This window comes from Lathyrus oleraceus, chromosome 6 (assembly GCF_024323335.1).
Source record: "Lathyrus oleraceus cultivar Zhongwan6 chromosome 6, CAAS_Psat_ZW6_1.0, whole genome shotgun sequence".
NCBI lineage: Eukaryota > Viridiplantae > Streptophyta > Magnoliopsida > Fabales > Fabaceae > Lathyrus > Lathyrus oleraceus.
Genome location: NC_066584.1, coordinates 346145318 through 346433675, shown reverse-complemented (window position 1 = coordinate 346433675; position 288358 = coordinate 346145318).

Genomic DNA, 288358 nt, shown 5'->3' with positions numbered 1-288358 from the left:
TGCTGCCCTACGTTGGTATATGGGCTTGGACAGTGCGAACATCCGATCCTTCAACGACCTTCGAGAGGCCTTCGTAAAGCAATACAAGTATAATATGGATATGGCTCCCGATAGGGATCAATTGAGGGCCATGTCCCAGAAGGATAAGGAAACGTTCAAAGAGTATGCCCAGAGGTGGCGAGAGGTAGCAGCACAGATCGTGCCCCCGCTGGAAGAGAAAGAGATGACCAAGATCTTTTTGAAGACCTTGAGTTCTTTTTATTATGAGCGGATGATTGCCAACGCTCCTTCTGACTTCACCGAGATGGTGAAGATGGGGATGCGCCTGGAAGAAGGAGTCAGGGAAGGGCGCCTGACTAAAGAAGAAGGCTCTTCTACCAAACGGGATGGGACGTTTGGGAAGAAGAAAGATTGTGAGGCACATGCTGTGACCTCCAATGTGAAACTAAGAAGACCCTCTATGAGGAGGAAGACCGTGCGTCCTGCCGGTAATCAGCACCAGGTGGCTCATATAGCACCTGTTTTCAGAGATAATCAACAGTATCAGCATCACAACAATAATCACCAACAACAACATCTGCAATATCAACAACAACAGCACCGTCCGCAACAGCAGGCCTACCAGCCTCGAAACAGTAATCAAGTCAGCACAAGTTACGAGAGGAAAAGTGTCACCTTCGATCTTATTCCTATGACATATGCAGAGTTATATCCCTCTCTGATAGAGAGGAAGTTGATTACTCCATGAGACCCACCGGCTATACCTACCAACCTCCAGTGGTGGTATAAGCCTGGATTACATTGTGTTTATCATTCCGGTGCTCCCGGACATGACGTGGAAAATTGCAACCCTTTGAAGACCAAGGTTCAAGACCTTGTGAGATGTGGCATTCTGTGTTTCGAGGACGTAGGTCCTAATGTAAAGAAGAACCCATTGCCAGAGAATGGGAAATCTGTAAACATGGTCCAGGGCTGCCCTGGCAAGTACAAGGTCAAATATGTCAGCCATATTCGACAATCTCTAGTCGAGATGCATAGATTGTTGTGTGATTATAGTCATTATGAGCATGACCAGGATAGATGCCGAGTTTGTTTTGTCAATCAAAGAGGTTGTCGCCAAGTGCGGAAGGATGTTCAAGAAATGCTGGATGAAGGAGTCATTGAGATCCTTCAAAATAGAAATGTTGATGAAGATGCTGATGAAGTCAACGTAATTTCTCCAGTATTCCGGATCCCCGAGCCTGTTATCATCAAATAAGATGGTAGCAAGCAAAAGGCTTCTCCTGCTTTGATCATTAAGCCAGCTGGCCCTGTACCGCATTCTTCCGAGAAGGCGATCCCCTATCGCTACAATGCTGTAGCATTGGAGAATGGGAAAGAGGTGCCCCTGCCCTCTTCATCTGTTGTTATTATTGCCACGTCAGCGGCCTGACCCACAGCGGTCGTGTTTTCTCGGCCCCGCCGAAGCCGCAAGCTGATGTTTGAAGGAATGGTACTGCTGATTATGCTCAACGCCCGGTTGGGAATGTTGTGAACGCACCGAATCCGAAACTTATTGCTAAACTTGCCTCTACGTTGAAAGAAGATTGTGATGAGATGCTGAGGCTCATCAAGAGAAGTGAGTACAACGTTGTAGATCAGCTTCTACAGACGCCATCTAAAATCTTTGTACTATCCTTGCTGATGAATTCGGAACCACACCGAGAAGCTCTATAGAAGGTGTTGGATGTGGCGTATGTGGATCACGACGTCACGATTGAACAATTCGACAGTATTGTTCCAAACATTACCGCTTGTTACAATTTATGTTTTTGTGATGCTGATCTCCCCGAGGAGGGAAGAGACCAGAACTTGGCATTACACATCTCTATGAGCTGCAAAGATGACACCATTTCCAATGTGCTGGTGGACATTGGATCATCATTGAATGTGTTGCCAAAAACCACTCTTGCAAAGTTATCATATCAGGGGCCTCCCATGAGGCAGAGTGGAGTAGTTGTGAAAGCTTTCGATGGGTCTCGCAAAACTGTGATTGGAGAGGTTGATCTCCCAGTCAAAATCAGACCAAGTGATTTCCAGATTACCTTCCAGGTTATGGACATTCACCCATCATATAGTTGTCGCTTAGGCAGACCGTGGATTCACGAGGAAGGCGCCATGACATCCACCCTACACCAGAAACTAAAGTTTGTGAAGAATAAGAAGCTTGTGGTGGTAGGGGGAGAAAAGGCTCTCCTGGTTAGCCATTTGTCTTCCTTCTCTTATATAGATGCTGAGGATGAAGTTGGAACTCCGTTCCAAGCTTTATCTATTGTTGAGCCTATTAAGAAAGGAACTTCTTCGTTTGCTTTCTATAAAGATGCAAAGTTGGCCATTGAGCATGGTGCAACTGCTGGATTGGGGAAAATGGTTGAGCTGGAAGACAACAAATCCCGGGCTGGCTTAGGCTATTCTTCTAGTGTCTTCAACAAGAAAGAGTTGTTCAAGAGTGGTGGGTTTATCCATACCGATCAAGATAAAGAGGCTGCTGCCATTCAGGAAGAAGATGAAGAGGATTCTGGCAACTTCATCATCCCTAGAGGGGTCTACAATAATTGGGTCGCTGTTGATATTCCAATAGTTATCCATAAGTCAAAGTAATGTTCATTGTGTTTGAAAACCCTTCTCCCATGCCAAAAGGAGAAGTGATGACATTGTTGGCACATAAATACAATGATATTTTCATTCAATAAATTCATGTTAAATGTTGTTTTTCCAATTACTTTCCTTTTTTGCTTTTGTATGAAATTGGTGATCACATAAAACCTTAAAAATAAGAATAAAATCAATATTTTCATCTTCATAATGATTTGCCTTGCTTGAATTCTAAAATCTCTTTATATCCAAAATCATTACGCAGGTTGATCAAACCCATTGAACATAATGATCCAACACCATCTCCCAACTTTGAATTTCCTGTATTTGAGGCGGAAGAAGATGATGTTGAAGAGATTCCTGACGAGATTACCCGTCTACTTGAGCATGAAGAGAAGATCATTCAACCGTATCTTGAGAATCTGGAAACAATCAACTTGGGGTCTGAAGATTGTGTGCGAGAAGTGAAGATTGGGGAACTCCTGGAAGAATCTGTTAAGAAGGGGTTGATTGAGTTGCTACGAGAATATGTCGACGTCTTTGCCTGGTCGTATGAAGACATGTCTGGTCTAGATACAGATATTGTGCAACATTTCCTCCCTTTGAAGCCTGAGTGCGTGCCTGTGATGCAGAACCTCAGAAGAACTCATCCTGATATGGCAGTGAAGATCAAAGAGGAAGTTCATAAGCAAATTGATGCAGGGTTTCTGGTGACTTCTACATATCCTCAATGGGTGGCCAATTTTGTGCCAATGCCTAAGATAGATGGAAAAGTCAGAATGTGTGTGGACTATAGAGACTTGAATAAAGCTAGTCCAAAAGATGATTTCCCTCTACCACATATTGATATGTTGGTAGATAATACATCTAAATTCAATGTCTTCTCATTTATGGACGGATTTTCCGAATATAATCAGATTAAAATGGCACCCGAGGATATGGAGAAGACAACATTCATCACACCTTGGGGAACATTCTGTTATCGAGTGATGCCCTTCGGTTTGAAGAACGCCGGAGCCACGTATCAACGAGCTATGACTACCTTGTTCCATGATATGATACACAAGGAGATCGAGGTATATGTTGATGATATGATTGCGAAGTCAGGAACAGAAGTTGAACACGTAGAACACTTGTTGAAGCTTTTTCAGCGTTTGAGGAAGTATAAGCTTCGTCTGAATCCTAACAAGTGTACATTTGGAGTCCGTTCCGGCAAGTTATTGGGTTTTATTGTCAGCGAAAGAGGTATTGAGGTTGATCCTGAAAAGGTCAAAGCAATACAAGAGATGCCTGCGCCCAAAACTGAAAAGCAAGTCCGAGGTATTCTTGGCCGCTTGAATTATATTTCCAAATTCATATCCCACATGACTGCCACATGTGCGCTGATATTCAAGCTCCTTCAGAAAGATCAGTCTCATGATTGGACCGAGGATTTCCAAAAGGCCTTTGACAATATTAAAGAGTATTTTTCTAAGCCTCCGATTCTGTCTCCACCTGTGGAAGGGAGACCATTGATTATGTACCTGATGGTTCTTGAGGATTCAATGGGTTGTGTTCTTGGTCATCAAGACGAGTCAGGGAAGAAAGAGTATGATATATATTACCTGAGTAAGAAGTTCACAGATTGTGAGTTTCGATACTCGATGCTTGAGAAGACATGTTGTGCTTTGGCTTGGGCTACTAAGCCCTTACGCCAATATATGTTGAATCATACGACTTGGTTGATATCCAAAATGGATCCAATCAAGTATATCTTTGAGAAGCCTGCTTTAATCGGGAGGATTGCCCGCTGGCAGATGTTGTTATCCGAGTATGATATTGAGTATCGAGCTCATAAGGCTATTAAGGGTAGTATCTTGGTTGACCACTTGGCACATCAACCATATGACGATTATCAGTCAGTTCAGTATGACTTCCCAGATGAGGAGACTCTATATTTGAAAATGAAAGATTGCGATGAACCTACGCTCGATGAAGGGCCAGAGCCTGGTTCCCGATGGAGCATGGTGTTTGATGGCACTGTAAATCAGTATGGAAATGGTATTGGGGCAGTGATTATTACTCCTCAGGGAACACATTTTCCTTTTACAGCAAGGATAACTTTCAAATGCACGATTAATATGGCTGAGTATGAGGCATGTATTATGGGATTGGAAGAGTGTATTGATCTTAGGATCTAGCATCTTGATGTTTATGGTGATTCGGCCTATGTTGTTAATCAGATTAAGGGTGAATGGGAGACGAATCAGCCTGGCCTCATCCCATATAGAGATTATGCGAGGAGGATTTCAACATTCTTTACTGAGGTTGACTCCCATCATATTCCTCTAGATGAGAATCGGACGACAGATGCGTTTGCCATGCTTGCTTCAATAATTATGGTTAGACTTCGGAATGAAGTTCCCAATATCACTGTGATGCGCTTGGACAGACCAACTCATGTATTTGCAGTAGAGGAGGTGCAAGTTGATAAGCCTTGGGATTATGATATCAAGTGCTTTCTTCAAAGCCAGGTTTACCCGCCTGGGGCATCTGTGAAAGATAGGAAGACTTTGAGGAGATTGTCAGGCAGTTTCTACCTCAATGGCGATGTGCTTTATAAGAGAAATTTTGACATGGTTCTGCTCAGATGCGTGGATAGACACGAAGCAGACCTGTTAATGAATGAGGTCCATGAGGGTTCATTTGGTACTCATTCTAATGGACATGCCATGGCTAGAAAGATGTTGAGAGCAGGCTACTATTGGCTGACAATGGAGTCTGATTGCTGCAAATATGTGAAGAAATGCCATAAGTGTCAGATTTATGCGGATAAGATTCATATTCCCCAAACACTTCTTAATGTGATTTCATCACCATGGCCCTTCTCCATGTGGGGAATTGACATGATTGGCATGATAGAACCGAAAGCGTCCAACGGTCACAGATTTGTTCTCGTAGCAATTGATTACTTCACCAAATGGGTTGAAGCTGCATCGTATGCGAACGTGACCAGGAAGGTGGTTGTGAAGTTTATCAAAAATCAACTCATATGCCGTTATGGTGTGCCGGATAAGATCATTACTAATAATGGATCTAACTTGAACAACAAGATGATGAAAGAACTGTGTAGCGAGTTCAAGATAGCACATCATTTCTTCTCCTTACAGACCCAAGATGAATGGGGTTGTTGAAGTCGCTAATAAGAATATCAAGAAGATTATCCAGAAGATGGTTGTTATGTACAAAGATTGGCACGAGATACTGTCATTTGCTTTGCATGGATACCGTACATCTGTCCGCACTTCAACAAGGGCAACCCCTTTCTCTCTTGCTTACGGCATGGAGGTTGTACTCCCAGTAGAGGTGGAGATCCCATCAATGAGAGTCTTGATGGAAGCCAAGTTGACCGATGCTGACTGGGTTCAGAGTCGTTATGATCAACTGAATTTAATAGAAGAGAAGAGATTGACTGCCATGTGCCATGGTCAGTTATATCAGCCAAGGATGAAGAGAGCCTTTGATCAGAAGGTCAAGCCTCGTGTGTTCCGAGAGGGTGATCTTGTGCTCAAGAAAGTTTTGTCTTTCGCGCCCGATTCCAGGGGCAAGTGGACTCCAAACTATGAAGGCCCATATGTTGTTAAGAGAGCCTTTTTAGGTGGTTCTTTGATACTTATAACTATGGATGGAGAGGATTTCACTCGTCTTGTAAATTCAGATGCAGTTAAGAAATACTTCGCCTAAAAATAAAAACAGAATAGGTCGCTAAGTTGAAAACCCGAAAGGGAGGCTTAGGCAAAAATGAGCGTCTCGGTGGATTGATAACCCGAAAGGGCGATCCAGGCAAAAGTTAGAGACATAAAAGATGAATATGTATCCCGCTAGATTGAGTACCTCACCCTGGGGCAATCTAGGCAAAAATTAGGGATTTGGCAAGTAACTGCATCCTGACAAGACTTTGTTCTACAAACTGTCATCTGTCAGAGATTCTCGCTCAGTCATCATCAACTGAAGCTTCAAATACATTGGATCCAGAGTTGGTGGAGGAATGGTCATTATGTTAAATGTAGCCCTTTTCCAATATATATCACCAATTTCAAATTTGTAAAGATCTATGGAGTCTTGCCATTTGCAGACTACCATTCCATCAAATAAATTTGAGCCTTTATCCAATTATTTGCACTCTTATTTGTTTCTATTCAACAAATGTTTTGCATGTTTTAATTGAGAAATATCGTTGTTTTAAATAAATGAATTTTCATAACTTGTTTTTAAACAAAGTGAACATTCACAATAATAAAAAGATATTGGGGATGTCTTCAGTGCTCTCCCAAAGATGGTATGATTCCCAACAGGTTGAGACATTTGTTCATATTCCTGGCACGCTTGTATCCTCTTTCTCCGGAGCCTTTTATGGTTTTTCTCCCGAGCAAAGTGTTTGGTAAAGATATTCATCCCTCTTTCCTTCAGCAGAGTAGTGATTCTTCCTCCTCAACGGATGGGTTCTCTCTGGTAGTGCAATATTTAGTGGTGATCTCGAAAGCTTCTGATTGGTGGTTGTTCCCCACAGAGTTCCATTATTCCCCTCTGATAATTTCCCCAGTTAAAATGCTTCTACAACGGAGTTTATCTGTGCGATGATCCTGTCCCCAGTTGGAATGGCTGATATTCAGTCCCCTGCAGAGGTCTTGGTTTCCTGGTATCTCTTACCCTTCATCAGATTGGATGTTCTCCACTGGGTCTGGCTTTCTCTCTTGAGATGTAGTATCGGATGTTTGTTCATTAGTTGGACCTATTTGTGTTAGAAATGTCTGTTTGTCAGCATTCATCATACATAAACCACGCATATGCATATAATTTTAACATTCGGATATTCATGTTGCATTCTTTGCCATATATCTTTGTTTGTTATCTCCTGCTAGTTGGTAATATATTTCCCCAAGCAGATGTTTGTGTCTAATCTCCCCATATAGAGTCAGCACCATAAGCAGAAAGTGTTTATCCTTTCTTCCATATTCCCCACTGAGTTATGTCCTCGTGGATGATGGTTGTTTCTTTTTCCTCCCAACACATATATTGGGATGATGTTTCCCCTGAGTTAAACCCTCATAGGGATGAGTCTTGTTTCATCGTGTCTCTCTAGTTTGTACCTAGATTGGCTTCTCGTGTTTTTCCTGCGATTCCCTATAGTTCAGATGAATGATTGCTCAGTAACCAGCTATTGCCCACCTTTTCCCCGACGGAGTCTTTGGCCTTCTACCCTCATATAGGTAGTTATAAGTCCTATTTCTGTAGTTTTTCTACCCTTATACCAGTAGTTGTAAACCCTATTTTATCCCCTTGCAGAGTTAACCTTTTTGTTCATCCTAACCGATGACGGTTACCCTTCTGTGGTTTTCTACCCAGTAGTTGGTAGATGTAATCCCCTCCTTGTCGGTTATCTTTATCCAATATTCGGTATCGATATTCCTTCACTTGTGAGTATATCTCCCAATAACCGGTGATATATCTCTCCTGGATCATTGCCTTTGTCAATGTATCCCCTGCGAGTATCTTTCATTTGCCTTTTGTTAAGCAATGATCGTCTCTCCCTTTGATTGGTCATCATTTTATACCTAGTATTTGTTATCCCGATGCCCTTTCCTTTCGGTCGATTTATCCTTTATTAACCCAGTAACCGGTTGTGGATAATCTTCCATGCGACTATGTTATCTATGTTCTGACGATAATAGATAATATATCTCATGCACTCTTTGGTCGAACTCTGTTGCCCTCCCCCAGTCGAGTAATATTCGTATCCCCGTTTGTGGAATCGAATGCCCATCCTGTAATCGAGTTTTCTTTTCATCCCTCTTTTGGATGATGAGTGTCTTGGAAATATTCCCCAATTCACGCCTTGGTTGGTCACCTATTATATGCCCAATAACCGGCATCCCTGGTGTTCCTTCCTCTCTGCTCCCTATTATGACTTTTTGTCCCCTTGTGAAGTCAGATTTTCCTGAGTCGAGATATACCATTTTTAGGTTTTCCTCAGATGATTTTGGACGTTTGATATCTCTCACCCTTATACCGGTCTTAGATATTCATTCTCCCAGAGCATGTTGATATCTCTCACCCTTATACCGGTGTTCGGATCACATGTCTCTTTGAGGTTATTACCCAGTAACCGGTAATACCTCATTTTGTTGTTTCCTCAGCTGAATTTCTCTTTGGACATTTCCTCATCAGGGTCCTTTGTGGTTTTTCCCCAGCGAAGTCCCTTAGTGGTTTCTCCAAGCCTGACTCCAGATTTTTATCCAAGGTATCCTTTATGGATAATTTTGCTGTATTGGCATATTCCCCAATACATGCATCTTTGAGTCAGTTCAAGTCCTTCCATTGATTTATTTTCATGGAATCTCTCTCATGTCTCAGCATGTTCTAAGTCGTGACCTGCTCACACAATTTATCTCCTTTTCTATCCCCAGGAGTGTTCTAGAGTCTCTGTCCCATGGATTGAATTACTCATATGGATTGTCAGATGCTCCGGATTTCTTTTCTTCTTTATGGACACATATCTCCACAGAGTATTACTTTTTGCATACATACATTTGCATCATGAGGTCTCTTAGGGACCAAAATTCGTCTCTTTGTTATTATTTAAGCCCATTCTACCTCGTCGAGATGAAGATTTTAACCTTCACTTCTCCGGCTAGAATGACCTTCAATAGGGGCATTTGTAAGACCCTAATTTTGGACCTAAGATCCCTCATGGCATCATAACATGGCATTTGCATAGCCTCAAGGATCATAAGCATCTTGGCTCCTTACCTTTGGGTGGGACCTCTCTTGTGAGTGGTTTGAGATCACCAAGCATGCTTGACTTGTATATTATTGCTTTTCTCATTTTATTTACTAACCAAAAGCACAAAAATATGTCACTAATCTCTTTTGTTTGTAGTTTGAGCAATCATAAGGTCTAAAAGGCTTCTAGGTGATCCTATGTGCAAAGACATGGTCAAGAGAAGATGAAAGCAAGCATGGCTACAGTTCCCAAAGCTCTCATACATCAAATATGCCTCCCAACTATCTCAATTCATCATTTTGATCAAAGCAAGTCAAGGGGTTTGAGGCTTGTTTCCCAAGGAAACCCTAATTCATTTGTTCATCAACTCTGCCTTGCTCATGAAGAAACCTCAGCCCATGGTCAAATACAATCAAGGGAAGTTCTTTAATTCATCATTTCATGCATATTTGAACTTATTTGAGTGTCCTCAATCATCAATCCATCAAGATATGAGATTTGGACTTGAGAAGTTGATCAGTCAATTCATTTGACTATTTTGAAATACACAGAGACCTTACTTTTTATGTGTTGGTCAAATGGATATGACCCCAAGATAAGAAATATTCTTAAGAATAATAGGAACAACTTTCATGTTCATCAAAAATCTATTTTAAGCTTGGAAGCGCATCATCCATTCAAAGACATTATATGTCATTTTGACTGAAACCCTAATTTGTGGTCAAATTCTAAAGAACGTAACTCATTCATTTTTCATGATTTTGAGGTGAGACTTAATGCGTTGGAAATTTTATTGTGTCTAATTCAAATGATATGTTGAGAAAAATTTCAAAATCTCAAAATAAATACATGTGATAATGCAAAACATTATAGGTCACTTTGGGCCATATGCATTGAAATGTGAAAAAGTCCAATTTCAATTGCCCATAATGTCTTCATCAAAAATCCAAATGATGCAAAATTTAAGTCCAAATTGATTGTATTGAAAAGATCTACAACTTTCATGTTGAAGATTGTATCATTTGGAGCTTGCATCATTGAGATAGAGGGGCTTGAACATTGGCGAAATTTGGAAATTTCACATATGCATATTTTGCACCCTCCACTTCAAGCTCAAATTTCATTAATTTCCAAGGCCCAAATGAAGTTTTGATCAACATGACATTTGTTCCTTATGCAACAAGCTTTCCAACCATTACTCATAAGCCTATGTTTCAATGTTAGAAATATCATTTTTGAAGAGGAGAACATTATAGTGCATTTTGTGAAATTCATTTCAAACACATTGCATGAGCTGGTGATATCATTTCTGCACGTCCAATTCATATTTGGTGATGTATAGCATTAAACTCCATTCAGAATTGGGCCCTCCATGCGCCTGTACAGGCCCATGCATGGAGGCCCTTTTCTCCCATGCACACGAGTTAGCTCATGCATTCAGCCATCTCCATCTATAAATACCATGCCATAGCTTCACAATTCTTCAACCTAATGCTGCCTAAACCTCTGCAGAATTGAATCCACACCCTCACTAAAGGAACTTTTCTCTTTCTTTCAAAAATTTCAGATCTGAAATTCAATTGCATTGATTAATTTTTAAGATCCATAGTTCCTAAACCTTCTTCACTTTGATCCATAGAGGCTTCTGTTTGCAAAAGGAATCAAAGATCGAGACTCATTTCATCACAATTCAAAGGTTTTGCTCAACTACATTTTGCTTCGAAATAACTCATATATTGCTCCATTTGCCTTGATTTTGTGTTGTGTGAAGTCCTCTATGCAGAGGCATAATTATTGTGATCTTAATTTTTGAAATCAAGCAAGATCAGTTGAACACCACCAAAGTTCCCTCTCTGATTTCTCTCTCAATAGGGATCTAGAGTGGAATTGAGTGGCTAAGGAGTGATGTACATCACTCCACCTTTCGAACGGTACCTAGATCGTGCATTTTGGTTGACGTTTGTTCTTCCGTAATTTCTGGTTTGGCCGGAGGTTGGCCAGAGAAGACGGTGGTGCTGGCCACCGTCTGGTCTCTAGATTGAACCACAGCCATTGGATCTCATCTCCAAATCTAATATGATCCTTCCCTTTTTATGACTTTTTTTAATGCAACCTGTGACTCATTGACTGTGGTGTTTGGTGAGCGCACGCGTGTGGGCTCTTTGATCGGCCAGCTCAATTAATGATCTCAGATCCAATGGTCCACGCTTTTCCATTATTTTTAATTCTGATTTTTATTTCCATTTTATTTTTAAATTCCATTTCATTTTCTAAAATTCATATCTCTCTTATTATTGGTCCAAAAATTATGGGACCAATTGCATAATTTCTCTTTTAATTTCTAGTTTCTAAAAATGATTTTTAATATTTTTTATTTTATCATTTTCTATTTTTTAATAATTTTCTCTTTTCTTGTTATTTTTAATTCATTTTAAATAGTTTTTGATATTCAAAAAATACAAAAATATTTTCTCAACCTCTTTGAATGATGATGAATCTATGAAAAATATTCTCATCAATTTAGTAATTGATTTGAGATTTATTTGAAGTTTTAGTTCAATTAGGTTATTTTTATGTATTTTTAATTGATTAAAAATAGTTTCTGACTTTTAAAAATGCTGAAATTTTTTGTCAAACTTTGTTTGACCTTGTTGAACTTGTCGATAATTCACTTGGACTTTTCAAAGTTGATTTGAAGTGAGTTTGAAGTTTGACATTTCTTAAATATTTTAATTCAGGTTTTATTTAAATATCAAAAATGCCAAAAAATATTTTGTTTATTTCTTGACTTCTAATCTTCTTCTTGCTTCTGTTTTCTATTGTTTGACATTGATCTTCCTTATCTTTGGTCAACATTTGTTGATTAGTACATTCCATTTCATTTAATGCACTTTAATATTCTTCTTCTCCTTCTTCTTCTTCTTCTTCTTCTTCTTCTTCTTTTTCTTTTTGATCAATGAGTTAAAGATTGGTGGTTAGCATTGAGTAGGGAGGTTTAATCTTCCTTGATTTAAATCTAATTCATCTTGATCATGGATCAAGTGAATGGCTTTGCATTAAGGATAGATTGCTTTCTAAATCATGCAAATGACCTAAATCAATACAAGATCATTTCTCATCTTCATTTTGGCATGGCAAGTTGTTGGAGTTTGATTCACTAATCAAGACCTCTAACTTGTGTCGTTGCCTATATTATTATTGAGCGGCCTCAGATAGTTGTGACTTCTACATAAGTCCAATTACGATTGCTTAACATAGCGCTAAATTTGCCTTATGGCACACTAACTACTAACACTAACAATTAACCATTAACATTTATTTCTTCCTCTTTACATTTATGCAATTTACTATTCTTGTACATATTATTCATTTGCTTTTCCCACTTTGCTCACTGTAGCACATGTTTATCTTAATGCAATTTGCCTTTTGCTCACTTGAGCACATAATTGTGTATATATTATTGTGCTTATGTTTTGTTTTGATTGTTGTGGACCAAATGCAAAGAAATGGACAAATGGACTTAGTTTCTATGACTTTCCCTATGCAAATTGGAGTGAAAGGACCTTAATGCTGAAGATAGACTAGAAGGATCAAACCTCTAAACTCACTCTTGTCCATTCTTGATTTACTTCATGGAGCTTTTGATGTGTGTGTTTTTATGCTAGGGAATTCTATGAGAGCTCAAATTGAAGAACCATTGCCATGTTCATCCAAAGTGAAAGATACAAGATACATTGAAGATCTTCTAAGAAGCTTGTTTCATTATGTTGATTGCTTGAGCTTACTATTATTATGGTTGCATATTCCAAAGGATGGGAGATACTTGGATCATCAATATGATCTCAAGAGAGGAACTCCATTTGTGGTCTTGTTTCTTATCCTTTATCTCTTGTATGATTAGGACATTAGCCATTCTTCTTCTTCCCTCCACTCTAACCCAAGCCAAAACATTTGTGAAAACATTTAACACTTCTTTTCAAACATTAGAAACCTAAGCCTTATGCTTTCGATTTTCAAACTTTCTTTTCATAACACTTATTTTGAATTGAACGTCTAAGTCAACTTTGTTCATATTTTCTACATACTTTTCATTGGTAAATACCACTCATTCAAATGTTTTTTTGTGGTTTCAATGGCCACTCTCTTAATCAAAACATTTTCATAACCTTTAGCTATTAGGTTTGAGTTATCCTTGAGGTATATGTAATACTCAAATATATCCTTAGTGATTGACAATGAGTCTTCCATGCTTATTATAGAGTTAGCCCCTCACTAGCATGTTGAAGCTATCCTCACATGGTGGATTTGTGGTTTTAGGTTGAGTTTTCTCCCTTGGATAACAAAAGACCTTAACGCTTTTGGACCAATCAATTCACCAATTCATTGAGATTTTTATCCCGAACTACGAGGTTTTGAACCTAACCTTTTTTAAGATGGTACGTAGGCAATGGGTTTATCCATCCAAACAAAAAATGTAAATAATTTGTATATTCTCTTCCCATCTCTTCAATCATGTTTGCACAAACAAATTTTCACAAAATACCAACCTTACAACAAGTAAGAAAAGGGCTCCCTAGGAGTACCTAGGATGTTTTGGGTGCTTAAAACCTTCCCAATGCATAACCAACCCCCTTACCCAGATCTCTGACATTTTTACTAGTTTTTGATTCGATAAAACTTTTAGGCTTTTGTTCGCTTTCTAACCATTCCTTTGGATAAATAGAAGTGCGGTGGCGACTCGACTTGTATGGTTTACCTTGGATTTAGTAAATATCTCTAATGGTAACGAATACCCCGCTACAATACCTAGGATGTTTTGGGTGCTTTAAACCTTCCCATTGCATAATCAACCCCCTTACGGAGATCTCTGACATTTTTATTAATTTTTAATTCGATAAAACTTCTCGGTTTTTGTGCGCTTTCTAACCTTTTCTTTGGATAAATAGAAGTGCGGTGGCGACTCAAATTGTATGCTTTACTTTTGATTTAGTCAAAAAATCTAAAGGTGACGAATACCCCGCTACAGAAAAGTGGTGACTCTGCTGGGGAGATTTACCTAGTGGGTTTTTCCTACTTTTCATGTTTGTTGTATTGTATTGTATATTATTTTCTGTGACATATTTTTATGCATATTTGGGATAACTGTATTGTTTGTAATGATTGAATTGCTTGATATATTAATTGCGTGTGTGCTTGGTGATCTTTGTGAGATGAGTTCTATACCCGAACTCGAGTGCACTTAGGATAGGAGAATGGCATAATCTTGTTGACTTGTGTGGAGTTATTCCTTAACAAGTTGACTTGCAAGCTCATTCACATGGGGGAGGTCATGTTGGGATCAATAATGTCACACGAGTAGTCGTGGTTAGGCATTACTCTTTCCAATATAGACCTTAGAAGCCAAGGACCTTAGTCTACCAAGCCCATCTTGGCCTATTTTTTAGGATGTAGTGCGAAGGTCGTTCAAGTGTAAGATTGGATATGATTGTTATGCGATACTACACTCATAAGAGTCTCTCTTGAGAATATTTTGGGAATATGAGTAGTCGCTTATCTGATAATATCCGAAGGATGGGATGATGACTATGGGAACCTCTTGTAGAACATGTTTGGTAGGTTTAAACCCTAGTACACTCCCTTTGGGTGGTTCTTAACCGAGACTCCATGCTCGTGACTTGCAACAAACCCTTGATTCATGGTTGATCCGTTCTTATAGCCTTAATATAAATGGAACTTGGGTGTTGATAAGGGGTAAACCATAATCCACCAAAATGGATGATTGATATTAAGGATGATTTGACCCATCCCTTGACCTTTGTGAGGTGTGCTTTTCATGATCCTTAAGTGTGAGTGTTGCATCCATGCATTCATGCACCCATTTGCATCCATATCATCAATAATGAGAAAATTTTCAAGGAACTTAAGAGGTCTATTTGCAAATTTTCAGACATGGACAAATAAAGAAGGAATACGAAGAAGTACAGTTTCAGAAAACCCGACTTGATAGAGCTAAAGAATTTGACATCTTATGTATTAGATCCCTTGGGTTTCAAGGCTCATCATGGGAAGCTTCTATCTATTCTGGCTACTCAAGTGGACGAAGGTTTGATGAGTGTATTGGTGCAGTTCTATGATCCCTTGTACCGTTGCTTATCTTGTGGGTATACCTATCCTAGATCAGTTGCCGTTCAGTGGCTTAAAGAGGCTTCCTACTTCTCAATAGATTGCTGATTTGTTTCATATAGATGAATCTCTGGTGGGAGCTTATATGACTACCAAAGGTGGAATTCAAGGTCCCCCTTCTGAGTTCCTCATTGCTCAAGCTACTATGTATGGGAAGGCCATGAGTGAGGACGCCTTTGAAGCCATATTTGTACTTCTCATCTATGGGCTAGTGTTATTCTCCGGCATCGACAAGTTTGTGGATGTGAACACTATTAGGATTTTCTCTAATCTTAATCCCATTCCGACTCTGTTGCGTGACACTTATTTCTCTTTGCATATGAGGAATGCAAAGAGTGGTGGTACCATTGTGTGCTATTTGCCTCTGTTGTACAAGTGGTTTATTTCGCACTTTCCACAGACGGTCGCCTTCAAGGAGAACAAAGGATGTCTACGGTGGTCTACGAGGCTCATCTCTCTCACTAATGATGACATCTTTTGGTACAACCGTGTATATGATGGTGTGCAGATTATCGACTCTTGTGGTGAATTCTCCAATGTGCCTCTTCTTGGTACATGTGGTGGGATTAACTACCACCCTATTTTGGCACGTCGTAAGCTTGGGTTCCCCCTAAAGGATAAACCTAATAACATTCTGTTAGAAGGCGTGTTCTTTCAGGAGGGTAAAGATCCCCAAGGCTTGAAGGGTAGGATGGTCCGCGCTTGGCGCAAGATCCATAGGAAGGGAAGGAAAGAGCTTGGTCCAAATAATTGTATTGCTTTGGAACCCTATACCTCGTGGGTTAGGAGGAGAGCTTCCGAGTACCTTATTCCTTATAAGTATCCGAGACCTACACCTTTGGTTGTGGCTGGACCTTCAACCCTCCCTAACCAAGGAGTAGAGGAGTTGAGAGACGAAGACCGTTCACGTGCCTGGATTCGTGAACGAGAGGAGTTACTTCAGCAGCTTCGAGAGAAGGATGCCTTGATAGAGTTTCTTGAGCACCAGTTTATTGATGAGCCTGATGATGTGGTGACTTCTCTTCTTCCTCAGTCTTCCAAGTTTTGGAAGAGGAAGTACGATCGACTCGCCAAAGAGAAGGCGGATATGCAGGCAGCCTATGAGAGGGAGGTGAAGAGGCTTCGTGCAGCTTATCTTCTAGTCACCAGAGCTTTAGACGGTTGTTTCTAGGGTTCCATAGGATGTTCATTGTCCTTCTCTCTTGTATTGCATTTGGTTACCAAGACTGTACTTCTTTGGTGTAAAAATACTTTCCAGATATGATTGATATGATATTTCCATATATGTCTAAATAATTAATATTTTCAAGATTTGCAAATAGGACTCAAAAGTTCCTCTGATAAATAAAATAAATCATATGCACAAACAGTGCATGCATCATGTGCATAAGCAGGTTTTGCTCCAAGCTTCTTGTTCAATGGTCTAACTGTGTGTTCTTCATTTATTTTGAAGACAAGCTGACTCACCGGTACTACACTCGAGCCAACACTTCAGGACTGATGGATCACCTAGAGCAAGAGAACCGTGAACTCAAGGAGGTAGTGGCCAGATTGACTGCCCTGATGGAGTCTTTCATGGCCGCCCAAAGCCAGTCGTCTCCGACGCTTTCAACTCCTCCTCAGAGGACAATCATCTCTGAGATTGCCTCTTCAATCGTGCCTACTTCCAGCGCCCACTTCGCGCCAACGGCTCTCCCAGCCAAGTTTCCCTGGGGGATGCCCACAAATTTTGTCTTGAGGGTCTTGCCCCAACGTTTGCTTCTCTGTCGGTATCTAGCCCGGTCCTCGCCGTTCCACCTCCTGTTGTGCATATTATGCCAAGAGTAGACCACACCATCTACCACTTTGAGCCGTCTTAAGGCCCAAATGTTTATGAAAAGATGGATGCAATGAATGATCAGTTTCTTGAGCTCTGCAAGGAACTCCAAACTCTTAGAGGAAAGGACCTCTTTGGCAAGTCTGCTGCTGAACTCTGCCTAGTTCCAAATGTTAAAATCCCTGTAAAGTTCAAAGTACCTGATTTTGAAAAGTACAAGGGAAATATTTGCCCTCTCAGCCATCTGGTTATGTATGCGAGGAAGATGTCGACTCAGACCGACAACGATCAGCTCCTCATTCACTATTTCCAGGACAGTCTATCGGGGGCTGCCCTGAGATGGTATATGGGTTTGGGCAGCGCGAACATCCGATCCTTCAGTGATCTTGGCGAAGCCTTCGTCAAGCAGTACAACTATAATGTGGATATGGCTCCCGATAGGGATCAATTGAGAGCCATGTCCCAGAAGGACAAGGAAAGTTTTAAGGAATACGCCCAGAGGTGGCGAGAGCTAGCTGCACGGATCGTGCCTCCGCTAGAAGAGAAAGAAATAACCAAGATCTTCCGGAAGACCTTGAGCTCATTTTATTATGAGCGGATGATTGCCAGTGCTCCTTCTGATTTCACCGAGATGGTGAACATGGGGATGCGGTTGGAGGAAGGAGTCAGGGAAGGGTGCCAGACTAGAGAAGAAGGCTCTTCTGCCAAACGATACGAGGCATTTGGAAAGAAGAAAGATGGTGAGGCACATGTTGTGACCTCCCATGTTAAACCCAGAAGACCCTGAGTGAGGAGGAAGACTGTGTGTCCCGCCGATAATCAGCATCAGGTGGATCATATAGCGCCTGTTTTCAGAGATAATCAGCACTATCAACATAATAATAACCAGCAACAGCAACATCAACAATATCAACAACAACAGCACCGTCCTCAACAACAGGCCTACCAGCATCGAAACAATAATCAGACCAGTACAAGCTATGAGAGGAAGAGGGTCACCTTTGATCCTATTCCCATGACCTACGCAGAGCTATATCCCTTTTTGGTAGAGAGGAAACTGATCACTCCACACGACCCATCCGCTATACCTACCAACCCTCAGTGGTGGTGCAAGCCCGAGCTTCATTGTGTTTATCATTCCGGTGCCCCCGGACATGACGTGGAAAACTATTACCCGCTAAAGACCAAGGTTCAAGACCTTGTGAGAAGTGGTATCTTGTGTTTCGAGGACGTAGGTCCCAATGTGAAGAAGAACCCATTTCCCGAGCATGGGAAATTTGCTGTCAACATGGTCCAGGGCTGCCCTGGTCAATACAAGGTCAAATATGTCAGCCATATTCGACAATCATTGGTCGAGATGCACAGAGTGTTGTGTGAATACAGTCACTATGAGCACGACCATGACATATGTCGTGTCTGCACTGTCAATCAGAGGGGATGTCGCCAAGTTTGTAAAGACGTCCAAGAAATACTGGATGAAGGTGTAATTGAAATACTTCAGAATCGCGATTTAGATGATGAAGTCAATGTGACATCTCCGGTATTCGGATCCTAGAGCCTATTGTCATCTGATATTATGGCAGCAAACAGAAGGCTTCTCCCTCTTTGATAATCAAACCAGCTGGCCCTGTGCCATATTCTTTTGATAAAGTTGTCCCCTATCGTTACAATGTTGTGGCATTGGAAGATGGGAAGGAGGTGCCCCTGCCCTCTACCTCTGTTATTAATATCGCTGATGTCAGCAGCCTAACCTATAGTGGTCGTGTTTTCTCAACTCCACCGAAACCCCAGGCTGACATCAGAAGGGCTGATGTTGCTGATTATGCTGTGCGCCCGGTTGGAAATGTTGTTATTGCTCCGAATCCGTCACTTGTCGCTAATAAACCTGCCACCACTGTAAGAACTCCTGTCTCTGCTGGCTAGAATGGCACAATGAAAGAAGATTGTGATGAGATGCTGAGGCTCATCAAGAGGAGTGAATACAACGTTGTAGATCAGCTTCTATAAATGCCATCAAAGATCATTGTGCTATCTTTGTTAATGAATTCATAACCACACCGTAAAGCTCTACAGAAGGTGTTGGATGTGGCGTATGTAGATCATGATGTCTGTAACACCCCAAACTGCTTTCAGGATTACCGACTGACCCTACAAACAAACACGGGTCTTTTCAGCATGTTGATTCCTCACTCGCATGCTTTTCGGGAAACTTCCCAGAAGGTCACCCATCCAAATACTACTCCAAGTCAAGCACGCTTAACTGTGGAGTTCTTATGGAACGGGCTACCGAAAAGAAGATGCATCTTGTTGGTATAGGTAGTACAAATTAATCCTTATAAGCCTTCATTCAACCATGCAGTCCCATACCTGCATAGCCTCAGGATCCCTCTTATTCCGATGTGAATTCGGTTTTTCCCCTAGAAGCTGCTAGGAGTGTCTCATTGTCATGCCTCATGCATCGACAACCACTCCTATCGCCCTCGAATGTTACATGTAACCACTCTTCCGCATCTCCGACCTCGGGTGTTACATGCCCACCAGCTTCCGCTTGGTTCGTCCCCGAACCACATCGTACTGGGAGAGGTATGGCTCTGATACCATTTTTAACATCCCAGATTTTTTTCAGGATTACTGACTGACCCTACAAATTAACACGGGTCTTTTCAGCATGCTTTTTCCTCACTCGCATGCTTTTCGGGAAACTTCCTAGAAGGTCACCCATCCAAATACTACTCCAAGTCAAGCACGCTTAACTGTGGAGTTCTTATGGAACGGGCTACCGAAAAGAAGATGCATCTTGTTGGTATAGGTAGTTCAAATTAATCCTTATAAGCCTTCATTCAACCATGCAGTCCCATACCTGCATAGCCTCAGGATCCCTCTTATTCCGATGTGAATTCGGTTTTTCCCCTAGAAGCTGCTAGGAGTGTCTCATTGTCATGCCTCATGCATCGACAACCACTCCTATCGCCCTCGAATGTTACATGTAACCACTCTTCCGCATCTCCGACCTTGGGTGTGCGTTCCTAATAATGCAGAGTTGAGAAAGACTATTTTGGATGAGGCCCATAAAAGTAAGCTGAGTATTCACCCCGGGACGACAAAAATGTATCAAGACTTAAGGCAGAGATTTTGGTGGTCAGGAATGAAAAAGCAGGTGGCCGAGTATGTGGCTTCTTGTTTGACATGTCAGAATGCTAAGATAGAACATCAGAAGCCAGCTGGATTATTACATTCTCTGGATGTTCCACAGTGGAAGTGGGATAGCATTTCTATGGACTTTGTAGGGGCGTTACCGAAGACTCAGAGCAAGTTTGATTCCATTTGGGTGATCGTGGATAGGTTGACAAAATCAGCTCAGTTCATACCCGTGCGAACCAATTATAATGTAGCCAAGCTTGCAGAGATATATATTGCCGAGATTGTGAAACTACATGGGGTACCTTCTAGCATTGTGTCAGATAGAGATCCAAAGTTTACTTCCCACTTTTGGGGAGAATTACAGGAGGCCTTAGGGATGAAGCTAAGACTAAGTTCTGCTTATCATCCTCAGACAGATGGACAAACCGAGAGGACTATTCAGACCTTGGAAGACATGTTAAGGGCCTGTGTCTTGGATAATGGAGGTAGTTGGGACAGTTTATTACCACTTATTGAATTTACTTACAATAACAGTTACCATTCAAGCATTGGTATGGCACCGTATGAGGCTTTATATGGACGCAAGTGCCAGACCCCATTATGTTGGTATAAGGATGGTGAGAGTATGTTAGTAGGCCCTGAGTTAGTCTTGCAAACAACTGAGAAGGTTAGGTTAATCCGAGAACGAATGAAAACAACCCAGAGCAGACATAAGAGTTATGCAGATCAACGGAGGAGACCTCTAGAGTTTCAGGAAGGTAATCATGTATTTTTGAGGGTGACGCCTACAACTGGGGTAGGTAGAGCGCTGAAATCCAAGAAGCTTACCCCTAAGTTTATTGGGCCATACCAAATTCTTAAGCGTGTAGGTCCGGTGGCGTATGAGATTGCTTTGCCTCCAAACTTGGCCAACCTTCATAGTGTATTCCATGTGTCTCAACTGAGAAAGTATATGGCTGATGATTCACATGTTATCACACCAGACGACATTCAACTGAAGGATAATCTTTCGTTTGAGGTCCTTCCAATGAGTATTGGTGGTCAATCCAGTAGACTTTTGAGAGGCAAGGAAATCCCATTGGTCAAAATAATTTGGAACAAGAAGACTGGTGACGCTACATGGGAGCGAGAGGATCAAATGCGAAAACTCTATCCTGAACTTTTTGCATCTGTCTAGTTTCGAGGACGAAACTATTTTAAGGGGGTAGGTATTGTAATATCCTTTATTTTAATTAATTAAGTTGAACTCCATATTCTTAATTTAACCACCAATAATGTCTAATTTAACGTGATCATGATAAATAAATAAACCAAAATTTAAGAATTTGTGTCTTACCATGGTTAACATTTAATAAATTAAGTTGAATGAATATATTAGATAATCTTAAAGTTAAGAGCAAGTGTGTTGTTGTTGTACCTTTAATTTAGATTCAAATATATATATTAGTTATTATAAAATATAATCATACGTGGTGTTGTTATTTTATGAGTTAAGTGTTAATGAAAATATTATTAATTTATTTACTTGATTGATTAATCAATTTATCGTTAATATTAATGATATGAGTGAATTAGCAAAATATGACAATATAATATTATTATTATTAATAATGATAATAAGGTGATGTTGATGATTTAGTGTCATATGAATAAAATAAATTTAATAGTATAGATTGAATCTTGTGTGGAATATTATAGGCCAGACAAATAATAATAGTTAGTAATGTTATAGTTATCGGTGGATGCTATTGGCTTGGTTAACGGTCATTATAATTAAAATGCTTAGTCTTCAATTTTGCTATCTTTTAGCATTAGATTAAGGATGTATATACGGTAAGCAGTTGGTAAGTTAATAATTGGAGGAGAAAAAATAGCAGTACGTGTGTGCATCAGTGAGAGAAAAAATAAATTAAATTGTTAACTAAGTGGTATTGGTTCCTAAAGATGTGGGTGATTAACTCAAGTGTGAATAGAAAAAGTCAATTTTAACCGGTGTGATTCTAGTCCTCTTTTCTCTGCACTTTCAACTTTATAAAAATACCCCTTAGTTTACACACACACACAAAAAAAACAATATCCAGTCTAGAATTTTCCAGTCCATAAAAGATACACCACAAAATAGTCAGATTCTCCTCACTAACGAATATTTTGTGCACTTCAATAGTACAAAATAATTCTCAACCTTAAAGAAGGATTAAGCATTCGACCAACCAACTGTAGGATATCAAAACTCGGTGTTGTTAAAGGAAGCGTCTAAGGTAAAGACTTTTTCCCCATACATTCATGCTATATAGGATATGTCATAGAATAATAGTGAAACTTTTATTTATATTGAAAATTTAGTAACTCTGACATAAAGAAAAAAAAAGAGAACAATAATTAATTGATATACATCTTGACTCGGTACATCTATATATTATATATAATTAATTGCGTATCTAATTTAGTCATGTTTTCATTTTCGTTTAGCTATATATCTTTGCATTGCCGTAAGTTAATTATAATATAATTGTGGCTCAGATAATTTGTGTTCTGTTCAGACTATTACACATGACAATATGCTCATGGAATGTTTTTAGTGCGCATGGAAGAAAAAGAAAATTAAATGTTACTAATGAAAAACAAGGATGCACTTTGTGTAGCTAATGGGCGAATCCTCGGTTGGTATCTTACGTCACTCACGGTCATATATATATATATATATATATATATATATATATATATATATATATATATATATATATATATATATATATAGAATCATGAACCTCATTTAAGTGAACCAGGAATAATAAAATATAAAATAATTATAATTTATTTGGAATAAATTAAGAGAAATATACATATATGGAAAATTAAGTTACTAGGAAGAATATGGGTTAGTGTTTTTGCATTATTGAGATACATGCATCATGTGGAAATTGTTAGCATAGTCACTATGTTTTGTCGTTGTGGTAAATTCAATGTTTTTCGGGCCTTTGTGGCAGGAGCCTTTGTGGCAAGTTTGACGCTTTTCGGGCCTTTGTGGCATGAGCCTTTGTGGCAGTCCCCATTGGAATGGGATTATTTTACTTATCCGGATCATTTGTGTCTCATATAGTAGTATCAGTCACATTGCATTTCATATAAAATAAGTAATCACATAAAAATAAAATATTAATTATATTTATATTTCTGAAGTTTTATTATTGGTTTATGATATTTTCTTATCGTGAGTGTGATTCAATATGGATATGGAATTTGACCTTTACAATTAATATTTTAGGTACTCAAGGAGAAAGGCATGATTGAATGTGTTGCTTGAATCGCGTGCGGGGAAGAAAACAGGGTTTTGCAAAATTAGCATTTTATTTAATAAGGGAAGAATGCCACTTTATTTCACTTATTGCTAGCATCCAAACTAGTTTAGAAATATGAATATTGATTTTATTCTATTAGGGATTTTCCAACTATCTCTAAATTTTATTAATTCTATTATTCTCTAAATTTTATTTCAGTTATCGTTATAATTATTCAATTTTATAAAAAAAAAATAGCTGAAATTTTGATAACATCCATTAAATAATATCTATAAAAAAATCCGGGATGTTACAATGTCACAATAGAACAATTCGATAGTATTGTTGCAAACATTACCGCTTGTAACAATCTGAGTTTCTGTGATGCTGATCTCCCCGAGGAGGGAAGAGACCACAATTTGGCACTTCACATATCTATGAGCTGCCAGGATGATGCCACGTCTAATGTGCTGGTAGACACTGGATCATCACTGAATATGTTGCCAAAGTCCACTCTAGCTATATTTTCATATCAGGGGCTTCCCATGAGGCAAAGTGGATTAGTGATAAAAGCTTTTGATGGATCCCGCAAAACGGTGATTGGAGAAGTTGAACTCCGAGTCAAGATTGGGCCAAGTGATGTCCAGATCACTTTTCAGGTCATGGATATCTGTAAGACCCCAATTTTGACCCTAAGATCCCTCATGGTATCATAACATTGCATTTGCATTGCCTCAAGGATCATAAGCATCTTGGTTCCCTTTACCTTTGGGTAGGGCCTCTTGTGAGTGGTTTGAGATCACCAGACATGCTTGAATTGTATATCATTGCTTTTTTTATTTTGTTTACTAACCAAAAGCAAAAAATATGTCACTAACATCCGTTGTTTGTAGCTTAAGCAATCACAAGGTCAAGAGCTTCAAGGAGATCCTTTGTGCAAAGATATGGTCAAGAGAAGATGAAAGCAAGCATGGCAATGGTTCCCAAAGCTCTCATCCATCAAATATGCCTCCCAAGGATCTCAATTCATCATTTTGATCAAAGCAAGTCAAAGGGTTTGATGTTTGTTCCCCAAAGAAACCCTAATTCATCTGTGTGCCACAGTGCTTTGCTCTTGAAGCAACCTCAGCCTATGATCAAATAAAATCAAGGGAAGTTCTTTAATTCATCATTTCATGCATATTTGAGCTTATTTGAGTGTCCTCAATCATCAATTCATCAAGAGATGACTCATGGACTTGAGAAGTTGATCAGTCAATTCATCTAACTATTTTGAAATACACTGAGACCTAACTTTTTATGTGTTGGTCAAATGGAGATGATCCCAAAAACAAAATGTTCTTAAGGAAAATATGAACAACTTTCATGTTCATCAAAAATTGATTTGAAGCTTGGAAGGTCATCTCCCATTCCAATACATTATAGGTCATTTTGACTGAAACCCTAATTTGGGTCAACTTCTGAAGGACATAACTCATTCATTATTTATGATTTTGAGGTGGGATCAAATGAATTGAAAATCTTATGATGTCTACTTCAAATGTTATGTTGAACAAAATTTCAAAATCTCAACGGAAATACATGTGATAATGCAAAACATTATAGGTCACTTTGGACCAAATCCATTGAAAGTCAAAAAAGTCCAACTTCAAGTTCCCATAACTCTTTCATCAAAAATACAAATCATGCAAAATTTAAGTCCATTTTGATTTTCTGGAAGAGATCTACAAATTTTATGTTGGAGGTTTTTTCATTTGAGGATTGCATCATTGAAACAGAGGGGCTTGAACATTGGCCAAATTTAGAAACTTTGCCTTTACATGCTTTGCACCTTGCACCTTAAACTCAAATTTCACCAATTTCCACACTTCAAATGGATTTTTGCCCAACATAACAATTTTCCTTACATCAAAACCTTTCCAACCATTACTCACATGATCATGTTTGGATTTGGCAAATAGCATTTTCGAAGAGGGGAAGTTTTTGGTTCAATTATGCATAACACATCACAACTCCATGCACCAGCCAATTCACTCCAAGCTACGCGTCCAAATCATCTCACCGTCATTTCAGATTGCATTTGGCATTGAATTTGGGCCTTTTGTATGATCATGCAAGCCCATGCAAGGGATATCCAATTCCATGCACACAGATTGAACCACACTTGCCTTGCCTGTCCCTCTATAAATAGAAGCCTCACTCCATTTAAATTCCATCCATGAATCAACCTGAAATGCTGCTGAACTGAAAACTGAACCTCTCATCAAAGAAGCTATTTCACTTTTCTTCAATTTTTTCAGATCTAAAATTCAACTACATCTGGTTGAATCTTTGGATCTAAAGCTTCTAGACATTCATCATTTAGTCCATTGCACTTCTGTTTTGCCAAAGGAAGCAAGGAAGCAATCTCAAATCTCCAGAATCCAAGGTTGTTCTTCAACTGGTTTTTTCTTCGAAACTCATCATCTATTGATCTATTTGCTTGGATATTGTGGTGGCTGAAGTCCTCTCAATAGAGGCATCATTACTGTGCATTTAATTTTTGAAATCCATCAAGTTCTCATGAACATCACAGAATTTCCATCTCTGATTTCTCTCAATATAGAGATCTAGAGTGGAATTGAGTGATACAGGGATGATGTACAACATCCCAGCTTTCCAATAATGTATGGATCATGTATTTTGGTTAAGCTTTTGAAACCTGCAAATGTCACCGGATTCTGGCTTCTCACCGGAGAAGAAGGTGGCTCCGGTGGCCGTTCCTTTTCCAGATTGATTGTGAGCCACACGATGCGTTTTCCAGATTTGTTCCTAGCGCTCCAATGTTATAACTTTTATTTAATTTCCATGTGGCTCATTTGACTGGAGTGTTTGGTGCGCGCGCATGCCATAGCCGTTTGATGATCCAGCTCAATTAATGAGCTTAGATTCAACCCGTGTGGATTTTCCATATTTTCCAATTTCTGATTTTATTTTCTTTATTTACTTTTAGTTCAAAAAATCATATCTCTTTTATTATTGGTCCAAAAAATATGGGACCAATTGCATTCTTCTCCAAATAACTTCTAGTTTCTAATTTTGATTTTTAATATTTTTTATTTTGTCATTTGATATTTTTTGTGAATTTTATCTTTTCTGGTTATTTTTATTTCATTTTTAATAGTTTTTGATATTCAAAAAATACAAAAATATTTTCCTAACCTATTTGAATGATGATGGATCTATGAAAAATATTCTCATCAATTTTTTAATTGATTTGAGATTTATTTGAGATTTTAGTTCAATTAGGTTATTTTTATTCATTTTTAATTGATTAAAAATAGTTTCTGACTTTTAAAAAATGCTAAAAAAAATTGTCAAACTTTGTTTGACCTTGTTGAACTTGGGATAAATCACTTGGACCTTTCAAGGTTAATTTGAAGTGGTTTTGAAGTTTGACCTTTCTTTTATTTTTAATTCAAGTTTATTTTAATATTGAAAAAGCCAAAAATATTTTGTTTATTGTTTAACCTCCAATTTTCATCTCATTTCTGATTTCTCATTGTTTGACTTTGACTTTCAATGTCATTTGGTCAATACACATGGATTGGTACATTTTTATTTCACCTTATGCATTTTAATCTTTCCATTTCCTTATCCATTCTTCATCTCTTTCTTCTTCTTTCTTTTTTTCTTTTTGATTAATGAGTTGAAGGTTGATAAGTTAGCATTGATTAGGGAGACTTAACCTTCCTTGATTCAAATCTAATTCATCTTGATCAATTGATCAAGTGAATGGCTTTGCATTAAGGATAGGTTGTTTCCTAAATCATGCAAAAGACTTAAACCAATACAAGATCAATTTTCTTCTTCTTTTTGGCATGGCAAGTTGTTGGAACTTGGTTCACTAATCAAGACTTCTAACTTATGTTGTTGCCTACATTATTATTGATCGACCTCAGATAGTTGTGACTTCTACATAAGTCCAATTACGATTGCTTAACATAGCGCTAAATTTTGCCTTATGGCACACTAACTATTGACCACTAACAATTAACATTTACTTTATGCACTTTACCCTTATGTAATTTATCATTCTTGCACATCTTATTCATTTGCTTCTTTGTTTGCTCATTGGAGCACATGTTTATGTTAATGCCATTTTCCTTTTGCCCACTTGGGTATATAATTATGTATATATCTTTTGTGCTTGTGTTTGTCTGTTTGTTGTGAACCAAATGCAAAGAATTGGACAAAATGGACTTAGACTTTAGGACCTTACCCAAGCAAATGGAATTTGAAGAGCAACTAGGCATTGGGCCTTTAGAGTGCTATAAAAGCCAAAGAGCAACTAGGCATTGGGCCTTTAGAATGCTTAATATTGAAGATGACATTGAAAGGACCATATTCTAAACTCCCTCTTGTCCATTCTTTGATTGTATTATAGAACCTTTTGATGTGTGTTTTCTTGTGCTATGAATTCCAACTTGAGCCTAATTGAGGAACCATTACCATGAGCTTCTAAGAGAGAGAGAGATCCAAGATGCATTGCGGAGTCTTTCCAAGAGTTCATTTGATTGTTGATTGCTTGAGTTTATGCTTGTGATTGCTTATTCCAAAGGATGGGAGCTACTTGGATCATCAATATGATCTCATAAGAGGAACTCTCTTGTGGTTTTGTTTCTTATTCTTTACCTTTTTCTTTGTTTAGGACTTAGCCATTCTTCTTCTTCTCTCCACTCTAACCCAAGCCAAAACTGTTTGTGCAAACATTTAACACTTCTTTTCAAACATTAGAAACCTAAGCCTTATGCTTTTGATTTTCAAACTTTCTTTTCATAATAATTATTTTGAATTGAACTTCTAAGTCAACTTTGACCAAAATTTGTACATACTTTTCATTGGTAAATATAACCCATTCAAATGCTTTTGTGGTTTCAATGGCCACTTTCTTAATCAAATTTTATTCATAACCTTTAGCTATTAGGTTTGAGTTATCCTTGAGGTAGATGTAATACTCACCTATATCCTTAGTGATGGACAATGAGTCTTCCATGCTTATTATAGAGTTAACCCCTCACTAGCATGTTGAAGTTATCCTCACATGGTGGATTTGTGGTTTTTGGTTGAGTTTTCTCACATGGATAACAAAAGACCTTAAGGCTTTTGGACCAATCAATTCACCAACTCATTTTGAGATTTTTACCCCGAACTACGAGGTTTTAATCCTAATCTTTTTTAAGATGGTACGTAGGCAATGGGTTTATCCATCCAAACGCAAAAAATGTAAATAAACTTGTATATTCTCTTCTCATCTCTTCAATCATGTTTGCACAAACAAATTTGTCACAAAACACCAACCTTACAACAAGTATGAAAAGGGCTCCCTAAGAGTACCTAGGATGTTTTGGGTGCCTAACACCTTACCATTACATAACCAACCCCCTTACGCAGATCTCTGATTCTCTTTTACTAGTTTTTGATTTGATAAAACTTTTAGGTTTTTGTTCGCTTTCTAACCATTCCTTTGGATAAATAGAAGTGCGGTGGCGCCTCGAATTGTATGCTTACTTTTGATTTAGTCAATAAATCTAAAGGTAACGAATACCCCGCTACAGAAAAGTGGCGACTCTGTTGGGGAATTCGTCTATTTGCCCAGTGGGTTTTGCCAACTTTTCATATCTGTTGTGTTGTATTGTATTGTTTTGTGACATATTTTTGCGCAATTTGGGATTACTGTATTGTATGTAATGATTGATTTGCTTGATATTAATTCCTTGTATGCTTGGTGATCTTTGTGAGATGAGTTCTATACCCGAACTCGAGTGCACTTAGGATAGGAGAATGGCATAGTCTTGTTGACTTGTGTGGAGTTATTCCTTAGCAAGTTGACTTGCATGTCCATTCACTTGGTGGAGGTCATGTTGGGATTAATAATGTCACACAAGTAGTTGTGGTTAGACATTACTCTTTCCAATATAGACCTTAGAAGCCAAGGACCTTAGTTTACCAAGCCCATCTTGGCCTATTCTTAGGATGTAGTGCGAAATTCGTTCAAGTGTATGATTTGATACGATTGTTATGCGATACTACACTCGTAAGAGTCTCTCTTGAGAATATTTTTGGAATACGAGTAGTCGTTTCTCCGATAATATCCGAAGGATGGGATGATGACTATGGGAACCTCTTGTAGAACATGTTTGGAAGGTTTAAACCTTAGTACACTCCCTTTGGGTGGTTCTTAACCAAGACTACATGCTCGTGACTCGCAACAAACCCTTGATTCGTGGTTGATCCGTTCATGTATCCTTAATATCAATGGAACTTTGGTGTTGATAAGGTGTAAACCATAATCCACCAAAATGGATGATTGATATTAAGGATAATATGATCTATCCCATGACCTTTGTTTGGTGTGCTTTGCTTGATCCTTGAGTGTGATTGTTGCATTCATGCATTCATGCATCCATATCATCAATAATGAAGAAAATATTCAAGGAACCTAAGAGGTCTATTTGCAAATTTTCAGACATGGAAAGACAAAGAAGGAATACAAAGAAGTACAGTTTCAGACAACCAGATTTGAAAGAGTTAAGGAATATGACATCCTATGTACTAGATCCCTTGGGTTTCAAGGCTCGTTTTGGGAAGCTTCTTCCTCTTCTGACTACTCAGGTGGATGAAGGATTGATGAGTGTATTGGTGCAGTTTTATGATCCCTTGTACCGTTGCTTCACGTTTCCGGACTTCCAGCTCTTGCCTAGACTTGAGGAGTATGCCTACCTCGTGGGTATACCGATTCTAGACCAGCTACCGTTCAGTGGCTTGGAGAGTGTTCCTACTTCTCAAGAAATAGCAGACATGTTGCCCATAGACGAATCTCTGGTTGGTGCTCATATGACTACCAAAGGTGGAATTCAAGGTCTCCCTTCTGAGTTCCTCATTGCTCAAGCTACTATGTATGGGAAGGCCATGAGTGAGGACGCCTTTGAGGCCATATTTGTACTTCTCATCTATGGGTTAGTGTTGTTCCCCAACATCTTCTCTACTCTTAATCCCGTCCCAACTCTGTTGGGTGACACTTATTTCTATTTGCATATGAGGAATGCAAAGGGTGGTGGTGCCATTGTGTGTTGTTTGCCTCTGTTGTATAAGTGGTTTATTTCTCACTCACCGCAGACGGTCGCCTTCAAGGAGAACAAGGGATGTCTACAGTGGTCCACGAGACTTATGTCTCTCACTAATGATGATATCTTTTGGTACAACCGTGTGTATGACGGTGTGCAGATTATCGACTCTTGTGGTTAATTCTCCAATGTGCCTCTTCTTGGTACATGTGGTGGGATTAACTACAACCCTGTTTTGGCACGTCGTCAGCTTGGGTTCCCCCTAAAGGATAAACCTAATAACATTCTGTTAGAGGGTGTGTTCTTTTAGGAGGGTAAAGATCCCCAAAACTTTAAGGGTAGAATGGTCCGCGCTTGGCGCAAGATTCATAGGAAAGGAAGGAGTGAGTTGGGCCCTAAGAATTGTGTCGCTTTGGAGCCTTACACCACTACTAGAATAAGTCATTTTAGCCTCCTAGTTTAGAGTCGGCCACCGACACGGACACTAATAGTGTCGGCTAAGCCTACACTAACGGACTCTATCAAGGTACATCTTTTAAGACAAGTTATTTTTTTATCAGTGTCGGCAAAACCGACTCTACTTGTTATGTTATCTTTGCAGAATGTTTAATTAATTTATTTAGAGTCGGTGAGACCGATTCTATCTAGTAGCATTATTTTTTAATTACTATTTATTTACTTAGAGTCCGCTGAGCCGACTCTACTCTTATTTTATTTATTAATTAGAGTCCGCTTGGCGGACTCTATGGAATTTTCTATTTCGGACCAAAAATTACGCGACAGCTTATTTCCCTCTTTCCTTTTCCCTCGTCATTTTTCACTCTCCCTCCATTTCATTTCACAAAACCAAAACCCTAATTCCATGCTAATTCGTGAATCCCTTTTTTCCCTATTTCGTGAACCAAATGAGGAGAGTCTGGATCAAGAAACAATTAACTCTATCCTTTGTTCTAACAAAGGCGTTCTCCATGTTTTTCACTAAGCCAAAGGTTCCGCCGCCCCGGAAATTGCCTCTGGCAGTGGCGAAGGTCAAAACCTCCAAATCAACATATCAAATTGCTCGCCTTGACTCATCTTCCACAATCTAAAATCTTCTTCCTCTGATTTTTAACCAAATTCTCAAACCGAATCGAAATACCTATGAACCCTAATTCACGAATTCAAAAATTAAACATTGTGATGAAGGAATCAAAGCCTACAGTGTTAGGACTTTGATTCCTCAGGTTCGAGGCTACATGACTGCAACTTGAATCAAGGAAAAATGGAAGAAGAACGAAGAAATACTACCTACGAGGATGAGAAGTTCCCCGGTCTTGTAGGGATTGATGAAGATGAGGATGAACAAAGAACAAGCTCCACTCAGGTAACTCTGAATCTATTGCTCCTTATTCTCTCTGATTCTTTATTTTTCTTCTCCAATCTCTTTAGCCTATAGGTTCTGACTATCCTTGTTTTGTGGTTGTTGTTCTTGTGATGTGTATGAGAGATACAGAGAGTTGAGAATTTAATGAGAGTTGAGAATTTGATGAGAGTGAGAGAATTTGTGAAGAGCGATTGGTGATGATTGAAAAATGATTATGTGTAAAAAAATGATTGAATGATGATTCTGCAGTGACCGGAAATGATTCCATCCCTTAAATGATTGATGATGATGTTGATTTATAGAGTGAGAGCGGTAATAGATTTGGGTAGCTTGGGAAATCACAGTTAGAAGTTAGGGCAATGTTAACTATGTTAGTTTTTTCAGTTGAAGTTAGTTGTGATGGATAACTCTCTTAGCTTCTATTAACCTTGTTTTTTTAATTCAGTTATGATGTTAGAGTTTAAGTTAGTGTTAGTTGCACTTAGTTAGTTAGGAAATAGTTAAATTTTGTTTGAACTGTCTGTTATGATATCAATTAGTGAAGGAGAGCATTGTTAAGTTGAGTTAGTTCAGTTAGCAGGTTAGTGAAATGAAATGAAGTTGGACTATCATAGCTTGAATGGATGGTGTGATATTGGTTTAGTTAGTTATGGATAAATCTGTGATGCTATTTTGGTCTAGAGTTAGGTGTTAGTGATTAAGATTCGAGCTACTTAGTAGTTAGTTGTAGTTTTATTAACAAGTTAGCTTGTTAGTTGAAATTAGAGTTATGTTGACAGTTAGTAAAGTTAGGATGGATAATTGTGATGTTAGTTTAGCAAGCCAACTGTTACTTGTTAAAATGACCGTCAAAATGAAGAATGTTTAGAATTATGAATTTCCAATGGAGGATGTTAAAATAGCAAGCAAGTGTAACTGTTATGACTTTCCCAAAGGTTTGAATTTGGTGCAAATTGGTTCTTCCTCTTCATGCTCTTGAGTGCAGCAACTTGTCCATGTATTTATGTATGCAAAGTAGATTGTTGATAGGTTGTATGTAGGTAGTTTTAACACTTGCTGGTTTGGGTTTTTTATGGCTATGCAGAGATGCTTAAATCAATTGATATGATGGTAATTTGATGCTTAACCGACTCTTAGGGTGAACTAGTGCTTTAAATGTTAAACTGATATGTGATTGATTGTTAGCATGTATGGGACTGGTTTGATAAAACAATTAGGTTGTTAAAGGGTGAAAGCAGAGTTAGGGTTGCTATATTCTGTTTGAATTTGGTTTGAGTTAGAATGCGATTAGCTTGACTAAAAATGTTAAGTTGCAGTTATGATAATTTGTTAGTTGGAAGTTCTGTGAAATGGTGTGGGGGTATGGTTCATGATAATATGTATATCAAGTGTATGCAAATAGAAGGTTATGTACTTTTGTGATGTTAAAATGATTGAACTGTGATGTTTAAACTAGTGAAATCGAAGCTAGTTAAATGTGAACAAATTGCCGAGGCTGCAACGACCCAATTACAAGAGGCTAACGAAGCAATGCGAGCTGCAACCAAGGCTGCAAAAGCTGCTACCGAGACTGCACAAAGGATGGAGAGGGAGATGAATGCTTGGAAGGAATTTATGATGAAGAAATTTGACAGTTCAACTTTTGTATCACATTCTCATCATTATGATGACGATTTGGATGATCAATCATTAGATGAAGATTGATCTTGTACTTTTAGTAGAACGAATTAATCTCGGATGTGATTACTTTTTGTGTATGTTTTTTGAAAGTTAATGTGGGTAGAAATTTTGTAGTTTCTTTCACGAATGTTTAAGATTGTTTCCAAATGTTTTACCATAAATATGATATTGTTCGGTTGATGGAGTGGATTGAAAAAATTTGTTCGAGTGAGGTTGTCATGTTGCAACCCGACTCTAAACATCTTTATTGTCCTTTTTTGTTGACTTTAGAGTCGGTGTATGCAAGGCTAAATATTATTATAGACTTTTCTATGTTGACTTTAGGGTCGGTGACACGGACGCTATCTTTTTTTCATGAGTTTTATAAATTGACCTCAATGCCAGTCGATCGATGCATACAAAAAGCGTTGACTTTTTTTGTTGACTTTAGTGTCCGCGTTAGCCTCCGTTCCACCGATGCTACGTAGCCTCGGTGTATCTTCAGCCGACGTTACACAGTAGCTTCGCACCTTTTACTCAAGGCCCGACACCGACGCTAAACCGACGCTAACCACATATTAGTGTCTGTTTTTCCACCTTTAGCGTCCGAAAGTGGCCGACGCTAATAACTGTTTTTCTAGTAGTGCACTGCTTGGTTTAGGAAGAGAGCGTCTGAGTACCTCATGCCTTACGAATATCCGAGACCTACACCTTTGGTTATGATTGGGCCTTCAACCCTCCCTGACCAAGGAGTAGAGGAGTTGAGAGACGAAGACCGATCACGTGCTTGGATCCTAATGATGCATGGACTTCTCTACTTCCTCAGTCTTCCATGTTTTGGAAAAGGAAGTACGATCGACTCGCCAAGGAGAAAGCAGATATGGAAGCAGCCTACGAGAGAGAGGTGAAGAGGCTTCGTGTAGCTTATCTTCCTGTGTCCAGAGCTTTGGATGATTGCTTCTAGGGATCCATAAGATGTTTATTTCCCTTCTCTTTTGTATTATATTTGGTTACCAAAACTGTACTTCTTTAGTGTAAAAATGTTTCCAGATATTATTTGATGAGATATTTCCATATGTGGTAAATGTTTAATACTTCCAAAATTTGCAAATAGAACCCTAAAGTTCCTTTGAAATAAAAGAAAAAAATAATGTGCACAAGCATTGCATGCATCATGTGCATAAGCAGGTTTTGTTCCCGGTTTCTTGTCCTGTGGTCTAACTCTGTGTTCTTCATTTATTTTGAAGATAAGCTGACTCACCGGTACTACACCAGAGACAACATTTCAAGACTGATGGATCGTTTGGAACAAGAGAACCGCGAACTCAAAGAGGAAGTGGCCAGATTAAGTGCCTTGATGGAGTCATTCATGGTTGCCCAGAGCCAGTCTTCTCCAACACCTTCAACTCCTCCCTAGAGGACAGTCATCTCTGAGATTGTCTCCTCGACTGTGCCCGCAGCCAGTGCACACTTTGCTCCAACGGCCATGCCAACCGGATTCCCGTGGGGGATGCCTCCGAATTTCATGACCGAGGGTCCTGCTCCCACCTTTGCTTCTATGTCGGCATCTAGCCCGGTCCTTGCTGTTCCTCCTCCTGTCGTGCATACTCTGCCCAGAGTAGACGACACCATCTATCATTCTGAGCTGTTTGAGGGCCCAGATGTCTATGAGAAGATGGATGCTATGAACGATCAATTTCTCGAGCTTCGCAAGGAATTGAAAACTCTCAAAGGAAAAGATCTTTTCGGCAAGTCTGCTGCCGAACTCTACTTAGTTCCTAATGTAAAGATCCCTATAAAATTCAAGGTCCCTGATTTTGAAAAATACAAGGGAAATACTTTCCCTCTCAGCCACCTAGTCATGTATGCCAGGAAAATGTCGACTCAGACCGATAATGACCAACTGCTCATCCACTACTTTCAGTACAGTCTGTCCGGTGCTGCCCTGTGTTGGTACATGGGTTTAGATAGTGCGAACATCCGATCCTTCAACGATTTTGGCAAGGCCTTCGTCAAGCAATACAAGTACAATGTGGATATGGCTCCCAATAGGGATCAATTGAGAGCCATGTCCCAGAAGGACAAGGAAACATTCAAAGAATACGCCTAGAGGTTGCGAGAGGTAGCAACACAGATCGTGCCCCGCTAGAAGAGAAAGAGATGACCAAGATCTTTTTGAAGACCTTGAGTTCTTTTTATTATGAGCGGATGATTGCTAGCGCTCCTTCTGACTTCACCGAGATGGTGAATATGGGGATGCGTCTAGAAGAAGGGGTTAGAGAAGGACGTCTGACAAGAGAGGAAGGCCCTTCTGCCAAACGTTATGGGGCGTTTGCGAAGAAGAAAGATGGGAGGCACATGTTGTGACTTCTCATATGAAACCAAGAAGACCCTCTGTGAGGAGGAAGATCGTGCGTCCTGCCGGTAACTAGCACTAGGTGGCTCATATAACACCTGTCTTCAGAGATAATCAGTAGTACCAGCAACATAACAACAATCAGCAACCACATCCGCAATATCAACATCAACAACATTGTCTGCAATAGCAAGCCTACTAGCCTCGAAACAGTAATCAAACCAGCACAAGTTACGAGAGGAAAAGGGTCACCTTCGATCCTATTCTGATGACGTATGCAGAGTTATATCCCTCTTTGATATAGAGGAAGTTGATTACTCCACGAGATCCACCGGCTATACCTACTAACCCGCAGTGGTGGTATAAGCCCGAATTACATTGTGTTTACCATTCTGGTGCTCCCGGCCACGACGTGGAGAATTGTTACCCTTTGAAGACTAAAGTCCAAGACCTTGTGAGGTGTGGCATTCTGTGTTTTGAGGACGTAGGTCCTAACGTGAAAAAGAATCCATTGCCCGAGCATGAGAAATCTGTCAACATGGTCCAGGGTTGCCCTGGCAAGTACAAAGTCAAATATGTCAGTCATATTCGACAATCTCTGGTCGAAATGCATCGATTGCTATGTGATTATAGTCATTATGAGAATGACCACGATAGATGCAGAGTCTGTTCTGTTAATCAAAGAGGTTGTCGCCAGGTGCGCAAAGATGTCCAAGAAATGCTAGATGAAGGAGTTATTGAGATCCTTCAAAACAGAAATGTTGACGAAAATGCTGATGAGGTCAACGTAATTTCTCCAGTATTCCGGATCCCCGAGCCTGTTGTCATCAAATATGATGGTAGCAAGCAGAAGGTGTCTCCCGCATTAACCATTAAGCCAGCCGGACCGGTACCGACTCTTCTAAAAAGGCGGTCCCCTATCGCTACAATGTTGTGGCAGTGGAAAATGGGAAAGAGGTGTCCTTGCCTTCTTCATCTGTTGTAAACATTGCTGATGTTAGTGGTTTGACTCGCAGCGGTCGTGTATTTTCTGCACCTTCAAAGCCTTAAGCTAATGCTGATTTTGTTGAGCGCCCGATTGGGAATGTTGTGAGCACTCTGAATCCGGCACTTGTTGTTAAGCCCTCCTCTACATTGAAAACTCCTACTTATGTTGGCCTGAGTGGCAATGCGAAAGAAGATTGTGATGAGATGCTGAGGCTCATCAAGAGAAGCGAGTACAATGTTGTAGACCAGCTTCTAGAAACGCCATCCAAAATATTTGTGCTATCATTGCTTTTGAATTCAGAACCACAAACAGAGGCTCTGCAGAAGGTTTTGGATGTGGCATATGTGGATCATGACGTCACAATAGAACAATTCGATAGAATTGTTGCAAACATTACTGCTTGTAACAACTTGAGTTTTTGTGACTCTGATCTCCCCGAGGAGGGAAGAGACCACAACTTGGGATTACATATATCTATGGGTTGCAAGGAAGACGCCATGTCCAATGTGCTGGTGGACACTGGATCGTCATTGAATGTATTGCCAAAATCCACTCTATCAAAGTTGTCATATCAAGGGCCTCCTATGAGGCAGAGTGGATTAGTTGTGAAGGCTTTCGATGGCTCTCGCAAAACTGTGATTGGGGAAGTTGATCTCCCAGTCAAGATCGGACCAAGTGATTTCCAGATTACCTTCCAGGTTATGGACATTCACCCATCGTATAGCTGTCTCCTAGGCAGACCATGGATTCACGAGGCAGGCGCCGTGACATCCACCCTACACCAGAAATTGAAATTTGTAAAGAATAAGAAGTTGGTGGTAGGAGGGGGAGAAAAGGCTCTCCTGGTTAGCCATTTGTCTTCCTTCTCATATATAGATGCTGAGGATGAAGTTGGAACTCCTTTCCAAACTTTATCTATTGTTGAACCTATTGAGAAGAGAACTCCTTCATTTACTTCCTACAAAGATGCAAAGTTGGCCATTGAGCATGGTGCAACTGCTGGATTAGGAAAAATGATTGAGCTAGAAGACAACAAGTCCCGGGCAGGCATAGGTTATTCTTCTGGGGTTTCCAATACGCAAGGGTTGTTCAAGAGTGGAGGTTTCATCCACACCAATCAAGATGAGGAGGCTGCTGCCATCTTGGAAGAGGACGAAGAGGATTCTGGCAACTTCGTCATCTCTGGGGGGATCTGCAATAATTGGGTCGCTGTGGATATTCCAACAGTTATCCATAAGTCAAAGTAATGTTCATTGTGTTTAAAAACCATTCTCTCATGCCAAAAGGAGAAGTGATGACATTGTTGGCGCATAAATACAATGATATTTTCATTCAATAGATTCATGTTAAATGTTTGTTTTTCCAATTATTTTCCCTTTTTTCTTTTTGCATGAAATTGGTGATCACATAAAACCTCAAAAATAGAATAAAATCAATTTTTGCATCTGCATAATGATTTGCTTTGTTTGAATTCTAAAGCTCTTTATATCCAAAATCATTATGCAGGTTAATCAAACCCATTGAACATAGTGACCCAACACCATCTCCCAAATTTGAATACCCTGTATTTGAGGCGGAAGAAGATGATGTTGAAGAGATTCTTGACGAGATTACCCGTTTACTTGTGCATGAAGAGAAGGTCATTCATCCGCATCTTGAGAATCTGGAAACAGTCAACTTGGGGTCTGAGGATTGTGTGCGAGAAGTGAAGATTGGGGCACTCCTAGAAGAATCTGTTAAGAATGGGTTGATTGAACTGCTACGAGAATATGTTGATGTCTTTGCCTGGTCATATGAAGATATGCCCGGTCTAGATACAGATATTGTGCAACATTTCCTACCTTTGAAACCTGAGTGCGTGCCTGTGAAGCAGAAGCTCAGAAGAACTCATCTTGATATGGCAGTGAAGATCAAAGAGGAAGTTCAGAAAGACGGAAAAGTCCGGATGTGTGTGGACTATAGAGACTTGAATAAGGCTAGTCCAAAAGATGATTTTCCTCTACCACATATTGATATGTTGGTAGATAATACGGCTAAATTCAACGTCTTCTCATTTATGGATGGATTTTCCAGATATAATCAGATCAAAATGGCACCCGAGGATATGGAGAAGACAACATTCATCACACCTTGGGGAACATTCTGCTATCGATTGATTCCCTTTGGTTTGAAGAACGCCGGAGCCACGTATCAACGAGCTATGACCACCGTGTTTCATGATATGATGCACAAGGAAATCGAGGTATATGTTGACAATATGATCGCGAAGTCAAGAACGGAATTTGAACATGTAGAGCATCTGTTGAAGCTTTTTCAGCGTTTGAGGAAGTATAAGCTCCGTCTGAATCCCAACAAGTGTACATTTGGAGTCCGTTTCGGCAAGTTATTGGGCTTTATTGTTAGTGAAAGAGGTATTGAAGTTGATCCTGCAAAGGTCAAAGCAATACAAGAGATGCCTGCGCCCAAAACTGAGAAGCAAGTTCGAGGTTTTCTTGGCCGCTTGAATTACATTTCCAGATTCATATCCCACATGACTGCCACATGTGCACCGATATTCAAGCTCCTCCGGAAAGATCAGTCCCATGATTGGACCGAGGATTTCCAGAAAGCTTTTGACAGTATTAAAGAGTATCTGTCAGAGCCTCCGATCCTGTCTCCGCCCGTGGAAGGAAGACCATTGATCATGTATCTGAATGTTCTTGAAGACTTGATGGGTTGTGTCCCTGGTCAGCAAGACGAATCAGGAAAGAAAGAATATGCTATCTATTACTTGAGTAAGAAGTTCACTGATTGTGAGTCTCGATACTCAATGCTTAAGAAAACATGTTGTGCTTTGGCTTGGGCTGCTAAGCGCTTACGCCAGTACATGTTGATACATACGACTTGGTTAATATCAAGAATGGATCCAATCAAGTATATCTTCGAGAAGCCTGCTCTATCGGGGAGAATTTCCCGTTGGTAGATGTGGTTATCTGAGTATGATATTGAGTATAGAGCTCAGAAGGCTATTAAAGTTAGTATCTTGGCTGACCACTTGGCACATCGGATGATTGAGGATTATCAGTCAGTTCAATATGACTTCCCGGATGAGGAGATTCTGTATTTGAAAATGAAAGATTGCGATGAGCCTACACTCGATGAAGGGCCAGAGCCTGGTTCCAGATGGAGTATGGTGTTTGATGGCGCTGTAAATCAATATGGAAATGGTATTGGGCCAGTGATTATTACTCCTCAGGGCACATATATTCCTTTTATAGAAAGGCTAACTTTGAAATGCACGAATAATATGGCTGAGTATGAGGCCTGTATTATTGGATTGGAGGAGTGCATTGACCTAAGGATCAAGCATCTTGAGGTATATGGTGATTCGGCCCTCGTTGTTAATCAGATTAATGGTGAATGGGAAACGAATCAGCCTGGCCTCATTCCATATAGGGATTATGCGAGGAGGATTTCAACATTCTTTACTGAGGTGGACTTCCATCATATTCCTCGAGATGAGAATCGGATGGCAGATGCTCTTGCTACACTTGCTTTGATGATTGTGGTTAAACTTTGGAATGAAGTTCCCAATATCACTGTGATGCGCTTGGACAGACCGACTTGTGTATTTGCAGTAGAGGAAGTGAAAGATGATAAGCCATGGTATTATGATGTCAAGCGTTTCCTTCAGAACCAGTCTTACCCTCCTGGGGCATCTGTGAAAGATAAGAAGACTTTGAGGAGATTATCTGGTAGTTTCTACCTCAATGGCGATGTGCTTTATAAGATAAATTTTGACATGGTTCTGCTCAGATGCGTGGATAGACACGAAGCAGATCTGTTGATGACTGAGGTCCATGAGGGTTCATTTGGTACTCATTCCAATGGACATGCCATGGCTAGAAAGATGTTGAGAGCAAGCTACTATTGGCTGACAATGGAATTTGACTGCTGCAAATATGTGATGAAATGCCATAAGTGTCAGATTTATGCAGATAAGATTCATATCCCCCCGACACTTCTGAATGTGATTTCATTACCATGGCCTTTCTCTATGTGGGGAATCAACATGATTGGCATGATAGAGCCGAAAACGTCCAATGGACACTGATTCATTCTTGTAGCAATTGATTACTTCACCAAGTGGGTTGAAGCGCCGTCATATGCAAATGTAACCATGCAGGTGGTCGTAAAGTTTATCAAGAATCAACTCATATGCCGTTATGGTGTGCCAGATAAGATCATTATTGATAATGGATCTAACTTGAACAACAAAATGATGAAAGAGCTGTGTAGTGAGTTCAAGATTACGCATCACAACTCTTCTCCTTACAGACTCAAGATGAATGGGGCTGTTGAAGCTGCTAATAAGAATATCAAGAAAATTATCCAAAAGATGGTTGTCACATACAAAGATTGGCATGAGATGCTGCCATTTGCTTTACACGGATACCGTACATCTGTCCGCACTTCAACAGGGGCAACCCCGTTCTCTCTTGTTTATAGCATGGAGGCTGTGCTCCCAGTAGAGGTGGAGATCCCATCAATGAGAGTCTTGATGGAAGCCAAGTTGACTGATGCTGAATGGGTTCAAAGTCGTTATGACCAGATGGATTTGATTGAAGAGAAGAGATTGACTGCCATGTGCCATGGTCAATTATACCAGCAAAGGATGAAGAAAGCTTTTGATAAGAAGGTCAAGCCTCGTGTGTTCCGAGAAGGTGACCTTGTGCTCAAGAAAGTCTTGTCTTTCGCGCCCGATTCCAGGGGCAAGTGGACTCCAAACTATGAAGGTCCATATGTTGTTAAGAGAGCCTTTTCAGGCGGTGCTATGATACTTACAACTATGGATGGGGAGGATTTCACTCGTCCTGTGAATTCAGATGCAGTCAAGAAATACTTCGCCTAAAAAAAATGGCTCACTAAGTTGAAAACCCGAAAGGGCGGCTTAGGCAAAAATGAGCGTCTCAGTGGATTGAAAACCCGAAAGGGCGATCCAGGCAAAAGTTAGAGACATAAAAATACGAATATATGTATCCCGCTAGATTGAGTACCTCATCCTGGGGCAATCTAGGAAAAAATTAGGGATTCGGCAAGTAACTGCATCTTGACAATACTTTGTTCTACAACCGTCATCCGTAAGAGATTCTCGCTCATTCGTCATCAACCAAAGCTTCAAATTCATCGGATTCAGAATTGGTGGAGAAATGGTCATTCTGTTCAATGTAGCCCTTTTTTCCAATATATATCACCAATTTCAAATTTGTAAAGATCTATGGAGTCTTGCCATTTGCAGACTATCATTCCATCAAATAAATTTGAGCCTCTTATCCAATTATTTGCACTCTTATTTGTTTCTATTCAACAAATGGTTTACATGTTTTAATTGAAAAAATATCATTGTTTTGAATACTCGAATTTTTCATAATTTGTTTTTAAACAAAGTGAACATTCACAAATGACGAAAGGATACTTAGGAAATCTTCAATGTTCTCCCAAGGATGGTATGATCCCCAACAGAGTAAGACTTTTGTTCATATTCTACCAGGTCCTTTTGTGGTTTTCCTACCAAGCAGAGTATGTGATTTCCTTTATCTCCTCGGATGAATTCCCCAGTAGAGTTGCTTGTGTGGTAGATTTTATCGATACAATAACTCCTGTGCCTAGCTGGAATGACTGATGTTCATCCCCCTGCAGAGATCTTTGCTTCCTGGTATCTCTTGCCCTCATAAGATTGGATATTCTCCGGTGAACCTGGTTGTCTCTCTTGAGATGTAAAACCGGATGTTCGTGACCTTTGGAGCTGTTTGTGTTAGAAATGTCTGTTTGTCAGCATTCATCATACATAAACCATGCATGTGTGCATATAGTTTTCAAACATTCAGATATTCATGATTGCATTCTTTTCCATATATCTTTGTTTGTTATCCCTGCTAGTGGGTAATACGCTTCCCAAGCAGATGTCGGAGTTTGATCTCCCCATATAGAGTCAGCCCCTTAAGCAGAAAGTGTTTATCTTTCCTTTCATATTCCCGATCGAGTTATATCCTGGTGGATAATGGTTGTTTTTGTTCCTTCCCAACATATATTGGGATAGGCTTCCCTATTGAGTTATATCCCCACTGGGACGAGTCTTGATCAGTTTGCCTCTTTAGTTTGATCCTAGATTGGCCTTTTGTGACTGTTTCCTGCGCTTCCTTGTGGTAAATGAATAATTGCTCAGTAATTAATAATCATTCATCTTATCCCCGGCGGAGTCTGTGGTTTTCTACCCTTATACCGGTAGCGGTAAACCTTTTTTTTTCTTTCCCTTGCAGAGTTAACCTTTTGTTCATCATAATCGATGACGGTTACTCTTCCATGGTTTTCTACCCAGTATCCGGTAGATGTAATCCCCTACTTGACGATTATCATTATCCAATATTCGGTGTTGATATTCCCTCTTTCTTTTGGATAATTGCTCTGATTATGCAGTTTATCCCCGGCAAGTCATATTTCATGTACCGGTTGTCGGTAATGTCTGTTGCTCCCCTCGAATGGTCATCATTATATGCCTAGTTTCGGTATCCCGATGCCTTTATCTGTCGGTTGATTTATCCTTTATTAACCCAGTAACCGGTTGTGGATAATCTTCCGTGCGAGTATATTATCTATGTTCTGACGGTAATAGATAATATATCTCATACACTCTTTGGTTGAAGCCTTTTGTCTTCCCCAGTTGAGTAAGATTCATTTCCCTTTTTGGAATCGAATGTCCATCCCTTAATCGAGTTTTCTTTTTGCCCTCTTTTTGGACGATGAGTGTTTTGGGAATATTCCCCAATTCATGCTTTGGTTGGTCACCTATTATATGCCCAGTAACCGGCATCCCTGGTGTTCCCTCCTTCTGCTCCCTATTATGACTTTTGTCCCCTGTGTAGTCAGAATCCCTGAGTTGAAATATACCTTTTAGGTCTTCCTCAGACGTTTTGGATGTTTGATGTCTCTCACCCTTATACCGGTCTTAGATATTCATTCTCCCGGAGCATGTTTTTCCCTCACCCTTATACCGGTGGGATCACATGATCTCTTGTTGAGCTTATTACCCAGTAACCGGTAATACCGCATTTGTTTTCCTCAGCTGAGTCCTTAGTGGACATTCCCACCTGAGTCCAGATTTTTATCCGAGGTATCCTTTACGGATAATTTTGCTATATTGGCATATTCCCCAATACATGCATCTTCGAGTCAGTTCGAGTCCTTCCATTGATTTATTTCATGGATTCTCTCTGTGTCTCTCGGCAAGTTTTAAGTCGTGATCTGCTCACGCATTTCTATCCTTTTACTCCCCGGTAGAGTCTCTGTTCCATTTATGAGTGTGTTACTCCAGTGGATTTTCAATTATTCTTGATCTCTTTCTTTCTTTGTGGACACATATCCCCATAGAGTATTACTTTTTGCATACATACATTCGCATCATGAGGTCTCTTAGGGACCAAAATTCATCTCTTTGTTATTATTTAAGCCCATTCTACCCCGTCGAGACGAAGATTTTAACCTTCACTTCTCCGGCTAGAATGACCTGAAATAGGGGCATCTGTAAGACCCCAATTTTGACCCTAAGATCCCTCATGGCATCATAACATTGCATTTGCATTGCCTCAAGGATCATAAGCATCTTGGTTCCCTTTACCTTTGGGTAGGGTTTCTTCTGAGTGGTTTGAGATCACCAGGCATGCTTTAATTGTATATCATTGCTTTTCTTATTTTTTTTACTAACCAAAAGCACAAAAATATGTCATTAACATCTGTTGTTTGTAGCTTAAGCAATCATAAGGTCAAGAGCTTCAAGGATATCCTTTGTGCAAAGATATGGTCAAGAGAAGATGAAAGCAAGCATGGCAATGGTTCCCAAAGCTCTCATCCATCAAATATGCCTCCCAAGGATCTCAATTCATCATTTTGATCAAAGCAAGTCAAAGGGTTTGATGTTTGTTCCCCGAAGAAACCCTAATTCATCTATGTGCCACAATGATTTGCTCTTGAAGCAACCTCAGCCTTTGATCAAATACAATCAAGGGAAGTTCTTTAATTCATCATTTCATGCATATTTGAGCTTATTTGAGTGTCCTCAATCATCAATTCATCAAGATATGACTCATGGACTTGAGAAGTTGATCAGTCAATTCATCTGACTATTTTGAAATACACTGAGACCTAACATTTTATGTGTTGGTCAAATGGAGATGATCCCAAAAACAAAAATGTTCTTAAGCATAATATGAACAACGTTCATGTTCATCAAATATTGATTTGAAGCTTGGAAGGTCATCTCCCATTCCAATATATTATAGGTCATTTTGACTGAAACCCTAATTTTGGGGCAACATCCCAAGGACATAACTCATTCATTTTTTATGATTTTTGAAATTCTGGCGTAGTCAGAGTTCAGATGTTCTACTCCAAGTAATGACATCTGATCCAACATTGTTACTAATACAGCACGACAGTTATACAAATTAAAACCCAGTACTGATATGCACACATTCACAGATGTCACGACATCTACTACTATATCACCATAGAATGGAAGAACACCCAGTTCTGTCCATCTGGTACAAAGACACAACATAGATCAAACATAGCACTTACTTCTGTTGAGCCTGCACAGTTATCAGCATGATGTCTCAACATTGATTTGAACATCACCTGTTACAGCGTTACATGTTGACCTTATTTTATAACAGACAGAATTATAACGTGCAGAAGGTAAAAACACAAGTAATTGTTAACCCAGTTCGGTGCAACATCACCTACTCTGGGGGCATACCAAGCCAGGAAGAAGATCCACTATCAGCAGTATTAATTCAGAGTTAAACTCCCCCGTTTACAACTCTTCACTTAGTCCCTACCCAATGCAATCTGTACCTAGGAACTCCTAGATAGAAACCTCCAGTTTCCATTCCTATCACTTCAATTACAGTGTAATGCTAAACAACTTGAACTTGCTTCACAGCTTCGTTCAAGACCATAACAAACTCTTACCTACAGGCTTTGAGTTACAAATAATCTCAAGCTTTCGAGCACTGAGAAACACATGGTAACCTTCCCACAGGTTGGGAGGTTTACCGCACACACACCCCTAATTTTACCTTCTTTTTGGCTTACAAAACCTAGGTTACAATCTGCTATTTATAACCTAAACACCCAACTAAATTTGGGCCTTGTACTTGTATTTCCTAAAATTAAGGTTAGGCAAGTTAACCTAATTTCCACATATTAGGGTGCTAACAAATAGACTATTTGTTAGGTTCATTAATTGTAGCTCAGTTGTTAGTTTCCTGGATTTTAGCTCAGCTGTTGGGTTCCTGAAGAATAGCTTGAGAAAAATACTGAAACAGAAAAACTAATCATCCTACACTTTAGCATATGGTGTCAGGAATGAATGTCACAACATTCAGTTTGACGTCCAGAACATAGACCATGTGCTAAGTCTATTATTTTCCTGAAAAGAGACTGTACTAAATGATGTACTGTAAAAGACCAACCAGTCTATACTTCAGTATCAGCTTACAGTAATAAATGTCATAGCCTCCAGTTTGACATTTAGACAATGAGTCTTATGCCAGGTCTGTTATCCTCCTGAAGAACAGACTGAACTAAATACTGAGCTGAAGTAGAAAAACCAACCTGCCTATTATTCAGTATATGCTGTCACTGATGAATGTCATAACATCCAGTTTGACAATCAGACAGTAGGCCTTATGCCAGGTTTGTTATTCCCTTGATAAACAAACTGAATTAAATACTGAGTTATAACATATAATCAACTATTCTATACCTCAGTATCTGCTGTCAGGGATGAATGTCATAACATCTAGTTTGACATTCAGTAAATCATGTATTAGCTAAACCTGCAGCATACTACTCAAGTATGTCATGACATCAGTCAAGACATCAGAGTACAGTTAGATGTTTTAACATAAAATGCAGCCAATCAAACATCTACAAAGCATGTCATGACATCAGTCAAGACATCAGAGTATAGCGAGTGTTTTACCATAAAATGCAGCCAATCAAACATCTACAAACTCCCCCTTTGGCAAATTTTTGGCTAAAACAACTTGGCATCACAACAGAGTTCACAGCAGCGGAAAACACACATCTAGCAGGGAAATTTACCTAGCTAATACACTCAGAGCAGCAACACACTCAACACACATAGAAGTTAAATAAAAACTTCAACAACAACACACATACAGAATGCACACAACAACACACTCACACTCATAGGAGTTGAACATCAAGCTGCAGCACAACCTCTAGATTAGAGGATCTTCAATATCTGTTCAAGCACATAGCAAATCTGTTGTTCTGGGGCACCATAGGTGTTACTCCCCCTTTTTGTCAAAAATGTTGCCAAAGCAACACTTAAAATTACATACCAAAATAAAGTAGAATTACACACAAATGACAGAAACACAATCTTGATCTTACTTCTCAACCTTGATCAAGACAACATCCACTTGATCTTGCTTCACAGCTTTGATCAAGTAGACACACACTTTTCCTTCACAGCCAGTACACCCATATCAGATGCCATGTGTAGCACCTCAAATTTGCACCCCCCAGTCATGCATTCATTTTCATTTTTAGGTCATTAGCATTACATTAGCATTACATCTTGCAGTGCATCATTGCATTCCACATTGGCATCAAGAGGATTCATCTATGCAAAGAGAGCAAGGTTTTCCTTGAGATGAAGGCCACATGGCTATTCTAGAAAGAGTTATAAGAATCAAGGTTCATTTTGAAGCAACTTGACCAAGTGTTAGAGGCTCAAAAGTCATCAGTGCATTTCCAGGTCATCTGGGGCCCATAAAAGTCAACTGAAAGTCAACTGAGGACTAGGAGGTGGAGAAATTTTTTGAGACACCTCATTCATGTCCAAAAGAGGTTTATTAATCATTTCAAACATCTACATTGAAGGTTTTGAAGCCAGATCAAAAGTTTCCCAAAATGGAAAGTGACCTGTAATTTCAAGTTTCCAAAAATGGCAAGTTTTTGGTCCACATTCAACTTGACTTTCCAACATGAAAGAAGGTTCAAATGAAATTTTATCCAACATGAAAGTTGAAGATCTTTCTCTCCCATTTCCAAAACATCCAAGATCATGAACATCTGATGAATGTTTGAGGAGTTATGGCCAAATGATTGCAAAGTGTGCATGGAATTTCCAAGAGCCATAACTTTTGATCCAAAGCTCCAATTTGAGTGCCTCTTTTTGCATTATGCTCCTTATGACTCATATTTTCCAAATCCAACATTTCATTGCATGAAATTTAATCATATAATCATTTGCCCATTCACGTTCATTTTGGAGGGAAAATGCCAAATTCGAATTTGGTTGATCATATGAGTTTTTTAACCATTCCAACATGTGCATGAGATGATTTTAAGTGATTTTGAGCATGCACATGGTACTGTTCACGTTCTTTCACCATGCATAGGGTGCATTTTACCAATTTTGCACTACACCTCATTTTGCATTAAAATTTCATTAGCCAAGCCTAAGTATCATTAGCAAAGTAATTAGCATGTGGTATAAAGCCTTAATCATAACAGAAATTTCATTCTAACACATTCTAGATCTAGATCACATTTTCCCTCCATTTTTCTCTCAATTCAAAACAGAAAATTCTTCACATAAACACTAATTTTCTTGGTAGATTCATGATCCTGGTGCAGTTTGGAGCAGGAATCAACCATTACTTTGTCCAATTCGTGCCAAAATCATGCATGCTCAAAGCTTGAAGATGGAGATGGATCTTGAAGATTGAGCTCGATTGAGGTGGTTTCAGCTGCTATCTTTCACATCAAGCTTTAATACACGAGTTGAGGAGAATATTTGGAGTTGGAGAAGCCTTGAATCCACTGTTTCCATTGACTACTCTTCAAGAGGCCAGAAATTCGAACCTCATTATTCTTGATTTTATTGCCATAATATTGTAGAGCTTTGATTGCTGATCATTCTGATATAAAATTCATGGAAAACGAATAAGAATTGCATGAGATATGTTCATTTAAAGTTTGATGCATGATAATGTTTTCATTCGATTCTCATGATTCATGAAGAATTAGGCCTAGATAATGTTCGATCTGTGTTCCTCATTGAATAAGCCTTCGAATGATGTACATATGGCGCAATTCTGAAAACATTTCGTCGCATGCTACTGTAGCACCTCCGTCTTCATGAAGAAGACGGTGGAAACCACCGCTCCCTCTGCCGCGCTAGGGTTTCTGGTTTGAGCGCTGGGAATTCACTGTTCCAATGCCTTGAATGTCCAGGTCTCCCGTTCGATCCCGCGTGCGTGCATTTTTATTTTCCCCCTAATTCCACTGTTGCCTCCAAACGCAGCGTTTAGTATGATAAGCGCTTGCATATGACCTGGCCTCGGTTCGATTCCTAGTGAACTTGTTTGGATTTTCAATTTGTTTTATGCTGAAAGCGCTTTTAACCATAAGGACCAGAGCTCGAATCCTCCATGATGACATGTTCCAATTCATTTTCACATGATATTTCCATGGCTATTCAACATTATTTCATTTTTTGTACATTAACTCAAAAAATCATAAAAAATAGAAAATTAGTCCAAATAATTCCAAATTTTTTTCTACATGTTCATTGGAATGTCTTCTATTTTATGATGTGAATTTCTGGATTTATGGACTTCTGGATTTTTGAATGTGATTGCCTATTTGAACATGATGTAAAATGTGACATGTTGTGCCAATTCTTTTGTGAAATGCTCATACATTGTCCAATTGCCATGAAATTTTATATGCTGATTCCTAACATGATGCATGATTTTTGAGGCTTGGTTGTGCATTTTTATCATTTTCCATCTCTGTTTTCGGCACATGAATGTTAGGTGTGACAATGTGTGTCACACAATTTGATGTTATACTTGTACATTTTCATTCCCATGTCAATTGAGCTTTTCTGATCCTAATTTTTGGCATGATGATTGTGTTTAACATGTAGTATGGACATAAAAAATTTCATGATCATTTGATTCATTTCTGTTTTAATGTGGAATTTCTATGTTTAACATCCAATTGTGAACACCCTGGTATGCCTTTGCCTTAGCATGATCATTAGATGGATTTGCCTTAGGATGTGAGTTTGGTCCTTTTTAGGGCATGTTTTTACTTGAATAAATGTGTTTCATGTTGAATATTGGTTGCTGTTTTGACTTTTTACTTTGCCTTTGACCCTAGCCTTGGTGCTAGTGGTTTGTACTCATCTTTTGAGTTTTGCATTTCAGGTTCAAAGCTTCTAGTCCTAATGGCTTATGTTGATCTCATGACTTGAGATGCAAATTCTTTGTCCACTAACCTTTGTTGTGTGTAGGTTCATTAAGTGTGGTGGAATTCCTTGAATGCTTGCACATAGAGCATGACTTGTGTACATATTGTAACACTGGTTGACTGTCTGTTTGGTTTGTCTGAATGTGAATACTGACTTGTTTGACTTTCTTACAGGTACTTTAGCCGCTTTAGCTCATTGCTTGAGCTTTGCTTTGCTTGTGGTTGACATACCACCTAGGTAATCATCCTCTAACTCCATGTAGTCTGGAAGCCCTGTCGTTTCTGTTTGGCAGGCATTTGGCTAAAGTCCTCCTTTAAGAGGCAATGTCTGTGATTGTTTACTTTTGTGCCATGTACTTCAAGTCCTCCTAAGTGAAGAGGCAATTGGCAGATAGAAGGGATTAGCAATCAATCCCCTGCTAATCGTTTGAGTCGTCCATTATGCTCGCACTACGTGCTGATGCTCTTGGACACGTCCCCCAGATCTTGTATAGTGTCAGTCATGTGGAGTAGGGTCCCTCATTCTGGATCCCCACACCTTCATTGATTCAAGCTCACCCAGGCTCGGGTTAAGAGATATGAGGTCTTATCCTCATTACCTTTCATTTGCTCACCCTGACGGTCAATGTCAGTGGTTAAGAGCCCTCAGACACCCCTTTCAGTGCCGGCTTGTTTGTCGAGGTTGATATGACCCCTTGACTAAAGCCCAGCCTTGTATGAGCCTCTTGTTTGCGTATAGAGCGTGATGATTGCATTTCATGTGTTTGCATTTGTTATTTGTTTTGTTCATTTGGAGTCCGATGTAAGCCCAGCGATTGGCATTCGGTTTCCCGTGTGTTGTTGTTTGTTTGGAGTCTGATGTAAGCCCAGCGATTGGCATTCGGTTTCCCGTGTGTTTTGTTTGTGGAGTTAGATGTAAGACCATTGATTGGCTTTCTGTTTCCCGTTTGCTTTGTGGAGTTGGATGTAACCCCAGCGATTGGCATTCCGTTTCCTATTTGTTGTGTGCTTGGAGTCTGATGTAAGTCCAGTTATTGGCCTTCGGTTTCCTGTTTGTGTTTGTGTGTTCGAAGTTGGATGTAAGAGCAGCGATTGGCATTCCGTTTCCTGTTGTGCGTTTAGTTTGACGTCTCAGCGTCTTTGTGTTGTGTTTGTTTCGGCGTGCGTTGGTCGAGCTACGAGTGCTCTGATTCTTTCTCTGGTTAGAGAAGATACGTATGCATAGGATGTGATGTCCTAGCAAGCACGTTCCTCATTTCCGCTTTCTCCGTCTTCTCTCGCCTGTGTTTTATTCCTGTGTGTGTGCATTCTTTGAGCAGTTATTCAGCAACCTTATTCTATTCTTTTAAGCGTGGATCCCGTCGAGTACGACGGACGTGAGGGGGTGCTAATACCTTCCCCTTGCGTAACCGACTCCCGATCCTAGCGATCTCTGGTCGTGAGACCATTCCTTTCCAGGTTTACTTCGAGCGTTTCCTTTCCCTCCTTTGGGATAAATAACGCACGGTGGCGGCTCTGTGTCTTTTCCCGCCGGTTGTTTTTCGCGTATGCGGCAGCTGGCGACTCTGCTGGGGATATATAAGAAGTTGACCTCTTGCTGGTCCATCTTCCCTAAGCGAGTCAATCCTAGCGCTCTCTAGGATAGTTTTGGTTACTTTTACTGCTTTATTAATTGCGTTTATGATTGTTGTGCTATGAGTGTGCACATTTGCATATATGTTTGCATGCATCATATTATCACTGTGTTGGACTCTGTACAGGTTGGTTCCTCTGATTTGGGGTGGGTGTTCTGAGTGAGGCCCAATACCCAGGCCCGAGTGTACACCTAGGATTAGCGTGGTCTCATGTCTCTTCACATGTTGTACGACATGATGCGGAGATGTGACATACCACAGCCGGACGAGGTTCAGTTGAGAGAATCCTTCCATTTGGAGTATTCCACTCAGGTTGGATTATCTCTTTTGAGCTGTTGACTTCGGTGACCGTTCTTTCCCGAATCTTTGGTTTAGATGATCTTATGAGAGCTACAACGGCACACCCGAAAGGGCAAACCCGTTGAGTATCTTTCCCGATCGTCGAAACCATTATCCGCCTTAGGATGACCTTCTTAGAATTCACCTGTGAGGGGAGGGTTTGATCCTTACAGATGCAGTTTCTGCCAGTGATGCTGTGATGGTGACTATGGATCAGTTGGATTTATGGAAGTTCACTTCTGAGACGCCGGGGTTCTGTTCGTGGTACTTATCAGCGGGTTCCGTTTATTTCGGATCTCCGGGTTGAATTTGAAGGTACCTGTTCAGAGGATTTTGTTGTCATCCATTCAGTGGTTTTGCTGTGATGATAGTGATATATCCCCCGGTTCCGTTCAGTTCAGAGACAGAATCTAGTATAGTTGATCTTCAGATGACTTGGAGGATGCACAGTGACTTGCATTCATGCATCTGCATCATTCCCATTTTGCATTCATCTGCATCTAACCCATGTCTATCCGTACTCAGGGTCCATTTTTTGATTGAGATCCTGGTTGAGAGACATCCAGATGTCAGAATGTTATTGTCAAATTATTATCCGTCTCGATGAAGCCAGAATCGAAGTACCGAATGTTCCTAGTACGGATAGACATTGCATGTGTGAGTCATATTAACCTATTTTCTATTTTGTAGGTGTCAGTATCTAACCAGGTGCACATAGCTCTTCCGCTCAGGTATCCTGCCAGATGCAACGAACCCAAGCTGATGGATCCACCCAACGCCGACATTCTCGAATTGAAAGAGATGATGAGGGAGTTGTTCAATGTTGTGCGAGGGCTCGCCTTGGGGAAGAAAGCAATCGCTGAGAAGGTGGAGAGGATTGAAAATTGGATGATAATGGAGAAAGCTCAGGGAAATGCTCCGTCGTCTGGAGTAAAGAAGCCCTCTTGTAATGGTCAGCACAAGAAGGAGGTTGAATCAAGTGGTGTGCATGCCAGAAAGGAACATGGTAGGGATCGCTACCACCCTTATGCTACTGCATTCACTATTCCTACTGGTAATCAACCCGTACAAAAGAAGCAGCAATCACCTCAACAGAGAGCACAGAAAGCTGGGTGCCAAGTGAAGAAGGGGACGATGGATCGTCAGTTTGATAAGCCACCCGTGACTTATACCCTTCTGTTTAAGATGTTGAGGGATCTTGGGTTAGTTCAGCTGAGGATATTGGTTCTTGTATGACTAAATCGGAGGCCTGCAAATTACGATGAGAACGCCTGGTGCGAGTTCCATTCAGGGGCACCCGGACATCATGTTAAGGGTTGTAGAGCTTTTAAGCATGTCGTTCAAGATCTGGTGGATTCTAAAGCCATCAACTTTGCACCGACGCCGGATGTTAATGCTGACCCCGTGCCAATGCATGGTCCTATGAGGGTGAACGTGATGTCAAAGGACGTGAGAAAGATGGAGGAAACGAAGGGGGATCAGTTAAAAACTCCAATTTCTATGGTCCAGAGGCATCTGATGAAGAATGGAGCTTTCCCTGGTTGTGATAATTGTTGTGCGGCTGTCGCTACAAACGGGTGTGTAATGATGAGGGGAACGATTCAGAGAATGATGGATGAAGAAATGGACAGTGCAGTATGTGAACCACCATGTCAGGCAGTTGAAACCGTCAAGGTGGAGAATGCCATTGTTGCTGAGAAAGAGAAAAAACTGTCCATTTCCTCTTAAAAACAGGCCATGGAAGTGGTGAAGAACGGAGAAGCCCAAAGTTGGAGAAGAATGGTGGACATTGCGGTGAAAGCAGATAGGTTCGAGGTTGGCTATCAGCCGAGCCAAGACTCGTCTGAGCAAAACAAAGGACGTCGTCCACCCTTCACGTTCATCAGTGCTGGAATGCTGGATCCAGGTCACGCCTGTGCGGTGGGTGGAGAAATCGACAGTGACTGCGAGCTTGACTCGTGGATAAAATCGTGCGTACCAGGAAACTGGAAGGCCTCAAAGATCATCACTGTCACTCATCATGAAGAGTAATATTTCTGTTTTTCAATTCTGTTTGCATGAAAGCCATACGTTTTGCTCGAAACGTAATGGTCCATTGTAAGGGCCACCTCATGTGTTTCATCTTGCAACATTTTGCATCATTTATAAACGGATGTTTTTTGTAGTAAAAGTGGTGTTCCCTATTTTTCATTTATTTTTGCAGTTTAAAAAAAAACAAAACAAAAATGGCAATGTTGTTCTCATTTCCTTCCTTTTGATTTGTCTCGTTCCAACCTCAAAAGCAATGCATGAATCCGCATTCATGTAGATGCGACTGTTCTCCGGATCTCATTGATAACAATTCTGTTACACCCGTATATGACTTCGACAATCCGATCTATCATGCCGAAGAAGAAGGCGAAAAAGATTGTGAACTGCCGAAGGAAGTAGCCAGGTTGTTGAAACAAGAGGAGAAGGTGATTCAACCGCACGAGGAACAGGTCAAGATTGTTAATCTAGGCACCGAGGAGGTCAAAAAAGGAAGAGAAAGTAGGGGCCGCTTCAGAGGCAAATGTCAAGAGCAGAATGGTAGCACTGTTGAAAGAGTATGTTGATATCCTCGCCTGGTCTTACCAAGATATGCCAGGGTTGGATACCAATAGCGTTGTGCACAAGCTACCATTGAGAGAAGATTGTCCTCTAGTGAAGCAGAAGCCGGTGTCGAAAAAGGATGAGAAGGTGAGAATGTGTGTGGACTACCGAGATTTGAACAGAGCTAGTCCGAAAGATGAATTCCCGGTACTTCACATTGATGTATTGGTCGATAGTGCAGCTCAATTCTCGGTGTTTTCCTTCATGGATGGCTGTTCTGGCTATAACCAAATTGAAATGTCGCCAGATGATATGGAGAAAACAACGTCCATCACACCATGGGGCACTCTTTTTATAAGATGATGCCATTCGGTCTCAAGAACGCCGGTGCCACGTACCAGAGAGTCATGGTGACTTTGTTTCATGATATGATTCATCGTAGAATTGAATGCTATGTTGATGACATGATAGCAAAGTCCCAAATCGGAGAGGGGCAAATGGTAGACCGGGGCAAGTTGTTCGACCGGTTGAGACATTTCAGACGGAGGTTGAATCCGAATAAGTTCACTTTTGGAGTGCGGTCCGGTAAGTTGCTGAGGCTTATTGTGAGCGGAAAAGAGGAATCGAGGTCGATCCTGCTAAAAAAAAAATAAAAAAAAAGAAGTAAAAAGCAATACAAGAAAAGCCTGAACCGAGAACAGAAAAAGAGGTTCGTGGTTTCTTAGATAGATTGAGCTGCATTTCACAGTTCATATCTCATCTAACAGCCACGGGTGAGCCCATATTCAAGCTGTTGGAAAAAAAGATCAAACGGTCAGGTGGAATAAGGATTGCCAAGGGGCATTGAAAAATAAAAGAATTGCAGGAGCCTCCGATTCTGATGCCTCCCGTGGAGGGATGACCATTCCATACTTGACAATCTTCGAGGGATCTATGGGGTGTGTACTGGGGCAGCATGACGAGTCTGGTCGAAAAGAGCAGGCAATTTACCTTAGCAAAAAGTTTACCGACCGTGAAACAAAATATTCACTGCTCGAGAAAACTTGCTGTACTTTGGCATAGGCTGCTCGCCGACTGAGACAGTATATGTTGGTTCATACCACTTTGTGGATTTCCAAGATGGATCCGATCAAGTATGTATTTGAGAAGCCAGCATTGAGAAGCCAGCATTGACCGGACGGCTTGCTCGTTGGCAGATGATTTTGACTGAATACGATATTCATGGTACCTCTCAGAAAGCTATCCAGGGAAGTGTACTGTCTGATGACCTCGCCCAGCAGCCCATTGATGATTATCAACCGAGGAAGTTTGAGTTCCCTGGTGAGGACATCGAGGTTCTCAAATCGAAAGATTGTGAGGAACCAATCACGGAGGAGGGGCCTGACCTTGAGTCCAAACAGATTCTGATGTCTGATGGGGTCGTTAACGTGAATGGAAGCGGGGTTGGTGTTGCTTTGGTTGCGCCAAAGGGGAACCCACGGTCCTTTTGCTGCCCGGCTAGCATTTGAATGCACCGACAACAGTGTGGCTGAACACGAAGCTTGTATCCTGGGTATCGAACCTCGGTGCGTCTACTGGGGCAAAGCCTTTCTCCCTCGTGTATGGGATAGAAGTGGTATTACCTATTAAGGTCCAGATCCCATCATGGAGAGTCCTGAGGGATGTAAAATTGGAAACGGCTGAGCGAGTAAGGACTCGGTAGGAAGAGTTGAGCCTAATTAAGGAAAAGAGGCTGGCAGTTATTTGTCGTGGGCAGTTGTACCCAGTGAACGAAACGTGCTTTTGACCGAGAGGTGCGACCTCGTGTGTATCACATAAGAGACGTGGTGTTGAAAAGGATCATTCCTCCTCAGAACGATCTTTGGGGCAAGTGGACACCCGATTATGAATGCCCATTCGTGGTCAAGAAGGTTTTCTCTGGCAGAACCTTGTTGTTGACGACCATGGATGGTGAGGATTTTCCATCCCCTGTGAATGCAGACGCAGTTAAAAGATACTTCGTAAAATTGACCCACTGGATGAAAAGAATAAAAGAGTCTAGGCAAAAAAGGGCATCCCGGCGAACCGAAAAAATGAAATGAGAAGGTTCGGGCAAAAATTAGGGATAAAAAGGAAAAACTGTACATCCGGCAAGTCGAAAACCCCACAAGGGCGGCTTGGGCAAAAAAGGGTATCCCGGTGGACTGAAAACCCGAAAGGGCTGTCCATGCAAAAGAGGGATTGAAACGAACAACTGCGTCCAGCATGATCGTTTGTGCTTTGGTTAAGACACCTGGATAATCACCGGCAGAGATCAGTCAGAAGCGTCTTGTTTAGAAAGCAGAAAGCAAGGAGAGTCTTGAGGACATATGGGGTGTAACCGAGTTGGAACTCGATGAGATCACGGTTTCACATTGCCATTAGGATAGATTTTTCCTTTTGTGTGCAATTACCTCTATTTAGGGATTGCTTCCGGTGTTTTACTCAGTCATGAGCCACTCTTTTTCAGTCAATAAAATGCATGTTCAGTCAAATAATTTTGTTTTTGTTTTCATAACCGCTTTGATTGCAAAAAAATCCATTTATTTTGATAAAGAATCGTTGCATTTTGAGACAAGGAGATCCCTTCCAATGCATGTTCATAGGATTGAAATCGTGAAATCTTATTCGGAAGGTTGAGTGACCTAGGTATTGAAATCTTGGCACGCCTGGGGCACGCTTTTATCTAACGATCTTTTTGCAGGTGGTGTTAGATATTCTCACTCACTTGCAGGTTTTGATGTGAAGCATTTTGACAAGAGAATCCCCGCAGAGTCCAATCAAGGACGAGGGATAGAAGAACGGTGAAAAGACGGCGAAAGAATCGCGACGATCCTAGAGGGTAATCAAGAAGACTCTTCAAAGTCTGAGGATTAAAGAGTTGGCCCAGATCTGAGGAGATCGATTGTCTCAAAGCAAAGAAAAGCCGAGAATACAAGATGATGAATCAGAAAAGACCGGATAAGTCTGGGAGCTCTCAAAAGTGGAAAGTTGACACTGTGGTTGCATGGTGAATGCCAGTGTTCGACGAATCGACGGGTGTTCCGTGTCAAATAGGCCGTATTTCCCCAGCGGGTTCGAGGTTGTTATCTCCCCAGCGGATTCGAGATCGGCGTTTCTTTAGCAGTCAAGCCTGAAGGTTGCCCGTTCCCCAGCGATATCCCGGTATCCCCGACTTGGGCAAAAAAGGGTATCCCGGTGGACCGAAAGAGATATGGAAGCTTTGTAAAGAAGAAGCATTAGAATCCAAGCAAGGCAAATCATTATGCAGATGGAAAGATTGATTTTATTCTTAAGGTTTTATGTGATCACCAATTTCATGCAAAAAGCGAAAAGGGAAAAATAATTGGAAAAACCGACATTTAACATGAATTTATTGAATGAAAACATCATTGTATTTATGCGTCCACAATGTCATCACTTCTCCTTTTGGCCTGGGAGAAGGGTTTTTAAACACAATGAACATTACTTTGACTTATGGATAACTGTTGGAATATCCACAGCGACCCAATTATTGCAGATCCCTCCAGGGATAATGAAATTGCCAGAATCATCTCCGTCCTCTTCCAAAATGGCAGCAGCCTCTTCGTCTTGACCGGTATGGATAAAACCTCCGCTCTTGAACAATCCTTGCTTGTTGAAGACCCCAGAAGAATAACCTATGCCAACCCGGGACTTGTTGTCTTCCAACTCAATCATCTGCCCCAAACCAGCAGTTGCACCATGCTCAATGGCCAACTTTGCATCTTTGTAGGAAGCAAATGAAGAAGTTCTCTTCTCAACAGGTTCAGCAATAGATAATTCTTGGAAAGGAGTTCCTACTTCATCCTCAGCATCTATATAAGAGAAGGAAGACAAATGGCTTACCAGGAGAGCCTTTTCTCCCCCTACCACCACCAGCTTCTTATTCTTTACAAATTTCAGTTTCTGGTGTAGGGTGGATGTCACGGCACCAGCCTCGTGAATCCATGGTCTGCCTAGGAGACAGCTATACGATGGGTGAATGTCCATAACCTGGAATGTAATCTGGAAATTGCTTGGTCCGATTTTGACTGGGAGGTCAACCTCTCCAATCACAGTTTTGCGAGACCCATCGAAAGCTGTCACAACTACTCCACTCTGCCTCATGGGAGGCCCTTGATATGACAACTTTGCTAGAGTGGTCTTCGGTAATACATTCAACGATGACCCAGTGTCCACCAACACATTGGACATGGCGTCATCTTTGCAGCTCATAGATATATGTAATGCCAAGTTATGGTTTCTTCCCTCCTCGGGGAGATCAGAGTCACAAAAACTCAAATTGTTACAACGGGTGATTTTTGCAACAATGCTATCAAATTGCTTTATCGTGACATCGGGATCCACATACGCCACATCCAACACCTTCTGCAGAGCTTCTCGGTGTGGTTCTGAATTCAATAGTAGTGATAACACGAATATTTTGGATGGAGTTTGTAGAAGCTAGTCTACAACGTTGTACTCGCTTCTCTTGATGACCCTCAGCATCTTATCACAATCTTCTTTCGTATTGCCACTCAGGCCAGCAGAAGCAGGAGTTTTTAATGTAGAGGAGGGCTTAGCAATAAGTGCCGGATTCGGAGTGCTCTTAGCATTCCCAATCGGGCGCTCAAAATCGGTATCAACACTTCCTCGAGCATCAACTAGAGGCTTCAACGGAGCTGAAAATACACGACCGCTGCGGGTCAAACCGCTGACGTCAGCAATGTTTACGACAGATGAAGAAGGCAGGGACACCTCTTTCCCATTTTCCACTACTACAACATTGTAGCGATAGGGAATCGCCTTCTCGGAAGAATACGGTACATGGCCAGCTGGCTTGATGGTCAGAGCAGGAGAAACCTTCTGTTTGCTACCATCATACTTGATGACCACAGGCTCGGGTATCCGGAATACCGGAGAAATTACGTTGACTTCAACCGCATCTTCGTCAATGTTTATGTTCTGAAGGATCTCAATGACTCCTTCATCAAGCATTTCTTGAACATCTCTGCGCACCTGGCGACACCCTCTTTGATTAACAAAGCATACTCGACATCTATCATGGTCGTGTTCATAATGGCTATAATCACACAGCAAGCGATGCATCTCAACCAATGATTGCCGGACATGGCTGACATATTTAACTTTGTACTTGCCAGGACCGCCCTGGACCATATTAACAGATTTCCTATGCTCGGGCAGTGGGTTCTTCTTCACATTCGGACCTACGTCCTCGAAAAACAAAACCCCGCTTCTTACAAGGTCTTGCACCTTGGTCTTCAGAGGATAACAATTCTCCACGTCATGTCCGGGAGCACCGGAATGATACACGCAATGAAGCTCAGGCTTTTACAACCACTTGGGGTGAGCAGGTACAGCGGGAGGGTCTCACGGAGTGATTAACTTTCTATCAATCGGAGATGGATAGAGTTCAGCATAAGTCATCGGAATTGGATCAAAGGTGACCCTCTTCCTCTCATAGTTGGTGTTGGCATTGTTGTTGTTATTTTGAGGCTGGTAGGCCTGCAGTTGCGGACGCTATTGTTGTTGCTGATATTGCTGAGTTTGTGGTTGTTGATAATGTTGAGCTTCCCTGAAAACATATGCTATATGAGCCACCTGATGCTGATTATTGACTGGGCGAGCAATCTTCCTCTTCACATGGGGTCTTCTCTTGATATGGGAAGACACATCATGTGCCTCTCCCTCCTTCTTCTTTGCAAAGCTTCCATATCTTTTTGCTGAAGAGCCTTCATCTCTAATTAAGCGTCCTTCACGGACCCCCTCTTCCAATCTCATCCCCATGTTCACTATCTCGGTGAAGTCTGAGGGAGCACTGGCTATCATCCTCTCGTAGTAAAACGAGCTCAAGGTCTTTAAGAAGATATTAGTCATCTCTTTCTCCTCTAGGGGTGGCACTATCTGAGTTGCCAATTCGCGCCACCTCTGGGCGTATTCTTTGAAGGTCTCTTTCTCTTTTTGAGACATCGCCCTCAACTGGTCCCTATCAGGAGCCATGTCCACATTGTATTTATATTGCTTGACGAAGGCCTCGCCAAGATCGTTGAAAGAGCGGATGTTTGAACTTTCCAGACCCATGTACCATCGGAGAGCGGCACCGGACAGGCTGTCCTGGAAGTAGTGGATGAGCAGTTGATCATTATCAGTTTGCGTCGACATCTTGCGAGCATACATCACAAGATGACTGAGAGGGCATATGTTTCCCTTATATTTCTCAAATTCAGGCACTTTGAACTTAATAGGGACCTTCACGTTGGACACAAGGCACAACTCAGCAGCACTCTTACCAAAGAGGTCCTTCCCCCTCAAAGTCTTCAGTTCCTTGCGAAGCTCAAGGAATTGGTCCTTCATGTCGTCCATCTTCTCATAAACGTCTGGGCCCTCAGATGGCTCAAAATGATAGATGGTATCTTCAACCCTTGGTAGTGTGTGCATGACAGGAGGTGGCACGGAAAAGACCGGGCTAGATGCCAGCAAAGAAGCAAGAGTCAGAGCAAAACCCTCTGGTATGAAATTGGCAGACATTCCCCAAGGGAACCCGGCTGGCATAGATGGCGCAAAGTGGGCTGTTGCAGCATGCACAATAGAAGTTGCGATCTCGGAAATGACCGTCCTCTGGGGAGGAGTTGCAGGTGTTGGAGAAGACTGGCTCTGGGCGGCCAAGAATAACTCCATCAGGGCAGTCAATATGGCCACCTCTTCTTTCAGCTCGCGGTTCTCTTGTTCCAAATGATCCATCAGTCTTGAAGAGTTGGCTCTAGTGTAGTACCGGTGAGTCAGCTTGTCTTCAAAATAAATGAAGAGCACATAGTTAGACCATAGGACAAGAAGCCTGGAACAAAACCCGCTTATGCACATGATGCATGCAGTGTTTGTGCATATGATTTGTTTTTTTATTTCAGAGGAACTTTAGAGTTCTATTTGCAAATTTTGGGAAAGATTATACTTTTATCACATATGGAAACAACTCATCAATAATATCTGGAAAGTATCCCTTTTTACACCAAAGAAATACATCATTCGTAACCAAATACAAGAGAAAGGGAAAATAATCATCCTATGGATCCCTAGAAACAATCATCTAAAGCTCGGGATACGGGAAGATAAGATGCGCGAAGCCTTTTCACCTCCTCCTCATAGGCTGCCTCCATATCTGCCTTCTCCTTGGCGAGTCGATCGTACTTCCTCTTCCAAAACCTGGAGGACTGAGGAATTAGAGAATTCCATGCATCATTAGGATCATCAATAACCTGATGCTCGAGAAACTCAATCAAAGCATCCTTCTCCTTAATCTGCTGAAGCAACTCTTCTCGTTCACGAATCCAAGCACGTGAACGGTCTTTGTCTCTCAACACCTCTACTCCTTGGTCAGGGAGGGTTGATGGCCCAGCCATAACCAAAGGCGTAGGTCTTGGATACTCGTATGGCATGTGATACTCAGAAGCTCTCTTCATAACCCAAGCAGTGTAAGGCTCCAAAGCGACACAATTCTTAGGACCCAACTCTTTCCTTCCTTTCCTATGAATCTTGCGCCAAGCGCGGACCATCCTGTTCTTCAAGCCTTGGGGATCTTTACCCTCCTGGAAGAACACTCCCTCTAATAGAATGTTTATCCAAGGGGGAACCCAAGCTGACGACGTGCCAAAACGGGGTTGTAGCTAATCCCACCACATGTACCAAGAAGAGGTACATTGGAGAATTCACCACAAGAGTCGATAATCTACACACCATTGTATACACAGTTATACCAAGAGATATCATCATTAGTGAGAGACATAAGTCTCGTGGACCACCGTAGACATCCCTTATTCTCCTTGAAGGCGACCGTCTGCTGTAAGTGAGAAATAAACCACTTATACAACAGAGGCAAACAGCACACAATGGCACACAACGGAACGAGATTAAGCTTAGAGAATATCCTAATAACTTTCATATCCACAAACTTGTCGATGTTGGGGAACAACACTAACCCATAGATGAGAAGTACAAATATGGCCTCAAAGGCATCCTCACTTATGGCCTTCCCATATACAGTAGCTTGAGCAATGAGGAACTCAGAAGGGAGACCTTGAATTCCACCTTTGGTAGTCATATGAGCACCAACCAGAGATTCATCTATATGCAACATATCAGCTATCTCTCGAGAAGTAGGGACACTCTCTAAGCCACTTGTAGCGGGGTATTCGTTACCATTAGAGATATTGACTAACTCCAAGGTAAATCATACAAGTCAAGTAGCCACCGCACTTCTATTTATCCAAAGGAATGGTTAGAAAGCGAACAAAAACCTAATAGTTTTAACAAAACTAGTAAAAGAAACAGAGATCTGGGTAAGGGGGTTGGTTATGCAATGGGAAGGTGTTAGGCACCCAAAAAATCCTAGGTACTCCTAGGGAGCCCTTTTCACACTTGTTGTAAGGTTGGTATTTTGTGAAAAATTTGTTTGTGCAAACATGATTGAAGAGATGAGAGGAGAATATACAAGTTATTTACATTTTGTGTTTGGATGGATAAACCCATTGCCTACGTACCATCTTATAAAAAGATTAGGATCAAAACCTCATAGTTCGGGGTAAAAATCTCAAAACAAGTTGGTGAATTGATTAGTCCAAAAGCCTTAAGGTCTTTTGTTATCAAAGGGAGAAAACTCAACCGAACCACAAATCCACCATGTGAGGATAGCTTCAACATGCTAGTGAGGGGTTAACCCTATAATAAGCATGGAGGACTCATTGTCCATCACTAAGGATATAGGTGAGTATTACATCTACCTTAAGGATAACTCAAACCTAATAGCTAAAGGTGATGAAAAAGTTGATTAAGAAAGTGGCCATTGGAACCACAAAAGCACATTTGAATGGGTTATACTTACCAATTAGAAGTCTATACAAAAAATGTTTGAAAACAATAGTTAAATGTTTGCACAAAAAGTTTTGGCTTGGGTTAGAGTGGAGGGAAGAAGAAAAATGGCTAAGTCCTAAGCAAAACAAAAAGGTGAGGGATAAGAAATGAAACCACGCTAGGAGTTCCTCTCTTGAGATCATATTGATGATCCAAGTAGCTCCCATCCTTTGGAACAAAGCAACCACAAAGCAAATATTTCAAGCAATCAAACACAAGGTCATGCTTCTAAGGATCCTCCAATGGCTTTTGCATCTCTCTCTTCAGATGAACATGGCAATGATCCTCCAATTAAGTTCAAATGGAAACTACTAGCACAAGAGCACACACATCAAAAGTTCCATGAAGTAAAACAAGAAAGGATAAGAGTGAGTTTAGAGATTTGGTCCTTCCAATCCATCTTCATCATTAAGATCCTTTTACTCCAATTTTGCATAGGGAAAGGTCCAAGAAACTAAGTCCAATTCTCCATTTCTTTGCATAGGGAAAGTCCTAGAAACTAAGTCCATTTCTTTGCATTTTGGTCCACAATATCAAAACAAAAACACAAGCACAATAATATTTACACAATTATGTGCTCAAGTGAGCAAAAGGCAAATGGCATTAACATAAACATGTGCTCAAGTGAGCAAAGGGAAAATCAAATGGATAATATGTGCAAGAATAGTAAATTGCATAAAAGTAAATTGCATAAAGTAAATGTTAATTGTTAATAGTTAGTGTTAGTAGTTAGTGTGTCATAAGGCAAATTTAGCGCTATGTTAAGCAATCGTAATTTGACTTATGTAGAAGTCACAATTATCTGAGGTCGGTCAATAATAATGTAGGCAACAAACACAAGTTAGGAGTCTAAATTAGTGAACCAAGTCCCAACAACCTGCCATGCCAAAAAAATGAGAATTGATCTTATATTGGTTTAAGTCATTTGCATGATTTAAAAGACAACCTATCCTTAATGCAAAGCCATTCACTTGATCAATTGATCAAGATGAATTAGATTTGAATCAAGGAAGGTTAACTTATCAATGCTAACTTATCAACCTTCAACTCATTGATCAAAAAGAAAAGAAGTAGAAGATGAAGAAGAAGATGGATAAGAGAAATGGAAATGACAAAAAATAAAGTGCATTAAATGAAATATCATATACCAATCCTCATATGTTGACCAATAACATTGAAGGTCAAGGTCAAACAACCAAAAGCAGAAGTGAGATGAAGATTGGAAGTCAAGAAAAGAATAAAATATTTTTGGCATTTTTTAATATTTAAAATAACTTGAATTAAAATATTAAAGAAAGGTCAAACTTCAAAATCACTTCAAATCAACCTTGAAAGGTCCAAGTGATTTATCCTAAGTTCAACAAGGTCAAACAAAGTTTGACAAAAAATTTCAGCATTTTTAAAAGTCAGAAACTATTTTTAATCAATTAAAAATGAATAAAATTAACCTAATTGAACTAAAATCTCAAATAAATCTCAAATAAATTCAAAAATTGATGAGAATATTTTTCATAGATCCATCATCATTCAAATAAGTTAGGAAAATATTTTTGTATTTTTTGAATATCAAAAACTATTTAAAATGAATTAAAAATAACCAGAAAAGAGAAAATTCACAAAAAATATCAAATCACAAAATAAAAATTATTAAAAATCATAAATAGAAACTAGAATTTATTTGGGAAATTATGCAATTGGTCCCATAATTTTTGGATAAAAAATGAAAGAGATATGATTTTTTGAAATAAAAGGAATTTAAGAAATTAAAAACAGAAATTATAAAATGCAAAAAAAGGAGGAGCGTTGGATCTGAGCTCATTAATTGAGCTGGCAGATCACACGCTCCTAAGGCGCGCGCCTATGGTGATCCTCAGTCAAAGCACGCACATGTGAAACAATAGAAAGTCATAACAAGCAATGGCTAAGATTCAATCTGGGAAATAGATCCAATGGCCAGGATTCAAACTGGAGATGATGAAGCCACCAGAGCCACCGTCTTCTCCGGTGAGCTTGGATTTTCCGGCCAAATTGCAGAAATTAAAAAGGCAACCAAAACGTGCGATCTATACATCATTAGAAAGCTGGGATGATGTACATCATCCCTATACCATCCATTTTCCTTTTAGATCTCTATAGTATGAGAAATCAGAGATGGAAAAATCTGGTGTTCATCATGAACTCAATGAATTTCAAAAATTAAAAGCATAAACATGATGCCTCCATTGAGACGACTTCAGCCAACACACAAGCTAAGCCAATAGGTCAATGGATTAAGAGAATCGAGGCAAATACCAGTTGGAATGTAAGCTTGAGTTCTGGTGATTTCAACATGATGTCTTGCTTGCTTTGCTAAAACAGAAGTTCAATGAGGTGTATGGTGAAGGTCTAGAAGCATTAGATCTAAGAATACAACCAGATGAAGCTGAATTCTAGATCTGAAAATTTTGAGAGAAATGCAATTGCTTCTTTAGTGATGGTTAGGGAGAGAATTCTGCAGCATTTCAGGTTGAATTGGGGGTGTGAAATGAGTGGGATGAAGTCTCTATTTATAGAGAAAATGGTAAGAAGAGTGTGAGCAATCCGTGTGCATGGCATGTGAAGCTTCATTGCATGGGCTTGCATGATCATGCACAAGGCCCAAAAACAATGCCAAATGAACTCTAGGCATTAGCCAGATGGAAATGGACGTGTGGAATGCAAAGGCAATTGCTCATGTAACAAGATTTCAAGTGAATTCTCCATTTGTACCTAAACAATCATTTCTTCGAAAGTACCATTTAGAAAATCCAAGCATGGGCATATGGGTAATGGTTGAAAAGGTCTTTGTATGAGGAACAAATGTTATGTTGGGAAAAAACTTATTTGAAGTGTGTAAATTTATGAAATTTGAGTTTAAAGTGTGATGTGCAAAACATGTCAAGGCAAGGTTTCTAAAATTGGCCAACATTCAAGCACTTCTGTTTTGATGATGCAAGCTTCAAATAGAAAATCCTCCAACATAAACGTTGTAGATCTTTTCAAGACAATCAAAACGGACTTAAATTTTGCATCGTTTGGATTTTTGATGAAAGAGTTATGGGCACTTGAAGTTGGACTTTTTTGACTTTTAATGCATTTGTCCCAAAAGGACCTATAATGTATTGCATTATCACATGTATTTTCGTTGAGATTTTGAAATTTTGTTCAACATAACATTTGAATTAGACATCTCAATATTTCCAATTCATTTGATCCCACCTCCATATCATAAAAAATGAATGAGTTATGTCCTTGGGAAGTTGACCCAAAATTAGGGTTTCAGTCAAAATGACCTATAATGTATTGGAATGGAAGATGGTTTTCCAAGCTTCAAATCAATTCTTGATGAGCATGAAAGTTGTGGACATTGTCCTTAATAACATTTTTTCTTTTGGAACCATCTCCATTTGACCAACACATAAAAAGTTAGGTCTCAGTGCACTTCAAGATAGTCAGATGAATTGACTGATCAACTTCTCAAGTCCATGCCTCATATCTTGATGAATTGATGATTGAAGACACTCAAATAAGCTCAAATATGCAAGAAATGATGAATTAAAGGACTTCCCTTGATTGCATTTGACCATGTGCTGAGGTTGCTTCATGAGTAAGGCATTGTGGTGCACAGATTAATTAGGGCTTCTCTGGGGAACAAACCTCAAATCCTTTGACTTGCTTTGCTCAAAAATGATGAATTGAGATACTAGGGAGGCATATTTGATGCATGAGAGCTTTGGGAACCATCACCATGCTTGTTTTCATCTCCTCTTGACCATGTCTTTATACCAATGACCTCCTTGAAGCTCTTGGACCTTATGATTGCTCAAGCTACAAACAAAAGATGTTAGTGACATATTTTTGTGCTTTTGGTTAGTAAACAAGAAAAACAATAATATAAAATTCAAGCATGCTTGGTGATCTCAAACCATTCTCAAGAAGTCCCACCCAAAGGGAAAAGGAACCAAGATGCTCAATGATCCTTGAGGCTATGCACTGCAATGTTATGATGCCATGAGGGATCTTAGGGACAAAATTGGGGTCTTACAGATGCCCCTATTTAAGGTCATTCTAGCCGGAGAAGTGAAGGTTAAAATCTTCGTCTCGACGAGATAGAATGGGCTTAAATAATAACAAAGAGACGAATTTTGGTCCCTAAGAGACCTCATGATGCAAATGTATGTATGAAAAAGGATAATACTTTGTGGGGTGTGTGTCCACAAAGGAGTAAAGAAAATCAGGAGACACTGACAATCCATATGATTGATACCTTCCATGGGACAAAATCCTGGGGACTCTTATGGGGGTAAGGAAGAAATGCGTGAGTAGGGCACGACTCAAAGTTTGGGGAGCAGAATTTCAAAGGGAATAAACCAAATGGAAAGACTCGAGCTGACTCGAAGACGTCCGTATTGGGGAATATGCCAATACAACAAAAACTATCCACAACGGATACTTCGGATAAAAATCCGGACAAGGACGATCCACTAATGGACTTCACTGAGGTATTACCGGTTACTGGGTAACAAGCTCAAAGAGACATGTGATTTGAACACCGGTATAAGGGTGAGAGATACAACATGCTCGGGGAGAATGAGTATCTAAGACTGGTATAAGGGTGAGAGATGTCAATCAACCAAAACATCTGAGGAAGACCTAAAAAGGTATATTTCAACTTAGGGAAATCTGACTCCACAGGGGACAAAAGTCATAATAGGGAGCAGAAAGGGAGGAACACCAGGGATACCGGTTACTGGGCATATAATAGGTGACCAACCAAGGCGTGAATTGGGGAATATTCCCAAAACACTCATCATCCAAAAAGAGGGCAAAAAGCAAACTTGATTAACGGATGGACATTTGATTCCAAAACGAGGATACGAATCTTACTCGACTGGGGAAGAACAAAAAGCTTCGACCAAAGAGTGCATGAGATATATTATCTATTACTGTCAGAACGTAGATAATACACTCGCATGGAAGATTATCCACAACCGGTTACTGGGTTAATAAAGGATAAATCGACCGAAAAGAAAAGGCATCGGGATATATATCACCAAATAGCAGGAGACAACAAACAACGATATATGGCAAAGAATGCAACATGAATATCTGAATGTTATAATTATGCATGTATATGCGTGATTTATGCATGATGAATGCTGACAAACAGACATATCTAACACAAACAGGTCCAGGAATCAACCACCCGATACTACATCTTAAGAGCGAAAGCCAAGATCACCGGAGAGTATCCAATCTGCCGGGGATCAGAGATACCAGGAAACAACAAAATCTCTGCATGGGATGAATCATCAATCACAGTTGGGGAAAAGAGTTTAATGCACAAATAGAATTTGCCATAACAGCAGCTCTACTGGGGAATCTATCCGAGGGATAAAGGGATTCTGGGAACCAACCACCAAAAGTCGAATCTTCCAGAGAGGACACATCTGCTGAGGAGGAAAGATCACTGCTCTACTGAAGGGAAGAGAGGTGAATAACCTCAACAAGCACTCCACTTGGTGGGATAAACCACAACAATATTCAGGGGGAAGAGGATACAGTTATGCCAGGAATATGAACCAATGTCTTACCCTGTTAGAGATCACACCACCCTTGGGAGAGCACTGGGGATCTCTTAAGTATCCTTTCGTCATTGTGAAAGTTCACTTTGTTTAAAAACAACTTTTGCAAAAAAATTTGATTGTTTAAAACAATGACATTTTCTCAATTAAAGCATGTGAAACATTTGATGAATGGAAACAAATAAGAGTGTAAATAATTGGATAAAGGCTCAAATTTATTTGATGGAATGGTAGTCTGCAAATGGCAAGACTCCATAGATCTTTACAAATTTGAAATCGGTGATATATATTGGAAAAGGGCTACATTGAACATAATGACCATTTCTTCCCCAATTCTGAATCTGATGTATTTGAAGCTTCGGTTGATGACGAATGAACAAGAATCCTTGACGGATGACAGTTGTAGAACAAAGTTTGTCAGTGTAGCGGTGTATTCGTCACCATTGGAAATATTAATTAGATCCAAGGTAAATCATACAAAGATAGAGTCGCCACCGCACTTCTATTTATCCAAAGGAATGGCTAGAAAGCGAACAAAAGCCTAATAAGTTTTGCAAAGAAAACTAATAAAAGGGGGGGTCAGAGATCTGGGTAAGGGGGTAATTATGTTGTGGGAAGGTGTTAGGCACCCACAACATCCTAGGTACTCCTAGGGAACCTCTTTTCACAAATGTTGTATTATTATTTGTTTATGAAATATTTTGTGCAAACATTGATTGAAGAGATGAGAAAAAAATGTACAATTTTATTTACATTTTTGTGTTTGGATGGATGAAACCCATTGCCTACGTACCTTTTCATGAAAGATAAGGATCAAAACACCGTAGTTCGGCTAAAAGATTTCCAAAAAGTGAGTGGGTTGATTTTAAACAAAAGCCTTAAGGTCTTTCGTTATCCACGGGAGAAAACTCAACCTGAATGCTTATTTGTGCATCATTGATATTCTTGTTTTGCATTTGTTATGTGTTTTCTATTGAGGAGTCAGATGTAAGACCATTGATTGGCTATCTGTTTCCTGTTCCTTTTGGGGAGCTGGATATAAGACCATTGATTGGCACTCCATTTCCTATTTTATTTTCTTTCATGGAGTCAGATGTAAGACCATTGATTGGCTATCTGTTTCCTATTTGGTTTTCTTTTTGTGGAGCTAGATGTAAGACCATTGATTGGCTATCTGTTTCCTATATTATTTTGTTTTGTGGAGTTAGATGTAAGACCATTGATTGGCTATCTGTTTCCCGTTTTGTTGCTTTGTGGAGTTGGACATAAGACCATTGATTGGCACTCCGATTCCCATTTTGTCTTCGGAGTTGGATATAAGACCATTGATTGGCTATCCATTTCCAGTTTTATTGTTTCTTTGACCTTGCTTATTTGCTTATTGCTTGGTGCTGCCTAATTCCAAAGGAACTTCCTTGAATCATTTCTATAATTTTGAGAAAGCAATCCTGCCTGTGGCTTTGTCCCTTAACCCTCACCCTTTTGTGATTAACTTTGAACCTTGTTTTCATCTTTATCCCAAACCAGAAAACTTTTGTGCAAACATTTTCACTTGTTTTCAAACTAGAAACCTAGGCCTTAGGCCTTTGATTTTCAAACTTCATTTTCATAATACTTCTTCTGAATTGAACTTTAATATCAACTTTGACTTGTTTTTGTGAATACTACTAATTGATTAATTTCACTCATTCAATTGCTTTTGTGGCCTTTGTCCACTTCTTAATCAAGTTTTCATGCATTAGCCATAGATCTGAATTATCTTGGTGGCTGATATAAATCTCGCCTTTTGTCCTTAGTGATTGATAGTAAGACTTCCATGCTTATTATAGGGTTAACCCCTCACTAGCATGTTGAAGCTGTTCTCACATGTGGACTTGTGGTTGTTCAGGTTGAGTTTTCTCCCGTGGATAATGAAAGACCTTAGGGCTTTTGTTTTAAAATCAATCCACTCACTTTTTGGAAATCTTTTAGCCGAACTACAGCGTTTTGATCCTTATCTTTCATGAAAAGGTACGTAGGCAATGGGTTTCATCCATTCAAACACAAAACTAGTAAAAATTGTATATTCTTTTCTCATCCCTTCAATCAATGTTTGCACAAAATAATTTCATAAACAAACAATGATACAACAAGTTGTGAAAAGAGGTTCCCTAGGGGTGCCTAGGATGCATTGGGTGCCTAACACCTTCCATTTGCATAATTACCCCCTTACCCGGATATCTGACCTTTTATTAGTTTTCTTTGCGTAAAACTTCTTAGGCTTTTGTTCGCTTTCTAGCCATTCCTTTGGATAAATAGAAGTGCGGTGGCGACTCTATCTTTGTATGCTTTGCTTTTGATTTAGTCAATAAATCATAATGTGACGAATACACCGCTATAGAAAAGTGGCGACTCTGCTAGGGATCATCTTCCTGGTGGGTTTGCCTACTTTTCACACTTTGTTGTATCATATTTGTCTATTGTGTATGACATATTTTTGGTGCAATTTGGGATTACTGTATTGATTGTAATGTTTGAATTGCTTGATATATCAATTGCTTGCTTGCTTTGGTGATCTCTGTGAGATGACTTCTATACCCGAACTCGAGTGCACCTTAGGATAGGAGAATGGCATAGTCTCGTCAACTTGTGTGGAGTTATTCCTTAGCAAGTTGACTTGCGAGTCCATTCACTTGGTGGAGGTCATGTTGGATTAATGATGTCACAAAAGTTATTTGTGGTTAGGCATCATTCTTTCAATATGTGCCATAGAAGCCAATGACCTTAGTTTACCAAGCCCATCTTGGCCTATTTTTAGGACGTAGTGCGGAGGTCGTTCAAAGGTAATATCTGATGCGATTGTTACGCGATACTACACTCATAAGAGTCTCTCTTGAGAATATTTTTGGAATACGAGTATTCGTTCCTCCGATAATATTCGAAAGATCGGATGATGACTATGGGAACCTCTGGTAGAACATGTCTGGCTGGTTTAAACCCTAGTACACTCCCGTTGGGTGGTTCTTAACCGAGACTCCATGCTCGTGACTCACAACAAACCCGTGATTCATGGTTGATTCGTTCACCCATCGTTAATATCAATGGAACTTGGGTGTTGATAAGGTGTAAACCATAATCCACCAAAATGGATGATTGATATTAAGGATGGTGGAGCCGTTCGTATATCGTTAATATCAATGGAACTTGGGTGTCGATAAGGTGTAAAGCATAATCCACTAAAATGGATGATTGATATTAGGGATAATACGAGCCATCCCATGACCTTTGTCTGGTGTGCTTTGCTTGATCCTTGAGTGTGATTGTTGCATTCATGCATTCATGCATTCATCTGCATCCATATCATCAGATAAAAAGAAAATTTTCAAGGAACTTTAGGGGTTTATTTGCAAAATTTTCAGATATGGAAAGACAAAAAAGGCATACAAAGAAGTACAGCTTTAGACAACCTGATCTGAAAGAGTTAAGGAATCTGACATCTTATGTACTAGATCCCTTGGGTTTCAAAGCTCGTTATGGGAAGCTTCTTCCTCTGCGGACTACTCAGGTTGACGAAGGGTTGATGGGTACTTTGGTGCAGTTCTATGATCCTCTGTATCACTGCTTCACTTTTCTAGACTTTCAGCTATTGCCTACCCTCGAGGAGTATGCTCATCTTGTGGGTATTCCGATTCTGGATCAGGTGTTGTTCAGTGGCTTGGAGAGTATTCCTACTTCTCAAGAGATAGCTGACTTATTGCACATAGATGAATCCTTGGTTAAAGCTCATATGACTATCAAAGGTGGAATTCGAGGTCTTCCTTCCGAGTTCCTCATTGCTCAAGCTACCGTTTATGGGAAGGCCATGAATGAGGATGCCTTTGAAGCCATATTTGTACTTCTCATCTATGGATTGGTATTGTTCCCCAACATCGACAAATTTGTGGATGTGAACGCCATTAGGATCTTCTCTGTTCTTAATCCCGTTCCGACTCTGTTGGGTGATGCCTATGTCTCTTTGCACCTGAGGAATGCAAAGGGTGGTGGCGCTATTGTATGTTGTTTGCCTCTGTTGTATAAGTGGTTTATTTCTCACTTACCTCAGACGGTCGCTTTCAAGGAGAACAAGGGATGTCTACGGTGGTCTACGACACTCATGTCTCTCACTAATGACGATATCTCTTGGTATGATTGTGCATATGATGGTGTCCAGATTATTGACTCTTGGGGTGAATTCTCCAATGTACCTCTTCTTGGTACATGTGGTGGGATTAGCTACAACCCTATCTTAGCACGGCGTCAGCTTGGGTTCCCCCTAAAGGATAAACCTAATAACATTTTGTTAGAAGGTGTGTTCTTTCAGGAGGGTAAAGATCCCCAAGGCCTGAAAGCAAGGATGGTCCGCGCTTGGCGCAAGATTCACAAGAAGGGTAGAAATGAGTTGGATCCGAAGAACTGCATTGCCTTGGAGCCGTATACTACTTGGGTGAGAAAGAGAGCATCCGAGTATCTCATGCCTTATGATTATCCGAGACCTACACCTTTGGTTGCGGCTAGGCCTTCAACCCTCCCTAACCAAGGCGTAGAGGAGTTGAGAGACGAAGACCTTTCACGTGCCTAGATCTGTTAAAGAGAAGAGTTGCTTCAACAGCTTAAGGAGAAGGATGCTCTGATCGAGTTCCTTGAGCATCAGGTCATTGACAATCCTGATGATGCTTGGACTTCTCTACTTCCTCAGTCTTCCAAGTTCTGGAAAAGGAGGTATGACAGACACGCCAAAGAGAAGGCGGATATGGAAGCAACATATGAGAGAGAGATTAAGAGGCTTCGTGCAGCTTATCTTCCAGCATCCCGAGCTTCTAGGGATCCATAGGATGTTTATTTTCCTTTTCTCTTGTAATATGATTGACAATGATGTACTTCTTTTTCTCAAATATATTTGATGAGAAGTTTTCCATATGCGAATTAAATGCTTAATATTCAAAAATTGCAAATAATACCCTAAAAGTTCCTTCGAAAATAAAAAACAAATCATATGCACGAGCATTGCATGCATCATTTGCATAAGCAGGTGTTTGTTCCGGTCTTCTTGTCTGTGGCCTAACTCTGTGCTCTTCATTTATTTTGAAGACAAGTTGACTCATCTGTACTACACCAGAGCCAATTCTTCCAGATTGATGGATCATCTCGAGCAAGAAAACCGAGAGTTGAAAGAGGAAGTCGCCAGACTGAGTGCTTTGATGGAATCTTTTCTGGCAGCTCAGAACCAACTGTCTCCAACACCTGCAACTCCTCCCCAGAGGACTGTTATTTCCGAGATTGTCTCTTTGACAGTGCTAGCTGCCAGTGCCCATTTTGTGCCAACAGCCATGCCTCCCGGGTTTCCGTGGGGAATGCCTCCAGGTTTTATGCCTGATATTCCTGCACCAACTTTCGCTTCCATGCCGGCATCTAGCCCGGTCATTGTTGTGCCTCCTCCTGTCATGCATACCATTCTTAGGGTAGACGACACCATCTATCATTCTGAGCCGTCTGAGGGCCCAGATTTTCATGAGAAGATTGATGCTATGAATGACCAATTTCTTGAACTCCGCAAGGAATTGAAGACCCTTCGAGGAAAGGATTTGTTCGGCAAATCTGCTGTCGAGCTCTGCTTAGTTCCCGGTGTGAAAATACCTGTCAAATTCAAGGTCCCAGACTTTGAGAAGTATAAGGGGAACACCTGCCCGCTCAGTCACCTGGTTATGTATGCCAGGAAAATGTCTACTCAAACGGATAATGATCAGCTGCTCATTCATTATTTTCAGGACAGTTTGTCCGGTGCTGCACTGCGATGGTATATGAGTTTGGACAGTGCAAACATCTGTTCCTTCAATGATCTTGGCGAAGCTTTCGTCAAGCAGTATAAATACAATAAGGATATGGCTCCCGATCGGGATCAGCTCCGAGCCATGTCCCAGAAGGACAAAGAGACATTTAAAAAGTACGCCCAGAGGTGGCGAGAGTTGGCAACTCAGATTACTCCTCCGCAAGAAGAGAAGGAGATGACCAAGATCTTTCTGAAGACCTTGAGTTCATTCTATTACGAGCGGATGATTGCTAGCGCTCCTACTGACTTCACCAAGATGGTGAACATGGGGATACGACTAGAGGAGGGAGTCCGTGAAGGACGGTTATCCAGAGATGAAGGCTCTTCTAGCAAGCGATATGGGGCGTTTGCGAAGAAGAAAGATGGAGAGGCACATGCTGTGCAATCCCATGTCGAACCCAGAAGACCCTCCGTGAGGAGGAAGCCTGTGCGTTCAGCCAGTAATCAGCATCAAGTGGCTCATATAGCACCTGTCTTCAGAGACAACAATCAGCAATATCATCAGCAGCACAATCATCAACAACAACCACAACAGCAGTATCAACAACAACATCGTCCTCAGCAGCAGGCCTACCAGCCTCGCAACAATAATCTAGCTAGTACGAGTTATGAGAGGAAGAAGATCACTTTTGATCCAATTCCTGTATCATACGCAGAGCTGTATCCCTCTTTGATAGAGCGGAAATTGATTACTCCAAGGGATCCTCCGGCTATACCTGCTAACCCTCAGTGGTGGTATAAGCCTGATCAGCATTGTGTTTATTATTCGGGTGCTCCGGGTCACAATGTGGAAAACTGCTTTCCGTTGAAGACTAAGGTTCAAGACCTTATGAGATGCGGTATTCTGAGCTTTGAGGACGCAGGTCCTAATGTTAAGAAGAACCCATTGCCCGAGCATGGGAAATCAGTTAACATGGTCCAGGGTTGCCCTGGTAAGTACAAGGTCAAATATGTTAGCCATATTCGACAGTCGTTGGTTGAGTTGCATCGCCTACTGTGTGATTACAGTCATCTGGAGAACGACCATGACAAATGCCGTATCTGCTCTGTCAATCGTCTGGGTTGTCGCAAAGTGCGGAAATATCTTCAGGAATTGTTGGACGATGGGACCATCGAGATCCTTCAGAACTGAAATGATGATGAAGACGAACCAGAGGTGAATGTAATTTCTCCAGTGTTCAGGATCCTTGAGCCTGTTGTCATTCGTTACGATGGTAGCAAGCAGAAGGTTTCTCCTTCCCTGATTATCAAGCCTGCAGCCCCTGTGCCTTATTCTTCTGATAAAGCAATTCCATTCCGCTATAACGCTGTTGCCGTTGAAGATGGGAAAGAATTGCCCTTGCCTTCTCCATCTGTTGTGAATATAGCTGATGTGAGCAGGTTAACCCGTAGCGGTCGTGTGTTTTCTGCACTTCGGAAGCTTCAGGCTAAAGTTGATCGTGTTGAGCGTCCGATTGGGAATGCGGTTAATTCTCTGAATCCGGCACCTGTTGCTAAAACCTCCTCTGTACAAAAGACTCCTACTTCTTCTGTTGGCCCTAGTGGCACTGGGAATGAAGACTGTGATGAGATGCTGAGGCTCTTCAAGAAGAGTGAGTACAACGTTGTAGACCAGCTTCTACAAACGCCGTCCAAGATCTCCGTGTTATCTTTGCTGCTGAATTCAAAACCCCATAGGGAGGCTCTGCAGAAAATTTTGGACTTGGCTTATGTTGATCACGATGTCACAATAGAATAGTTTGACAACATTGTTGCAAACATTACCGCTTGCAACACTTTGAGTTTCTGTGACGCTGATCTCCCTGAGGAGGTAAGAGACCACAACATGGCTTTACATATATCTATGAATTGCAAGAACGAAGCCATGTCCAACATGCTGGTGGACACTGGGTCATCTCTGAATGTATTGCCGAAAACCACTCTCTCTAGATTGTCATATCAAGGGCCTCCCATGAGGCAGAGTGGAGTTGTTGTGAAAGCTTTTGATGGGTCGCGTAAGACTGTGATCGGGGAAGTTGATCTCCCAATCAAGATTGGACCAAGTGATTTCTAGATCACCTTTCAGGTTATGGATATCCACCCATCTTACAGTTGTCTCCTTGGTAGACCATGGATTCACGAGGCTGGCGCCGTGACATCCACCCTACACCAGAAGCTGAAATTCGTCAAGAATAAGAAACTGGTTGTGGTAGGGGGAGAAAAGGCTCTCCTGGTTAGCCACTTGTCTTCTTTCTCATATATTGATGCTGAGGATGAAGTTGGAACGCCTTTCCAAGCTTTATCTATAGCTGAGCCTATTGAGAAGAAGTCTCCTTCATTTGCTTCCTATCGAGATGCGAAACTGGCCATTGAATGTGGTGCAGTTGCTGGGTTAGGAAAAATGATCGAGCTTGAAGATAACATGTCCCGGGCTGGCATTGGCTATTCTTCTGGGGTCTTCAACGAGCAAGGTTTGTTCAAGAGTGGAGGTTTCATCCACGCCGATCAAGCTGACAAAGCTGCTGCTATTCTGGAAGAGGATGTAGAGGATACTGACAATTTTTTCATCCCTGGCGGGATCTGCCACAATTGGGTCGCTGTAGATGTTCCTACAGTCATTCATAAGTCAGCGTAATATGTTCACTTTGTTTAAAAACCCTTCTCCCATGCCAAAAGGAGAAGTGATGACATTGTTGGCAACATTTATACAATGATATTTCATTCAATAAATTCATGTTAAATGTTTGTTTTTCCATTTGTTTTCACTTTTTGCTTTTTTGCATGAAATTGGTGATCACAAAAAACCCTAAAAAACAAAAATAAAAGCAATCTTTTCATCTGCATAATGATTTGCTTGTTTAAATTCTGAAGTTTTTTTACTATCCAAAATCATTATGCAAGTTAATTCTAAAACCCATTGAACATAATGATCCAACGCCATCTCCCAATTTTGAATTCCCTGTATTCGAGGCAGAGGAAGATGATGTTGAAGAGATTCCTGATGAGATTACCCGTCTTCTTGAGCACGAAGAGAAGATCATTCAGCCGCATCTTGAGAATCTGGAAACAATCAACTTGGGGTCTGATGATTGTGTTCGAATGGTGAAGATTGGGGCACTTCTTGAAGAGTTTGTCAAGAAGGGGTTGATCAGTTTGCTACGAGAATATTCCGATATCTTTGCTTGGTCGTATGAAGACATGCCGGGTCTAGATACAGATATTGTGCAACATTTCCTGCCTCTGAAGCCTGAGTGCGTGCCTGTGAAGCAGAAGCTCAGAAGAACTCATCCAGATATGGCAGTGAAGATCAAAGAGAAAGTTCAAAAGCAAATTGATGCGAGGTTTCTGGTGACTTCGACATATCCTCTATGGGTGGCCAAAAGTTGTGCCTGTGCCTAAGAAAGACGGAAAAGTCCGGATGTGTGTGGGTTACCGTGATTTGAATAAAGCTAGTCCGAAAGATGATTTCCCTCTACCACACATTGATATGTTGGTAGACAATACAGCTAAATTCAAAGTCTTTTCGTTTATGGACAGATTTTTTGGATATAATCAAATCAAGATGGCACACGAAGATATGGAGAAGACAACATTCATCACACCTTGGGGAACATTCTGTTATCGAGTGATGCCCTTCGATTTGAAGAAAGCCGGAGCCACGTATCAACACGCTATGACTACCTTGTTTCATGATATGATGTACAAGGAGATTGAGGTCTATGTTGATGATATGATTGCTAATCAAGAACGGAAGTTGAACATATTGAGCATTTGTTGAAGCTTTTTCAGTGTTTGAGGAAGTTCAAGCTTCATCTGAATCCGAACAAATGTACATTTGGAGTCCGTTCTGGCAAGTTATTGGGTTTTATTGTCAGCGAGAGAGGTATTGAGGTTGATCCTGCAAAGGTCAAAGCAATACGAGAGATGCCTGCGCCCAAAACTGAGAAGCAAGTTCGAGGTTTTCTTGGCCGCTTGAACTATATTTCCAGATTTATATCCCATATGACTGCCACATGTGCGCTGATATTCAAGCTCCTCCAGAAAGATCAGTCTCATGATTGGACCGAGGATTGCCAGAAAGCTTTCGACAGTATCAAAGAGTATCTGTCTGAACCTCCGATCTTGTCTTCGCCTGTAGAAGGAAGACCTCTGATCATGTATCTGACTGTTCTTGAAGACTCTGTGGGTTGTGTCCTTGGTCAGCAAGACGAGTTTGGAAAGAAAGAATCTGCTATATACTACCTGAGTAAGAAGTTCACTGATTGTGAGTCTCGGTACTCTATGCTTGATAAGACATGCTGTGCTTTGGCTTTGTCCGCTAAGCGTTTACGCCAGTACATGATAAATCATACAACTTGGTTGATATCCAGAATGGATCCAATCAACTACATCTTCGAGAAGCCTGCTTTAACAGGGAGGATTGCCCGTTGGCAGATGTTGCTGTCTGAGTATGATATCGAGTATCGAGCTCAGAAAGCTATTAAAGGTAGTATCTTGGCTGACCACTTGGCACATCAGCCGATTGAAGATCATCAATCTGTTCAGTACGACTTCCCTGACGAGGAGATTCTGTATTTGAAAATGAAAGATTGTGATGAGCCTACACTTGATGAAGGTCCGGGACCTGGTTCCAGATAGACGTTGGTGTTTGATGGCACTGTAAATCAGTACGGAAATGGAATTGGGGCAGTAATCATTACTCCTCAGGGCACACATATTCCTTTTACAGCAAGGTTAACTTTCAAATGCACGAATAATATGGCGGAGTAAGAAGCCTGTATTATGGGATTGGAAGAATGCATTGATCTAAGGATCAAGCATCTTGATGTGTATGGTGATTCGGCCCTCGTTGTCAATCAGATCAAGGGTGAATGGGAAACGAATCAGCCTGGTCTTATTCCATACAGAGATTATGCGAGGAGGATTTCAATGTTCTTTATAGAAGTTGACTTTCATCATATTCCTCGAGAGGATAATCGAATGGCAGATGCTCTTGCTACGCTCGCTTAAATGATAGTGGTCAAGTATTGGAATGAAGTTCCCAATATCACCGTGATGCGCTCGGATAGACCAGCTCACGTCTTTGCAGTTGAAGAAGTCAAAGACGACAAGCCTTGGTATTTTGATATCAAGAATTTCCTCCAGAACCAGGTCTACCCGCCTGGGGCATCTGTGAAAGATAGGAAAACTTTGAGAAGGTTATCAGGCAGTTTCTACCTCAGTGCTGAACTGTTGTACAAGAGGAATTTTGACATGGTTCTGCTCAGATGCGTGGATAGACACGAAGCAAACCTGTTGTTGACTGAGGTCCATGAGGGTTCATTTGGTACTCATTCCAATGGACATGCCATGGCTAGAAAGATGCTGAGAGCAGGCTACTATTGGCTGACAATGGAGTCTGATTGCAGCAAATATGTGAAGAAATGCCACAAGTGTCAGATTTACGCGGACAAGATTCATATTCCTCCGACACTTCTGAATGTGATTTCATCACCATGGCCTTTCTCTATGTGGGGAATTGACATGATCGGCATGATTGAGCCGAAAGCGTCCAACGGACACAGGTTTATTCTCGTAGCAATTGACTACTTCACCGAATGGGTTGAAGCGTCGTCATATGCGAATGTGACCAGGCAGGTGGTCGTGAAGTTTATCAAGAATCAGCTGATATGCCGTTATGGTGTGCCTGATAAGATCATTATTGATAATGGATCTAACTTGAACAACAAAATGATGGAAGAGCTGTGCGCTGAGTTTGAGATTGCACACCATAATTCCTCTCCTTACAGACCCAAGATGAATGGGGCTGTTGAAGCTGCTAATAAGAATATCAAGAAGATTATCCAGAAGATGACAGTCACGTACAAAGATTGGCATGAGATGTTGCCATTTTCTTTGCATGGATATCGTACATCTGTCCGCACTTCAACAGGGGCAACCCCTTTTTCTCTTGTTTACGGCATGGAGGTTGTTCTCCTAGTAGAGGTGGAGATCCCATCAATGAGAGTCTTGATGGAAGCCAAGTTCACTGATGTTGAATGGATCCAGAGTCGTTACGACCAGTTGAATCTGATTGAAGAGAAGCGATTGACTGCCATGTGCCATGGTCAGTTATATCAGCAGAGAATGAAGAAAGCATTCGATAAGAAGGTCAAGCCTCGTGTGTTCCGAGAGAGTGACCTTGTGCTCAAGAAAGTCTTGTCTTTCGCGCCCGATTCCAGGGGCAAGTGGACTCCAAACTGTAGCGGTGTATTCGTCGCTATATGATCTATCGATTAAATCATAAGCTAAGAGATACATTGAAATTTCGAGTCGCCACCGCACTTTTATTTATCCAAAGGATTGGCTAAAAAGCGAACAAAAGCCTAAGAAGTTTTACACGTAGAAAACTAATAAAAAGATCAGAGAGTCTGGGTAAGGGGTAAATTACGCAATGGGAAGGTGTTAGGCACCCACTACGTCCTAGGTACTCCTAGGGAGCCCTTTTCACACTTGTTGTGCTAAATTGTTATTTGTTATGACATAAAGATTGTGCAAACATGATTGGGATGATGAGAAAAGAATATACAAGTTTATTATTTTTGTGTTATTGGGTTATTGGGTTTGAACGGATGAACCCGCTGCCTACGTACCTTCCATCAAAGGTAAGGATCAAAACGCCGTAGTTCGGCTAAAAGATTTCCAAAAGTTGGTGGATTCAGTTTTAAACACAAGCACTGAGGCTTTTCATTATCAATGGGAGAACACTCGACCAGAAACAACATCCACCATGCGAGGATAGCTTCGACGTACTAGAGGGGTTAGCCCTGTTTTCAGTACGGAAGTCTTACTGTCGACTCACTAAGGATAGGCAAGATTTACATCAACCACAAAGATAATTGAAACCTATGGCTAATGCATGAAAAGATTAACAATGGACAGAGCCAAAACAAGTGAATGAGTGATGTTAATTGATTGTGATTATGAAAATGAAGTCAAAGTATGATTAGGATTGATTCAAAGAAGTATTATGAAAATGAAGTTTGAAAAAGAAGTCAAGGACTTGGGGTCCAGGTTTTTAGTTAGAAAACATGAAGATGTTTGCACAACACTTATGTCAAGTTTAAAAGGTATAGTGTGAAAAGGTCTAGGACATAATGAGGATGAATGGATGGATTGTAAAACTTCTTAGAAGGTTCACTTCTTGAAATCATATAGCAGATGATTCAAGTGTGTCCTTTGGAATGGCAATTAATAATAACAAACAAACAAATAAGCAAAAGCGGATATCGGATGCCAATCACTGGGCTTATACCAATCTCCTAAAATAAAACTGGATATCAGATGCCACTCAATGGTCTTACACTAATCTCCTCAAACAAAGAAATAAAAGGCGGATACCGGATACCAATAGATGGATTTACACCAGTCTCCTAAAACAGAAATGGATATCAGATGCCACTCAATGGTCTTACACTAATCTCCTCAAAAGAAAAACAAAGATGAGAAATGGAGGTTAAATGCCAATCTGTCTGGACTTAGGTTAACTCCACAGTATGGTCCTAGGAAATCCAATGCCACATTACAGGGACTTACAATGGATCCTCACATACAAGAACAAAAGCAACAATATGATCACAGGAATGCAAATGCCAGCTTACAGGGACTTACAGTTGCAACCTCACATAAACAGAGAAAGCAAAACAAGGATGTCAGATGCCAATCTGTCTGGACTTACTCTAACATACACAGTATGATCCTAGGAAAACAAATGCCAACTTGCAGGGACTTACAGTTGTATCCTCACATACAAAACAAACAAAGCAACATGTGATCATAGGAAAGCAAATGCCAACTTACGGGGACTTACAGTTGCTTCCTCACATACAATCAAGTAAAAGCATCAGGCAAAGATAAGATGAGTGGCCAAGGTGATGGTCTTATACTCACTTCCATATCATAGGAGCAATGGCCAATGGATGGTCTTACAATTGTCCTCAATGGGTAAACAGCAATGATAATGTCACAAAGACAAATGAGATGATTATGCATTGATGAGCAATTAATGATGATGAGTGCACAAAGCATGAAAGCAAACATGTGTATATGAAGCAATCAATCAATCCATCAATATCAGACAGCACACTCTATAGCCAAACAAGGGGGCTCACACAAGAGGGTTTGACTATGAAAGTCCACTGTAATAGGTGAAGGTTGCTCTTAACCTTGCCATTGAGAGGCTAAGGTGAAGCAGATGAATAGGAAATGAGGGGTGTGCCTCATTGCTTCTATCTCAGATCAGAGAGAGCATCAAATAATAGAAAGTAGGGGAGTTCAGAAAGATGGAACTCTTTCCACATTATTGACTCGATTAGATCTTGGGTATTTATCTCAATGCTTCAACCATGTAATGGGAGCAAAGAGAGGACACACTGAATAGTGGGGGATAGATTACTTATCCCTACCTTCCACCAATTGCCTTACTTGAAGGACTTTTCCTGCTTGGGACAATTTTAAACACACACAGGCATTGCCTCTTAAGGAGGACTTCAGACAGTTTGCCCGGTCAAATAACAGACCGGGTCTCCAGACTACATGAAGAAGAAATGTTTATACCTCAAAGCAAATGCTAAATAGCAAAGCAAGCAAGTTCAAAGAACTTAAGCAACTAAAGTACCTGAAAAAGTCAAACCAATTAGCAAACAGTTCAACAGTCAAAATCAAAAGGAAATAACCCAATAGTCAACCACAGAGGGACCAATTGTGCAAGGCACAAAGACTCAAGTATGTGAGTCACCTACAAAACAAATGTTAGCACATGAAACAATCAAACTAAAACACATTTGAGTGATCCTCAAGGCATTGGTGCTTAACCTGAAACAGATGAACTCAACATAAGCTTAGAAGACCACTAGGACTAGCCTAGGGTCAAAGGTGAAAGAAAAAGTCAAGGCGGCAAGGAAAAGTCAACCCAATTCATGTTCAAACATTTAAGAAGTAATCTCAATTTGAATTCAAAATTATATCATGCATCAATGTCATTTCATATGCAAAAGGATGCAAAGCATGGCAAGAAAGAGCACAAATAGGTCAACAGCAAGACCTCATTCAAAAGTCAACTCAAACATTTTCAAAAATCATGAAATAAATCACACTCAATCCTAACATTTAGCATGGTATACATGTAAAATTTCATGGCATTTGGATGAGAGGAAGGCAGTCAATTAAAATCAAGAAGTCAACACATTTTCAAGTATGCACAATGAAGGTCAACAAACATGGGTCAACTTCAAAAAATCATATTAAATTGAAAACAGAAGAGAAATGAATGAGGTTAACACCAATGCAAAGCTTGAGGTGTCTAGTTATCACATATGAAATTTCATGGTCATACAATAAGATTTGAGAATTTCACAAAAGATTTGGCAACATGTATCACATAAAGTCAACAAATGACTAAGCATGGAAGAAAATTCACAATCAAATGGAAAACAGCAAGATTAATTCCAAGAAAATTCATACACAAACTAGACATGTGATAGATGATTCATGCAAAATTTGGGGTCAATTGGATAAGAGGAAGCATGTGAACAAAAATTGGGAAAATACATGATCATGGTATAGCACCAAATGTAACACATAACTTCAGAAAATCATAACTCTCAATCCACAAATGATAAATGCACAAACTTTATATGGAAATGAAGGTCAATGTGTCTAGTTTCACCACAAAAAATTTCAAGGGCATTGGATGCAACATGACAATTTCACAATTGAAATGGTAAGAGATATCATTTATGCATACATGTTGGGAAAATAATTATCATTAAAAATCCAGCCAATGGAAAATCAATTAAAATTCACAATAAAAAACTAGACACATTTGTGATCATCATGCAAAAGATTTCATAATTTTTGGATGAAATGTGAAAGAGAAATTAATTTGTGAAGTTGGATGAAATTTGAGGCAACATGAGCAAACAACATGAACAAAGGGGTCAAACTAAGGTCAACCGATGGCATTTTTGCAAATATCCCTTTCATTAATCAAAACGCCCCGTTTTGAAGGGACACGGGAAATGTTCCCATTGGCTGTTGCCAATGGAACAGTAAACTTGGCCAATAGCAGCAAGGTTCTGGGTTTCTAAAAACCCTAGGGTTTAACCGACAAGTTCATGGCTATGGCATTCAGCATTCGATCAAAAACAACAAATGAACAGCAGCATATAACATAACAATTATGCAACCATCAAGTAGCCACAACCCACACACAACAACCACAAACCATATGGATTTCTGGGCAGCTTAAAAATAGCAAAACAGCAGGGCACTCATGTTCTTCATGCAAGCATCATCATGAAACAAATTTCGAACAACCATCACAACAGCATAGCATTATTAACATCAAGCAACATCAACCAATCGACCAAGCAAACAATTAATCGTGGAAATTCTGGACAGGGCAAGTTGCAAACAGCAGCATGTACACATTCATCATCATGCATCTCAAAATTAAATCGTCCAAAACATGAACAAAAGCATCAACCAATAAGCGTGGCCAGGAAGCATCATCATTAAGCAACATTAATCAACAGCTAAACACACATAAACATGGGAATCCTGGGCAGAGTTATGTTCATGTAACAGCAGCAACAACATCATCACTATCATGCAAAATCATCAAGAATCAAAATGTCCAGAAAATGAAACCAAGCATGCCAATATCATCATCAAGCATTCAGTATCACAAATATGGCACCAATTTTCATCAAATCATCATAGCCAAGCCAAATCGATGGAAAATGCATTTGTTCATAAAAATGAAAAATCAAGATTTCTGGCCAAAACACAACCAAATCAAGCATGCTTTAGTTCATTAGAACTAGCTCAAAAAGATCTTTCATAAATACATCATGGCATGGCATATAATGGAAGTCGATTCACTTACTTATTTTGGAAGAAAATCGAAAACAGGTGGTGTATTGGTTGATTTGAGCTCAAACAGTTGCTTCTTTTGGCCTTGCAATGATGGAGAATGAAGTATGTTAGCTCAGCACCTCTTGAAAACTTCCAACACTTGACCTGCCATTGTTGAGCTTGATGAAAAGCAGAGTGAGAAAGAGCTGTTACAGCAGGGGAATGGATGTTGATTAAGCTTCAAAATGTGGTTTGGATGATGAAGGAATGAAGGTTACTCGAGTTTCTTCAAGGGTTTTGCAGAATTTTGCTAAAAGGCCAAAATGCAAGAAGGAGAGTATGTGTTTTTTCTGTTTGGTGGCTGTCAAAAACTAGGGTTGCAATCCAGAAAATGAGACTTAAATATCAGCTGTTTAAGGTCTGTTAATGATGTGTTAAGCTGGTTTTTGTTTAATGACATGATTTGCAACTTTGCTAATTTGTACCAAAGTGGAAGTGGAGGGTGCAAGCTGGTCGACTGGGCCTTGAAATGAGCTGTAGACAGACCATGTAAATGCTGTTTTTAATCTGTACTTGAATTGCTAGCTTGCCTTGTTTGAATGAAACCAATTTGCACATTTTGACCATTTTGCATCTCTTGCCAAAATTATGGTATAATGGTGATATGAACATGGTTTTGGAATTGGAACAAGTCACAAATGACATATGAAACATTTCCCAATTGGCCAAATTAAGAAAAAGTCCATAAATCAAAAAGTCAAAGTTTGGTCAAACTTTGAATTTAAATGAAAAAGGTCCAAAAATGCCATTTTGAATGGTAGGGTTTTGATGAATGAAATTTATATTTTTGGAAAGAGGAGGAAAAATGTGGTTTGTAGGAAAAAACCCCACCAAATTTGGCCTTATGGTTTGAGAGATATGGCTTGTTGAAGTTCATGATTTTGTGAAAATGATTTGATCATATCTTGACAACCACACATGGGATTTGGGAGTTCTTGGACTTTTTGAAAATGGGAAGACAAGATCTTCAACTTTCATGTTGGGCAAAAATTCATTTGAAGCTTGTATCATGATGTAAGTTTAAGATCAAGAAGTTTCCATTTTTGGCAGTTGAAATTACAGGTCCACTTTCTATTTCTGGAAAATTTTCTGATTTGACTTGATTTTCTTCCATGATGAGGTTTGACATGATAGATGAGGCTTATACAAGCATGAATGAGCTCCTTCAAATCAATTCTATCCATCAAATCCTTGATTAAATCCACAGTTGACCAAGTTTGACTTTTCTAGGGTTTTGGATGACTGAAGTACTTCTGATGAATTCCAAACCCTAATTCCTTGAGACCTTGACTTCAAATGATGTCCCAAGATATATGAACTCTTGATTATTGATCATGGTGCCCAAATTCTGCAAGAATGGCCACCATCCATTGCTTTGACTGACTGTTGACTGTCTTTGACCTAATTGCTGATGATTGTTTCAGCTGCAAGCAACAAGGTTAGACTGACAATATTTTTGTACTTTTTGGTTAATAAACATATGAAAGCAAAGATATACAAATGCAAAGGATGCTTGGTGATCAAGAAACAACTCACAAGGCAACCCACCCACTAGGAGGAAAGCTAGGGCATGCAGTGATCCTTGAGACAATGATATGAGATGATATGGGCCATGAGGGATCTTAGGGCCAAAATTGGGGTCTTACACAAACTACGAGGGTCCATATGTTGTTAAGAGAGCCTTTTCAGGCGGTGCTTTGATGCTTACAACAATGGATGGGGAGGATTTCACTCGTCCTGTGAATTCAGATGCAGTCAAGAAATACTTTGCCTAAAAAGATAAAAACAGAATAGCTCGCTAAGTTGAAAACCCGAAAGGGCGGCTTAGGCAAAAATGAGCGTCTCAGTGGATTAACTTGAAAGGGCGATCCAGGCAAAAGTTAGAGACATAAAAAAAAGTATATTTGCATCCCGCTAGATTGAGTACCTCACCCTGGGGCAATCTAGGCAAAAATTAGGGATTTGGCAAGTAACTGCATCCTGACAAGACTTTATGTTTCACAGCTGTCTTTTCGTCAGAGATTCCCGCTCAGTCATCGTCAACTGAAGCTTCAAATACATCGGATTCAAATTGGTAGAGAAATGGTCATTATGTTCAATGTAGCCCTCTTCCAATATATATCACCGATTTCAAATTTGTACAGATCTATGGAGTCTTGCCATTTGCAGGCTACCATTCCATCAAATAAATTTGAGCTTTTATCCAATTATTTGCACTCTTATTTGTTTCAATTCAACAAATGTTTCGCATGTTTTAATTGATAAAATGTCATTGTTTTAAACAAACAAAATTTTTCACAAAATTGTTTTTAAACAAAGTGAACATTCACAATGATGAAAGGATACTTAAGAATTTCTCAGTGCTCTCCCAAGGGTGGCTTGATTTCCAACAGAGTAAGACTTTTGTTCATATTCCTGGCATGGTTGTATCCTCTTTCTCCAGATGGTTGTTGGGGTTTCTCCCCAAGCAGAGCGTCTGTTGAGTTCCCCCCGAGCAGGGTGTTTGTTGGGATTCTTCCCCGAACACGATTTTGTTAAGACTTTCCCCATCAGAGTGCTTATTGAGGTTTTCACCTCCCCTCCCTCCAGCAGAGCAGTGACTTCTTTCCTCCTCAGCAGTTGTGGATTTTTTTTGGAAGGTTCAGTATTTGGTGGTTGATCCCCAGTTCTCTTTCTCTTCCTCAGGTAAATCTCCAGTAAATTGGTAGCATGGTGGATTGTATCTGTGATGATTCCTCCCCTGCAGAGATTTGGTGAGTTCCTGATATCTTTGATCCCAGTAGAGTTGCTTGTGTGGAAAAATCTATTTGTGTGATCTTTTCTCCCTCAGTGCATTCGTCCCCAGTGGAGTTGCTGACAGTATCCCCAGTAGAGTTGCTTGTGCGGCCAAATTCTACTTGTGTGTTTTGTTTTCTTCAGCAGTTTCTGCTTATGCAGTAAACTCCTTTCCTCAGCTGAGACTAATGATCCATCACTCAGAGATTTTGTGCGTGATTCCTGTGATATATCTGATTCTCCTGCGGAGTTAGATTCCTAGCATCTCATATCTCCAGCAGATTGGATACTCTCCATTAGAGATCCTGGCTTTCTCTCCTGTGGTGTAGTACCGAGCGTTTGTACCCTGGGCCTGTTTGTGTTAGATATGTCTGTTTTGTCAGCATTCATCAAACATAAATCAAGCATATTCATGCATACTTTCAACATTTAGATATTCATGTTGCATTTTTCGCCATATATCTTTTGTTTGTTGTCTCCTGCTAAGTGGTGATATAGATCTCTCCAATAGATCTCCCCAAGCAGATGTCGGGTGTCTAATCTCTCAATATAGAGTCATCCCCTTAAGCAGAAAGTGTATGTCCTTTCTTTCTGCAGTTCCCCACTGAGATACATCCTCGTGGATGACGGTTGTTTCCGTTCCCTCCCAACACATATAATGGGATGGGTTTTTCCTTATTGAGTTATATCCTCATTAGGATGAGTCTTGATTCAGTTTGCCTTTTTGGTTTGATCCTGAATTGGCCTTTTTGCAACTGTCTCTTGTGCTTCCCTGTGGAATAAATGAATGTTTGCTCAGTAACCAGCAATCATTCACTTCATCCTCAGCGAATCTGTGGCCTCTACCCAGTAACCGGTAGTTGTAAGTCCTATCTTTATGGTTTTCTACCCCGTATTTGGTAGTTATAAATCCTACTTTCTTTCCCCTAGCAGAGGTAACCCTTGTGGTTCATCCTGGTTGATGGCAGATTTTTGTGGTCTTCTACCCAGTATTCGGTAGTTGTAAATCCTATCCTTTGATCCTCAGCTGAGTCTCTGGTCTTCTACCCAGTATTTGGTAGTTGTAAATCCTACTTTTCTTGCTCTTCAGCAGAGTTTGTGGTTTTCTACCCAGTAACTGGTAATGATCCCCCCGTGCGGAGTAGTGATCCTTTCGCTCCCCATGTAGAGGTTCTGGTTTCTACCCAATATTCGGTAGTTGTAAACCCTATATTTTATCCTCATCAGAGTCGATTGGTTTCTACCCAGTATTCGGTGGTTGTAAATCCTAATCTCTCTCCTTTGCAGAGTTAACCTTTTTTGGCTCATCCTGATTGATGACGGTTACTCTTGGTGGTTATCAATATCCAGTATTCGATGTTGATCTTTCCTCACCCTCTTCTGGGTAATTGCTCTGAGTAAGCAATTGTATCCTCAGCAGATGTGGATAATTGCCGTATGCTAGCAATTGTATCCTCAGCGGGTCCTTTCACCGTTTTCCAGTGATTTGTTCCCCGGATCATTGATTTTTCATCAATGCATCCCCAGTGATTTCTCTTTCATTTACCCTTTTGTTGGTAATGATTGTTGCTCCCTTTGATCAGTCATCATTATATACCTAGTTTTGGTATCCCGATGCCTTTCTTTTCGGATGATTTATCCTTTATTAACCCAGTAGTCGGTTGTGGATGATCTTCCATGCGAGTATATTATCTACGTTCTGACGGTAATAGATAATATATCTCATGCACTCTTCAGTCGAAGCCTGTTGTGTTTCCCCAGTCGAGTAAGATTCGTGTTCCCTTTGCGGAATCGAATATTCATTGCCTCCCTTCTTTTTTGAGTGTATCTCCTAGTAACCGGTGATATGTCTCCTGGATAATTGCCGTATGCTTGCAATTTATCCCCGGCGAGTTATCTTTCGTTTACCCTGTTGTTGTTGGTAACGATTGTTTCTCTTTTCGGTCGGTCACGTATTATATACCCAGTAACTGGTATCTCTGGTGCTCCTTCCATGCGAGTATATTATCTACGTTCTGACGGTAATAGATAATATGTCTCATGCACTCCTTGGTCAAAATCTTTTGATTGTTTCTCCAGTGGAGTAAGATTCGTATTCCTTGTGGAATCGAATATCCATCCTTTAACAAGTTTGCGTTTTGCCCTCTTCAGGATGATGAGTGTTTTGGCAGTAAAAATCAATTCACGTTTCGGTCGGTCACCTATTATATACCCAGTAACCGGTATACCTGGTGTTCCTTCCATGCGAGTATACTATCCATGTTCTGACAGTAATGGATAATATATCTCATGCACTCTTTGGTTGAAGCCTTTTGTCCTTCCCCATTTGAGTAAGATTCGTTCTCCCTTTGCGGAGTCGAATGTCCATCCTGTAAGTCGATTTGCTTTTTCAAGCCCTCCTTTTGGATGATGAGTGTTTTGGAAGTAAACCCCAATTCACGCTTTGGTTGGTCACCTATTATATACCCAGTAACCGGTATCCCTGGTATTTCTTCCTTTCTACTCCCTATTATGACCTTGGTCCCCTGTGGAGTCAGATTTTCCTGAGTCGATGTACCTTTTTCAGGTCTTCCTCAGATGTTTTGGTTGATTGATATCTCTAACCCTTATATCGGTCTTAGATATTCATTCTTCCTGAGCTTGTTACCCAGTAACCGGTAACACCTCATCCTTGTGCTTCCTCTGGAGAGTCATTGTTAGACATTCCCCACCGGAGTATCTGTTGTGATTCACCATTTTGCTGTATTGGCGTTTTCCCCAATATATGCATTTTTTCCCTGGCAGGGAGGTTCTGTGTGAATCTTTCCCCAGCCTGAGTCTGGATTTTGATCTGAAGTATCCTTGGTGGATAGTTTTGCTGTGTTGGCATTTTCCCCAATACACGCATCTTTGAGTCAGCTTGAGTCTTTCCATCGGATGTGTTTCCCTTTGGAAATCTTTTCCTCAGTATCCGTCTTCTATTCCCCAGTTTTGTCTCCAGTTTCAAGTCGTGTCCTGCTCACGCAGTGTCAATTTCTTTTTCCCCTAATTCTGAGTCGTGTCCTGTTCACGCTTTTTTTTCTTTTTTTCTTATCCCCGTGAGAGTCCCCGTTAGAGTCTCTGTGTTCCTAGTGAGTGTATCACTCCAATGGGTTGTATTTCTCGTGATTTTCTTTTCTTCTTTGTGGACTCATATTCCCACAGAGATAGTTTGTTTACATGCATACATCTGCATCATGAGGTCTCTTAAGGACCAAAATTTGTCTCTTTGTTGTTATTTAATCCCATTCTACCGCGTCGAGATGAAGATTTTAACCTTCACTTCTCTGGCTAGAATGATCCTAAATAGGGGCATCTGTAAGACCCCAATTTTGTCCCTAAGATCCCTCATGGCATCATATCATATCATTGCATAGCCTCAAGGATCTTTGTGCACCTTGCTTCCTTCCCTGTGGGTGGGATCTTTTTGATAGTGGTTTTTGATCACCAGGCATTGCTTGTATTTGTATATCATTTGCTTTTCTTTTAATCACTAACCAAAAGTACCAAAAATATGTCATTAATCTTTGTTACTTGCAGCTTAAGTAGTCAACAGGTCAAGGCACTGTCAAGTGAATCCTTTGTGCAAGAGATGAGGTTTTCCATATAGATGTGGATCATGTGATCGTTATCTTGAGCTTATATGAGCTATGGTTCCATTTTGGATCAAATTCATCAAGTGGCAAAGTCCCAAGTTCATCAGAATATTTCAGGTCTTCTAAGGACCAATGCAAGTCAATTGAAAGTCAACTGAGGGCTTTGAGTATGGGAATTGAATTTCTTCATCTCCTTCATGTCCAAACAAGGCCTATTCATCATGTCAAACATCTACATTGAAGATTTTGAGGTCAAGTCAAAAGTTTCCCAAAATGGAAAGTGACCTATAATTTCAAGTTTCCAAAAATGGAAAGTTTTTGGACCAAATTCAACTCAACTTTCCAACATCAAAGAAGCTTCAAATGAATTTTTGTCCATTTCCAAAAAGTCCAAGATCTTGAGCATCTGCTGAATGGTTGAGGAGATATGATCAAATCATTGTCAAGTTTGCATGGAACTTCAAAAGGCCATAACTTTTGATTCATAACTCCAAATTTAGTGCCTCTTTTTGCATTTTGCTTGTCATGACCTCTAATTTCCAAATCATTCATCACATTGCATGAAATTTTATCATATGATATTTTGTTCATTCATGCCCATTTTGGAGGGAAAATGATAAATTTGAAATTAGTGCATTGTATGAACAAAATACCATTGCCAACATGTGCATGAGGTGATTTTAAGTGAATTTGAGCTCCCATTTGGTACTGTTCACGTATGCATTTGCCATGCACCACACAAATTGTCATTTTTGGTCACACACCCCATTTTCAATAATCTCAATTAAACCATGCTTAATTTTAATTAGGATGTGATTAAGACTGAGTATATATACCAAATCCTAACAGAATTTCTGATTATTCATCATTTCTAGATCTAGATTCTTCTTCCCTCCAAAAATTCTCTCAATCCAAATTTGAAATCTTTCACATAACACCTTAATTTGACTGCATAATCGTGTTCATGGATCATCATTAAGTGCAAATCAAGTGCTGGATTGGAAGGATTGGTGAAGAATCAAGCATATGAAGCTCAAGAACATGAAGATGGAAGTGATGATTTGAGCTAGATCTAGATCGTGCCAAGCCTCAATTATTGCATCAAGCTTCATAACATCATCTCAGGAGTTGATCTGGACACTTGCAAGGCCTTGGATCTACAGTTTCATTGGTCTGCTCTTCAAGAGGTAAAAATTCGATCCTCTTAATTCTTGATGTTATGCACATGTTTAGATAGATCTCCTTACGCTGAAAATTCTGATCTAAATTTCATAAAAAATGGTGTAGAATTGCCTGAGATACGTGTGTTTGAAGTTTTGATTGTGGAGAATGTTTTGATTCGATTTGCTTTGTACATGATGAATTAACGGGAAATAATGCTTGATCTGTAATGTACATAGCATAAGCTTTCATTTGATATAATTTTTTCGCGATTCTGGAAAATTCTTCATGTGCGTGTACTGTTCCTCCACCGTCTTCACGAAGAAGACGGTGGTTTCCGCCCTTGGCCACCGCGCGCTCCTCCCTCTGGTTTTCCTAGGGTTTTCGTCCTAGTCACGTCCACATGTGCAGGCTTGTTGGCCTTTTGATTGGCTCTCATGCGTTTGACCAAGCCACATGCGCGTTGACCTGCTGATGCAAGCGCCAACGCATTAGTGAAGCTATGCGTTTTGATCCCTCCCTCCATTCGATCCTTGGCGCTAGCATCTTTGAATTATTTTGTTCAGCGCGCTTCATTTTTATCTGGACCGAGTTCGATCCATGCCTGAGCCACATTTTAAAATCAATTTCATCATTTTACTTTTCCCTCCAATATCATGCACATGTGTTACATTTTATTTCAACATTTTTCATCACATTCAAAAAATCATATCAAATTGAAAATGACTCCAAATAATTCCAGAATTTTCGCTATATGATCCTTGGAATGTCTACTATTTTATGGTTGTGGTTTTATGATTTTACCATTTCTGGATTTTTAAATGTGGTTGATTCTTTGGACATGTGTGCAAAATGTACTATGCTTCATTCTTTCTATCATGAAATGCTCAATAATGATCCAATTGCCATGGAATTTTGTGTGATGATTCCTAACATGCTGATTGATGTTTGAGGCTTGGTTTGGTATTTTTCTCATTTTCCATTTCTGTTTTAGGCATGTGATTGTATGGTGTGACAATATGTGTCACACAATTTGATGTCATAATTATGCATTTTCATATCCATGTCAATTGAACTCTGATGATTCTAATTTTTGGCATGATGATTATATTTGACATGTTGTGTGCACATAAAAATTTCCAAGATTGTTTGATTCATTTCTGTTTTAATATGGAATTTTCATTCTTGATGATCACTTATGTGCTTTGAATTTGTCTTCGCTATAGCTTGCTTGGTTGATGACTTTGATTAATGCCTTTGACTTGGTCCTTTTTAGGACATGTTTATACTTGAATAAATGAGCTTTTTGTGGAGTATTGGTTGCTGTTTTGATTTTTTGATTTGCTTTTGACCCTAGGCTTTTGCCCTAGGGGTTTGTACTCACAATTTGAGCTTTGCCTTTTAGGTTTAAGCAATAAGTCCTAATGGATGATGTGATCTCCTTGCTTGAGATACAATTTGTTTTGTTTAACTAATGTTGATTGTGTTGTAGATCTTTTGGAGGTGGACTCACTTGAATGAGTGCCTTTTCTGAATTGCATTGTGTATATTGGTTGTCTGACTGTTGACTATCTGTTTAGTTTGTCTGAATGTGATATTTGACTTGTTTGATTTTCTTACAGGTACTTTAGTAGCTTTAACTCATTACTTGAGTTGCTTTGCTTTGATTGTGGTTGGCATACCACTTAGGTAACTTCTTATCTTCATGTAGTCTGGAAGACCTGCCATTTGGTAGGCACCTGTCTGAAGCCCTCCTTAAGAGGCCATGTTTTTGATTGTTTAATTTTGTGCTGAAGACCTCAATGAGGCATGGTTACAGGTAAAGACCTCCTAAGTGAAGAGGCATTGGCAGATAAAAGGGATGTGCAATCCATCCCCTGATATTCAGTTGAGTCTTTCACTTTGCTCACACCATGTGTTGATGCCTTTTGAATAAACACCCAAAATCTTGTATATAGAGTCAGTCATTGTGGAATAGAGTTCCTCATTCTGGACTCCCACACCTTATTTGATTAAAGGTCACCCAGGCCAGGTTAAGAGCTATGAGGTCTAACCCTCATCTCCTATTTCATCTGCTCACCATGATGGTCAATGTCATTGGTTAAGAGCCTCAGACACCCTTTCCAGTATTTGGCTTGTTTGTCGAGGTTGATATGACCCTTTGACTAAAGCCCAACTTTGATTGAGCCTCTTGGTTGTGTATAGCGTGTGATAATTGATTGCTTGTTTGCTTATTTGTGCATCATTCATATGCTTGTTTTGCATTTGTTATGTGTTTTCTGTTGAGGAGTCAGATGTAAGACCATTGATTGGCTATCTGTTTCCTGTTCCTTTTGGGGAGCTGGATATAAGACCATTGATTGGCACTCCATTTCCTGTTTTATTTTCTTTCATGGAGTCAGATGTAAGACCATTGATTGGCTATCTGTTTCCTATTTGGTTTTCTTTTTGTGGAGCTAGATGTAAGACCATTGATTGGCTATCTGTTTCCTATCTTATTTTGTTTTGTGGAGTTAGATGTAAGACCATTGATTGGCTATCTGTTTCCCGTTTTGTTGCTTTGTGGAGTTGGACGTAAGACCATTGATTGGCACTCCGATTCCCATTTTGTCTTCGGAGTTGGATATAAGACCATTGATTGGCTATCCATTTCCAGTTTTATTGTTTCTTTGACCTTGCTTATTTGCTTATTGCTTGGTGCTGCCTAATTCCTAAGGAACTTCCTTGAATCATTTCTATGATTTAGAGAAAGCAATCCTGCCTGTGGCTTTGCCCCTTAACCCTCACCCTTTTGTGATTAACTTTGAACCTTGTTTTCATCTTTAGCCCAAACCAGAAAACTTTTGTGCAAACATTTTCACTTGTTTTCAAACTAGAAACCTAGGCCTTAGGCCTTTGATTTTCAAACTTCATTTTCATAATACTTCTTCTGAATTGAACTTTAATATCAACTTTGACTTGTTTTTGTGAATACTTCTAATTGATTAATTTCACTCATTCAATTGCTTTTGTGGCCTTTGTCCACTTCTTAATCAAGTTTTCATGCATTAGCCATAGATCTGAATTATTTTGGTGGCTGATATAAATCTCGCCTTTTGTCCTTAGTGATTGAATAGTAAGACTTCCATGCTTATTATAGGGTTAACCCCTCACTAGCATGTTGAAGCTGTTCTCACATGGTGGACTTGTGGTTGTTCAGATTGAGTTTACTCCCGTGGATAATGAAAGACCTTAGGGCTTTTGTTTTAAAATCAATCCACTCACTTTTTGGAAATCTTTTAGCCGAACTACGACGTTTTGATCCTTATCTTTCATGAAAAGGTACGTAGGGAATGGGTTTCATCCATTCAAACACAAAAATAATAAAAATTGTATATTCTTTTCTCATCCCTTCAATCAATGTTTGCACAAAATAATTTCATAAACAAATAATGGTACAACAAGTTGTGAAAAGAGGTTCCTAGGAGTACCTAGGATGCATTGGGTGCCTAACACCTTCCCTTTGTATAATTACCCCCTTACCCAGATCTCTGACCTTTTATTAGTTTTCTTTGCGTAAAACTTCTTAGGCTTTTGTTTGCTTTCTAGCCATTCCTTTAGATAAATAGAAGTGCGGTGGCGACTCTATCTTTGTATGCTTTGCTTTTGATTTAGTCAATAAATCATAAAGTGACGAATACACCGCTACAGGTGAGGGTTAAGGGACAATGCCACGGGCAGGATTGCTTTCTCAAGATCATAGAAATGATTCAAGTAAGTTCCTTTGGAATCAGGCAACAGAGAGCAATAAGCAAATAAGCAAGAGTCTCAGATAAGAGAGCAACAAAAAACTGGATATGAAGTGCCAATCAATGGTCTTACATCCAACTCCGAAACAAAATGGGATACGGATAGCCAATCAATGGTCTTACATCTAACTCCACAAAAGAAACAAAATAGGAAACAGATAGCCAATCAATGGTCTTACGTCTGACTCCACAAAAGAAAACAAGATAGGAAACAGATAGCCAATCAATGGTCTTACGTCTGACTCCACAAAACAAAACAGAATAGGAAATGGAGTGCCAATAAATGGTCTTATATCCAGCTCCCCAAAAGGAACAGGAAACAGATAGCCAATCAATGGTCTTACATCTAACTCCACAAAAGAAAACAAAATAGAATAGGAAATAGATAGCCAATCAATGGTCTTACATCTGACTCCACAAAACAAAACAGAATAGGAAATGGAGTGCTAATAAATGGTCTTATATCCAGCTCCCCAAAAGGAACAGGAAACAGATAGCCAATCAATGGTCTTACATCTGAATCCTCAAAAGAAAACACATAACAAATGCAAAACAAACATATGAATGATGCACAAATAAGAAAACAAGCAATCAATTATCACATGCTATACACAACCAAGGGGCTTCACACAAGGGTGGGCTTTAGTCAAGGGGTCATATCAACCTCGACAAACAAGCCGGATGTACAAGTGTAGACAGAGGCTCTTAACCACTAACATTGAGAGTTAGGGTGAGCAGATGAAATGGGAGATGAGGATTAGACCTCGTAGCTCTTAACCCGGCCTGGGTGAGCTTGAATCAAAGAAGGTGTGGGGGTCCAGAATGAGGAACCCTATTCCACAATGACTGACTCTATATACAAGATTTTGGGTGTTTATTCAAAGTGCTTTAGCACTTAGTGCGAGCAAAGTGAAAGACTCAACTGAATAGCAGGGGATGGATTGCACATCCCTTCTATCTGCCAATTGCCTCTTCACTTAGGAGGACTTGAAGTACATGGCCCAAATATAAACAATCACAGGCATTGCCTCTTAAGGAGGACTTCAGACAGGTGCCTACCAAAAGATGGCAGGTCTTCTAGACTACATGGAGAAAAGAAGTTACCTAAATTGTATGCCAACCACAAGCAAAGCAAAGCTCAAGTAATGAGCTAAAGCGACTAAAGTACCTGTAAGAAAAGCTAACAAGTCAATATTCACATTCAGACAAATCAAACAGTAAACAACAGTGTTACGACCAATCATCATACAACAACAGTACAAGGCATAAGATACACGCAAACTCAAATTGTTTCATCATTCAAATGACCTACAAAACAGCAAGGTTAGTTAACCAAAGCAAATAGCAAAGCTCAAATGATGAGGCAACATCAACCATGGAGCTAAATGCTTGATCCTGAAATACAAAGCTCAAATTGTGAGTATGAACTACTAGTCCAAAGACTAGGGTCAAAGGCAAAGTAAAAAGTCAAAACAGCAACCAATATTCAACATGAAGCTCATTTAAACCAGTATGGACATATCCTAAAAAGGACCAAACCCAAATCATTAAGCAAAGTCATCAACCAAGCAAGATAAGGCAAAGGCAATTTCAAATCACACAATTGGACATCAAGACTCAAAATTCCATATTAAAACAGAAATGAATCAACCAATCATGCAAATTTTTATGTGCACACAACATGTCAAACATAATCATCATGCCAAAAATTGTAAACAGAAAAGCTCAATTGACCTAGAAATGAAAATGCACAAGTATGACATCAAATTGTGTGACACACATTGTCACACCATGCAATCATGTGTCTAAAACAGATATGAAAAATGAGAAAAATGCACAACCAAGCCTCAAAAATCAAGCAACATGTTAGCAATCATCAAACCAAATTTCAAATCAATTGGCCAATGTATGAGCATTTCACAATAGATTGAATGAAGCATGTCACATTTGCATACATGTCCAAATAATCCAAGATATTTTAAATTCCAGAAATGATAAAATCAGAAAATCAACACCACAAAATAATAGACATTCTCATGATCATGTAGCAAAAAATTTGGAATTATTTGGATTAATTTTCATTTTGTTATGATTTTTTGAAGTTGGAAGAAAATAATGAAATCAAATGGATCATGTACATGAAAATATGGAGGGAAATGAAATGATTTGGAGTAATTTGAAAATATGCTGGAACGGAGGATCGAACTAGGTACATGCAAAAAATGAGCGTTGGGAGAATAAAATCCACCAAAATTACACAGCCAGGAATCGAACAGGAGACATGCAAGTTTAAGCGCGCATCAAAACGACTGTGCTTTGGTTAAGTGGAGAAAATAACAATTGGAAATTAAGATACATCCACACGGGATCGAACGCAGGACATGTACATGAAAGGCATTCAAACAGTGCATTCCAAAGAGTGAACCAGAAAGCCCTAGCTACAGTGCACGTACGGCCAGGCATGGTGGTTTCCACCGTCTTCTTCGTGAAGACGGCGGAGCTACAGTAGCAAGCTCCAAAAAAAATTCAAGAATTATGCGAAATATACATCATTCAAAAGCTTATCACATGCACGTTCCAAATCTAGCATTATTTAAGTCTAAATCATCATGGATCGTGCAAATCGAATCAAAACATTTTATGCATACAAACTTTCAACTCATCATAACTCAGTCAATTCTCAACCATTTTTCATGAATTTTATATCAGCGTGATCAGCATGAAAAGATCTACAACATTATATGCATAAAAATGAGAATTAAGAGGTTCGAATTTCACACCTCTTGAAGAGCAGTCAATGGAAGCAAGCAATTCAAGTGCCAAAAGCATCCAGATCCAATCCTGAGATGATGTTATGAACCTTTATGTGTGAATTGAAGCTTGAAACGAACTGGATCTTGATTAATTTGCCACTTCCATCTTCATGTTCTTGAGCTTGCACAACTTGATTCTGGCTCGAATTCTTCAATCAAGAGCTTGATATGCACTCAATGATGATCAGAGAACACGAATATGCAATAAAATTCAAGTGCTATGTGGAAAAATTTCAAGTTTCAATTGAGAGAAAATTTTGGAGGGAAGAGAAATTTTGGATCTAGAATGTTCAAAACTGTGAAATTCTGTTATGATTTGGCATTTATACTTTGTCCTAATCACATTGTTAATCCACATTTGCATTGATTAATTGAGATTAAGAAAAATAAGGTGTATGACAAAAAATTGGAAAATGTGAGGTGCCATGCAAATTTGGACGTGAACAGTGCTGTATGGATGCTCAAAATCATTCAAAATCATCTCATGCACATGTTGGCAATGGTATTTTGCTCATGTAATGCACCAAATTCAAATTTCTAAATTTCCCTCCAAAATGTTCATGAATGAGCAAATGGTCATGTGATGAAATTTCATGCAATGTAATGATGGATTTGGAAATTATATGTCATGAGAAGGAATATGCAAAAAGAGGCACTTATTTTGGAGCTTTGGATCAAAAGTTATGACTTGTTGAAGTTCCATGCACACTTGGCAATCATTTGATCATATCTCCTCAAACATTCATCAGATGCTCATGATCTTGGACTTTTTGGAAATAGGAGAGAAAGATATTCAATTTTCATGTTGGACAAAATTTCATTTGAAGCTTCTTTGATGTTGGAAAGTCAAGTTGAATTTGGTCCAAAAACTTGCCATTTTTGGAAACTTGAAATTATAGGTCACTTCCCATTTTGGGAAACTTTTGCACTGGCTTCAAATTCTTCAATGGGATGAAGAAATTCAATTCCCACACTCAAAGCCTTAAGTTGACTTTCAGTTGACTAAATGGTCCTCAGATGACCTGAAATTGCTTGATGAACTTGGGCCTCAACCCCTTGGGGAATTTGCTCCAAAATGAACCTCTAGCTCATATAAGCTCAAAATAATGATGTGTGGTCATCAAACCAAGAAAATACCATTTGCTCTTGCTCAAAGGAAAACCTTGAATTGCCTGGCTTGATGACTGCTTAGACTGCAAAACAAATGTTAGATGACATATTTTTGATGCTTTTGGTTAGTGTTTAAACAAGAAAAGCAATGATATATAATGCAAGCAATGCCTGGTGATCCAAAACCACTCACAAGGATATCCCACCCACAAGGAAGGAAGGCAAGATGCACAAAGATCCTTGAGGCTATGTAATGCTATGATATGATGCCATGAGGGATCTTAGGGACAAAATTAGGGTCTTACAGATGCCCCTATTTAAGGTCATTCTAGCCGGAGAAATGAAGGTTAAAATCTTCATCTTGACGCGGTAGAATGGGCTTAAATAACAATAATGGGACAAATTTTGGTCCCTGAGAGACCTCATGATGCAAATGTATGAATGCAAAACAAAAAAAAAAAACTCTGTGGGAAATATAGGTCCACAAAGAAGAAAAGAGCAAATGGAGAAAAGAACAACTCCCATGAATAGTTAATTCTAGGGGGGGAAAACCCTACTGGGGAACAAAGGATTGAAAAAAATGCGTGAGCAGGACACGACTCAGAATTAGGGGAAAAAGAAATTGACACTGCGTGAGCAGGACACGACTTAAAACTGGAGACCTTACTGGGGAGAAGAAGACTCACAACTGGGGAAACATTTCCAAGGGAAGACAAATCCGATGGAAAGACTCAAGCTGACTCAAAGATGCGTGTGCCGGGAAATACGCCAACACAGCAAGACTATCCACAAAGGATACTTCGGACGAAAATCCGGACTCAAACTGGGGAAAGAGCTGACAAGACAACTCTGCCGAGAAAATGCATGTATTGAGGCGTTACGCCAACATAGCAAAAGGGAATCACAACAACAACTCCGCTGGGGAAATCTAACAAAGACTCTCTAGGGGAAGCAAAAGGACGAGATGTTACCGGTTAGTGAGTAACAAGCTCGGGAAGAATGAATATCTAAGACCTGTGTACGGGTGAAAGATATCAATCGACCAAAACATCTGAGGAAAACCTAAAAAAGGTATATTTCAACTCAGGAAAATCTAACTCCACTGGGGACCAAGGTCATAATAGGGAGCAGACAGGAAGGAACACCGAGGATACCGGGTTGTAGGCATATAACAGGTGACCGACCAAGGCGTGAATTGGTGTGTGTTCCAAAACACTCATCATCCTGAAGAAAGCTAGAAAAGCAGACTTGTTTATAGGATGGACATTCGATTCTGTAAAGAATGCGAATCTTACTCAGTTGGGGAAACAAACAAAGGATTCAACCAAAGAGTGCATGAGATATATTATCTATAGCCGTCAAAACATAGATAATATACTCGTAAGGAAGATTATCCATAACCGGGTTGTAGGTTGTTAAAGGATAGATCGACCGAAATCGTGAATTGGTTTGTGTTCCAAAACACTCATCATCCTGAAGAAATCTAGAAAAGCAGACTTGTTTATAGGATGGGCATTCGATTCTGTAAAGAATGCGAATCTTACTCAACTGGGAAGGACGAGACTTCGACTGAAGAGCGCATGACATATATTATCTATAGCCATCAAAACATAGATAATATACTCGCATGAAAGATTATCCATAACCGGGTTGTAGGTTGTTAAAGGATAAATCAACCGAAAAGAGAAACAATCGTTACCAACAACAAAAGGGTAGACGAGAGATGACTCACTGGGGATAAATTGCAAGCATACGGCAATTATCCAAACCAAAGGGGTAAAATGAATATTCGATTCCGCAAAGGGACAACGAATCTTACTCGACCGTGGGAAACACGAAAGGCTTCGACCGAAGAGTGCACGAGATATATTATCTATTGCCGTCAAAACATAGATAATATACTCGCATGGAAGATTATCCATAACCAGGTTGTAGGTTGTTAAAGGATAAATCAACCGAAGAGAAAGGCATCGGGATACCAAACTAGGTATGATAATGATGACCAATCAAAAGGGACAACAAACATTACCGGCAAACGGTGAATGAAAGAGGATCTGCTGAGGATAAAATTGCTTACTCGGAGCAAATATCCACAAGGAAGGGGAAAACCCGCTAGAGATAAAATGGCTTAATCAAAGCAAATATCCAAAAGGGGAAAGGAATATCAATACCGAAAACTGGGTAATGATAACCGCAAAGAGGGGATTACATCTACCGGTCAGTAGGCAGAAAACCACAGAAGAGTAACCGTCATCGGTTGGGATGACCAAAAGGTTAACTCTGCAAGGAGAGGAAAATAGGGTTTACAACTACCGAGATGATGGGTAGAAGACCAAAGATTCCGCTGAGGAACAAAGCGAGAAAAAAGGATTTACAACCACCGGTTAGTAGGTAGAAGACCACAAAATCCGCCATCAACCAGAATGAACCACAAAGGTTACCTCTGCTAGGGGATAAAAGTAGGATTTATAACTACCGGTTAGTAGGTAGTAAACCACACAGATAGGACTTACGACTACCGGTTAGTAGGTAGAAGGCCCCAAATTCCATTGAGGATAAGATGAATGAGTGCCGGTTAGTAAGCAACTATTCATTTATACCACAGGGAATCACAAGAGACAGTCACAAAAGGCTAATTTAGGATCGAACTAAAAAGGCAAACTGAATCAAGACTCGTCCTAATGAGGATATAACTCAAAAGGGAAAACCCATCCCATTATATGTGTTGGGAGGGAACGGAAACAACCGTCTTTCACAAGGATATAACTCGGTGGGGAAATGCAGAAGGAAAGGACAGACACTTTCTGCTTAAGGAGCTGACTCTATATTAAGAGATTAGACACCCGACATCTGCTTGGGGAGATCTACTGGAGAGATCTATATCACTACTTAGCAGGAGATAACAATCAAAAGATATATGGCAAAAGATGCGACATGAATATCTGAATGTTGTGATTATGCATGAATATGTTTGATTTATGTTTGATGAATGCTGACAAAACAGACATATCTAACACAAACAGGTCCAGGAATCAAACGCCCGGTACTACATCTCGAGAGAAAAAGCCAGAAACTCTAATGGAGAGTATCCAATCTGCTGGAGATATGAGATTCTAGGAAGCAAACTCTGCAGGAGAATCAGAGATATTACAAGAATCACACATAAAATCTCTGAGTGATGGATCATCAGTCTCAACTGAGAAAGAGGAACTTGTTGCATAGGCAGAAACTGCTGAAGAAAACAGAACACACAAGTAGAACTTGGCCGCACAAGCAACTCTACTAGGGATACTGTCAGCCACTCCACTAGGGACGTATATACTGAGGGAGAAAAGATCACACAAGTAGATCCTGCCACACAAGCAACTCTACTAGAGATCAAAAGGTATCAGGAAATCATCAGATCTCTGCAACGGAGGAAGAAGACTTCAAGAGGTTTCCGGAGGGATCATCAGTCACAACCGGAGAAAAGAGTTCAATACACAGGTGGAAACGCCACAACGACAACTCATGCTAGGGAACAGAGATGCCAGGAAGCAACCAGATCTCTGATGGGGATATATAGCATAGATGAAGTTCATCATGCCAACAACTCCGCTAGCGATCTATCTGAAGACATAACGGAATATTGGGATGTCAACCCACCAAATACCGAATCTTCCAAAGAAAAGCAACCGTGTTGGGTAGAGGATAAAGCTGGAGAGGAAAGTTGAAGTCTTCAACAAACACTCTGCTTGGGACTGACCCACAAAAGTGTTCAAACAACACTCTACTGGGGTTGAAAACCACCATAGGGCTAAAACAGCACTCTACTGAGGATAAAAACCACCACAGTGCTAGTAGAGGCCAGGAGGAAGGATGCTGTATTGCCGGGGGAATGAAGCTGAACAACTTCAACCAACACTGCACTGAGCAACCTTGCTGAGGAGAAACATAAAAGGTTCTACAGGAAAAAGATACAGTTATCTCGAGATATGAACAAATGTCTTACCTTGTTGGAAATCAAACCACCCTTGGGAGAGCACTGAGAGTCTCCTGAGTATCTTTTGATCATTGTGAATGTTCACTTTGTTTAAAAGCTCAAATTTATTTGATGGAATGGTAGTCTGCAAATGGCAAGACTCCATAGATCTGTACAAGTTTGAAATTGGTGATATATATTGGAAAGGGCTATATCGAACATAATGACCATTTCTCCACCAATTCCGAATTCGATGTATTCGAAGCTTCAGTTGGCGACGAATCGAGAATCTCTGGTGGATGACAGATATAGAACGCAGTCTTGTCAAGATGCAGTTACTTGCCAAATCCCTAATTTTTGCCTAGATTGCCACAGGGTGAGGTACTCAATCTAGCGGGATGCAAATATACTTTTTTTTCACGTCTCTAACTTTTGCCTGGATCGCCCTTTCGGGTTTTCCACCGAGACGCTCATTTTGCCTAAGCTGCCCTTTCGGGTTTTCAACTTAGTGAGCTATTCTGTTTTTTCTTTCTAGGCGAAGTATTTCTTGACTGCATCTGAATTCACAGGACGAGTGAAATCCTCCCCATCCATTGTTGTAAGCATCAAAGCACTGCCTGAAAAGGCTCACTTGACAACATATGGACGCTCGTAGTTTGGAGTCCACTTTCCCCTGGAATCGGGCGCGAAAGACAAGACTTTCTTGAGCACAAGGTCACCTTCTCGGAACACACGAGGCTTGACCTTCTTATCGAATGCTTTCTTCATTCTCTGCTGATATAACTGACAATGGCACATGGCAGTCAATCTCTTCTCTTCGATTAAATTCAGCTGACCGTAACGACTCTGATCCATTCAGCATCAGTCAACTTGGCTTCCATCAAGACTCTCATTGATGGGATCTCCACCTCTACTGGGAGCACAACCTCCATGTCATAAACAAGAGAGAAAAGGGTTGCCCCTGTTGAAGTGCAGATAGACGTACGATATTGTAGCACCTCAAATTTGCACCTCCCATTTGTATATACATTTTCATTTTAGGTCATTAACATTGCATTGTTCATTGCATAGTCCACCAAGTCATCAGTCAAGACTGGCATCAGGATATTCAACTGTGCAAGGCAATAAGTGAATTTTCTATGGAATCAAAACCTAGGGTTGGTATAATGAGTCCATGTGACCCAAGGATCATTTTGAAGTGATTTGGCCAAGAATTGAAGGCTCAAGGCTCATCAGTCAATGTGCAAATCATCTGAAACCCTAAAAAGTCAACAAAAGTCAACTGTCAGTTCAACTGTGGATTTGGAGGTGGGAGATGGTTAGAGATGCCTCATTCATGTGGGAACAAGTCTTATTTGACATTTCAAACATCAACATTGAAGAATTTGAAGTCAGATCAAAACATGCCCAAAATAGCAGGTGACCTGTAATTTGAATTTGCCAAAAATGGAAAGGTTTTCAACTCAAGATTACATCATCAAGGATGCTTCAAATGAACTTTTGTCCAACATGAAAGTTGTAGATCTTTCTCTCCCATTTCTAAAAAGTCCAAGATCAAGAATTTCTCATGTGTGGTTAAGGAGATATGATCAAATCATGGCAAAGTATGGCTTGAACTTCAAATGAGCATAACTTCTCAACCAAAACTCCAAATTGGATGGCTCTTTTTGCATTGCTCTTATTTTGACCTCTAGTTTCCAAATCATGCATTACATGACATGCATTATCATCATGAGATCATTTGGAAATTCACTGGATTTTTGGAGGGAAATTATGGAATTTAAAAATGATGCATTATTTGAACATTTCATCACTTCCATTGGCTCCAAGACAGAATTTGAAGTGAATTTGAAGCATTCCCGTGCACTGTTCACCATGCACACCATGCATAGAGGTGAAAAACCAAATTTGCATATGCACCACATTCTTGCTAATTCCCTTAACATTTGGCTAAACTTGATTAGAAGCATGATTAGTAGGAGGTATATAACAGAAACCCTAACTGTTTTTCACTAACCACAATCACAATTTTCAGATCTAGAAAATTTCTCAAACTTTTTCTCTCAATTTTTCTGGAAATTTCTTCAAACACAAACCATTTCCATTGCTTGATCTTGGTTCCTGAAGTATCATTGAGTGGATTTGCATGTAGAATCAAGAGATTTGGTGCAGTTTTGAAGCATGCTCGAAGCTTGGAAGCATTAATGGTGGATTCAAATTCTGGTGAAATCAAGAGCAATTGAACCTCAATTCTTCCTCCAATCATCCATACAAGTGTTATAGAAGAAGTTTAGAGCATTGCAAGGCTTGAATCAACACGAATTCCAAAACTGCTCTTCAAGAGGTTCCAAATCGAATCTCTTATTTCTCAAATTTATCATGTTATTGTTGTAGATCTTAGTGCGCTGATTAAACTGAGCTTTGAATCACAAATTTTCATGCAACATTGAGTGAGATATGCTTGTATAAAGTTTGGATGATGAAACTTGTTTGCTTCGATTCATACATGATTGATTGTTTCTTGATGAAATAGCTATGGATTATTGATGTATGATGAATGATGTACACGATGATATGCTTAATTTTAAGTTCTGGAAATATTGTTCTTGGATGTTCATGATGTTGCTACTGTTCATGTTGAATACGATGAGGAAGATGAAGTTCTGGATTAGGCCACGGTTTTGATTCATGTTTGCCATAGAAATCCGTTGCAGTATGTTAGTTTAGGGTTGGATCATGATTGGTGCATGAGATTTCCCATGCGCGTTTCTGATTGGCTTTCGCCCGCGTTGACTTGTGTTGACCTGTCAGCGTTTAAATGAAATGCGGAGTTTAGGCCTTGGCGCGCCAACGTGTTTGAATTGAGACATAGCTCGATTCCAGCCGGTGCACAAAGTTCAAATGCTCATTCATAATTTCCTTTTCCCTCCTTTGCCATGTACATACTTCACCTATGTGTTTTTTTTCATTTTCTTTCAACTTCAAAAATTCATATGTAATTGAAAAATCATCCAAAAAATATGAGATTTTTTCCATTATGTTCCTCATTGTGTCTAATATTTTATCATCATTTTTCCTTAAATTGTGCCTGGACTGGAAATTATTTTGCCTAAGGATATTGAAGACATGTCCATTCTTGACATTGCTTTGCCATATCATTTGTGAAATGCTGAGATTTTATCCAATGCTCATGAAATTTTGCATGCCATAACTAGACATCTTGCTTGACATTTTAGTGTTGATTTGGTATTTTTATCACTTTCCATTGCTGTTTTATGATCATGCTAAGTTAGGTGTGACAATTGGTGTCACACCTTGTGATGTTCAACTTGATTGATGAGTTTGCCATGCCAAATGAATTCCAACTGCCTTGATTTTTTGTATGATGCATGCTACAGATGTTGTGATTGCTCATGATTTTTGGTGGAATATTTGGAATCATTTCTAATTTAATTGAGATTTTTCATTCTGGATGGTCACATGTGAGTTTTTGGATTGCCTTGAACTTCATTCATTTGTGAAATGCTTGATTCTTATCCAATGAATGTGAAATTTTGCACAGTATATCTAGACATGTTGAGTGTTGTTTTTGCTTTGGTTTGAGGTCTTTATCATAATCCATCTCTGTTTTAGGCCTATGCTAAGTCGGTGTGACAATTGGTGTCACACATGAGCTTGTTGTGCTTGCCTTGATTTATGCTATATGATTGCCATGCCTAATGATGTCCAATGCCTCCAATTTTTTGTGTGATGATCATGTTGTATGTACTGTTTACTCATGAATTTTGCCAAGATTATTTGAATCATTTTGGATTTAATGTGCATTGTTTCTTCTGATGTCACAATGTGGTCACAACTTGCATACCTTGCCATGTTTGGTTCATGAAATGAATTTGGTTAATGATATTGATATGGGACCTTTTGGATTGTGTTCTTGATTGAATGAAGTTGATTCATGTTGAATTTCAGGTTCTGTTTTGAATTTTTTCTCCATCTTTGACCCTAGGCCTTGACCTAGTGGTTTGTGACTCACAGTTGAGCTTTGATTTCAGGTTTACACATCCAAGTCCATAGTTGATAATGCTTCCTCACCTGAGCATTGATGTTTGCTCTAAATGTTGACTAACCTTGAGTTGTTTTGTAGGTTGATGCCAAGTTGTTTGTGTTGTGCCTATTTGGCTTATGCCTTGCACACTGTTGCATTGCTTGTCTGTCTGATTGTATGGATGACTGTTGTCTGTTTCTTTGGTTGACTTGTATACTGATTGGGTTAGATTTTTTCAGGTACCTAAGTTGCTTTGAGTTCTTTTGAACTTGCTTTTGCTTTGCTTGGTTGCTTAACCATTGAGGTATAACTCTCTGACTTCATGTAGTCTGGAAGACCTGTCCTGTTATGTGGGCAGGCACCTGTCTGAAGCCCTCCTTAAGAGGCAATGCTTGTGTTTGTTTACCTTTGTGCCAAGCAGGAAAAGTCCTCTTATGAGGCAATTGGCAGATAAAAGAGATGTGCAATCCATCTCCTGCTATTCAGTGTGTCATTCACTTTGCTCACACACCTTGTGTTGATGCATTGTGGATATTAACCCAAGATCTTTGTTGTGTCAGTCATATGTGGAGAAGAGTTCCAACTTTCTGAACTCCCACACTTTCATTTGTCTGAAGCTCTCCCAGGCCAGGGATAAGAGCTGTGAGGTCTTACCCTCACTTCCCATTTCATCTGCTTCACCCTAACTCTCAATGTTAGGGTTAAGAGCTAACTACACCCGATTCCAGTTGGCTTGTGTTTCACAGCCTAACCTTGTGTGAGCCCAATTGTTTGCATATAGTGTGTGTGCTTGCTTTGTGTGCTTGTATGTATTTCCCTGTGCAAGTTAGATAGCAACCTTAACATAGGGATCGTATGCATGACAACTTCTAGGCTCGAGTCGTAGTCTCCCTAGTAGTTTGTGTCTCCCTTTGTATCTGGTTAGGCTAGTCCTTTTTCCTTGTGTAGGGGAACTACGTCGCCCTGATCCTCATACCAGATGAGGTACGTAGGCAGGAGATGAGCTGATCTCTCCGGGCGCCCTTTTTCTTTTGCAACCCCTTTGTGTGTGTTTGGAGTCTGACGTAAGTCCAGCGATTGGCAGTTGGTTTCCTATGTTTGCTTCTTTGTTGGAGTCTGACGTAAGTCCAGCGATTGGCAGTTGGTTTCCTGTGTCTTGTTTGCTTGTTGGAGTCTGACGTAAGTCCAGCAATTGGCAGTTGGTTTCCTGTGTGCGTTTGTTGGTTCGGAGTCTGATGTAAGTCCAGCGATTGGCATTCGGTTTCCATGTTTGCCTGTTTGTGTGGAGTCTGACGTAAGCCCAGCGATTGGCAGTCGGTTTCCTGTGTGTGGTTTTGTTTGGCGTGCGTTAGTCATGCTACGAGTGCTCTGATTCTTCTCCGATCAGAGAAGATACGTATGCATAGGATGCGACATCCTAGCGAGCACGTTTCCCCTGTCCCGAACTACGTCGACTCTGATGTCTGTGCCTAACAGACTACGTAGGCCCAGGATGCGATATCCTGCCGAGTTAGTTTCTTTTGTCTTCCTGTGTCTCCTTTCAGCCTGTGTGTGCAGTTTGTTTGAGCAGTTTTTAGCAACCTTTCTTCTATTCTTTCTGAGCGTGGATCCCGTCGAGTACGACGGATGCGTAGGGGTGCTAATACCTTCCCTTCGCATAACCGACTCCCGATCCCATCTTTCTCTGGATGCGAGACCATGTCTTTTTTCCAGGTTTACTTCGAGCGTTTCCTTTCCCTCTTTGGGATAAATAACGCACGGTGGCGGCTCTGTTGTTTCGTTTTCTCGCCGGTTTTTCGCGTAATGCGACAGCTGGCGACTCTGCTGGGGACAAGAGAAGTTGACCTCTTGCTGGTCCATCTTCCCTAAGCGAGTCTCTCCTAGCGCTCTCTAGGATAGGGTTTGGTTGCTTTTGTTGTTTCATTTATTGCATTCATTTATTTATTGTTTGCATTTATGTTTGCATTTATTGTTTGCATTTATGTTTGCATTTATTGTTTGCATTTATGTATGCATTCATCTGTTCATCTGGATGTGCTGTGTTGTCTCTCTGTTGGGGTGGGAGTTACTTGAGGTAAAAGGCCCAATACCCAGGCTATGAGTGAAATCTAGGACACCTAGGAATAGAGTGATTCATGGGAAGCGGGTGGTATTGTGCCACTTAGCGGAACTTGATATCATGAGCAGTTCAGACTCTGATGGGGTATTATCGTTACATACTTCGGGTGTGTATATGAAGATATTCTATGAAAGGGTTATTTATGTTGCGTTTCTCTCGACTTTACCCTGGCCTAGATGACACCCGTGAGTGGGGAGGGAATGATCTTTATTATAGGTACAGTTGGTGACTTGTCGGTGACTTGTTGGTGACTTGTGATCCTGTTGGTGACTTGGTTCAGAATTGATTGGGTCTCAGATGACTTTGGGTTTCAGATGAATTTGTGGTTCCGAGTTCAAGCCGAAGCTTTGATCCTGTGCTCCGAGATACACAGCCAGCCAGTCTTGTCAGCATCATTTGCATCATAGCATGTTGATTTTCAAAAAAATAATGCAATGAAAAAATGAAAAAATCAAAGAAAAAAGAAAAAAGAAAAAAAGTTAATCTCTTCATGCATATCATTTCTCAGGTTCATTGAGGAGTCTATTCATTGTGAGAGATGGCATCTGTTCCGGAGTTGAAGCGGAAGACGTGCTCCTACAGCTTTCACCGTGAGCCTTTGACATCCCTGATAGAGTTGAGCAACCTAGTGACCAGTGGTAATCAGAAGGGGTTTGTCGATCAGTATGGGGATTTGTTAACACTGTTGAGGATGGTGTTAGATCCGGTGCCGTTGCAGACTCTTCTGCAGTTCTACGACCCAGAGCTTCGTTGCTTCACATTCCAGGATTATCAATTGGCGCCTACTCTTGAGGAGTACTCCATTCTGTTGAATGTCCCGATCCGATATCAGGTTCCTTTCTTGGATGTGCCTAAGGAGGTTGATTTCAGGGTTATTGCCAGAGCTTTCCATTTGGGTATCAAAGAAGTCAATGATAATTGGAAATCCAGTGGGGATGTTGTAGGGTTGCCTTTGAAGTTCTTGTTGAGGATGGCTAGAGAAGAAGCAAAGAAGGGAAATTGGGAAGCTTTTCATGCTCAGTTGGCCATCATGATCTATGGGATTGTCTTGTTCCCGAGTATGCCCAACTTTGTGGACTATGTTGCAGTCACTATCTTCCTTGGAGGAAACCCGGTTCCTACCTTGTTAGCTGACACTTACTATGCTATTCACAGTAGGCATGGTAAAGGTGGAGCTATCAGATGTTGCCTTCCACTGTTGCTCAGATGGTTCTTGTCTCTCCTGCCAGTCAGTGGACCCTTTGTGGATGCTCAGAGCACTCATAAGTGGACTCAAAGGGTTATGTCTCTTACCTCTTATGATATCAGGTGGCAGTTGTAGCACCTCAAATTTGCACCTACCTTGTGTACATACATTTTCATATTAGGTCATTAACATAACATAGTCCACAGCATAGCATTGCATTGTCCTTTGCCCAAGTGCAAGTCATAAGACAAGATTAGGTCAAACTGATCAGGAGAATCTGTCAAACAAGCAAACATGTGCATTTCTCAAGGAAACAAAGCCCTAGGGTTGGTTTATCAAGTTCATATGATTATGTGATCATTGTGAAGTGGTTTGGCCAAAGGTTGGATGATCAAGGCTCAACAGTCAAGCTGGATGTCATCTGAAACCCTAGAAGGTCAACTGAAGTCAACTGTGGTCAACTGTGCCTGAATTCATGGATTTGAAGGTGGGAGATGGTTTGAAAGGCTTCATTCATGTCCATACAAGTCTCATTTGACATTTCAAAGATCAAGATTGAAGAATTTGAGGTCAGATGAAAAGTTTCCAGAAATAGCAGGTGACCTGTAATTTCAAACTGCCAAAAATGGAAAGTTCTTCTCCTCAAATTTATATCATCATAAAAGCTTCAAATGGAATTTTGTCCAACATGAAAGTTGAAGATCTTGCTCTCACCTTTCCAAAAGGTCCAAGAACATCCATTTCTCATGTGTGGTTGGCAAGTTATGATCAAATCATTTTCAAGAAAAATTGAACTTCAAAGTGGCATAACTCTTGAACCATTTGGCCAAATTGGGTGATTCTTTTTTGAGCAAGTCACATTTGACATGTACTATCATGATGCATCATCACATTTCATCACCAATCATCACATCAAAATGGCATTTTTCAAGTGAATCAATTTGCATTTTGGTGGGAAAAATAGTGAATTTGAAAAATACACATGATTTTCATGCCAAACCATTTCCAACACATTCTAAACAGAAAATTGGACTTGCTTCAAAGGCATTTTTACTGTTACATTGGTTCTATTTGGAAAAGGTCACTTTTGCCATTTGACATAACATGTGCATTTTACTAAATCACTTGATTTGGCTAAACATGATTAACAATTGTATTAAGCCATCATATAAAGCATTAATTGTAACTGAATTCATATAATCACATTCATAATTTCAGATCTGAACAGAAAATTCATCCAAATTCTCTCAATTTTGTTCAAGCTTTTTTCTCATTTTTTCATCAAATTGCATCATTCTTTTTGCTTCTTTTTGTATTGATCATCATCTGCAGAGGATATTGAGCATCTGTTGAACAAGATCGTGGCCAAATCCATGCCGAATCACCACTGTTGAACATCAAGCTTCACACGGCATTTTGAATTTCCTACGAGATGGAGCATAATTGAGCTGCATACTTGACTCCATTTATCTCCTAAAGCATCAATCCACATCTGTTTTGCACTTTGGAACCTTGAAACCATCAAATTCAACAGTTGCATCTTCATAAGGTTGGAACTCGAATCTCACCATTGCTAAAATTAGGTTATGGCTTTGATAGATCTCTTATTGCTCTGCACGATGCGAGTTGAATCGTGTGTTTTCATTGAATATTAATGAAGATATCTGGATTTAAAGTTTGAACACCAAAACTTACTTTGATCGATTCATGTTGTATAGTTAGAATTGAGATAAATCATGCTTGAATTGTTGTTGTACATGATGTATAATTTGCAAGTTTTCATGAGCAATCGTTCTTGAGTGATTTCTGGTGATGAATATGATGAAGGCGCTCAAGAACACTTCCCAGACTTGTGTTAGATCTGTTGTCCGTGTGTTTTGCAAAGGAAATGGTGTTTGTCTCCCATATAGCCATTCACATTGTGCCAAGTGCGTAAGTGAAACGCGGCGTTTCACTTGAACGCGCGTTAGTTTAAATGAGCGAGGTTCGATCCTCCGCTCTGAATATTTCTCACATTAGGCCTTTAGCATTTTTCATCCATATGTTCACCATGTATCACATGCCATTCCATGTTTTGTTTTATTTTCTTTCTCATTCAAAAAATGATAACTCACTCAATTTTAATTCAAATTTCATGATTCTTTTTTTGATGTTCTCCTTATCATGTCCTCGATTTTCTGGTGATTTTTAATAATATTGTGCACGGATGGTTTTTAAAAATGCTTAGGGTTTGCTTTGACATGTCATTTTGTGCACCATGCTCACTCTTTTGATCATATAATGATGATATGCTTCATTAGAAATTCTTGAAATTTTTTGTGCTTAAAATAGACTCATTCCTGGTCATTTTGGTATATAGTTTGTGATTTTTGAGTTCCTGGATTGAGAGATACGCTATGATCTTTAGAGGTGTGACAATTGGTGTCACACCATTTCATGTCCAACTTCTTGATTTTATTTGCCTTGCCATTTGAACTTGAATTGAGCTGGATTTTTGCATGACGATACTTATGAATGTTGAGAATGCTTGTGAATTTTCCTGGAATTTGGGAATGCATTTCCTATTTGTTTGATAATTTCTCCCCTGTTTGACCAAATGTGGACTTCTTGTGAGACATGATTTTATTTGACTTGTGAAATTCTGGTGGTTTATTGGATGGACTTGAAATTTGGCATGTGTACTATAGACATCTTGAAGTTTGCCATGGTTTAATTTCATTCATTTATCATGCTTGGTCTCTGTTTTATGATTGCTTGAAGTGGATGCATGTTTTGATGCCTTGTATGAGCTTGTATGAGCTTGTGTTGAATTTTTGAATTTCATTGGCTTGCTTCCCTTGGTCCAAATGAGCTGAAATTTGGTGTGTAGGTCATGTTATGAATTCTGTTTGATCATGTTTTTTTTGGTGATTTATTGAAATGTTTGTGATTTGATTTGAGTTGAGCCATTCTGTTTGGTCCTTTGAGGTTCTAAATTGCATGTTTTGTGCTCTTTCCTTCATGAAATGATAATGATGAATGATATGAATTTGAAACCACTTGGATTTGTTTTTTAATTTCTTGATCTTGACTTTTGATAAGTTTCATGTTCTGTTTTGGCTTTTTGATATCATTTTGACCCTAGTCTTGTACTAGTGGTCTTGTGCTCTCACATTTGAGATTTGTTTCAGGTTAAAAGCACAATTTGCTTATGCTTGATGATGTGCCTTCAATTGGAGTTGGCTTGTTGCTTGTTTATGACTAACTTGGAATTTGTTTTGTAGGTTTTGAAACTTGAGTTTATGCCTTGTGGCTTGCACCTTTGTGCATTGACTGTTGTTTGACTGTATAGTTAACTGTTGACCATTGTCTGTCTGCTTTTTGGTTGAGCTGAGTACTGATTATATTGGATTGATTTCAGGTACCTTAGTTGTTATAGTTCCTTTGTAAACTTGATTGTGCTTTGCTTGCTAGCTTGAGCATTGAGGTATAATGATCTCTTCTCCATGTAGTCTGGAAGACCTGTCCTGTTACTTGGCCAGGCACCTGTCTGAAGTCCTCCTTAAGAGGCAATGTTTGTGCTTGTTTATTTTTGTCCCCAAGCAGGAAAAGACCTTTGTTAAGGCAATTGGCAGACACAAGAGGTGTGTAGTCCACCTCCTGCTATTCTGTTGAGTCGTCCCTTGGCTCACATCACATGTTGATGCCTTGTGGACATTAACCCAAGATCAGTTGAGTCAGTGTCACAAGTGTAGAAGGGTTCCCACTTTCTGGACCCACACTTCATTGTCTGAAGCTCTCCGTTGATTTTGGTAAACGTCGAGTTTTTCCTGGTCGTCCCCAGTTGAGTTACCTCTCCGTTGGTTTTGGTAAACGTCGAGTTTTTACTATATGTCCGATGACATATAGTTGATATCGTCCCCAGTTGGCTTACCTCTCCGTTGGTCTTGGTAAACGTCGAGTTTTTCTGAGTTGTCCGTTGGCATCTAGTTGTGATTTCTGTTCCCATTCATCGTTGTTGTGATGTCTGGAGGTGACTGTATCCTTGAAGAGAAGAAAAATCAAAATCCCCAGTAATAAATATCAGATCCCAGTGGACGTTTCCGTTGGTGGATCCTTGTATTGTGCAAATTCTACGGTTCTTGGTATTCAATCCCAGTTGATTGAATAGGGGCAGCTGTAGCACCTCAAATTTGCACCTACCTTGTGTACATACATTTTCATATTAGGTCATTAACATAACATAGTCCACTGCATAGCATTGCATTGTCTTTTGCCCAAGTGCAAGTCATAAGACAAGATTAGGTCAAACTGATCAGGAGAATCTGTCAAACAAGCAAACATGTGCATTTCTCAAGGAAACAAAGCCCTAGGGTTGGTTTATCAAGTTCATATGATTATGTGATCATTGTGAAGTGGTTTGGCCAAAGGTTGGATGATCAAGGCTCAACAATCAAGCTCGATGTCATCTAAAACCCTAGAAGGTCAACTGAAGTCAACTGTGGTCAACTGTGCCTGAATTCATGGATTTGAAGGTGGGAAATGGTTTGAAAGGCTTCATTCATGTCCATACAAGTCTCATTTGACATTTCAAAGATCAAGATTGAAGAATTTGAGGTCAGATGAAAAGTTTCCAGAAATAGCAGGTGACCTGTAATTTCAAACTGCCAAAAATGGAAAGTTCTTCTCCTCATATTTACATCGTCATAAAAGCTTCAAATGGAATTTTGTCAAACATGAAAGTTGAAGATATTGTTCTCACCTTTCCAAAAAGTCCAAGAACATCCATTTCTCATGTGTGGTTGGCAAGTTATGATCAAATCATTTTCAAGAAAAATTGAACTTCAAAGTGTCATAACTCTTGAACCATTTGGCCAAATTGGGTGATTCTTTTTTGAGCAAGTCACATTTGACATGTACTATCATGATGCATCATCAAATTTCATCAAAAATCATCACATCAAAATGGCATTTTTCAAGTGAATCAATTTGCATTTTGGTGGGAAAAATAGTGAATTTGAAAAATACACATGATTTTCATGCCAAACCATTTCCAACACATTCTAAACAGAAAATTGGACTTGCTTCAAACGCATTTTTACTGTTACATTGGTTCTATTTGGAAAAGGTCACTTTGGCTATTTGACATAACATGTGCATTTTACTAAATCACTTGATTTGGCTAAACATGATTAACAATTGGATTAAGCCATCATATAAAGCATTAATTGTAACTGAATTCATATAATCACATTCACAATTTCAGATCTGAACAGAAAATTCATCCAAATTCTCTCAATTTTGTTCAAGCTTTTTTCTCATTTTTTCATCAAATTGCATCATTCTTTTTGCTTCTTTTTGTATTGATCATCATTTGCAGAGGATATTGAGCATCTGTTGAACAAGATCGTGGCCAAATCCATGCTGAATCACCACTGTTGAACATCAAGCTTCACATGGGATTTTGAATTTCCTACGAGCTGGAGCATAATTGAGCTGCATACTTGACTCCATTTATCTCCTAAAGCATCAATCCACATCTGTTTTGCACTTTGGAACCTTGAAACCATCAAATTCAACAGTTGCATCTTCATAAGGTTGGAACTCGAATCTCACCATTGCTAAAATTAGGTTATGGCTTTGATAGATCTCTTATTGCTGAGCACGATGCGAGTTGAATCGTGTGTTTTCATTGAATATTAATGAAGATATCTGGGTTTAAAGTTTGAACACCAAAACTTACTTTGATCGATTCATGTTGTATAGTTAGAATTGAGATAAATCATGCTTGAATTGTTGTTGTACATGATGAGACGAGTTCAATGATGTATAATTTTCAAGTTTTCATGAGCATTCGTTCTTGAGTGATTTCTGGTGATGAATATGATGAAGGCGCTCAAGAACACTTCCCAGACTTGTGTTAGATCTGTTGTCCGTGTGTTTTGCATGGAAATGGTGTTTGTCTCCCATATAGCCATTCACATTGTGCCAAGTGCATAAGTGAAACGCGGCGTTTCACTTGAACGCGTGTTAGTTTAAATGAGCGAGGTTCGATCCTCCGCTCTGAATATTTCTCACATTAGGCCTTTAGCATTTTTCATCCATATGTTCACCATGTATCACATGCCATTCCATGTTTTGTTTTATTTTCTTTCTCATTCAAAAAATGATAACTCACTCAATTTTAATTCAAATTTCATGATTCTTTTTTTGATGTTCTCCTTATCATGTCCTTGATTTTCTGGTGATTTTTAATAATATTGTGCATGGATGGTTTTTAAAAATGCTTAGGGTTTTCTTTGACATGTCATTTTGTGCACCATTCTCACTCTTTTGATCATAAAATGATGATTTCTCCCCTGTTTGAGAATTTGCATGAAGATACTTATGAATGTTGAGAATGCTTGTGAATTTTCCTGGAATTTTTGAATGCATTTCCTATTTGTTTGATAATTTCTCCCCTGTTTGACCAAATGTGGACTTCTTGTGAGACATGATTTTATTTGACTTGTGAAATTCTTGTGGTTTATTGGATGGACTTGAAATTTGGCATGTGTATTATAGACATCTTGAAGTTTGCCATGGCTTTGATTTCATTCATTTATCATGCGTGGTCTCTGTTTTATGATTGCTTGAAGTGGATGTATGTTTTGATGCCTTGTATGAGCTTGTATGAGCTTATGTTGACTTTTTGAATTTCATTGACTTGCTTCCCTTGGTCCAAATGAGATGAAATTTGGTGTGTAGGTCATGTTATGAATGCTGTTTGATCATGTTTTTTTTTGTGATTTATTGAAATGTTTGTGATTTGATTTGAGTTGAGCCATTCTGTTTGGTCCTTTGAGGTTCTAAATTACATGTTTTGTGCTCTTTCCTTCATGAAATGATAATGATGAATGATATGAATTTGAAACCACTTGGATTTGTTTTTTAATTGCTTGATCTTGACTTTTGATAAGTTTCATGTTCTGTTTTGACTTTTTGATATCATTTTGACCCTAGTCTTGTACTAGTGGTCTTGTGCTCTCACATTTGACATTTGTTTCAGGTTATAAGCACAATTTGCTTATGCTTGATGATGTGCCTTCAATTGGAGTTGGCTTGTTGCTTGTTTATGACTAACTTGGAATTTGTTTTTTAGGTTTTGAAACTTGAGTTTGTGCCTTGTGGCTTGCACCTTTGTGCATTGACTGTTGTTTGACTGTATAGTTAACTGTTGACCATTGTCTGTCTGCTTTTTGGTTGAGCTGAGTACTGATTATATTGGATTGATTTCAGGTACCTTAGTTGCTATAGTTCCTTTGTGAACTTGATTGTGCTTTGCTTGCTAGCTTGAGTTTTGAGGTATAATGATCTCTTCTCCATGTAGTCTGGAAGACCTGGCCTGTTACTTGGCCAGGCACCTGTCTGAAGTCCTCCTTAAGAGGAAATGTTTGTGCTTGTTTATTTTTGTCCCCAAGCAGGAAAAGACCTTTGTTAAGGCAATTGGAAGACACAAGAGGTGTGTAGTCCACCTCCTGCTATTCTGTTGAGTCGTCCCTTGGCTCACATCACATGTTGATGCGTTATGGACATTAACCCAAGATCAGTTGAGTCAGTGTCACAAGTGTAGAAGGGTTCCCACTTTCTGGACCCACACTTCATTGTCTGAAGCTCTCCCTGGCCAGGGATAAGAGCTGTGAAGTCTAATCTTCACTCACCTTTCATCAGCTTCACCTTGACTCTCAATGTCAAGGTTAAGAGCTAACCTCACCCTGATACAGTCGGCTTGCTCTTGCAGCCTAACCTTTGTTTGAGCCCCACTTGGTGTGTATATAGTGTGTGCTATCTGTGATTGTTTGCTTTTGCATGTGCTTAGGTTTAGCTTGCTCCCTGTGCAAGTTAGCTAGAAACCTTGACTTAGGGATAATTTTGCATGATAACATCTAGGCTCGAGTCGTAGTCTCCCTAGTTGTGTCTCCCTCTGTTATCTGTTTAGGCTAGCCCTGTGTCCCTTCGTAGGGGAACTACGTCGCCCTGATCCTCATACCAGATGAGGTACGTAGGCAGGAGATGAGCAGATCTCTCCGGGCGCCTCTTTTTGTTTTGTCTTTGTGTGTGTCAGGAGTTGATGTAAGACCAGCGATTGGCATTCCGTATCCTTTTGTTGTATGCTTGGAGTCCGGTATATGTCCATCAAGTGGCATCTGGTTTCCAGTGTGGGTGTGTTTGGTTCGGAAGCTGATGTAAGTCCAGCGATTGGCATTCGGGTTCCATGTTTGCCCGTGTTTTTGTGTGGAGTTTGACGTAAGCCCAGCGATTGGCAGTCGATTTCCTGTGTTGTTTTGTTTGTGTGCGTGAGCCGAGCTACGGATGCTCTGATTCTTCTTTGTCCGAGAAGATACGTATGCATAGGATGCGACATCCTAGCGAGCATGTGTTTTCCCCAGTCCGAACTACTTCGACTCTGATGTCTATGCTTGATAGACTAAGTAGGCCCAGGATGCGATATCCTACCGAGTCAGTCTTGTGTGTTCTCTTGTGTCTCTTTCAGCCAGTGTTTGATGTTTATGAGCAGTGTTTTTAGCAACCATTTTCCTTCCTATTGTGCGTGGATCCCGTCGAGTACGACGGATGCGTAGGGGTGCTAATACCTTCCCTTCGCATAACCGACTCCCGATCCCATTCTCTTTGGTCACGAGACCATGCTTTTTCCAGGTTTACTCTGAGCGTTTCCTTTCCCTCTTTTGGGATAAATAACGCACGGTGGCGGCTCTGTTGTTCTTGTTTTCCCGCCGGTTTTTCGCGTAATGCGACAACAGTCATACCGGATGGATGTGCGTAATGTCATCATGAGTTGTGGAGAGTTCCGTAACGTGCCACTTGTAGGGACTAAGGGTTGCATCAATTACAATCCGGTTATTTCTCTTCGCCAGTTGAGGTTTGTGATAAATGGAAGACCACTTGATACTGAGATGGCTGAAAGTGTGTATTTTGAGAAGCGAAGTGACCCTGCTAGATTGGAGCAGATAGGAAGAGCTTGGAAGACCATTGGTGTCAAGGATGGAGCTGTCCTGGGGAAGAAGTTTGCCATTCTTATGCCTGACTACACCGAGTGGGTCAAGAAGAGAGTGGAAACTTTGTTGTTGCCCTATAATAGGATGAAGCCTTTGCAAGTGCAACCACCTTTGATCCTTGCTGAGAGTGTACATGCTGAGTAGTAAAAGCAAGCCCTGATGGAGAATCGCCGGTTGAAAGAGAAGGAGCAAGATACCCAGATGGAGTTGTACAAAGCCAAAGCTGATAAGTTGAACTTGGCTCATCAACTCAGAGACGTGCAGGGTGTAGATACTAGTGGAGTAAAGAGCAAGAAGAGATCTTATGAAGAGATGGAGAACTTGCTGAATGCAGAACACCGGGAGTGCTTGAGGTTGCAGAGAGCTGAAGCCAGTTATCAGAAGAAGATAAGAGACTTGGAGAAGCAACTTAGAGACAAAGACATCCAACTGAAGAAGGAAGTTGACTTGAGACATGCATCAGAGAGCCAACTTGGAAGAGAAGTTGTGGAGCTCAGAAGACAACTGAAGGGGAAGCTCACTCCCTGCCAGAATGTTCAGAGTGTGACCTGTTGATAGACCAGTGCCACTACCTGAAGACTCTCATTCCTGGAAGCCATTTGTCTTAGCTTGTATCTCTGTTGTTTATGTTTTGAATCACCTCCAGGCTTGTTGGATGGGATTCATTTGTTGTACTCTGATTATTTGGATCTTTGTTGACATTGTTGTATGATCCCTGTTGCTCTTATCTATAGATGAGGTTGTTGGGGTTTCACCTTGTGCTCACTATCTTGTGTATGTTGCTTCCTTGTTGTGTATTGCAGGTTGCCATTTCTTGAAGATGAATTAGGCTCTTTGAATACCTGGGAAATGAACGTATCATGTGCATCATATGCATCATTAGCATCATACACATATCATCTTGCATTACAGGTGTTCTTGCTCGAGACTTCTCACTCTGGTTCCTGTGTCAGGCAGGATTGCTGATCAACGTCCGCATCGCTACGCAACCCGACTGAATCATCAGAGGAGTATGGACCAAGTTCAGGCAGAGTTGGCTGAGATGAGGGCTAACATGGCTCAGTTCATGACTATGATGCAAGGCATCGTTCAAGGGCAAGAGGAGCTGCGTTCCTTAGCCCAGAGACAGGAAGTTGTGATTCCGCCGTCCAACCGTGCTTCACCAGTGGGTGTACCCGTTCATGACAATGTTGTTGCTGCTGCTCCCGTCAATGATTACGCCGTAGGGGATGAATTGAGGGGTATCAGAATCAACGGACAGCCTCTTGCTGCAGAGACTGTTAATGCTAGAGCTACCCGGGCTCCGATTCGTCATCCTGCTCTGCTGGTTGACAGGTAGGAGGATATGTTCACTCTGCTCAGTGAAGACGATGATGTAGTGAGAGTTGAAGAGAGGGATCGGAAAGTTGATGCCCTTGCTGAGAAAATCCGAGCTACGGAATGTCAGAACTCCCTTGGGTTTGATGTGACCAATATGGGCCTGGTGGAAGGTTTGAGGATCCCCTACAAATTCAAAGCACCCTCATTTGATAAATACAACGATACTTCTTGCCCTCGTACCCACGTGCAGGCGTACTACCGGAAAATCTCTGCTTATACCGACGACGAGAAAATGTGGATGTACTTCTTCCAGGATAGCCTGTCTGGGCTTCCTTGGATTGGTACATGGAGTTTAAGAGAGATTCTATCCGATGCTGGACAGATTTGGGTGAGGCCTTCTTGAGGCAGTATAAACATAACATGGACATGGCGCCGAGCCGGACTCAGTTGCAGAGTCTTTGTCAAAAATCTGGAGAGAGCTTCAAGGAGTACGCCCAGAGGTGGCGTGAATTGGCCGCAAGAGTACAACCCCCTATGCTGGAAAGGGAACTGACTGATATGTTCATTGGGACATTACAAGGTGTATTCATGGACCGGATGGGGAGTTGCCCATTCGGTAGTTTCTCTGACGTCGTAATATGTGGTGAGAGGACAGAAAGTTTGATCAAAACTGGAAAAATTCAGGATGCTAGTTCCTCATCTTCCAAGAAGCCGTTTGCTGGGGCACCTCGCCGGAAAGAGGGTGAAACCAGTGCTGTGCAACACGGTAGAAGACATGTAAATAGAAATCAGTATCGCCAGGTTGCTGCTGTGACTATCCCAGCACCTCAACCTCGTCAACAGCAACAATAGAGGGTTCAATAACCGCCACAACAACAACAACAGCAACGTCCGTATCAGCCTAGACAGAGGATGCCTGGTCGACGTTTTGACCCTTTGCCGATGACCTATGCTGAGTTGCTACCTGAGTTGCTCAGATTGGGATTCATGGACTTGCGTACTATGGCACCGTTGACAAAAATACCACCTGGGTATGACGCCAATGTACGTTGTGATTTCCACTCTGGTGCACCGGGGCACCATATTGAGAACTGTCGGGCTTTTCATCATAAGGTCCAGGACCTAATTGACGCTAAAACTATCAATTTTGCTCCTGTGCCGAATGTTGTAAATAACCCTATGCCACCGCATGGTGCACACAAAGTTAACAATGTTGAGGATGGTAAAGCTGAAGACTTGGTAGTCAGTGTTGAGGATGTCCAGACATCGTTGTTTATTGTGAAGGACCGTCTATTGAATGGGGGCGTATTCCCGGGCTGTTATGAGGGCTCTGTAGACTGTGCCGGGTCAGCAAATGGTTGTGAACAGTTGAGGGCTGGTATACAAAATTTTATTGACGAGGGTTGTTTGCAGTTCAGTCGGGCTGTTAAAGATCGTGGGGTGGTGTCAACCGTCACCATTTACTTCAAGCCGTCCGAGGGACGTGGTCAGAGGATTGTTAGTGCGCCTACAGCTAGTGGTACTCCTGTTACCATTTCCGCTCCTGTAACCGTCAGTGCTCCAACTACAATCGTTGCTTCGGGCAGAAGGGCTGTTGACAGTAGGGTTGTGCCCTGGAAATATGATAACGCTTATCGCAGCAACCGAAGGGCTGAGAGTCAGACTAGGCCGGTGAATCAGTCTCCTATGACTATTGGTGTGCCTAGTAGAACATCTGTGATTGCAAGCCCATTAGTGGACAATGTTGGAGGACCCGGAGGGTTTACCAGAAGTGGTCGTTTGTTTGCTCCATAACCTCTGAGAGATACCAATGCTGAGGCTCTCGCCAAAGCTAAGGGTAAACAGGCGGCGGTTGATGAAGAACCAGCTCAGAAGGAGGCGCCTGAGAGTTCGTTTGAGAAAGACGTGGAGGAGTTCATGAAGATAATCAAGAAGAGCGACTACAAGATTGTAGATCAATTGAATCAGACTCCATCCAAGATTTCTATCCTCTCATTGCTTCTGTGCTCTGAGGCACACCGTAATGCCTTGTTGAAGATGCTGAATCTGGCTTACGTACCTCAAGAGATATCTGTCAACCAACTGAAGGGTGTGATTGCTAACGTGAGTACCAAGCATGGTTTGGGGTTCACAGATTTGGACCTGACGCCTGAAGGACGTAACCATAACAAGGCCTTGCATATCACCATGGAGTGCAAGGGGGCAGTGTTGTCTCACGTCTTGGTAGACACTGGCTCTTCTTTGAATGTGCTGCCTAAGAAGATTCTGGGTAAGATTGATGTTGAAGGGGTTGTGCTCACTCCGAGTGATCTGATTGTGCGTGCATTTGATGGATCCAAACGGTTTGTTTTTGGTGAAGTCACCTTGCCAGTGAAGATCGGCCCAGAGGTTTTTGACATTATCTTCTATGTGATGGACATCCAACCAGCATACAGTTGTTTATTGGGGCGTCCTTGGATTCACGCAGCTGGGGCGGTTTCGTCAACTCTCCACCAGAAGTTGAAGTATGTCTGGAACGGTCAGATTGTGACCGTGTGTGGTGAAGAAGATATTCTGGTGAGTCACCTATCCTCTTTCAAGTATGTAGAGGTGGATGGTGAGATCCATGAAACTTTATGCCAGGCATTTGAGACTGTTGCTCTTGAGAGGGTGGCTTTTGCTGAGCAGAAGAAGCCAAGTGCCTCAATTGCATCGTATAAGCAGGCGGTAGAAGTTCTCAACTCTGGTAACGCTGAAGGCTGGGGAAAGATGGTGGATTTGCCTGTTAAAGAGGATAAGTTTGGTATTGGCTATCAACCTTTGCAGGCGGAGCAGGGTGTGCAGACAGGTCCGAGTACCTTTACCAGCGCTGGGCTGATGAATCACGGTGATGTCTTTGCGGCCAGTGGTGAAGACAGTGACAGTGAGTGTGGTCTGGACAACTGGGTTCGCCCGTGTGCACCAGGGGAGTCGATCAACAACTGGACAGCAGAAGATGTGGTCCAAGTTACTCTTCAAACAGAATAATTTTCTTTTGTTTTTCATTTTGCACCAAAACCCTACGTTCTGCCCAAGGCGTAGTGGTTCATTGTTGGGCCTCATCATGTTTTACAATGATATCATTAATAAAGGACGTTTTGCAAACAATTTTGTGATCCCTGTCTTTCTATTTTTGTTTTCATTTTTTCAAAATAAAAATAAAAATGGCAATGTTTTTGTTTTTGTGACTTTCTTGAACTCTTTTTTCTAAAACAAAGCATTAAACATGCAGAATCGATCTTACGGATCCCACTATGAATAATTCTGTTATGGCTCAGTATGATTTCAATAATCCCATCTACCAAGCTGAAGAGGAGAGTGAGGAAGACTGTGAACTCCCTAAAGAATTGGTCAGATTGTTGAAGCAAGAGGAGAGGGTCATCCAACCTTATCAGGAGGAGTTGGAGATTATCAACCTAGGTGCTGAGGATGCTAGAAGAGATATTAAGATCGGGGCTGCTTTGAAGGAAGATGTCAAGAGAAGGTTGATTGAGATGCTGAGAGAATATGTTGATATATTCTCCTGGTCGTATCAAGATATGCCTGGGTTGGATACCGATATCGTGGTGCATAGACTACCTCTCAGAGAAGAGTGTCCTTCAGTCAAGCAGAAGCTTCGCAGAACGAGTCCTGATATGGCCGTTAAGATCAAGGAAGAGGTTCAGAAGCAGTTTGATGCGGGTTTCTTGTCAGTGACGACTTATCCCCCATGGGTGGCCAACATCGTTTCCGTGCCGAAGAAGGATGGCAAAGTCAGAATGTGTGTCGATTACCGGGATTTGAACAGGGCGAGTCCGAAAGATGATTTCCCATTACCTCACATTGATGTATTGGTTGATAATACGGCTCAATCCTCGGTTTTCTCTTTCATGGACAGTTTCTCTGGTTATAATCAGATTAAGATGGCGCCAGAGGACATGGAAAAGACGACATTCATTACACCTTAGGGCATGTTCTGCTATAAGGTGATGCCATTTGGGCTGAAGAATACCGGTGCTACCTATGAGAGGGCTATGACGACTCTCTTTCATGACATGATGCACAAAGAGATTGAAGTGTACGTGGATGATATGATTGCGAAGTCGCTGACAGAAGAGGAGCACCTGGTCAATTTGCAGAAGTTGTTTGACCGACTGAGAAAGTTCAAACTGAGGCTGAATCCAAACAAGTGTACGTTTGGTGTGAGATCCGGGAAGCTGTTAGGCTTCATTGTCAGTGAGAAAGGGATTGAGGTTGATCCAGCAAAAGTCAAAGCTATACAAGAAATGCCTGAACCGAAAACAGAAAAGCAGGTTCGTGGGTTTTTAGGGAGATTGAACTACATTGCTAGGTTTGTATCTCACCTAACTGCCACGTGTGAACCAATATTCAAATTGCTAAGAAAGAATCAAGCAATCAGGTGGAATGATGATTGTCAGAAAGCTTTTGACAAGATAAAAGAGTATTTACAGAAACCTCCAATTCCTGGGAGGCCCCTGATAATGTACCTGTCAGTGACTGAGAACTCGATGGGGTGTGTATTGGGACAGCATGACGAGTCTGGTCGAAAAGAGCATGCCATATACTACCTTAGCAAAAAGTTTACCGACTGTGAAATCAAATATTCACAGCTTGAGAAAACATGATGTGCTTTGGCCTGGGCTGCTCACCGACTGAGGCAGTATATGTTGAACCATACTACCTTGTTGATTTCTAAGATGGATCCAGTGAAATACATCTTTGAGAAGCCGACTCTCACCGGACGTGTTGCTCGTTGGCAAATGATCTTAATAGAATATGATATCCAGTACACGTCGCAGAAGGCCATCAAAGGTAGTATTCTGTCAGACTACCTCGCCGAGCAACCGATTGATGATTATCAGCCGATGATGTTTGAATTCCCTGATGAAGACATCATGTATCTTAAGATGAAAGATTGTGAAGAGCCTCTTATCGAGGAAGGACCGGATCCTGATGACAAGTGGACATTGATGTTTGATGGGGCTGTGAATGTGAACGGTAACGGTGTAGGGGGGTGCTTATTAATCCAAAAGGTGCTCATATACCTTTTTCTGCCAGATTGACTTTTGACGTCACCAACAATGAGGCTGAGTATGAGGCTTGTTTCATGGGGATAGAAGAAGCCATTGATCTGAGGATCAAAACTCTTGACGTATATGGAGATTCCGCTCTAGTGATTAACCAGGTCAATGGAGATTGGAATACCAATCAGCCGCATTTGATTCCTTACAGAGATTACACCAGAAGAATACTGACGTTCTTCAAGAAGGTGAAGTTGTATCATGTTCCCCGTGATGAGAATCAGATGGCTGATGCCTTGGCTACTTTGTCTTCTATGATCAAAGTTCATTGGTGGAATCATATGCCACATGTTGCGGTAAATCGACTCGAGAGGCCTGCGTATGTGTTTGCAGCCGAGTCTGTTGTTGATGAGAAGCCGTGGTACTATGATATCAAGAACTTCCTCAAGAGCCAGGAGTATCCTGAAGGTGCGTCGAAAAATGACAAGAAAAACCTGAGAAGGCTAGCTGGAAGCTTTTATTTGAATCAGGATGATGTGTTGTACAAGAGGAATTTTGACATGGTTCTGCTCAGATGCGTGGAGAGACACGAAACAAACATGTTGATGCAGGAAGTGCATGAAGGATCGTTTGGTACCCATGCTGGTGGTCATGCAATGTCCAAGAAATTGTTGAGAGCCGGTTATTATTGGATGACTATGGAATCCGATTGTTTCAAGTACGCTCGGAAGTGCCATAAATGTCAGATCTATGCTGATAAGGTGCATGTACCACCAAGCCCTCTGAATGTCATGAATTCGCCTTGGCCGTTCGCGATGTAGGGCATTGATATGATTGGGAAGATTGAGCCTATTGCTTCTAACGGACATTGCTTCATCCTGGTTGCGATTGATTACTTCACCAAGTGGGTGGAAGCAGCTTTCTATGCTAATGTTACCAAACAAGTGGTTGCCCGGTTCATTAAGAAGGAAATCATCTGTCGTTATGGAGTTCCTGAGAGGATCATCACTAATAATGGTTCGAATCTCAATAACAAGATGATGAAAGAGCTTTGTAAATATTTCAAGATTGAACATCACAATTCTTCTTCTTACAGACCGAAGATGAATGGTGTTGTAGAGGCGGCAAACAAGAACATCAAGAAGATTGTGCAGAAGATGGTCGTGACATACAAAGATTGGCATGAGATGTTGCCTTTCGCTTTGCATGGGTACCGTACCTCAGTACGTACGTCGACCGGGGCAACCCCTTACTCACTTGTGTATGGTATGGAAGCGGTCCTACCTGTGGAAGTAGAGATTCCTTCTCTGAGAGTCTTGTTGGATGTCAAGCTTGACGAAGCCGAGTGTATTCGAACAAGGTTTAACGAGTTAAGCCTTATCGAAGAGAGACGGCTAGTAGCTGCGTGCCATGGGCAGTTGTATCAGAGAAGGAAGAAGAGAGCCTTCGATCAGAAAGTGCGTCCTCGAAGCTATCAAACTGGTGATCTAGTTTTGTGCGCAATTACCTCTTTCTAGGAATTGCTTCCCGATGTACTTGCCTTTTCAGGCCCCTTTTCAATCAATAAAAGTAGTTATTCAGATAAATTTCTCTCTTGTTTTTATTTTTACTGTTTTGTTTGCAAAAACGTCCGAATTTTTGATAAACATTGCATATAAAAACATGAAGGCTGAACAATAACGTGCAGAAAGATAAAACATTTGAAAATCATTTTAAATGTTGAGGACACTTGAGCGTATCTTGTCCATGCAACCCCTGGGGCATGTCGTGCTGTTTTGCAGGTTGTTACCTTTTATTCCTGGCTGAAGCAGTTAAGCCATGGTTGATTCCACAGCAGTGTGAGAGGATGGGGATGTTCCCCAGCAGATGAAGCAAGTTCGAAATTTGTCTCTCCAGCATATATTCAAGGTCAGGAATTCCCCAGTCGGATTGAGGATGATTCCTCAGCAGGCTTGGAAGTGGCTGTTTCCCCAAGCAGGTCTGAAGGCTGTCAAAACTATTTTTCTCCCCTGCAGAGACGTCTGTGGATAGTGCCTTTTATCCCCAGCAGAGCTAAAGATTGTTAAGTCCCCAGCTAGTCTGAAAGATGGCATTTCCCCACAGAGCTAGAGATTGTTAATCCCCACCGGATTGGAAGGATGCTGTATCCCCAGCGGAGGTGTCAGTAGAGTGGTTTTATCCCCAGCAGTCTGGCTTGAAGTACTGCTATCCCCAGCGTGGTCGTGAACGCTTGTCCCTGGCAGGGTCGTGGATGTCTATCCCCAGCGTGGTCTGGTATTTTTTTTCCCCCAACAGAGTTATGCTTTTCCTCAGCAGAGTGGTGAATGCCTGTCCCCATCAGGGTTGTGATGTGTTCCCCTAGCAGAGGTTTGTGTCGATGGTTTCCCCCGGCAGGTTCCCCGAGTGGATCAGGTCCGGAAAATTATCTTCAGCAGAGTTTATCTTACTTGTGGATTGGATGGGTTGTCCCCAGCGAGGTCGCTTTGGTTGTTTCCCTAGCAGAGTCCCCGAGTGGATTGGGATTTAGCTTTTCCCCAGCAGCGGTGCTATTCTCCAGCATGAGTGAGAAGTCGGTGCTACTCCCCGCAAAGTATTCCTCAGACAGAGTCTCCCCACAGAGTTGGAGTATTTGATCAGTTTGCTCCCCGGCAGGAGTTTGTCATTTGCATTTTGCATGTAGTGATCGTTGCATCCTCAAAACACGTAGCATTTCGATTCAATATGGAGCATTACGCCATAGAAAAATTCAAACATATGCATTCATGTGTTAAACCCAGTCAGACCATATCCCCGGCAGAGGCGGATCTTTTTTCAACACCTGTACAGCACGTTTGCTACAGTTGATCCTGACAGATTCAGGATTGATGACTTCCTAGAGAGGTTTATTTCTCCATCCGTCCGTGAAAGGAAAGCTTGATTCTCCCCAGTGAGATCCCCAACAAGTGTTTAGTCTTGCCCTGACATATGTAGATGTCGTCCCTGTGATACCGGTAAGTGTCATGTCAACACCCGCGTGTGTTCTTTATTTGGTGTCGGTAAACACCATTTTTTCGGTGTCGATAAACATCGAGTCCATCCCCAGTCATTCGTTAATGTCTAGTCTTCTTTGTTGATGTCGGTAAACATCATCTTTCGATGTTCGTAACATCTTTCTCCTTCCCCAGTGAAGGAGTCACCTCTCCGTTGGTGTCGATAAACGTTGAGTTTTTCCTATGCGTCCGTCGACGTCTAGGTGTATTATCCCCACAGGTCATCTGTTGATATCTGTTCACCTCTCCGTTGGTGTCGGTAAACGATGAGTTTTTCCCAAGCGTCCATTGACGTTTGGTTGTGTTAACTTTTTCCCTAGTTCACCTCTCCGTTGGTGTCGATAAGCGTTGAGTTTTTGCCTGGTCGTTCGTTGACGTCTAGTTGCACATAATATCCCAGTCATCGGTCAATGTCTGGTAATTCCCCAGCCAGAGATTCCCAGTAGAGTCGTCGGTAAACGTCCTATCGGGTTTCCGGTTGCAAGTATTTGTTTTCCTTCCCTAGTGAAGTGTTCACCTCTCCGTTGGTGTCGATAAACGTCGAGCTTCTCCCTTTCGTCCGTTGACGTCTGGTCGAGTCTTCCCCAGTCATTCGTTAATGTCTGGTCACCTCTCTGTTGGTGTCGATAAACTTCGTGCTTCTCCCTTTCGTCCGTTGACGTCTGGTCGAGTCTTCCCCAGTCATTCGTTAATGTCTATTCACCTCTCCGTTTGTGTCGATAAACGTTGAGTTTCTCCCGTTCGTCCGTTGACGTCTGGTCGAGTATTCCCATTCATCCGTTGATGTCTGGTCACCTCTCCGTTGGTGTCGATAAACGTCGAGCTTCTCCCGTTCGTCCGTTGACGTTTGGTCGAGTCTTCCCAGTCATTCATTAATGTCTGGTCACCTCTCCGTTGGTGTCGATAAACGTTGAGTTTTTCCCATTCGCCCGTTGACGTCTGGTTGTACCTTTTCCTTTGATAAAAGTCAAAATCCCCAGGAGTCGTCGGTAAACGTCTTGTCTTGTTGCTGTTGCAAATACCTTGTATTATTCCCTGCGGAGTGCAAATTTCTATGGTTCTTCGGTATTCAATCCCTGTTTACCCTGAAGGTCTGACAGCCGTTGCTCTCATCCATTCGGGTTCCCAGCTGATTGAATAGGGGCAGCTGTAGCACCTCAAATTTGCACCTCCCATTTGTATATACATTTTCATTTTAGGTCATTAACACTGCATTGTTCATTGCATAGTCCACCAAGTCATCAGTCAAGACTGGCATCAGGAGATTCAACTGTGCAAGGCAATAAGTGCATTTTCTATGGAATCAAAACCCTAGGGTTGGTATAATGAGTTCATGTGACCCAAGGATCATTTTAAAGTGATTTGGCCAAGAATTGAAGGCTCAAGGCTCATCAGTCAATGTGCAAATCATCTGAAACCCTAAAAAGTCAACAGAAGTCAACTGTCAGTTCAACTGTGGATTTGGAGGTGGGAGATGGTTAGAGATGCCTCATTCATGTGGGAACAAGTCTTATTTGACATTTCAAACATCAACATTGAAGAATTTGAAGTTAGATCAAAACTTGCCCAAAATAGCAGGTGACCTGTAATTTGAATTTGCCAAAAATGGAAAGGTTTTCAAGTCAAGATTACATCATCAAGGAAGCTTCAAATGAAATTTTGTCCAACATGAAAGTTGTAAATATTTCTCTCCCATTTCCAAAAAGTCCAAGATCAAGAATTTCTCATGTGTGGTTAAGGAGATATGATCAAATCATGGCAAAGTATGGCTTGAACTTCAAATGAGCATAACTTCTCAACCAAAACTCCAAATTGGATGGCTCTTTTTGCATTGCTCTTATTTTGAACTCTAGTTTCCAAATCTTGCATTACATGACATGCATTATCATCATGTGATCATTTGGAAATTCACTTGATTTTTGGAGGGAAATTATGGAATTTAAAAATGATGCATTATTTGAACATTTCATCACTTCCATTGGCTCCAAGACAGAATTTGAAGTGAATTTGAAGCATTCCCGTGCACTTTTCACCATGCACACCATGCATAGAGGTGAAAAACCAAATTTGCATATGCACCACATTCTTGCTAATTCCCTTAACATTTGGCTAAACTTGATTAGAAGCATGATTAGTAGGAGGTATATAACAGAAACCCTAACTGTTTTTCACTAACCACAATCACAATTTTCAGATCTAGAAAATTTCTCAAACTTTTTCTCTCAATTTTTCTGGAAATTTCTTCAAACACAAACCATTTCCATTGCTTGATCCTGGTTCCTGAAGTATCATTGAGTGGATTTGCACGTAGAATCAAGAGATTTGGTGCAGTTTTGAAGCATGCTCGAAGCTTGGAAGCATTAATGGTGGATTCAAATTCTGGTGAAATCAAGAGCAATTGAACCATAATTCTTCCTCCAATCATCCATACAAGTGTTATAGAAGAAGTTTGGAGCATTGCAAGGCTTGAATCAACACGAATTCCAAAACTGCTCTTCAAGAGGTTCCAAATCGAATCTCTTATTTCTCAAATTTATCATGTTATTGTTGTAGATCTTAGTGCGCTGATTAAACTGAGCTTTGAATCACAAATTTTCATGCAACATTGAGTGAGATATGCTTGTATAAAGTTTGGATGATGAAACTTGTTTGCTTCGATTCATACATGATTGATTGTTTCTTGATGAAATAGCTATGGATTATTGATGTATGATGAATGATGTACACGATGATATGCTTAATTTTAAGTTCTGGAAATATTGTTCTTGGATGTTCATGATGTTGCTACTGTTCATGTTGAATACGATGAGGAAGATGAAGTTTTGGATAAGGCCACGGTTTTGATTCATGTTTGCCATAGAAATCCGTTGCAGTATGTTAGTTTAGGGCTGGATCGTGATTGGTGCATGAGATTTCCCATGCGCGTTTCTGATTGGCTTTCGCCCGCGTTGACTTGTGTTGACCTGCCAGCGTTTAAATGAAACGCGGCGTTTAGTCCTTGGCGCGCCAACGTGTTTGAATTGAGACATAGCTCGATTCCGGCCGGTGCACAAAGTTCAAATGCTCATTCATAATTTCCTTTTCCCTCCTTTGCCATGTACATACTTCACCTATGTGTTTTTTTTCATTTTCTTTCAACTTCAAAAATTCATATGTAATTGAAAAATCATCCAAAAAATATGAGATTTTTTCCATTATGTTCCTCATTGTGTCTAATATTTTATCATCATTTTTTCTTAAATTGTGCCTGGACTGGAAATTATTTTGCCTAAGGATATTGAATACATGTCCATTCTTGACATTGCTTTGCCATATCATTTGTGAAATGCTGAGATTTTATCCAATGTTCATGAAATTTTGCATGCTATAACTAGACATCTTGCTTGACATTTTAGTGTTGATTTGGTATTTTTATCACTTTCCATTGCTGTTTTATGATCATGCTAAGTTAGGTGTGACAATTGGTGTCACACTTTGTGATGTTCAACTTGATTGATGAGTTTGCCATGCCAAATGAATTCCAATTGCCTTGATTTTTTGTATGATGCATTCTATAGTTGTTATGATTGCTCATGATTTTTGGTGGAAGTTTTGGAATCATTTCTGATTTAATTGAGATTTTTCATTCTGGATGGTCACATGTGAGTTTTTGGATTGCCTTGAACTTCATTCATTTGTGAAATGCTTGATTCTTATCCAATGAATGTGAAATTTTGCACACTATTTGTAGACATGTTGAGTGTTGTTTTGGCTTTGGTTTGAGGTCTTTATCATAATCCATCTCTGTTTTAGGCCTATGCTAAGTTGGTGTGACAATTGGTGTCACACATGAGCTTGTTGTGCTTGCCTTGACTTATGCTATATGATTGCCTCGCCTAATGATGTCCAATGCCTCCAATTTTTTGTGTGATGATCATGTTGTATGTACTGTTTACTCATGAATTTTGCCAAGATTATTTGAATCATTTTGGATTTAATATGCATTTGTTTCTTCTGATGTCACAATGTGGTCACAACTTGCATACCTTGCCATGTTTGGTTCATGAAATGAATTTGGTTAATGATATTGATATGGGAACTTTTGGATTGTGTTCTTGATTGAAGGAAGTTGATTCATGTTGAATTTCATGTTCTGTTTTGAATTTTTTCTCCATCTTTGACCCTAGGCCTTGACCTAGTGGTTTGTGACTCACAGTTGAGCTTTGATTTCAGGTTTACACATCCAAGTCCATAGTTGATAATGCTTCCTCACCTGAGCATTGATGTTTGCTCTAAATGTTGACTAACCTTGAGTTGTTTTGTAGGTTGATGCCAAGTTGTTTGTGTTGTGCCTATTTGGCTTGTGCCTTGCACACTGTTGTATTGCTTGTCTGTCTGATTGTATGGATGACTGTTGTCTATTTGTTTGGTTGACTTGTATACTGATTGGGTTAGATTTTTTCAGGTACCTAAGTTGCTTTGAGTTCTTTTGAACTTGCTTTTGCTTTGCTTGGTTGCTTAACCATTGAGGTATAACTCTCTGACTTCATGTAGTCTGGAAGACCTGTCCTGTTATGTGGGCAGGCACCTGTCTGAAGCCCTCCTTAAGAGGCAATGCTTGTGTTTGTTTATCTTTGTGCCAAGCAGGAAAAGTCCTCTTATGAGGCAATTGGCAGATAAAAGAGATGTGCAATCCATCTCCTGCTATTCAGTGTGTCATTCACTTTGCTCACACACCTTGTGTTTATGCATTGTGGATATTAACCCAAGATCTTTCTTGTGTCAGTCATATGTGGAGAAGAGTTCCAGCTTTCTGAACTCCCACACTTTCATTTGTCTGAAGCTCTCCCAGGCCAGGGATAAGAGCTGTGAGGTCTTACCCTCACTTCCCATTTCATCTGCTTCACCCTAACTCTCAATGTTAGGGTTAAGAGCTAACTACACCCGATTCCAGTTGGCTTGTGTTTCACAGCCTAACCTTGTGTGAGCCCAATTGTTTGCATATAATGTGTGTGCTTGCTTTGTGTGCTTGTATGTATTTCCCTGTGCAAGTTAGATAGCAACCTTAACATAGGGATCGTATGCATGACAACTTCTAGGCTCGAGTCGTAGTCTCCCTAGTAGTTTGTGTCTCCCTTTGTATCTGGTTAGGCTAGTCCTTTTTCCCTGTGTAGAGGAACTACGTCGCCCTGATCCTCATACTAGATGAGGTACGTAGGCAGGAGATGAGCTGATCTCTCCGGGCGCCCTTTTTCTTTTGCAACCCCTTTGTGTGTGTTTGGAGTCTGACGTAAGTCCGGCGATTGGAAGTTGGTTTCCTGTGTTTGCTTCTTTGTTGGAGTCTGACGTAAGTTCAGCGATTGGCAGTTGGTTTCCTGTGTCTTGTTTGCTTGTTGGAGTCTGACGTAAGTCCAGCGATTGGCAGTTGGTTTCCTGTGTGCGTTTGTTGGTTCGGAGTCTGATGTAAGTCCAGCGATTGGCATTCGGTTTCCATGTTTGCCTGTTTGTGTGGAGTCTGACGTAAGCCCAACGATTGGCAGTTGGTTTCCTGTGTGTGGTTTTGTTTGGCGTGCGTTAGTCGAGATATGAGTGCTCTAATTCTTCTCCGATCAGAGAAGATACGTATGCATAGGATGCGACATCCTAGCGAGCATGTTTCCCCTGTCCCAAACTACGGCGACTCTGATGTCTGTGCTTGACAGACTACGTAGGCCCAGGATGCGATATCCTGCCGAGTTAGTTTCTTTTGTCTTCCTGTGTCTCCTTTCAGCCTGTGTGTGCAGTTTGTTTGAGCAGTTTTTAGCAACCTTTCTTCTATTCTTTCTGAGCGTGGATCCCGTCGAGTACGACGGATGCATAGGGGTGCTAATACCTTCCCTTCGCATAACCGACTCCCGATCCCACCTTTCTCTGGTCGCGAGACCATGTCTTTTCCAGGTTTACTTCGAGCGTTTCCTTTCCCTCTTTGGGATAAATAACGCACGGTGGCGGCTCTGTTGTTTCGTTTTCCCGCCGATTTTTCGCGTAATGCGACAGATATCCATGCAAAGCAAATGGCAGCATCTCATGCCAATCTTTGTACGTGACTGTCATCTTCTGGATAATCTTCTTGATGTTCTTGTTAGCAGCTTCAATAGCCCCATTCATCTTGGGTCAGTAAGGAGAGGAATTATGGCGTGCAATCTTGAATTCAGCGCACAGCTCTTCCATCATTTTGTTGTTCAAGTTAGATCCATTGTCAGTAATGATCTTATCAGGCACACCATAACGGTATATCAGCTGATTCTTGACAAACTTCACGACCACCTGCCTGGTCACATTCGCATATGATGCGGCTTCAACCCATTTGGTGAAGTAGTCAATTGCTACGAGAATAAACCTGTGTCCGTTGGACGCTTTCGGTTCAATCATTCCAATCATGTCAATTCCCCACATAGAGAAAGGCCATGGTGATGAAATCACATTCAGAAGTGTCGGAGGAATATGAAACTTGTCCGCATAAATCTGACATTTGTGGCATTTCTTCACGTATTTGCAGCAGTCAGACTCCATTGTCAGCCAATAGTAGCCTACTCTCAACATCTTTCTAGCCATGGCATGTTGTCGCATTACGCGAAAAACCGGCGGGAAAAAGACACAGAGCCGCCACCGTGCGTTATTTATCCCAAAGGAGGGAAAGGAAACGCTCGAAGTAAACCTGGAAAGGAATGGTCTCGCGACCAGAGATTGATGGGATCGGGAGTCGGTTATGCAAAGGGAAGGTATTAGCACCCCTACGCATCCGTCGTACTCGACGGGATCCACGCTCAGAAAGAATAGAATGAAGGTTGCTAGATAACTGCTCAAACACTGCACAAGGTTGGAATAAAACATAGAAAGGACGGAAGAAACGGGACTCGGCAGGATATCGCATCCTGGGCCTACGTAGTTTGTCAGACACAAACATCAGAGTCGACGTAGTTCGGGGGGGGGGGGGGGGGGTAGCGGGACGTGCTCGCTAGGATGTCGCATCCTATGCATACGTATCTTCTCTAACCAGAGAAGAATCAGAGTACTCGTAGCTCGGCTAACGCACGCCAAACAAAACACAAACAGGAAACCGACTGCCAATCGCTGGACTTACGTCAGACTCAGAACAAACAACCACACACAGAAAACCGACTGCTAATCGCTGGACTTACGTCAGACCTAACCAGAGACAAGGGAGAGAACAGACTACTAGGGAGACTACGACTCGAGCCTATAAATTGTCATGCATACGATCCCTATGTTGAGGTCTCTATCCTAACTTGCACAAGAAGCAAGCCAGCCTAAACAGCACATCATCAAACACAAACACAATATATCAAGCACACACACTATATGCACACAAGGGGCTCATACAAGGCTAGGCTGTAGATACAAGCCAACTGGAATGGGGTGTTTTTAGCTCTTAACCCTAACATTGAGAGTTAGGGTGAAGCAAATGAAATGGAGATGAGGGTAAGACCTCACAGCTCTTATCCCTGGCCTGGGAGAGCTTGATTCAAATAGAAAGTGTGGGAGTTCAGAATGTAGGAACTCTTCTCCACATGACTAACACAACAAGATCTTGGGTTCTTATTCAAGATGCATCAACACATGGTGTGAGCAAAGTGAATGACACACTGAATAGCAGGGGATGGATTGCACATCCCTTTTATCTGCCAATTGCCTCTTAAGAGGACTTAACTTGCTTGGCACAAAATTAAACAACCACAAACATTGCCTCTTAAGGAGGGCTTCAGACAGGTGCCTGCCAAAGTAACATGGCAGGTCTTCCAGACTACATGAAGATCAGGGATTATACCTCAGGGGTATGCTAACCACAAGCAACGCAAAGCAAAGTTCAAATGAACTTAAAGCAACTTAGGTACCTGTGGAAACAACTAAACCAATCAGTACAAAATTCAGATAACAGTCAACAACAGTTAATACCAAACAGACAACCCAATATGCAACACATAAGCCATAAGGCAAACACTATCCTCAACCTACAAAACACACAAATGTTAGCCAACAACAACAAATGATCAAGCTCAAATGAAGGAGCAACATCAATCAGGGAGATGCCTACTTGAACCTGAAATTCACAACTCAAATGTAAGTAACAAGCCACTAGGTCAAAGCCTAGGGTCAAAAGTGAATCAAAAAGCCAAAAAAGAACTTGATATTCAACATGAATCATATTTAATCAATCAAGAATAAGTCTAAAAAGGACCAAATCAAAATCAATAAGCAAGGTCATGTAATAGGCAAGAGAAGTCAAAGACCAATTCAAGGCATACATTTGATCATTATGAATGAAAATTCCCAATCAAAATAGAAATGATTCAAATAATTCTGGAAAACTTCATGAGCATTCAACACATCCAAAACATCCATCATACAAAAAATCAGAAGCATTAGAGGTCATTTCGCATGGAAATCAAATTGCACAAGCTGACCATCAAATTGTGTGACACAAATTGTCACACCATTCAAACACAAGCATAAAACAGAATTGGCAAATGAGAAAAATACCAAACCAAGCCTAAAACATCCATTAACATGTCAAGAACATTCATGCAAAATTTCAAGCAATTTGGATTAAAATTAAGCATTTCATGATAGAAAGAGCAAGGCAAGGTCACAAAAGCACCTATGTTCACATTTTCTAACACCAACAGAAATCCAGCCATGCACAACTTTTGAAATCATCATCATAAGAAACTAGACATCACAAGGATCATTTGGCTAAAAATTTGGAGTGATTTGAGTCATTTTTCAAATTGATATGGATTTTACAAGTTAGCATAAAAAATGAAAATAAAAAATAAGCAAAGCATGTGAAATATGGAGGGAAACACTAAAATATGACTGCATTTGAACAAATGCGCTCGACTGGGATCGAACCCTGTTTCAATTCAAACTGCGCGCGCCAAGGTGAAACGACACCGTTTCACCTGAAAACCCTAACACTGCCCAGATTGGACGCTAGTCCGTCGCTAGCATGCAAAAATCTGTCGCTAACGTGAATCTTCATCTTCTTCATGATGAAGATGATGAATGTTCATGCACCAATTTCCAGATTTCCCAGAAATGTCCAGAATTCAACAAAAATTATATCATCACAAAGATCTTTCAATGGTGAGCAAGGATCAACTAACAACTAAGCCTAAATCCACATAACAAAAGAGAATCGAGCAAAAACATTCTTGAATGCAAAACTTAAATCACTCATAACTCAGTGAATAATGCTCCATTTTTCATGAAATTTTTATCAGAATCATCAGCAAATAAAGATCTACACAACTATACACATGGATTTGAGAATTGTGAAGGTCGAAAAACTCACCTCTTGAAGAGCAGGTTATGGTTTTGCACGATCCAAGGCTCCAAATGATCCAGATCAATTCCAAAATGCTTGTAGAGATGATTGATGAAGAATTGGAAGCTTAGAAACATGTAGATCCAACTCAATTCGAAATTGCCATGAACACCTTCAAGCTTTGGTATGCACGATTTTGAGCAGAAAATCACCAATGGCACGTTCAATCTCACTCAAAACTTCACCAGGATCAAGAATTATGCAAGAGAAATGAGTCTTATGCGTGGAATCTTGAAGTTCTATGTGAGAGAAAATTTTGATCAAAACTCCAATTCTAGATCTGAAACTGTGTATTCTGAATGAAACAGTTGCAATTAAGCTTATATACCTCTTCTTAATTAATCTGAAATTAAACTTAAGCCAAAGCTAATTGAGATTAAAGGAAATTAAGGTGCATGCACAAATTTGCATTTCCACCTCAAGCATGGGAAGCACACGTGAACAGTACACCAAGCTGGCCCAAATCCATTCAAAAATTACTCCATGCACACATTGGAATTGGAAATATATGCATGTGATCAACCAATTTTGATTTTGGCAATTTTCCTTCAAAAACTTCATAAACAAGCAAATGATCATATGATAACATTTCACTCAATGTGATGAGGTATTGGGAACTTCATGACATGAGAAACATTTTGCAAAAAGAACCACCAAATTTGGAGTCTTGGTTCAAAAGATATGGCCATTTGAAGTTTCAAGCACACATTGCCATGATTTTATCATAACTTCTTAACCATTCATCAGATGCTCATGATCTTGGACTTTTGGAAATGGGAGAGAAAGATATTCAACTTCCGTGTTGGACAAAATTTCATTTGAATCTTCTTTGATGATGGAAAGTTGAGTTGAAGTTGGTCCAAAAACTTGCCATTTTTGGAAACTTTCAAATTACAGGTCACTTTCCATTTTGGGAAACTTTTGATCTGGCTTCAAAATCTTCAAGGTAGATGTTTGACATGATGAATGAACCTCTTTTGGACATGAATGAAGTGTCTCAAACCATTTCTCCATCTCCTAGCCCTCAGTTGACTTGCAGTTGACTTTTGTGGGCCTCGGATGACCTGGACATGCACTGTGGACTTTGAGCCTTCAACACTTGTCCAAATTGCATCAAAATGAATCTAGATTCATGTAAGCTCCCTAGAACAACCATAGGGCCTTTATCTCATGGAAATGCTTTGCTCTTTTGCACAGATGACTTCTCCTGGTACCAGTCTTGACTGATGAGATGCAACATGATATGCAATGTTAATGACCTAAAAATGAAATGAATGTACAAATGGGAGGTGCAAATTTGAGGTGCTACAGCTGCCCCTATTCAATCAACTGGGAACCTGAACGGATGAGAGCAACGACTGTCAGACCTTCAAGGTACACATGGATTGAATACCAAAGAACCGTAGAAATTTGCACTCTACGGGGGATGAAACAAAGAAAGTTCACCAATGGCAACTTCCACTGGGATCTGATATTTATTGCTGGACCAGACAAGACGTTCACCGACGACTTCCTTGGGGATTTTGATTTTTATCAGAAAAAGGAACCACGTCCAGACATCGAAAGATGATGAATGGGAGAAAGGTATACAACCAGACGTCAACGGACGAATGGGAAAAACTCAACGTTTACCGACACCAACGGAAAGGTGACCATACATCAACGGATGACTGGGAAAAAGATACCACCAAACGTCAACGGACGAATGGGAAAAACTCGATGTTTACCGACACCAACGGAGAGGTGACCAGACATCAACGGATGAATTGGGAAGACTCGACCAAACATCAACGGATGAATGGGAGAAACTCGACGTTTATCGACACCAACGGAGAGGTGACCAGACATCAACTGATGAACTGGAAAGACTCGACCAAACATCAACGGATGAACGGGAGAAGCTCGACGTTTATCGACACCAACGGAGAGGTGACCAGACATGAACGGATGAATGGGAGAAAGAGATGCAACCAGACGTCAACCGACGAATGGGAAAAACTCGACGTTTACCGACACCAACGGAGAGGTGACCGGACATCAACCGATGACTGGGAGAAAGACTCGATGTTTACCGACACCGAAATAATGGTGTTTACCGACACCACAGAAAGGATGACCAAACATTTACCGATGACTGGGAGAAAGACTCGATGTTTACCGACACCGAAACAATGGTGTTTACCGACACCAAAGAAAGGACGACCAGACATTTACCGATGACTGGGAGAAAGACTCGATGTTTATCGACACCGAAGAAAGGACGACCAGACATTTATCGATGACTGGGAGAAAGACTCGATGTTTACCGACACCGAAACAATGGTGTTTACCGACACCAAAGAAAGAACACACGCAGGTGTTGATATGACACTTACCGGTATCACAAGGATGACATCTACGTATGTCAGGACAAGGCCAAGCACTTGCTGTGGACTACTCTGGGGAGTCAAGCTTTCCTCTCACCTACAGGTGAGGAAATAAACTTCTCTTTGGACTTATCAATCTTGAATGCTGTCTGTCAAGAGCAACTGCAGCAATTGTGCCATACGGATGTTGAAATATGATCCGCCTCTACCGGGGATAATTTCCAAGCTGACCTAACACATGTATGCATATGTTTGAGTTTTTTCATGGCGTAATGCTCCATATTGTATGGAAATGCTACGCGATTCGAGGATGCAATGATTACTACATGCAAAAAGCAGAATGAAGAGAACTCCCGCCGGGGAGAATTGGTTGCTCTACTGAGCACACAATTCTGATTATATTCTCCAACTCTGTGGGGAGACGCACTGCTGGGGGTGCTTTGCTGATCTGATACTCTGGGGACAGCAGAGAAACCAAGTCAACTGGGGAGACTCTGTCTGGGGAACACACCAACCTCTCCACCATGCTGGGGAATAACATTGCTGCTGGAGAAAGAATAAATCCCACTGGGGACAACTTTCACTGAATCCAATCCACTGGGGGACTCCGCTAGGGGAAACAACCAACGCTCACCTCTACTGGGGATAATTTTCACCGAACCTGATCCACTCGGGGACTTCGCTGGGGAAAACATCAACACAAAATTGCTGGGGAAAACATCAACACAAAATTGTTGGGGAAAACAATCACAACTATGCTGGGGAAAGGCATTCATGACCCTGCTGGGGATTACAGTACTTCAGACCCGACTGCTGAGGAACAAACTACTCACTGATACCTCCGCTGGGGATACAACAACCTTCCGACTCAGTGGGGACTAACAATCTTCAGACTAGCTGGGGAATAGATTAACTTTCAGGCCTGTTACCCGACTGTTGGGGAAGAACAGTTCTAATAGTTTCCAGACTTGCCTGGGGGAAATGGCCACTTTCAAGCCTGCTGGGGAAATATCCTCAACTCTGCTGAGGAATCCCTGATCTTGAATATATGCTGAGGAGACAAGTCTTGAACCTGCTTTAGACAACCCAACCTCTCACGCTGATGGACGGTGCTGAAACATCTCTGAACGAATCGTGGCTTGCTTCAGCCAGGAATCAAAGATAATAACCTACAAAACAGCGAGACATACATGCCCCAGGGGATTGCATGGACAAGATACACCCAAGTGTACTCAACATTCAAGATGATTTTCAAATGTTTTATCTTTATGCACGTTATTGTCTAGCCTTCATGTTTTTATATGCAATGTTTATCAAAATAGTAAAATAAAAACAAGAGAGCAATTTATTTGAATAACGACTTTTATGGATTGAAAATGGGCCTGAAAAGGCAAATACATCAGGAAGCAATTCCTAGGAAGAGGTAATTGCGCACAAAAGGAAGTAAACTATCCTAATGGCAATGTGAATACGGTATCCACTATTTCCCAATTCTGTTATGACTCACAGATCATCAATTTCCTCCCAAATTCCTTGCTTTCTGAGAAGAATGATTGGACCGATCATATCCTTCGAGATGGTAGACGATGAAGCGCGGTGAAGTACAGATAACTCAGACTGTAGTCTTCGCTTTAATCCCTCTTTTGCCTGGATCGCCCTTTCGGGTTTTCAATCCATCGGGATACCCATTTTTGCCTAAGCCGCCCTTGCGGGTTTTCGACTTACCGGGTGTACATATTCTTTTCATTCTTTATCCCTAACTTTTGCCCGGACCTTTTCTCTTTTTTTTTGGTTCGCCGGGATGCCCTTTTTTGCCTGGACTATTTTATTCTTTTCGTCCAGCGAGTCAATTTATGCGAAGTATTTTTTGACTACATTTGAGTTAACAGGGGACGGAAAATCTTCACCATCCATAGTTGTAAGCATCAAGGCTCCACCAGAGAAAACCTTCTTAACAACGTACGGACCTTCATAATTAGGAGTCCATTTGCCCCTGTTATCTGTACCGGGAGGAAGGATCCTCTTCAAAACCAAATCACCAGTCTGATAGCTTCGAGGACGCACTTTCTGATCAAAGGCTTTCTTCATCCTTCTCTGATACAACTGCCCATGGCATACAGCCGCTAACCGCCTCTCTTCGATAAGGCTCAACTCGTTAAACCTTGTTCGAATCCACTCAGCTTCATCAAGCTTGACATCCAGCAAAACTCTCAGAGAAGGAATCTCCACTTCAACTGGTAGGACTGCTTCCATACCATACACAAGGGAGTAGGGGGTTGCCCCGGTCGACGTACGTACTGAAGTATGGTACCCATGTAAAGCAAACGACAGCATCTCATGCCAATCCTTGTACGTCACGACCATCTTCTGCAGAATCCTCTTAATATTCTTGTTTGCCGCCTCTACAGCACCATTCATCTTTGGTCTATAAGGAGAAGAATTGTGATGTTCAATCTTGAAATCTCTGCAAAGCTCTTTCATCATCTTGTTATTGAGATTCGAACCATTATCAGTAATGATTCTCTCGGGAACCCCATAACGATAGATGATTTCCTTTTTAATGAATCGGGCAATCACTTGTTTGGTAACATTGGCATAGGAAGCTGCTTCCACCCACTTGGTGAAGTAATCAATCGCAACCAGGATGAAGCGATGTCCATTAGAAGCAGTAGGTTCAATCTTCCCAATCATATCAATACCCCACATGGCGAACGGCCAAGGCGAATTCATAACATTCACAGGGCTTGGTGGTACATGCACCTTATCAGCATAGATCTGACATTTATGACACTTCCGAGTGTATTTGAAACAATCGGATTCCATAGTCATTCAGTAATAACCGGCTCTCAATAACTTCTTGGACATTGCATGACCACCAGCATGGGTACCGGACGAACCCTCGTGCACTTCCTGCATCAACATGTCTGCTTCGTGTCTATCCACGCATCTGAGCAGAACCATTTCAAAGTTCCTCTTGTACAACACATCATCCTGATTCAAATAAAAGCTTCCAGCTAGCCTTCTCAAGGTTTTCTTGTCATTCTTTGACGCTCCTTCAGGATACTCCTGACTCTTGAGGAAATTCTTAATGTTAAAGTACCAAGGCTTCTCATCACCAACAGACTCGGCTGCAAACACATACGCAGGCCTCTCGAGTCGATTCACATCATCATGTGGCACATGATTCCACCAATGGACTTTGATCATAGAAGACAATGTAGCCAAGGCATCAACCATCTGATTTTCATCTCAGGGGACATGATACAACTTCACCTTTTTGAAGAAAGTCAGGATCCTTCTGGTGTAATCTCGATAAGGAATCAAATGCGGCTGATGAGTATTCCAGTCTCCATTGACTTGGTTAATCACTAGAGCGGAATCTCCATATATGTCCAGAGTTTTGATCCTTAGATCGATGGCTTCTTCAATCCCCAGGATACAAGCCTCATACTCAGCTTTGTTGTTGGTTACGTCAAAAGTCAATCTGGCAGAAAAAGGTATATGAGCACCTTTTGGATTGATAAGCACTGCCCCAACACCGTTGCCATTCACATTCACTGCCCCATCAAACATCAGTGTCCACTTGTCATCAGGATCCGGTCCTTCCTCGGCAAGAGGCTCTTCACAATCTTTCATCTTTAGATACATGATGTCTTCATCAGGGAATTCAAACATCATCGGCTGATAGTCATCGATTGGTTGCTCGTCAAGGTAGTCTGACAGAATACTACCTTTGATGGCCTTCTGCGACGTGTACTCGATATCATACTCTGTTAAAATCATCTGCCAACGAGCAACATGCCCGATGAGAGCCGGCTTCTCAAAGATGTACTTCACTGGATCCATCTTAGAAATCAACAAGGTAGTATGGTTCAACATATACTGTCTCAGTCGGCGAGCAGCCCAGGCCAAGGCACAACAAGTTTTCTCGAGCTGCGAATATCTTATTTCACAGTCGGTAAACTTTTTGCTAAGGTAGTATATGGCATGCTCTTTTCGACCAGACTCGTCATGCTGTCCCAATACACACCCCATCGAGTTCTCAGTCACTGAAAGGTACATTATCAGAGGCCTCCCAAGAACTGGAGGTATAAGGATTGGAGGTTTGCAAATACTCTTTTATCTTATCAAAAGCTTTTTGACAGTCATCATTCCACCTGATTGCTTGATTTTTCCTTAGCAATTTGAAAATTGGTTCACACGTGGCCGTTAGGTGAGATAGAAACCGTGCAATGTAGTTCAATCTCCCTAAGAAACCACGAACCTCTTTTTCTGTTTTTGGTTCAGGCATCTCTTGTATAGCGTTTACTTTCGCCGGATCAACCTCAATCCCTTTCTCACTGACAATGAAACCCAACAGCTTACCGGATCTCACCCCAAACGTACACTTGTTCGGATTCAGCCTCAGCCTCAGTTTGATTTTTCTCAGCCTTTCAAACAACTTCTGCAAGTTTACCAGATGCTCCTCTTCTGTCTGAGACTTCGCAATCATATCATCCACGTACACTTCAATTTCTTTGTGCATCATGTCATGAAAGAGAGTTGTCATAGCCCTCTGATAGGTAGCATCGGCATTCTTCAGCCCAAATGGCATCACCTTATAGCAGAACGTGCCCCAAGGTGTAATGAATGTCGTCTTTTCCATGTCTTCTGGCGCCATCTTGATCTGATTATAGCCAGAGAAACCATCCATGAAAGAGAAAATCGAGGATTGAGCAGTATTATCAACCAATACATCAATGTGAGGTAGTGGGAAATCATCTTTTGGACTGGCTCTATTTAGATCTCGGTAATCGACACACATCCTGAATTTACCATCCTTCTTCGGCATGGGAACGATGTTGGCCACCCACGGGGGATAATTGGTCACTGCCAGAAAACCCGCATCCAACTGCTTCTGAACCTCTTCTTTAATCTTGACCGCCATATCAGGGCTAGTTCTGCGAAGTTTCTACTTTACTGAAGGACAATCTTCTCTGAGAGGTAGCCTATGCACCACAATGTCTGTATCCAACCCAGGCATATCTTGATACGACCAGGCGAATATCTCCACATATTCTCTCAGCATTTCAATCAACCCTCTCTTGACATCTTCCTTTAGAGCAGCCCCAATCTTGATCTCTCTTCTGGCGTCCTCAGTACCCAGGTTAACAACTTCCAACTCCTCCTGATGAGTTTGGATGACCCTTTCCTCCTGCTTCAATAATCTGACCAGTTCTTTAGGGAGTTCACAATCTTCCTCACTCTCTTCTTCAGCTTGGTAGATGGGATTATTGAAATCATATTGAGCCATAACAGAACTGTTTATAGTGGAGTCGGTAAGATCGATTCTGCATGTTTAATGCTTTATTTTAGAAAAAAGAGTTCAAGAAAGTCACAAAAATAAAAACATTGCCATTTTTATTGTTTTGAAAAATGAAAAACAAAAATAGAAAGACAGTGAGCACAAAATTGTTTGCAAAATGTCCTTTATTAATGATATCATTGAAAATAATGATGAGGCCTTACAATGAACCACTACGCCTTGGGCAGAACGTAGGGCTTTGTGCAAAATGAAAAACAAAAGAAAATTACTCTGTTTGAAGAGTAACTTGGACCACTTCTTCGGCTGTCCAATTATTGATTGACTCCCCTGGAGCACACGGGCGCACCCAGTTGTCCACATCATAGTCACTATCACCATCTTCACTACTGGCTGCAAAGACGTCACCATGATTCATCAGCCCGGCGCTGGTGAAGGTACTCGGCCCTTTCTGCTCACCCTGCTCTGCCTGTAGAGGCTGATAACCAATACCAAACTTGTCTTCTTTAACGGGCAGGTCCACCATCTTGCCCCAGCCTTCTGCATTGCCCGAGTTGACAACCTCCATAGCCTGCTTGTAGGATGTAATTGAGGCACTTGGCTTCTCCTGCTCAGCAAAAGCCACCCTCTCAATGTCAATGGTCTCAAACGCCTGGCACAGAGTTTCAAGGATCTCGCCATCCACCTCCACATACTTGACAAGCTATCCTGGAAAAAGTACATCCACATTTTCTCGTCGTCTGTGTATGCGGAGATTTTTATGTAATAGGCCTGCACATGGGTGCGAGGGCAGGAAGTACCATTGTATTTGTCAAAGGAAGGCGCTTTGAACATGTAAGGAATTCTCAATCCCTCCACCAAACCCATATTCGTCACGTCAAACCCCAAAGAGTTCTGACACTCCATGGCTCTGATCTTCTCAGCTAGGGCATCAACCTTTCTGTCCCTCTCTTCAATTCTTCCCACATCGTCTTCATCACTGAGCATGTTGAACATATCTTCCTGCCTGTCAACCAGCGGAGCAGGATGGCGAACTGGAGCACGAGTCACTCTGGCATTAACAGTCTCCGCAGCAAGAGGCTGTCCATTAATCCTGATACCCCTCAACTCATCACCCACAGCATAATCATTGACGGGAATAGTAGCAGCAGCAGCGTCATTAACAGGGACACCCACTGGTGAAGCACGGCTGGCAGGTGGAATTACAGCTTCCTGTCTCTGGGCTAAGGCACGCAGCTCTTCTTGCCCTTGAACAACTCCTTGCATCATGGTCATGAATTCGGCCATGTTAGCCCTCATCTCTGCTAACTCAGCTTGAACTTGATCCATATTCCTCTGTTGATTCAGTCTGGTAGCGTAGCGATGCGAATGTTGATCAGCAATCCTGCCTAAAACAGGAACCAGAGTGAGAAGTCTCATTCAAGAACACTTGTAATGCAAAATGATATGTGTATGATGCTAAATGATGCGTATGATGCACATGATATGTTCATTTCTCAGGCATTCAAGAGCCTAATTCATATTTCTAGAAATGACAACCTGGAACAATGAACAACAAAGAAGCAACCTACACAGGATAATGAGCACAAAATGAAACCTCAACAATCTCATCTATAAACATGAGCAACAAAGGTCATACAACAAAGGTTCAAATCAGCAGAGTACAACAATGAATCCCATCCAACAATCCTGGAGGTGATTCTCAACATAAACAACAGATACATAATCTAAGAAAAATGTCCTCCAGGAATAAGCGCCTTCAGGTACTGGCACTGGTCTATCAACAAGTCACACTCTGAACATTCAGGCAGAGGGGTGAGCTTCTCCTTCAATTGTCTTCTGAGCTCCACAACTTCTTCTTCAAGCTGGCTCTCTGATGCACGTCTTAGGTCTACTTCCTTCTTCAACTGAACATCTTTGTCCCTAAGCTGCTTTTCCAAGCCTCTTATCTTCTTCTGGTAATTGGCCTCAGCTTTCTGCAACCTCAAGCACTCATGGTGTTCTTCCCTCAGCAATGTCTTTATCTCCTAATAGGACCTCTTCTTGCTCTTCAATCTGCTAGCATCCTCCCCTTGCATGCCTTTAAGTTGATGGGCCAAGTTCAACTTATCAGATTTGGCTTTGTAAAGCTCCATCTAGATATCTTGTTCCTTCTCTTTCAACCGACGATTCTCCATCAAGGCTTGTTTGTAGTGTTCAGCAGGCACATTCTCAGAAAGGATCAGAGGCGGTTGCTCTTGCAATGGCTCCATCCTATCATAGGGCAACAACAAGGTCTCAACTCTATCCTTGACCCAATCAAGGTAAGCAGGCATAACAACTGCAATCTTTTTCCCTAACATAGCTCCACCTTTGACACCAAGAGTCTTCCAAGCTCTTCCCATTTGCTCTAATCTAGCTGGGTCACTCCGTTTCTCAAAATACACGCTCTCAGCTATCTCAGCATCTAGCGGTCTTCCATTCATAACAAACCCCAACTGACGAAGAGAAAGAACCGGATTGTTATTGATGCAACCCTTAGTCCCTATGAGTGGCACATTACGAAACTCTCCACAGCTCATGATGACATTACGCACATTCAACCTGTAAGCTTGCCACTTGATATCATAGGATGTGAGAGACATGATCCTCTGAGTCCACTTATGAGTGCTCTGGATATCCACAAAAGGTCCACTGGTTGGCAGAAAAGACAAGAACCATCTGAGTAGCAACGGGAGATAGCATCTGATAGCTCCACCTTTAGCATGCCTGCTGTGTATAGCATAATAAGTGTCAGCTAACAAGGTAGGAACTGGGTTTCCTCCAATGAAAATAGTGACAGCAGCAAAGTCCACAAAATTAGGCATACTCGGGAACAACACCACCCCATTGATCAAGATGGCCAACTGAGCGTTGAAAGCATCCCAATTTCCCTTCTTTGCTTCCTCCTTAGCCATCCTCACCAGGTACTTCAAAGGCAAACCCACAACATCACCACTTGACTTCCAATTGTCACTCACTTCTTTGATACTCTAATAAAGAGCCCTGGCAGCAACACTGAAATCAATCTCCTTTGGCACATCTAAGAAGGGAACCTGATATCTGATCTGGACATTCATCAGAATGGAATACTCTTCAAGAGTAGGAGCTAACTGATAATCCTGGAAAGTGAAACAACGGAACTCTGGATCATAAAACTGTAGGAGAGTCTGCAGAGGCACTAGATCTACCACCATCTTCAACAGTGTCAGAATATCTCCATACTGATCATCAAACACCTTCTGATTACCACCGGTCACAAGATTGCTCAACTCTACCAAAGATGTCAATGGCTCGCGGTGAAAACTGTAGGTGCAAGTCTTCCTCTTCAACTTTGGAACGGTTGCCATCTCTCACAGTGAACAAACTCCTGAATGAACCTGAGAAATGATATGCATGAGGGGATTAGCACTTTCTTTTCTTTTTTTTATTATTTTTTTTTTGCATTATTTTTTTGAAAATAAACATGCTATGATGCAAACACGACTGGTTGGCTGTGTATCTCAAGGCACAGGATCAGAGCTTCGGCATGAATTCCGAACCACAAAGTCAACTGAAACCCAAAGTCATCTGAGACCCACACTTCTGAACCAAGTCACCAACAGGAACCAAGAGTCACCAACAGATATAGTCACCAACAAGTCAAGTCACCAACAGTACCTGTAATGATTCATTCCCTCCCCACTCACGGGTGTCATCTAGGCCAGGGTAAGGTCAAGAGAAACGCAGGATAAATAACCCTTTCAAGAATATCATCATATACACACCAGATGTATGTAACGATAATACCCCATCAGAGTCTGAACTGCACGTGATATCATGTTCCGCTAAGTGGCGCAATACCACCCGCTTCCCATGAATCACTCTATTCCTAGGTGTCCTAAAGTTCACTCATAGCCTGAGTATTGCGCCTTTTACCTCTTGTAACTCCCACCCCAATCAGAGAAACACACAGCCAGCATAATGAAAGTATGATGCGTGCAAACATAAATGCGAACATAAATGCAAACATAAACAATCACGGCATAATCATAAATGCAATAAATAAAACAGTAAAAGCAACCAAACCCTATCCTAAAGAGCGTTAGGATTGACTCGCTTAGGGAAGATGGACCAGCAAGAGGTCAACTTCTCGGGATAGTCCCCAGCACAGTCGCCAGCTGTCACATTACGCGAAAAACCGGCGAGAAAAAGACACAGAGCCGCCACCGTGCGTTATTTATCCTAAAGGAGGGAAAGGAAACGCTCGAAGTAAACCTGGAAAGGAATGGTCTCGCGACCAGAGATTGATGGCATCGGGAGTCGGTTATGCGAAGGGAAGGTATTAGCACCCCAACGCATCCGTCGTACTCGACGGGATCCACGCTCAGAAAGAATAGAAGGAAGGTTGCTAGATAACTGCTCAAACACTGCACAAGACTGGAATCAAATATAGAAAAGACGGAAGAAACGGGACTCGGCAGGATATCGCATCCCGGGCCTACGTAGTTTGTCGACACAAACATCAAAGTCGACGTAGTTCGGGGGGGGGGGGAAGCGGGACGTGCTCGCTAGGATGTCGCATCCTATGCATACGTATCTTCTCTAACCAGAGAAGAATCAGAGCACTCGTAGCTCGGCTAACGCACGCCAAACAAAACACAAACAGGAAACCGACTGCCAATCGCTGGACTTACGTCAGACTCCGAACAAACAACCACACACAGGAAACCGACTGCCAATCGCTGGACTTACGTCAGACTCCGAACAAACAACCACACAAGAAGGTTGAAAAAGAAAAAGGGCACCCGGAGATATCAGCTCATCTCCTGCCTACGTACCTCATCTGGTATGAGGATCAGGGCGACGTAGTTCCCCTTAACAGGGAAAGAACTTCTAACCTAACCAGAGACAAGGGAGATAACAGACTACTAGGGAGACTACGACTCGAGCCTAGAAATTGTCATGCATACGATCCCTATGTTGAGGTCTCTATCCTAACTTGCACTGGAAGCAAGCCAGCCTAAACAGCACATCATCAAACACAAACACAATATATCAAGCACACACACTATATGCACACAAGGGGCTCATACAAGGCTAGGCTGTAGAAACAAGCCAACTAGAATGGGGTGTTTTTAGCTCTTAACCCTAACATTGAGAGTTAGGGTGAAGCAGATGAAATGGAGATGAGGGTAAGACCTCACAGCTCTTATCCCTGGCCTGGGAGAGCTTGATTCAAATAGAAAGTGTGGGAGTTCAAAATGTAGGAACTCTTCTCCACATGACTAACACAACAAGATCTTGGGTTCTTATTCAAGATGCATCAACACATGGTGTGAGCAAAGTGAATGACACACTGAATAGCAGGGGATGGATTGCACATCCCTTTTATCTGCCAATTGCCTCTTAAGAGGACTTAACTTGCTTGGCACAAAATTAAACAACCACAAACATTGCCTCTTAAGGAGGGCTTCAGACAGGTGCCTGCCAAAGTAACATGGCAGGTCTTCCAGACTACATGAATATCAGGGATTATACCTCAGTGGTATGCTAACCACAAGCAACGCAAAGCAAAGTTCAAATGAACTTAAAGCAACTTAGGTACCTGTGGAAACAACTAAACCAATCAGTACAAAATTCAGACAACAGTCAACAACAGTTAATACCAAACAAACAACCCAATATGCAACACATAAGCCATAAGGCAAACACTATCCTCAACCTACAAAACACACAAATGTTAGCCAACAACAACAAATGATCAAGCTCAAATGAAGGAGCAACATCAATCAGGGAGATGCCTACTTGAACCTAAAATTCACAACTCAAATGTAAGTAACAAGCCACTAGGTCAAAGCCTAGGGTTAAAAGTGAATCAAAAAGCCAAAACAGAACTTGATATTCAACATGAATCATATTTAATAAATCAAGAATAAGTGCTAAAAAGGACCAAATCAAAATCAATAAGCAAGGTCATGTAATAGGCAAGAGAAGTCAAAGACCAATTCAAGGCATACATTTGATCATTATGAATGAAAATTCCCAATCAAAATAGAAATGATTCAAATCATTCTGGAAAAATTCATGAGCATTCAACATATCCAAAACATCCATCATACAAAAAATCAGAAGCATTAGAGGTCATTTCGCATGGAAATCAAATTGCACAAGCTGATCATCAAATTGTGTGACACAAATTGTCACACCATTCAAAGACAAGCATAAAACAAAATTGGCAAATGAGAAAAATACCAAACCAAGCCTAAAACATCCACTAACATGTCAAGAACATTCATGCAAAATTTCAAGCAATTTGGATTAAAATTAAGCATTTCATGATAGAAAGAGCAAGGCAAGGTCACAAAATCACCTATGTTCACATTTTCTAACACTAATAGAAATCCATCCATGCACAACTTTTGAAATCATCATCATAAGAAACTAGACATCACAAGGATCATTTGGCAAAAAATTTGGAGTGATTTGAGTCATTTTTCAAATTGATATGGATTTTACAAGTTAGCATAAAAAATGAAAATCAAAAATAAGCAAAGCATGTGAAATATGGAGGGAAACACTAAAATATGACTGCATTTGAACACATGCGCTCGGCTGGGATCGAACCCTGTTTCAATTCAAACTGTGCGCCAGGTGAAATGACACTGTTTCACCTGAAAACCCTAACACTGCCCAGATTGGACGCTAGACCGTCGCTAGCATGCAAAAATCCGTCGCTAACATGAATCTTCATCTTCTTCATGATGAAGATGATGAATGTTCATGCACCAATTTCCAGATTTCCCAGAAATGTCCAGAATTCAACAAAAATTATATCATCACAAAGATCTTTCAATGGTGAGCAAGGATCAACCAACAACTAAGCCTAAATCCACATAACAAAAGAGAATCGAGCAAAAACCTTCTTGAATGCAAAACTTAAATCACTCATAACTCAGTGAATAATGCTCCATTTTTCATGAAATTTTTATCAGAATCATCAGCAAACAAAGATCTACACAACTATACACATGGATTTGAGAATTGTGAAGGTCGAAAAACTCACCTCTTGAAGAGCAGGTTATGGTTTTGCACGATCCAAGGCTCCAAATGATCCAGATCAATTCCAAAATGCTTGTAGAGATGATTGATGAAGAATTGGAAGCTTAGAAACATGTAGATCCAGCTCAATTCGAAATTGCCATGAACACCTTCAAGCTTTGGTATGCACGATTTTGAGCAGAAAATCACCAATGGCACGTTCAATCTCACTCAAAACTTCACCAGGATCAAGAATTATACAAGAGAAATGAGTCTTATGCGTGGAATCTTGAAGTTCTTTGTGAGAGAAAATTTTGATCAAAACCCCAATTCTAGACCTGAAACTGTGTATTCTGAATGAAACAGTTGCAATTAAGCTTATATACCTCCTCTTACTTAATCTGAAATTAAACATAAGCCAAAGCTAATTGAGATTAAAGGAAAATAAGGTGCATGCACAAATTTGCATTTCCACCTCAAGCATGGGAAGCACACGTGAACAGTACACCAAGCTGGCCCAAATCCATTCAAAAATTACTCCATGCACACATTGGAATTGGAAATACATGCATGTGATCAATCAATTTGGATTTTGGCAATTTTCCTTCAAAAACTTCATGAATAAGCAAGTGAACATATGTTCCAATTTAATGCAATGTGATGGGGTATTGGGAAAATTCATGTCATGAGAAACATTTTGCAACAAGAACCACCAAATTTGGAGTCTTGGTTCAAAAGATATGGCCATTTGAAGTTTCAAGCACACTTTGCAATGATTTGATCATAACTCCTTAACTATTCCTCAGATGCTCTTGATCTTGGACTTTTTGGAAATGGGAGAGAAAGATCTTCAACTTTCATGTTGGACAAAATTTCATTTGAAGCTTCTTTGATGTTGGAAAGTTGAGTTGAAGTTGGTCCAAAAACTTGCCATTTTGGGAAACTTTTGATCTGGTTTCAAAATCTTCAAGGTACATGTTTGACATGATGAATGAACCTCTTTGGGACATGAATGAAGTGTCTCAAACCATTTCAGCATCTCCTAGCCCTCAGTTGACTTGCAGTTGACTTTTGTGGGCCTCAAATGACCTGGACATGCACTGTGGACTTTGAGCCTCCCACACTTGGCCAAGTTGCATCAAAATGAACCTTGGGTCATGTAAGCTCTCTAGAACAACCATAGGGCCTTTATCTCATGGAAAAACCCTTGCTCTTGCACTGATGAATCCTCTTGATACCAGTCTTGATTGATGAGATGCAACATGATGTACAAATGGGGGGTGCAAATTTGAGGTGCTACAGCTGCCCCTATTCAATCAACTGGGAACCTGAACGGATGAGAGCAACGGGTGTCAGACCTTCAAGGTACACAGGGATTGAATACCAATGAACCGTAGAAATTTGCACTCTACGGGGGATGAAGCAAAGAAAGTTCACCAATGGCAACTTCCACTGGGATCTGATATTTATTGTTGGACCAGACAAGACGTTCACCGACGACTTCACTGGGGATTTTGATTTTTATTTTGGCAATACATGCATGTGATCAACCAATTTTGATTTCGGCAATTTTCCTTCAAAAACTTCATGAACAAGCAAGTGATCATATGATAACATTTCATGCAATATGATGAGGTATTGGGAACTTCATGACATGAGAAACATTTTGCAAAAAGAACCACCAAATTTGGAGTCTTGGTTAAAAAGATATGGCCATTTGAAGTTTCAAGCACACTTTGCCATGATTTGATCATAACTTCTTAACCATTCATCAGATGCTCATGATCTTGGACTTTTTAGAAATGGGAGAGAAAGATATTCAACTTCCATGTTGGACAAAATTTCATTTGAATCTTCTTTGATGATGGAAAGTTGAGTTGAAGTTGGTCCAAAAACTTGCCATTTTTGGAAACTTTCAAATTACAGGTTGTAAGACCCCAATTTTGTCCCTAAGATCCCTCATGGCATCATATCATATCATCACATTGCCTCAAGGATCATTGGACACCTTGCTTCCTTCCCTTTGGGTGGGTTATCTCTTTGAGAGTGGTTCTTGATCACCAAGCATTCCTTGCATTTGTACATCATTGCTTTTCTTTTTATCACTAACCAAAAGTACAAAAATATGTCATCTAACCTTTGTCTTGCAGATGAAGCATCAACAGGTCAAGGCAATCAAAAGCATTCATTGAGCAATAGGTGGTGGCCATTCTTGAGAATTTGGACCCCACAATCATTCACAAGAGTTCATATGAGCTATGATGTTATTTTGAAGCAAAATCCCAAGTGGTGGAGGCTTGAATTTCATCAGAACATTTCCCAGCTAACTGAAGACTTAGAAAGTCAACTGCAAAGTCAATTGTGGATTTGGAGGTGGGAAGTGATTAGAAATACTTTATTCATGTTCAAACAAGTCTCATTTGACATTTCAAACACTCACATTGAAGAATTTGAATTCAGGTCAAAACTTTCCAAAAATAGTAAGTGACCTATAATATGAACTTTCCAAAAATGGCAAGGTTTTTGACCAACTTCAACTCAAAATTACATCATCAAGAAAGCATCAACTGAAATTTTGTTGAACATGAAAGTTGTAGATCTTTCTCTCTCATTTCCAAAAAGTCCAAGATCATCAATTTCTCATGTGTGGTTAAGGAGATATGATCAAAACATGGCAAAGTGTACTTGAAGATTCAAATGGCCATAACTTTTCAACCAAAGCTCCAAAATGAGTGGCTCTTTTTGCATTGTTCTTCTTTTGACCTCTAATTTCCAAATCATGCATTACATTACATGAATTGTCTTCATATGAGCATTTGGTAATTCATTGGTTTTTTGGAGGGAAATTTTAAAATTCAAATTTGGTGCATTATTTGAACATTTTGCTATTGCCATTGGCTCCAAAAGGAGATTTTAAGTGAAAATGAACCAATTTCGTGCACTGTTCACACATGCATTTCATGCATAGAGGTGAAAAACCAATTTGCAGTTACACTCCATAACTTGCTAATTTCATTTGCCTTTTGATCTAAACCTGATTAGAGCATGATTAGCATTGCATATATAAACTAAAACCTAACTGTTTTCAGCATTAGCAACCATTTTTCAGATCTAGATCCAAATTCATCAATTTTTTCTCTCAAAATTTTCTTCCAAATTCTTCACATCCAAGCCATGGCAAATGCTTGATTCATGATCCTGAACCTCTGTTGAACAAGTTTGCACGTGGAACCAAGAGAAGCAGTGCCATATTGAGCTATACTCGAAGATGGAAACATCAATGGTGATTTCAAATTTTGTGGAATTCAAGTGTGTTTGAGCTGCAATTTCATCATCAATCAACTCCATAGGCATTGGAAAGTAGAATTGGAGCTATCACAAGCCTTGAATCAAGCCAAATCCAGTTCTGCTCTTCAAGAGGTTACAAATCGAATCTCTCATTTTTGAATTTCTTTGCCATGATGTTGTAGATCTAAGTGTGCTGGGTATGCTGAGCTTTGAATCATGAATTTTGGTGCTGTTTTGAGTTAGATATAAGTGATTAATGTTTTGATGATGAACTTTTAATTTCTTCGATCCGTGCTTGTTTTGGTGTTTTATGTTGAAATGATTATGGATCTTGAGTGTGCATTGCATGAGGAATCGTTTAGTGTAGTTAATTTCAATTTCTGGACACTTTTGATTTTTTTTGGAAATTCCAGATGAAGATCTTCTTGATCTTCATCTTCAACCTTTGCATGTTCTTCGTTTCCAGATTTGCCACGGCCTTGCTTCGGTTTAGCTACGACTTTTTTGAATTTAGCTACGAAACTTATGGCGCGCTAGGGTTTGGATCAAACGACATCGTTTTAAGTTAAGCGCGCCACATTTTGAAATGGAACATGGATCGAATCCGGGCCAATGCAATTATTCAAATGCCTTCACATTTCTTCCTTTTCCCTCCTTTTCTATATGCTATGCTTCACATTTCATTTTAATATTTTCTCATCTTTAAAAAATCATATCAATTTGAATATTGATCCAAAAATTACCAGGTTTTTTGCATTATGATCCTTATTCTCTCTAGTTTTTTATCATCATGATTTCACAAGTTGTGCTTGGCTGGATAAATTTTTGTGCTAGAATGTTTGAACATGTATGCTTATTTGACCTTGCCATGCTTATACCTTTGTGAAATGCTGGTCTTTGATCCAATGAATGTGAAATTTTGCATGATGAAACTAGACACATTGCTTGACATTTTTGTGTTGATTTGGCATTTTTATCAATTACCAATTCTGTTTTATGATTGTGCTAAGTTGGTGTGACAATTTGTGTCACACCTTTTGATGTTCAACTTATATGATGTGTTTGCCATGACAAATGATCTCCAAATGTCTTGATTTTTTGTGTGATGCATATTATGAATGTCTTGATTGATCATGAATTTTCTTGGAATTATTTGAATCATTTCTGATTTAATTGAGATTTTTCATTCTGGTTGATCACATTTGAGCTTTAAAATTGCCTTGAACTTCAATTGATCATGAAATGCTTTTGGTTAATGATATTGATGTGAAACCTTTTGGAATGTTTCAAGATGTGTTTGAAGTTGATTCATGTTAAATTTCAAGTTCTGTTTTGAATTTTTTCTCCACCTTTGACCCTAGGCTTTGGCCTAGTGGTTTGTTGCTTATCTTTGAGCTTTGATTTCAGGTTGAACATCCAAGTTCCATAGTTGTTGATGCTTCACCATTTGAGCATTGATGTTTGCCTTTGATTACTAATCTTTGTGTGTTTTGTAGGTTGATGTTGACTCATTTGAGTTTGACTTTTGGCTTACACATTTTGTACATTGGGATTGTTTGTTGCTTATTGACTGTTGTTTGATGGTCTGAGTATTGTACTGATTTGTTTAGTGTTTTCCACAGGTACATAAGTTGCTTTAAGTTCACTTGAACTTTGCTTTTGCTCGGTTGCTTAACCACTTAGGTATAATCTCTAATCTTCATGTAGTCTGGAAGACCTACTGTTATTGGTAGGCACCTGTCTGAAGTCCTCCTTAAGAGGCAATGCTTGTGATTGTTTAATTTTTGTGCCAAGCAGAAAAAGTCCTCTTATGAGGCAATTGGCAGATAAAAGAGATGTGTAATCCATCTCCTGCTACTCAGTGTGTCATTCACTTTGCTCACACAATGTGTTGATGCATTGTGAATATTAACCCAAGATCTTATAGAGTCAATCACTTGTGGAGAAGAGTTCCTACTTTCTGAACTCCCACACTTTCTATTGTTTAAAGCTCTCCCAGGCCAGGGATAAGAGCTATGAGGCACACCCCTCATCTCCATTTCATCTGCTTCACCCTAACTTTCAATGTTAGGGTTAAGAGCACAATTACCCCATTCCAGTTGGCTAGAAAGCCTAACCTTGTTTGAGCCTAATTGATTGTATATAGTGTGTGCTAATTGACTTGTTTGCTTGCTTACTTGATTCATCTGTGCATATCTGCTTGAGTGTGCCTTTGTGCATTTATCATCATCATTTGTATATCATTTCATAATCATAGTTCATAGCTTTGTGACATCTTTGTTTGTCCATTGAGGAGTCAATTGTAAGTCCATTTATTGGCAGTTGTTTCCTATGATCTGGTAGGGATTTGGAACTAAGACCATTCATTGGCATTCCTTTCCTTGGAGTCGAGTGTAAGACCATTTATTGGCAACTTGTTTCCTCTTGCTTATTGCATTTGTTGTTTGTTTCTTGTGAGGAGTCAATTGTAAGTCCATTTATTGGCAGTTGTTTCCTATGATCATTCTTGTGAGACTAGTATAAGTCCATTGATTGGCATCTGGTATCAGTTTTTCTTTTTGTTTTAGGAGACTAGTATAAGTCCATTGATTGGCATCTGGTATCATTGTTTCTTTTGTTTTGGGACATTGGTGTAAGTCCATTGATTGGCATCCGGTATCCATTTTGTTTGAGGAGATTGGAATAAGTCCATTGATTGGCATCCGATATCCATTTACTTTGTCCATCTGTTATTTGCTTTGTTTCCTATTCCAAAGGAATCACTTGAATCATCTACATATGATCTCAAGAGGTGAACATCTAAGAAGTTTTACTTCCTCACCATCCCACCTTTTGATGCTTTAAACCTCCATTTGCATGTTAACCTCTAAACCTGAAAACCATTGTGCAAACATTTTCATTTCTTTTCAAAATAGAAACCTAGGCCTTAAGCCTTTGACTTTCAAACTTCATTTTCATAATACTTCTTTTGAATTGAATTCTAATCATACTTTGACCATCTTTTGTGAATAAATCCTAATTGGTTAATTTCACTCATTCAATTGTTTTGTGGCTTTGTCCATTCTTGATAAGTTTTCATACATTAGCCATAGGTTTGATTTATCCTAGTTGGTTGATGTTAATCTCACCTTTTGTCCTTAGTGATTGAATTGTAAGACTTCCTTGCTTATTATAGGGTTAACCCCTCACTAGCAATTTGAAGCTATTCTCACGTGGTGGATTTGTTGTTTGTATAAGGTTGAGTTTTTTCCCGTGGATAACGAAAGACCTTAGGGCTTTTGTTTAAAATGAACCCACTCATATTTTGGATATCTTTTAGCCGAACTACGAGGTTTTGATCCTGTAAAGGTACGTAGGCAATGGTTATCCATCCAAACACAAAAATAATAACTTGTATATTCTTTTCTCATCCCTTCCATCATGTTTGCACAATAAATATTTCATAAACAAATAACATTTCATACAACAAGTGTGAAAAGAGGTTCCCTAGGAGTACCTAGGACGTTTTGGGTGCCTAACACCTTCCCATTGCGTAATTAACCCCTTACCCAGATCTTTGACCTTTTCATTAGTTTTCTATGTGTAAAACTTCTTAGGCTTTTGTTCGCTTTTTAGCCATTCCTTTGGATAAATAAAAGTGCGGTGGCGACTCGATCCTTTGTATGCTTTGCTTTTGATTTAGTCAATAAATCATAAAGTGACGAATACACCGCTACAGAAAAGTGGCGACTCTGCTGGGGAGAAGCTCCTTGGTGGTTTTGCCTACTTTTCACCCTTGTTGTATGATATTGTTTATTTGTTATTTGACATATTTTTGTACGATTTGGGATTACTGTATTGATTGTAATGTTTGAATTGCTTGATATACAATTGCTTGCTTGCTTGGTGATCTCTGTGAGATGAGTTCTATACCCGAACTCGAGTGCACCTTAGGATAGGAGAATGGCATAGTCTCGTCGACTTGTGTGGAGTATTCCTTAACAAGTTGACTTGCGAGTCCATTCACTTGGTGGAGGTCATGTTGGATTAATAATGTCACACAAGTTATTTGTGGTTAGGCATTATTCTTTCAATCATGTGCCTTAGAAGCCAAGGACCTTAGTTTACCAAGCCCATCTTGGCCTATTTTTAGGACGTAGTGCGGAGGTCGTTCAGATGTAAGATCTGATGCGATTGTTACGCGATACTACACTCATAAGAGTCTCTCTTGAGAATATTTTTGGAATACGAGTATTCGTTCCTCCGATAATATTCGAAAGATGGGATGATGACTATGGGAACCTCTGGTAGAACATGTTCGGCAGGTTTAAACCCTAGTACACTCCCTTTGGGTGGTTCTTAACCGAGACTTCATGCTCGTGACTCTCAACAAACCCGTGATTCATGGTTGAGTCGTCCAGATATCCTTAATATCAATGGAACTTGGGTGTTGATAAGGTGTAAACCATAATCCACCAAAATGGATGGTTGATATTAATGATGAATGAGCCGGTTCAGGTATCGTTAATATCAATGGAACTTGGGTGTCGATAAGGTGAAAACCATAATCCACCAAAATGGATGATTGATATTAAGGGTACTATGAGCTTTCCCATGACCTTTGTTTGGTGTGATTTGCTTGATCCTTGAGTGTGATTGTTGCATTCATGCATCCATGCATTCATCTGCATTCATGTCATCAGAAAAATCAGAAAATTTTCAAGGAACTTAAAGGGTTTATTTGCAAAATTTTCAGACATGGAAAGACCGAAAAGGCATACAAAGAAGTACAACTTTAGACAGCCCGATGTGAAAGAGTTAAGGAATCTGACATCCTATGTATTAGATCCCTTGGGTTTCAAAGCTCGTTATGGGAAGCTTCTGCCTCTGTTGACTACTCAGGTTGACGAAGGGTTGATGAGTACTTTGGCACAATTCTATGATCCTCTGTATCATTGCTTCTCTTTTCCGGACTTTCAGCTGTTGCCTACGCTCTTGGAGTATGCTCTTCTTGTGGGTATTCCTATTTTAGATCAGGTGCCGTTCAGTGGCTTGGAGAGTATTCCGACTTTTCGAGAGATTGCAGACCTGTTGCACATAGATGAATCCCTTATTGAAGCACATATGACCACCAAATATGGAATTCAGGGTCTTCCTTCTGATTTCCTCATTGCCCAAGCTACCGTTTATGGGAAGGCCATGAGTGAGGATGCCTTTGAGGCCATATTCGTGCTGCTCATCTATGGTTTGGTATTGTTCCCCAACATCGACAAATTTGTGGATGTGAACGTCATTAGGATCTTTTCAGTTCTTAATCCCGTTCCAACTCTGTTGGGTGATGCCTATTTCTCTTTGCATCTGAGGAATGCAAAGGGTGGAGGAGTTATTGTGTGCTGTTTGCCTCTGTTGTATAAGTGGTTTATTTCTCACTTACCGCATACGGTTGCTTTCAAGGAAAACAAGGGATGTCTACGGTGGTCTACGAGACTTATGTCTCTCACTAATGATGATATCTCTTGGTATGATCGCGTGTATGATACAGTTCAGATCATTGATTATTGTAGTGAATTCCCTAATGTGCCTCTTCTTGGTACATGTGGTGGGATCAGCTACAACCCTATCTTAGCATGTCGTCAGCTTGGGTTCCCCCTAAAGGATAAACCTCATAACATTCTGTTAGAGGGTGTGTTCTTTCAGGAGGGTAAAGATCCCCAAGGCCTGAAAGCCAGGATGGCCCGCGCTTGGCGCAAGATTCACAAGAAGGGTAGAAATGATTTGGGTCCGAAGAACTGCATTGCTTTGGAGCCATATACTTCTTGGGTCAGACAGAGAGCATCAGAGTATCTTATGCCATATGATTATCCGAGACCTACACCGTTGGTTGAGGCTGGGCCTTCAACCCTCCCTAACCAAGGCGTAGAGGAGTTGAGAGATGAAGACCTGTCACGTGCTTGGATCCGTGAAAGAGAAGAGTTGCTTCAACAGCTTAAGGAAAAGGATGCTCTGATTGAGTTTCTCGAGCATCAGGTGATAGATGATCCGAATGATACCTGGACTTTTCTGCTTCCTCAGTCTTCCAAATTCTGGAAGAGGAAGTATGATCGACTTGCTAAAGAGAAAGCGGATATGGAAGCAGCATATGAGAGAGAGATCAAGAAGATTTGTGCATCTCGTCTTCCAGCATCTCGAGCTTCTAGGGATCCATAGGATGTTCATTTTCCTTTTCCCTTGTAATGATCAACAATATTGTACTTCTTTGTCTTGAATATATTTGATGAGATATTTTCCATATGCGATTAAATGCTTAAATATTCAAAATTTGCAAATAGAACCCTAAAAGTTCCTTGAAATAAAAACAAAGCATATGCACAAGCATTGCATGCATCATTTTTGCATAAGCAGGTGTTGTTCTGGTCTTCTTGTCTGTGGCCTAATTTTGTGCTCTTCATTTATTTTGAAGACAAGCTGACTCATCGGTACTACACCCGAGCCAATTCTGCAAGAGTGATGGATCATTTAGAACAAGAGAACAGAGACATGAAGGAAGAGGTCGCTAGGATGAGTGCTCTGATGGAGCAATTCTTGGCTGCCCATAATCAACCGTCTCCACCTCCTGCAACTCCTCCCCAGAGGACTGTTATATCTGAAGTGGATTCCTCGACTGTGCCAGCTGCCAGTGCTCATTTTGTGCCGCATGCCATGCCAGCCGAGTTTCCGTGGGGTATGCCTCCTGGTTTTATGCCAGATATTCCAGCTCCTACCTTTGCTTCCATGCCGGCATCTAGCCCGGTCCTTGCAATGCCTCCTCCTGTCGTGCATACCATCTATCATTCTGAGCCGTCTGAGGGCCCAGATGTTAATGAAAAGATGGATGCGATGAACGACCAATTTCTTGAACTCCGCAAGGAATTAAAGACCCTTCGAGGGAGGGATTTGTTCGGCAAGTCTGCGGCCGAACTCTGCTTGGTTCCTGGTGTGAAGATACCCATCAAATTCAAAGTCCCTGACTTTGAGAAGTACAAGGGGAACACCTGCCCGCTCAGCCACCTGTTCATGTATGCCAGGAAAATGTCTACTCAGACTGATAATGATCAACTGCTGATTCATTATTTTCAGGATAGTTTGTCTGGTGCAGCTCTTCGTTGGTATATGAGCCTTGATAGCGCAAACATCCGGTCCTTCAACGATCTTGGCGAAGCCTTCGTCAAGCAGTACAAGTATAATGTTGATATGGCTCCTGACCGTGATCAACTCAGGGCCATGTCTCAGAAGGATAAAGAGACATTTAAGGAATACGCCCAGAGGTGGCGAGAGCTGGCAGCTCAGATTACTCCTCCGCTGGAAGAGAAGGAGATGACTAAGATCTTTTTGAAGACTCTTAGTTCATTTTATTATGAGCGGATGGTCGCTAGTGCTCCCTCTGATTTCACCGAGATGGTGAACATGGGGATGCGCTTGGAGGAAGGTGTCCGGGAAGGACGGTTGTCTAAAGATGAAGGCTCTTCTAAACGATATGGGGCGTTTAAGAAGAAAGATGGGGAGGCACATGCTATGCAATCCCATGCTAAACCTAGAAGACCCTCTGATAAGAGGAAGCCAGTGCGTCATCAGCACCAGGTGGCTAGTGTAGCACCTGTCTTCAGAGACAATTATCAGCATCAGCAACATCAGCATAATCAGCAACAACCTCAGTATCAACAGCAGCATCGTCCACAGCAACAGGCTTACGAGCCTCGTGGCAACAGTAATCAGGCTAATTTGAGTTATGATAGGAAGAAGATCACTTTTGATCCCATTCCTATGTCATATGCTGAGCTTTATCCCTCTTTAATAGAGCGGAAACTAATTACCTCGAGGGAGCCTCCGGCTGTACCGGCTAACCCGCAGTGGTGGTACAAGCCCGACCAGTATTGTGTTTATCATTCTGGTGCTCCGGGTCACAATATAGAGAACTGCTATCCATTGAAGACTAAGGTGCAAGACCTTATGAGATGCGGCATTCTGAGCTTTGAGGACTCATGCCCCAATGTTACGAAGAACCCATTGCCCGAGCATGGGAAGTCGGTTAACATGGTCCAGGGTTGCCCTGGCAAATACAAAGTCAAATATGTAAGCCATATTCGACAGTCATTGGTCGAGTTGCATCGTCTGCTGTGTAATTACAGTCATATGGAGCATGACCATGACAGATGCCGTATCTGCTCTGTTAATAGACTGGGTTGCCGCCAAGTGCACAGAGAGCTTCAAGAGCTGTTGGATGATGGTACCATTGAGATTCTGCAGAATAGAAATGTTGATGAAGATGAACCAGAAGTAAATGTGATTTCTCTTGTGTTCAAGATTCCTGAGCCTGTTGTCATCCGTTATGATGGTAGCAAGCCGAAGGTTTCTCCTTCTTTGGTAATCAAGCGTGCAGGCCCTGTGCCTTACTCTTCTGATAAAGCGATTCCCTTCCGATATAATCCAGTTGTTGTTGAAGATGGGAAAGAAGTGCCTTTGCCTTCAACCTCTGTGGTTAATATTGCTGATGTAAGCGGATTGACCCGTAGTGGTCGTGTGTTTTATGCACCTAAGCCTCGGGCTAGAGCTGTTGTTTCTGATTCTGCTGAGCGTCCGGTTGGGACTGCGGTGAATGTTCTGAATCCGGCACTTGTTGTCAAACCCTCCTCTGTACAAAAGACTCCTACTTCTTCTGTTGGCCCGAGTGGCACTGTGAATGAAGAATGTGATGAGATGCTGAGGCTCATCAAGAAGAGTGAGTACAATGTTGTAGATCAGCTCCTATAAACGCCGTCCAAGATCTTCGTGCTGTCGTTACTTCTGAATTCAGAACCCCATAGGGAGGCTCTGCAGAAAGTATTGGACATGGCTTATGTCGATCACGATGTCACGATTGAACAGTTTGACAATATAGTTGCAAACATCACTGCTTGCAACACTTTGAGTTTTTGTGACGCTGATCTCCCTGAGGAGGGAAGAGACCACAACCTGGCTTTACATTTTTCCATGAACTGCAAGAACGACGCCATGTCCAACGTGTTGGTGGACACTGGGTAATCTTTGAATGTATCGCCGAAGACCACTCTTTCTAGATTGTCATATCAGGGGCCTCCCATGAGGCAGAGTGGTGTTGTTGTGAAGGCTTTTGATGGGTCGCGCAAGACCGTGATTGGGGAAGTTGATCTCCCAATCAAGATTGGACCAAGTGATTTCCAGATCACCTTTCAGGTTATGGATATCCACCCATCTTATACCTGTCTCCTTGGTAGACCATGGATTCATGAGGCTGGCGTCGTGACATCCACCCTTCACCAGAAGCTGAAATTCGTCAAGAATAAGAAATTGGTTGTGGTAGGGGGAGAAAAGGCTCTCCTGGTTAGCCACCTGTCTTCTTTCTCGTATATTGATGCTGAGGATGAAGATGGAACTCCTTTCCAAGCTTTATCTATTGCTGAGCCAATTGAGAAGAAGTCTCCTTCATTTGCTTCCTATCGTGATGCGAAACTGGCCAGTGAATGTGGTGCAGTTGCTGGTTTAGGGAAGTGATTGAGCTTGAAGACAACAAGTCCCAGGCTGGCATTGGCTATTTTTCTGGGGCATTCAATGAGCGAGGGTTGTTCAAGAGTGGAGGTTTCATCCATCCTGATCAAGTTGAGGAAGTTGTTGCTATTCTGGAAGAGGATGCAGAGGATTTGAGTAACTTTGTTATCCCTGGCGGGATCTGCCATAATTGGGTCGCTGTGGATGTTCCTACGGTCATTCGTAAGTCAGCGTAATTTGTTCACTTTGTTCAAAAACCCTTCTCCCATGCCAAAAGGAGAAGTGATGACATTGTTGGCAGCATTTATACAATGATATTTTCATTCAATTAATGCATTGTTAGACATTTGTTTTTCCCATTTGTTTTCACTTTTTGCTTTTGCATAAAATCAGTGATCACAAAAAACCCTAAAAACAAGAATAAAAGCAATCTTTTCATCTGCATAATGATTTGCTTGTTTAAATTCTAAAGTTTTTTATTATCCCAAATCATTATGCAGGTTGATTCTAAAACCCATTGAGCATAATGATCCAACGCCATCTCCCAATTTTGAATTCCCTGTATTCGAGGCAGAGGAAGATGATGTTGAAGGGATTCCTGACGAGATTACCCGTCTCCTTGAGCACGAGAAGAAGATCATTCAGCCGCATCTCGAAGATCTGGAAACAGTCAACTTGGGGTCTGAACATTGTTTTCGTATAGTGAAGATTGGGGCACTTCTTGAAGAGTCTGTCAAGAAGGGGTTGATCAGTTTGCTACAAGAATATTCAGATATCTTTGCTTGGTCGTATGAAGACATGTCGGGTCTAGATACAGATATTGTGCAACATTTCCTGCCTTTGAAGCCTGAGTGCGTGCCTGTGAAGCAGAAGCTCAGAAGAACTCATCCAGATATGGAAGTGAAGATCAAAGAGGAAGTTCAGAAGAAAATTGATGTGGGGTTTCTGGTGACTTCTACATATCCTCTATGGGTGGCCAATATTGTGCCTGTGCCTAAGAAAGACGGAAAAGTCCGTATGTGTGTTGATTACAGAGATTTGAATAAAGCTAGTCCGAAAGATGATTTCCCTCTACCACACATTGACATGTTGGTAGACAATACAGCTAAATTCAAAGTCTTCTCATTTATGGACGGATTTTCCGGTTATAACCAAATCAAGATGGCACCCGAGGATATGGAGAAGACGACATTCATCACACCTTGGGGAACATTCTGTTATCGAGTGATGCCCTTCGGTCTAAAGAACGCCGGAGCCACGTATCAACGTGCTATGACTACCTTGTTCCATGAGATGATGCACAAGGATATAGAGGTCTATGTTGATGATATGATTGCTAAGTCCCGAACGGAAGTTGAACATGTTGAGCATTTGTTGAAGCTTTTTCAGCATCTGAGGAAGTACAAGCTTCGTCTCAATCCGAACAAATGTACATTTGGAGTCCGTTCCGGCAAGTTGTTGGGTTTTATTGTCAGCGAGAGAGGTATTGAAGTTGATCCTGCAAAGGTCAAAGCAATACAAGAGATGCCTGCACCGAAAACTGAGAAGCAAGTCTGAGGTTTTCTTGGCCGCTTGAATTATATTTCCAGATTTATATCCCACATGACTGCCACTTGTGCGCCGATATTCAAGCTCCTCCGGAAAGATCAGTCTCTTGATTGGACCGAGGATTGCCAGAAAGCTTTTTGACAGTATCAAAGAGTATCTGTCTAAACCTCCGATCTTGTCTCCGCCTGTAGAAGGAAGACCTCTGATCATGTATTTAACAGTTCTTGAAGACTCGATGGGTTGTGTACTCGGTCAACAAGATGAATCAGGGAAGAAATAATCTGCTATCTACTACCTCAGTAAGAAGTTTACTGATTGTGAGTTTCGATACTCTACGCTTGAGAAGACGTGTTGTGCTTTGGCTTGGGCTGCTAAGCGTTTGCGCCAGTACATGATAAATCATACAACTTGGTTAATATCCAGAATGGATCCAATCAAATATATTTTCGAGAAGCCTGCTTTAACTGGGAGGATTGCCCGTTGGCAGATGTTGTTGTCTGAGTATGATATCGAGTATCGAGCTCAGAAAGCTATCAAAGGTAGTATCTTGGCTGACCATTTAGCGCACCAGCCGATTGAAGATCATCAGTCTGTTCAGTACGACTTCCCAAATGAGGAGATTCTGTATTTGAAAATGAAAGATTGTGATGTGCCTACACTTGATGAAGGTTCGGAACCTGGTTCCAGATGGACGATGGTGTTTGATGGCACTGTAAATCAGTATGGAAATGGAATTGGGGCAGTAATCATTACTCCTCATGGCACACATATTCCGTTTACAGCAAGGCTAACTTTCAAATGCACGAATAATATGGCTGAGTATGAGGCCTGTATTATGGGATTGGAAGAATGTATTGATCTGAGGATCAAGCATCTTGATGTGTATGGTGATTCGGCCCTGGTTGTCAATCAGATCAAGGGAGAATGGGAGACGAATCAGCCAGGTCTCATTCCGTATAGAGATTATGCGAGGAGGATTTCAACGTTCTTTACAGAAGTTGAATTTCATCATATTCCTCGGGAGGATAATCGTATGGCAGATGCTCTTGCTACACTTGCTTCAATGATTGTGGTCAAGTATTGGAATGAAGTCCCCAACATCACCGTGATGCGCTTGGATAGACCAGCTCACGTGTTTGCAGTTGAAGAAGTGAATGATGACAAGCCTTGGTATTTTGATATCAAGAATTTCCTCCAGAACCAGGTCTACCCGCCTGGGGCATCTGTGAAAGATAGGAAAACTTTGAGAAGGTTGTCAGGCAGTTTCTACCTCAGTGGTGAAGTGCTGTATAAGAGAAATTTTGACATGGTTTTGCTCAGATGCGTGGATAGACACGAAGCAAACCTGTTGATGACTGAGGTCCATGAGGGTTCATTTGGTACTCAGTCCAATGGACATGCCATGGCTAGAAAGATGTTGAGAGCATGCTACTATTGGCTGACAATGGAGTCTGACTGCTGCAAATATGTGAAGAAATGCCACAAGTGTCAGATTTACGCGGATAAGGTTCATATTCCTCCGACACTTCTGAATATGATTTCATCACCATGGCCTTTCTCTATGTGGGGAATCGACATGATCGGCATGATTGAACCGAAAGCGTCCAATGGACACAGGTTTATTCTCGTAGCAATTGATTACTTCACCAAATGGGTTGAAGCGGCGTCGTATGCGAATGTGACCAGGCAGGTGGACGTGAAGTTTATCAAGAATCAACTGATTTGCCGTTATGGTGTGCCAAATAAGATTATTACTGATAATGGATCTAATTTGAATAATAAGATGATGGAAGAGTTGTGCGCTGAGTTCAAGATTGCACACCATAATTCCTCTCCTTACAGACCAAAGATGAATGGGGCTGTTGAAGCTGCTAATAAGAATATTAAGAAGATCATCCAGAAGATGACAGTTACGTACAAAGATTGGCATGAGATGCTGCCATTTGCTTTGCATGGTTATCGTACATCTGTCCGCACTTCAACAGGGGCAACCCCTTTTTCTCTTGTTTACGGCATGGAGGCTGTTCTCCCAGTAGTGGTGGAGATCCCATCAATGAGAGTCTTGATGAAAGCCAAGTTGACTGATGCTGAATGGATTCAGAGTTGTTACGACCAGCTGAATTTGATTGAAGAGAAGCGATTGACTGCCATGTGCCATGGTCAGTTATATCAGCAGAGAATGAAGAAAGCATTCGATAAGAAGGTCAAGCCTCGTGTGTTCCGAGAAGGTGACCTCGTGCTCAAGAAAGTCTTGTCTTTCGCGCCCGATTCCAGGGGCAAGTGGACTCCAAACTATGAAGGTCCATATGTTGTTAAGAGAGCAGGCGGTGCTTTGATGCTTACAACAATGGATGGGGAGGATTTCACTCGTCCTGTGAATTCAGATGCAGTCAAGAAATACTTTGCCTAAAAAAAGTATGCAAAAGAAAAACAGAATAGCTCACTAAGTTGAAAACCCGAAAGGGCGGCTTAGGCAAAAATGAGCGTCTCGGTGGAGAACCCGAAAGGGCGATCCAGGAAAAAGTTAGAGACATGAAAAAAACAGGAATATTTGCATCCCTCTAGATTGAGTACCTCACCTTGGGGCAATCTAGGCAAAAATTAGGGATATGGCAAGTAACTGGATCCTGACAAGACTTTCTATTCCGCAGCCGTCTGTTCGTAAGAGATTTTCGATTCGTCGTCAACTGAAGCTTCGAATACATCAAAATTCAAATTGGTAGAGAAAGGATCATTATGTTCAATGTAGCCCTCTTCCAATATATATCACTGATTTCAAATTTGTACAGATCTATGGAGTCTTGCCATTTGCAGGCTACCATTCCATCAAATCAATTTGAGCTTTTATCCAATTATTTGCACTCTTATTTGTTTCAATTCAACAAATGTTTTGCATGTTTTAATGGAAAAGATGTCATTGTTTTAAACAAATAAAATTTTTCAAAAATTGTTGTTTTAAACAAAGTGAACATTCACAATGATGAAAGGATACTTAAGAATTTCTCAGTGCTCTCCCAAGGGTGGCATGATTTCCAACAGGGTAAGACATGTGTTCATTATTCCTGGCATGGTTGTATCCTCTTTCTCCAGATCGTTGGTGGGGTTGTTCCCCAAGCAGAGCTTCTGTTGAGACTTTGTCCCCTAATCAGAGTATTTGTTGAGAACTTCACCATCCTCTCCAACAATATTCTCTCCCCAGCATGGGTGCTTTCCTTTTGGAAGATTCGGAAGTTGGTGGGTTGATATCCCGATACTTTGGCTGTTTCCTCAGTACAGTCGCCAGCAGAGTTGATGGTATGAAGTACTTCATCTATGCTATCTTTCCCCATCAGAGTGCTTGTTGAGGTTTTCACCTCTTATCCCTTCAGCAGAGCAGTGATTATTTCCTCCTCAGCGGCTGTTGGTTTCCTCTTAGAAGGTTCAGCATTTGGTGGTTGATCACCAGTTCTCCTCCTCATCCTCAGTGGAGACGCCAGTAGATTTGTGGTTTGGTGGATTGTATCTGTGTGTTTACCTGCAGTATCCCCAACAGAGTGGGTATCCTCAACAGAGTTGCTTTATGGCAGTTTCTGCCTGTTGAAAACCTCTGTTTCCCCAGTGGGGTTAGTTGGTGATCTATCATTCATAGATTTGGTTGATTTCCTGATTGCTTTTGATCCACAGTAGAGTGGCTTGTGTGCAGAATCTACTTGTGTGATCTATTTTTCCCTTAGTGGGTTTATCCCCGATGGAATGGCTGACAGTATCCCCAGTAGAGTTGCTTGTGCGGCTAGGTTCTACTTGTATGTTCTGTTCTCTTGTGCAGTGAAATCTTGTTTCCCAGTTGATACTGAGGATTCCCCTGCAGAAATCTCAGGATTCCTCCATTTCCCCAACAGAGTTGCTTTTGTGGCAGTTTCTGCCTGTTGTGGACTTCTGTTCCCTAGTTGGGTTGATTATTGATCCATCACTCAGATATTTTGTGTTTTCTTTGATTTCTTTGATCTTTTGCTTCCCCGCAGATCTTTGCTTTTCAGCATATAGATCTCCAGCAGATTGGCTTTCCAGTTGGTTCTTGGATTTTCCTCTGGAAGTGTAGTACCGGGCGTTTGATTCCTGGGCCTGATTGTGTTATATATGTCTGTTTTGTCAGCATTCATCAAACATAAATTACACATATTCATGCATACTTTCAACATTCAGATATTCATGTTGCATTTTTTTGCCATATATCTTTTATTTGTTGTCTCCTGCTTACGGTGATATAGATCTCTCCAATAGATCTCTCCAAGCATGATGTCGGGTGTCTAATCTCTCAATATAGAGTCAGCCCCATAATCAGAAAGTGTCTGTCTTTCCTTCTGCAATTCCCCATTGAGATATATCCTCGTGGATGACGGTTATTTCCGTTTCCTCCCAACACATATATTGGGATGGATCTTCCTATTGAGTTATATCCTCATTAGGACGAGTCTTGATTCAGTTTGCCTTTTTGGTTTGATCCTGAATTGGCATTTTTCAACTATCTCTTGTGCTTCCCTGTGGAATAAATGAATGAATTGCCCTGTAACCGGCAATAATTCTTTTTACTCCCCAGTGGAGTTTTGGGCCTCTACCCAGTAACCGGTAATTGTAAGTCCTATGTTCCCCTTCCTTCTTGGTGGAATTTGTGGTTATATACCTTTTATTTCCTCAAGAGAGTTGTTGGTTTTCTACCCAGTACCCGGTAGTTATAAATCCTGTGTACCTCTTTTCCTTTTGTGGAATAGGTGTTTGTGAACATTCTTTGTTCCTCAGCAAGAGTCGATTGGTTTTCTACCCCGTATTCGGTAGTCGTGAATCCTTTTTTCTTGCTCCTCAGCAGTTGGTGGTTTGTTATAAACCCTATTTTGTTTCTCCGTGCGGAGTTGTGATTCTTTCATTCCCCACGTAGAAGTTGTTGGTTTTCTACCATGTATTCGGTAGTATAAATCCTACTTTTATCCCCTAGCAGAGGTAACCTTTGTGGTTCATTCTGGTTGATGGTGGATTTTGTGGTCTTCTACCCAGTAGTCGGTGTATGTAAATCCTATGTTGTTGTTGTCTCCCTAGCGGAGTCTGTGCTTTCTTGTGGATAATTGCTGTATGCTAGCAATTTTATCCTCAGCCAGAGTTTTTGGTCTTCTACCCCGTATTCGGTAGTTGTAAATCCTAATTTTTCCCTTTTGCAGAGTTAACCTTTGTTCATCCTAACCGATGATGGTTACTCTTTGTGGTTATCTTCATCTAGTATTCGATGATGATATTCCCCCTTTCTTCTGGGTTATTGCCGTTTGCTAGCAGTTTTATCCCCAGTAGATCTTTTCTTGTGGATAATTGCCGGATGCTAGCAATTTTATCCTCAGTGGGTCCTTTCACCGTTTGCCAGTGATTTGTTCCCCGGATCATTGATGTTTATCAATGTATCCCCGGTGAGTTCTCTTTCATTTTACCCTTTTGCTGGTAATGATTGTTGCTCCCTTTGATCGGTCGTCTTTATATACCTAGTTTTGGTATCCCGATGCCTTTCTTTTCGGTCGATTTATCCTTTATTAACCCAGTAACCGGTTGTGGATAATCTTCCATACGAGTATGTTATCCATGTTCTGACGGTAATGGATAATATATCTCATGCACTCTTCAGTCGAAGCCTGTTGTGTTTCCCCAGTCGAGTAAGATTCGAATCCCTTTGTGGAATCGAATATTTGGTGTCTCTTGGATAATTGCCGGATGCTTGCAATTTATCCCCTATGAGTTATCTTTCGTTTACCCTGTTGTTGTTGGTATCGATTGTCTCTCTATCTTCGGTTGGTCAGCTATTATATACCTAGTAACCGGTATCTCTGGTGTCTCTTCCTTTTCGAGTGTATTATTCACGTTCTGATGGTAATGAATAATATATCTCATTCGCTCTTTGGTTGGAATCCTTTGTTGATTTTCCCCAGCGGAGTAAGATTCGTATTCTTTGTAGAATCGAATATCCATCCTTTGATAAGTTTGCGTTTTGCTCTCTTCAGGATGATGAGTGTTTTGGCATATATAACAACTCACGTTTTCGGTAGGTCACCTATTATATACCCAGTAACCGGTATCCCTGGTGTTCCTTTCATGCGAGTATATTATCTACGTTCTGACGGTAATAGATAATATATCTCATGCGCTCTTTGGGTTTTTTTCCCAGCTGAGTAAGATTCGTTTTCTCGTTGTGGATTCGAATGTCCATCCTGTAAGCCGATTTGCTTTTTCAAGCCCTCCTTTCGGATGATGAGTGTCTTGGCATATATACGAATTCACGCTTCGGTCGGTCACCTATTATATACCCAGTAGCCGGTATCCCTGGTGTTCCTTCCTTTCTGCTCCCTATTATGACCTTGGTCCACTGTGGAGTCAGATTTTCCTGAGTTGATGTACCTTTTTCAGATCTTTCTCAGATGTTTGGTTGATTGATATCTCTCACCCTTATACCGGTTTTAGATATTCATTCTTCCTGAGCTTGTTGTTCTTTCACCCAGTAACCAGTGTTTAGATCACATGTCTCTTTGAGTTTGTTACCCAGTAGCCGGTAACACCTCATCTTGCAGTTTCTCTCCAGGAGAGTCTCTTTGTTAGACATCCCCCAGTGGAGTTTCTGTTGTGATTTACCCTTGTGCTGTATTGGCGTTTTCCCAATATATGCAGTTTTCCCCGGCCGAGAGGTTCTTTGTGAATCTTTTTCCCCAATCCGAGTCCGGATTTTCATCCGAAGTATCCTTCGTGGATAAGTTTGAGTCAGCTTGAGTCTTTCCAATGGATTTGTCCCTTTGGAATTCTTTTCTCCCCACTTTGAGTCCTTTACTCCCTAGTGAGGTCTCCTGTCCAGTCATGTCTTGTTCACGCAGCGTCAGTTTCCCCTAATTCAAAGTCGTGTCCTGCTCACGCATTCTTTTCTTTTTTCTTATCCCCATGAGATTCCTGTTAGAGTCTTTGTTCCTGGTGAGTGTATTACTCTGATGGATCGTCTTTTCTTTATGGACCTGTATTCCCCACAGAGGTTGGTTGTTTTACATGCATACATTTGCATCATGAGGTCTCTTAGGGACCAAAATTTGTCTCATTACTGTTATTTAAGCCCATTCTACCGCGTCGAGATGAAGATTTTAACCTTCACTTCTCCGGCTAGAATGACCTTAAATAGGGGCATCTGTAAGACCCCAATTTTGTCCCTAAGATCCCTCATGGCATCATATCATATCATCACATTGCCTCAAGGATCATTGGACACCTTGCTTCCTTCCCTTTGGGTGGGTTATCTCTTTGAGAGTGGTTCTTGATCACCAAGCATTCCTTGCATTTGTACATCATTGCTTTTCTTTTTATCACTAACCAAAAGTACAAAAATATGTCATCTAACCTTTGTCTTGCAGATGAAGCATCAACAGGTCAAGGCAATCAAAAGCATTCATTGAGCAATAGGTGGTGGCCATTCTTGAGAATTTGGACCCCACAATCATTCACAAGAGTTCATATGAGCTATGATGTTATTTTGAAGCAAAATCCCAAGTGGTGGAGGCTTGAATTTCATCAGAACATTTCCCAGCTAATTGAAGACTTAGAAAGTCAACTGCAAAGTCAACTGTGGATTTGGAGGTGGGAAGTGATTAGAAATACTTCATTCATGTTCAAACAAGTCTCATTTGACATTTCAAACACTCACATTGAAGAATTTGAAGTCAGGTCAAAACTTTCCAAAAATAGTAAGTGACCTATAATATGAACTTTCCAAAAATGGCAAGGTTTTTGACCAACTTTAACTCAATATTACATCATCAAGAAAGCTTCAAATGAAATTTTGTTGAACATGAAAGTTGTAGATCATTCTCTCCCATTTCCAAAAAGTCCAAGATCATCAATTTCTCATGAGTGGTTAAGGAGATATGATCAAAACATGGCAAAGTGTACTTGAAGATTCAAATGGCCATAACTTTTCAACCAAAGCTCCAAAATGAGTGGCTCTTTTTGCATTGTTCTTCTTTTGACCTCTAATTTCCAAATCATGCATCACATTACATGAATTGTCTTCATATGAGCATTTGGTAATTCATTGGTTTTTTGGAGGGAAATTTTAAAATTCAAATTTGGTGCATTATTTGAACATTTTGCTATTGCCATTGGCTCCAAAAGGAGATTTTAAGTGAAAATAAACCAATTTCGTGCACTGTTCACACATGCATTTCATGCATAGAGGTGAAAAACCAATTTGCACTTACACTCCCTAACTTGCTAATTTCATTTGCATTTTGATCTAAACCTGATTAGAGCATGATTAGCATTGCATATAAACTAAAACCTAACTGTTTTCAGCATTAGCAACCATTTTTCAGATCTAGATCCAAATTCATCAATTTTTTCTCTCAAAATTTTCTTCCAAATTCTTCACATCCAAGCCATGGCAAATGCTTGATTCATGATCCTGAACCTCTGTTGAACAAGTTTGCACGTGGAACCAAGAGAAGCAGTGCCATATTGAGCTATACTCGAAGATGGAAGCATCAATGGTGATTTCAAATTTTGTGGAATTCAAGTGTGTTTGAGCTGCAATTTCATCATCAATCAACTCCATAAGCATTGGAAAGTAGAATTGGAGCTATCACAAGCCTTGAATCAAGCCAAATCCAGTTCTGCTCTTCAAGAGGTTACAAATCGAATCTCTCATTTTTGAATTTCTTTGCCATGATGTTGTAGATCTAAGTGTGCTGGTTGTGCTGAGCTTTGAATCATGAATTTTGGTGTTGTTTTGAGTTAGATATAAGTGATTAAAGTTTTGATGATGAACTTTTAATTTCTTGGATCCGTGCTTGTTTTGGTGTTTTATGTTGAAATGATTATGGATCTTGAGTGTGCATTGCATGAGGAATCGTTTAGTGTAGTTGATTTCAATTTCTGGACACTTTTGATTTTTTCTGGAAATTCCAGATGAAGATCTTCATGATCTTCATCTTCAACCTTTGCATGTTCTTCGTTTCCAGATTTGCCACGGCCTTGCTTCGGTTTAGCTACGACTTTTTGAATTTAGCTACGAAACTTATGGCGCGCTAGGGTTTGGATCAAACGGCATCGTTTTAAGTTGAGCGCGCCACATTTTGAAATGGAACATGGATCGAATCCGGGCCAATGCAATTATTCAAATGCCTTCACATTTCTTCCTTTTCCCTCATTTTCCATATGCTATGCTTCACATTTCATTTTAATATTTTCTCATCTTTAAAAAATCATATCAATTTGAATATTGATCCAAAAATTACCAGGTTTTTTGCATTATGATCCTTATTCTCTCTAGTTTTTTATCATCATGATTTCACAAGTTGTGATTGGCTGGATAATTTTTTGTGCTAGAATGTTTGAACATGTATGCTTATTTGACCTTGCCATGCTTATACCTTTGTGAAATGCTGGTCTTTGATCCAATGAATGTGAAATTTTGCATGATGAAACTATACACATTGCTTGACATTTTGGTGTTGGTTTGGAATTTTTATCAATTACCAATTCTGTTTTATGATTGTGCTAAGTTGGTGTGACAATTTGTGTCACACCTTTTGATGTTCAACTTATATGATGTGTTTGCCATGCCAAATGATCTCCAATTGTCCTGATTTTTTGTGTGATGCATATTATGAATGTCTTGATTGATCATGAATTTTCTTGGAATTATTTGAATCATTTCTTATTTAATTGAGATTTTTCATTCTGGTTGATCACATTTGAGCTTTAAAATTGCCTTGAACTTCAATTGATCATGAAATGCTTTTGGTTAATGATATTGATGTGAAACCTTTTGGAATGTTTCAAGATGTGTTTGAAGTTGATTCATGTTAAATTTCAAGTTCTGTTTTGAATTTTTTCTCCACCTTTGACCCTAGGCTTTGACCTAGTGGTTTGTTGCTTATCTTTGAGCTTTGATTTCAGGTTGAACATCCAAGTTCCATAGTTGTTGATGCTTCACCATTTGAGCATTGATGTTTGCCTTTGATTACTAATCTTTGTGTGTTTTGTAGGTTGATGTTGACTCATTTGAGTTTGACTTTTGGGTTACATATTTTGTACATTGGGATTGTTTGTTGCTTATTGACTGTTGTTTGATTGTCTAAGTATTGTACTGATTTGTTTAGTGTTTTCCACAGGTACATAAGTTGCTTTAAGTTCACTTGAATTTTGCTTTTGCTTGGTTGCTTAACCACTTAGGTATAATCTCTAATCTTCATGTAATCTGGAAGACCTACTGTTATTGGTAGGCACCTGTCTGAAGTCCTCCTTAAGAGGCAATGCTTGTGATTGTTTAATTTTTGTGCCAAGCAGGAAAAGTCCTCTTATGAGGCAATTGGCAGATAAAAGAGATGTGTAATCCATCTCCTGCTACTCAGTGTGTCATTCACTTTGCTCACACAATGTGTTGATGCATTGTGAATATTAACCCAACATCTTATAGAGTCAATCACTTGTGGAGAAGAGTTCCTTCTTTCTGAACTCCCACACTTTCTATTGTTTAAAGCTCTCCCAGGCCAGGGATAAGAGCTATGAGGCACACCCCTCATCTCCATTTCATCTGCTTCACCCTAACTCTCAATGTTAGGGTTAAGAGAACAATTACCCCATTCCAGTTGGCTATAAAGCCTAACCTTGTTTGAGCCTAATTGATTGTATATAGTGTGTGCTAATTGACTTGTTTGCTTGCTTACTTGATTCATCTGTGCATATCTGCTTGAGTGTGCCTTTGTGCATTTATCATCATCATTTGTATATCATTTCATAATCATAGTTCATGGCTTTGTGACATCTTTGTTTGTCCATTGAAGAGTCAATTGTAAGTCCATTTATTGGCAGTTGTTTCCTATGATCTGGTAGGGATTTGGAACTAAGACCATTCATTGGCATTCCTTTCCTTAGAGTCGAGTGTAAGACCATTTATTGGCAACTTGTTTCCTCTTGCTTATTGCATTTGTTGTTTGTTTCTTGTGAGGAGTCAATTGTAAGTCCATTTATTGGCAGTTGTTGCCTATGATCATTCCTGTGAGACTAGTATAAGTCCATTGATTGGCATCTGGTATCATTGTTTCTTTTTGTTTTAGGAGACTAGTATAAGTCCATTGATTGGCATCTGGTATCATTGTTTCTTTTGTTTTGGGAGATTGGTGTAAGTCCATTGATTGGCATCCGGTATCCATTTTGTTTGAGGAGATTGGAATAAGTCCATTGATTGGCATCCGGTATCCATTTACTTTGTCCATCTTTTATTTGCTTTGTTGCCTATTCCAAAGGAATCACTTGAATCATCTACATATGATCTCTAGAGGTGAACATCTAAGTAGTTTTACTTCCTCACCATCCCACCTTTTGATGCTTTAAACCTCCATTTGCATGTTAACCTCAAAACCTGAAAACCATTGTGCAAACATTTTCATTTCTTTTCAAAATAGAAACCTAGGCCTTAAGCCTTTGACTTTCAAACTTCATTTTCATAATACTTCTTTTGAATTGAATTCTAATCATACTTTGACCATCTTTTGTGAATAAATCCTAATTGGTTAATTTCACTCATTCAATTGTTTTGTGGCTTTGTCCATTCTTGATAAGTTTTCATACATTAGCCATAGGTTTGATTTATCCTAGTTGGTTGATGTTAATCTCACCTTTTGTCCTTAGTGATCGAATTGTAAGACTTCCTTGCTTATTATAGGGTTAACCCCTCACTAGCAAGTTGAAGCTATTCTCACGTGGTGGATTTGTTGTTTGTATAAGGTTGAGTTTTCTCCCGTGGATAACGAAATACCTTATGGCTTTTGTTTAAAATGAACCCACTCATATTTTGGAAATCTTTTAGCCGAACTACGAGGTTTTGATCCTGTAAAGGTACGTAGGAAATGGTTATCCATCCAAACACAAAAATAATAACTTGTATACTCTTTTCTCATCCCTTCCATCATGTTTGCACAATAAATATTTCATAAACAAATAACATTTCATACAACAAGTGTGAAAAGAGGTTCCCTAGGAGTACCTAGGACGTTTTGGGTGCCTAACACCTTCCCATTGCGTAATTAACCCCTTACCCATATCTCTGAACTTTTCATTAGTTTTCTATGTGTAAAACTTCTTAGGCTTTTGTTCGCTTTTTAGCCATTCCTTTGGATAAATAAAAGTGCGATGGCGACTCGATCCTTTGTATGCTTTGCTTTTGATTTAGTCAATAAATCATAAAGTGACGAATACACCGCTACACAGGTCACTTTCCATTTTGGGAAACTTTTGATCTGGCTTCAAAATCTTCAAGGTAGATGTTTGACATGATGAATGAACCTCTTTTGGACATGAATGAAGTGTCTCAAACCATTTCTCCATCTCCTAGCCCTCAGTTGACTTGCAGTTGACTTTTGTGGGCCTCAGATGACCTGGACATGCACTGTGGACTTTGAGCTTTCAACACTTGGCCAAATTGCATCAAAATGAACCTAGATTCATGTAAGCTCCCTAGAACAACCATAGGGCCTTTATCTCATGGAAATGCTTTGCTCTTTTGCACAGATGACTTCTCCTGGTACCAGTCTTGACTGATGAGATGCAACATGATATGCAATGTTAATGACCTAAAAATGAAATGAATGTACAAATGGGAGGTGCAAATTTGAGGTGCTACACATGTCCATTGGAATGAGTACCAAATGAACCCTCATGGACCTCAGTCATCAACAGGTCTGCTTCGTGTCTATCCACGCATCTGAGCAGAACCATGTCAAAATTTCTCTTGTAAAGCACTTCACCACTGAGGTAGAAACTGCCTGACAACCTTCTCAGAGTTTTCCTGTCTTTCACAGATGCCTCAGGCGGGTAAACCTGGTTCTGAAGGAAATTCTTGATATCAAAATACCAAGGCTTATCATCTTGTACTTCTTCAACTGCAAACACGTGAGCTGGTCTATCCAAGCGCATCACGGTGATATTGGGAACTTCGTTCCAATACTTGACCACAATCATTGAAGCAAGCGTAGCAAGAGCATCTGCCCTTCGATTATCCTCTCGAGGAACATGATGAAAGTCAACTTTTTTAAAGAACGTTGAAATCCTCCTTGCATAATCTCTGTATGGAATAAGACCACGCTGATTCGTTTCCCGCTCACCCTTGATCTGATTGACAACGAGGGCCGAATCACCATAAACATCGAGATGCTTGATCCTGAGATCAATGCATTCTTCCAATCCCATAATACAGGCTTCATACTCGGCTATATTATTCGTGCATTTGAAAGTTAGCCTTGCTGTAAAAGGAATAGGCGTGCCCTGAGGAGTAATGATTACTGCCCCAATTCCATTTCCGTACTGATTTACAACGCCATCGAATACCATACCCCATCGGGAACCAGGCTATGGCCCTTCATCGAGTGTAGGCTCATCACAATCTTTCATTTTCAAATACAGAATCTCCTCATCTGGGAAGTCGTACTGAACTGACTGATGATCTTGAATCGGTTGGTGTGCCAAATGGTCAGCCAAGATACTACCTTTGATAGCTTTCTGAGCTCGATACTCGATATCATACTCAGACAACAAAATCTGCCAACGGGCAATCCTCCCGGTTAAAGCAGGCTTCTCAAAGATATACTTGATTGGATCCATTCTGGATATCAACCAAGTTGTATGATTTATCATGTACTGGCGTAAACGCTTAGCGGCCCAAGCCAAAGCACAACATGTCTTCTCAAGCATAGAGTATTGAGACTCATAATTGGGGAACTTCTTACTTAGGTAGTAGATAGCGGATTCTTCCTTTCCTGATTCATCTTGCTGACCAAGGACACAACCCATGGAGTCTTCAAGAACAGTCAAATACATGATCAGAGGTCTTCCTTCTACAGGAGGAGACAAGATCGGAGGTTCAGATAGATACTCTTTGATACTGTTGAAAGCTTTCTGGCAATCCTCTGTCCAATCATGAGATTGATCTTTCCGGAGGAGCTTGAATATCGGCGCACATGTGGCAGTCATGTGCGATATAAATCTGGAAATATAGTTCAAGCGGCCAAGAAAACCTCGGACTTGCTTCTCAGTTTTGGGCGCAGGCATCTCTTGTATTGCTTTGACCTTTGCAGGATCAACCTCAATACCCCTTTCGCTGACGATAAAGCCCAATAACTTGCCAGAACGGACTCCAAATGTACACTTGTTAGGATTCAGACGAAGTTTGAACTTCCTCAAACGCTGAAAAAGCTTCAACAAATGTTCAACATGTTCAACTTCCGTTCGTGACTTAGCAATCATATAATCGACATAGACCTCGATCTCCTTGTGCATCATGTCATGGAACAAGGTAGTCATAGCGCGTTGATACGTGGCTCCGGCGTTCTTCAAACCGAAGGGCATCACTCGATAACAGAATGTTCCCCAAGGTGTGATGAATGTTGTCTTCTCCATATCTTCGGGTGCCATCTTGATTTGATTATATCCAGAAAATCCGTCCATAAACGAGAAGACATAGAATTTAGCTGTATTGTCTACCAACATGTCAATGTGTGGTAGAGGGAAATCATCTTTCGGACTAGCTTTATTCAAATCACGGTAATCCACACACATCCGGACTTTTCCGTCTTTCTTAGGCACATGCACAATGTTGGCCACCCGTTGAGGATACGTCGAAGTCACCAGAAACCCCGCATCAATTTGCTTCTGAACTTCCTCTTTGGTCTTCACTGCCATATCTGGATGAGTTCTTCTAAGTTTCTTCTTCACAGGCACGCACTCAGGCTTCAAAGGCAGGAAATGTTGCACAATATCTGTATCTAGACCTGGCATGTCTTCGTACGACCAAGCAAAGATATCGGAATATTCTCGTAGCAAACTGATCAACCCCTTCTTGACAGACTCATCAAGGAGTGCCCCAATCTTCACCATCCGAGCACAATCTTCAGACCCCAAGTTGACTGTTTCCAGGTTCTCGAGATGTGGCTGAATGATCTTCTCTTCGTGCTTAAGAAGACGGGTAATCTCGTCAGGAATTCCTTCAAAATCATCTTCCTCTGCCTCGAATACAGGGAATTCAAAATTGGGAGATGGCGTTGGATCATTATGTTCAATGGGTTTAAGAATCAACCTACATAATGATTTTGATATGAAAGCTTTTTAGAAATCAAACGAGGCAATCAATATGCAGATGAAAAGATTGTTTTTATTCTTGTTTTTAGGGTTTTTTGTGATCACCAAGTTCATGCAAAAAGCAAAAAGTGAAAACAATTGGAAAAACAAATGTTTAAACATCAATTTATTGAATGAAATATCATTGTATAAATGATGCCAACAATGTCATCACTTCTCCTTTTGGCATGGGAGAAAGGTTTATAAACAAAGTGAACCATTACTTTGATCTATGAATGACTGTAGGAATATCTATAGCGACCCAATTGTGGCAGATCCCGCCAGGGATGACAAAATTGTCATTATCCTCTGCATCTTCTTCCAAGATAGCAGCAGCTTCCTCGCTCTAACCGGCGTGGATGAAACCTCCACTCTTGAACAACCCTTTGTCGTTGAAGACCCCTGAAGAATAGCCAATGTCAGCCCGGGATTTGTTATCTTCAAGCTCGATCATTTTTCCTAGACCAGCAACTGCACCACATTCAATGGCCAGTTTCGCATCTCGATAGGAAGCAAATGAAGGAGTCCTCTTCTCAACAGGCTCGGCTATAGATAAAGCTTGGAAAGGAGTTCCAACTTCATCCTCAACATCTATGTATGAGAAGGAAGACAAGTGGCTAACCAGGAGAGCCTTTTCTCCCCCTCGTGACAGGTGTAGGGTGGATGTCACGGCGCCAGCCTCGTGAATCCGTGGTCTACCAAGGAGACAGCTATAAGATGGGTGAATATCCATAACCTGAAAGGTGATCTGGAAATCACTTGGTCCAATCTTGATTGGGAGATCAACTTCCCCAATCACAGTCTTACGCGACCCATCAAAAGGTTTCACAACCTCGAAAGAGTGGATTTTGGCAATACATTTAGGGATGATCCAGTGTCCACCAGCACGTTGGACATGGCGTCGTCTTTGCAATTCATCGAAATGTGTAATGCCAGGTTGTGGTCTCTTCCCTCCTCAGGGAGATCAGAGTCACAAAAACTCAAAGTGTTACAAGTAGTAATGTTTGCAACAATGCTGTCAAACTGTTCAATTGTGACGTCATGATCGACATAAGCTACATCCAAGACTTTCTGCAGAGCCTCTCTATGCGGTTCTGAATTCAGAAGCAACGATAACACGGAGATCTTGGATGGTGTTTGTAGAAGTTGATCTACAACACTGTACTCACTCTTCTTGATGAGCCTCAGCATCTCATCACAATCTTCTTTCGAATTGCCACTAGGGCCATCAGGAGCAGGAGTCTTTTGTACTGAGGAGGGTTTAACAACAAGTGTCGGGTTCGGCGAATTCACAGCATTCCCAACCAGACGCACAACAGAGTCAGCAACGGCCTAAGGCTTCGGAGGTGCAGAAAACACACGACCACTACGGGTCAACCCGCTCACATCAGCAATGTTCACAATAGATGGAGAAGGCAAGGGCACTTCTTTTCCATCTTCAACAGCAACGACATTATATCGGAATGGGACTGCCTTGTCAGAAGAATAAGGCACAGGGGCTGCAGGCTTGATAATCAAGGCAGGAGAAACCTTCTGCTTGCTACCATCATATTGAATGACAACAGGCTCAGGGATCTGAACACAGGAGAAATCACATTTGTCGCATTCTGCGAAAAACCGGCGGGAAAACGAAAACAACAGAGCCGCCACCGTGCGTTATTTATCCTAGAAGAGGGAAAGGAAACGCTCGAAGTAAACCTGGAAAAGACATGGTCTCGCGACCAGAGATAGATGGGATCGGGAGTCGGTTATGCGAAAGGAAAGTATTAGCACCCCTACGCAACCGTCGTACTCGACGGGATCCACGCTCAAAAGAAAGAATAAGGTTGCTAAAAACTGCTCAAACACTGCACAAGGCTGGAAGGAAACACAGAACGACAAAAGAAACTAACTCGGCAGGATATCACATCCTGGGCCTACGTAGTCTGTCAGGCACAGACATCAGAGTCGACGTAGTTTGGGACAAGGGGAAACATGCTCGCTAGGATGTCGCATCCTATGCATACGTATCTTCTCTGACTGGAGAAGAATCATAGCACTCGTAGCTCGGCTAACGCACGCCAAACAAAACCACACAGGAAACCGACTGCCAATTGCTGGACTTATGTCAGACTCCACACAAACAGGCAAACATGGAAACCGAATGCCAATCACTGGGCTTACATCAGACTCCGAACCAACAAACACACACTGGAAACCAAATGCCAATCGCTGGGCTTACATCGGACTCCAAGCACACAACAAACACAGGAAACCGACTGCCAATCGCTGGACTTACGTCAGACTCCAAACACACACAAAGGGGTTGCAAAAGAAAAAGGGCGCCCGGACAGATCAGCTCATCTCCTGCCTATGTACCTCATCTGGTATGAGGATCAGGGCGATGTAGTTCCCCTACGCAGGGAAAAAGGACTAGCCTAACCAGATACAAAGGGAGACACAAACTACTAGGGAGACTACGACTCGAGCCTAGAAGTTGTCATGCATACGATCCCTAAGTTAAGGTTTCTATCTAACTTGCACAGGGAGCAAGCTATCCTAAACAGCACAAGCAAAGCAAACATACACACAATTAGCACACTATATACAAACAAAGTGGGATTACACAAGGTTAGGCTGTGAAACACAAGCCAACTGGAATCGGGTGTAGTTAGCTCTTAACCCTAACATTGAGAGTTAGGGTGAAGCAGATGAAATGGGAAGTGAGGGTAAGACCTCACAACTCTTATCCCTGGCCTGGGAGAGCTTGACTCAAATAGAAGGTGTGGGAGTTCAGAAAGTAGGAACTCTTCTCCACATATGACTGACACAACTGGATCTTGGGTTAATATCCCCAATGCATCAACACAATGGTGTGAGCAAGGTGGATGACACACTGAATAGCAGGGGATGGATTGCACATCCCTTGTATCTGCCAATGCCTCTTCACTTAGGAGGTCTTTGATGACCCAAAATGCAAATATTCTTTATCAAACTAAACGGATGTTTTCGCAATCAAAGCGGTAATGAGGACAAAAACAAAATTATTTGACTGAACGTGCATTTATTGACTGAAACAAAAGGGCGGCTCAGCACCGAGCAACACACAGGAAGCAATCCCTGGAAAGAGGTAATTGCGCACAAAAGGAAAAATCTTATCCTAATGGCAATGTGAAACCGTGATCTCATCGGGTTCCAACTCGGTTACACCCCATATGTCCTCAAGAACTTCCGCACTTTCTGTCTTCTGAACAAGACGCTTCTGATCGATCTCTGTCTGGGATTATCCAAGTCATATCCAAAGCACAAACGATCATGCTAGACGCAGTTGTTCGTTTTATTCCCTCTGTTGCCTGGACCGCCCTTTCGGGTTTTCAGTCCACCGGGATACCCTTTTTTGCCCAAGTCGCCCCTGTAGGGTTTTCGACTCGCCGGGTGTACAGTTTTTTCTCTTTTATCCCTAATTTTTGCCCGAACCTTTTCTCTTTTTTCTTGGTTCGCCGGGATGCCCTTTTTTGCCTGGACCATTTTGTTCTTTTCGTCCAGCGGGTCTCTTTTACGAAGTATCTTCTAACTTCGTCCGCATTCACAGGGGATGGAAAATCCTCACCCTCCATGTCGTCAACAACAAGGCTCGGCCATAGAACGCCTTCTTGACCACGAATGGGCATTCGTAATTGTGTGTCCACCTACCCCTACGATCGTTGAGGAGGAAGGATCCTTTTCAACACCACGTCTCCCACATGATACGCACGAAGTTGCACTTTTCAGCCACAAGCACGTTTGATTCACTGGGTACAATTGCCCATGACAAATAACTGCCAGCCTTTTTCCTCCACCAGGCTCAATGCGTCATACCGAGTACTTATCCACTCAGCCTTTTCCAATTTTATGTCCACCAGGACCCTCCATGACGAAATCTGGACCTCAAATGGTAGCACCGATTCCTTCTCATACACCCGCGAGGCGAGCGTTGCCCCAGTAGATGCACGTATCGAGATTCGACAACCGGGATACAAACTTCGTACACAACCACCATCGTTGGTGTATTCAAATGCTAACTGGGCAACGAAGGGAACGTGGGATCCCTTTGGCGTAACCAAAGCAACACCAACTCTGCTTCCATTCACATTAACCTCCCCCATCAGACATCAGAATCCGTTCGGATTCAGGGTCAGGCCCCTCCTCCGGGATCGGTTCCTCACAATCTTTCGATCTGAGCACTCCCCTCTTTGGCGTAACCAAAGCAACACCAACTCTGCTTCCATTCACATTAACCTCCCCCATCAGACATCAGAATCCGTTCGGATTCAGGTTGATAATTATTAATGGGCTGCTGGGCGCGATGATCAGACAGTACACTCCCCTCTTACTGCTTTCTGAGAGGTATATTGAATATCGCGAATCAGTTAGAATCATTTGCCCTCTCGCAACCCGTCCGGTCAATGCTAGCTTCTCAAACACATACCTGATCGGATCCATCTTGGACATCCACAAAGTGGTACGAACCAGCATATACTGTCTCAGTCGGCAAGCAGCCTATGCCCAAGTACATCAAGTTTTCTCGAGCAGTGAGTGTATTGTTTCACAGTCGATAAACTTTTTGCTTTGGTAAATTGCGTGCTCTTTTCGACAAGACTCGTCATGCTGCCCCAGTACACACCTCATAGACCCCTCGAGGACTGTCAAGCACGGAATTAACGACCGTCTCTCCACGGGAGGTATCAGAATCAGAGGTTCCCGCAACTTATTCTTTTATCTTTCAATGCCCCTTGGCAATCATTATTCTACCTGACCGTTTAATCTCTTTTTTTTCGGTTCAGGTATTTCTTACATTGCTTTTTCCTTTTCTTTTCTTTTTTTTTTCTTTTTTTTAATTTATTTTATTATTTATTTTTTTAGCAGGATCGACCTCTATTCCTCTTATCCGCTCATAATAAACCTCAGCAGTTTACCAGACAACACTCCACAAGTGCACTGATTCGGACTCAACCTCAGTCTGAGTTGTCTCAACCGGTCAAACAACTTGGCCAGATCCACCAGATGCCTCTCTTCTGCTTGGGACTTTGCTATCATGTCATCAACATAGCATTCGATTTCATGATGAATCATATCATGAAACAAAGTCACTCTGATACGTGGCACCGGCGTTCTGCCTCACTAGAGGATAGTCTTCTCTCGATGGTAGCTGGTGCATAACGACATCGGTATCCAACCCTGGCATATCCTGATACGACCAAGATAAGGTATCAACATGCTTTCTTAACAGTGCTGCCATTCTGCTCTCGACTCGCCTCTGAAGCGAACTTTCACTTCCTTTCTGACCTCAGCGGTGCCCGGAATAACAATTTTGAATCGCTCCTCGTGCGGTCAAATCACCTTCTCCTCTTGTTTCATTAGCCTGGCTAATTCCAGCAGATCACAATCTTCTTCGCCTTCTTCTTCGGTATGATAGCGGATTGTCGAAGTCATACAGAGGTGTAACCGAATTGTTATCAATGAGATCAGGAGAATAGTCACTTTTAAGGTCGGAACAAGACAAATCAAAAGGAAAGAAAAATGAAAATAAACATCGCCATTTTTATTTTTATTTTTAAACTGCAAAAATAAATGAAAAACATGGAACACCGCTTTTAATCACAAAAACATCCATTTATTAATGATGCAAAATGTTGCACAATGAAACACATGAGATGGCCCTTACAATGGACCATTACGTTTCGGGCAAAACATATGGCTTTCATGCAAACAGAATTGAAAAACAGAAATACTACACTTCAGGATGAGTGACAGTGATGATCTTGGAGGCCTTCCAGTTCCCTGGTACGCACGATTTTATCCACGAGTCAAGCTCGCAGTCACTGTTGATTTCTTCACCCACCGCACAAGCTTGGCCTGGATCTAGCATCCCAGCACTGATGAATGTGAACGGTTGACGACGTCCTCTGTTTTGCCCAGACGAGCCTTGGTCTGGTTGATAGCCAACCCCGAACATATCTGCTTTCACCACAATGTCTATGATCTTCCCCCAGCCTAGGGATTCTCCATTCTTCACCACTTCCATGGCCTGTTTGTAAGAAGAAATTGACAACTTCTTCTCTTTCTCAGCAAGAATGGCATCCTCTACCTTGATGGTCTCAACATCCTGACTTGGTGTTTCAAATTTTTCACCGTCCATTTCGACTTCCGTCATTCTCCGGATCGTTTTCCCCATCACTACACACCCCTTTATGGTGACAGCCGCACAACAATTATCAACACTAGGGAAAGCTCCTCTCTTCATCATATGTTTTGGGACCACAGACATTGGATTTTTTAACTGATCTCCCTCAGTCACCTCTAGTCCTCTCTTGTCCTTTGACATCACCTCCACCCCCACAGGACCCTGCATCGGTACGGGGTTAGTATTAACATTCAGTGTTGGCGTCAAACTGATAGCCTTAGAATCCACCATATCCTGGACGACGTGCTTGAAAGCTCTACAAACCTCAATGCTATGTCCTGGTGCCCCAGAATGGAACTCGCACCTGGCATTCTCATCATAGCTTGGAGGCCTCTGTCGTAGTTCTACAGGAACCAATATCCTCTGCATCTTCTTCCAAGATAGCAGCAGCTTCCTCGCTCTAACCGGCGTGGATGAAACCTCCACTCTTGAACAACCCTTTGTCGTTGAAGACCCCTGAAGAATAGCCAATGTCAGCCCGGGATTTGTTATCTTCAAGCTCGATCATTTTTCCTAGACCAGCAACTGCACCACATTCAATGGCCAGTTTCGCATCTCGATAGGAAGCAAATGAAGGAGTCCTCTTCTCAACAGGCTCGGCTATAGATAAAGCTTGGAAAGGAGTTCCAACTTCATCCTCAACATCTATGTATGAGAAGGAAGACAAGTGGCTAACCAGGAGAGCCTTTTCTCCCCCTCGTGACAGGTGTAGGGTGGATGTCACGGCGCCAGCCTCGTGAATCCGTGGTCTACCAAGGAGACAGCTATAAGATGGGTGAATATCCATAACCTGAAAGGTGATCTGGAAATCACTTGGTCCAATCTTGATTGGGAGATCAACTTCCCCAATCACAGTCTTACGCGACCCATCAAAAGGTTTCACAACCTCGAAAGAGTGGATTTTGGCAATACATTTAGGGATGATCCAGTGTCCACCAGCACGTTGGACATGGCGTCGTCTTTGCAATTCATCGAAATGTGTAATGCCAGGTTGTGGTCTCTTCCCTCCTCAGGGAGATCAGAGTCACAAAAACTCAAAGTGTTACAAGTAGTAATGTTTGCAACAATGCTGTCAAACTGTTCAATTGTGACGTCATGATCGACATAAGCTACATCCAAGACTTTCTGCAGAGCCTCTCTATGCGGTTCTGAATTCAGAAGCAACGATAACACGGAGATCTTGGATGGTGTTTGTAGAAGTTGATCTACAACACTGTACTCACTCTTCTTGATGAGCCTCAGCATCTCATCACAATCTTCTTTCGAATTGCCACTAGGGCCATCAGGAGCAGGAGTCTTTTGTACTGAGGAGGGTTTAACAACAAGTGTCGGGTTCGGCGAATTCACAGCATTCCCAACCAGACGCACAACAGAGTCAGCAACGGCCTAAGGCTTCGGAGGTGCAGAAAACACACGACCACTACGGGTCAACCCGCTCACATCAGCAATGTTCACAATAGATGGAGAAGGCAAGGGCACTTCTTTTCCATCTTCAACAGCAACGACATTATATCGGAATGGGACTGCCTTGTCAGAAGAATAAGGCACAGGGCCTGCAGGCTTGATAATCAAGGCAGGAGAAACCTTCTGCTTGCTACCATCATATTGAATGACAACAGGCTCAGGGATCTGAACACAGGAGAAATCACATTTGTCGCATTCTGCGAAAAACCGGCGGGAAAACGAAAACAATAGAGCCGCCACCGTGCGTTATTTATCCTAGAAGAGGGAAAGGAAACGCTCGAAGTAAACCTGGAAAAGACATGGTCTCGCGACCAGAGATAGATGGGATCGGGAGTCGGTTATGCGAAAGGAAAGTATTAGCACCCCTACGCAACCGTCGTACTCGACGGGATCCACGCTCAAAAGAAAGAATAAGGTTGCTAAAAACTGCTCAAACACTGCACAAGGCTGGAAGGAAACACAGAACGACAAAAGAAACTAACTCGGCAGGATATCACATCCTGGGCCTACGTAGTCTGTCAGGCACAGACATCAGAGTCGACGTAGTTTGGGACAAGGGGAAACATGCTCGCTAGGATGTCGCATCCTATGCATACGTATCTTCTCTGACTGGAGAAGAATCATAGCACTCGTAGCTCGGCTAACGCACGCCAAACAAAACCACACAGGAAACCGACTGCCAATTGCTGGACTTATGTCAGACTCCACACAAACAGGCAAACATGGAAACCGAATGCCAATCACTGGGCTTACATCAGACTCCGAACCAACAAACACACACTGGAAACCAAATGCCAATCGCTGGGCTTACATCGGACTCCAAGCACACAACAAACACAGGAAACCGACTGCCAATCGCTGGACTTACGTCAGACTCCAAACACACACAAAGGGTTGCAAAAGAAAAAGGGCGCCCGGACAGATCAGCTCATCTCCTGCCTATGTACCTCATCTGGTATGAGGATCAGGGCGATGTAGTTCCCCTACGCAGGGAAAAAGGACTAGCCTAACCAGATACAAAGGGAGACACAAACTACTAGGGAGACTACGACTCGAGCCTAGAAGTTGTCATGCATACGATCCCTAAGTTAAGGTTTCTATCTAACTTGCACAGGGAGCAAGCTATCCTAAACAGCACAAGCAAAGCAAACATACACACAATTAGCACACTATATACAAACAAAGTGGGATTACACAAGGTTAGGCTGTGAAACACAAGCCAACTGGAATCGGGTGTAGTTAGCTCTTAACCCTAACATTGAGAGTTAGGGTGAAGCAGATGAAATGGGAAGTGAGGGTAAGACCTCACAACTCTTATCCCTGGCCTGGGAGAGCTTGACTCAAATAGAAGGTGTGGGAGTTCAGAAAGTAGGAACTCTTCTCCACATATGACTGACACAACTGGATCTTGGGTTAATATCCCCAATGCATCAACACAATGGTGTGAGCAAGGTGGATGACACACTGAATAGCAGGGGATGGATTGCACATCCCTTGTATCTGCCAATGCCTCTTCACTTAGGAGGTCTTTGATGACCCAAAATGCAAATATTCTTTATCAAACTAAACGGATGTTTTCGCAATCAAAGCGGTAATGAGGACAAAAACAAAATTATTTGACTGAACGTGCATTTATTGACTGAAACAAAAGGGCGGCTCAGCACCGAGCAACACACAGGAAGCAATCCCTGGAAAGAGGTAATTGCGCACAAAAGGAAAAATCTTATCCTAATGGCAATGTGAAACCGTGATCTCATCGGGTTCCAACTCGGTTACACCCCATATGTCCTCAAGAACTTCCGCACTTTCTGTCTTCTGAACAAGACGCTTCTGATCGATCTCTGTCTGGGATTATCCAAGTCATATCCAAAGCACAAACGATCATGCTAGACGCAGTTGTTCGTTTTATTCCCTCTTTTGCCTGGACCGCCCTTTCGGGTTTTCAGTCCACCGGGATACCCTTTTTTGCCCAAGTCGCCCCTGTAGGGTTTTCGACTCGCCGGGTGTACAGTTTTTTCTCTTTTATCCCTAATTTTTGCCCGAACCTTTTCTCTTTTTTCTTGGTTCGCCGGGATGCCCTTTTTTGCCTGGACCATTTTGTTCTTTTCGTCCAGCGGGTCTCTTTTACGAAGTATCTTCTAACTTCGTCCGCATTCACAGGGGATGGAAAATCCTCACCCTCCATGTCGTCAACAACAAGGCTCGGCCATAGAACGCCTTCTTGACCACGAATGGGCATTCGTAATTGTGTGTCCACCTACCCCTACGATCGTTGAGGAGGAAGGATCCTTTTCAACACCACGTCTCCCACATGATACGCACGAAGTTGCACTTTTCAGCCACAAGCACGTTTGATTCACTGGGTACAATTGCCCATGACAAATAACTGCCAGCCTTTTTCCTCCACCAGGCTCAATGCGTCATACCGAGTACTTATCCACTCAGCCTTTTCCAATTTTATGTCCACCAGGACCCTCCATGACGAAATCTGGACCTCAAATGGTAGCACCGATTCCTTCTCATACACCCGCGAGGCGAGCGTTGCCCCAGTAGATGCACGTATCGAGATTCGACAACCGGGATACAAACTTCGTACACAACCACCATCGTTGGTGTATTCAAATGCTAACTGGGCAACGAAGGGAACGTGGGATCCCTTTGGCGTAACCAAAGCAACACCAACTCTGCTTCCATTCACATTAACCTCCCCCATCAGACATCAGAATCCGTTCGGATTCAGGGTCAGGCCCCTCCTCCGGGATCGGTTCCTCACAATCTTTCGATCTGAGCACTCCCCTCTTTGGCGTAACCAAAGCAACACCAACTCTGCTTCCATTCACATTAACCTCCCCCATCAGACATCAGAATCCGTTCGGATTCAGGTTGATAATTATTAATGGGCTGCTGGGCGCGATGATCAGACAGTACACTCCCCTCTTACTGCTTTCTGAGAGGTATATTGAATATCGCGAATCAGTTAGAATCATTTGCCCTCTCGCAACCCGTCCGGTCAATGCTAGCTTCTCAAACACATACCTGATCGGATCCATCTTGGACATCCACAAAGTGGTACGAACCAGCATATACTGTCTCAGTCGGCAAGCAGCCTATGCCCAAGTACATCAAGTTTTCTCGAGCAGTGAGTGTATTGTTTCACAGTCGATAAACTTTTTGCTTTGGTAAATTGCGTGCTCTTTTCGACAAGACTCGTCATGCTGCCCCAGTACACACCTCATAGACCCCTCGAGGACTGTCAAGCACGGAATTAACGACCGTCTCTCCACGGGAGGTATCAGAATCAGAGGTTCCCGCAACTTATTCTTTTATCTTTCAATGCCCCTTGGCAATCATTATTCTACCTGACCGTTTAATCTCTTTTTTTTCGGTTCAGGTATTTCTTACATTGCTTTTTCCTTTTCTTTTCTTTTTTTTTTCTTTTTTTTTAATTTATTTTATTATTTATTTTTTTTAGCAGGATCGACCTCTATTCCTCTTATCCGCTCATAATAAACCTCAGCAGTTTACCAGACAACACTCCACAAGTGCACTGATTCGGACTCAACCTCAGTCTGAGTTGTCTCAACCGGTCAAACAACTTGGCCAGATCCACCAGATGCCTCTCTTCTGCTTGGGACTTTGCTATCATGTCATCAACATAGCATTCGATTTCATGATGAATCATATCATGAAACAAAGTCACTCTGATACGTGGCACCGGCGTTCTGCCTCACTAGAGGATAGTCTTCTCTCGATGGTAGCTGGTGCATAACGACATCGGTATCCAACCCTGGCATATCCTGATACGACCAAGATAAGGTATCAACATGCTTTCTTAACAGTGCTGCCATTCTGCTCTCGACTCGCCTCTGAAGCGAACTTTCACTTCCTTTCTGACCTCAGCGGTGCCCGGAATAACAATTTTGAATCGCTCCTCGTGCGGTCAAATCACCTTCTCCTCTTGTTTCATTAGCCTGGCTAATTCCAGCAGATCACAATCTTCTTCGCCTTCTTCTTCGGTATGATAGCGGATTGTCGAAGTCATACAGAGGTGTAACCGAATTGTTATCAATGAGATCAGGAGAATAGTCACTTTTAAGGTCGGAACAAGACAAATCAAAAGGAAAGAAAAATGAAAATAAACATCGCCATTTTTATTTTTATTTTTAAACTGCAAAAATAAATGAAAAACATGGAACACCGCTTTTAATCACAAAAACATCCATTTATTAATGATGCAAAATGTTGCACAATGAAACACATGAGATGGCCCTTACAATGGACCATTACGTTTCGGGCAAAACATATGGCTTTCATGCAAACAGAATTGAAAAACAGAAATACTACACTTCAGGATGAGTGACAGTGATGATCTTGGAGGCCTTCCAGTTCCCTGGTACGCACGATTTTATCCACGAGTCAAGCTCGCAGTCACTGTTGATTTCTTCACCCACCGCACAAGCTTGGCCTGGATCTAGCATCCCAGCACTGATGAATGTGAACGGTTGACGACGTCCTCTGTTTTGCCCAGACGAGCCTTGGTCTGGTTGATAGCCAACCCCGAACATATCTGCTTTCACCACAATGTCTATGATCTTCCCCCAGCCTAGGGATTCTCCATTCTTCACCACTTCCATGGCCTGTTTGTAAGAAGAAATTGACAACTTCTTCTCTTTCTCAGCAAGAATGGCATCCTCTACCTTGATGGTCTCAACATCCTGACTTGGTGTTTCAAATTTTTCACCGTCCATTTCGACTTCCGTCATTCTCCGGATCGTTTTCCCCATCACTACACACCCCTTTATGGTGACAGCCGCACAACAATTATCAACACTAGGGAAAGCTCCTCTCTTCATCATATGTTTTGGGACCACAGACATTGGATTTTTTAACTGATCTCCCTCAGTCACCTCTAGTCCTCTCTTGTCCTTTGACATCACCTCCACCCCCACAGGACCCTGCATCGGTACGGGGTTAGTATTAACATTCAGTGTTGGCGTCAAACTGATAGCCTTAGAATCCACCATATCCTGGACGACGTGCTTGAAAGCTCTACAAACCTCAATGCTATGTCCTGGTGCCCCAGAATGGAACTCGCACCTGGCATTCTCATCATAGCTTGGAGGCCTCTGTCGTAGTTCTACAGGAACCAATATCCTTGGCCGAACTAACCCAAGATCCCTTAACCTCTTGAACAGAAGAGCATAAGTCACAGGTGGCTTATCAAATTGACGGTCCTTCGTCCCCTTCTTCACTTGGCTCTTAGCTTTCTGTGCTTTTTGTTGAGGTAGCGGTTGTTGCTGTTGTACAGGTGGATTACCGACAGGAGTGGTTGCAGTGGCAGCATAAGGGTGGTAACGATCCTTACCGCGCTCTTTTTTTGCCGGCATACCACTTGACTCAACCTCCTTCTCGGGTTGACCATTGCCAGAGGGCTTCTTTACTACAGTGCCAGAGGGGTTTTTTACTGCGGACGACGAATCCTTTCCCTGAACTTTCTCCTTTATCATCCAACCTTCAATCCTTTCTAATCTCTCAGCCATGGATTTCTGCCCTAAGGCAAGCCCTTGCACGACTATGAACAACTCCCTCATCGTCTCTTTCAGTTCGAGAATGTCGGCGTTGGGTGGATCCATCAGCTTGGATTTGTTGAGTCTGACTGGATATCTGAACGGAAGAGCTATGCGCACCGGTTGAATACTGACACCTACAAAACAGCAAACAGGTTAATATGACTCACGCATGCAATGTCTATCCGTACTAGGAATATTCTGTCCTTTGATTCTGGTTTCATCGAGACAGATAATATTTCATCAATAACATTCTGACATCTGGATGTCTCTCAACCTGAATCTCAATAAAAAATAATGGACCTTGAATACGGATAGACATGGGTTAAATGCATATGAATGCGAAATAGGAATGATGCAAATGCATGAATACAGGTCACTGTGCCATCTTCCAAGTCATCTGAAGACCCATTAAATCTTTGAACCAATCACAGTCATCTGATGGACTAAGTCACCATAATTTCGACTTGGGAAGTTCCGAAATAAACGGAACCGGAGATTACATCACTATCATCACAGGAACATCCACTGAACGGACGACAACCAGATCCTCTGAACAAGTACTCTCAAATTCAACCCGGGGATCCAAAATTAACGGAACCCGCTGATAGATATCACGGACAGAATTCCGGCGCGACAGAAGTAAGTACCCATAAATTCATCTGAACCAGAGTCACCATCTGTACCTGCAAATGATTCAATCCCTCCCCACTCACGGGTGTCATCTAGGTCAGGGTAAGGTTAAGAGAAACGCAGGATAGATAACCCTTTCAAGAATATCATCATATACACACCAGATGTATGTAACGATAATACCCCATCAGAGTCTGAACTGCTCGTGATATCATGTTCCGCTAAGTGGCGCAATACCACCCGCTTCCCATGAATCACTCTATTCCTAGGTGTCCTAGAGTTCACTCATAGCCTTGGTATTGGGCCTTTTACCGCATGTAACTCCCACCCCAACAAAGAGACAACACAACACAGCCAGCACAGATGAATATGAATGAATGCAGACATAAATGCAAACAATAAATGCAAACAATAAATAAATGCATGCAATAAATGAAACAGCAAAAGCAACCAAACCCTATCCTAGAGAACGCTAGGAGAGACTCGCTTAGGGAAGATGGATCAGCAAGAGGTCAACTTCTCGGTAGTCCCCAGCAGAGTCGCCCGCTGTCGCATTACGCGAAAAACTGGCGGGAAAACGAAAATAACAGAGCCGCCACCGTGCGTTATTTATCCCAAAAGAGGGAAAGGAAACGCTCGAAGTAAACCTGGAAAAGACATGGTCTCGCGACTAGAGAGAGATGGGATCGGGAGTCGGTTATGCGAAAGGAAGGTATTAGCACCCCTACGCAGCCGTCGTACTCGACGGGATCCACGCTCAAAAGAAAGAATAAGGTTGCTAAAAACTGCTCAAACACTGCACAAGGCTGGAAGGAAACACAGAACGACAAAAGAAACTAACTCGGCAGGATATCGCATCCTGGGCCTACGTAGTTTGTCAGGCACAGACATCAGAGTCGACGTAGTTCGGGACAAGGGGAAACGTGCTCGCTAGGATGTCGCATCCTATGCATACGTATCTTCTCTGACTGGAGAAGAATCTGAGCACTCGTAGCTCGGCTAACGCACGCCAAACAAAACCACATAGGAAACCGACTGCCAATTGCTGGACTTATGTCAGACTCCACACAAACAGGCAAACATGGAAACCGAATGCCAATCACTGGGCTTACATCAGACTCCGAACCAACAAACACACACTGGAAACCAAATGCCAATCGCTGGGCTTACATCGGACTCCAAGCACACAACAAACACAGGAAACCGACTGCCTATCGCTGGACTTTCGTCAGACTCCAAACACACACAAAGGGGTTGCAAAAGAAGAAGGGCGCCCGGAGAGATCAGCTCATCTCCTGCCTACGTACCTCATCTGGTATGAGGATCAGGGCGACGTAGTTCTCCTGTGCAGGGAAAAATGACTAGCCTAACCAGATACAAAGGGAGACACAAACTACTAGGGAGACTACGACTCGAGCCTAGAAGTTGTCATGCATACGATCCCTAAGTTAAGGTTTCTATCTAACTTGCATAGGGAGCAAGCTATCCTAAACAACACAGGCAAAGCAAACATACACACAATTAGGACACTATATACAAACAAAGTGGGCTCACACAAGGTTAGGCTGTGAAACACAAGCCAACTGGAATCGGGTGTAGTTAGCTCTTAACCCTAACATTGAGAGTTAGGGTGAAGGAGATGAAATGGGAAGTGAGGGTAAGACCTCACAGCTCTTATCCCTGGCCTGGGAGAGCCCGACTCAAATAGAAGGTGTGGGAGTTCAGAATGTAGGAACTCTTCTCCACATATGACTGACACAACTGGATCTTGGGTTAATATCCCCAATGCATCAACACAATGGTGTGAGCAAGGTGGATGACACACTGAATAGCAGGGGATGGATTGCACGTCCCTTGTATCTGCCAATGCCTCTTCACTTAGGAGGTCTTTGATATGTACAGGGACAAAGATAAACAAACACAAGCATTGCCTCTTAAGAAGGGCTTCAGACAGGTGCCTGCCCACATAACAGGACAGGTCTGCCCAGCGGAGTTGTGATTGTTTTCCAAGTCTGAAGTTGTCTTCCCAGCAGAGTTTGTGTTGATGGTTTTCCCTCAGCGAGGTCCCCAAGCGGATCGGGTTCGGTGGGGCTATCCCCAGTAGAGGTAAGGATTGGTTGCCTCCTCTAGCAGAGTAATCCCAAGCAGTTCGGGTTCGATGGAGGTCGTCTCCAGCAAGGTTGTCTTTCCCTAGCAGGGTGGAAATGGACGTGGTATTGAAGTCTTCAGCAAAGTTCCTAGAGCTCTCCGGTGTTGTCTCTGGAGGAGACGTGTTTTTATGCATTCATCATTTAGATAAGCATAGCATATTGCATCATTAGTGCGTAGCATTTCCATGATCATGGGGCATTGTGTAAAAAAAAAAAATAAAAAAAAAAAAACTCATGCATCGACATTGCAAACATATCCATTAGCCAGGCCGTGGTGATCATCCGAGAATGGGTCGTTGGAAAGAGTTTAGCATCGCTTGGATCGATTTCAGAATTGGGTTCCCCAGCAGGGTTGAGAGAAGTGTTTCCCCAACAAGTGACTCCGTAGTTGAGCGGGTATCCCCAGTAGATCCTCCCCAAGCAGATGTAGGTGTGTCTGATCTCTCCATGTAGAGTTGACCCCTTAAGCAGAAAGTGTCTGTCGTTTTCTTCTGCACTCCCCACGAGTTGTATCCTCGTGGATGACGGTTGTTTCCGTTCCCTCCCCTTGGGATGGGTTTTCCCCTAGTGAGTTCTTTCCTCATTAGGATGAGTCTTGATTCAGTTTGCCTCTTTGGAATGATCCTAAATTGACTTCCTTGTGGCTGTCTCTTGTGCTTCCCTGTGGTACATATGAGTAGTTGCTCACTAACCGGCACTCATTCGTCTCGTCCTCAGCGGAATTTGTGGCTTCTACCTACAAACCGGTAGTTGTAAGTCCTATCTTTGTGGTCTTCTACTTGTCAACCGGTAGATGTGAATCCTCTGTTCTCCCCTTCGTGGAGTCAACCCTTTGTGCTCATCCTAGTGATGACGGTTGCTTTTCCGTGGTTTTCTGCCTACTAACCGGTAGATGTAATCCCCTCTTTGTGGTTATCATTATCCATTTGGAATTGATATTCCCATCCTTTCGGATATTTGCTCCGAGTCAGCAACTTTATCCCTTTTGATTGGTCATCTTTGCATACCTACTCTGGTACCCCGATGCCTTTCTTTTCGGTCGATTTATCCTTTAACAACCAACCCGGTTAGGATAATCTTCCATGCGAGGGTATTATCTATGTTTTGACGGCTATAGATAATATACCTCATGCGCTCTTTGGTCAGTCTTTTGATTGTTTTCACAATCAGAGTAAGATTCGTATTCCTTTGTTCGGAATCGAATGTCCATCCTTTAACAAGATTGCTTTGCTCGCTCTCTTCAGGATGTTGAGTGTTTTGGAATACACACCAATTCATGATGTCGGTCGATCTGTCCATCTAACAACAACCAACCTGGTTATGGATAATCTTCCATGTGAGTATGTTATCTACGTTTTGACGGCTATAGATAATATATGTCATGCGCTCTTGGGTAAAAGTTTTGACCTCCCCAGCTGAGTAAGATTCGTATTCCCTGTGGAATCGGATGTCCATCCTTTAACAAGATCGCTTTTCTAGCCCTCTTCAGGATGATGAGTGTTTTGGAACACAAACCAATTCACGCTTCGGTCGGTCACCCGTTTCATACCTACAACCCGGTATCCTTGGTGTTCCTTCCTGTTTGCTCGCTGTCGTGACCTTGATCCCCAGTGAGATCCCCTGCAAGTGTGTAGCTTTGCCCAGACATGTAGATGTCATTATCCTATCAGCACCCGCGTGTGTTATTTCTTTGGTGTCGGTAAACACCATCTTTCGGTGGTTTCTCAGTCATGCGTAGTGTCTGGTCTTCTTTGGTGTCGGTAAACACCATCTTTCGGTGATTTCCCAGTCATGCGTAGTGTCTGGTCTTCTTTGGTGTCGGTAAACGTCATCTTTCGATGTTCTTAACGTCGTGTTTTGTCCCTAGTGAAGAGTTTCCTCCTCTCCGTTGGTGTCGATAAACGTCGAGTTTTTCCTAGTTATTCGTTGATATCTAGTGGTATCTCCTTCCCTAGTGAAGCATTCCTCCTCTCCGTTGGTGTCGATAAACGTCGAGTTTTTCCCGATCATCCGTTGATGATTTGGTTGTGTTCATTATCCCCAGAAGTTTCCTCCTCTCCGTTGGTGTCGATAAACGTCGAGTTTTTCCCGATCATCCGTTGATGATTTGGTTGTGTTCATTATCCCCAGAAGTTTCCTCCTCTCCGTTGGTGCCGATAAACGTCGAGTTTTTCCTGTGCGTCCGTTGACGTATAGTTGCTTGTTCCCCACAGATCATTTGGTAAAGCATGATGATTCCCCTCAGAGTTACCTCTCCGTTGGTGTCGATAAACGTCGAGTTTTTCCTAGTCGTCCGTTGGCGCCTAGTTGTACCCTTCCCCATGCAGAGCTACCTCTCCGTTGGTTTCGGTAAACGTTGAGTTTTTCTCATTCGTCCGTTGACGTCTGATTGTATATCCTATTCCCAGTCATTCGTTAATGTCTGGTTGATTCCCAGCCAGAATCCCCAGTAGAGTCGTTAGTGACGTCCTATTTGGTTTCCGGTTGTTGTACCCTTCCTCAGTGAAGTGGCTTCTCCCTTTCGTCCGTTGGCGTCTGGTCGAGCTTTCCTGGTCGTCCCCAGTTGGTTCTCCTTCTCCGTTGGTGTCGATAAACGTCGAGCTTCTCCCTTTCGTCCGTTGACGTCTAGTCGAGTCTTCCCAGTTCATCCATCGTTCGTTGATGTCTGGTCTCCTTCTCCGTTGGTGTCGATAAACGTCGAGCTTCTCCTGTTCGTCCGTTGACGTCTGGTCGAGTCTTCCCAGTTCATCCGTCGTCCGTTGATGTCTGGTCTCCTTCTCCGTTGGTGTCGATAAACGTCGAGCTTCTCCCGTTCGTCCGTTGACGTCTGGTCGAGTCTTCCCAGTTCATCCGTCGTCCGTTGATGTCTGGTTACCTCTCCGTTGGTCTTGGTAAACGTCGAGTTTTTCCTGGTCGTCCCTAGTTGGCTTACTCCTCTGTTGGTGTCGATAAACGTCGAGCTTCTCCCTTTCGTCCGTTGACGTCTGGTCGAGTCTTCCTAGTTCATCCGTCGTCCGTTGATGTCTGCTCTCCTTCTTCGTTGGTGTCGATAAACGTCGAGCTTCTCCCGTTCGTCCGTTGACGTCTGGTCGAGTCTTCCCAGTTCATCCTTCGTCCGTTGATGTCTGGTCTCCTTCTCCGTTGGTGTCGATAAACGTCGAGCTTCTCCCGTTCGTCCGTTGACGTCTGGTCGCGTCTTCCCAGTTCATCCGTCGTCCGTTGATGTCTGGTTACCTCTCCGTTGGTCTTGGTAAACGTCGAGTTTTTCCTGGTCGTCCCCAGTTGGCTTACTCCTCCGTTGGTGTCAATAAACTTCGAGCTTCTCCCTTTCGTCCGTTGACGTCTGGTCGAGTCTTCCCAGTTCATCCGTCGTCCGTTGATGTCTGGTTATCTCTCCGTTGGTCTTGATAAACGTCGAGCTTCTCCCGTTCGTCCGTTGACGTCTGGTCGAGTTTTCTCCTTCTCCGTTGGTGTCGATAAACGTCGAGCTTCTCCCGTTCGTCCGTTGACGTCTGGTCGAGTCTTCCCAGTTCATCCGTCGTCCGTTGATGTCTGGTTACCTCTCCGTTGGTCTTGGTAAACGTCGAGTTTTTCCTGGTCGTCCCCAATAGAGTTACCTCTCCGTTGGTTTTGGTAAACGTTGAGTTTTCCCATATCGTCCGCTGACGTATGGTTGTATCCCGTCCTGGTCGTCCCCAGTAGATTTACCTCTCCGTTGGTCTTGGTAAACGTCGAGTTTTTCCTAGTTGTCCGTTGGCATCTAGTTGCGATTCCTGTTCCCATTCATCGTCTTGAGATGTCTGGAGGTGGTTGCACCTTTGAGAAGAAAAAGAAACAGAAAAAAAATCAAAATTCCCAGTAATAAATATCAGAGCCCAATGGACGTTTCCGTTGGTGGATCCCTGTATTGTGCAAATTTCTACGGTTCTTGGTATTCAATCCCTATTTACCCTGAAAGTCTGACAGCCGTTGCTCTCATCCGTTTGGGTTCCCAGTTGATTGAATAGGGGCAGCTGTAGCACCTCAAATTTGCACCTACCTTGTGTACATACATTTTCATATTAGGTCATTAACATAACATAGTCCACTGCATAGCATTGCATTGTCCTTTGCCCAAGTGCAAGTCAACAGACAAGATTAGGTCAAGATGATCAAGAGGTCAGTCAATCAAGCAAGCAAGTGCATTTTTCAATGAGACAAAGCCCTATGGTTGGTTTATCAAGTTCATATGATTCAAGGGTCATTTTGAAGTGGATTGGCCAAAGATTGGATGATCAAAGCTCAACAGTCAAGCTGGATTTCATCTGAAACCCTAGGAGGTCAACTGTGGTCAACTGTGGTCAACTGTGCCTGATTTTATGGATTTGAAGGTGGGAGATGGTTTGAAAAGCTTCATTCATGTCCATACAAGTCTTATTTGACATATCAAAGATCAAAGATTGAAGAATTTGAAGTCAGATGAAAAGTTTCCAGAAATAGCAAGTGACCTGTAATTTCAAACTGCCCAAAATGGAAAGTTCTTCTCCTCAAATTTACATCATCATAAAAGTTTCAAATGGAATTTTGTCCAACATGAAAGTTGAAGATCTTGATCTCACCTTTCCAAAAAGTCCAAGAACACTCATTTCTCATGTGTGGTTGGCAAGTTATGATCAAATCATTTTCAGAAAAAGTTGAAATTCAAAGTGCCATAACTTTTGAGTGGAAAGGCCAAATTGGGTGATTCTTTTTTGAGCAAACCACATTTGACATGAACTTTCATGATGCATCATCACATTTCATCAAAAATCATCATAGCAAAAGTCCATTTTTCAAGTGTTCATTTTGCATTTTGGTGGGAAAAAAGGTGTTTTTGAAAAATACATGTCATTTGCACTTCAAACCATTTCCAACACATTCTAAATGGAAAATGTGACTTGTTTCAGCTGCACTTTTACTGTTCCATTGGCTTTAATTGAAAAAGGGTATTTTGGCCACTTAGTTTAAAATTGCATTTTTGCTAATCCACTTGAATTTGCTTAATCTTGATTAACAAATTGGATTAGTGCATCATATAAGTTCCTAATTGTAACTGTTTCACATAATCACAATTCATTTTCTCAGATCCAAAGCAAAATTCTCTAAATTCTCTCAACTTTTCTCACACTTTTTTCACTTTGATTCATCAAATTTCACTGTGCTTCGTGCTTGTTCTTGTGTGGTTTATCATTGGCAGGTACTATTGATCATCTGTTGGAGGAGAAATCGTGAAGGACTTGGCTAAATCGTAACTGTTGGAACCTTGCTCATCCATGGCATCTTGAAGTTTCTTCATCATCAAGCACTACTGAGCTATGATCCTCGGTTCATTCATCTTCTACATCCTTAAGGAACTTCTGTTTTCACGCTTCACATCCAAAAAACGCCAAATCACGAACTGCATCATCACTAAGGTCAGAACTCGATTGACACGATTCTTGAAATTATGATATGGCTTTGGTAGATCGTTAATTGCTGAGCTTGCTGCAAGTTGAATCGTGTGATTTCATTAGGAATTGATCTAGTTATTTGGATTTGAAGTTTGGATGTGAAACTTGATTTTGCTCGATCTGTGAAGCATGAGTAGATTTAGGTTAAATGCTTGCTGGTTTGATGTTCTACATGATGTGATGATTCGATTGGTATATGGCATGATAATTTTTGTGAAAATTTGTTCATGAGCATGAAGAACATGAAGAACACGATGAAGGTGTTCAAAATCGTTTTCCAGAACTTCATAGATCTGCATTTCCTGTGTTTGCTTTCAAATTCATGTTTCCCGCGCCTGGTAGCCATTCACGTGAGGACACCTCACTTAATGAAACGCAGAGTGTCATTAAGTGAGCAGCATAATTACACAAATGTCATTCGCTGCATCATTTTCATTTTTTGTTTTTAAATGTTTATTTCATTTTCATGATTAAACTTCAAAAATCATAAATAATTCATGGATGATCCAAATTGTGTGGGAATTTTTGCATTCATCTCCATTTTTCATCTAGTTTTTTATAGGTATGATAACATAAGTTGTGCACGGATGGTTTTTATTTTGGTCTAATGTATTTGATCATGTATGCCTTTTGCCTATGTTTTTCCATTTCATTCCTGAAATCTTGATGCCTGCTCCAAAATGCTTGAAATTTTATATGCATGATCTAGACTCTTTCCTGGTGATTTTTATATGTGGTTTGTAATTTTTGAGTTCCTGGATTGAGAGTTATGACATGATCTTTGGAGTGTTACATTTTGTGCCATGCCATGCTTTGTGCATCTTCTTGATTTTATTTTCTATGCTTGTTAAACTTGAATTGAGCTGGATTTTTGCATGAGAATACTTGTGAATGTTTAGAATACATGTGAATTTTTCTGGAATTTTTGAAGGCATTTCCTATTTGATTGAGATTTTATTTTCTGTTTAGTCATTTGTTGACTTTTTGTGATACATGTTCCCATTTGATTTGTGAAATTCTGGTTATTAATTGGATGGATGTGAAATTTGGCATGAGTATTGTGGACATTTTGAAGTGAATCTTGGCTTTGGTCCCATTCATTTATCATGATTTATCTCTGTTTTATGATTGGTTGAAGTTGACGCTTGTTTTGATGCCATGTATGAGCTTGTATGAACTTGTGTTGACTTTATGAATTTCATTGACTTGCTTCCCTTGATCCAAATGAGCTGAAATTTGGTATGATTGACATGTTATGAATGCTGCAAGATCATGAATTTTTTGAGGATTTATTGAAGTGTTTTGGTATTGATTTGATTGTGATCATTCTGTTTGGTCCTTTGAGGTTCTAGATTGCATGTTTTGTGCCTTTTCCTTCATGAAATGATAATGATGAATGATATGAATGTGAAACCACTTGGATTGGATTCCCAATTGTTTAATATTGGTTTTGATCAATTTTCACTAGTTGTTTTGAATTTTTCACCTCCTTTTGACCCTAGGCTTGTCCTGGTGGTCTTATTTCTCATGTTTGAGTTTGCTTTTCAGGTTAGAAAGCAAATGCTTTAAGGAGATTAATGCAAGTTGATTGAGTTTGCTTGATTGTTATGAACTAACTTGTTCTATTTTGTAGGATGCTTAGCTCACTTGCTTTGGGCTTGTGCTTGGCACATGTGATTGATAGTGTTGACTGTTGAGTCTTATTTGCTTGTTTTGACTTTGTGATTGGTATACTGGCTGTATTTGATTGATTTCAGGTACATTAGTTGCTAATAGTTCTTTGAGAACTTGCATTGCTTTGCTTGATAGCATTTGCATTGAGGTATAGCACCTTCTTTTCTCCATGTAGTCTGGAAGACCTGGCTTGTTACCTAGCCAGGCACCTGTCTGAAGTCCTCCTTAAGAGGCAATGTTTGTGCTTGGTTATTTTTGTCCCCAAGCAGGTAAAGACCTTTGTGAAGGCAATTGGCAGACACAAGAGGTGTGTAGTCCACCTCCTTCTATTCGGTTGAGTCGTCCCTTGGCTCACATCACATGTTGATGCCTTGTGGACATTAACCCAAGATCAGTTGAGTCAGTGTCATAAGTGTAGAAGGGTTCCCACTTTCTGGACCCACACTTCATTGTCTGAAGCTCTCCCTGACCAGGGATAAGAGCTGTGAAGTCTAATCTTCACTCACCTTTCATCTGGCTTCACCTTGACTCTCAATGTCAAGGTTAAGAGCTAACATCACCCTGATACAGTTGGCTTGCTCTTGCAGCCTTACCCTTGTTTGAGCCCCACTTGTGTGTATATAGTGTGTGCTATTTGTGATTGTTTGCTTTGTTGTTTGAGCTGAATAGGATAGGCTTGCTCCCTGTGCAAGTTAGCTAGAAACCTTGACTTAGGGACGATTTTGCATGATAACATCTAGGCTCGAGTTAGTCTCCCTAGTTGTGTCTCCCTCTATTATCTGGTTAGGCTAGCCTTGTGTCCCTTCGTAGGGGAACTACGTCGCCCTGATCCTCATACCAGATGAGGTACGTAGGCAGGAGATGAGCTGATCTCTCCGGGCGCCTTTTTTGTTTTGTCTTTGTGTGTGTCAGGAGATGGATGTAAGACCAGCGATTGGCATTCCGTATCCTCTTGTTGTGTGCTTGGAAGCTGATATAAGTCCAGCGATTGGCATTCGGGTTCCAGTGTGGGTGTGTTTGGTTCGGAAGCTGATGTAAGTCCAACGATTGGCATTCGGGTTCCATGTTTGCCCGTGTTTTGTGTAGGAGTTTGACGTAAGCCCAGCGATTGGCAGTCAATTTCCTGTGTTGTTTTGTTTGTGTGCGTGAGCCGAGCTACGGATGCTCTGATTCTTCTTCGTCCGAGAAGATACGTATGCATAGGATGCGACATCCTAGCGAGCATGTGTTTTCCCCCGGTCCGAACTACTTCGACTCTGATGTCTATGCTTGATAGACTATGTAGGCCCAGGATGCGATATCCTGCCGAGTCAGTCTTGTTTGTTTTCTTGTGTCTCTTTCAGCCAGTGTTTGTTTGTTTATGAGCAGTGTTTTAGCAACCATTTACCTTCCTATTGTGCGTGGATCCCGTCGAGTACGACGGATGCGTAGGGGTGCTAATACCTTCCTTTCGCATAACCGACTCCCGATCCCATTCTCTTTGGTCGCGAGACCATGCTTTTTCCAGGTTTACTCTGAGCGTTTCCTTTCCCTCTTTTGGGATAAATAACGCACGGTGGCGGCTCTGCTGTTCTTGTTTCCCGCCGGTTTTTCGCGTAATGCGACACCAACAATGTCATCACTCCTACTTTTGGCATGGGAGAAGGGTTTTTAAACAAAGCGATCATTACGTTGACTTGTGGATAACTGTAGGGATATCCATAGCGACCCAATTATTGCAGATCCCTCCAGGGATGATGAAATTGTCAACGTCCTCTGCATCCTCTTCCAAGACAGCAACAACTTCTTCATCTTGACCGGTGTGGATGAAACCTCCACTCTTGAATATCTCTTTCTCACTGAAGACCTCAGAAGAAAAGCCAATGCCAGCCCGGGACTTATTGTCTTCTAGCTCGATCATTTTTCCTAAGCCTGCAGTTGCACCACACTCAATGGCCAACTTCGCATCTCTATAGGAAGTAAATGAAGGAGTTCTCTTCTCAATAGGCTCAACTATAGATAAATCTTGGAAAGAAGTTCCATCTTCATCCTCAGCATCTATGTATGAGAAGGAAGACAAGTGGCTAACAAGGAGAGCCTTTTCTCCCCCTACCATCACTAGTTTCTTATTCTTCACAAACTTCAGCTTCTGGTGTAGGGTGGATGTCACGGCGCCTGCCTCGTGAATCCATGGTCTGCCTAAGAGACAGCTGTACGATGGGTGAATGTCCATAACCTGGAAGGTAATTTGGAAATCACTTGGTCCAATCTTGATTGGGAGATCAACTTCCCCAATCACTGTTTTACGCGACCCATCGAAAGCTTTCACAACAACTCCACTTTGCCTCATGGGAGGCCCTTCATAAGACAGTTTTGTAAGAGTGGATGTCGGCAATACATTTAGTGATGACCCAGTGTCCACCAGCACATTGGACATGGATTCGTCTCTGCAGTTCATGGAAATATGTAAAGCCAAGTTGTGGTCTCTTCCCTCCTCAGGGAGATCAGAGTCATAGAAACTCAAATTGTTAGAAGCAGTAATGTTTGCAACAATACTATCGAATTGTTCTATTGTGACATCATGATCTACATATGCCACATCCAAAACCTTTTGCAAAGCCTCTCTATGTGGTTATGAATTTAACAGCAATGACAATACTTATATTTTGGATGGCGTATGTAGAAGCTGATCTACAACATTGTACTCACTTCTCTTGATTAGCCTCAACATTTGATCACATTCTTCTTTCACATTGCCACCAGGGCCAACAGGAGTAGGAGTTTTCAGTACAGAGGAGGGCTTAACAGCAAGTGCCGGATTCAGAGTGCTCACAACATTCCCAATCGGGCGTTCAGCAAAATCAGCACTATCCTGGGGCTTGGGAGGTGCTGAAAACACACGACCGCTGCGGGTCAAACCACTTACATCTGCGATATTAACAACAGAGGAGGATGGTAAAGACACCTCTTCCCCATCTTCTACAGCAACAGCGTTGTAGCGATAGGGAATTGCTTTTTCGGAAGAGTATGGTACTGGACCAGCAGGCTTAATGATAAGAACAGGAGAAACCTTCTGCTTGCTACCATCATACTTGATGATAACAGGTTCAGGTATCCGGAATACTAGGGAAATCACGTTGACCTTAGGCTCATCTTCGTCAACATTCCTATTCTGAAGGATCTCAATAACTCATTCTTCCAGCATTTCCTGGAGATCTTCACACACCTGGCGACAACCCAATCGGTTAACAGAGCAGACTCGACATCTATCATGGTCGTGCTCATAGTGAATATAGTCACATAGAAAACGGTGCATCTCGACTAGAGACTGTCGAATATGACTGACATATTTCACTTTGTACTTGCCAGGGCAACCCTGGACCATGTTGACAAATTTCCCATGCTCAGGCAATGGGTTCTTCTTCACACTAGGACCTACGTCCTCAAAACACAGAATGCCACACTTCACAAGGTCTTGAACCTTGGTCTTCAAAGGATAGCAATTCTCTACGTCGTGGCCGGGAGCACCAGAATGGTAAACACAATGTAATTCGGCCTTATACCACCACTAGGGGTTAACAGGTATAGCCGGTGGGTCTCTCAGAGTAATCAACTTCCTCTCTATCAAAGAGGGATATAATTCTGCGTACGTCATTGGAATAGGATCAAAAGTGACCTTTTTCCTCTCGTAACTCGTGCTGGTTTGATTACTGTTTCGGGGCTGGTAGGCCTGCTGTTGTGGTCGATGCTGTTGTTGCTGATATTGTGGATGTGGTTGCTGATTGTTATTATGTTGTTGATACTATTGATTGTCTCTAAAAACAGGTGCTATATGAGCCACCAGGTGCTGGTTACTAGCGGGACGCACAATCTTCCTCCTCACAAAGGGTCTTCTGGGTTTCATATGGGAGGTCACAGCATGTGCCTCTCCATCTTTCTTCTTTGCAAACGCCCCATAATGTTTGGCAGAAGAACCTTCATCTCTGGTTAGACGTCCTTCTCTAACTCCTTCTTCTAGTCGCATCCCAATATTCACCATCTCGGTGAAGTCGGAAGGAGCGCTAGCAATCATCTGCTCATAATAGAATGAACTCAAGGTCTTCAGAAAGATCTTGGTCATTTCCTTCTCTTCTAGCAGAGGCACGATCTGTGCTGCCAACTCTCGCCACCTCTGGGCATACTCTTTGAATGTCTCCTTGTCCTTCTAGGACATGGCCCTCAATTGTCTAAACCCATATACCAACGCAGAGCGGCACCGGATAGACTGTCCTGAAAATAGTGGATGAGTAACTTGTCATTATCAGTCTGAGTTGACATTTTCCTGGCATACATGACCAGGTGGCTGAGAGGACAAGTATTTCCCTTGTACTTTTCAAAGTCAAGGACCTTGAATTTCACAGGAATCTTCACGTTGGGAACCAAACATAGTTTGGCAGCAGACTTGCCAAAAAGATCCTTTCCTCTAAGAGTCTTCAATTCCTTGCAAAGCTCGAGAAATTGATCGTTCATGGCGTCCATCTTCTCATAGACATCTGGGCCCTCAGACGGCTCAGAATGATAAATGGTGTTGTCTACCCTGGGCATGGTATGCACGACAGGAGGAGGAACAGCAAGGACCGGGCTAGATGCCGGCATAGAAGCAAAGGTTGGAGGCCGGTCAATAATAATGTAGGCAACAAACACAAGTTAAGAGTCTTGATTAGTGAACCAAGTCCCAACAACTTGCCATGCCAAAAAGAAAATGATAATTGATCTTGTATTGGTTTAAGTCCTTTGCATGATTTAAAAGATAACCTATCCTTAATGCAAAGTCATTCCATTGATCAATTGATCAAAATGAATTAGATTTGAATCAAGGAACGTTAAATCTCCCTAATCAATGCTAACTTATCAACCTTCAACTCATTGATAAAAAAGAAAAGAAGTAGAAGATGAAGAAGAAGATGGATAAGAGAAATGGAAATGACAAAAAATAAAGTGCATTAAATGAAATATCATATACCAATCCTCATATGTTGACCAATAACATTGAAGGTCAAGGTTAAACAACCAAAAACAGAAGTGAGATGAAGATTGGAAGTCAAGAAAAGAATAAAATATTTTTGGCATTTTTTAATATTTAAAATAACTTGAATTAAAATATTAAAGAAAGGTCAAACTTCAAAATCACTTCAAATCAACCTTGAAAGGTCCAAGTGATTTATCCTAAGTTCAACAAGGTCAAACAAAGTTTGACAAAAAATTTCAGCATTTTTAAAAGTCAAAAACTATTTTTAATCAATTAAAAATGAATAAAAATAACCTAATTGAACTAAAATCTCAAATAAATCTCAAATAAATTCAAAAATTGATGAGAATATTTTTCATAGATCCATCATCATTCAAATAGGTTAGGAAAATATTTTTGTATTTTTTGAATATCAAAAACTATTTAAAATGAATTAAAAATAACCAGAAAAGAGAAAATTCACAAAAAATATCAAACGAGAAAAAAAAATTATTAAAAATCAGAAATAGAAACTAGAATTTATTTGGGAAATTATGCAATTGGTCCCATAATTTTTGGATAAAAAATGAAAGAGATATGATTTTTTGAAATAAAAGGAATTTAAGAAAATAAAAACAGAAATTATAAAATGCAAAAAAAGGAGGAGCGTTGGATCTGAGCTCATTAATTGAGCTGGCAAATCACACGGTCCTAAGGCGCACGCCTATGGTGATCCTCAGTCAAAGCACGCACATGTGAAACAATAGAAAGTCATAACAAGCAATGGCTAAGATTCAATCTGGGAAATAGATCCAATGGCCAGGATTCAAATTGGAGATGATGAAGCCACCGGAGCCACCGTCTTCTTCGGTGAGCTTGGATTTTCCGGCCAAATTGCAGAAATTAAAAAGGCAACCAAAATGTGCGATCTATACATCATTAGAAAGCTGGGATGATGTACATCATCCCTATACCATCCATTTTCCTTCTAGATCTCTGTAGTATGAGAAATCAGAGATGGAAAAATCTGGTGTTCATCATGAACTCAATGAATTTCAAAAATTAAAATCATAAACATGATGCCTCCATTGAGAGGACTTCAGCCAACATACAAGCTAAGTTAATAGGTCAGTGGATTAAGAGAATCGAGGCAAATACCAGTTGGAATGTAAGCTTGACTTCTGGTGATTTCAACATGATGCCTTGCTTGCTTTGCTAAAACATAAGTTCAATGAGGTGTATGGTGAAGGTCTAGAAGCATTAGATCTAAGAATACAATCAGATGAAGCTGAATTCTAGATCTAAATTTTTTGAGAGAAATGCAATTGCATCTTTAGTGATGGTTAGGGAGAGAATTCTGCAGCATTTCAGGTTGAATTGGGGGTGTGAAATGAGTGGGATGAAGTCTCTATTTATAGAGAAAATGGCAAGAAGAGTGTGAGCAATCCGTGTGCATGGCATGTGAAGCTTCATTGCATGGGCTTGCATGATCATGCACAAGGCCCAAAAACAATGCCAAATGAACTCTGAGCATCAGCCAGATGGAAATGGACGTGTGAAATGCAAAGGCAATTGCTCATGTAACAAGATTTCAAGTGAATTCTCCATTTGTACCTAAACAATCATCTCTTCGAAAGTACCATTTACAAAATCCAAGCATAGGCATATGCGTAATGGTTGGAAAGGTATTTGTATGAGGAACAAATGTTATGTTGGGAAAAAACTCATTTGAAGTGTGTAAATTTATGAAATTTGAGTTTAAAGTGTGATGTGCAAAACATGTCAAGGCAAGGTTTCTAAAATTGGCCAACTTTCAAGCCCTTCTGTTTTGATGATGCAAGCTTCAAATGGAAAACCCTCCAACATCAAAGTTGTAGATCTTTTCAAGAAAATCAAAATGGACTTACATTTTTCATCATTTCGATTTTTGATGAAAGAGTTATGGGCACTTGAAGTTGGACTTTTTTTACTTTTAATGCATTTGTCCCAAAAGGACCTATAATGTCTTGCATTATCACATGTATTTCATTTGAGATTTTGAAATTTTATTCAACATAACATTTGAAGTAGACATCTCAAGATTTCCAATTCATTTGATCCCACCTCAAAATCATAAAAAATGGATGAGTTATGTGCTTTGGAAGTTGACCCACAATTAGGGTTTCAGTCAAAATGACCTATAATGTATTGGAATGACATCTGGTTTTCCAAGCTTCAAATAATTTTTTGATGAACATGAAAGTTGTTCACATTTTCCTTAAGAACATTTTGTCTTTTGGAACCATCTCTATTTGACCAACACATAAAAAGTTAGGTCTCAGTGCATTTCAAGATAGTTAGATGAATTGACTGATCAACTTCTCAAGTCCATGCCTCATATCTTGATGAATTGATGATTGAGGGCACTCAAATAAGTTCAAATATTCATGAAATGATGAATTAAAGGACTTCCCTTGATTGCATTTGACCATGTGCTGAGGTTGCTTCATGAGCAAGGCATTGTGGTGCACAGATGAATTAGGGCTTCTCTGGGGAACAAACCTCAAATCCTTTGACTTGCTTTGCTCAAAAATGATGAATTGAGATACTAGGGAGGCATATTTGATGGATGAGAGCTTTGGGAACTATTACCATGGTTGTTTTCATCTCCTCTTGACCATGTCTTTGTACCAATGGCCTCCTTGAAGCTCTTGGACCTTATGATTGCTCAAGCTACAAACCAAAGATGTTAGTGACATATTTTTGTGCTTTTGGTTAGTAAACAAGAAAAACAATGATATACAATTCAAGCATGCTTGGTGATCTCAAACCATTCTCAAGAAGTCCCACCCAAAGGGAAAAGGAACCAAGATGCTCAATGATCCTTGAGGCTATGCACTGCAATGTTATGATGCCATGAGGGATCTTAGGGACAAAATTGGGGTCTTACACCACTGAACGACAACTGGTCTAGAATAGGTATACCCACAAGATAAGCATACTCCTCAAGCATAGGAAAAAGTTGGAAATCCGGAAAAGTGAAGCAACGGTACAAGGGATCATAAAACTGCACTGTAAGACCCTAATTTTGTCCCTAAGATGCCTCATGGCATCATAACATTGTATTTGCAAAGCCTCAAGGATCATTGGTATCTTGGTTCCCTTTGCCTTTGGGTGGGACCTCTTGTGAGTGGTTTGAGATCACCAAGCATGCTTGAATCGTATATCATTGCTTTTCTTATTTTGTTTACTAACCAGAAGCACAAAAATATGTCACTAACATCTTTTGTTTGTAGCCTGAGCAATCACAAGGTCCAAAGCTTCAAGGAGATCATTGGTACAAAGATATGGCCAGGAGGAGATGAAAGCAAGCATGGTAATGGTTCCCAAATCTCTCATCCATCAAATATGCCTCCCACGGATCTCAATTCATCATTTTGATCAAAGCAAGTCAAAGGGTTTGAGGTTTGTATCCCAAGGAAACCCTAATTCATCTGATCATCAACAATGCCTTGCTCATGAAGCAACCTCAGCCCATGGTCAAATAAAATCCAGGGAAGTTTTTTAAATAATTATTTCATGCATATTTGAACTTATTTGAGTGTCCTCAATCATCAATTCATCAAGATATGAGTCATGGACTTGAGAAGTTCATCAGTCAATTCATATGACTATTTTGAAATGCACTGAGACCTAACTTTTTATTTGTTGGTCAAATGGACATGGTTCCAAAATAAAAAATGTTCTTAAGGACAATATGAACAACTTTCATGTTCATCAAAAATTTATTTGAAGCTTGGAAGGTCATCTCCCAATCCAAGACATTATAGGTCATTTTGACTAAAACCCTAATTTTGGGTCAACTTCCCAAGGACATAACTCATTCATTTTTTCTGATTTTGAGGTGGGATCAAATGAATTGGAAATCTTAAGATATCTACTTCAAATGTTATGTTGAACAAAAATTCAAAATCTCAAAGGAAGTACATGTGATAATGCAAAACATTATAGGTCCTTTTGGGCCAAATGCATTAAAAGGCAAAAAAGTCCAATTTCAAGTGCCCATAACTCTTTCATCAAAAATCTAAATGATACAAAATTTAAGTCCATTTTCATTGTCTTGAAGAGATCTAGAACTTTGATGTTGGAGGTTTTTTCATTTGAGGCATGCATCATCAAAACAGAAGGGCTTGAACATTGGCCAAATTTAGAAACTTTGCCTTTACATGTTTTGCACCTTGCACTTTAAACTCAAATTTCACCAATTTCCACACCTCAAATGGATTTTTGCCCAACATAATAAATGTTCCTTACATCAAAACCTTTCCAACCATTACTCATATGACCATGTTTGGTTTTGGCAATCGGTATTTTCGAAGAGGAGAAGCTTTTAGTTCAATTATGCATAACACCTCAATATTCCATGCACAAGCAATTACCATTCAGATTACACGTCCATTTCACTTTGGTATGATTTCAGATTGCATTTGGCTTTGGTTTTGGGCCTTGTGCAGGATCATGCAAGCCCATGCAAGGAATGTCTGATTTCATGCACACGGATTGAATCACCCTCTCCTTGCCATTCCCTCTATAAATAAAAGCTCTATTCCATTCAAATCTCATCCATGAATCAACCTGAAATGCTGCAGAACTGAAAATCTATCCTCTCACCAAAGAAGCTATTTCACTTTTCTTCAAATTTTTCAGATCTAAAATTCAACTACATCTGGTTGAATGTTTGGATCTAGAGCTTCTAAACCTTCATCCTTTACTCCATTGATGTTTTGTTTTGGCAATGGAAGCAAGGAATCGAGCTCAAATTTCCAGAATCCAAGGTTGTTCTTCAACTGGTTTTTTCATCGAAACTCGTCATCTATTTATCTATTTGCTTGGATTTTGCTTTGATTTGAGTACTTAATTGTTGAAATCCATGAAGTTCACTTGAATATCACAGAATTTCCATCTCTGATTTCTCTCAATATAGAGATCTAGAATGGAATAGAGTGATACAGGGATGATGTAGATCATCCCAGCTTTCCAATGATGTATGGATCGTGTATTTTGGTTAAGTTTTGGTTGTCTGCAATTTTGGCTCCATTGCCAATTTGAATCTGGATCGTTGGATTGAGTTTCCCAGATCTAATCCTGGACTTCGTTTGTTATGACTTTCATTTATTCATTGTGTTACGTGTGGACTTGGACCTATGGTGGAAGCGCGCTTCTGGAGCGTATGATCTGCCAGCTCAATTAATGAGCTCAGATCTAACGCTCCTGGTTTTTTTGAATTTCCAATTTTCTGATTTAATTTCTTTTATTTCCATTATTTTCAAAAATCAATATCTTCTTCATTTTTAATCCAAAAAATATGGGACCAATTGCATTCTTCTCCAAATAATTTCTAGTTTCTAATTTTGATTTTTAATATTTTTTATTTCATCATTTGATATTTTTTGTGAATTTTCTCTTTTCTGGTTGTTTTTAATTCATTTTAAATAGTTTTTGATATTCAAGAAATACAAAAATAGTTTCTCAACTTATTTGAATGATGATGGATCTATGAAAAATATTCTCATCAATGTTTTAATTGAATTGAGATTTATTTGATATTTTAGTTCAATTAGGTTATTTTTATTCATTTTAATTGATTAAAAATAGTTTCTGACTTTTAAAAATGCAAAAAAAAATTGTCAAACATTGTTTGACCTTGTTGAACTTGGGATAAATCACTTGGACCTTTGAAGGTTGATTTGAAGTGATTTTGAAGTTTGACCTTTCTTTTATTTTTAATTCGAGTTTATTTTAATATTAAAAATGCCAAAAATATTTTGCTTATTGTTTGACCTCCAATCTTCATCTCATTTCTGATTTCTCATTGTTTGACTTTGACTTTCATTGTCATTTGGTCAATACATATGGATTGGTACATTTGATTTCACCTTGTGCATTTTTTATCTCTCCATCTCCTTATCCATTCTTCATCTCCTTCTTCTTCTTCCTTTTTTCTTTTTGATCAATGAGTTGAAGGTTGATAAGTTAGCATTGATTAGGGAGATGGCTTTGCATTAAGGATAGGTTGTTTCCTAAATCATCTTGATCAATTGGTTAAGTGAATGGCTTTGCATTAAGGATAGGTTGTTTCCTAAATCATGCAAAAGACTTAAACCATAACAAGATCAATTCTCTTCTTCTTTTTGGCATGGCAAGTTGTTGGAACTTGGTTCACTAATCAAGACTTCTAACTTGTATTGTTGCCTACATTATTTTTGACCAGCCTCAGATAGTTGTGACTTCTACATAAGTCCAATTACGATTGCTTAACATAGCGCTAAATTTGCCTTATGGCACACTAACCACTAACTACTAACACTAATCACTAACAATTAACATTTACTTTATGCACTTTACCCTTATGCAATTTATCATTCTTGCACATCTTATTCATTTTCTTTTTCCTTTGCTCATTGGAGCACATGTTTATGTTAATGCCATTTGCCTTTTGCCCACTTGGGTATGTAATTGTGTATATATCTTTTGTGCTTGTGTTTGTCTGTTTGTTGTGAACCAAATGCAAAGAATTGGACAAAATGGACTTAGACTTTAGGACCTTACCCAAGCAAATGGAATTTGAAGAGCAACTAGGCATTGGGCCTTTAGAGTGCTATAAAAGTCAAAGAGCAACTAGGCATTGAGCCTTTAGAATGCTTAAGCTTGAAGATGAACATTGAAAGGACCATATTCTAAACTTCCACTTGTCCATTCTTTGATTGTATTATAGAACCTTTTGATGTGTGTTTTCTGTGTGGTAGGAGTTCCCATTTGAGCCTAATTGAGGAACCATTACCATGAGCTTTTAAGAGAGAGAGAGATCCAAGATGGATTGAGGAGTCTTTCTTAGAATTCACTTTGATTGTTGATTGCTTGAGTTTATGCTTTGTGTGATTGCTTATTCCAAAGGATGGGAGCTACTTGGATCATCAATATGATCTTAAGAGAGGAACTCCATTGTGGTTTTGTTTCTTTACCCCTCACCTTCTTGTATGCTTAGGACTTTAGCCATTCTTCTTCTTCTCTCCACTCTAACCCAAGCCAAAACTTTTGTGCAAACATTTAACCATTGTTTTCAAACATTAGAAACCTAAGCCTTATGCTTTTGATTTTCAAACATTCTTTTCATAACACTTATTTTGAATTGAACTTCTATGTCAACTTTGACCATTTTTGCAAATACTTTTCATTGGTAAATATAACCCATTCAGATATCTTTTGTGGTTTCAATGGCCACTTTCTTAATCAAATTTTTCATCACCTTTAGTCATTAGGTTTGAGTTATCCTTGAGGTAGATGTAATACTCACTTATATCCTTAGTGATGGACAATGAGCCTTCCATGCTTATTATAGGGTTAACCATTCACTAGCATGTTGAAGCTATCCTCACATGGTGGATTTGTGGTTTTAGGTTGAGTTTTCTCCCTTGGATAACAAAAGACCTTAAGGCTTTTGGACCAATCAATTCACCAACTTATTTTTTGAGATTTTTATCCATCCAAACACAAAAATGTAAATAAACTTGTATATTCTCTTCTCATCTCTTCAATCATGTTTGCACAAACAAAATTTTCACAAAAACAACAACCTTTACAACAAGTGTGAAAAGGGCTCCCTAGGAGTACCTAGGATGTTTTGGGTGCCTAACAGCTACGCATTACATAACCAACCCCCTTACCCAGATCTCTGTTTCTCTTTTTCTAGTTTTTGTTAAAACTTTTAGGTTTTTGTTCGCTTTCTGACCATTCCTTTGGATAAATAGAAGTGCGGTGGTGACTCGACTTGTATGATTTACCTTGGATTTAGTCAATATCTCTAATGGTAACGAATACCCCGCTACAGAAAAGTGGCGACTCTGCTGGGGAACGAACCCAGAATCTCTGGTTGGTGCTCATATGATTACCAAAGGTGGAATTCAAGGTCTCCCTTCTGAGTTCCTCATTGCTCAAGCTACTATGTATGGGAAGGCCATGAGTGAGGCTGCCTTTGAGGCCCTATTTGTACTTCTCATCTATGGGTTGGTATTGTTCCCCAACATCGACAAGTTTGTGGATGTGAACGCTATTAGGATTTTCTCTACTCTTAATCCCGTTCTGACTCTGTTGAAAGACACCTATTTTTCTTTGCATATGAGGAATGCAAAGGGTGGTGGTGCCATTGTGTGTTGTTTGCCTCTGTTGTATAAGTGGTTTATTTCTCACTTACCGCAGACGGTCCCCTTCAAGGAAAACAAGGGATGTCTACGGTGGTCCACGAGACTCATGTCTCTCACTAATGATGATATCTCTTGTATAACCGCGTGTATGATGATGTACAGATTATCGACTCTTGTGGTGAATTCTCCAATGTACCTCTTCTTGGTACATATTGTGGGATTAACTACAACCCTATTTTTGCGCGTAGTCAGCTTGGGTTCCTCCTAAAAGATAAACCTAAACATTCTATTAGAGGTCCGTGCTTGGCACAAGATTCATAGGAATGGAATGAAAGAGTTGGGTCCTAAGAATTGGGTCGCTTTGGAGCCTTACACTGCTTGGGTTAGGAAGAGAGTGTTTGAGTACCTCATGCCTTACGAGTATCCGAGACCTACACCTTTGGTTATGGCTGGGCCTTCAACCCCCTCTGACCAAGGAGTAGGGGAGTTGAGAGACGAAGACCGATCACGTGCTTGGATCCGTGAAAGAGAGGAGTTGCTTCAATAGATCAAGGAGAAGCATGCTTTGATTGAGTTCCTCGAACATCAGGTTATTGATGATCCTGATGATGCATGGACTTCTCTACTTCCTCAGTCTTCCAAGTTTTGGAAAAGGAAGTACGATCGACTCGCCAAGGAGAAGGCAGATATGGAGGCAGCCTATGAGAGGGAGGTGAAGAGACTTCGTGCATCCTATCTTCCTGTGTCCCGAGCTTTAGATGATTGTTTCTAGGAATCCATAGGATGATTATTTTCCTTTTCTCTTGTATATGGTTACCAATGCTGTACTTCTTTGGTGTAAAATATTTCCCAGATATTATGTTTCCATATAAAAGTGTTTAATATTTCCAAAACTGGCAAATAGAACCCTAAAAGTTCCTTTGAATTTAAAGAAAAAATCATATGCATGAGCATTGCATGCATCATGTGCATAAGCAGGTTTTGTTCCAGGCTTCTTGTCCTATGGTCTAACTCTGTGCTCTTCATTTATTTCAAAGACAAGCTGACTCACTAGTACTACACCAGAGCCAACATTTCAAGACTGATGGATCATCTGGAATAAGAGAACCGCGAGCTGAAAGAGGAAGTTGCCAGATTAAGTGCCTTGATGGAGTCATTCATGACTGCCCAGAGCCAGTCTTCTCCGACACCTTCAACTCCTCCCTAGAGGACAGTCATCTCTGAGATTGTCTCCTCGACTGTTCCTGCAGCCAGTGCACACTTTGTTCCAACGGCCATGCCAGCCGGATTCCCGTGGGGATGGCTATCAATTTCATGCCGGGGGTCCTGCTCCCACCTTTGCTTCTATGCCGACATCTAGTCCGGTCCTTGCTGTTCCTCCTCCTGTCGTGCATACTCTACCCAGAGTGGACAACACCATCTATCATTCTGAGCCGTCTAAGGGCCCAGATGTCTATGAGAAGATGGACGCTATGAACGATCAATTTCTTGAGCTTCACAAGGAATTGAAGACTCTCAGAGGAAAGGATCTTTTCAGCAAGTCTGCTGCCGAACTCTGCTTGGTTCCTAATGTGAAGATCCCCGTGAAATTCAAGGTCCCTGACTTTGAAAAATACAAGGGAAATACTTGCCCTCTCAGTCACCTGGTCATGTATGCTAGGAAAATGTCGACTTAGACCGACAATGACCAATTGCTCATCCACTACTTTCAGGACAGTCTGTCCGGTGCTGCTCTGCGTTGGTACATGGGTCTAGACAGTGCGAACATCCGATCCTTCAATGATCTTGGCGAGGCCTTCGTCAAGCAATACAAGTACAATGTGGATATGGCTCCCGATAGGGATCAATTGAGATCCAGGTCCCAGAAGGACAAGGAAACATTCAAAGAATACGCCTAGAGGTGGCGAGAGGTAGCAGCACAGATCGTGCCCCCGGTAGAAGAGAAAGAGATGACGAAGAACTTTTTGAAGACCTTGAGTTCTTTTTATTACGAGCGGATGATTGCTAGCGCTCCTTCTGACTTCACCGAGATGGTGAATATGGAGATGCGTCTAGAAGAAGGGGTTAGAGAAGGAAGTCTGACGAGGGAAGAAGGCTCTTCTGCCAAACGTTATGGGGCGTTGGCGAAGAAAAAAGATGGAGAGGAACATGATGTGACCTCCCATGTGAAACCAAGAAGACCCTCTCTGAGGAGAAAGATGGTGCGTCCCGCCGGTAACCAGCACCAGGTGGCTCATATAGCACCCGTCTTCAGAGATAATCACCAGTACCAGCAACATAACAACAATCAGCAACCATATCCGCAACATCAACATCAACAGCACCGTCCGCAACAGCAGGCCTACCAGCCTCGAAACAGTAATCAAACCAGCACGAGTTACGAGAGGAAAAGGGTCACCTTGATCCTATTCCGATGACGTATGCAGAGTTATATCCCTCTTTGATAGAGAGAAAGTTGATTACTCCGCGAGACCGACTGGCTATACCTACTAACCCCCAGTGGTGGTATAAGCCCGAATTACACTGTGTTTACCATTCTGGTGCTCCCGGCCACGACGTGGAGAATTGTTACCCTTTGAAGACCAAGGTTCAAGACCATGTGAGGTGTGGCATTCTATGTTTCGAGGACGTAGGTCCTAACATGAAGAAAAACCCATTGCCCGAGCATGGAAAGTCTGTCAACATGGTCCAGGGCTGCCCTGGCAAGTACAAAGTCAAATATGTTAGTCATATTCGACAATCTCTGGTCGAGATGCATCGGTTACAATGTGATTATAGTCATTATGAGCATGACCACGATAAATGCCGAGTCTGTTCTGTCAATCAAAGAGGTTGTCGCCAGGTGCGCAAAGATGTTTAAGAAATACTGGATGAAGGAGTTATTGAGATCCTTCAAAACAGAAATGTTGACGAAGATGCTGATGAGGTCAACGTAATTTCTCCAGTATTTCGGATCCTCGAGCTTGTTATCATCAAGTATGATGGTAGCAAGCAGAAGGTTTCTCCCGCATTAACCATTAAGCCAGCCGGAACGGCAGCGTACTCTTCTAAAAAAGCGGTCCCCTATCACTACAATGTTATCGTAGTAGAAAATGGGAAAGAGGTGTCCTTGCCATCTTCATCTGTTGTTAACATTGCTGATGTTAGTGGTCTGACACGTAGCGGTCGTGTGTTTTCAGCACCCTCAAAGCCTCAAACTAATGTTGATTCTGTTGAACGCCCGATTGGGAATGCTGTGGGCACTCCGAATCCGGCACTTGTTGTTAATCCCTCCTCTACATTGAGAACTCCTGCTTCTGTTGGCCCAAGCGGCAATATGAAAGAAGACTGTGATGAGATGCTAAAGCTAATCAAAAGGAGCGAGTATAATGTTGTAGACCAGCTTCTACAAACGCCATTTAAAATATCGGTGTTATCATTACTTTTGAATTCAGAACCACATCGAGAGGCTCTGCAGAAGGTTTTGGATGTGGCATATGTAGATCACGATGTCACAATAGAACAATTCGATAGCATTGTTGCAAACATTACTGCTTGTAACAACTTGAGTTTTTGTGATTCTGATCTCCCCGAGGAGGGAAGAGACCACAACTTGGCATTGCATATATCTATGGGTTGCAAATACGACGCCATGTCCAATGTGCTGGTAGACACTGGGTCATCATTAAATGTATTGCCAAAAACCACTCTCTCGAAGCTGTCATATCAAGGGCCTCCTATGAGGTAGAGTGGAGTAGTTGTGAAGGCTTTCGATGGGTCTCGCAAAACTGTGATTGGGGAAGTTGATCTCCCAATCAAAATCGGACCAAGTGATTTCCAGATTACCTTCCAGGTTATGGACATTCACCCATCGTATAGATGTCTCTTAGGCAGACCATGGATTCACGAGGCGGGCGCCGTGACATCCACCCTACACCAGAAACTGAAATTTGTGAAGAATAAGAAGCTGGTGGTGGTAGGGGGAGAAAAGGCTCTCCTGGTTAGCCATTTATCTTCTTTCTCATATATAGATTCTGAATATGAAGTTGGAACTCCTTTCCAAGCTTTATCCATTGTTGAACCTATTAATAAGAGAACTCCTTCATTTGCTTCCTACAAAGATGCAAAGTTGGCCATTGAGCGTGGTGTAACTGCTGGATTAGGGAAAATGATTGAGCTAGAAGACAACAGATCCCGGGCTGGCATAGGTTATTCATCTGGGGTTTTCAACACGCAAGGGCTGTTCAAAAGTGGAGGGTTCATCCACACCAGTAAAGACGAGGAGGCTATTGCCATTTTGGAAGAGGGTGTAGAGGATTCTGGCAACTTCGTCATCCCTGGGGGAATCTGCAATAATTGGGTCGCTGTGGATATTCCAACAGTTATCCATAAGTCAAAGTAATGTTCATTGTGTTTAAAAACCCCCCTCCCATGCCAAAAGGAGGAGTGATAACATTGTTGGCGCATAAATACAATGATATTTTTCATTCAATAGATCCATGTTAAATGTTTGTTTTCCAATTATTTTCCCTTTTCGCTTTTTGCATGAAATTGGTGATCACATAAAACCCTAAAAATAAAATAAAATCAATCTTTTCATCTGCATAATGACTTGCCTTGTTTGAATTCTAAAGCTTTTCATATCCAAAATCATTATGCAGGTTGATCGAACCCATTGAACATAATGACCCAGCACCATCTCCCAACTTTGAATTCCCTGTATTTGAGGCGGAAGAAAATGATATTGATGAGATTCCTGACGAGATTACCCGTCTACTTGAGCATGAAGAGAAAATCATTCAGCCACATCTCGAGAATCTGGAAATAGTCAACTTGGGGTCTGAAGATTGTGTGCGAGAAGTGAAGATTGGGGCACTCCTGGAGAAGTCTGTTAAGAAGGGGTTGATTGAATTGCTACGAGAATACGTCGATGTCTTTGCCTGGTCATATGAAGACATGCCTGGTCTAGATACAGATATTGTGCAGCATTTCCTACCTTTGAAACCCGAGTGCGTGCCTGTGAAGCAGAAGCTCAGAAGAACTCATCCTGATATGGCAGTGAAGATCAAAGAGGAAGTTCAGAAGCAAATTGATGCAGGGTTTCTGGTGACTTCTACATATCCTCAATGGGTGGCCAATATTGTGCCCGTGCCTAAGAAAGACGGAAAAGTCCGAATGTGTGTGGACTATAGGGACTTGAATAAAGCTAGTCCGAAAGATGATTTTCCTCTACCACATATTGATATGTTGGTAGATAATACGGCTAAATTCAATGTCTTCTCATTTATGGACGGATTTTCCGGATATAATCAGATCAAGATGGAACCCGAGGATATGGAGAAGACAACATTCATCACACCTTGGGGAACATTTTGTTATCAAGTGATGCCCTTCAGTTTGAAGAACGCCGGAGTCACATATCAACGAGCTATGACCACCTTGTTTCATGATATGATGCACAAGGAGATCGAGGTATATGTTGACGATATGATTGCAAAGTCAAGAACGAAAGTTGAACATGTAGAGCACTTGTTGAAGCTTTTTCAGCGTCTGAGAAAGTATAAGCTCCGTCTGAATCCCTACAAGTGTACATTTGGAGTCCGTTCCGGCAAGTTATTGGGCTTTATTGTTAGTGAAAGAGGTATTGAGGTTGATCCTACAAAGGTCAAAGCAATACAAGAGATGCCTGCGCCCAAAACTGAGAAGCAAGTCCGATGTTTTCTTGGCCGCTTGAATTATATTTCCAGATTCATATCCCACATGACTGCCATATGTGCACTGATATTCAAGCTCCTCTGGAAAGATCAATCCCATGATTGGACCAAGGATTGCCAGAAAGCATTTGACCGGATTAAAGAGTATTTGTCCAAGCCTCCAATCTTGTCTCCGCCCGTGGAAGGAAGACCACTGATTATGTATCTGACTGTTCTTGAAGACTCAATGGGTTGTGTCCTTGTTCAGCAAGACGAATCAGGAAAGAAAGAGTATGCTATTTACTACTTAAGCAAGAAGTTCACCGATTGTGAGTCTCGATATTCATTGCTTGAGAAGACATGTTGTGCTTTGGCTTGGGCTGCTAAGCGCTTACGCCAGTATATGCTAAATCATACGACTTGGTTGATATCCAGAATGGATCTAATCAAGTATATCATCGAGAAGCCTGCTTTAACTGGGAGGATTGCCCGTTGGCAGATGTTGTTATCTGAGTATGATACTGAGTATCGAGCTCAGAAGGCTATTAAAGGTAGTATCTTGGCTGACCACTTGGCACATCAGCCGATTGAGGATTATCAGTCAGTTCAGTATGACTTCCCAGATGAGGAGATTCTGTATTTGAAAATAAAAGATTGCGATGAGCCAACACTCGATGAAGGACCAGAACCCGGTTCCATATGTAGTATGGTGTTTGATAGCGTTGTAAATCAATATGGAAATGGAATTGGGGCAGTGATTTTTACTCCTCAGGGCACACATATTCCTTTTACAGCAAGGCTAACTTTGAAATGCACGAATAATATGGCTGAGTATGAGGCCTGTATTATGGGATTGGAGGAGTGCATTGATCTTAGGATAAAGCATCTTGATGTATATGGTGATTCGGCCCTCGTTGCTAATTCGATTAAGGGTGAATGGGAAACGAATCAGCCTGGCCTCATTCCATATAGGGATTATGCAAGGAGGATTTTGACATTCTTTACTAAGGTTGACTTCCATCATATTCCTCGAGATGAGAATCGGATGGCAGACGCTCTTGCTACACTTGCTTCGATGATTATGGTTAAACTTTGGAATTAAGTCCCCAATATCACTGTGATGCGCTTGGAAAGACCAGCTCATGTATTTGCAGTAGAAGAAGCGAAAGATGATAAGCCATGGTATTATGACATCAAGTGCTTTCTTCAGAACCAGGTTTACCCGCCTGGGGCATCTGTGAAAGACAGGAAGACTCTAAGGAGATTATCAGGAAGTTTTAACCTTAATGGTGATGTACTTTATAAGAGAAATTTTGACATGGTTCTGCTCAGATGCGTGGATAGACACGAAGCAGACTTGTTGATGACTGAGGTCCATGAAGGTTCATTTGGTACTCATTCCAATGGACACGCCATGGCCAGAAAGATGTTGAGAGCAGGCTACTATTGGCTGACAATGGAATCTGACTGTTGCAAATATGTGAAGAAATGTCATAAGTGTCAGATTTATGCGAATAGGATTCATATTCCCCCGACACTTATGAATGTGATTTCATCACCATGGCCTTTCTCCTTGTGGGGAATTGACATGATTGGCATGATAGAGCCAAAAGCGTCCAATGGACACAGATTTATTCTCGTAGCAATTGACTACTTCACTAAGTGGGTTGAAGCAGCATCCTATGCTAATGTGACCAGGCAGGTAGTCGTGAGGTTTATCAAGAATCAACTCATATGCCGTTATGGTGTGCCAGATAAGATCATTACTTATAATGGATCTAACTTGAACAACAAGATGACGAAAGAGTTGTGTAGTGAGTTTAGGATTGCACACCATAATTCTTCTCCTTACAGACCCAAGATGAATGGGGCTGTTGAAGCTGCTAATAAGAATATCAAGAAAATTATCCAAAAGATGGTTGTCACGTATAAGGATTGGCATGAGATGCTTCCATTTGCTTTACATGAATATCGTACATTTGTCCGCACTTCAACAGGGGAAACCCCTCTCTCTCTTGTTTATGGCATGGAGGTTGTACTCCTAGTAGAGGTGGAGATCCTATCAATGAGAGTCTTGACGGAAGCCAAGTTAACTGATGCTGAATGGGTTCATAGTCATTATGACCAATTGAACTTGATAGAAGAGAAGAGATTGACTGCCATGTGCCATGGTCAATTGTATCAGCAAAAAATGAAGAAAGCTTTTGATAAGAAGGTCAAGCCTCGTGTGTTCCGAGAAGGTGACCTTGTGCTAAAGAAAGTCTTGTCTTTCGCGCCCGATTCCAGGGGTAAGTGAACTCCAAACTATGAAGGTCCATATGTTGTTAAGAGAGCCTTTTCAGGCGGCACTTTGATACTTACAACTATGGATGGGGAGGATTTCACTCGTCCTGTGAATTCCGATGCAGTCAAGAAATACTTCGCCTAAAAATAAAAATAGAATAGCTCGCTAAGTTGAAAATCCGAAAGGGCGGCTTAGGCAAAAATGAGCGTCTCGGTGGATTGAAAACCCGAAAGGGCGGTCCAGGCAAAAATTAGAGACATGAAAAATGAATATATGTATCCCGCTATATCGAGTACCTCATCCTGGGGCAATCTAGGCAAAAATTAGGGATTTGGCAAGTAACTGCATCCTAACAAGTTTTTTTGTTCTACAACCGTCATCAGTCAGAGATTCTTGCTCATTCATCATCAATTGAAACTTCGAATACATCGGATTTAGAATTGGTGGAGAAATGGTCATTATGTTCAATGTAGCCCTTTTCCAATATATATCACCAATTTCAAATTTGTAAAGATTTATGGAGTCTTTCCATTTGCAGACTACCATTCCATCAAATAAATTTGAGCCTTTTATCCAATTATTTGCACTCTTATTTGTTTCTATTCAACAAATGTTTTGCATGATCTAATTGAAAAAATATATATCATTGTTTTAAATAATCAAATTTTTTCATAACTTGTTTTTAAAACAAAGTGAACATTCACAATGACGAAAGGATACTTAGGAGATCTTCAGTGCTCTCCCAAGGATGGTATGATCCCTAACAGGGTAAGACATTTGTTCATATTCCTGGCATGACTGTATCTTCTTCCTCCGAAGCCTTTTGTGGTTTTTCCACTGGGTGGACTGTTGGGTGAGATATTCACCACCCTTCCCTTAAGCAGAGTAACAACCTTTCCTCCTCAGCAGATGTGATCTCTTTCGTGAGCACGGTACTTGGTGGTTGATCCCTAGAATCCCTTTACCTCCTCGGATAGATTCCCAGTAGAGTTGCTTATGTGGTGGATTTTATCTGTGCAATAACTCCTGTCCCCGGCTGGAAAGGCTGATGATCATCCCCTGGCAGAGATCTTTGCTTCTTGGTACCTTGCCCTCATCAGATTAGATACTCCCCAATGAACCTGGCTTTCTCTCTTGAGATGTAGTACCGGATGTTTGTATGCTTATTCTTTGGAGCTGTTTATGTTAGAAATGTCTGTTTGTCAGCATTTATATTACATAAACCACGCATGTGCATATATATTTTCAAACATGCAGATAGTCATGATTGCATAATTTGCCATATATCTTTGTTTGTAATCCCTGCTAGTGGGTAATACATTTACCAAGCAGATGTCGACGCCTGATCCCTCAATGTAGAGTCAGCCCCTTAAGCAGAAAGTGTTTATTTTTTCTGCCACATCCCCCACTGAGTTACATCCTCGTGGACGACGTTTGTTTTGCTTTCTCCCAACACATATATTGGGATGGGATTCCCTGCTGAGTTATACCCTTACTAGGACGAGTCTTGATTCAGTTTGCCTCTTTAGTTTGATCCTAAATTGGCTTCTTGTGATTTGTTTCCTGCACTCCCCTATGGTATAAATGAATAATTGCTCAGTAATTAGTATTCATTCATCTTATCTCCGGCGGAGTCTGTGGTTTTCTACTCTCATACCGGTAGTTGTAAACCCTATTTTCTCCCCTTTGCAGAGTTAACCTTTTGTTCATCCTAATCGATGACGGTTACTCTTCCGTGGTTTTCTACCCAGTATCCGGTAGATGTAATCCCCTCCTTGACAGTTATCTTCATCCAATATTCGGTGTTGATATTTCCTCATTCTTTTGGATAATTTCTCTGATTAGGCAGTTTATCCCCAGCAAGTCATCTTTCATATACCGGTTGTCGGTAATGTTTGTTGCTCCCCTTGAAAGGTCATCATTATATACCTAGTTTCGGTATCCCGATACCTTTCTTTGTCGGTCGATTTATCCTTTATTAACCCAGTAACCGGTTGTGGAAAATCTTCCATGCGAGTATATTATCTACGTCCTGACGGTAATAGATAATATATCTCATGCACTCTTGGGTCGAAGCCTTTATTTCATCCCTAGTCGAGTAAGATTCATATTCTTTTATTGGAATCAAATGTCCATCCTATAACCGAGTTTGCTTTTAGCCCTCTTCTGGACGATGAGTGTCTTAGGAATATTCCCCAATTCACTCTTTGGTTGGTCACCTATTATATGCCCAGTAACCGGCACCCCTGGTGTTCCTCCCTTCTGCTCCCTATTATGACTTTGTCCCCTGTGGAGTCAGATTTTTCTGAGTTGAGATATACCTTTTTAGGTCTTCCTCAGATGATTTGGTTGATTGATATCTCTCACCCTTATACCAGTCTTAGATATTCATTCTCCTGGAGCATGTTTTCCCCGCACCTTTATACCGGTGGAATCACATGATCTCTTTTTGAGCTTATTACCCAGTAACCGGTAATACCTCATTTGTTTTCCTCAGCTGATGTCCTTAGTGGAATTCCCCACATGAGTCCGGATTTTCATCCGAAGTATCCGTTGCGGATAATTTTGTTGTATTGGCATATTCCCCAGTACATGCATCTTAGAGTCAGCTCAAGTCTTTCCATTGATTTATTTCTTGGATTCTCTCCGTGTCTCTCAGCAAGTTTTAAGTCGTGACCTGTTCACGCATTTCTATCCCTTTACTCCCCGGTAGAGTCTCTGTTCCATTTATGAGTGTGTTACTCTAATGGATTTTCAATTGTTCCTGGTCTCTTTGTGGACACATATCCCCACAGAGTATTACTATTTTTTGCATACATACATCCGCATCATGAGGTCTCTTAGGGACCAAAATTCGTCTCTTTGTTATTATTTAAACCCATTCTACCCCGTCGAGACGAATATTTTTACCTTCACTTCTCCGGCTAGAATGACCTTAAATAGGGGCATCTGTAAGACCCTAATTTTGTCCCTAAGATCCCTCATGGCATCATAACATTGTATTTGTAAAGCCTCAAGGATCATTGGTATCTTGGTTCCCTTTGCCTTTGGGTGGGACCTCTTGTGACTGGTTTGAGATCACCAAGCATGCTTGAATCGTATGTCATTGCTTTTCTTATTTTTTTTACTAACCAAAAGCACAAAAATATGTCACTAACATCTTTTATTTGTAGCCTGAGCAATCACAAGGTCCAAAGCTTCAAGGAGATCATTGGTACAAAGATATGGCCAGGAGGAGATGAAAGCAAGCATGGTAATGGTTCCCAAAGCTCTCATCCATAAAATATGCCTCCCAAGGATCTCAATTCATCATTTTGATCAAAGCAAGTCAAAGGGTTTGAGGTTTGTCTCCCAAGGAAACCCTAATTCATCTGATCATCAACAATGCCTTACTCATGAAGCGACCTCAGCCCATGGTCAAATACAATCAATGGAAGTTCTTTAGTTCATCATTTCATGCATATTTGAACTTATTTGAGTGTCCTCAATCATCAATTCATCAAGATATGAGTCATGGACTTGAGAAGTTGATTAGTCAATTCATCTGACTATTTTGAAATGCACTGAGACCTAACTTTTTTATGTGTTGGTCAAATGGAGATGGTTCCAAAAGCAACAATGTTCTTAAGGACAATATGAACAACTTTCATGTTCATCAAAAATTGATTTGAAGCTTGGAAGTTCATCTCCCATTCCAAGACATTATAGGTCATTTTGACTAAAACCCTAATTTTGGGTCAACTTCCCAAGGACATAACTCATACATTGTTTATGATTTTGAGGTGGGATCAAGTGCATTGGAAAGTTTAAGATGTCTAATTCAAATGTTAGGTTGAACAAAAATTCAAAATCTCAAAGGACGTACATGTGATAATGCAAAACATTATAGGTCCTTTTGGGCCAAATGCATTAAAAGGCAAAAAAGTCCAACTTCAAGTGCCCTTAACGCTTTCATCAAAAATCCAAATGATGCCAAATGTAAGTCCATTTTGATTGTCTTGAAGAGATCTACAAATTTTATGTTGGAGGTTTTTTCATTTGAGGCTTGCATCATCAAAACAGAAGGGCTTGAACATTGGCCAAATTTAGAAACTTTGCCTTTACATGTTTTGCACCTTGCACTTTAAATTCAAATTTCACCAATTTCCACACCTCAAATGGATTTTTGCCCAACATAATAAATGTTCCTTACATAAAAACCTTTCCAACCATTACTCACATGACCATGTTTGGTTTTGGCAATTGGTATTTTCGAAGAGGAGAAGCTTTTAGTTCAATTATGCATAACACCTCAATATTCCATGCACAAGCAATTACCATTCAGATTACACGTCCATTTCACTTTGGTATGATTTCAGATTGTATTTGGCTTTGATTTTGGGCCTTGTGCATTATCATGCAAGCCCATGCAAGGAATGTCCAATTTCATGCACACAGATTGAATCACCCTCTCCTTGTCATTCCCTCTATAAATAGACGCTCTATTTCATTCAAATCTCATCCATGAATCAACCTGAAATGCTGCAGAACTGAAAACCTAACCTCTCACCAAAGAATCTATTTCACTTTTCTTCAAAAATTTTAGATCTAAAATTCAACTACATCTGGTTGAATCTTTGGATCTAGAGCTTCTAAACCTTCATCCTTTACTCCATTGATCTTCTATTTTGGCAAAGGAAGCAAGGAATCGAGCTCAAATATTCACAATCCAAGGTTGTTCTTCAACTGGTTTTTTCTTCGAAACTCATCATCTATTGATCTATTTGCTTGGATTTTGTGTTGGCTGAAGTCCTCTTCATAGAGGCAATTGATTTGAGTACTTAATTGTTGAAATCCATGAAGTTCACTTGAACATCACAGAATTTCCATCTCTGATTTCTCTCAATATAGAGATCTAGCGTGGAATTGAGTGATACAGGGATGATGTACATCATCCCAGCTTTCCAATGATGTATGGATCGTGTATTTTGGTTAAGTTTTGGTTGTCTGCAATTTTGGCCGGAAAACACAAGCTCACCGGAGAAGAAGGTGGCTCCGGTGGCCGTCCTATTGCCAGTTTGAATCTGGATCGTTGGATTGAGTTTCCCAGATCTAATCCTGGCCTTCGTTTGTTATGACTTTCATTTATTCATTGTGTTACGCGTGGACTTGGACCTATGGTGGAAGCACGCTTCTGGAGCGTATGATTTGCCAGCTCAATTAATGAGCTTAGATCTAACGCTCCTGGTTTTTTTGAATTTCCAATTTTCTGATTTAATTTCTTTTATTTCCATTATTTTCAAAAATCAATATCTTCTCCATTTTTAATCCAAAAAATATGGGATCAATTGCATTCTTCTCCAAATAATTTCTAGTTTCTAATTTTGATTTTTAATATTTTTTATTTCATCATTTGATATTTTTTGTGAATTTTCTCTTTTCTGGTTGTTTTTAATTCATTTTAAATAGTTTTTGATATTCAAAAAATACAAAAATATTTTCTCAACCTATTTGTATGATGATGGATCTATGAAAAATATTCTCATCAATTTTTTAATTGATTTGAGATTTATTTGACATTTTAGTTCAATTAGGTTATTTTTATTCATTTTAATTGATTAAAAATAGTTTCTGACTTTTAAAAATGCTAAAAAAAATTGTCAAACATTGTTTGACCTTGTTGAACTTGGGATAAATCACTTGGACCTTTCAAGGTTGATTTGAAGTAATTTTGAAGTTTGACCTTTCTTTTATTTTTAATTCAAGTTTATTTTAATATTAAAAATGCCAAAAATATTTTGCTTATTTTTTGACCTGCAATCTTCATCTCATTTCTGATTTCTCATTGTTTGACTTTGACTTTCAATGTCATTTGGTCAATACATATGGATTGGTACATTTGATTTCACCTTGTGCATTTTTTATCTTTCCATTTCCTTATCCATTCTTCATCTCCTTCTTCTTCTTCCTTTTTTCTTTTTGATCAATGAGTTGAAGGTTGATAAGTTAGCATTGATTAGGGAGACTTAATCTTCCTTGATTCAAATCTAATTCATCTTGATCAATTGATTAAGTGAATGGCTTTGCATTAAGACTTCTAACTTGTGTTGTTGCCTACATTATTATTGACCGGCCTCAGATAGTTATGACTTCAACATAAGTCCAATTACGATTGCTTAACATAGCGCTAAATTTGCCTTATGGCACATTAACCACTAACTACTAACACTAATCACTAACAATTAACATTTACTTTATGCACTTTACCCTTATGCAATTTATCATTCCTGCACATCTTATTCATTTGCTTTTTCCTTTGCTCATTGTTGCACATGTTTATGTTAATGCCATTTGCCTTTTGCCCACTTGGGTATGTAATTGTGTATATATCTTTTGTGCTTGTGTTTATCTGTTTGTTGTGAACCAAATGCAAAGAATTGGACAAAATGGACTTAGACTTTAGGACCTTACCCAAGCAAATGGAATTTGAAGAACAACTAGGCATTGGGCCTTTAGAGTGCTATAAAAGTCAAAGAGCAACTAGGCATTGAGCCTTTAGAATGCTTAAGCTTGAAGATGAACATTGAAAGGACCATATTCTAAACTTCCTCTTGTCCATTCTTTGATTGTATTATAGAACCTTTTGATGTGTGTTTTCTGTGTGCTAGGAGTTCCTATTTGAGCCTAATTGAGGAACCATTACCATGAGCTTCTAAGAGAGAGAGATCCAAGATACATTGAGGAGTCTTTCTGAGAATTCACTTTGATTGTTGATTGCTTGAGTTTATGCTTTGTGTGATTGCTTATTCCAAAGGATGGGAGCTACTTAGATATTCAATATGATCTCAAGAGAGAAACTCCATTGTGGTTTTGTTTCTTTACCCCTCACCTTCTTGTATGCTTAGGACTGTAGCCATTCTTCTTCTTCTCTCCACTCTAACCCAAGCCAAAACTTTTGTGCAAACATTTAACCATTGTTTTCAAACATTAGAAACCTAAGCCTTATGCTTTTGATTTTCAAACTTTCTATTCATAACACTTATTTTGAATTGAACTTCTAAGTCAACTTTGACCATTTTTGCAAATACTTTTCATTGGTAAATATAACCCATTCAAATATCTTTTGTGGTTTCAATGGCCACTTTCTTAATCAAATTTTTCATCACCTTTAGTCATTAGGTTTGAGTTATCCTTGAGGTAGATGTAATACTCACCTATATCCTTAGTGATGGACAATGAGCCTTCCATGCTTATTATAGGGTTAACCCCTCACTAGCATGTTGAAGCTATCCTCACATGGTGGATTTGTGGTTTTAGGTTGAGTTTTCTCCCTTGGATAACAAAAGACCTTATGGCTTTTGGACCAAATCAATTCACCAAATCATTTTGAGATTTTTACCCCGAACTACGAGGTTTTGATCCTAATCTTTTTTAAGATGGTACGTAGGCAATGGGTTTATCCATTCAAGAGATGAGAAGAGAATATACAAGCTTATTTACATTTTGTGTTTGGATGGGTAAACCCATTGCCTACGTACCATCTTAAAAAAGATTAGGATCAAAACTTCGTAGTTCGGGGTAAAAATCTCAAAATGATTTGGTGAATTGATTTGGTCCAAAAGCCTTAAGGTCTTTTGTTATTCAAGGGAGAAAACTCAACCTAAAACCATAAATCCACCATGTGAGGATAGCTTCAACATGCTAGTGAGGGGTTAACCCTATAATAAGCATGGAAGACTCATTGTCCATCACTAAGGATATAGGTGAGTATTACATCTACCTCAAGGATAACTCAAACCTAATAGCTAAAGGTTATGAAAAAAAATTTTGATTAAGAAAGTGGCCATTGAAACCACAAAAGTATTTGAATGAGTTATATTTACCAATGAAAAGTATGTACAAAATGGTCAAAGTTGACTTAGAAGTTCAATTCAAAATAAGTGTTATGAAAAAAAAAGTTTGAAAATCAAAAGCATAAGGCTTAGGTTTCTAATGTTGAAAACAAGTGTTAAATGTTTGCACAAAAGTTTTGGCTTGGGTTAGAGTGGGGGGAAGAAGAAGAATGGCTAAAGTCCTAAACATACAAGAGGTAAGGAATAAGAAGTAAAACCACAAATGGAGTTCCTCTCTTGAGAACACATTGATGATCCAAGTAGCTCCCATCCTTTGGAATAAGCAATCACATAAGCATAAACTCAAGCAATCAATAATCAAATGAACTCTTGGAAAGCTCCTCAATGTATCTTGGGTCCCTCTTAGAAGCTCATGGCAATGGTTCCTCAATTTGGATCAAGTTGGAATCCCTGGCCCAAGAACAGACACATTAAAAGATTCTAGCAAAACAAACAAGGAATGGACAAGAAGAGTTTAGAAGTTGGTCCTTTCAAGGTCATCTTTCAACATTAAGCATTCTAAAGGCCCAATGCCTAGTTGCTCTTTGACTTTTATAGCACTCTAAAGGCCCAATGCCTAGTTGCTCTTTGATTACAAATTTGCATAGGGAAAGTCCTCAAGTCTAAGCCCATTTGTCCATTTCTTTGCATTATGGTCAACAACAATCAAAACAAAACACAAGCTCACATGATATATACACAATTATATGTGCTCAAGTGAGCAAAAGGCAAATTGCATTAACATAAACATGTGCTCAAGTGAGCAAAGGAAAAAGCAAATGAATAATATGTACAAGAATAGAAAATTGCATAAAAGTAAAGTGCAAAAAGTAAATGTTAATGGTTAATCGTTAGTGTTAGTAGTTAGTGTGCCATAAGGCAAATTTAGCGCTATGTTAAGCAATCGTAATTGGACTTATGTAGAAGTCACAACTATCTGAGGCCGGTCAATAATAATTTAGGCAACAACACAAGTTAGAAGTCTTGATTAGTGAACTAAGTTCCAACAACTTGTCATGCCAAAAATAAAAAGAGAATTGATCTTGTATTGGTTTAAGTCCTTTGCATGATTTAGGAAGTAACCTATCCTTAATGCAAAGCCATTCATTTGATCAATTGATCAAGATGAATTAGATTTGAATCAAAGAAGATTAAGCCTCCCTAATCAATGCTAACTTATCAACCTTTAACTCATTGATCAAAAAGAAAGAAGAAGAAGAAGAAGGAGATGAATAATGGAAATGGAAATGAAAAGAATAAAGGACATTAAATGAAATAGAATGTACCAATCAACAAGTGTTGACCAATGACATTGAGGATCATGGTCAAACAATCAAAAACAAAAGTGAGATGAAGATTGGATGTCAAGAAATGAACAAAATATTTTTGGCATTTTTAATATTTGAAAATAAACTTGAATTAAAATAATAAAAAAAGGTCAAACTTCAAAATCACTTCAAATCAACGTTTAAAAGTCCAAGTGATTTATCCCAAGTTCAACAAGGTCAAACAAAGTTTGACAAAAAATTTCAGCATTTTTAAAAGTCAGAAACTATTTTTAATCAATTAAAAATGGATAAAAATGACCTAATTGAACTAAAATCTCAAATAAATATCAAATCAATTAAAAAATTGATGAGAATATTTTTCATAGATCCATCATCATTCAAATAGGTTGAGAAAATATTTTTGTATTTTTTAAATATCAGAAACTATTTAAAATTAATTAAAAATGACCAGAAAAGAGAAAATTCACAAAAAATATCAAATGATAAAATAAAAAATATTAAAAATCATTTTTAGAAACTAGAATTAAAAAGAGAAATAATGCAATTGGTCCCATATTTTTTGGAATTAAAATGAGAGAGTTATGATTTTTTGAAGTTTAATGAAATAAAAGAAATAAAAATGGAAATTAAGAAAATCAGAAAAAAGGAGAGGCGTCTGATCAAGCCTCATTAATTGATGTGGCTGATCAAGCGCTCCACAAGTGCGCGCTTACCATGTACATGAGTCAAGCGCGTGGTACCATGCATTAAATGGAGTCAAACATAATAAGGGCCAGGATTAGATCGTGGGAAGCGCATCCAATGGTCCAGATTTGATCTGGCAAAGAGACGGTGGCCAGCGCCATCGTCTTCTCCGGTGAGCTCCGGCGAGGGCAAAAAAACACAGAGGTTCAAATGCTCACCAAAATGGACGATCTAGGCATCAATCGAAAGAGGGAGTGATGTACATCACTCCTATACCACTCACTTCCACTCTAGATTCCTATTAAGAGAGAAATCAGAGATGGAAGCTTGATGGTGTTCATCTTGAACTTGCTTTATTTTGAAATTTGAGCATACAACAATGATGCCTTTGTAGAGAGGACTTCAGACAACACAGTATCATGGCCCACAGATCAAAGAATAAGAAGTTTCAAAGAAAATAACCAGTTGATGAACACCTTTGAATTGTGAAGCTTTGAGTCACTTTCCTTGCTTCCTTTTGCAAAACAGAACTTCAATGGATCAGATGATGAAGGTTTTGGAACTTTAGATCTGAAGATTCAACCAAATTCAATTGAATTTCAGATCTGAAATTTTGAAGAAAATGTGAACTTAGTTCCATTGGTAGGGGTGGGAATTGATTTCTGCAGAGCTTTAGGCGCCTTTAGGTTGAGTTTTGAAGTGAGCAATGCCTTCTATTTATAGATGGAGCTGATGCAAAGTCATGAAGAATTCGTGTGCATGAGAATTGGGTCCTCCATGCATGGGCCTGTACAGGCGCATGTGAGGCCCAAAACCTGGTGCAAATGGATGCTGAGCTCGTTTGGAGAAGGTTTGGACGTGTGATTTGCAAGGCAATGGCTTGTGTATGAAGTTTCAACATGAATTCCATAATTGTGCCTAAAACTTCACCTCTTCGAAAATGCCAATTAGAAAATCCAAACATAAGCATATGGGTAATGGTTGGAAAGATCTTGACATAAGGAACAAATGTTATGTTGAACAAAAACTCATTTGAAGTGTAGAAATGTATGAAAACAGGCCATGAAGTTCATAGTGTAAAACATGCCTTTTAGAATTTTGTCAAATTGAACCAACTTCAAGCCTTTCTGTCTTGATGATGCAAGCCTTAAATGAAAACTCCTCCAACATCAAAGTTGTAGATCTCTTCAAGATAATCAATATGGACTTAGAGTTTGCATCATTTTGATTTTTGATGAAGAAGTTATGGGCATTTGAAGTTGGAATTTTTTGCCTTTCAATGCATTTGGTCCAAAGTGACCTATAATGTTTTGCATTATCACATGTATTTATTTTGAGATTTTGAAACTTTGTTCAACATAACATTTTAAGTATACACAATAAGCTTTCCAATGAAATTTACAACACCTCAAAATCATAAAAGATGAATGAGTTATGTTCTTGGGAAGTTGACCCAAAATTAAGGTTTCAATCAAAATGACCTATAATGTCTTGGAATGGGAGATGACCTTCCAAGCTTAAAATAATTTTTTTGCTGAACATGAAAGTTGTTCATATTGTCCTTAAGAACACTTTTGCTTTTGGGATCATCTCCATTTGACCAGCACATAAAAAGTTAGGTCTCAGTGTAATTCAAAATAGTCAAATGAATTGATTGATCAACTTCTCAAGTCCACAACTCAGATCTTGATGAATTGATGATTGAGGATACTCAAATAAGTTCAAATATGCATGAAATTATGAATTAAAGAACTTCCCTTGATTGTATTTGACCATGTGCTGAGGTTGCTTCATGGGCAAGGCACACTTGGTACATAGATGAATTAGGGCTCTTTGGGACACAAACTTCAAACCCTTTGATTTGCCTTGATAAAAAATGATGAATTGAGATACTAGGGAGGCATATTTGGTGGATGAGAGCTTTGAGGACCATTGCCATGCTTGCCTTCATCTTCTCTTGGCCATATCATTGCACAAAGGATCTCCGTGAAGCTTTTTGACCTTGTGATTGCTCGAGCTACAAACAAGAAATGTTAGTGACATATTTTTGTGCTTTTGGTTAGTAAATAAAATGAGAAAAGCAATGATATATAATTCAAGCATGCTTGGTGATCTTAAACCACTCACAAGAGGTCTCACCCAAAGGCAAGGGGAACCACGATGCCTATGATCATTGAGGCTTTGCAAATGCAATGTTATGATGCCATGAGGGATCTTAGGGCCAAAATTGGGGTCTTACACCACCCAACTAACTTACCACGAGCATTTGTTAACTGCTGCTTGACTCGCCTCAACTCAGAACCGGATGACCCCAAGGCTTCGTCAGTTTTCCTGAAAAATTTCACCTCCACAGCCTATTTCTCCTCCGCTCCCTCTTGCAATCTGACGGCTTCCCCCTTCTGATATTCATCCTCATGGTATAGATGCACAAAGTCTTGCATCTTCACAATCAGCTCCGAGTTTTTAGTTTGAAGTTCCTCCATGGCATTCTTCAATTTGTCATACTCCTCTCGGCATACCATCGTTGACTGCTCAGGAGTGGGTGGATACAAAGGTTCTTCAATAGGAAGAGGTAGACTAAACTCTTCGATTCTTCTTCGAAGCCAATCTTCATACTGAGGATAAGTCATGCAATCCCCTCAGCCAGGCCTCAGCTGCCTTTTGGGATACAGTCATATCAGATGAAGAATGGAAAAATAGAGATTCTTCCACATTTTTTCCAAAGGCGGAGTTCTTAAAGCATACCCAAACCGTCTAACTGCTAGAGAAGGATTATAGTTGATTCCTCCTCTTCTTCCTACCAACGGCACATTCGGGATGTTCCCACAACTGTGAATAATATCTGCCCGAAGCAAGTTCCGGTCAGACCACCAAGAAATATCTTTAGCCCTTAGCCCCATCAATATCTTCGACCAACTCAACGAGTCCTCGACATCAATAAATGCTCCCGACTTGGGTAGGTGAGAACTGAACCACTTATTAAACAAGGGTGCACAACAATTCACCAATCCTCCTTTTCTATTCTCATTCCTGTGATGCACTGAATGAAAGAAATCTCCCAGCAAGGTCGGCACTAGATTTCCCAACACGAAGAGGCGTATTGCATCTATGTCCACAAATTTTGCAACATTAGGGAACAGGTCAATCCCGTATACACAAAGGGCTAACACAGCATTGAAACACCTCCAATCACCATCCTCGAGCTTCTTCTAGGCTTCTCCCACTAAGAAACTCATATGAAAACCACTGACTCCTCCCTTCTGACACATATTAGACTCCAAGATTAACTTCCCCAAATATGTGGCTGAAATAACCATGCCGAAATCGGGCAGAGACTCGGAACTGTAGAATAGCAACTGTGACTTGATAGGAACTCTTAGAAAACTGGCAACCTCCTCCAAAGTAGGGACCAAGATATAATCTTGGAATGTAAAACACCTCAATGGAGGGTCATAGAACTATATCAATGTAAAGAGAGCATCGTGTTGACCTTTGGAGAGAACTGTAACGAAACTTAGAATCAACCCGTAATCCTTCCGGAATCTTTCTAGGGAATCATGATCCATTAACTTCACCAGCTGTTGAATGGGATCCAAACAAACCACAGGAAACTTGTAGACGACATGTCTTTTTCTGCCAATATCCATCTTAGGAGAACCAGAAAACCCCGACTAGAATCAAGAGGAAGATATAAACCTCTGGGAATAGATAAACATGTGTTAAATGATATGAATGCAAAATGATGTGATGCTATGCAGTGACATGGGAATCAGGATTGCTGTGTCCGCTTGAACAAACTGTCAGGTCCCATTGTCTGAAGAGAAAACCACTGAGGAACATATAAGAGATCAAAGCACTTCTCTAATAAGAATACCAGCAAACCGGGTTGGTTAAAGGTTAAGGTTTCCTGAATTTAGCCCGCCCCTCACTGGTAGGTTCTAAGAACAGAAGTTTGTCAGCTTCTACCCCTTCAGTAGAGAATAATACGTTTACCACTGAAGGTTTGGCCTTATTACGAGACAAAAGACCTCCACTGGCTCCCCTCCACAGGACATCCTAAAAGCAAGTTCCCAACCTCGGGGTCCTCAGATTGAGCAGCGAGAATGCACCCACCAGAGCTAACATAACCGCGTCTCGGAGGAGAGGCCTCGACTGAGTCCTCGGGATATGGTCACCAGAGTCGACGATTTCTAGAGGAACATCTGTCGTCATGGAACACCCATAGGATAGAATATATCCAAAAGAAACCTCATCTGGGTGTGGGTCTTCATGAACGACTTAACGTAGACACATGCTATGCAATCCGCATGACTATCCACTCTAAAACGTATGTGTACACTCAAGCCTGGGTAGTGGGCTTATCTCTCATAGAACAACCCACCCCAACAAACAACCAACCCAACAGATCCCACAGATGTAGAAATCATATGTACATAATGCAATAAGATAAAGCAGATAAATGCTGAAAGTAAAATAACTGTACAAAAGAATAAACACCTAACAAATAAGAAGCGCACAAAAGCTAGGAGGGATCACATAGGGAAACCTGGGTCCCAAGCAGAGTCGCCAGCTGTCGCAACAGGTGCGAAAAAAAATAATCGGCGAGAAAAAAAAAAGAGAAGAGTCGCCACCGTTCGTTATTTATCCCAAAGGAGGGAAAGGAAACGATCGAAGAAAACCTGAAGAAAAAGGAAAAGACAAGGTCTCGCAACCAAATCTAGGGTTCGGGAATCGATTATGCGAAGGGAATGTATTAGCACCCCTACGCATCCGTATTACTCTACGGGATTCACTCTTGTTGTTCTAGTCTAAAGGGTGTAGGTATATCTAATATACTATTTACTAAAAGAAGGTTAAAAGAAAATGAAAATGACCTGCAAGGATGTCTCATCCACTGCCTACGTATCTCATCTGAGTATGAGAATCAGAGTCTTTGTAGCTCGGCTACCTATGAGTTAAAGAGAAGTGTGCTCATTAAGACATCGCGTCTTATGCCTACGTATCTCATCTGGAATGAAAATCAGAGCAAAATGTAGTTCATCTAACTACGGGAACAAGGGTCTCGATTGCAACTAGGGCAAGAAAAGGGAAGGTCTCGATCGGAACGAGGTCGAGAGAAAAGAATCGCAACAAGGGAGAAAACAAGCAAGGATTAGTTGTTAGTCGTCAGTCAAACTCGGCAAGACATCACATCTCGTGCCTACGTATCTCATCTGAACATGAGAATCAGAGTTGACGTAGTTGGCCTAAATAAGGGTTAAGGATTGCCATCTGAACATTGACTTACAAAAGAGGACACCAGCTGTGTTAAAGAAAAGTGGGCAATGTGTTCAACGTCCTAGTAGTAGGTGTCGCAGCTCGCTGAATCGAGTCTTAGGTAGTTACCTCTTTGCAATAGAACAGATTGACATGCCACAAGATCGGAGATGCACAAAAGGTCTAAAAGTGGGGAAGCTCTGCCCTAGAGTTGTCATACAATGAGGACCTATGTGTTAGGATTTACAAAAGGGAACATCTACCTAATGTTAGCATGCAAAGAATAAGGGAATTCTACCTATGTTATCATACAAAGGGTTCTACCTAATGGGTGCTACCTAAACGGGACAAGAGTCGACGGATGGAGCAAGGAAAGGAGTCACGGATAAGGGTAGATGGCGATGCCTGAGGCAATCGACTTACAGGTAGATGGCAATTCCTGGAGCAATCGGCTTACAAGAGAAATGGCGATGCATGGAGCAATCTACTTACAAAAGGAATGGATGAATACATGTTGGTTCTGTTAAGTTTTGAAAATGATTACTCGACGTTGGATCGAGCTTTTGATCTTGTTTTGAAATGATTATCGAATGTTCGTTTTAATTCTTGTATTAATAGATGAATAAAGAATGAAAGAATAAATATTATACACTTCATGGGAGAGGGGTACATTTGTTATGAATGGGGCTGGTTCATGGCAACTAAACAATAAGAATATATGTCTCATACATCATACAAGTAGGCAACAGTTATTAATCAAATCAGATAGGTAAACAAATGTATAATCAAATCAAAGAATCAAAGAATGAAATAATGGAGCATTAAACAATTCATGGGAAGTATGAACATGTTAAACAATCAAGCAATAGTATGCATGGATGAAAGAAACAAGTATGACAAATGATAGATGAATCAGACAGATGAAAAGATGCACAAAAGGTTCACTGAAATAATTTAATCAGGAAATAAGGCAAAGACCAAATAAAATCAAGATGAAAGGCCTCTAATACATGGCATGTCAGATAAACACGGGAGGATCAAAAGATCTCTTCAATTACCCTAAGCAATCCCTAAGTCAAACATCGATTATAAAGAAGTCAACTGAAAATTCAAGTCAACTTAAAAAATATCAAAATATAGCAAATTAATCAAGAAAATTATGAAAAAATTAAACTAAGTAAGGTGGGGTCAGGACATCATCATCCCCCAAAAGATTTTAAAAATAATGAAAATTAGTACATGAATTAATTGAAATAAAAAAGAGGTCAAGACAAAAGTCAACCAACAAGACTAGGTCAAAAATAAATCCAAAATAAATTGAAAATGGGAAATAAAATTCCAAGAAAAGGTCAGGTTGACCATGGGAAATTGGTCAACCTTCATCCCAAAAATCAAAAGCTAAAAATAGTTTTAAGACCTAAAAATAAAATCAAGAAAAATAAGTGTGTTAAAATGGACCATTTGGAATAAATAATTAAAATAAAATATTAATATAAAATAACTACAAAAATAAAAATTAAATAAAATTAAATAAGACATTAAGAAATATGGAAAATATTTTTGAATATTTTTATAAATAAAGAAACTATTTTAAAATAATTAAAATCAAAACAGAAATTAAATGAAATTAAAATAAGAAAATAAAAATAAGAGTGACTAGTGTTGATGGGCCTTGAAAGGGAGGTGTGGAAAGCAACGGGCGCAAGGCCCATGGTCCAAATCCAATATTCAGGCGTGACACCCTAAAATGTACATTTTATATTAAAAATTCATGTCAACATGCTATCAATTGGGCAAGGCAATGTTAAGTGACTAGAAGACCAAATAGAGATGGATGGCCACGATTAAAACAAAAGCAAATGATCCAAGGGCTATCATTGTGACACGTCCTCATCTCCTTCACTAACACCAAACCCTAGCTCCATGCATGCAAAAAAACGTGAAAAAGTTGTGGATTTTTCCAAACTTCCATTCAATAATATGCATGCCATAGTGCACCAAATAAGATGAAATAAAAACCAAAATTCAAGTACAAAATGTGTAGATCATCATGGTGACTTGTTATAGTAAAAATAATGGCTTAATCATGGAGAAAAGTTGACCACAAGAGGTCAACATAGACACGGGCAAAGGCAAAAAATTCAGCATTCATAAATTAATAACAAGAACACAAGCATATGGTTGGCATTGTAAACAAGCATGAAACAAACATGAGCATCTAATTGGCATGGCAAACAATAATGATAATCATGATTAGCATGATGATGATGAACAAACATGGTACAAGCATGATATATCAATGGATGGCTATGGAAGATAGAGTAAGATGATCACATAGTGGAGGCTAGGTCCACTGCCCCTTGATTATGGAGAGATATGGAAGAATATGAGGCTGCCTTGATGCTTCACTTCAAGGGCTTGATGAGAAAAATAAAGTCTGCTATGTGATGCTCTTGGCCTTACTTGCTTCAAAAATTTTAATGCTTCTTTTAGGTTTAGGGTTTGCTTCCTCTTAAATAGGGTGAAACAAATGTTTAAATGGGCTTTGAAATAAGTGATGTCCATGAGAATAAAAAATGTGAAGTGAGGTGTATTAGGCATGGACACATGAGATTTGTGTTATTTTGGGCCAAACTTAAGTGAGTGGATATCCAATGCATGGCAAAAAGAGGTAGCAAAAACGTGGGCTGGTTTGCAGCATGGCTTGGCAAGCAAGAAATCCATTTTAAGGTAGTGACTTTGTGGCCATGTAACTTGATGCTCAAGTCACCAAATGATGAAATAATGCAAACAGTAGAAAGACCTGATGGAGTATGTCATCTTTCATGTTGAGAACAAGTGGAAATAATGAGTGGAAGAAGGTGAAAAATGTCCCTCAAGTTCAGGTCTCACCATGCAAAACTGATTAGGCCAGTTTAGCCTAAAATCTACCTAGAACACGAAGTCATGGTGCCCACTTTAGGTTAATGTATCTCTCAAACCATGAATCCAAATGGGATGATTCCAAAAGGATGTGAAATAGGAAATGGCAAGGTACAATTGTTGTGAAGAAAACATTTTCAAATGATGCCTTGAAGTGCAACAAAACTGGCCAAGAAGTCTTGACAAACGTTGAAGATTGATTTTGACTAAGCACAACTTTCTCAATCTCTATCCAAATGGAGCAAACTTTATATCTCTAAAAAGCTTGGAAAAAGAGGAACAACTTTCATGTTGGAGAAATTTTGAAATGGAGCTTTTATCTTGATGGAAAATGGGCTTAAAGTGAGTGCAACAATCATGAAAACTTGCCCTAAATGGAAAGTCAACCATTTCCAAATTAAGTAACTTCTCCAATTCCTGATTAAATGATGAATCCATGATCCAACCTTGATAAAATTTCACACGTAGGCTCCCCTAGGCATGAATTTTGAGATTCCACTCTCAAAATGTCAGGAGTTGACTTTTCTGGCCCCATAGTTGACTTTTTCCAAATTGTTTGATTCTCGATTCCAGTGATCAATTGAAGTACTTCTGGCTCAAATAAAGAGCTGAGTTTTTGTATGTAGACCCTTGTGGACATATGGAGGGCCATGGAAAAGAGTTTCACCCAAAGAATAAAAAATAAACTGATTTTATATCAAACCCTAGTTCAGGGCAAAATTGATCGGGAACTGATTGCACTACTTGCCAATGGATCTTTCTGAGATAATTGTGAATCTTCCTAGGCCAAGATGCCTCTCCAATCATGACATGGATGAGCTCCTCTACTTCCAACCATACATTTCCTGTTGCAGGTAGCCATGAAACCCTAATTTCCTGATTAAATCCAGACGAACACTCTGATAGCTCTGAATCCTTCACTGATGAACTGAGGACCATAATAAGATACCTGGACCCTCTGAGACCCTTGAGACTTGTATATTTAGAAAATGAAGTCCAATTCTCAATCTTGCTTTGTGTGGGCTCCATCTGTTAAGGAGTGATCAATCAAAACCTGATTTCCCAGTCACTAATGCAGTATGCAATGAGTATGACGTAGTATGATGCCAATGAAATGTAACATATAATCCCATGCTTTCAAGAAAAATGAAGGGTAAATTTTGGGGTATTACAGTACAGTGATGATCTACATCACACGAGCTTCATTTCCATATCCTTGTTTCTTATTTTTATTAAGATTTGTTTTTTGCAACTTTTGGCTGGAGTTTGTGTGTCTGGGCGTAGAAGACGATGGTTTCCACCACCACCACGTGTGCTTGCTTATGGCCATTGGATCTCCCTTCCACGATCTAATCTCACAAGTCCGTTTCAATTACTTCATTTAATTCTTTGTGTGGCACGGTTGACTCAAGCCTAGCGTATGTCCTCAGATCCAACCATACACAAGTGCCACGTCAATTAATGAATTGCATCATGTGGCTCAGGCTTTTTCGCTTATTTCATTTTATTTTTATTTTCTGTTAATTCATTTCATTTTCAATAATTCATTAAAAATTCATTTGAAGTTATAAAAATATGAGACCAACTCCAAAACTTTTCTTGAAAAATCTAGTTCCATATTTGTAAGACCCCAATTTTGTCCCTAAGATCCCTCATGGCATCATATCATATCATTGCATTGCCTCAAGGATCATTGGACACCTTGCTTCCTTCCCTGTGGGTGGGATCTCCTTTTTTTAGTGGTTCTTGATCACCAAGCATTCCTTGCATTCATATGTCATTGCTTTTCTTTTAATCACTAACCAAAAGTACAAAAATATGTCATCTAACCTTTATCTTGCAGATGAAGTAATAACAGGTCAAGGCAATTAAAGGCATTGATTGAGCAATAGATGGTGGTCATTCTTGAGATTTGGACCCCATGATCATTCACAAGAGTTCACATGAGTTATGATGTCATTTTGAAACAAAATCCCAAGTGGTAGAGGTCTGAATTTCATCAGAACATTTCCAAGACATCTGAAGACCTAGAAAGTCAACTGCAAAGTCAACTATGGATTTGGAGGTGGGAAGTGATTAGAAATACTTCATTCATGTTCAAACAAGTCTCATTTGACATTTCAAACACTCACATTGAAGAATTTGAGGTCCAGTAAAAAATTTCCCAAAATAGAAAGTGACTCATAATTTGAACTTTCCAAAAATGGAAAGGTTTTGGACCAACTTCAACTCAATATTACATCATCAAAAAAGCTTCAAATGAATTTTTTTTGAACATGAAAGTTGTAGATCTTTCTCACCCATTTCCAAAATATCCAAGATCATGAGCATATGATGTGTGGTTGAGGAGTTATGATCCAATCATTGCCAAGTATGCATGGGACTTCAAATGGCCATATCTTTTGATTCAAAGCTCCAAAATGAGTGGTTCTTTTTGCAATATTCTCCTTTTGACCTCTAATTTCCAAATCATCCATCACATTCAATAAAATCTCATCACATGATCACTTGTTAATCCATGCCTTTTTTGGAGGGAAATTACAAAATTCAAAAATGGTGCATTGTATGGATTTTTTACCATTGCCATTGGATTTAAAAGAGGATTTTAAGTGACTTTGATGAGAGAAAGAGTACTGCTCACGTGTAAATGGTACATGCACCATGCAAAATTTGGATTTTGGCAAAACACCTTATTATCATTAACCAAACTAATTATGGATTAACAGAGTGATTAGGGCTTAATATAAATACCTAAACCCTAACAGAATTGAGGGGGATTAATCATTTTTCACATTTCTAGATCTAAAATTCTCTCTCACTTCAAAATTTTCTCTCATTCATAATTCAATTTTCTTCCAAATAACATTGCATTTTAACTTCATATTCTTGATCTTTAGCTTGGATTTAGTGTAGATCATTGCTGCTTTGTGGAATTCGTGCAAGAATAGTGCAGTTCAAGTTCATGAAGTTGGAAATGGCATTTCTGTTTTGAGCTAGATCCAGCACCTTGCAAGCTTCAATTGCTTCATCAATCTTCATTTCAAGCATTGTGGAGTAGATTTGGACACCTCAAAGTTGTGGATCGTGTGAATTCAAAGGCTCTGCTCTTCAAGAGGTCATAATTCGCATCTCTTAATTTTGAAATCCATTGCTATATTGTTATAGATCTTGTTGTCCTGATGAATCTGGTGAAAGAATCATGAAATTTGATGCACTATTGACTGAGTTAGGATAGATTCAAGTTTCATGCATGAAATTTCCATTGCTCGATTCTCCTTGATTTTGTTGATTCATGCTTAGCTCTTGTTTGATCTATCATCTACATGAAAAATGCAACATAATGATGTATGAGTTTTGATTTTTTGGAGAAATTTTTCTGGACGTGCATGAACTCTGTTACTGTTCATCTTCTTCCTCATGAAGAAGATGAAGATCATGCTATAGGCCACAGTTTTTCGGTTGGCAACGCTTTTCCTGGTTATCTACACGCTGTGCTAGGGTTTGTTTGCACATTGATTGGCTCATAACGCTTTGACTCGCACACGCAAGCGCTGACTGGCCACGTCGTTTAATGAAACGACGCGTTTCACACCTAGCGCGCATTTCACATTCAAATTCATGCTGGCTTCGATTCCCAGCGAGGGAATATTTCAAATGCTTCATCGTTTTTCTCCCTTCCCTCCTATTTTCACATATCATGTCCATTTCCATTTTTTTTATTTTTTTTCTCAACTTAGAAAAATCATAACAATTTGAAAATTGATCCAATTTCATCCCAATTTTTTGCATCTTGATCCTTATTATGTCTAGTTTTTTATCATGATAATTTCCAAAATTGTGCATGGCTGGATTTTATTTGGTGCTAGGTTGATTGATCATATGTCTAATTGTGACCTTGCCTTGCTTATCTCATTGTGAAATTCTTGTTTTTAATCCAATGAACTTGAAATTTTGCATGTTAATTCTAGACACATTGCTTGACATTTTGGTTTTGGTTTGACATTTTTCTCAATTACCATTTCTGTTTCATGCATATGCTAACTTGGTGTGACAATTTGTGTCACACCATTGATTGTCCAAATTGTGCCATTTAATTTCCATGCCAAATGATTTTTTTTGCTTCTGATTTTTTGTATGTTGATCATGTTAGATGTCTTGAATGTTCATGAATTTTTCCAGATTTATTTGAATCATTTCTCTTTTAATTTGAATTTTTCATTCATGATGATCACATTTGATCTTTGAAATTGCCTTGAACTTCTTTTGCTGATGAAATGCATTTGATGATTGATTTTGATGTGAGCCTTTTTAGGCTATGTCAATATGTGTTTGAAGTTACTTTGTGTTGAATTTCAACTGCTGTTTTGAATTTTTTCTTCATCTTTGACCCTAGGCTTTGACCTAGTGGTTTGTTGCTTACATGTGAGCTTTGATTTCAGGTTTAAGCATCCAAGTTCCATAGTTGATGATGCTTCATCATGTGAATATTGATGTTTGCTTTTGATTGCTAACACTTGTGTGTTTTGTAGGTTGATGCTAACTCATTTGAGTTTGCCTTAGGGCTTACACATTTTGTACATTGGGATTGTCTGTTGCTTATTGACTGTTGTCTGTTTGTCTGAGTATTGTACTGATTTGTTTAGTGTTTCCACAGGTACCTAAGTTGCTTTAAGTTCACTTGAACTTTGCTTTTGCTTGGTTGCTTGGTTCCTAATCTTCATGTAGTCTGGAAGACCTACTTTTATTGGTAGGCACCTGTTTGAAGCCCTCCTTAAGAGGCAATGCTTGTGATTGTTTAATTTTTGTGCCAAGCAGGTAAAGTCCTCTTAAGAGGCAATTGGCAGATAAAAGAGATGTGTAATCCATCTCCTGCTACTCAGTGTGTCATTCACTTTGCTCACACCATGTGTTAATGCATTGTGAATAAGAACCCAAGATCTTATAGAGTCAATCATTTGTGGAGAAGAGTTCCTACTTTCTGAACTCCCACACTTTCCATTGATCAAAGCTCTCCCTGACCAGGGATAAGAGCTATGAGGCACACCTCTCATCTCCATTTCATCTGCTTCACCCTAACTCTCAATGTTAGGGTTAAGAGCTCAAAACACCCCATTCCAGTTGGATGTAAAGCTTAACCTTGCTTGAGCCTAATTGATTGTGTATAGTGTGTGCTAATTGACTTGTTTGTTTGCTTACTTTATTCATCTCTACATGTTTGCTTATGTGTGCCTTTGTGCATTTATCATCATTACTTGTATATCATTTCATAAACATTGTTCATCACTTTGTAACATTTTGTTTTGTCCATTGAGGAGGCAAGCATAAGTCCATTGATTGGCATCTGGTATCCATTTTGTTTTGTGAGATTGGTATAAGTCCATTGATTGGCATCTGGTATCCATTTTGTTTTGTGAGATTGGTATAAGTCCATTGATTGGCGTCCGGTATCCATTTTGTTTTGTGAGATTGGAATAAGTCCATTGATTGGCATCCGGTATCCATTTACTTTGTTCATCTGTTATTTGCTTGTTGCCTTTTCCAAAGGAATCACTTGAATCATCTACATATGATCTCAAGAGGTGAACACTTAAGAAGTTTTACTTCCTCACCCTCCCACCTTTTGTTGCTTTACACCTCCATTCGCATGTTAACCCAAAACTTGAAAACTATTGTGCAAACATTTTGACATGTTTTTTTTTTCAAATTAGAAACCTAGGCCTTAGGCCTCTGATTTTCAAACTTCATTTTCACAATACTTCTTTTGAATTGAATTCTAAATCATACTTTGACTTCATTTTTGTAAATACTCCAAACTGGTTAATTTCACTCACTCAATTGCTTTTGTGGCCCAAGTCCACTTCTTAATCAAGTTTTCATACATTAGCCATAGGTTTCAATTATCTTAGTGGTTGATGTTAATCTCGCCCTATGTCCTTAGTGATCGAACCGTAAGACTTCCATATTGAAAACAGGGTTAACCCCTCTAGTATGTCGAAGCTATTCTCACATGGTGGACTTCTTGTTTGTATAAGGTTGAGTTTTCTCCCGTGGATAATGAAAGACCTTAGGGCTTTTGTTTAAAATCAATCCACTCATACTTTGGAAATCTTTTAGCCGAACTACGGCGTTTTGATCCTTACCTTCCATGGAAAGGTACGTAGGCAACGGGTTCATCCGTTCAAACACAAAAAATAATAACTTGTATATTCTTTCTCTCATCCCTTCAATCATGTTTGCACAATAAATATTTCATAAACAAATAACATTTCATACAACAAGTTGTGAAAAGGGCTCCCTAGGAGTACCTAGGACGTTTTCGGTGCCTAACACCTTCCCATTGCGTAATTAACCCCTTACCCAGATCTCTGATCTTTTCATTAGTTTTCTATGTGTAAAACTTCTTAGGCTTTTGTTTGCTTTTTAGCCATTCCTTTGGATAAATAAAAGTGCGGTGGCGACTCGACTCTTTGTATGCTTTGCTTTTGATTTAATCAATAAATCATAAAGTGACGAATACACCGCTACAGAAAAGTGGCGACTCTGCTGGGGACGAACAAATCCTTGGTGGTTTTGCCTACTTTTCACCCTTGTTGTATGATATTGTTTATTTGTTATATGACATATTTTTGTACAATTTGGGATTACTGTATTGATTGTAATGATTGAATTGATTGATATACAATTGCTTGTTTGCTTGGTGATCTCTGTGAGATGAGTTCTATACCCGAACTCGAGTGCACCTTAGGATAGGAGAATGGCATAGTCTCGTTGACTTGTGTGGAGTTGTTCCTTAGCAAGTTGACTTGCGAGTCCATTTACTTGGTGGAGGTCATGTTGGATTAATAATGTCACACAAGTTATTTGTGGTTAGGCCTTATTCTTTCAATCATGAGCCTTAGAAGCCAAGGACCTTAGTTTACCAAGCCCATCTTGGTCTATTTTTAGGATGTAGTGCGGAGGTCGTTCAGATGTAAGATCTGATACGATTGTTACGCGATACTACACTCATAAGAGTCTCTCTTGAGAATATTTTTGGAATACGAGTATTCGTTCCTCCGATAATATTTGAAAGATGGGATGATGACTATGGGAACCTCTTGTAGAACATGTTCGGCAGGTTTAAACCCTAGTACACTCCCTTTGGGTGGTTCTTAACCGATACCCCATGCTCGTGACTCTCAACAAACCCGTGATTCATGGTTGAGTCGTTCAGACATCCTTAATATCAATGGAACTTCGGTGTCGATAAGGTGAAAATCATAATCCACCAAAATGGATGATTGATATTAAGGATGATTGAGCCGGTTCATGCATCGTTAATATCAATAGAACTTGGGTGTCGATAAGGTGAAAACCATAATCCACCAAAATGGATGATTGATATTAAGGATATCATGAGCTTTCCCATGACCTTTGTTTGGTGTGATTTGCTTGATCCTTGAGTGTGATTATTGCATTCATGCATACACGCATTCATCCGCATTCATGTCATCAGAAAAAACAGAAAATTTTCAAGGAACTTAAAGGGTTTATTTACAAAATTTTCAGACATGGAAAAACCAAAAAGGCATACAAAGAAGTACAGCTTTCGCCAACCCGATCCGAAAGAGTTAAGGAATCTTACATCTTATGTATTAGATCCCTTGGGTTTCAAAGCTCGCTATGGGAAGCTTCTGCCTCTGTTGACTACTAAGGTTGATGAAGGGCTGATGAATACTTTGGCGCAGTTCTATGATCCTCTGTATCACTGCTTCTCTTTTCCGGACATTCAGCTGTTGCCTACGCTTGAGGAGTATGCTCACCTTGTGGGTATTCCTATTCTGGATCAGGTGTCGTTCAATGGCTTAGAGAGTATCCCGACTTCTCGAGAGATTGCAGACTTGTTGCACATAGATGAATCCCTTATTAAAGCTCATATGACCACCAAAGGTGGAATTCAGGGTCTTCCTTCTGATTTCCTCATCGCTCAAGCTACCGTTTATGGGAAGGCCATGAGTGAGGATGCCTTTGAGGCCATATTCGTGCTGCTCATCTATGGATTGGTATTGTTCCCCAACATCGACAAATTTGTGGATGTGAACGCTATTAGGATCTTCTCTGTTCTTAATCTCGTTCCTACTCTGTTGGGTGATACCTATTTCTCTTTGCATCTGAGGAATGTAAAGGGTGGAGGAGCTATTGTATGCTGTTTGCCTCTGTTGTATAAGTGGTTTATTTCTCACTTACCGCAGACGGTTGCTTTCAAGGAGAACAAGGGATGTCTACGGTGGTCTACGAGACTTATGTCTCTCACTAATGATGATATCTCTTGGTATGATCGCGTGTATGACACAGTTCAGATTATTGATTATTATGGTGAACTCCCTAATGTGCCTCTTCTTGGTACATGTGGTGGGATCAACTACAACCCTATCTTAGCACGTCGTCAGCTTGGGTTCCCCCTAAAGGATAAACCTCATAACATTCTGTTAGAAGGCGTGTTCTTTCAGGAGGGTAAAGATCCCCAAGGCCTGAAAGCCAGGATGGTCCGCGCTTGGCGCAAGATTCACAAGAAGGGTAGGAGTGAGTTGGGTCCGAAGAACTGCATAGCTTTGGAGTCGTATACGACTTGGGTCAGGAAGAGAGCATCAGAGTATCTCATGCCTTATGATTATCCGAGATCTACACCTGTGGTTGTGGCTGGGCCTTCAACCCTCCCTAACCAAGGTGTAGAGGAGTTGAGAGATGAAGACCTTTCACGTGCCTGGATCCGTGAAAGAGAAGAGTTGCTTCAACAGCTTAAAGAGAAGGACGCTCTGATCGAATTCCTCGAGCATCAGGTGATAGATGATCCGAATGATACCTGGACTTCTCTGCTTCCTTAGTCTTCCAATGTTGTACTTCTTTATCTTGAATATATTTGATGAGATATTTTCCATATGCGATTAAATGTTTAATATTTCAAAAAAAAAACATTTTTTTTTGCAAATAATACCCTAAAAAGTTCCTTGAAATAAAAACAGAGCATATGCACGAGCATTGCATGCATCATTTTGCATAAGCAGGTGTTATTCTAGTCTTCTTGTCTATGGCCTAACTCTGTGCTCTTCATTTATTTTGAAGACAAGTTGACTCATCGGTACTGCACCCGAGCTAATTCTGCAAGAGTGATGGATCAACTGGAACAAGAGAACCGTGAGCTGAAGGAGGAGGTCGCCAGACTGAGTGCTCTGATGGAGCAGTTCCTAGCTGCCATGAATCAACCGTCTCCACCACCTGCAACTCCTCCCCAGAGGACTGTTATATCTGAGATTGCTTCATCAACAGTGCCAGCTGCTAGTGCCCACTTCGTGCCGAATGCCATGCCGCCCGAGTTTCCTTGGGGTATGCCTCCTGGTTTTATGCCTGATATTCCAGCTCCTACCTTTGCTTCCATGCCGGCATCTAGCCCGGTCCTTGCAATGCCTCCTCCTGTCGTGCATACCATTCCCAGGGTAGACGACACCATCTATCATTCTGAACCGTCTGAGGGCCCAGATGTTAATGAAAAGATGGATGCAATGAACGACCAATCTCTTGAACTCCGCAAGGAATCGAAGACCCTCCGAGGGAAGGATTTGTTCGGAAAATCTGCTGCTGAACTTTGCTTGGTTCCCGGTGTTAAGATACCCGTCAAATTCAAAGTCCCTGACTTTGAGAAGTACAAGGGGAACACCTGCCCGCTCAGTCACCTGGTTATGTATGCCAGGAAAATGTCTACTCAGACAGATAATGATCAGCTGCTGATTCATTATTTCCATGATAGTTTGTCCGGTGCAGCTCTTCGGTGGTATATGAGCTTAGATAGCGCAAACATCCGTTCCTTCAACGATCTTGGCAAAGCCTTCGTCAAGCAATACAAATATAATGTAGATATGGCTCCTGACCGTGATCAACTCAGAGCCATGTCCCAGAAGGACAAAGAGACATTTAAGGAATACGCCCAGAGGTGGTGAGAGCTGGCAGCTCAGATTACTCCTCCGCTGGAAGAGAAGGAGATGACTAAGATCTTTTTGAAAACTCTTAGTTCATTTTATTATGAGCGGATGGTCGCTAGTTCTCCCTCTGATTTCACCGAGATGGTGAACATGGGGATGCGATTGGAGGAAGGAGTCCGGGAAGGACGTTTGTCCAAGGATGAAGGCTCTTCTAAACGATATGGGGCGTTTAAGAAGAAAGATGGGGAGGCACATGCTGTGCAATCCCATGTTAAACCCAGAAGACCCTCTGATAAGAGGAAGCCTGTGCGTCATCAACACCAGGTGGCTAGTGTAACACCTGTTTTCAGGGATAATTATCAGCATCAGCAACATCAGCAATATCAACATCAGCAACATAATCAACAACAATCTCCTCAACCTTATCATCAACAACAGCATCGCCCTCACCAGCAGGCTTACCAGCCTCGTAGTAGTAATCCAGCTGGTCAGAATTATGAGAGGAAGAAGATCACTTTCGATCCGATTCCGGTATCGTATGTAGAGCTGTATCCCTCTTTAATAGAGCAGAAATTGATTACTCCTAGGGATCCTCCGGCTATACCGGTCAACCCACAGTGGTGGTATAAGCCTGATTTGCACCGTGTCTATCATTCTGGCGCTCCGGGCCACGATGTAGAGAACTGCTTTCAGTTGAAGACTAAGGTTCAAGACCTTATGAGATGCGGCATTCTGAGCTTTGAGGACTCAGGCCCCAATGTTAAGAAGAACCCATTACCCGAGCATGGGAAGTCAGTTAACATGGTCCAGGGTTGCCCTGGCAAATAGAAGGTCAAATATGTAAGCCATATTCGACAATCATTGGTCGAGTTGCATCGGTTGCTGTGTGATTACAGTCATTTGGAGCACGACCATGACAAATGTCGTATTTGCTCTGTCAACAGATTGGGTTGTCGCCAAGTGCGAAAGGATCTTCAAGAGTTGCTAGATGATGGGACTATTGAGATTCTGCAAAACAGAAACGTTAATGAAGATGAACCAGAGGTGAATGTGATTTCTCCTGTGTTCAAGATCCCAGAGCCTGTTGTTATCCGATATGATGTCAGCAAACAAAAGGTTTCTCCTTCTCTGGTCATCAAGCCCGCAGGCCCTGTGCCTTATTCTTCCGAGAAAGCGATTCCCTTCCGTTACAGTGTTGTTGCTGTCGAAGAAGGGAAAGAAGTGCCGTTGCCTTCAACCTCTGTGGTGAACATTGCTGATGTCAGCGGGTTGACCCGTAGTGGTCGTTTGTTTTCTGCACCCCCGAAGACTCACGTTGTTTCTGATTCTGCTGAGCGTCCGGTTGGGACTGCAGTGAATGTTCCGAATCTGGCACCTGTTGCGAAACCCTCCTCTGTACAAAAGACTCCTACTTCTTCTGTTGGCCCTAGTGGCATTGTGAATGAAGAGTGTGATGAGATGCTGAAGCTCATTAAGAAGAGTGAGTTCAATGTTGTAGATCAGCTTCTACAAACACCGTCCAAAATCTCCGTTCTATCATTGCTTCTGAACTCAGAACCTCATAGGGAGGCTCTGCAGAAAGTTCTGGACTTGCTTATGTTGATCATGATGTCACGATCGAACAGTTTGATAGTATTGTTGCAAACATCACTGCTTGCAACACTTTGAGTTTCTGCGACGCTGATCTCCCTGAGGAGGGAAGGGACCACAACATGGCTTTACATATTTCTATGAACTGCAAGAACGACGCCATGTCCAACGTGCTGATGGACACTGGGTCATCTCTAAATGTATTGCCGAAGACCACTCTCTCGAGATTGTCATATCAGGGGCCTCCCATGAGGCAGAGTGGTATCGTTGTGAAAGATTTTGATGGGTCGCGCAAGACTGTGATTGGGGAAGTTGATCTCCCAATCAAGATTGGACCAAGTGATTTCCAAATCACCTTTCAGGTTATGGATATCCACCCATCTTATAGCTGTCTCCTTGGTAGACCATGGATTCACGAGGCTGGCGCCGTGACATCCACCCTACACCAGAAGCTGAAATTCGTCAAGAATAAGAAACTGGTTGTGGTAGGAGGAGAAAAGGCTCTCCTGGTTAGCCACCTATCTTCTTTCTCATATATTGATGCTGGGGATGAAGTTGGAACGCCTTTCCAAGCTTTGTCTATTGCTGAGCCAATTGAGAAGAAGTCTCCTTCATTTGCTTCCTATCGTGATGCGAAATTGGCCATTGAATGTGGTGCAGTTGCGGGTTTAGGGAAGATGATTGAGCTTGAAGACAACAAATCCCGGGCTAGCATTGGCTATTCTTCTGGGGCATTCAATGAGCAAGGGTTGTTCAAGAGTGGAGGTTTCATCCACGCCGATCAGACTGAAGAAACTGCTGCTATTCTGGAAGAGGATGCAGAGGATTTGAGCAACTTTGTCATCCCTGGTGGTGCCTGCCACAATTGGGTCGCTGTGGATATTCCTACGGTCATTCATAAGTCAGCGTAATTTGTTCACTTTGTTCAAAAACCCTTCTCCCATGACAAAAGGAGAAGTGATGACATTGTCGGCATCATATATACAATGATATTTCATTCAATAAATGCATTGTTAAACATTTGTTTTTCCATTTGTTTTCACTTTTGCTTTTGCATGAAATCCGTGATCACAAAAAACCCTAAAAAACAAGAATAAAAGCAATCTTTTCATCTGCATAATGATTTGCTTGTTTAAATTCTAAAGCATTTTATTATCCAAAATCACTATGCAGGTTGATTCTAAAACCCATTGAACATAATGATCCAACGCCATCTCCCAATTTTGAATTCCCTGTTTTTGAAGCAGAGGATGATGATGTTGAAGGGATTCCAGATGAGATTTCCCGTCTCCTTGAGCACGAGAAGAAGATCATTCAGCCGCATCTCGAGGATCTGGAAACAGTCAACTTGGGGTCTGAAGATTGTGTTCGTATGGTGAAGATTGGGGCACTCCTTGAAGAGTCTGTTAAGAAGGGGTTGATCAGTTTGCTACGAGAATATTCCGATATCTTCGCTTAGTCATATGAAGACATGCCGGGTCTAGATACAGATATTGTGCAACATTTTCTGCCTTTGAAGCCTGAGTGCGTGCCTATGAAGCAGAAGCTCAGAAGAACTCATCCAGATATGGCAGTGAAGATCAAAGAAGAAGTTCAGAAGCAAATTGATGCGGGGTTTCTGGTGACTTCTACATATCCTCTATGGGTGGCCAACATTGTGCCTGTGCCTAAGATAGATGGAAAAGTCCGTATGTGTGTTGATTACAGAGATTTGAATAAAGCTAGTCCAAAAGATGATTTCCCTCTACCACACATTGACATGTTGGTAGACAATACAGCTAAATTCAAAGTCTTCTCGTTTATGGACGGATTTTCCGGATATAACCAGATTAAGATGGCACCCGAGGATATGGAGAAGACAACATTCATCACACCTTGAGGAACATTCTGTTATCGAGTGATGCCCTTCGGTTTGAAGAACGCCGGAGCCACGTATCAACGTGCTATGACTACCCTGTTTCATGATATGATGCACAAGGAGATAGAGGTCTATGTCGACGACATGATTGCTAAGTCTAGAACGGAAGTTGAACATGTTGAACATTTGTTAAAGCTTTTTCAGCGTTTGAGGAAGTACAAGCTTCGTCTGAATCCGAACAAATGCACATTTGGAGTCCGTTCTGGCAAGTTGTTGGGTTTTGTTGTCAGCGAGAGAGGTATTGAGGTTGATCCTGCAAAGGTCAAAGCAATACAAGAGATGCCTGCACCCAAAAATGAGAAGCAAGTCCGAGGTTTTCTTGGCCGCTTGAACTATATTTCCAGATATATATCCCACATGACTGCCACATGTGCACCGATATTCAAACTCCTCCAGAAAGATCAGTCTCTTGATTGGACCGAGGATTGCCAGAAAGCTTTCGACAGTATCAAAGAGTATCTGTCTGAACCTCCGATCTTGTCTCCGCCTGTAGAAGGAAGACCTCTGATCATGTATTTGATTGTTCTTGAAGACTCGATGGGTTGTGTACTCGGTCAGCAAGATGAATCAAGGAAGAAAGAATCTGCTATCTACTACCTCAGTAAGAAGTTTAATGATTGTGAGTCTCGATACTCTATGCTTGAGAAGACGTGATGTGCTTTGGTTTGGGCTGCTAAGTGTTTGCGCCAGTACATGATAAATCATACTACTTGGTTGATATCCCGAATGGATCCAATCAAATATATTTTCGAGAAGCCTGCTTTAACTGGGAGGATTGCCCGTTGGCAGATGTTGTTGTCTGAGTATGATATCGAGTATCGAGCTCAGAAAGCTATCAAAGGTAATATCTTGGCTGACCATTTGGCACATCAGCCGATTGAAGATCATCAGTCTGTTCAGTACGACTTCCCAGACGAGGAAATTCTGTATTTGAAAATGAAAGATTGTGATGAGCCTACACTTGATGAAGGTCCGGAACCTGGTTCCAGATGGACGATGGTGTTTGATGGCGCTGTAAATCAGTATGGAAATGGAATTGGGGTAGTAATCATTACTCCTCAGGGCACACATATTCCTTTTACAGCAAGGCTAACTTTCAAATGCATGAATAATATGGCTGAGTACGAAGCCTGCATTATGGGACTGGAAGAATGCATCGATCTGAGAATCAAGCATCTTGATGTGTATGGTGATTCGGCCCTGGTTGTCAATCAGATCAAGGGTGAATGAGAGACGAATCAACCTGGTCTTATTCCGTATAGAGATTATGCGAGGAGGATTTCAACGTTCTTTACTGAAGTTGACTTTCATCATAGTCCTCGAGAGGATAATCGGATGGCAGATGCGCTGGCTACGCTTGCTTCAATGATTGTGGTCAAGTATTGGAATGAAGTTCCCAATATCACCGTGATGCGTTTGGACAGACCAGCTCACGTATTTGCAGTTGAAGAAATAAATGATGACAAGCCTTGGTATTTTGATATCAAGAATTTCCTCCAGAACCAGGTTTACCCACCTGGGGCATCTGTGAAAGATAGGAAAACTTTGAGAAGATTGTCAAGCAGTTTCTACCTCAGCGGTGAAGTGCTATATAAGAGAAATTTTGACATGGTTCTGCTCAGATGCGTGGATAGACACGAAGAAAACCTGTTGATGACTGAGGTCCATGAGGGTTCATTTGGTACTCATTCCAATGGACATGCCATGGCTAGAAAGATGTTGAGAGCAGGCTACTATTGGCTGACAATGGAGTCTGACTGCTGCAAGTATGTGAAGAGATGCCACAAGTGTCAGATTTACGTAGACAAGATTCATATTCCTCTGACACTTCTGAATGTGATTTCATCACCATGGCCTTTTGTAAGACCCCAATTTTGTCCCTAAGATCCCTCATGACATCATATCATATTATATCATTTGCCTCAAGGATCATTGTGCACCTTGCCTCCTTCCCTGTGGGTGGGTTATCTTTTGAGAGTGGTTCTTGATCACCAAGCATGTTTTGCATTTGTATATCTTTGCTTTTCATTTGTTTACTAACCAAAAGTACAAAAATATTGTCATCTAACCTTGTTACTTGCAGATGAAGCAACATTAGGTCAAGCCAGTCCAAGGCATTCATTGAGCCATAGATGGTGGCCATTCTGAAGAACTTGGGCACCATGATCATTCACAAGAGTTCATATGAACCATGACATCATTTTGAATCAAGATCTCAAGTGGTAGATGCTTGGATTTCATCTGATCACAGCTGGGTCAACTGAAACCCTAGAAAAGTCAACACAAGTCAACTGTGCATTCAATTATGGATTTGAAGGTGTGAGATGGTTGGAAAGGCCTCATTCATGTCCATACAAGTCTCATATAACATGTCAAACATCATCATTGGAGGATTTGAGGTCAGGTGAAAAGTTTCCAAAAATAGTAAGTGACTTGTAATTTCAAACTGCCAAAAATGGAAAGGTCTTCTCCTCAATATTACATGTCCAAGAAAGCTTCAAATCAAATTTTGTCCAACTTGAAAGTTGAAGATCTTGCTCTCACCTTTCCAAAAAGTCCAAGAGCATCCATTTCTCATGTGTGGTTGGCAAGTTATGATCAAATCATTGTCAATGGAATTTGAACTTCAAGTTAGCATAACTTTTGAACCAAAAGGCCAATTCATGTGGTTCTTTTTGGAGCATTTCTCTCTTGATCTCTACTATCATAATCATGCATCACATTTCATCAAATCTCATCACAAAAATATTTCATTTTTCACTTGAATTAATTTGAATTTTTGGAGGGAAAATATCCATTTGAAAAATATGCATTATTTTCACTTCAAACCAATTTCATATGCATCAAAACAGAATTTGCAATGCATTTCCAAGCCAAATTCGCACTGTTCCATTGCCTTGCACATGTGAGGGTATTTTGGCCAAGTTTCATAACACTTCATTTCATCTAATCCATCTTGCATTTGGCTAATGGTGATTAAAGGCTTGATTAGCAGAGGGTATATAATGATAATCCTAACAGAATTCAACAACAACAACTTCACAAAACTCAGATCTAAACTTTTGCTCTCAAAATTCTCTCAATTTTTTCTTCGATTTTCTTCATAAGCATTGGCTGGTTCTTGGTTTATTCATCATCTACAAGCATTGTAGAAGATTATTGAAGCTAGATCCTGCAGATTTCTTGAAGAATCGTGGACTGTTGAACATTGCATCTCCCATGGCAGTTGAAGATTCCATCGAGATCAAGCATTGTTGAGCTGTTTTCTTGCATCCATTCCTTCATTCAAGCTTGGTAGAGCATTTGTTTCACACTTCCAGGACTTGAATCAAGCAAATCCAACTCTGCATCTTCATAGAGGTCATTTTTCGATTGCTCTAATTCATGAAATTATGATGTGCATCTTGTAGATCTTGGAACATAGAGTATGATGAACTTTAGATCTATTGATTTCATGCAGTATTGGAGTTGTTATGTTGATTTGAATGTTGATATGTGAAACTTTCTCTGCTCGATTCATTGGATACAGTTAGAATTAGGTTAAGTTGATGCTGGATTATTGATGTGTGTTGAATGATAATTCGAATGGTATACGTTTCATGAGTTTCTGTGATGTTTGGATCTTGATGATTATGAACATGATGAAGGCGCGTGAACACTTAGGGTTTTGCATCTCCAGGTCGCGTTTGACCCATTCTTTCGCGTATTGCATGTTATCTCATGTTAAGACTCATGCACTGGTCCACGTAATACATTGCCTGGCGTTTTGATTGGATGACGCTCGCTTGCATTGCCACATCATTAAATGAAACGACGCGTTTCATCCTAAAACGCGCCTGATTCAAATGCACACACGTTCGATCCATGGCTATGTCATTTCCATAATTGCCTTGCATTTTGTATTTCATATTTTCTCCTTGTTCATGCTATGCCATTTCACATGATTTTTATTTTTTCTCTTCATTAAAAAATTCATAACTCAAAAAATACTTATCCAATTGATGTGAGATTTTGTGCACAATGATCTTCATGATGTCTATTTTTTTTTGGTGATTTTTCCAGAATTTGTGCTCGGTTGAAATTGTTTTTAGCCTAGGGTTTGTTCATGCTTATGTCTTCCATCACCTTGCTTGCTATTTCGGTTGTGAAATGATGATGGTTAATCCAATGAAGCTGAAAATTGACAGGCTTAAACTAGACTCATTCCTGGTCATTTTGGTATATGGTTTGCATTTTTCCCATTCCTGGTTCATGAGTTATGATGTGATTAATGGAGGTGTGACAATGTGTGTCACACCATTTATTGTCCAACTTGCTGATTTTATTTACCATGCCAAATAAATGCCAAATGATCTGAACTTTTGCATGTTGCTTCTTTTGGATGTTAGGCTTGAGCATGAATTTTTGTAGAATTGTTGGATCCATTTCCAATTTGTTTGAGATTTTCTTTGCTGGTTGGTCATGATTGGACTCTTGTTGAGTGTTGAAATTCCATGATTTGTGAAATTCCTGTGCCTTATCATATGAGCTTGAAATTTTGTACATTGATTTTTAACATGTTGAAGTGTATCTTGGCTTTGGTTTGGTTCATTTATCTTATGTAATTTCTGTTTTAGGATTGCCTTAAGTCGGTGCACCATTTGTGGTCTTGTTTGAGCTTGTTTGTGCATACCTTGACTTGATGATTTAATTTCCGTGCTTATACTTGTCTAAATGCCATGATTTTTGGTATGACGATCCTTTGATGTGTGCTGTTTAGATATGATTTTTCTTGGAATTTATTGAACCATTTTTGATTTGATTTGAATTGGTTCATTCTGTTTGCTTCAATGAGCTTTCAACTTGCATACTTTAACATGATTTGTTTGTGAAATGAAATTGGTTGATGCTTTTGATATGGGACCAATTGGATGATGTTCTAATTTGATAAATCTTGATTCTTACCAATTTTCATGTTCTGTTTTGGTTTATTTCTCCTTCTTTGACCCTAGGCCTTGGCCTAAGGGTTTGCTTTCTCATGTTTGAGTTTGTTTTCAGGATATGGCTTTAAGGAGATTAATTCACATGGCTTGAGTTGGTTTATTTGATTGTTATTGACTAACATTAAGTTGTTTTGTAGGATGCTTTGAGCTCATTTGAGTTGAGCTTGTGCCTTGCACAATATAGCCTTGATTGTTGATTGTGTATTGTCTGTTGACTGTTGGATCATCTGTTTGACTTTTTTTTTTAATTGAGTACTGAATGAATTGGATTGTTTTTGGGTACATTAGTTGCTTAAGTTCATTTTAAACTTGCTTTTGCTTGGTTGCTTAACCAATTAGGTATAACGTCTCTTCTTCATGTAGTCTGGAAGACCTGGCCTGTTACTTGGCCAGGCACCTGTCTGAAGTCCTCCTTAAGAGGCAATGTTTGTGATTGTTTATCTTTGTCCCCAAGCAGGAAAAGTCCTTTTAATCAGGCAATTGGTAGACAAAAGAGATGTGTAGTCCATCTCCTACTATTCTGTGTGTCATCCCTTTGCTCACATTACATGTTGTAGCATTGTGGATCTTAACCCAAGATCTATAGAGTCATTAACTTGTGGAGAGAGTTCCAACTTTCTGAACTCCCACACCTTCTATCATTTGAAGCTCTCCCTGACCAGGGATAAGAGCAATGAGGCACACCCCTCATATCCTTTCATCTGTTTCACCTTAACCCTCAATGTTAAGGTTAAGAGCACCACTTTCCCCATTCCAGTTGACTTTAAAGTCTAACCCTTGCTTGAGCCTAATTGCTTGTGTATAGTGTGTGATAATTGACTTTGTTTGATTGATTGCTTGATCCATCTGTACATGTTTGCTTGTATGCCTTTGTTCATTTATCATCATTAATTGCTCATTATTGCATGGTCATCATTTCACATCTTTGTGATTTGTTTGAGTTTGCCCGTTGAGGAATCAGTTGTAAGTCCATTCATTGGCCATTGTTCCTATGATTTGGAAGGGATTGAGTGTAAGACCATTTCATTGGCCACTTATGTCCTCTTTGCTTAGTGCTATTGCTTGTTTGTTGTATGTGAGGATTCAATTGTAAGTCCATGTTATTGGCATTTGTTTTCCTATGATCATCCTGTGGAGATTGGAATAAGTCCAGATAGATTGGCATCTGATATCCATGTTTTGTTTTGCCTTGGGAGATTGGAGTAAGCCCATATATTGGCATCTGGTATCCTTGTGTGTTTTGTTTTTGGAGATTGGAATAAGTCCAGATAGATTGGCATCTGATATCCATGTTTGTTTTAGGAGATTGGTGTAAATCCATTGATTGGTGTCCGGTATCCGCTTTCGTTTGTGAGATTGGTATAAGTCCATTTATTGGCATCCGGTATCATTGTTTTGTTTTAGGAGATTGGTGTAAATCCATTGATTGGTATCCGGTATCCGCTTTTGTTTGTGAGATTGGTGTAAGTCCATTGATTGGCATCCGGTATCATCTTGGTTTTTATTTGCTTACTTGCTTTGTTGCTTCATTCCAAAGGACACACTTGAATCATCTTCTATATGATTTCAAGAGGTGAACTTCTAGGAAGTTTTACACTCCTCCATCCACATCCTTTTTGTTTCCAAATTCCCTTTTCACAGTGTTAATTCAAAAAACTTTGACATAGTGTGCAAACATTCTCATCTCTTTTCAAATTAGAAACCTGGGCCTTAAGTCCTTGACTTTTCAAACATCACTTTTCATAACACTTCTTTCTGAATTGAATCTAATCATACTTTGACCATATTTTGTGAATACTCATAATCAATTAACTTCACCCATTCAATTGTTTTGTGGCTTTGTCCATTGTTGATATGTTTTCATACATTAGCCATAGGTTTCAATTCTCATAGTGGTTGATGTAAATCTCACCACATCCTTAGTGAGTTGATTGTAAGTCTTCCATACTTATTATAGGGTTAACCCCTCACTAGTATGTTGAAGCTATCCTCGCATGATGGATTGTTGGTCTTGGTTGAGTTTTCGCCCGTTGAGAATGAAAAGCCTTAGTGCTCTTGTTTAAAATTGAACCCACTGACATTTTGGAAATCTTTTAGCCGAACTACGGCGTTTTGATCCTTTACCTTTTCATGGAAAGGTACGTAGGCAGCGGGTTCATCCGTTCAAACACAAAAATAATAAACTTGTACATTCTTTTCTCATCTTCCCAATCATGTTTGCACAATATGTCATAAACATACAACAAGTGTGAAAAGGGCTCCCTAGGAGAACCTAGGACGTTTTGGGTGCCTAACACCTTCCCATTGCGTAATTTACCCCTTACCCAGATTCTCTGATCTTTCATTAGTTTTCTATGTGTAAAACTTCTTAGGCTTTTGTTCGCTTTTTAGCCAATCCTTTGGATAAATAAAAGTGCGGTGGCGACTCGATTTCTTTGTATACTTTGCTTATGGTTTAATCAATAAATCATATAGCGACGAATACACCGCTATAGAAAAGTGGCGACTCTGCTGGGGACAGCATTAGACCTTCCCTGGTGGTATTGCCTACTTTTCACCCTTGTTGTGTGATATTTGTTTATTTGTTATTTGACATATTTTTGTACAATTTGGGATAACTGTATTGTTTGTAATGTTTGAATTGCTTGATATACAATTGATGTTTGCTTTGGTGATCTCTGTGAGATGAGTTCTATACCCGAACTCGAGTGCACTCTAGGATAGGAGAATGGCATAGTCTTGTTGACTGGTGTGGAGTATTCCTTAGCCAGTTGACTTGCGAGTCCATTCACTTGGTGGAGGTCATGTTGGATTAATAATGTCACACAAGTTATTTGTGGTTAGGCATTATTCTTTCAATCATGTGCCTTAGAAGCCAAGAACCTTAGTTTACCAAACCCTTCTTGGCCTATTTTTAGGACGTAGTGCGGAGGTCGTTTAGATGTCAGATCTGATGCGATTGTTACGCGATACTACACTCATAAGAGTCTCTCTTGAGAATATTGCTGGAATACGAGTATTCGTTCCTCCGATAATATCCGAGAGATGGGACGATGATTATGGGAACCTCTGGTAGAACATGTCTGGCAGGTTTAAACCCTAGTACACTCCCTTTGGGTGGTTCTTATTCGAGACTACATGCTCGTGACTCTCAGCAAACCCGTGATTCATGGTTGAGTCGTCCAGACAACCTTAATATCAATGGAACTTGGGTGTTGATAAGGTGTAAACCATAATCCGCCAAAACGGATGATTGATATTAAGGATGTTAGGACCGGTTCATGTACCGTTAATATCAATGGAACTTGGGTGTCGATAAGGTGAAAACCTAAATCCACCAAAATGGATGATTGATATTAGGGATACAATGAGCTTTCCCATGACCTTTGTCTGGTGTGATTTGCTTGATCCTTGAGTGTGATTGTTGCATTCATGCATTCATGCATTAATCTACATTCATGTCATCAGAAAAAAGAGAAAATTTTCAAGGAACTTAAAGGGTTTATTTGCAAAATTTTCAGACATGGAAAGACCAAAAAGGCATACAAAGAAGTACAGCTTTAGACAACCTGATGTGAAAGAGTTAAGGAATCTGACATCTTATGTATTAGATCCCTTGGGTTTCAGAGCTCGCTATGGGAAGCTTCTGCCTCTGTTGACTACTCAGGTTGATGAGGGCTTGATGAGTACCTTGGCTCAGTTTTATGATCCTCTGTATCATTGCTTCTCTTTTCCGGACTTCCAGTTGTTGCCTACTTTGGAGGAGTATGCTCATCTCATTGGGATTCCGATTCTGGATCAGGTGCCGTTCAGTGGCTTGGAGAGTATTCCGACTGCTCGAGAGATTGCAAACTTGTTGCACATAGATGAAGCATTGATTAAAGCTAATCTGACTACCAAAGGTGGAATTTAGGGTCTTCCTTCTGAGTTCCTCATTGCTCAAGCCACCGTTTATGGGAAGGCCAAGAGTGAGGATGCCTTTGAGGCTTTATTTGTGTTGCTCATCTATGGTTTGGTCTTGTTCCCCAACATCGACAAATTTGTGGATGTGAACGCCATTAGGATCTTTTCAGTTCTTAATCCCGTTCCTACTCTGTTAGGTGATGCCTATGTCTCTTTGCAACTGAGGAATGCGAAGGGTGGAGGAGTTATTGTGTGCTGTCTGCCTCTGCTATATAAGTGGTTTATTTCTCACTTACCGCAGACGGTTGCTTTCAAGGAGAACAAGGGATGTCTACTGTGGTCTCAGAGACTTATGTCTCTCACTAATGATGATATCTCTTGGTATGATCGCGTGTATGATACTGTGCAGATTATTGATTTTTGTGGTGAATTCCCTAATGTGCCTCTTCTTGGTACATGTGGTGGGATCAGCTACAACCCTATCTTAGCATGACGTCAGCTTGGGTTCCCCCTAAAGGATAAACCTCATAACGTTCTGTTAGAAGGTGTGTTCTTTCTGGAGGGTAAAGATCCCCAAGGCCTGAAAGCCAGATTCGTCTGTGCTTGGCGCAAGATCTGCAAGAAGACCAGGAATGAGCTAGGTCCGAAGAACTGCATTGCTTGGGAGTCGTATACCTCTTGGGTCAGACAGAGAGCTGCTGTGTACCTGATGCCTTATGATCATCCGAGACCTACACCATTGGATGTGGCTGAGCCTTCAACCCTCCCCACCCAAGATGTAGAGGAGTTGAGAGAAGAAGACCTTTCACGTGCTTGGATCCGTGAGAGAGAAGAGTTGCTTCCTCAGCTTAAGGAAAAGGACGCTCTGATTGAGTTTCTCGAGCATCAGGTGATCGACGATCCGAATGATACTTGGACTTCTCTGCTTCCTCAGTCTTCCAAGTTCTGGAAGAGGAAGTATGATCAGCTCGCGAAGGAGAAAGCGGATATGGAAGCAGCCTATGAGAGAGAGATCAAGAAGCTGTGTGCATCTTGTCTTCCAGCATCCCGAGCTTCTAGGGATCCATAGGATGTTTATTTTCCTTTCCTCTTTGTAATATGATCAAAAATGTTGTACTTCTTTGTTTCAAAGATATATCTGATGAGATATTCTCCATGTGATATTAAATGCTTAAATATTGAAAAATTTGCAAATAATGCCCTAAAAGTTCCTTGAAAATAAAAACAAAGCATATGCACAAGCATTTCATGCATCATTTTGCATAAGCAGGTGTCGTTCTTGGTCTTCTTGTTTTTGGCCTAACTCTGTGCTCTTCATTTATTTTGAAGACAAGCTGACTCACCGGTACTATACAAGAGCCAATTCCACCAGAGTAATGGATTAGTTGGAACAAGAGAACCGTGAATTGAAGGAAGAGGTCGCCAAACTTGGCGCTTTGATGGAGCAACTCCTTGCTACTCAGAATCAACTTGCTCAACCGCCTGCAACTCCTGTCCAGAGGACGGTCATTTCAGAGATTGTAGCTCCAACTGTGCCATCTTCCAGTGCTCACTTTGTGCCTCATGCCATGCCAACCGGGTTTCCTTGAGGTATGCCTCCGGGATTCATGCCTGATATTCCTACACCAACTTTTGCTTCTATGCTGGCATCTAGCCCGGTCCTTGCTGCTGCTCCTCCTGTCGTGCATACCATGCCTAGGGTAGACGACACCATCTATCATTCTGAGCCGTCTGAGGGCCCAGATGTTAATGAGAAGATGGAGGTGTAAGACCCCAATTTTGGCCCTAAGATCCCTCATGGCCCATAACATATCATATCATGGCCTCAAGGATCATTGCATACCCTAGCTTCCCTCCTAGTGGGTGGGTTACCTTGTGAGTGTGGTTCTTGATCACCAAGCATGTGTTGCACTTGTATATCATTGCTTTTCATATGTTTACTAACCAAAAGCACAAAAATATTGTCATCTAACCTTGTTACTTGCAGATGAAGCAAACTAGGTCAAAGGCAGTCAAATCAGCCATTGAGCAATGGATGGTGACCATTCTTGAAGAATTTGGGCACCATGATCATTCATCATAAGTTCATAAAAGTTGTGATATCATTTTGGATCAAGATTTCATGTGGTAGAGGCTTGAAATTCATCAGAATGTGGCTCAGTCAACCAAAACCCTAGCAAAGTCAACTGTGGTCAACTGTGCATTTAATCAGGGATTGGAAGGTGTGAGATGGTTAGAAAGACTTCATTCATGTCCATATAAGCCTCATTTGACATTTCAAAGATCAAGGTTGAAGGATTGGAAGTCAGACAAAAAGTTTCCCAAAATAGAAATGACCTGTAATTTTCACCTGCCAAAAGTGGAAAGTTCTTCTCCTCAAAATTACATGTCCAAGCAAGCTTCAAATCAAAATTTGTCCAACATGAAAGTTGAAGATCTTGCTCTTGCCTTTCCAAAAAGTCCCAGAAAACTCATTTCTCATGTGTGGTTGGCAAGATATGGTCCAATCATTTTCAGAAAATGCCTAAATTCAAAGTGGCATAACTTTCACATGGAATGGCCAAATTGGATGGTTCTTCTTTGAGCAAACCACATTTGATGTGCACTATCCAAATCCATCATCACATTTCACCAAAAACCTTCACATAAAAAGGTCATTTTTCAAGTGGACCATTTAAAAATTGGTGGGGAAAAAGTCCAAATTTCAAAATACAAGGGATTTTCACATGGGACCAATTCCAATCAATTCCAAATGAGATTTATGACTTGCTCCAAGTGATAAACTACTGTTACATTGGTTCAAGGTGCATAAGGGCAAAAAGGCCAATTTCCATAAACAAGCTCATTTGCTAATCATCCAAATTATGGTTAAACATGATTAAGGCATGGATTAACATGAAGTATAAAAGCCTAATTCTAACAGAATTGAAAGATAAACAATCATTTTTTCAAATCCAATCCAAAAAAATTCTCCAATTCTCTCAAAATTCTCACAATTTCACATTCACTTTTTTTCATCAATTCACCAAGAATTCACTAATGCTTGTGCCAGTTCTTTATTGAATCATCATTTGCAGGTATTTTTGGAGTTCTATTGATGCAATTGAGGGAGAAAACCGTGCAAATTCTCACTGTGCAACCTTGAGTTCATCAATGGCAGTTGCAAGATTCTTCATGATCATGCATTGCTGAGCTGAGAAATCATCACCATACACCTTCTTGAGCATTATACTCCATCTGTTTTCATCAATCAAAGCCAAACACACACGGATTTCACAGTTGCATATCCAAGAGGTAAATTCTCGAAATCTCCAATTCTTAAAATCAACATGTGGTTTAGGTAGTGCCTTGAACATAGAGTAATTTGGTGCTTGAATCACTTGATTTCGTCCATTATTCATCAAGATATTCGGATTTAAAGATTGCATGTCGAAACTACTTTCGATCGTATCTCTTTGTATGTTAACTTCTGGACATTTTCATTACCATATCCATGATCTACGTGGAGAGACGGAGAGAACCATATATGGCACGTGCATTTTCGTTAAGATTTGTTCATGTTCATCAAGAACACGATGAACTTGATGAAGCTCCAAGATTCTGGGTTTAAAACGCGTTTTGATCCGTTTCTTTGCGTTTGCCATTTGAATTGTTGTTTACCACCGGTTTGGACGAATCACACGCCGCCACCACATTAAATTAAACTGCGTGTTTTGATCCTGGTGCATGGTAATTACAAAATTGCCACTGCGTGTTAATTTAATTCATTTTACAACTTAAATAATTATTTCGATTTCAATCAAAACTTCTAAAATCCGTAATTAAATCATCCTTAATCCAAATTGGATGGGGATTTTTGTGTTGATCTCCAAATTCCCTCTAGTTTTTTTTAGGCGTGATAATGGAAGTTGTGCCTGGTGAATTTTTTATTTGCCTAATGATCTTTGACATGTATGCATTATGTGTATGTTTTACCATATTGATCATGAAATAATCATGCATTATCCAAAATGAATGAAATTTTACATGCATATTCTTGACTCTTTCCTGGTGATTTTGATGTATAGTTTGCTATTTTTGAGTCCCTGGTTAGAGAGATATGATGTGATCTTCATGAGTGTGACAATGTGTGTCACACTATGTTATGCCATGTTCCTGATTTTATTTTCCATACCTATGCTATGCCTATGGCTCTGAATTTTTGCATGTGATATCATATGTATGTCTAGTTTCACCATGATTTTTTGTGGATTTGATTGATCTATTTCCTATTTGATTGGGATTTTTGTTGGCTGTTTAGTCATTTTAGGGTTTTTCTTGAGTAGTTCAATTACATATCTTGTAAAATCCTCATCCCTTATCATATGAAGATGAAATTTGCTGGAGTGTTTCTTGACATGTTTAGCTTCACTTTGGCTTTGGTCCCATTCATTTATCATTTGTTTTCACTGTTTTACAATTGATTGAAGTTGACACATGATTTGTGACCTAGTTTAGGTTGGTTTTTGCATGCCATGATTTCCTGATTTAATTTCCCTACTTCCACTTGTCCAAATGCTATGACATTTGATATGTAGCTCATTGAATATGTTCTATTTGAGCTGGATTTTTTGTGGGATTTATTGAGTTGATTTGGTGTTTGTTTGACTGTGATCATTCTGTTTACTCATATGTGGTTCACACTTGCTTACTTTGACCTAAATTGTGCATAAAATGAAATTGGTGTATTGTTTTGATATGAGACCAATTGGACTCTCTTCTTAATTGAATTATCTTGGTTTTGATCATGTTTCACTTGCTATTTTATGATTTTTCCCTCCTTTTGACCCTAGGCTTGTCCTAGTGGTCTTAATTCTCATGTTTGAGTTTGACTTTGACTTTTCAGGTTAAGAAGCAAAGTGCTTTAAAGGAATTAATGCAAGTTGATTGAGTTGTTTCATTTGACTATTGTAAACTAACTTGTTTGTTTTGTAGGATGCTTAGCTCATTTGAGCTTTGAGCTTTGAGCTTTGCACATTACATTGTTTGATTGTACATCAACTGTTGGTTCATTACTTTGTTGTTTTGATCTTTGTGATTGGTGCTGATTATATTTGATTAATTTCAGGTACCATAGTTGCTAATAGTTCTTTGAGAACTTGCATTGCTTTGCTTGTATAGCATTTGCATTGAGGTATAGCACCTTCTTCTTCATGTAGTCTGGAAGACCTGGCTTGTTATTTAGCCAGGCACCTGTCTGAAGTCCTCCTTAAGAGGCAATGTCTTTGTGTGTTTATTTTTGTCCCCAAGCAGGTAAAGTCCTTTGAATAAGGCAATTGGTAGAATACAAGAGATATGTAACCTATCTCCTACTATTCTGTGAGTCTCTCACCTTGCTCACACCACTTGTGTTGATGCATAGTGAGTAAAAGCCCAAGATCTATCGAGTCTAACTTGTGGAGAGAGTTCCCCCTTTCTGAACTCCCACACCTTCCGATATTCAATGCTCTCCCTGACCAGGGATAAGAGTGATGAGGCACACCCCTCATATCCTTTCATCTGCTTCACCTTAGCCCCTCAATGGCAAGGTTAAGAGCAACATTAACCCTATTCCAGTTGGCTTTAATGCCTCACCCTTGTTTGAGCCTGATGCTTGTATATAGTGTGTGCTCTTTGATTATGTGGTTTGATTGTTTGATTCATTTATACATGATTACTTGAGTTTGCCATTGTGCATTTATCATCATTGATTGCCATTGTGCATTTATCATCATTGATTGCCATTAGTGCATGGTCATTTCATTTGTCCTTGTGACATTGATGTTTTCCCATTGAGGACAACTGTAAGTCCATTTATTGGCTAGTGTTCCTATGACATGGAAGGGATAGAGTGTAAGACCATTTCATTGGTCACTCATATCCTCTTTGCTCTTTGATTGAGCTTGTTGTTGTATGTGAGGATCCATTGTAAGCCCATGTAATTTGGCCTTTGTTTTCCTATGATCATATGTGGAGGTTAACCTAAGTCCAGATAGATTGGCAGTTGACTTCCATGTTTGTTTTTGTTTTTTGCTTTGAGGAGGTTAGAGTAAGACCATTTATTGGCATCTGACATCCTTATTTTGTTTTGCTTTGTGAGATTGGGGTAAGACAATTTATTGGCATCCGGTATCATTGTTTGCTTTAGGAGATTGGTGTAAATCCATTTATTGGTATCCGGTATCCGCTTTTGTGTGAGATTGGAGTAAGACCATTGAGTGGCATCCGGTATCACCTTGCCTTTTATTTTACTAACATTGCTTTGTTGCTTCATTCCAAAGGACACACTTGAATCATCTTCTATATGATTTCAAGAGGTGAACCTCTAGGAAGTTTTACACTCCATCATCCATACCCTTTTGTTTCAAATCTCTTTTCACATTGTTGACTTTTCCAAACTTGTATATACATGTTATGCAAACATTCTCACCTCTTTCAAATTAGAAACCTGGACCTTAAGTCCTTGACTTTTCAAACTTCTCTTTTGTTAATACTTCTTTTTGAATCAATCTTAATCATACTTTGACCATACTTTGTGAATGTTCATAATCAATTAACTTCACCCATTCAATTGTTTTGTGGCTTTGTCCATTGTTAATATGTTTTCATACATTAGCCATAGGTTTCAATTCTCATAGTGGTTGACGTAAATCTTACCTTATCCTTAGTGAGTTGATTGTAAGTCTTCCATACTTATTATAGGGTTAACCCCTCACTAATATGTTGAAGCTATCCTCGCATGGTGGATTGTTGATGTTGGTTGAGTTTTCTCCCATTGGTAATGAAAAGCCTTAGTGCTCTTGTTTTAAAATTGAATCCACTAATTTTTGGAAATCTTTTAGCCGACCTACGGCGTTTTGATCCTTACCTTTGATGGAAGGTACGTAGGCAACGGGTTCATCCGTTCGAACACAAAAATAATTAACTTGTACATTCTTTCCTCATCTTCCCAATCATGTTTGCATAATGTGTCATAAACAATAAACATTTTTATACAACAAGTGTGAAAAGGGTTCCCTAGGAGTACCTAGGACGTGATGGGTGCCTAACACCTTCCCATTACGTAATTTACCCCTTACCCCGATCTCTGATCTTTTCATTGGTTTTCTACGTGTAAAACTTCTTAGGCTTTTGTTCGCTTTTTAGCCAATCCTTTGGATAAATAAAAGTGCGGTGGCGACTCTATTTACTTGTATACTTTGCTTATGATTTAATCAATAGATCATACAGCGACGAATACACCGCTACAGAAAAGTGGCGACTCTGCTGGGGAGAAATCCTTGGTGGTATTGCCCACTTTTCACCCTTGTTTTGTGATATTGTTATTTGTTATATGACATATTTTTGTACAATTTGGGATTATTGTATTGATTGTAATGATTGAATTGATTGATATACAATTGCTTGTTTTCTTGGTGATCTCTGTGAGATGAGTTCTATACCCGAACTCGAGTGCACCTTAGGATAGGAGAATGGCATAGTCTCGTTGACTTGTGTGGAGTTGTTCCTTAGCAAGTTGACTTGCGAGTCCATTCACTTGGTGGAGGTCATGTTGGATTAATAATGTCACACAAGTTATTTGTGGTTAGGCATTATTCTTTCAATCATGTGCCTTAGAAGCCAAGGACCTTAGTTTACCAAACCCATTGGCCTATTTTTAGGACGTAGTGCGGAGGTCGTTCAGATGTAAGATCTGATGTGATTGTTACGCGATACTACACTCATAAGAGTCTCTCTTGAGAATATTTTTGGAATACGAGTATTCGTTCCTCCGATAATATCCGAGAGATGGGACGATGATTATGGGAACCTCTGGTAGAACATGTCTGGCAGGTTTAAACCCTAGTACACTCCCTTTGGGTGGTTCTTAACCGAAACTCCATGCTCGTGACTCTCAGCAAACCCGTGATTCATGGTTGAGTCGTTCAGACAACCTTAATATCAATGGAACTTGGGCGTTGATAAGGTGTAAACCAAAATCCGCCAAAATGGATGTTTGATATTAAGGATGTCAGAACCGGTTCATGTACCGTTAATATCAATGGAACTTGGGTGTTGATAAGGTGAAAACCTAAATCCACCAAAATGGATGATTGATATTAGGGATACAATGAGCTTTCCCATGACCTTTGTTTGGTGTGCTTTGCTTGATCCTTGAGTGTGATTGTTGCATTCATACATTCATGCATTCATCCGTATCCATATCATCAGAAAAAGAGAAAATTTTCAAGGAACTCAAAGGAGTTTATTTGCAAAAAATTTCAAACATGGAAAAACCGGGAAAATTTTTTCACCTGATATATCTGATGAGATATTCTCATATACGATCAAAATGCTTAAATATTTCAAAGTTTGCAAATAAAACCTGTAGGTGTTTAATTGGCTGCATTATATGGTAAAACACTAATGTCTTGACTGATGTCATGACATGTAAGTGTGACTACTTTGTAGTTACTGCAGGACTAGCTAACACAGGACTATTGAATGCTGTGACATTCATTCCTGTCAACAGATACTAAGGAACAGAAGTTCTGTTAGAACTTAGTATTCATTTGCAGTCTGGTTATCAAGGAATAACCAGACCTGGCATAAGGCCTACTGACTGAATGTCAAACTAGATGTTGTGACATTCATCATTGACAGCAGCTACTGAAGATTAGGCAGAGTGGTGTTCTGCTATACTTCAGCATATTACTTAGTTTGTTCTTCAAGAGAATAACAGAACTAACTTAAGGCCAATTGTGTAAATGTTAAGTTGGACACTTTGACATTTATTAATGTAAGCTGTTACTGTAGTATGGTCATTTTGATCATGTACAGGTCAGCAAATTTGTACAGTCTGTTTTCTGGAAAAACAGACTCAGCATATGGACCTTGATGTCAAGCTGAATGTCGTAACATTCGTGCCTGACAGCATATGCTAATTTGTAGGTTGTTCAGTTTTCTGTTTCAGCTTTTTCTCAGGCTATTCTTTAGGGATTCAACAACTGAGAGAAAATCCAGGAAATCAACAACCAAGCTACATTCAATGAACCTAACAAATAGCCTATTTGTTAGCAACCTAAATGTTGAATTTGAGGGAACTTGTGTGACCTAAAATTCAGGAAAATACAGGTGCAAAAGCCCAGGTGCTGCAATATAAAAAGGAAGGCATTCCTTCATTCAGTCTCGGGGATTTTGAAGCGTGAAGAGTCAGTGTGTCCATCATACTTCACTGCTGTATTTTGTGAGTCTTGTATTAGACGTATCTTGTAAGCCAAGCCATTATCAAGTAGATGATTGCTTTGGCATAGGGTGTTCATTGAGTTGTAAGTGTTGTGTCACTCAAAGCTTTTAAGCGTGAGTGCTGTGTATCTTGATTTAAGCTGTGAAGCATAATCAAGAGTTGTTTTTGAAGTGTGACTTCAAAGTGTCTTTAATATCACTGAGGTGATTGAGGGGGAGTGAGTAGGAACTCTGATCTTAGGTTAAGATTGAAAGTGCATTGGGTAGGGATTAAGTGATAAGTTGTAAACGGGTGAGTTTAGCTTTGAATTGATACTACTAATAGTGGATTTCCTCCCTGGCTTGGTAGCCCCCAGATGTAGGTCATGTTGGACTGAACTGGGTGAACAATTACTTGTGTTATTTACTGCACTTACTATTAAGTTCTGCATAATCCCTGTCTGTGCAGAATTGGATGTCATAACAACCAGTGTGACATCCAAAGTCTGATAACTAGAATTTCAATTGGCATCAGAGCAGGCACCCTGCCTGTGAAGTTCTGGGTGAGATCTAGGGAAGTTACTTTCTAGTACCATGGACAAGGATTTAGGACACTCAAACAGACCACCCATGTTGGATGGATCTAATTATGATGACTGGAAGCCTCGCATGATAGCCTTCTTAAGGTCTCTAGACAGCAAAGTCTGGAGAGCTGTCAACAAGGGATGGGAACATCCAACGAGGACTGGTGAAGATGGAGTCAGTGTGCAGATTCCCGAAGATGTCCAAACTTCAGATGTTGACAACCAAGTTTGAAAATCTGAGGATGAAAGAGGAGGAGACTATTCATGACTTTGACATGAATATTCTTGAAATTGCAAACACCTCTGGTGGACTAGGTGAGAAAATGACTGAAGAGAAACTTGTAAGAAAGATTCTCAGGTCCTTGCCTAAGAGGTTTGCTATGAAGGTCACTGCCATAGAGGAGGCTCAGGACATCAGCAATATGAAGGTAGATGAGCTCATTGGTTCTCTCCAAACCTTTGAAATGGGCTTAGGTGAGTATGCTGAGAAGAAGAAAAGCATAGCCTTTATATCAAATGCTGAAGAGGAGTCAGAAGAAGGATATACAGGAGGTGATGAAAGTATATCAGAAGCCTTAGCCATGCTTGGGAGGCAATTCAACAAGTTCATGAAGAAGATTGATCAAAGAGGGAGACCTAATGTCAAGAACATCCCGACTGACATTAAGAAAAGATCAACTTCTGAGGAGAAGTTCAACCATGGGAAGGGAATCCAGTGTCATGGCTGTGAAGGGTATGGACACGTCAGAGCTGAATGCCCTACTTACCTCAAATTGCAAAATAAGGGGCTAGCTATCACATGGTATGAAGGAGATTCTGAAAGTGAATCTGAAGGAGAATCTGCCAAACATGTCACTGCACTAACCAGTGTGTGTGTCTCTGAAGATGACACAAGTGCAGATGAGCTGACATTTGATGAACTTGCTGCAGCATATAAGAAGCTGTGTACCACCAGTGCTGAAGTGCGTGCACAAGGAGAAAAGCAGAAGAAACTCATCAAGGAACTGGAAGATGAGAGACAGAAGCAAATGTCTACCATAGAGGGGCTAAATGATGAGATAGCCCTGCTGACCTCCAAGCTGAACCAGATGACCAAATCCATCAGAATGATGAATAAGGGAACTGACACCTTGGAAGAAATTCTAAAGGTGGGACAGCAGTCTGGAACCAAATCTGGGCTAGGATTTGGAAAAAGAGCTGAACACAAACGCCCAAAGGCTAGAGTTCAGAAGTTCAAGCAGATGTCAAAGCCAATGTCTCAACATCGAGGAGCTAGGATGAATGATCATCAGAAGAGAATATACCAGAATTGGAGGTGTCACCATTGTGGCAGGCTTGGACATATAAAAGCCTTCTGCTACTGGATTCATGGCTTCCCTAACAGAGCCTCACATGTCAGACCTAAGCATAAAACACGTAAGCGATGTGTTCCCATTAAGAAGCGACAATGGTATGCTAGGATAGCACATACTGCCCTAAGGGCTTCTTCCAGAGAAGACTGGTACTTTGACAGTGGATGCTCAAGACATATGACTGGTATGGAAAATCTACTGGTAGACATTCAACCTCACACCACCAGCTATGTGACTTTTGGTGATGGTGCCAAAGGAAAAATCAGAGGTGTGGGCAAACTGGACTGTTCTGGAGTGCCAAAACTGAACAATGTGCTGTTAGTAAGAGGACTAACTGCAAACCTCATCAGCATAAGTCAGCTGTGTGATCAAGGTTTTCATGTTCAGTTTACTAAGGAGCTGTGCATTGTGACAAATGGTGACAATCAGGAAGTTATGAGAGGAACCAGGTCCAAAGACAACTGCTACCTGTGGGAACCTGATCTCTCTAACTTTTCCACAACATGCTCCTCAGCCAAGGAAGAACAGGAGGTGAAGTTGTGGCATAGAAGACTTGGACATCTCCACTTACGGGGAATGAAGAAGATCATATCCAAGGAAGCAGTCAGAGGAATGCCAAAGCTTCTGATTGATGAAGGAAGAGTCTGTGGAGAATGCCAAGTGGGCAAGCAAACCAAGATGTCACACCCAAAGCTGGGACATTCCACAACCTCCAGAGTTCTGGAACTGTTGCACATGGACCTAATGGGACCTATGCAGGTTGAAAGTCTTGGTGGGAAGAAGTATGCCTACGTGGTGGTTGATGACCATTCCAGATACACGTGGATAAGCTTCATCAGAGAGAAGTCAGATACATTTGATGTCTTCAAAGATCTGTGCATAAGACTTCAAAGGGAAAAGGACAGTTGTGTGGTCCGGATTAGAAGTGATCATGGTACTGAATTCAAGAATTCCAAGTTTGATGAGTTTTGCTCATCTGAAGGAATAAGCCATGAGTTCTCCTCCCCTATAACTCCTCAGCAGAATGGAATAGTTGAAAGAAAAAATAGAACTATTCAAGAATCTGCCAGAGCAATGATTCATGCAAAGAAACTCCCTATGCACTTTTGGGCTGAAGAAATGAATACCGCGTGCTATGTTCACAACAGAGTCACCTTGAGAAAAGGAACCTCCTCCACTCTGTATGAAATATGGAAGGGTAGAAAACCCACTGTGAAGTACTTTCATATTTTTGGAAGTAAATGCTACATTCTCACAGATCGTGAACAGAGAAGGAAGCTAGATCCCAAAAGTGATGAAGGCGTATTTCTGGGATACTCCACTAACAGCAGAGCCTATAGAGTGTTCAACTACAAGACCAATGTCCTGATGGAGTCCATAAATGTCATTGTGGATGATAAAGAGGAAGGAACCGATGTCATGGAGGATGTTGAAACATTCCTTGATAGTCCAACTGACAGTCCAGTCAAGCCTGAAGAAGTACAGGAACCTCCTCCTGAATGTGAAGTAGAAGCACCCACCAAAGTGCCATCTATCAGAATTCAGAAAGACCACCCTAAGGATCTTATCATAGGGGATCCCACCAGTGGTGTAACTACCAGGTCAAGAGGAATAAACTCAAATTCCTGCTTTGTTTCCAAGGTTGAACCAAAGAATGTGAAAGAAGCCCTGACTGATGAATACTGGATCATTGCCATGCAAGAGGAACTCGAGCAGTTCACAAGGCATGAAGTATGGGAGCTGGTTCCAAGACCTGAAGGGTCCAACATCATTGGTACCAAGTGGATCTACAAAAACAAATCTGATGAGAAAGGAGTAATTACTAGAAATAAAGCAAGACTAGTAGCTCAAGGATACACTCAAGTTGAAGGAGTAGACTTTGATGAGACATTTGCTCCTGTGGCTAGACTTGAGTCCATCAGATTGTTGTTGGGGGTAGCATGCATCCTGAAGTTTAAGCTATTCCAAATGGATGTGAAGAGTGCATTCTTGAATGGCTACCTGAATGAAGAAGTCTATGTGGAACAACCCAAAGGGTTCTGTGATCCTAACCAACCTGAGCATGTATACAAGTTGAAGAAAGCCTTGTATGGGTTGAAGCAAGCACCCAGAGCTTGGTATGAAAGGCTAACTGAATTTCTGACCTCTAATGGATACATAAAGGGTGGCATAGATAAAACCTTGTTTGTGAAGGATGAAGAAGGCAAAATCATGATAGCTCAAATCTATGTTGATGATATAGTCTTTGGTGGAATGTCAGAACAAATGGTTAAAAAATTTGTTCACCAGATGCAATCTGAGTTTGAAATGAGTCTAGTGGGAGAACTGACCTATTTCCTTGGAATGCAAGTAAACCAAATGGAGGACTCTATGTTTCTCTCCCAAAGCAAGTATGCCAAGAACATAGTTAAGAAGTTTGGTATGGATCATGCCAGGCACAAGAGGACTCCAGCTCCTACTCATCTGAAGCTAACCAAAGATGATGGAGGGCCTAGTGTTGATCAATGCCTGTACAGAAGCATGATAGGTAGTCTGCTGTATCTAACTGCAAGTAGACCTGACATCTCCTATGCAGTTGGAGTGTGTGCCAGATACCAAGCAGAGCCCAAGGTGAGCCACTTGAATCAAGTCAAAAGGATTCTCAAGTACATCAATGGGACGTGTGACTATGGGATGCTGTATTCACATGGGTCTAAGCCTGTCCTATCTGGGTACTGTGATGCTGATTGGGCTGGAAGTGCTGATGACAGAAAAAGCACATCAGGTGGATGTTTCTTCTTAGGAGAAAACCTCATATCGTGGTTCAGCAAGAAGCAGAACTGTGTCTCTCTGTCCACTGTAGAGGCTGAATACATAGCTGCTGGAAGCAGTTGCTCCCAACTGGTTTGGATGAAACAAATGCTCACTGAGTACAATGTCACTCAAAATGTCATGACATTGTTCTGTGACAATCTCAGTGCCATCAACATCTCCAAGAATCCCATCCAACATAGCAGGACCAAACATATTGACATTAGGCACCACTTCATCAGAGAACTGGTGGAAGACAAGGTGATCACTTTGGAACATGTAGCCACGGATCTTCAACTGGCTGACATATTTACAAAGGCTCTGGATGCTACTCAGTTTGAAAACTTAAGGAGCAAACTGGGAATATGTCTCTCTGAGACCTTATAGCAACCACTGATGTTTGGGATAAATTGTTTAATATATCTGCCTATTAAACAATTTGTACTAGGCTATGAATGGTCAACAGATCATAGCTATGCTGCTTGCAACAAGGGTGGATACAAGAGGGTTAGGAGACACCCTACAGAGAGAAGACCTCTGTACCTGCAGGAGTTCAAGGATGTTGTTCATGCAGGAGTGGTTCTGGATGTCAGAAACAAAATCATGGCATCTGATATGGTGGTACCTACTGTAAAGCAAAAGTGGGTGATCACTTGATCGAAGCTGTGAAGCAAGATCAAGTGGATGTTAACTTGGTTGAAACTGTGAAGTAAAACCAAGTCTGGAACTCTGTCATTGTGCTCTGGCTATGTTGTTGGCTTTGGCAACATTTGTGACAAAAAGGGGGAGTAATAACCACCAACACCCCTGACAAACAGAGTGGGTCTCTACAACAGACTCTCATGACAGATCTGAAGATTCCCCCCCTGCAGCTGATGTTGAAGTTTAGGTGCAACTTCTAATATGTGTGTGCTGCTATGCGAAGTTTTTGTTTAACTTCCATGTGTGTGAGTGTGCTGCCACTCTGAGTGTATTAGCTAGTAGTATTCCGCTGCCATGAACTCTGTTATGGGGATCAAAGTGTTTTAGCCAAAAATTTGCCAAAGGGGGAGTTTGTAGGTGTTTAATTGGCTGCATTATATGGTAAAACACTAATGTCTTGACTGATGTCATGACATGTAAGTGTGACTACTTTGTAGTTACTGCAGGACTAGCTAACACAGGACTATTGAATGCTGTGACATTCATTCCTGTCAACAGATACTAAGGAACAGAAGTTCTGTTAGAACTTAGTATTCATTTGTAGTCTGGTTATCAAGGAAGAACCAGACCTGGCATAAGGCCTACTGACTGAATGTCAAACTAGATGTTGTGACATTCATCATTGACAGCAGCTACTGAAGATTAGGCAGAGTGGTGTTCTGCTATACTTCAGCATATTACTTAGTTTGTTCTTCAAGAGAATAACAGAACTAACTTAAGGCCAATTGTGTAAATGTTAAGTTGGACACTTTGACATTTATTAATGTAAGCTGTTACTGTAGTATGGTCATTTTGATCATGTACAGGTCAGCAAATTTGTACAGTCTGTTTTCTGGAAAAACAGACTCAGCATATGGACCTTGATGTCAAGCTGAATGTCGTAACATTCGTGCCTGATAGCATATGCTAATTTGTAGGTTGTTCAGTTTTCTGTTTCATCTTTTTCTCAGGCTATTCTTTAGGGATTCAACAACTGAGAGAAAATCCAGGAAATCAACAACCAAGCTACATTCAATGAACCTAACAAATAGCCTATTTGTTAGCAACCTAAATGTTGAATTTGAGGGAACTTGTGTGACCTAAAATTCAGGAAAATACAGGTGCAAAAGCCCAGGTGCTGCAATATAAAAAGGAAGGCATTCCTTCATTCAGTCTCGGGGATTTTGAAGCGTGAAGAGTCAGTGTGTCCATCATACTTCACTGCTGTATTTTGTGAGTCTTGTATTAGACGTATCTTGTAAGCCAAGCCATTATCAAGTAGATGATTGCTTTGGCATAGGGTGTTCATTGAGTTGTAAGTGTTGTGTCACTCAAAGCTTTTAAGCGTGAGTGCTGTGTATCTTGATTTAAGCTGTGAAGCATAATCAAGAGTTGTTTTTGAAGTGTGACTTCAAAGTGTCTTTAATATCACTGAGGTGATTGAGGGGGAGTGAGTAGGAACTCTGATCTTAGGTTAAGATTGAAATTGCATTGGGTAGGGATTAAGTGATAAGTTGTAAACGGGTGAGTTTAGCTTTGAATTGATACTACTAATAGTGGATTTCCTCCCTGGCTTGGTAGCCCCCAGATGTAGGTCATGTTGGACTGAACTGGGTGAACAATTACTTGTGTTATTTACTGCACTTACTATTAAGTTCTGCATAATCCCTGTCTGTGCAGAATTGGATGTCATAACAACCAGTGTGACATCCAAAGTCTCATAACTAGAATTTCAAAACCCTCGAGTTCCTTTGAAATAAAAAACAAGCATATGCATAAACACTTCATGCATCATTTGCATAAGCGGGTGTTTTGTTCCGGTCTCCCGTCCTGTGGTCTGACCTTGCGATCTTCATTTATTTTGGAGACGCACTTCGCCGGTACTATACCAGAGCCAACTCTTCCAGATAGATGGATCATCCTGAACAAGAGAATTGTGAACTCAAGGAGCATTTTGCCAGACTAAGTACTGTTGATGGATTTATTCCTGGTTAACAGTTCCCGGGCTGGCATTGGCTACTGTTCTGGGGCATATAATGAGCAAGGTCTGTTCACGAGTGGAGGATTCATCCATGATGATCAGCCTGAAGAGGAAACTGCTGCTATCTTGGAAGAGGATGCAGAGGATGTGAACAACTTCGTTATACCTGGTGGTGTCTGCCACAATTGGGTCGCTGTGGATGTTCCTACGGTCGTCCATAGATCAGAGTAATTGTTCACTTTATTTAAAACCCTTCTCCCATGCCAAAAGGAGAAGTGATGACATTGTTGGCAGCATATATACAATGATATTTTCATTCAATTAATGCATTGTCAAACATTCGTTTTTCCGTTTGTTTTCACTTTTTGCTTTTGCATGAAATCAGTGATCACAAAAAACCCTGAAAAACAATAAAACAGCTTTTTCATCTGCATAAATGATTTGCTTGTTTAAATTCAAAAGCTTTTCATTATCCAGAATCATTATGCAGGGATTTCTAAACCCATTGAACATATTGATCCAACACCATCTGCCAATCTTGAATTCTTTGTATTCGAAGCAGAGGAAGATGATGTTGAAGGGATTCCTGACGAGATTTCCCATTTTTTTGAGCACGAAAGGAAGCTCATTCAGTTGTATCATGAGAATCAGCAAAACAGTCAAACTGGGGCATTACAAATGCAATAAAAAAAAAATGAAGAGAAAGAGGGTGAAAAAGATGAAAAAAATCAAAAATCAGGAAAAAATTTTCAAAAGAAAAAAAGGAAAAGTATACCCTCAAGCCAAGTTGACTGATGCTGAATGGATTCAGAGTCGTTACGACCAACTGAATTTGATTGAAGAGAAGCGATTAACTGCCATGTGTCATGGTCAGTTATATCAGCAGAGAATGAAGAAAGCATTTGATAAGAATTTCAAGCCTCGTGTGTTCCGAGAAGGTGACCTCGTGCTCAAGAAAGTCTTTTCTTTCGTGCCCGATTCCAGGGGCAAGTGGACTCCAAACTACGAGGGTCCATATGTTGTTAAGAGAGCCTTTTCAGGCGGAGCTTTGATGCTTACAACAATGGATGGGGAGGATTTCACTCGTCCTGTGAATTCAGATGCAGTCAAGAGATACTTTGCCTAGAAAAAAAAGTATATGCAAATGAAAAACAGAATAGCTCGCTAAGTTGAAAACCCGAAAGGGCGGTTTAGGCAAAAATGAGCGTCTCGGTGGAGAACCCGCAATGGTAATCCAGGCAAAAATTAGAGACTTGGAAAAAAAGGCATATTTGCATCCCGCTAGATTGAGTACCTCACCCTGGGGCAATCTAGGCAAAAATTAGGGATTTGGCAAGTAACTGCATCCTGACAAGACATTCTGGTCACCAGCCGTCTTTTTGTCAGAGATTCTCGATTCGTCGTCAACTGAAGCTTCGGATACATCGAGATTCAAATTGGTAGAGAAAGGATCATTATGTTCAATGTAGCCCTCTTCCAATATATATCACTGATTTCAAATTTGTACAGATCTATGGAGTCTTGCCATTTGCAGACTACCATTCCATCAAATAAATTTGAGCTTTTTATCCAATTATTTGCACTCTTATTTGTTTCAATTCAACAAATGTTTTGCATGTTTTAATCGATAAAATATCATTGTTTTAAACAAATCAAATTTTTCAAAATTGTTGTTTTAAACAAGGTGAATATTCACAATATTGAAAGGATACCTGAGGATGTCTCAGTGCTCTCCCAAGGGTGGTATGATTCCCAACAGGTAAAACGTTTGTTCATATTCCTGGTTTGGTTGTATCCCTTTCTCCAAGATCTTTGTGGGGGTTGTTCCTAAAGTAAAGTTGTTGGTGGGGTTGTTCCCCAGCATAATCGCAAGCAGAGTGTTGTTGAAGACTCGGTTTTCTCCAGCAGCAGTTTCTCTCCAGCATGGATGTTATTTCTGGAAGATTTAGTCAGTGGGTTGCTATCCCCGTATTTTATCTATCCTCTCAGCACAGTCGCGAGTAGAGTAGTTACTGATATCCCCATCGTAGTAGCGAGCAGGATGGTTGT